General features: G+C 43.4%; 7 protein-coding genes across 14 annotated transcripts in view; 4 read left to right on the top strand and 3 right to left on the bottom strand.

Moving 5' to 3' along the window:
• SSR1 (signal sequence receptor subunit 1) overlaps positions 1–6,066 on the bottom strand; it is a 14,169-nt gene extending 8,103 nt beyond the window's left edge. The window contains exons 1-2 of one of the 2 annotated variants that reach the window (XM_060277982.1): positions 5,886–6,066; positions 1,676–1,794 (exon numbers count right to left, since the gene is read on the bottom strand). In XM_060277982.1, coding sequence (XP_060133965.1) covers positions 1,676–1,794; positions 5,886–5,973 — 207 coding nt within the window. In that variant the 5' untranslated portion in view covers positions 5,974–6,066. The remainder of the gene's footprint in view (positions 1–1,675; positions 1,795–5,885) is intronic. The other variant, XM_035125111.2, reaches the window with a different exon arrangement.
• A 7,529-nt stretch (positions 6,067–13,595) lies between these two features.
• CAGE1 (cancer antigen 1) lies at positions 13,596–33,560 on the bottom strand. Of its 3 annotated transcripts, none has more exons than XM_035125114.2 (14): positions 32,999–33,560; positions 31,019–31,160; positions 30,169–30,265; positions 28,476–28,921; positions 27,759–27,962; positions 24,722–25,936; positions 23,544–23,666; positions 22,609–22,758; positions 19,734–19,844; positions 18,620–18,700; positions 18,160–18,273; positions 17,075–17,179; positions 15,872–15,942; positions 13,596–14,290 (listed from the first exon to the last, which is right to left on the bottom strand). In XM_035125114.2, the coding sequence occupies exons 2-14, from the start codon at positions 31,100–31,102 to the stop codon at positions 14,248–14,250; spliced, it is 2,844 nt and encodes a 947-aa protein (XP_034981005.2). In that variant the 5' UTR covers positions 31,103–31,160; positions 32,999–33,560; the 3' UTR covers positions 13,596–14,247. The 3 variants fall into 3 exon arrangements, with proteins under 3 accessions (XP_034981005.2, XP_034981003.2, XP_060133964.1); XM_035125112.2 differs by lacking the exon at positions 32,999–33,560 and adding an exon at positions 32,656–32,955; XM_060277981.1 differs by lacking the exons at positions 17,075–17,179; positions 32,999–33,560 and adding an exon at positions 32,656–32,955.
• Positions 33,561–33,640: 80 nt separating this feature from the next.
• RIOK1 (RIO kinase 1) lies at positions 33,641–55,576 on the top strand. Of its 2 annotated transcripts, XM_060277979.1 has the most exons (18): positions 33,641–33,750; positions 35,202–35,318; positions 36,253–36,454; positions 37,381–37,471; positions 38,673–38,742; positions 38,827–38,869; positions 39,308–39,400; positions 40,323–40,435; positions 40,897–40,977; positions 41,527–41,613; positions 44,216–44,353; positions 45,566–45,669; positions 46,304–46,410; positions 48,987–49,052; positions 49,785–49,904; positions 50,838–50,891; positions 52,876–53,025; positions 53,442–55,576. In XM_060277979.1, the coding sequence occupies exons 2-18, from the start codon at positions 35,248–35,250 to the stop codon at positions 53,550–53,552; spliced, it is 1,701 nt and encodes a 566-aa protein (XP_060133962.1). In that variant the 5' UTR covers positions 33,641–33,750; positions 35,202–35,247; the 3' UTR covers positions 53,553–55,576. The 2 variants fall into 2 exon arrangements, with proteins under 2 accessions (XP_060133962.1, XP_060133963.1); XM_060277980.1 differs by lacking the exons at positions 33,641–33,750; positions 36,253–36,454 and having other exon boundaries at positions 35,260–35,318.
• A 27,146-nt stretch (positions 55,577–82,722) lies between these two features.
• On the top strand, positions 82,723–128,941 carry DSP (desmoplakin). 3 transcript variants are annotated; one of them, XM_035124690.2, is made up of 24 exons: positions 82,723–83,440; positions 98,204–98,306; positions 99,189–99,337; positions 100,306–100,477; positions 102,904–103,032; positions 103,780–103,830; positions 104,559–104,720; positions 105,271–105,375; positions 106,522–106,617; positions 107,620–107,745; positions 108,339–108,491; positions 109,499–109,653; positions 110,830–110,956; positions 111,398–111,614; positions 112,483–112,694; positions 113,522–113,688; positions 114,318–114,456; positions 114,826–115,019; positions 116,120–116,282; positions 116,625–116,708; positions 117,718–117,825; positions 118,681–118,779; positions 120,502–122,796; positions 125,043–128,941. In XM_035124690.2, exons 1-24 carry the CDS (start codon positions 83,211–83,213, stop codon positions 128,244–128,246), a joined length of 8,640 nt encoding a protein of 2,879 aa, XP_034980581.2. In that variant the 5' UTR covers positions 82,723–83,210; the 3' UTR covers positions 128,247–128,941. The 3 variants fall into 3 exon arrangements, with proteins under 3 accessions (XP_034980581.2, XP_034980582.2, XP_034980583.2); XM_035124691.2 differs by having other exon boundaries at positions 82,727–83,440; positions 120,502–121,467; XM_035124692.2 differs by having other exon boundaries at positions 82,728–83,440; positions 120,502–120,999.
• A 4,096-nt stretch (positions 128,942–133,037) lies between these two features.
• LOC118089788 (enoyl-CoA hydratase EchA19-like) lies at positions 133,038–155,743 on the top strand. Of its 2 annotated transcripts, XM_035124696.2 has the most exons (6): positions 133,045–133,774; positions 137,646–137,813; positions 141,409–141,506; positions 143,485–143,629; positions 146,018–146,167; positions 155,318–155,743. In XM_035124696.2, the coding sequence occupies exons 1-6, from the start codon at positions 133,633–133,635 to the stop codon at positions 155,539–155,541; spliced, it is 927 nt and encodes a 308-aa protein (XP_034980587.2). In that variant the 5' UTR covers positions 133,045–133,632; the 3' UTR covers positions 155,542–155,743. The 2 variants fall into 2 exon arrangements, with proteins under 2 accessions (XP_060133961.1, XP_034980587.2); XM_060277978.1 differs by lacking the exon at positions 146,018–146,167 and having other exon boundaries at positions 133,038–133,774.
• Positions 155,744–155,759: 16 nt separating this feature from the next.
• BMP6 (bone morphogenetic protein 6) lies at positions 155,760–255,736 on the top strand. The gene is made up of 7 exons (XM_035124694.2): positions 155,760–165,222; positions 230,616–230,808; positions 246,539–246,687; positions 248,404–248,601; positions 252,156–252,232; positions 253,352–253,462; positions 254,322–255,736. Exons 1-7 carry the CDS (start codon positions 164,574–164,576, stop codon positions 254,469–254,471), a joined length of 1,527 nt encoding a protein of 508 aa, XP_034980585.2. The 5' UTR covers positions 155,760–164,573; the 3' UTR covers positions 254,472–255,736.
• Positions 255,737–256,497: 761 nt separating this feature from the next.
• On the bottom strand, positions 256,498–282,790 carry TXNDC5 (thioredoxin domain containing 5). The gene is made up of 10 exons (XM_035124695.2): positions 282,466–282,790; positions 277,743–277,892; positions 275,062–275,167; positions 273,920–274,016; positions 271,955–272,070; positions 266,913–266,999; positions 265,381–265,524; positions 263,578–263,660; positions 259,404–259,533; positions 256,498–257,165 (listed from the first exon to the last, which is right to left on the bottom strand). The coding sequence occupies exons 1-10, from the start codon at positions 282,672–282,674 to the stop codon at positions 257,043–257,045; spliced, it is 1,245 nt and encodes a 414-aa protein (XP_034980586.2). The 5' UTR covers positions 282,675–282,790; the 3' UTR covers positions 256,498–257,042.
• Between the last annotated feature and the right edge of the window lie 5,568 nt (positions 282,791–288,358).

Genomic DNA, 288,358 nt, shown 5'->3' with positions numbered 1-288,358 from the left:
AACTCCATTGTGTTCACCTGACTACAATCCTATGAATCTATGTTGAGATTCCAGCATTGCAGGGAGTTGAACTAGATGACCCTTGGGGTCCCTTACAACTCTACAGCTCTCTTCTATGATTCTATGACTAGGTTGTGATCTTTTTCTATCTCTGGCACACACAAAAATGCAAACTTGCACTAAATCTTCATAGCAATGCTATAGAGGTTGCAATGGAGAAAATCGGGCTTACAATCTTTAGCTTCAAGTCTGGGAGGAAGAAAGGGAACATCCACCATTAGTGCTGGGGAAAGAGGTAACACAATAATAGTAGCTACTCTTTCAGGCTCCTCCCTGCTACTAGGGTATGGAGGCATAATAGAAATGCCCTCTGTTGCTGCTGTTACTGATATTTTTGTAATTTTTTATTTTAGATCTTATTATGGTTTGGGGGGGAAATTTTCCAATTTGGTTGTGTAATTTTTGGTTGTGTAATTTTTGATGTCTTATTTATTGTTTATGACTTTTGTTGTATTTATGTATTTCTTCATGTTGTGAGCTGCCTTGAGTATGGTGTGAAATATGGAAATGCAACATACAAATAAAATTATGTATGTATGTATTATGTACTCCAGGAATGGAGAGGGAAGAGGGTGGGGAAGATGCTAAGGTGAACAAATCAGGGGTGAGCAACTTACCTTTGTAAATAGAGTTGGTATCAGAAAGCTAATATTCATATTATCATGTAACAAGAGGCCAATACACAACCTTACAAGAAAATAGGTGCTTGTACACCAAACCACAACTAAGAACAGCCAGCTGCATGAAAAGCAGAAGTGGTCAAATGTACAAAGTATAGAAAAGCTTAGTTACTAAGTAAATTATCAAATACACATTTGATAACTGTGTCTAGGCAGTGATATTATACATACAGGTAATCAAAACCAGCCTTCTGCTGTTGTAATATTTACTAGGATTAATGGCAATACATCCATCAGTAAGATTTGCATACAACTTGGTGGCAGTAATACAAACTGTGGCCATCAAGCATTGTACTTCCCTTTGGGCTTTTGACATACAAGAAGGAACCATACTGGAGGAGGGAGACCTGTAGTGGCAGGCTTAGGAAAGAGAAAACCATAAGCCTAATGCAGATATGTCAAAGTGTGACTCTTCCCTCCACAACTAACCATGTGACCATTCCAACCACTCAAAAAAAATCCCTCTCCCCAATACACTGCTGCATTTCTATCCCTGCTGCACATTTTTTTGACCAGCAGTACAGCTCCTTGGGTTTAGCAAAGGTGTTTCTTTACTATATCCTACTTACAGTTGGAGCAGCTCAAGCATTATGATTTGTGGATGTTCACTATGGCAATTAATAGGGCCAGCCCCCCCAATGTCTCAGTGTGGCAGCCTAAGGACAGCTTGGAGGAGCAGCAGAACTGGCTTCCAAGGAGCATGCCACCTGCCCCCCCTTCCCAGTCTCCTTTTCATCCCACCCCCTGTGACTGGGCAATGGCAGGTATGCAGATGAGGAGAGGGAGGAGTGGCATTTTATGCTTTACCTCAAGATCAAAACATCCTGGGCAGGCTCTGACAATTGAATACTCTTGATAAAAGGTTATCTGCTGCAAAAATGGTAATAATGGACAACATAAGCTTGTGAAACAGAAACAAATACTTGTAGATGTACCAATTCTGTGGGTTCATCTTCTTCAACTTCAGCTTCATCATCTTCATCTTCAACGACTGTATCTTCAATAGCTTCTTCATCTTCTGTGGCATCTTGAGCAGCCACCAGCAAACCAGAACCTAGAGACAAGGTAAATGAAAAATTATTTTAAATATAGGCAAAGTTATTCTCGTGTTTAAATTTGCTTTTGAAAGCTTTCATTACACTTACTAATTTATCAGTTTAGATATGTTGTGAGTTGCATTCATGTCTCTAGTGAAAAGCATCACTAGAAGGTCAGTGTAAGAAGATCCAGAGTTTACTCTGATATTCATAAAGCAGTTGTCAATATTAATTTTATATACCACCTAATGTTGCACTAGGCATCATACAGACCAGAAACATAAAGGCCAATGACACTGGCTTAAATCCTACCAAAATACATTATAGAAGGAATAGAAATAATTAAAAAAGATTTCCTTCCAAAGGTCTTTTTAAAAAAACTAGTATTGCAAACACACAGAAGTCATCCCACGACTAACACCCTGAACAGAACTTTAAAGCATGGGCATATTAGTCTAGCTAAAAAGTAGCAAGTATCCACTTGGCAAGGAAAAGGACGTCTAGCAGCTTAGGAGCATGCAGAATATTTTCTACCCCACAGTGGGGTATATATTGGCAGAAGCTACAACTGAAGTTGCACTATGGCAACTTTGATAAGGTTAAGAACTCTGGAATGTGGAGATATTCTAGTTTGTATCAGCCCACACAAAGTTACGCAATCACCACACATAAAGAGCTATTTGCTAAAATGCAGCATGACAATGCATGAAAGAGCTTGAAATAAAGGATTTTAGGACACCTCCTCCATATGTATGGCAAAAGCAACCCCTCTTTTTTTGATCACGGGGAAGACTCCAAATAAAGTTCCCCTTCCTTTCAGAAGGTAACAAAAGGAAAGGTCTTAGTGCCATCAAGCAACCACAGCTCAAAAGTTTCATTACAACTCAGTTCAACTGACTTCAACAGAGCTTAAGATCAACATACTGGTTTAATTTAGCTGTCTGTTGAGCAGAAGAGTTAAACTAAATCTCTTAAATTGTGATAGTAGACTTCTATCACTAGGATTCTTTAGTGATTTCCTTGAAATGTTCATTATGCTAAAAGCACTATGGCAGACCACACAAACTTTTCCAAGCAGTAGCATGCTTTCAAGATTTCATGATCTCTCCTATATATTTGAGAAAGAATGATGATGTGGCATTATAGTGGAGAAGAGGGAGTGTATTCAACATCTGTTATGGCAGCCAGGAACTACCAAGAATTGAGAAGCGTAATTTTCCAGTTACCTTAAACTAGTAATGCTGAATGAGAGCTACAGTGGTACCTCGATATACAAATGCTTCGACTTCCTAAGGTTTCGACTTACGAAGTCAACAACCCCGGAAGTCTTTTCGCCCCGCGTGGTCCGCGCATGCACAGAAGCGCAAAATCGCGCTTCGCGCATGTGCAGAACGGGCGCTTCGACATCCGAAAACCTCAAATTACGAAGAGCGCTGTGGGACGTATCATCTTCGTAAATCGAGGTACCACTGTACCCTGAATTTATCTAAATATTTAGAATGGGGAACAAAAGTGGAAATGCACAGCAATTAATATGTGGAACCAGCTCTCAATCAGAACACTTTGCTAAAAAAATACTACCATAAGCACATGCTATTGCAACTGCATAAATTCTCTCCCATTCAATAAATAATGCAGATATTTGACTATGTTCCAGAACAAAGAACACTTAACTAGAGGTTCAAGAAAACTGAATTGGAGCCAAAAGAAGAGACATGTAAAACCTCCAGGAGGGCTACCTTATAACTGATTAGGTCACAAAACCAAATAGAAACACCACACACATGTATCTATGACATTGTAGAAGAAATAAATAATACAAAATCACTGCAAATGAAATTAAAGAGTGCTAGCTTTAATCTGAACCTAATAAGCCTATGCCAGTAAGCACAAATGGTATCTGTGGTGTTACTATCAGAAGGGTCATCCATTAGACTATAAGGATCTTTCCAATTGAGGCAAATATAATTCAAAGTGTAAAGTGATGCACAATGAGGTAACCCCCACCCCACCCTTTCAAATGAACCCTGGTGGGGTCTGAACTAGCAGTTACTAAGAAGGAAACATCTGTGGTGGACAGTTCAATGAAAAATGCTGACCCAATGTATGACAGCTGTGGAAGGTACTTGCCATGTGAGGGACCGCTGGGGAAATTAATGAAAATAACTGGCAGCATTGTAATGTGGCATTATACATTACATGGGTGCAATCAATCCAGCCCCTCCCCCAGTTCTGATACACAAGTTCATGCTGTTTTAAGGTGGATTCACCTTCTGGTAATGCATAAGGCATATATCAGAATACACACTGAAAACATAACACCCATCCTTTATGGTATCTACATATGATACCAGCAATGTTTTATTTCATGTTTGAGCTTAATAATTTCTGTGATATTGTTCCAGAATGTTTAACAATTCAAATATACAACATTTTTGTATTTATGTTTTAAATGGAAATAATGCCAGTGGTCTGCCAGGAGTAGGCTTTGTGCTGGAAGGTTTGAAGAGACAAGTGTTTTACTGGCAAATACAGCATACCTTTTAAACACATAAACCTCACCTAGACCTCCAGCTGTGTTATCGCACCCTGTATAATTAACCTTGGAAAGCACGTGCAATATTTTCTGTGAATTATACCTACCCCATAACCTTGATCACACCTGCATATCAATAATAGCCCTTGTATTCTACACTGGTTGCCTCTGTATTCCTTCATTTCCCCCATACTCTCAACTACATGAGACTACAACCACAAACCACAAACATTGTTTGAAAAATCGAGAACAATCTACGTTTACACCATCTGGTTGAGTTAAAGAAGGTGTTAATTAATTAATTGAACATTAATTGAACTCATTTGCTGGTATGACACACAAAATCAAATCTATGCTGGTCTCAGTTTATACTGACAAGCTTCTTGAGCAAGGCCCTCCCAAAACTTACTTGACCTTGCCTTGTACTGCTGCAGAAACATCAAGAAATTGCAAGTAATTTGTATGATAATGCAATTTAAATGCTGTTATTGGATTTACTCAGCAAAAACATGAAGGTCTCAACCCTGACCGTGGACAACTACAGGGATATGTTCTAAGTTGTCAACTGAACTCAGGAAAGTAATTTGATTCAATTCATACAGTTCAGCAGACCTCTACCAGTTCAGACACCCAACTTTTGAGATCAGTAATCTCCAAGTTCTCCACAATTTTATTAGCTGTAAAATCACTACTCAACAGAACCCAACATATCTGGGAGAAACTGTCTTCAGTTACAGACTTCCAGTGTTCCTTCAAGGAAACTTGGCTGAGTCCCTGTGAATCTGGCACAAGTTTCCTCTGGGCACGACTTTGCACTTTCTTTCCCATTCAAAGCAAGGATCTCAAAGTCGAATGTTATGCTGCTTCCGTGAGAGTTGCCTGCACTTCAACTCTCCCTCTCCAACTCTCCCGATAGCTGTCCATTTGGCAAAGGTTGACAAAGTGTACCTAGCTTTTTGCTCGCACGTCTCCAGGTGGGGTCTGAGGCCGAACCTGAACGCTGTGCTGAAAGTAAGAGGAACTATGTGTGATTTTTCTCTTTCTTCCCCTTCTTTCGTGGGGCAAGCAGCAGCAGCCAGAAGGAATCACAGCTGCACCGGAGGAGACTCTCGAGCAACGTGAAGAGCTGCGCGCTCCATTCCCACCGAAGGTAGAGTTTGCAGGAAGAAAAAAAGCGAAACTCCTCGCACAACCTCGGGCTGCTGACACGTGTCAGCTTTCGAGTCACTCAAAAGAAGGTTAACGAGAAACGTAGAAGTAAACGAAGCTACGGCAGCCAAGCACCATGTGGCTACCGGAGGTCTGGACTGACACGTCAGCCTAGCGAATAGGGGAGGGGGGAGAGAGCAGAGCAAAAGGAGCCCCCCGCCCCACTCAGAAGCGAAGCCAGAGCGCCTCCGACCCCGCCTTTCAGAATTCACCAGCAGAAACGACGCGCACGAAGCCGCCTCACGCGCTGCTTCCATTTCAAAAAAACACAGGAAGGTTCCTTACCCCACCCCACCCCACCCCCGGCCCCTCAACCGCCGCCTCGCGGAGATAAAGCGGACCCCCCCCCCGCTGCCGCCTCACCTGGGCCGCTGCGGGCGCCGCCGAGAAGCAAGGCGGCGGGGAAAGCCAGAAGCACGAACAGCAGCAGTTGGGGAACGGAGCTCCTCATGGTAGCGGGCCGACTAAACGCCCTCAGCGGCAGTTACTACTTTTTCCTGCCGCGACGCAATGGCGAAAGGAGCTCATCCGGCCCAGGCCCCGCCCACCGTAACCCCGCGGCGCCCTCACGTCGCCGCCCTGTCACGCAAGGCCCGTGGACTCCGCCCCTCTCCTGTCCCGCCCCCTCCCTACTGCCCAGCTTGCGCGGAGGACGTGGCTTCCCCTGTAAGGAGGAAGGAGGGGCACGTGACTGCAACTTGGCTGGTTTCAAGCGCGCATGCTCCGCGCGACCAACCGCTCCTTATGTCCCTTTTCTTACGCAGGCTTGCTTTCTAGAGCGCAGGCGCAAAAACTTTTTACCGCGTGGAGCGCCTCAACCACGGGCTCTCTGGAGCGCATGCGTGGAATCCTGTCGCTCGCTACAGACTTGAGCGGAATCGTGCAGGGTTTCGCACCGCGTTCTGGGCGGTTTCTTCCTTTGACTTTACATGCGGACGCTAGCGTGTCTCGTTGCGTGTCAGTACGAAAGGGAGACAACAGACAACCGTCAACAGGCGACCTTTTTAAGACACGGCCGTGAGATTGCTTCTTTCAAGATCCCCAGTAGTCAAATCAAAACCATTTTTCCGCAACGTTTTGATACGCGATGCCCCTGATGACACAATGCATTGGATGTGTGCACCCCAAAATAATATTTGGAAGATTCCCTCCCACGCAAAAAAAAATTTTTTTTAAAAAAACTACGCTCCTCAGGGTTTCAGTGGTGGATCTTTCCCAACAACCACATTAGCAATGGCCATGGATGGATTGTGGGATTGAGCAAGACTCACGGCCCCCGTTTGGTTCGATTGCAGTGGTACTTCCCATTAACTGATCACAGTCAGTTACAGATTTCTTTGTCTCTTCTCTACTCCCACTGCTTCACTTGAACAGTCTTTAAAAAAAAGAGACTCGTGGCCCCTGTCAGCATTTAAATTTCCCTGTTGTGGAGATGAGCAATGCATGTGGGACAAGCAGAAAAACAAGCTCCTTCCAGTGATGAGAGTCCGGGGAGTGAGATACCTGTAATGGGGTTGCTCCAGCGGGTGCCTCCTTACCTCAAAGAAGCTCCCATAGGAGTGGAAAAGAGATCCCCTGTAAGCCAAGTGGTTTACTGGTTTACAAGGTTCCATAGGAGTGGAAAAGAGATCCCCTTTCCCCCCCTGTAAGCCAAGTGGTTTACTGCACCCAGGAATGAGGAAAATATCCACTACTGCTGCCATCACACAATCCGTTCCCTTCCTGGACCGGAGATCAGTATGACAGGACACAGAAGCATCTCTCCCCCCCCCCAATGCCTCTTACGAAGTGAGAATCCCTTAAATAGGTTGTGAGGCTCAGAGGTGTGGTTTAGTTAACAGTGTCTCGTGTCAAAATGAAGTGCTGGGCCAGACACACTATTATTATTATTATCATTATTGTAACACCCCTTCATGGATCAATGCCTTGTCGTGGCGAAGGGGCTTGAATAACTCAGAGAAGCTATGAGCTATGCCATGCAGGGCCACCCAAGATGGACAGGTCATAGTGGAGAGTTTTGACTAAACGTGATCCACCTGGAGAAGGAACTGGCAAGCCACTCCAGTATCCCTGCCAAGAAAACTCCATGGACAAAGACAACAGGCATATAAAAGTTATGACGCTGGAAGATGAGCCCCTCAGGTCGGAAGGCGTCCAACATGCTACTGAGGAAGAGCGGAGGACAAGTACAAGTAGATTCAGAGCTGATGAAGCGGCTGGGCCAAAGCCGAAAGGACGCTCAGTTGCGGATATGCCTGGAAGCGAAAGGAAAGTCCGATGCTGTAAAGAAAAATATTGCATAGGAACCTGGAATGTAAGAACCATGAGTGGAGGTAAGCTGGATGTGGTCAAAAATGAGATGACAAGAATAAATATCGACATCCTGGGCATCAGTGAACTAAAATGGAAGGGAATGGGCGAATTCAGTTCGGGTGACTATCATATCTACTACTGTGGGCAAGAATCCTGTAGCAGAAATGGAGTGGCCCTCATAGTCAACAAAAGAGTGGAAAAAGCTGTAATGGGATGCAATCTCAAAAATGACAGAATGATCTCGATACGAATCCAAGGCAGACCTTTTAACATCACAGTAATCCAAGTTTATGCACCAACTACCAGTGCTGAAGAAAGTGAAATTGACCAATTCTATGAAGACCTACAACAACTTCTAGAAATGACACCAAAGAAGGATGTTCTTCTCATTACAGGGGATTGGAATGCTAAAGTAGGGAATCAAGAGATAAAAGGAACAACTGGCAAGTTTGGCCTTGGAGTTCAAAATGAAGCAGGGCAAAGGCTAATAGAGTTCTGTCAAGAGAACAAGCTGGTCATCACAAACACTCTCTTCCAACAACACAAGAGACGACTCTACACATGGATATCACCAAATGGGCAGCATCGAAATCAGATTGATTATATTCTCTGCAGCCAAAGATGGAGAAGCTCTATACAGTCAGCAAAAACAAGACCTGGAGCTGACTGTAACTCAGATCATCAGCTTCTTATAGCAAAATTCCAGCTTAAACTGAAGAAAGTAGGAAAAAGCACTGGGCCAGTAAGATACAATCTGAATCAAATCCCTTATGAATACACAGTGGAAGTGAGGAACAGGTTTAAGGATTTAGATTTGGTGGACAGAGTGCCTGAAGAACTATGGATGGAGGCTCGTAACATTATACAGGAGGCAGCAACGAAAACCATCCCAAGGAAAAGGAAATGCAAGAAAGCAAAATGGCTATCCAACGAGGCCTTACAAATAGCGGAGGAGAGGAGGCAAGCAAAATGCAAGGGAGATAGGGAAAGATACAGGAAACTGAATGCAGATTTCCAAAAAACAGCAAGGAGAGACAAGAGGGTCTTCTTAAATGAGCAATGCAAAGAAATAGAGGAAAACAATAGAATGGGGAAAACCAGAGATCTGTTCAAGAAAATTGGAGATATGAAAGGAACATTTCGTACAAAGATTACCATAATCAAGGACAAAAGTGGTAAGGACCTAACAGAAGCAGAAGACATCAAGAAGAGGTGGCAAGAATACACAGAGGAATTATACCAGAAAGATATGGAGGTCTCATACACCCCAGGTAGTGTGGTTGCTGACCTTGAGCCAGACATCTTGGAGAGTGAAGTCAAATGGGCCTTAGAAAGCATTGCTAATAACAAGGCCAGTGGAAGTGATGATATTCCAGCTGAACTATTTAAAATTTTAAAAGATGATGCTGTTAAGGTGCTACACCCAATATGCCAGCAAGTTTGGAAAACTCAGCAATGGCCAGAGGATTGGAGAAGATCAGTCTACATCCCAATTCCAAAGAAGGGCAGTGCCAAAGAATGCTCCAACTACCGCACAATTGCGCTCATTTCACACGCTAGCAAGGTTATGCTTAAAATTCTACAAGGCAGGCTTAGGCAGTATGTGGACCGAGAACTCCCAGAAGTGCAAGCTGGATTTCGAAAGGGCAGAGGAACCAGAGACCAAATAGCAAACATACGCTGGATTATGGAGAAAGCTAGAGAGTTCCAGAAAAACGTCTACTTCTGCTTCATTGACTATGCAAAAGCCTTTGACTGTGTCGACCACAGCAAACTATGGCAAGTTCTTAAAGAAATGGGAGTGCCTGATCACCTCATCTGTCTCCTGAGAAATCTCTATGTGGGACAAGAAGCTACAGTTAGAACTGGATATGGAACAACTGATTGGTTCAAAATTGGGAAAGGAGTACGACAAGGTTGTATATTGTCTCCCTGCTTATTTAACTTATATGCAGAATTCATCATGCGAAAGGCTGGACTAGATGAATCCCAAGCCGGAATTAAGATTGCCGGAAGAAATATCAACAACCTCAGATATGCAGATGACACAACCTTGATGGCAGAAAGCGAGGAGGAATTAAAGAACCTTTTAATGAGGGTGAAAGAGGAGAGCGCAAAATATGGTCTGAAGCTCAACATCAAAAAAACCAAGATCATGGCCACTGGTCCCATCACCTCCTGGCAAATAGAAGGGGAAGAAATGGAGGCAGTGAGAGATTTTACTTTCTTGGGCTCCTTGATCACTGCAGATGGTGACAGCAGTCACGAAATTAAAAGACGCCTGCTTCTTGGGAGAAAAGCAATGACAAACCTAGACAGCATCTTAAAAAGCAGAGACATCACTTTGCCGACAAAGGTCCGTATAGTTAAAGCTATGGTTTTCCCAGTAGTGATGTATGGAAGTGAGAGCTGGACCATAAAGAAGGCTGATCGTCGAAGAATTGATGCTTTTGAATTATGGTGCTGGAGGAGACTCTTGAGAGTCCCATGGACTGCTAGAAGATCAAACCTATCTATTCTTAAGGAAATCAGCCCTGAGTGCTCCCTGGAAGGACAGATCGTGAAGCTGAGGCTCCAATACTTTGGCCACCTCATGAGAAGAGAAGAATCCTTGGAAAAGACCCTGATGTTGGGAAAGATTGAGGGCACTAGGAGAAGGGGACGACAGAGGACGAGATGGTTGGACAGTGTTCTCGAAGCTACGAACATGAGTTTGACCAAACTGCGGGAGGCAGTGCAAGACAGGAGTGCCTGGCGTGCTATGGTCCATGGGGTCACGAAGAGTCGGACACGACTAAACGACTAAACAACAACAACATTATTGTAACAAAGTCTCTTTCTTGTTTTCACATGGGCCCCAAACCAACATTGGCATACTCTATCCGGCTGCTTCTGAAATTAGAGTACAGTATAGTTATGACAAGGGTTCTTTCAGAAGTAGGGGACCCAGGTGGCGCTGTGGGTTAAACCACTGAGCCTAGGGCTTGCTGATCAGAAGGTCGGCGGTTCGAATCCCTGTGACGGGGTGAGCTCCTGTTGCTTGGTCCCAGCTCCTGCCAACCTAGCAGTTCGAAAGCACGTCAAAATGCAAGTAGATAAATAGGAACCGCTACAGCGGGAAGGTAAACGGCGTCTCCATGTGCTGCTCTGGTTTGCCAGAAGTGGCTTTGTCATGCTGGCCACATGACCTGGAAGCTATACGCCGGCTCCCTTGGCCTATAGAGTGAGATGAGTGCCGCAACCCCAGAGTCGGTCACGACTGGACCTAATGGTCAGGGTCCCTTTACCTTTTTTATAGTACAATGACAAGGGTTCTTTCAGAAGTAGTATGGGGAGTTGCATTCTTCAACCTTTAATCTTTGTCTTTCAAATTGGTCCGGTCAGGAACAATCACCAAAATTTTGCATGGTTTCCCAACAAGTCCCTGGGACTCACAGGGGTGCCGACTTGGGCCTCAGGTTATGGGTGCCTTAGACAGCATCTCTTGAGCTCTTGCGAGACCTCGGACATGACTTCTGGTGTTCTGTGAGGCACCAGAAGTTGCGTCGGCAGCCCTGCAGTGTACCCACAACAAAAAAAATTGTGGGTGCTTGGAGATGGCGCCCTTGATAACTCATAAGAAGCTGAAGCCTATTTCAAATGCATTCCTGAACGAGTACCACACACATTGTCGTGGGATAAAAATTCAGTGGGGGCAACTAAATAGAGCTTCCCAACCAGAGGTCCCTGAAATGCAAGCAGCGAATTAAGTGTGCACACAATTGCAGCTTTAGAGTACTTACTTGGGGGTGTCCTGTACTTGTATGGGTCTGACTTTTGCGATTGCAAACCCGATTGCAAAACCTTTTTAGTGAACTGTAAGCACTAGGAGCCTTTTTTGGCTGAAGACTGGGCTTTAAAAATCTTTAAGTGGGTCATTCCTCTGTGTTAATAAAATCACATTTCAGTAAATGCATTACTTGTTTTTCTAACTAGGTATTATTTCTAGCACTGGAAATTATTGGACAGCAGAATCTATGTGGATATAATACTGCATATTGGGAAGAAGATATTGGTGTTTGGGAAGTAGAAGGTGTAAAACTTCAATGTACTTGGGTAGGTTAAGAATCAGAAATTTTGGGATCAAAGGAGGTTAAATATATCAACCTGAATTATGTGTTAAGAGATGAAAAGGGGTTCATTCTTTAATTCTCTTAGCAGGATCTTTGGAAAAGAATTCACTGTATTCAAACACACTTCAAACTGTTGTCTCCTAATAATAAGAAAAGAAGATTATACTCACAAACCAAGGAAAAAATGAAGGTTTCTATTTTTTAATCAACTTTAATATGTCATTTGTAAACCTACTTTGCTGCAGTGACAATGACAATCATACTTGGCATATTTAATTGTTTGTCCTTTAGTAACTAAATGGGTTCCACTCAGTTTTTGAAAATCCTGAAAATGGAAGGAAAAATATTACAGTTCAGATTTTCCTTCAATTTTAAGTCACTAAAGGTGATATCCAACTATGTTGCACGCAGAGTAGACCCAGTGAAATTAATGGAGTAACTTAACCCTGGTTATTTCAGTGGGTATACTCTGAGAAGGTATCGTATAAGCTTACTCTAAAGAGAGAGCCCCACTGTTTCCAATGGAACTTAATCCCAGGAAAATTACACAGGATTACAGACTTAATGTTCTATCTCTCTCTGTTTATATAATTTTGATATGTAATGCTGAAAATTGGAACATGAGATTACAGATAATGATCCAAAGGAACTTAAAGTGCTTTGTTTTGTCTTATGCCGTTAACAGAATTAAGTATGTTTTTGAGTCTTCTATGGAAATCAATGAAAGATAAGTGCTTAACTTTGGACTGTGTCCAATACAATACAACCACACATAATATGCTATATTTTCTTAAAACATCTGAATAAAAATGATAATTCTTTATTTAAACATTTAGTCTGCCTTGTATTAAACCAAAGTAGTTTATGACAGTGCTGTTCGGGGAACAGATGGCATTAAAAACCTTAGTTGGCCTGATAAGGGACCAGCATTACCCTTTCAGGAGCAAAATTTGGACTCTGGTCTCCAGTTGCTGATCCTTATTTAGGGCAATATATTTTGACTTACCCCCTGAATCCACATTTTTGGGAAAAATGAAGACCACCCTTGCCTGTGGAAACAAAGAAAGTGCTCACTTAATGCTTCCCCACTTGAAAATGTAACTTCTGGCCATGTAAGTTTGGGGAGTGAAACAGACAGCAGAGCGTAAAGTTGCTGCCCAAGATTATTGAATCAATACCCCCCCCCCAATACACAGCGCTAACAGCACTGAGGACTAGACTAGATGTTACAGGCAAATGCAGGCAATATAATCTCAAATATTCTTTTTTTAAAAAAACAGGAAACAGCAAGTGCAGAAGGTTCAGTTCCCCTTCCTCTATTTCCCCCAGTCCAGTTGTCCTCCTGGCAGCATGTTTTTCCTGTTTAAAATGGCTGTCATGGTAATGCTATGTGCAAGTATTGTATATTGCCACTATGGGTTTAATGGGCAACTTCAGGCAAAATAATTGTAGATGCATTTTTCATAAAATAAACATGCACAGTAACAGAACAAATGCAGACATATTATTCACCTGATAGTTGAAGCCTGAAATTTATGTGATGGTACTGGGCCTCAACATGTTGGAAGGTATGCATAACTGTCCCAATACCCTCGTGAGCAAAAATTATGAGAATACGATTTTTTTGTGCTCTGGAGGGACCCCAAATATTAGCAGATGGGAGCTGTAGTTAGTTGGTGGCCACATGTCCCTAATAATTAATAGTTTGGGCTGGAAAAGAGCTTTTTATTATAAGAAGCACTTCAAGATATTCCTGCATTGCAGGAGGGTTGGACTAGATGATCCTCAGGATCCCTTCCAACTCTATGATTCTATGAAAGATTATGTTTACCTGTCTATGCAAGTTGTATGTAAAGGAAGACATTTGTAAGTTTGATAATAATGTGAGCACTTTCAGAACCCTCCTCTTCTTGAACGTGAAATATATATGAAGTTTACCTCAGCTTTCTGGTATTCTTTTTGAACTTCTTAATTAAATCTTCCAAATCCTGGTTTCTTTTCTCTAAACTGCCAGTAAGAGACAATTTAACCGATTGGTACATTTGTTTCAGTTATATGCAGTATGTTCTCATAGAATTTATCAAGATATAGGCTGTGTACTAAGTCACTGCGATGACGACTTGCAAACTGCTATTCCAGTCTGAAACACATTTACTTGGAAATAAGTTGAATTGATGTCAATGGAGTTTGCTTCCAAGAAAAATAAAAAATGTTTTGAGACTCGGGATACAAATAAACTTTTTTTAAAAAACAGGCAGCTAAAGTTATTGGTTTGTAGATTGATTTGCAATTTCACTTTTTCAATCCAAAAAGAGTTTCTTCAGATGTGTCTGAAATTTGTATCTGAAATAATAATGGAATTGTCATAATTTTGATTTCTTACCTACCCTTTCCTGAGGGCTGAAAGCAACATCACATTTAAAAAATGATCACCCAGCAAACCCCAATATAAAATATAAACTACTGCACTAAATATATGAGAACTCCAAAGGCGTGCCTTGAAAGCCGGTCTACAGAAGAAGGTGTTGCAACACTTCCTGAAAGTCCTTTAAGTTCAAGTTTCAAAGATTCCCCAAGAGAAGTGAATTTGGGACAGGCATAAAATCACCTCTACATGCCTTCGCTGTTTCGATTTAATGCTGCATCTTGTACATGTATAAAGTTCACTTTCCCCCTAAGCCTCTTAATTCGCTTGCGACCACTCACAAAATACCTGACTTTGCCACTTTCTTCCAGGTAGGAAGAAATAAGCCTGACTTTACTGAAATTAACGAATAACTCCCGTTTACTATTTACTGTTTATTTATCAGTCAGAATTTGTATGTCTTCATGTAACATAAACTTCTCTGGCAGTTTAACAAACAAACAAACAAACAAATATGGAAGCCACGTAAAGGCAAAATAAGGCACAAAATCAAAAGCAGCATAAAGAAAACAAAAATGAACCCACATCCCCAAAGTGAAAACACAGATTTAAAAACTGAGGGGCTCTTTCTCTGTCATAAAGCACCCTTAGTGTGGGGCACTTTTGTGTGAGAGGAGGAGTAGGGCAAGGACCTTTTTGTCACACAAAAGCACCTGAGGAAGACGTGAAGTGTGACCCAGGACAATGTGGCTAAGGGAAAGTCCTGAGGGACAATTATTCTGTCCGTTATGTTTCTTCCTGTCACTCAATCCCAAAATCAATCCCTGGCCATTGCTAATGTGACTGCAGACAGAGAGGCCTGGGGAGTGATCTTTGGCCCTCAGGCCTGAGGTTCCCAACCCTCCAATAAGGGGAAATGGCCTGCTTGATGCTGATTCTTCCATTTTGTTTTCCCTTGATACTACCCGACACTTGTTTTCATCCCTGTGGGATTCCAGGTTCCCCCCCCCCCCCAAATTTGAGAGGTTAATAAAATCCCAAAACAGTGGCAGAATTTAAAAAAGGGGGGGGGAGTAGGAGGATCTATCTGTGTTGATCTATCTGTGGCTCTTATTTGGTGAAAAGCACCCCCTTCTTACTGAGGCTTCCTTACACATGGATGTCGTGCCATGCATCATTTGCCACTTAAAATAGCGGTGTGGTCAGGTGTGAACCTGGAACAGACTAAGCCCTGAGATTGCATCTTTAGGCTGCTTCCACACCAAAACAGCCCAAGTTAATTTGCAACCCCAGAGAACATTGAGCTGAACACATTAAAGCCATGTGCTTTAATATCAGCCCAACATTTGGTTCAAGAGTTGCTAATCTGAAGTGGCTCTATAAAATACTGCAGTGCTAAAACACCTGATTACATGCGGTCTAACCAAGTAACTGCATGAAACCAAGCACAAGATTTCATTTAGGTTCCACTCAATTTTCCAAGTGCAGGAATTGTCTCTTACTATGTGTTTCTGGAACATATACAACAGAAAATAATCCAGCAGCAGTGCTGTACCTACTCAGATATTTCTGAATTGGCTTGTTCAAGCCTTTTGTCAGCGCATTCAATAATTTCCTCATATGATGTCACCTTTTAAAATAAAATCAGAAAATGATTTAGCATAGTACAAAAGAGAAAACAACCAGTGAAATCTCCATTAAAGCATAATATTATCACATCTTTGATTGTACTGTATATGATATTTTATTAATTGTGAGCTGCCTTGAATACACTTGTAAATCCTGCCTTTTTGCAACATTATAGCAATACGTACGGTAAATATCAACATTATCACTGATCTATGGAACTTCATCCACATGAGCACTGCATATAGATATCCATTTTTTAAAATCACTGCATATAATCCCAGTGAATCCACTGGGGTAATTAAATGAGTTAAATGGGATGGAGGTGGATCTTACTGGTATGTTTACACTATCACTCTGCACTATGACAAGGGTGGAACACATGTGATCCTGCAAGTGAACGGCATCTCTCCAAAAAGAAAAAAATTCCTTCAGTAGCACCTTAAAGACCAACTAAGTTTTTATTTTGGTATGAGCTTTCGTGTGCATGCACACTTCTTCAGATATATCTTGGTATCTGAAGAAGTGTGCATGCACACGAAAGCTCATACCAAAATAAAAACTTAGTTGGTCTTTAAGGTGCTACTGAAGGAATTTTTTTATTTTACTTCGATCCAGACCAACACGGCTACCTACCTGTCTCCAAAAAGAGATTTTTACAGCCTGCATCTTTGCCATTCTTTTTGTAATGAAAACAAGTTCTTTCCTTTTAAGTCATCTGGAACATTTTATTCTTTAGTTTACTGCCAATAGATGGAGAGTTGCTTGCTCTTACTTCTGAAAACTCTGTGAGTAAAATTTTTGCAAAGTTAAGTGTCTGTGATTTATTCTAGCCTAAGCATTTTTTGTGGGAAATGTTTGTTCAAAGGTGGATGAAGCCAGGTGTAAATCTAACCAAGTTTCAATGTGCTTGGAGCTTTGTTTCAGGGATGTCAGTAGCTCAGTAAAGAGCTTCCAGACACATCTGGCCATGGTTGGGACTGGGAGCAGAATGCTGGACAAGATAAACCTGCACCCGATCTAGCAATGGAGTTAGTACTACTGGAGTTAGTACAACTCCAGATTACAGTTACTATGTTTTGAAAGTGAATTGAGTTTTTCAACCTTGTCAGAGTAACATCAGCTCATGCTCATACCTTGCATGTCAAGCTGCCCAAGTCCTTCTGAAGCTCGACAATTTCTCCAGTGAGCTTCTTGCATACTTCTTCTTTGGATGCCAAATTAGCTTCCAGTACTTTAATCTTTCCAAAGAAAGAATGTCTCATTAAAATTAATGGATATAACTTGGCCAGGTTGACTCATTTTAATGGGTCTACTCTGAGTAAAAGGTCATTGAATACCACCCATTATTTTTGTGTTCTCCAAAGGGCCTAGCACATTAGTAGTGCTAGTCATGCTCAGCCATAGATTAAGCTTGTCAACACCAACTATTTTTATTGGGATACATCCTGGGAACAGCTGGTACAATTAACACATCATCCCAGGAGTGTGACCACTTCCATATTTTTTCCTTGGGAAAGTTAATGCTTCTTGAACGAAGTAATGGATTAAGACAAGAAAGGGAACTACCCATACAAACATGTGCTTATAGGGCAATTTGTTTCATCCAGAAATTATTTTGTGTGGAAGTGCCTCTAGAAGTGCACCCAGGAGCTATTCCAAGCAAACGTCTCTTGGCTCTTTGCTTATAGAATCATAGAACTGTAAAGTTGGAAGGGGTTCTGAGGATCATCTAGTCCAGGCATGTCAAACCTGCAGCCCTCCAGATGTTTCGGACTACAATTCCCATCTTCCCCAAGCACTTGTGCTGCTAGCTAGGGATCATGGGAGTTGTAGGCCAAAACATCTGGAGGGCCGCAGGTTTGGCATGCCTGAATTCTAGTCCAACCCCCTGCAATGCAGGAATATACAGCTGTCCCACATGGGGATTGAACCCATGACCATGGCGTTATCAGCACCACACTTTAACCAACGGAGCTATCCATTATGAGGGCTAATTCCTTTGTTGCTGTTTTGGGCTAAAACTGATCCCTTTGGACAACCATGAGGGGGCAACCATCAGGCATGTAACAGAATCAGGAACAGAATTCCCACGGATGTCTTCTGAAAACCTTCCAAGGATTTAAGTCTTGCCAAGGATAACAGGAATCCCAGTTTTCTGGAAATGGAAGCAATTTCATGGAAATGATTCCTGAGCCCTCTTTCTCTCACATCTACTCACATCAGCTTGGAGCTCATCAATTTGCTTGTGGTATTCACTCAGTTTTGTTCTCAGAAGATCAGGCAGGTCTCCGCCATTTTCTGATTCCTCTTCGACAGCTTCTGTAGCCTGTGACTAAATACCCATTCAGAACAATGCATTAGCCTTTAATAGCATAGCCCTAGTATGTTTACTTGGAAGTAAGTCCTGCTTACTTCCACTTGGCTTACTCCCTAATAAGTCTGTTTAGGAACGTAACCCATATTTGCTACTTTTCTTAGCAATAGTAGGCCTTTATTACGTATACATAGCAAGTCTGCAGTATTTACCTCATGGCTAAGTCCCCCCCAAGTTAGTATACAGGACTGCAGCCATATTAATGGAACTTCTTGTTTTAAGTTAATGCTCCATAATACACGAAATCCAATTCCCCTTCTGATTTTCTTTTAATTTCTGTTCTTTTTCATAATATTGAACTCACCTCGGTATCAGGGTCTTCAGACGCTTTCTCATTAATTATCAACTTCCTCATGGCTGCTATGTTTTCCTTGTGCTTCCTCAACTAAATACAGTATTTATGGGGATGAATTATAAGCAAACGAGAGGGGAAGGAAAGGAAAAATTGAATGTATTTCATTCAGTTGTGTCTTGCTTCTCTTCTCCCCAGACTTTCTTATATGCTATACATATATCCCAAAGCAAAACTGACATATTCAAGAAGCAGCAAATTTTATTCATGTTTAGTCACTATCCATCTTGCTATGGCACATTAATTGACCCCAGCAGACTGCTCCTGTACTTGTGGCACGGCATGTACTTCACTTTATCGCTTATTTGTAAGAAATATGGGGATTGATGGTTGAAATGTATGGTTTTTGTCCGTATGACAGAATGCAGAGAATCCTTATGAAGTTCACCTGCCACTGCACAGCATTCTCATGAACAAGACTCAGACGTACAGACCAACCTCCTATCGAGAATAGCTGTATCTGCCCTGAATTCATAAGTGGTACTTTATGGATTTATATATTTTCTGTCGTATGCAGACCACAGAGCTTTTCTCAGAACCTAACTATCAATCTCAGAGTGGCTCAAAGGAGCACACCGCAGCCGTCGCTGCCATTGCTACAGTGGCGGTGGCAGCAGGTGATGCATTCCTCAGAAGCTGAATCTGCTGCCCTGGTGGATCCTGCTGCCTGAGGTGGTTGCCTCACATTACCTCATGAATGGGCCGGTCCTGCAGAGGGGGCATCTGGTGAAGGGTCTCAAGTGATGAACACAGGGTCCGGATATATTCAAGTTAGGGGTAGCATTCTGTTAGATATCAGGGTCCTGAGCCATATAGAGCTTTGCAGGTTGAAACCAACACTTTGTTCCTGTCAGCAGTCTTGCCGCTATATTCTGCACCAGCTGCAGTTTCCAAGCCATCTTATGGTTTCATTATTCTTTATTCGATTTATATACCCTCCATCAAAAGGTCTGAGGGTGGTTCACAAAGCAAAAATACAAAGTCTCAAATACAGCATGTTTAGAAGATAATTAGCTATTTTGACATGAGGGTTAAGGACGACAGGGGAAACAACCAGTGTCCCTACCTCTTTCTCCAAGCTTTTCTTTTTAAATAACAGGTGCTGCATTTTCCCCTTCACTTCAATAACAGTTTCACTTTCCGTGGAACATTCAGCAATTGCCTGATTATCTGTGTCCTATCAAACAACAGTGACATAAAACGAACATTGTTTAAACTCCAAATTGACGCCAATTAGTTTCCTAAGAATTAATGCATCACTTGTAATAAAGTGAATTTCTAAACAGGATGGTTGTAGAGCAGCAATTCCCTGATTGTGCTGGAGAGGAAGCTGTTGTACTGTGAGAAAACGGTTTGCACGTTTCAAGAAATAAATCAATCCAAATAATTCAAGTTCCACCCCACAGGAAGCTGTTCTGCACCCAAATCGCTCCCCTGGTCTTGCCTCCTTCCTGGTAGGAGACATGGCTAGATGCTCATGCAGAAACAGACAAAATCGGCTCTTTTGAGTAAAGTGATTCTTACTCATAGACAAAATGGATGCCCATATGAACCCGCTCCTGCATTTACTGGACACATGAAGGAGAATTGGGAATGCAACTACCGGCCACATCCCTCCCAAATCATTGAGCATTGACATTAACCAGAAGCGGGACATACATGTGTATGCCTGTATGCATGTTCAACTGACCAGCTGTCCTGGACAATCAGGGCTCACAATTGCACAGAGAAGCCTGATACAATTGGTCCTGCACAAGGTCCCTTTTTTTCTTAATGCAGAAGACCCAGCTGCTGGAGAGGCATGGCCAGCAGGCATGTTAAGTTCAGGGGAGGACAGCCAGTGAGGGCCTTCCTTGTATTCCCCTCAAGCATTCACGGAATGCTTGAAGGAATTCGTAGGGACACCCCTTAAAAAAAAGAAGCCCATTTGTAGGCAAGGATGAAGCGCAGTTTGAATCAGAGTTGAAGTGTGCCTCAGGTATCGGAAGTTTAGGTAATACGTAAAAACAACAACGGGAAAGCTTGTAAACATCACTGAAGACAGCAGGGAAATAAAAGGGTGAGATTCAGAGAAAAGAAGGCACATTTCAGCCATTGGTTTCAACAGAAGAGTTTTATTGAGTAGTGAATTTGCTCCGTAGCAAACATTCTTGGGATGGCTTAGCACACGCACAAAACCAAGGCAAGACTGGTTCTCCATCTGGGAGAAGCAGCGAGCAGCCTTGTCTTTAGAAGGAAGGCGGCCGTTCTTTCCCCACTGCTTTTCAGAGTTGCTCACTCATCAGTTGTTTGTTTCCTTAGCGTACTTCCAGACGTACTTGACCTGGCAATCCACATGTGGATTATGGTGATCCCCATAATCTTTGTAGAAGTACTTCTTCTCTCACTTCCTGTTTACTGCTACCAGTGCTAGGGGAGGTGACTCTCTAGAAGCACTCTGAGGAGTTACATAGATCCACATAACCTGATGGAAAAGCACTTCCTATTTTCCACGGATTCCTACGTGAGACTGAAGAATGTAGCCACATGTGAACCAGAGTGTATATTCCTTGGAAGGAATCAGATTCATTGACCGCTGAGGCATGGGTACCATGTAAGGAACTCTACTGGTATGAAATGCTACTGAACATTACAACACAGTACAACATGGCACTCTTCTTAACCAAGTATCTCCAACAGAACTCAAGGGTTGTTACTCAGTTTGCTTCGAGCTGTGATTCTATTCTTTTCAGAGTTGGAAAAAATTCCTACTCAGCTGGTTTAGAACAGGGATTTGATGTTTTCTGAAGTTTTTTTTTAATGGCAAAATGTCAGGATGCACCCTGCCATTTGAATATGTCACCAAAGACGCTAATAAGCAACTATGCTCTGCATTAACAAATACTTCCCCTTGTTTAGTCCTGTGGGAAAATTGAATTGTAAAGACTTTCCCATACACTTGACTTCAATGCTCATGGAAATGTAACGCAAGCTATCGCTTTGTGTACTATATAACTTTGCCTGTACCGTTGCAGGCAAAATAATATAAAAGCGCACCCATGCCCAGTTCACATCAGAGATTATGCTACACATTTGAAGAAAGTCCCATACACTGCACTAACAAAGATACCTTGTCATGATTGCCTGAACTAGTCCTCTGCCTGCAAAGGTATTTTCATAATAATGAGGGATGGAACCTTGACATTTACGAAGCACAAAAAGTTAGTGGGTAGTATACAAAAATGATGGGGGAACTCGCCAAGTATACATGCAGATATTTAATTAAAACCTAAGTGTATACCTTGATAGTTATTTGTTCAAAGTGCACCACTGGCCACATAGAGAGCAGGAGGAGATAACCAGGTGTTTCCTATGTGATCCATAGGTGTCCAACTTTTAAAAATTGGGAGGCACATTTAAACGTACCACAACCACTGCGTAGGCACTATCCAAGGACTCAAGGAAGAGCACACAATAAAACACAAAAGTGGTCAGTACTGTTTCTGTCTGGTGTACTTGTGTGAACAAAATCATGCTTGGTTTGGGCAGGCTACCCCTGCAGGCCACTGTTCAAGGCATTTCCCTTCTGCCATTCTGTTTCCCACCCTCTCTGAACCCCTGCAACAAAACAAAACAACAACCCAGACAGAGAATGTTGCATTTGTGTCATGTCTGATAGTTAATTGATTTAGGAGCCAGAGAAGTGCTGCTTCCTAAATACAGTAGTAACACCCATGTGATCTGCCTGCATAATGGTGCTGGAAGAAAAGCTGGAGGGAAAGGAAATATAAAAAGACTGATTTGTTTTACTGGCAGAGTTGAAAGATCCTTTATTTCAATCTTGTTGGAAATATACAGTACAGTGTATACTGGGTGACGGGCTGTTCTGGATGGACCATAGAATTCATGTTTTAGGTGCTATCAAGGTGGCTATTGAAAAGGGCTGTGGTATTTTGCATTACCTGGCAGGTAAGTAATCCTTCCGCAAGAGCCAGAAGACTGCAGATTTTTGACAAGAGGTGAGATGCTTTCTGGACATAAGGAGAATTGAAATGGTCTTCTTCACTGTGGAGATCTCTGATGGACAAAGCTGAATGCATTGACTTCATGTTCTGTTTTGACAAAGGATACAGTGAGGTACATTAGATTATAAGAAAAGAAATGCGAAAACAGGTTGAACATAGAATATCGGCACTGTAAACCTATTAAGAAGCATTATGGAAGCAAAATATATTATGGGGTTTTGATTGCCTACAGCAGGCTTCCTCGACCTCGGCCCTCCAGATGTTTTGAGACTACAGTTCCCATCATCCCTGACCACTGGTCCTGCTAGCTAGGGATTCATAGGAGTTGTAGGCCAAAAACATCTGGAGGGCAGAGGTTGAGGAAGCCTGGCCTACAGCTATGATGGGGGGGGGAAGTAAGCTTAAAACTTGTGTTTCCTCCTACCCTAAGTTCAATATTTTATTTAAAACAAACACCAGAACAAGAAATATATATAGTGTATAAAGATCTCTGCAATAAGTCTTTTTTTTTACAACAAGCTACTCCAAAATCATTGCCATCTTTTGTCCAACTGCTGTTCATAATTGTATGAACATTTCCAAAAGTACGTTTTGCTTAAAAGTAAACATTCCAGGAGCTTAAAAAGGCATTTCAGTTTAAATGCATGTTTGCGATTTTTTAAGAGAGAAAATAGGCTAACATCTCATCCTTCTTCTTTTTTTGGCATTCTTTTAAAATGGAATGTACTTCTTACTACTTCCATTTGGAAAAGGGTGCAGTTTTGACAGAAACTGAAGGCTGAAAGCACCCACACATGCACTCAGACAAAAATTCAAAATAGTAATGATAAAGCTCAGGGGTGTTGCCCTTAATGGTATAAAACTGAGCATACCAAAAGAAACCTTCCCAGAATGTGCATGCTCCACTCAATTATTTCTTCTTTCTTTCTCAACTCTTCCCTCTTTAATCCAAGTTCATATCTGAGAACCTGGATCATTTGGGAATGCAGCTGCTCCTAATATGAAGAGAGTGCAAGAACATCAGCTTAGGTTATTTGTATATCCCTGAAAACAAACACTCATACTTTGTCAATCTTCACATTCACAGTTACTGTTAGGAACCAAACTAGATGTGACCTGGGGTGGGGTGGGGAGGGGAAACCTCTTCACCACAGAGGAGAATAAAAGCAGGTTTGTGTTGTACCTGATTTTTCCCTATGGCCAACATCCTTCTATAATGTTTACTCACAACTAAGTCCCATTCTGTAAAGGTTCCTTTCCAATGTTATTTAAACACTTCCTGTTTTCTAGTCCCATTCATTTCATTGCCTTATGTTGCTGACACTTAGGGAATTAAGTTATAAATAGTCTCTTGACTACTCTAATGTTAGTTTCTGATCCTGGAGTGGGGAAGGCTTTAATTTCCCTGCACTTGGAATAATGAGAGGAAATCAGCAATTAACCTTTGTCTTGTGACACTGTGGCCATTCAGACATGTTAAAGGGTGTGATTCATTACTGATCTCGGCAATTAACAGGAAGCAATTAAGTACAACAAACAAGATACAAAACTGTTAACTTAAGGTACAAGAACTCTGAAGAAAAAACTTAATACGTTTTGACCAATTGCCCACATTAATGCTACAATTGCATTTGATAAAAAACAAAAAAAGAAAAGATCAGATCTGGGAAGGAAAACCAAGGATGGTGCAGAAAACACTGGACTGCAATCATAGCTGGATGATAATAGCAACATTAATTGAATCTCTGTGAGTGAACAAAGGATGACAATTCCACAGGAAAGGGCTGGTGTGGAAGCATCTGTAATTTTGAGCTAAGAGCAAATCAAGACCATCAACATTTTGGAATACCTACTTCTCATATTAGCAGTGTATTTCCACTGGCCTGATCCTGTAACAGGAACAGGATGGAGCGGGGAATCTTGCCACAGGGAATGAAGTGAGAAAGAGAAAGCCTGTTTGCTCCTTTAAAAGTATGTGCAAACCTTTAAAAACACACGCACACACACGAAACTACATGCTACTCAATGATTTCGAGATAGCCTTGTATACCTTCAGCGTTTGTGGCTCTCTAATTTGTCTGCACTGCTCTTTCCACCTGGCAGACTCCAGCTGCAAGAAGCGATTCTCCTCTCTGTTCTTTGCCATCTCCTGCTGCAGCCCGCTCGTCTCTGTTCTGAACGCACAGACCTGCTGTTGCATCTTCTCCATCTCGGCCCGCTCGTTCTCAAATTCCGCCTGCAGGAGTTTAATCTGAGCAAGCAGCTTATTGTATCGGCAGCCCAGCCCCTCCCTTTCTGCCAGCCTCTCGTCCTTCTGCTTCTGCAGTTCTGCCTCCAAGGACAAGGAACGCTTCTGAGCGTCCTCACTTTCTCCCCTCAGTTTGTGAAGAATTGACATGGTGTTGCTGGCTTCACGCTCCAATTTTTGTACGACGCGATTCAGTTCTTGTATCTCTTGCTCTTTCTTGCGGAGAGTGCAGACCAGCTCCTTACACTGAGCCATATATTTGGCCTTCTCTTCTACCTCTGCCTGGTGCTTTTCTTGAAGAACTCTGTAGTCTGCACTGAGCTTTTCCAACTGCAGCACCAGAGCCTTCTTCTCAGACCCAAAGTCCTGGAGATCATCCTTAGTGTTTCCTGAAGCTCCCGTCATGCACTTTGGGCACCCCTCTGCCTCTTCCTTCTTTCCTGTGACTTTGCTCATTGTTTCTATGAGATCAGCAGTGTTCTCCTTCAGCTTCCTGATGGTGTCAATAATAAAGTTGTGCTTCATGAAAAAGTCCACCTCCTGCTCTTTAAACCTTTTTGCCAAGGAAACATCACAATGATAAAGGTCCATTACTTGGATCTCTTGCCTCTTTTGGCCTTGCTCTAGTGCCTGGATGATTTTGTTCAAATCCGTATCTCCTTCCTCAAGAAGGAGTTTCTCAATTTCTTTGGTCTTCTCAGAAAATATACTGCCATACTGAAGACCCAAGATATGGGGCAGGTGCTTCTGCTGGTCCAGTTCTAAGTCCTTAATGACCTTGCTGAAGTCCATATCACCTTCTTGAAGCAGCAACTGCTTTGGACTAAATTCTGGGGTGTTCCAGAGTTTGTCTGAAGCTCCATAAGGACTTAAGCAGCAACTCTTTGTTGAATGGGTTGGGGAAAGAGCTTTGTCGCCTCTGTCCCCTTGTATACCTTCTTCTGCCATGAAGGAGGACTTCTCTGGACAGAGAGGTGAAGGCTCAGTGTTATGCTCTCCTTCAGACACATTTTCAAACTGTATTAAAACAGATCATATGATAATCAAAGATTTAAGTCAAAACGTCATGGGTGAAAAGTAATTTCTATGAGATCTGCTTTCTGTAACAAGCGGACGGATGTACTGTAAACTGATGTAAACCGTTGTACTTGCCCTCACATACTCCTTAGTTTCGTCTACCAAGGTATGCAAGCTGGGCAATTGTACAGATTGTTTGTGGTGGACATGATCTAATAATAATAATAATAATAATAATAATAATAATAATAATAATTTATTATTTATACCCCGCCCATCTGGCCGGGTTCCCCCAGCCACTCTGGGCGGCTTCCAAAAAAACAGAAATTCTAAAATACAGAAATCCATCAAACATTAAAAGCTTCCCTAAACAGGGCTGCCTTGAGATGCCTTCTAAAGGTCTGGTAATTGTTCTCTTTGACCTCTAGTGGGAGGGCATTCCACAGGGTGGGTGCCACTACCGAGAAGGCCCTCTGCCTGGTTCCCTGTAACTTGGCTTCTCGTAATGAGGGAACCGCCAGAAGGCCCTCCGAGCTGGACCTCAGTGTCCGGGCAGAACGATGGGGGTGGAGACGCTCCTTCAGGTATACCGGACCGAGGCCGTTTAGGGCTTTAAAGGTCAACACCAACACTTTGAATTGTGCTCGGAAACGTACTGGGAGCCAATGTAGGTCTTTTAGGACCGGTGTTATGTGATCTCGGCGGCCGCTCCCAGTCACCAGTCTAGCTGCCGCATTCTGGATTAGTTGTAGTTTCCGGGTCACCTTCAAAGGTAGCCCCACGTAGAGCGCATTGCAGTAGTCCAAGCGAGAGATAACTAGAGCATGCACCACTCTGGAGAGACAGTCACTGGGCAGGTAGGGACTCAGCCTGCGTACCAGATGGAGCTGATAAACAGCTGTCCTGGACACGGAGTTGACCTGTGCCTCCATGGACAGCTGTGAGTCTAAAATGACTCCCAGGCTGCGCACCTGGTCTTTCATGGGCACAGTTACCCCATTCAGGACCAGGGAGTCCTCCACACCCGCCCGCCTCCTGTCCCCCACAAACAGTACTTCTGTCTTGTCAGGATTCAATCTCAATCTGTTAGCCTTTCTCAACCTTGGGTCCCCAGATGTTGCTGGACTACAACTCCCATCATCCCTGACCACTGGTCCTGTGAGCTAGGGATCATGGGAGTTGTAGGCCAAAAACAAGGTTGAGAAAGGCTGATCTAAAGTCAAACAGATTCATACTTAATTTCTTGGCAGTGCCTTAGTACTAAAAGGTGCTTCACACATGTTTTACACATCATAATTTAGACCTGGGGTGGGGAATGTTTCTCCCCCTGGGTGCTTGCTGCCTTGACTTACAACACATGAAGGTGTTTTGCAGAGTCAATCCATTTAGCGCACTATTGTCTACTCTGACTGTCAATGGCTCATCAAGGTTTCAAACGTAGTTCTTTCCGAGCCCTGCTTCCTGACATCCTTTTGCAGGGGGGATTTTATGTGGGATTGAGACTTTCTGAATGCAAATCATGCCCTCTGCTATTAAACTATGGCCACAACCCAATCATGTGTACATGACTCCACCGAAAGCCGTAATATTTGATGTCATCATCTGTGGTGTCACATCAGCTATTGCTTACTCTTTCAAGTCATCAAGTGATGAACGTCAATATAGAACCAATTCTCATTTAAATTAGATCAAACTATGATCCCCCCTTTTTTTTACTGATGAAGCTGATTGATGCACTATGATAGTACTGCCACTTCTCATGGTTGCTTTTTCTATGATCAATTCTACAATATTTATTACGTTATATATTTCAAAATCTTACATTTTCTGGTAGAAGTATGCTATCGTCCACTTTGTCTTCGCTGATAAAACACGCTATATTGCTCTTGAGACGTTCTTTTAAATCTCTGTTTGACTGCACCAGAGTGCGAATGTAATCTAGGTTTTCATCCACAGCATTTGGCGAAACCGTGAGCTCAAAGTCCTGGAAATCTTTCGTTGATTCATTGTGGTGTCCAGTCTCCATCTGTCAACAAGAAGGATTCAAAGCTGGTTCATTGTATTGGAGTGAAAATATACTACTACAACCATATCTTTGCCAGACACAAAACTCTAAGTCAAAACTTCGGTTTTCAAACATCTCGGCTGCCAAACGATTCAGAAGCCAAACGCTGAAAACCCAGAAGTGAATGCTTCCATTTTCAAATGCGTCTCGAAAGTGAAACAGCTTCTGCGGCACATTTTTCCATTTTCACCATTCACTTTGCCGACAGCCCTTTGATTTTCGGTTTTTGAACGTTTCAGAAGTTGAACAAACTTCTGGAATGGATTGTGTTCGAAAACCAAGGTTCCACTGTATGTTCCTTCCTGTATTTCTCATTATAAAAGATAATAGAAAGAGTACAGAGCTTGGACATCCTGGAAAGGGGTGAAATCTGACAGCATTATTTGAAAAGGGTAGTTAGGGTATCTACTTTTTGGACTTAAGAATTGACACCACCATCTTTCCCATTTACAGCACAGCTAAAGGAAGGCATACCGTATTTCGTTCATCTGCTTTTTCAATCACATTAGAGCCATTCCATTGGACAATTAAGTCTTCATTACCCCCACACACATCTGTCTTCAATAAAGAACCTGTGGCCTGTGTGAGGAAACTTGACACAATGGGTGATTCCTTAACAATGCAGTCCAATAAGGACTCTCCCATGATAGGCACATCTGACGTTTCCACCAGTAACTCCTCCGCTTGCATGGCATTTTCGGTTGTGACTTCCTGTGAATCTTCTGGATCAGATTCTTCCTCCGTTCTGTACCATTCCTCCGGCCAACCCTGCACCCTGCACTGTTGCTCTGATTCTCCTTGGTCCAATAATCCCTCGTTGGATTCCTTCCACTCAGTGATAAAGGAGGAATCTTTCATTATAGGGCAAGTTCTTAGCGTGCTCAATGGCGACAATTGGTCCTCTGATGCATCTTCAAAATCTGCACGATTAAAACAAAAAATACCGTCAAATTCACCGAGAGAACTGGTGGTACTTTTCAGGTGTGCAGGGTTAAAGGTGGGTCTCCTGCTCTCTGTAAGGCACGTTCTAAAGTGAGACAGCAGGTTGAAACCCTCAATCCAGTGATTTAATCCGATATTGCCTCTCATCTTCTAGGGGACCCCATTTGTGATTTATTTATTTTTAAAAAAGAATAGTGCTAGGTTGAGCAATGTGGACTAGGAACACACTAGTGAGGCTTTGCAGTGCTAGTGCCTCTTTAATTAGAAGCTTTTCACAGCTTAAAAGGTAAAGGGACCCCTGACCATTAGGTCCAGTCGTGACCGACTCTGGGGTTGCGCGCTCATCTCGCATTATTGGCCGAGGGAGCCGGCGTTTGTCCGAAGACAGCTTCCAGGTCATGTGGCCAGCATGACAAAGCTGCTTCTGGCGAACCAGAGCAGCACATGGAAACGCCGTTTACCTTCCCGCTGTAGCGGTTCCTATTTATCTACTTGCATTCTGACATGCTTTCGAACTGCTAGGTTGGCAGGAGCTGGGACTAAGCAATGGGAGCTCACCCCATCACAGGGATTCGAACCGCCGACCTTCTGATCAGCAAGCCCTAGGCTCAGTGGTTTAATTGTTTCCTTTCCAGGAAAGGATGCAAAGAATCTGATCCAGCATTACTGAATTGTCCTTAATTGTCCTTTAATTGCTCTATTTGCATTCCCTGCCGAAGAAGGATAATTATTGGTTTTCTCTTTCCAGCCAGAGCAATTGCGTTTTGCTTTTTTTAATTCAACTTTTCACGAGCTAAACTGATGGGCAGTTAAGGCGCAGTTTAGAGACTATGCTGGAAGACTTTTATAATACTATAGTAGGATCTTGGTTGTGAGGAGATATATTGCCAAGTAAGACGGTGGTATTATTTGGGTTGCCAACAGAAATCTTAGATGCTCAAGCTACTCTTACCAACAGGAGGACTATCTTAACAGAGCAATGCCTTGCAACCATTTTTGAGACAGTACAGTTCAGCACTGTGGTACATATCAGGAACTTTTACATGACCAAGCCTCACCTCTTGTATTAGCCATGCTAATAATCACTGTCATGTATAAAAGAATATTTCCATAACCAAAAGTGCTCATGTGTCTGAGGTGCCATGTGAAAGAAGGGATCAGGCTAGTCATTCAAGTGTTCCAGCACCAATTGCTTCATTTGATAGAGTTAAAAAAAGGCACATACCATATGCGAAATCTTCAAACATCAACTCAGAATGATGGTCTTCTTTGTAGAGTGTGCAGTCAAGTCCACTTTTCCTCATTGAATCCTGCACTTCATTCTGGAATAATAATTTTTTAAAAAGTCATTCATAACCTTTGCAACTGACACGAGGTTTAGGACATCAGGACCTCAACAGCAATAAAATGAGCTGCCCTTGAAACCTGTTCAGAATCTTCAACTAGTTTATAATGCACTGACCTTTTCTTTAAAAAAAACTTCATTAAATCACACACACACACACAAAATTACATAAAATACATACATAATAAATACATATAATAAATAAACAACAATGGCAGAAGTTGAGAGTAAAGTGGATGTGAAGAGTCACTGAGAGGAAAAGAGTGGCAGTTTTAAACAATGGCAGAGGTTTGGGTGGAGTGAGCAGGCAGGGACACTGAGGGGAGTGTGAAAGCTTGAAACAAAGTTTGAGTACAGCAAGAAAGAAGATGCATTATCCTTTTGATGTCAGCTTCTGAGTTGTACCCGTCTCTGCTATTTCTACTGGTCAAAGGTTATTTGTTTTTCAAACCAAACCAAACCAAACCAAACCCAACCCAACCCAGTGTTCCATCCCTGCTTTACTCAAACCTCTGTTGTTGTTTAAAACCACCATTTTCATCTCAGTGAGCCTTTACCCCCGCTTTACTCAAACTTGAGACCTGCTCAGTTGGTTTTCGTACGTGTGCCCCCCCTTCTCATAAGCTTCTAGCTAGCATATTGAGGGCAATAATGGTGGCTACACAGCCCAAACAACCACATTCCTAAGCTGCCAGGAGAGAGTACAAGCGATGATTCAAAGAGCACATACTTGGGAGATCTCTGAAGCTGTGCTGCAGCTTTCTAGGTCCAAATAAATGTTGCTGGTGGAAACAGGGTTTACTACTTCACTCATGATAGTTAAAGGCTCCCAGGTGCAAAAAAATAATAATCCTCCTCTGATGTGCTGATTCCTAAAGAAACATAAGATTATTTTCAGCCCATTTCCACATGGTTAAAGCATCATACACAGCCTAAAAGCTATTACATGTCTACTAAGGCATAAAACAAAGCAGGGGCGATTTTATGATTGCACAACCGGTTCATTCGCACTGGGCTGTGCCACCACCACAATGCAGGACAGAAAGAAGTAATTAGAAATCAACCAAACCAAAGGTTTAAAAAGGAGCGGGACTGTTTTAAAGAGTACCTGGAAAAACATTGTTCTCAAACAAAATCTTTGATGTGTTTAGACTAAAGTTTGCAAAGTAAATAACAGATAGATAGCATAAATTATGTAAGAGAAGTAAAACAACACAGTTAAAAAGATAAGGAAGAAGAAAGAAGCCGCAATAAGGTGGAGGGAAGTCACTTGCAAAGAAGTATTGATTTATTTTGGTTTACATTCATGTATAACTTAACTTATTTTGACGAAAGAATGGAAAATGTGTATAATTAACCAATGTAAAACTCAAGAAAGAATATTTTTTTAAAAAAACAAAACAATACAGAACAGAGTGCAAGAGGTAGGGGGAAGTCCGCCACTAAACAAAGCCTCCAAAATAAAAGTACGCCTTAATCTTGCTAGGACTATCACCATGCAGGCCCTTTCTAAGGCAGGGAGGAGGCGTACTAGGGCTATTGCTCTGGGCTTGCCACATGGAGACTGGCATTGCTGCAGCATTGCCAAGTTCTTCCTGCCTTGAATCTCACTATCTTGAGCTCCGCAGTCCTAAGTGGAAAGGCCAGCAAACAAACTCCACCATGTGGTGGTATCGTCCATTTGCCATGACAGCATTAGCAAACAATGGTGACAGCATCTTCCAGGGTCCCTGTGTTCCTCGCTGCCAAATTGCAAACAGTTAGCAGACTCAGCAATGAGGAAGGATGTGACAGTTCCATTCAAAACTACCAGCAGAGAGGAGAACAAAGCCAATTAAGGGCGGTTCTCTTTCTTCTCTCCGGTGACAGAATCCAGTTGAGAAGGAGAAAGGGCACTCTACAAATTATCCAGGCAATATGTAACACAGGGCATCATATTAAATACCAGACACAAAATGTGCAGTTCTGCGAAAAATGTGCAGGTCCAAAAGTATGCCTGCATAGTTCAACATTCAAGCCATGGAAAAGTTATGTTATCTGACAGGAAAAAAACAACACTGATTACAATCACTCCTCTTATGCGAAGCCTGAATTTAGCAGGGCATTAGTGCTGGTAGTGCAGAAATGTTCTGAAAATAAATCTCTTTTCTATCTCTTATGCCTGCAGAGTTTCTGACAAGAGGAGTGATAGATATCCGTTGTATTTTTGCCATCACAAGGCTTCTATCACTTTTCTTACTATTTATTCTTTATTTATCATTGAGCGCAGGGTGTGTGTGTGTGTGTGGAATTTAGCCTTTCCATAACTTTCCCTCTCCCTTTTAGTCGTCTTATCGAGGGAGGTTTAAATGCCAAATTGCTGCTCACAGTTTTCCGGATCCATGGAGATCGCCCCAGGGTTTCCCTCGAGAGGAGGCTGCAACTTGCTTCCTCGATGCCCCGATCTCCTCTGAAGGGGCTGTTGACAGTTTCTCGTTCGTAAAAGCGCACGTGGCCAAAGGCGCGCCAACGTCACAAAGAATCTTAAGCCCCCGCAGCCGTTCCATTTGCAAAGAGGCGAGGAGAGCGCTCAGCTTTAAGAATAAACTCCGCATTTCTTTCGCCGGGCATAATGTATGCAAGCGCAACCCGATCCTCCTTATGCTTCCTTGGAAGTCCTAAAGTTAGGCTCCCCCCCCCCCCGATGTGTAAAGTGTGCAAACAGACTTACTGAACTCCGAGAAAACGTGGAAAGGACCAAGCTGTCAGTTCCGGAAAAATAACGAAGCATGGGATCCCTTGGCAGCCCTTGTGCTCAGACGAACCGCCTGGGATCGACACAGGGCTTTGGGTGCCGAGAACGGGTAGAGACCGACAATATAGCGGAACAATAAGAACATAAAGCGAGCCTGTTGGATCTAAGTCCAACACCCTGGTCTCACTGGCCAACCGGATACCTGCGGCAAACCTGCAAGCGGTGGGCCAGCAGTCTAAGGTTGTTGTTGATGATTTGCAAGCCCAACCCCACTTTCCAGGGAGTAAGCACCACTGAATTCGCCCGGGCTGACAGATTCCGAGCAGACACGTGCAGAAAAATTCTTGAGTTCAGAAATTAAAAGATTCAACCCGGAGCGGGACTGGGTCTTATCAGAGCGCGCATCTTCCTAATTCCGAATGCGTTTGCTGCATGCAAGTGCATCCTGCGCAAATTGTTCAGGGCCCGGGGGCGCGATGCGATGCGATGCACGCGTCCGCCCGGCTCCCCATGCACCCCTCTCCGCGCCGAAGCGAAACTCTTTCCCTCCCTCCGTTGCTCCGGCGCCGGCTTCGCTCCTCTTCGCGATCCTCCCCTTTCCCTCGATTGGACAGGCGCCGGCAGCGACGGGCGCCCGGATTGGCGAGAGGGAGAAGAGGAGGAGGAGGAGGAGAAAGAGGGCTGGGCTGCGCCTCGCGGAGCCGGGCAGCGTGTCTGCGGAAGGAAAGGTAGGCCCGGGCAGCAGGAAACAGGCGGCGGGGTGGGAAGAAACAGCGGCTAGGGCGCCGGGGGAAAGGGAGAGGAGGCCTGGCCAAAGGGGAGACGCAAAGCGGAGCGGGGCTTGGCGTGGACCATTGTCCGAAAGCAGCGCTCCCTGCAAGAGGCCTGGGCTGCGAGTGCGCTTTTGCGCCTCTTCCCTTGCTTGCTTGCTTCCTGGCTGGCTGCTGGCGGGCGCCGGGTTGGGGACCCCGCAGTAGAGCCTACAGGGGTTAGGCGCGTACATTTTCGAACCCGGTTAAAAGGCAGGTCGCCTCCTATGGCTTGTGCTACCTCCGGAGTAGCCGAAGTTGAAGTTTTCCCTGGCGCGATCTTCTGTAGGATGTACACGCAGGATGATGCTCCGTAGAAATGATTCGGAATAGCTGTTGCTCTCCTGGTTCTGTGCTCTACCGGTATAGACTTAGTTGAGCGGTATTTCGCAAACTTGGGTTCCTAGCTGTTGTTCGACTACAATTCTCATCATTCCCTAACTTGTAGCACCCAGCGGTCAGGGATGGTGGGAGTTGTAGTCCAAGGACACCTGGGGACCCAAGTTTGAGAAACAATGGTTTAAGGCAGGCATCCCCAAACTTCGGCCCTCCAGATGTTTTGGATTACAATTCCCATCTTCCCCAACCACAGGTCCTGTTAGCTAGGGATCATGGGAGTTGTAGCAAAAACATCTGGGGGGCCGCAGTTTGGGGATACCTGGTTTAAGGGCTCCAATCTTCAGCCTACCAAACATTGGAGATGGGTCTTTGGTCAAAAAGGGTTATGGTCAAATAATGATCAAGTTCCTTAATGGCACCGCCTCCAGATGACCTGTTTATACTGATTTGCTTATGCAAATATTATTCCGAGGTTAGATTATATCCAGTCATTATGGAGTTATTTGCTCTGGCTTCTTAACAGTTCTGCAACAATGAGCATTTGTTCTAATTTGCTTGTGGAGTATTTACACGTCTTCCCATTGATAATCGGTTCATCTCACACTTCCCAGTGTAATTTCACCATCCTTTTCCTAATCTTAGAAAATCTTGTTTTTTGTTTTTAAGGGATTTGTTGCTCTAGGGACGGAGGACATCAATCTGCTTTAATTGTTATAATAGTATGTTCTTGAATCCTTCCTTCCAGAACAAGAACAATTATTTTTATTTCATTTATTTCCTATTCATCATTCTTATAACCAACCCTTCCTCCCATAGGCAGCGCAGGATAGCTTACAACAACAATAAAAAAGCTAACAATGCTAAAATCGTAATAAAACAGCCTTAACACAACAATCGGACAACAATCAGTTATGGAATATTGTAACAAGTTGAGCCTACTACATGGATGAGTACAGCATGCACACCCACCCACCCACTCACAATATATAGTGTGTAAAACATTGTCTTATTGTACCATATCTATTTTACAGGAAGTGGAACAGGGTTGTGTACATTGGAGATCTTCTACTGGCCACAATGAATTACAGGGTGAAAATTATGAGCAAAATAGTTCCAGGGCAATTTGATGATGCGGAATCTTCAGACAGGTAATGGAACAATAGAATCCCAAAGTGATTTTCAGATGGTGTGAAAGAACAGAGCTCCACAGAGTCATTTTTTCGGAGAAGCTGCTTGAAGTATGGGGAGAAAAAGGGAGTAGCAATGTGATGTTGACCCAGAAGAGCAGCAGAACATTTGGGGTATTTTCCCCTTCCTTTTCCTAACCCGTCATAGGCTGGGCCCAGTTTCCATGTACAGTGGTGCCTCGCTAGACGGATGCCCTGTAAGACGAATTTTCCGCTATACAAATAGGTTTTGCGATCGGAGGTTGCCTTGCAAGACGATGAGGTTTTTTATGGCCACCGCTTCGTCTTGCGAAATGTGGTCATAAAAACCTCTGATTGCAAAACCTAGGGGCATTCGTCTAGCAAAGGGGAATGAGCTGCAGCACAGGAAGAAGGCAAAGGAAGATCAGCTGATAGGCGCTGACAGCTGTCACCGCCTCTCAGCTGATCTTCCTTTGCCTTCTTCCTGTGCTGCAGTTCGTTCCCCTTTGTGTTCCGCTGGTCTCTGCCGGTGAGGGGGCGAAGCGACGGCGGCGCCTGGAGGCTAAGCACACCTCCCCAGGCAAAGAGACCCGCGTCTATGGCGGCGGGTCTCTTTGCCCGGGGTGCGCTGAGCCGCCGCCGTCACTTCGCCCCCTCACAGCAAAGAGACCCACCCGGCGCCCCTACGATCCCCCGCTGTGTGTCGGGCGGGATGGGGGGGGGAAGGCAGGATCTGCGGGGATCTGTGGGGATGGGACGAGGCTTCTCAAGCAGCAATTAATTTGTGCTCCAAGGTACTATTTCAGTATACAGTTATAATAATACTGATGATGGTGATGAAAGGGAGCCAATTGTACTGTGCTGCTGGCTTTGTGCAACTTGGTGAGTTTATCATGATTTTACTAAATACGTGCTTTTAAAATACATACGTTAGCGAATGCACCCAGGTTTCGAAAGTAGCTAAAGAGGAGAAGGCGATCTTTATAACGCAGCAGCCACGTTTGTGGGAGGAAGGAGACGAGGGTGAATTGGATGAGAGTGGCGAGGAGGAGGAGGATGACAGCGATTGGGACTGGGATGAAGCCATGGGGAAGCTCACTAAGCGAAATCCGTTATCTGCAGGAAGAAACCCTCAGGTATGTTGTTCAAAGAATGTGTGGCTTGAGGGTGCCAGCTTGTTGTTGCTTTTAAGTGAGTTTTTAGACGGCCTCAGGTTTAGATCCTAGCTACACCTGCAGGGATGATGGGAATTGTAGCCCAACAACCTTTGAAGGGAAGCTGGTTTCCTATCCCTGGACTGGACAAGATCCAAGGTCCCTTTCAACCCCATTTTCTGTGACTCTGTAATGAGGGATCCAGAGTGAGTTGCAGCATCGCACACTCCCTCTTCCTCTGGTGCAAATATACCCCTTCCTCCCAGACATAACCATGGTTAAAGTGTTTATCTTTGTCCATGGAGTTTTCTTGGCAGGGATACTGGAGTGGCTTGCCAGTTCCTTCTCCAGGTGGATCACTTTTAGTCAAAACTCTCCACTATGACCTGTCCATCTTGGGTGGCCCTGCATGGCATAGCTCATAGCTTCTCTGAGTTATTCAAGCCCCTTCGCCACGACAAGGCATTGATCCATGAAGGGGATCAATACTTTGGCCACCTCATGAGAAGAGAAGAATCCTTGGAAAAGACCCTGATGTTGGGAAAGATGGAGGGCACTAGGAGAAGGGGACGACAGAGGACAAGATGGTTGGACAGTGTTCTCGAAGCTACGAACATGAGTTTGACCAAACTGCGGGAGGCAGTGCAAGACAGGAGTGCCTGGCGTGCTATGGTCCATGGGGTCACGAAGAGTCGGACACGACTAAACGACTAAACAACAACAAAAGTGTTTATCAGAGCTTGACTTAACATGCTGATTGGGCTTTTGTACCCGAGGTGGATGGTCTGTGAAATTTGCATGAGAAGGGATGGGTTGTGCAAGCATGATGTCCGGATTGTATAGCTCTGGTTATGAGATCGGGAGTATGATTGTGTGACAGGGTTTCTTTTCTTTTGTTTTTGTTTCAGGCAAATAAGCAAATTCCTAGCTGCAACGCGGCCAAAATGTCCACTCCTACAGATAAGGCCCTAAGAAAGTTTGAGAATAAAATCAATCTAGGTAAGAGCAGTCATTCTCATTTTCTAGAAATAGGTATCTGCTAAGGTATGGCTAAGTATAGCCACATTTGCTGGGTTGGAGTTGGTGAATTCACGTGTGTCACACTCCCTAATGTAACTCATGAGCATGAGTTTAAGAACGGCACAGACAGGCACACAGAGCCTGAAAATGTGTTTCTCAGGCTCTGCGCTCCTGCCTGCCTGCACCTTTGAGGACACAAGGGGGCACAGGGCTTGATCAGCTGTAGGGCTGGCCGATGTATCTCGGTGGGGAGGAAGAAACGGTCGAGATACATTCCAGAGTCAGAAATATATCAGCATGTCGTGGTATTTAGCTGCTGATATATCACAATGCTGAAAACCAGCCCTACTTGAGAAGACTATACTGCAATGGTAATCATAGGGGGGGGGGGATTAACTTGATATTTTCCTTTTTAAGCTATTCTTTTTAAATAATTTTCTGTTTAGCGCATGGCACACTATGGCTGTCATAGGACAGGGATCCTGTGGCCCTCCCGGATGTTGTTTGACTACAACTTCCGTCATCCCTGGATGATTGGTTAACACTGCATAGGGTAGATCAATATTGCGAGTCCAACAACGTTGGGAAAGCTACAAGTTCTCTCATTCTGGTACAGCACATTCTCCTCTGTCTGCACGACAGCAGGTATCACCGAACCCTCCTCCATTTGCAGCTCCTGCATCCCATAGCACACCCTTTGTTACTTCTGGAACAAACCTTAAGTCCCTTTGGCCACAGGGGGGAGAGAAGGAAGTTTTTTGTACCAGATTTCTTCTACAACACCCCAGTATATTCATACCTATGTGAGAGCAATGTCATAGACTTCTCTTTTGTGTGCCATTGTCTGAAACCTTAGGAGGGTGCTAGAGGAGTCTCCGAGAGTCTGGCCTAGTTCTCTGTATTGTTCACTTCCTGCCGAAATAGGCCTGAAACTACTTGCTTTTAAATGATTTTGGGACTAAAAAGAAGCCGAACGTAGTACCTTTGTTGTGGGTAATTGCTTTATTTTACAAACATTGCAACAAAGGATATTTTTCCCTGATGTGTCTTGGATAAGGAGTGTGACACATTTTCAGGCTGCAGAGTCAGAAGCTGGTTTTAAATTGAGAGGTGCGGGTAGGCGAAAGAGGAATGTATTGGTCTTTATTTCCTTATATGTGTGTGTGTTCCCCTCTTCAAGACAGGCTACACTTTGCTGACTCTGTTATAAATAAAGTTACTGAGAAGTCCAGACAGAGAGACGCAGAAATGTAAGTAGTGAGGATGACACATTTGTATTTCAGAATTATCCAAATGAAACATAGTGGATCATGAAATTCCTTTGTTTCCACTAGGTACCGGGTGAAAGACAAGTCAGACCGAGCGACAGTGGAACAAGTAAGTCGCGCAAAGTATCAGACAGTTGCAAAAAAATCCCCATTTAAATAAAAAACAAGAGTCCTCACCTTTTTAAAAAAGCAAACTGATGTAATAAAATGATTCAACCACATTTACTCAGAATTCTGTAGTGGGTGTCCATAGGTCTACAACTTTAGTGTGCTATTGCCATCCATTTTTGCTTAATCTTAGTATTTACTTATTCCACTTTAAATCAACCATTTTTTACTGTGATTTATTCTAATTCTTGGCTTGGACTAATCTAACACTTAGCTCCTAAAAATAGCAATGGTCTTAGCTCTCTTTGTGTTTTCATTATTTTATATAATCTCTTTTATGCAAGAATATAGATGCAAGAATATAAATGCAAGAGAAAAGTTTCTGGACAGCAGTTCCAAGTAATACCATTTCATAGGGCTGTTTTGTTGCTTTCCTGAGGTTCTGGATCCAAGGACTAGAATGATTCTGTTCAAGATGCTAACCAGAGGCGTCATATCGGAGATCAATGGCTGCATCAGCACAGGAAAAGAGGTTGGTTTCACCGCAGAAAGAGCGGTGAATGTGAAAACACATTTTCAAAATATAAATAAAAACCAATTTTTTTCAAACTCAAGTTATTATATGAGCTGCAGACAATTATACAGTGTAAGCATGCAAAGAGGTTGTACACGACACTAAACAATGTTTTAGTGTTATGATGGGTGAGCTGCAGTTGTGTGATTTCTTCCTTCCACCCTCAATCAATTCTGTGAGAAGATTAGAAGCTGAATCCTGGTAATTGTAACACAGAACATAATGTAATCCAGCCTGTGAATTCTGAGCTTTAAAAATAATAACCTTTTGGGGAGGGGGGGTCAGATCCAGCTTGCGAGTTGCCAGTTAGAAGCTAGATGATTGATCTTATTTAATAAGTGGGCTTGGTATGTGCGACTGTAGCAGAACAAGATTCATTTCGTGAGAACTTTACTTCCATATTTATTATTTTCATGAAAGGAATCTTGTTCTGAGTGCTTCATGCAAATTGTGTGCATCCTTGGCGCCATGGTTTGCACATGCATGCAGAAGTATGCAGGTATTCCTCCCACCTACCTCTTCTGTTCATGAGCCAAGGGTTTGCGGACTGAAAACGAAAACAGAAATGTGGTTCTAGGCAGGTGCCTTCTGGAATAGGCCTGCACAGGTTCTGACCTGCTAGCCATGAATTTTGGCCTCCTTAGTCCTTAATAACCTGGTTTTTGTAGGCCAGGTGGGCAGTAGAACCTAGTGGTTTCTTGGGCTGCCTTTAGCTTGGTGGATTGAGTAGACTTTTGTAGTAGTATAGGATCTCCTTGGATTGTAATCTTAAAATTATGGGTATTTTTTTTTTTAGCAACAGTGCCCTTATCCTTGGATAATGATCAGATTATACATACCTTGATACATTTTTTTCTTTTGCCCATTTGCAATTTGCTAGGCTAATGTATATCATGCCAACACAGCAAATGGAGAGAACAGAGCAATAAAGATTTATAAAACGTCTATACTGATGTTTAAAGATCGGGATAAGTATGTGAGTGGAGAGTTCAGGTGAGTCTGAGATTTAAATTTTTACCCCAGGCACACTTACATGTGCAGGCAGGGCCAGATTTAGGTTTGATGAGGCCCTAAACAACTGAAGGTAATGGGGCCCTTTATATGTCCAGCTGTCCTTTGTCAACAACAAATTGTCGCTGTTTTTTTGTGTTGAATATATGCTATATGGAAATTTATGGACCTAATCTAAAGCCATTTGCACATATCAAAATATGTATTTTATCAAAGTAATTGTTGAACAAATCTTTTATTTTGCAAATGTACACCCAGTTTTTCTTTCCTTTAAATTTTTTGCCCCCCCCCCAAGAGAGTGGGGCCCTAAGCTTTAGCTTGTTTAGCTTATACGTAAACCCGACACTGGGTGCAGGCTTACTTGACTTTTTCCATAACAATAATTTCTATGCTGGGTTTTTGTTTTTTTATATAATTACATTTACCTGTTGTTTTTTCTCAAGGTTTCGCCATGGCTACTGTAAAGGAAACCCAAGAAAAATGGTCAAGACGTGGGCAGAAAAAGAAATGAGGAATTTAACAAGGTGACATTTTTCTTACATTTTGGGCAAGACTTTGTTCCATAGCTGCCAAGTTTTCCCTTTTCTCGCGAGGAAGCCTATTCAGCTTAAGGGAAAATCCCTTAAAAAAAGGGATAACTTGGCAGCTATGCTTTGTTCCCATACTCCAGCTTTCATCAACCTGGTGTCCTTTGCTGTTCCAGCCTACAACAGCCATCAGCCACAGAGAGTTGTAGTCCAGAACATCTTTGCAAAGGCTGCTATGCTCCATTTTGTAGTGGATCAAATGAACATTTTAATGGGCTCCCTTGGGAAATTAAAATAGAATCCTAGGGTTTGAAGAGACGAGAATTTTGCTAACCCCAGTCCCTTCTCCCATAGATGAACATTCCCATTTCCCCACAAGACATGCTTACCTTTCTGACAGATAAATGGAGCCTTTTTGGTGCTATAACTATCAATGGGCCCTTTTTTTTTACACTTAGAACATTTTAGTAAGTGTTACAAGTGTTTGGGTTTTTTTCAATCCTTCATGCTAGATAATATCATTTCGGGGGGGCCTTTTTTTTGTAGGTTACATACAGCCCAAATTCCATGCCCAGAACCTATTATGCTCAGAAGTCATGTTCTTGTTATGAGCTTTATTGGCAAAAATGACATGTAAGTATACTCAGAAACTTTGTTTGTGTATTTTTTTTATAAAGAAATCACTTTATTAGCATTTCAATCCTGTATCTCTCTAGTCAGAAGCAAGTTCAAGCTCTGTTACTGAGTTTTCTCATCTATCATCTATCTAGAAATATGCTCTTGTATTGTTATGTAGTTCAGTCAGGGCCATTTCATCATTGCTTGGGGAGGGAGGAGCATAGATAATGAAAATCTGAAAGCAAACGGGGAGAAAAATAATATAATTTGTTAGATGTGAATAACTGATACAATTTGTTAGATGTGAATACTGTGGTACCTTGGTTTTCTAATGTAATCCATTCCGGAAGACCATTCAAGTTCTGAAATGTTCGAAAACAGAGGCACAAAGGGCTGGATGTTGTTTAATAAACAAATATGAGAGAAATAACATATACACTCAGTGGGAGCCGCATGGCATGTTCAACTTCCGAAGCGTGTTAGAAAATCGAAGGATTTACTTCCGGGTTTACGGTGTTCAAAAACCGAAACGTTTGTCAACAGAGACGTTCGAAAACCGAGGTACTACTGTACATACTTGATTAGCTTACCCCACCCATTAGAAATTACATTTGTATAAGCAAATACAAAAGATACATGCGCAAAGGAAATTAGAGAGATGCGTACTGAAATAAAGCAAATAGTGATAATAGTAGTAACTGTGATGATAGATAGATGATAGATAGATACCGTGTTTCCCCCTTTTTAAGACGTAGCCATAATATAAGACATAGCAGGATTTCTAAGCAGTTGCGCGATATAAGCCATAACCCGAAAATAAGACATAGTGATAGACCCTTCCCCCCTCCCGCCAGCCAACTCCCCCCCATAAAAATCTCTCCCCATTTTACTGTCGCTCCAAAGACACGTATTTCTTTTAAAAGCTTGTAAAAATGCACCGTAGAGCCGTTCCTGCAGCCTCGTGATTCCCCCTCCCGTTTCTGTAAGCATTTTTTAAAATACCTGTAAAAGGATTCCAAAATATATTTTTTTAGCTAGGCTGTGTGAGCTCTGCTTGCTTGGTGAAGAGGAGAAAAGTGGCATTTGCGGTGGGGAGAAGATGAAAGCACGAGGGAAAAAAGAGGGGCGATTGAAGACGCTGCCTTCCCCTTTAGGGAGAGACTCTGTGTGCGCGTCTCTCTCTCTCCCCCCCCCCCGCCTCTCTCTCTCTCACACACACACACACACACAGCCCACCTCTCGCTTCCCCCCACCTTTCCCCCTTTTAATAGCCTTTTAAAAAGTGAGGATTCTTTTTTCTTTCTATTGCTTGTCTGTAGAGCTTCCCCTTTAAGGATTTGTACCGGTACTGGGATCGCTGCCGGTGGCGCAGTCCTTGCCTTGGGGATTAAGGACTTTCCCCTTCTCGCTGTTTAGGAGCTGCTAAACACTGCCCTACACCCTACACAAAAGTTAACATTTTGTGGGTAAGAGAAACACGGACGGGTTGTTAGGACCAGCAGATTATCTCACCCGGCTTTCTGCTGGCTCAATTGCTACTTAATTGCTACCATTTACCATCTTAATTGCTGCTCAGCTGGCTTCTTTGTTTTCTGCAGTATCTCAGCCGGTAGCCTCTTTGCTATCAGTGCTACAAAGTGCTACATTGTTGGAACTTTCGCTCTTAAGTCTTGGGCAGTTGGCTGGCTGGTAGAGATCCTTATTTGCTTTAGTATAGGCTACTGCTACGACTGCATCACACAGATAGATTCCATTATACTGTACTGGTTTAAATTTAAGAAGCTCCAGTGTAGCAGATTGCTATTAAGTGAGTCCCCACCTGGGAGGGGAGAGAGAGAGAGCAGCCCTTCGGAGGAGCTCCTTCCCTCCCTCACGAACATCCCAGGGCCGGGGAGAGAGGGCTGGGCCAGCGATGCACACACCTCCCTTCCCTCAGACACCCTCTCATGGAGCTTGGTGGTGGCTGTTGCCCGTCATTTTCTTTCAGTCAAGAGTCCTGCCCCGCAGGGAGACAGGGAGCAAGAGGGGCACTGCTCCTGATGTAATAAAAATACCGGTAAGACATTCCCTGAAAATAAGCCACCCAGTGTTTTTTTGAGGAAAAAAAGTTATAAGACGGTGTCTTAAAATGTGGGAAAGACGGTAGATAGATAGATAGATAGATAGATAGATAGATAGATAGATAGATAGATAGAAGACGCCATAGAAGGAAAAAAGAAGGAAAAAATAGGGGAAGGGAGGGGAATGTGTGTGTGTATGTGTAATGCAGTAGAGAGTTATTCAGAAGTCAGATATTTGAAAATAGGTTACAGGGGGAGGTGTTGTATTTGACCCATTCATTCCAATAGCTTATGCCTCTGAGTATCAGTGTCTAAGAATCGCAGTTGGGGAGAGTGCTGTAACACTGGTCCTGCTTACGAGCTCCCCATGGTTATCTGGTTGACCACTGTGGGAAATGGGACGTTGGACTCGATGGGCCTATGGCCTGATCCAGCAGAGCTCGCATTCCGTTAGCCAAAGTGGGTATGGTATTGGAGGAGGAGGACAGCTGTTGTTTATATTCTGGTTCTCTCTCTCTCTCCTCTCTCTCTCTCTCCTCTTTTCCTTTTGATCCAAGGCCTGCTCCATTGTTGAAAAACGCCCAGTTGACGGAATCCAAAGCTCGGGAGTCGTATCTGCAAGTCATACAATACATGAGAAGAATGTACCAAGATGCCAAGCTCGTTCATGCAGATCTCAGTGAATTTAACATGCTGTATGTTTTAAAGAAGCTGAACGTTGATACTTCTTTCATTCGTATATGTTACGTTGCACAACTCTGCCCTGCAGCTAGGGTGTTGTCCTCCTGGCTCCACAGCCAGTGAATTTGAAAGATGATTTGTGTCATTGTTATAGCGACCCAGGTGGCGCTGTGGTTAAACCACTGAGCCTAGGACTTGCTGATCAGAAGGTCGGCGGTTCGCATCCCTGTGACGGGGTGAGCTCCCGTTGCTTGGTCCCAGCTCCTGCCAACCTAGCAGTTCGAAAGCACGTCAAAATGCAAGTAGATAAATAGGTACCGCTCCGGCGGGAAGGTAAACGGCGTTTCCATGTGCTGCTCTGGTTCGCCAGAAGCGGCTTTGTCATGCTGGCCACATGACCTGGAAGCTATACGCCGGCTCCCTCGGCCAATAATGCGAGATGAGCGCGCAACCCCAGAGTCGGTCACGACTGGACCTAATGGTCAGGGGTCCCTTTACCTTTACCTTTGTGTCATTGTTAGACAAGAGCTCTTAAAAATTGGTGCAGTTTCCAAAGAGCAAAATGAAAAACGAAAAGCTGAATTTATCCTACAAAATGAGGTCAATTGCAAATGAGCTTCTATTCTCCTTTTTCCGTTTTGGAGGTTCAGTGAAGGTTGGCTACCTTTCTGCAGTGTAAAAACTTAACATGTAGAGCAGGAGATGCAATTAGACTTAGATCAAACATCTTTTGCCATCGTAAGATTCAGGTGTTTGACATGCTCTTTCGTCTCTGTTTCCAAGGCTTCCCTAAAGTTAAAACCTTGGTCAAGTATCTTTTATAGGTCAATATCCAGCTTTTCACGGATCTTAAAGACACCTCTGGCACCTGCGCTTATATTCCCCTGCCTCCCCTTCCTTGGTACACAGGCTTATGGCGAGAAATAAGAAATGAGATTAAGAAAATAGCTAAAACACATTGATCAGCCTTGTATCTTCTGATCTTCCCTCTGCTTTCTAGTAGAAAAAAAAATAAATGCATTTTTATTTAAGTAAACAAAACAAGCGTAGGGCTTACAGTGGCCTTATTTCGTAGAAATGACTTGTGCTTTTTTACATTAGCTGAAATACTAATGACCTCCCTCTTTCACCCTAAGTGGTATAACATTCCGTAAAAGGTCCCTAGTAAACTTTCAGAAACAGCAGTGCTAACGATAGCATCCTGTTGCTTATTCCCACTTCTCCAGGTATCACAGTGGTGAGGTATACATCATAGATGTGTCCCAGTCTGTGGAACATGACCACCCACATGCTTTAGAATTCCTGAGGAAAGACTGCTCTAACATCAATGGTGAGGTCCGGCCATGGAACATCAGCATTCTGGATATCTTGAATACTTTTGTGTGCATGATTTAATCCCCTGTCATTTCACAGATTTGCATGAATGGATCTGATCCCGATTACTCATACGGTACATACAGTTTTGAATGGGCACTGGTGTAGATTTTCCTGCAAATTAAAAATATTATTGAGTTATCTCGAATGATATTTCGACTCGGATTTCCTTTGAAGATTGGTTGCTTCAGGATAACTCTTGAGGACTCCACCAAATAACAGAGTTATTCTAGTAATTTATTATTATTATTATTTTATTACAGTGGTACCTCACAAGACGAATGCCTCGCACAACGAAAAACTCGCAAGACGAAAGCGTTTTGCAATCTTTTTGTTGACTTGCAAGACGAATTTTTCTATGGCCGTGCTTTGCAAGACGATTTTTTTTTTGCTTTGATTTGTTTACATTGGAAAACCGCAAGACGAAATTTCCGCAATACAAAACGACTCACGGAACGAATTAATTTCGTCTTGCGAGGAACCACTGTATTATTATTTTACAAGAGTTCAGATACCCCACACTGCATTTGGTTTGCATAGATGCCAATAACAATCTAGTATCTTATGTCATCTTTGGTCCTTTCTGGCAGATTTTTTCCGGAAGTACAATGTTGCGGTGATGACGGTGAGGGAACTCTTTGAGTTCGTTACAGATCCATCTATTACAAACGAGAACATGGATGCTTACCTTGAAAAGGTAAAGCTTTAGTGATTTTGCCTCTATGGGAAAGCATTAGGAGGGAAGATATAGGTTCATCTCTCTTACAATTCTCTTTTTTATAAATGAAAGCTGATTTAGCTATTGTGTATAGCAACGATGTTGTTTTTGCAAAGGTTTCTGCATCCTGCCATAGATACGAAAGTATGATACACATACACTGCTAATCAAATATGAAGGGTGAAAAAAGTGTGTTTGTTTTGGTCCTTTCCCACAAACTCATAATGTCTGCATTCTTGGTCCAGTACTCTACACTAATTCTCAAAGTTAGCCTTCCCCAACCTGGTGCCCTCCTGTTGTTTTGGACTACAGCTCCAATTATGCCTGACCTGGCTGGGGACGGTTGGAGTATATAAGGTTGAAGACTTAACCACCCAATTCAGTCAGTTGCTTATTTGTACAGTGGTACCTTGGTTTAAGTACACAATTGGTTCCGGAAGTCTGTACTTAACCTGAAGTGTACTTAACCTGAAGCGAACTTTCCCACTGAAAGTAATGGGAAGCGGATTAATCCGTTCCAGACGGGTCCGTGGAGTACTCAACCTGAAGCGTACTTAACCCGAAGTATGAGTGTAATTGGTTCTGGAAGTCCGTACTTAACCTGAAGCGTACTTAACCTGAAGCAAACGTTCCCATTGAAAGTAACGGAAAGTGGATTAATTCATTCCAGTTGGATCCGCGGAGTACTTAAACTGAAAGTACTCAAACTGAAGCATACTTAAACCGAGGTATGAGTGTACTGTATTCTTCTACTCATATGGCATATGGAGTGGCTTTACAACATAAAATGCACAACAGAAGTACAGCATGTACATTAAAATGCTAATAATAAGTAAATAAGTAATGTTAATAAAAAATAAAATAAATAAATAAAAATGCTAATAATAAGTAAAGTTTTAAAAAAATTCAAATGTAATATGAAGACAGCAATAGTAAAACTTAAAGGATTATAATTCTGTAGAAAAGGAATAGGTTTTAAGAGGCAATGACAAGAAGGCACAGAGAATAATGTGTTTCCACAGGACATGTTATTGGAAAAATATATATAATAAGAAAAATATTGGTAGAAAACTGGGTATTGAAACCTGCTTAATCTAAATCATATATCCCAGTTTCCAGCGGCCCTTTAAAGTACGCTTCAAGCAGAGTATACGCAGTCAGAAGTTGACCTGGCTAAGAAAACACACCAAGAGTGTGGGTAATTATCTCCCTTATATGAAGCCCCTTACTAGCTGTACACTTGTAAAAGTATACAGATGAAAATACAAATGGTTGGGTTTCTTTAGCTGAAAAACAAACTGACTCAAAAGAGACTTTAAACTAAAGATAAATGCTTTCTCTCTTAGCAACTTTATCTACCCACATTCCATCCTTCAAACCATTCCAAACCTCCCACAAACTCCCACAAAACTCCCATTAAACTACCCAAGAATTAACAGCAAACTAGCATTATAACTAAACAACTCTCATACTAAGATTCAACTAAGGAATCTCTTAAACTGAGAGTCTCTCTTATTAAGATTCAACTGGGAATCTCTTAAACTGAGAATAACTGAGAATCAACTAAGTATCTCCAACTAAGGTACTGAACTCACTGAGAGAGTGAACTACTAAAAGATGAATCAAACTGAAAGATCTAACTAAGAGATACAGAAGGCTTTCTGGCAGAGCCTTATATACAAGGAGCAGAGCCCACACCTGTGAGCAATTAACAGAAATCACCGGCACCTGTTTCTCTTAAACAGGCAGTACTTACATTAGACCGGCTCTAAAGTAACTTGACTATTCAAAAAATCCAACACATGTATTAAGATGTCCAAAGTTGATTTTAAAGCATGGGAACTTCTCTATCGGACGTGAGAGTTGTTAAGGTAACTAGAACCCAGACAATTCAGAGCTTTGAAGGGCAAAATTAGCAGTTTTAATTGAGCCCAGATGGAACAGGCATCCAGTGAATTTGAGAAAGAATAAAGAGTTTACATGCTGTGGACAAAAGTCTGGCCTGCACATTTTGGACCAATTCAAATTTCCCATCTGTTTTTAAAGGCAGTCCCCTTGTAGAAAGCCTATTCTGGGACAGAGACAGCCCCGCTGGGAGAGGCAGCAGTGATTGAAATAGGAAGAGCTATTTCTTAGGGCTACATGGAGAGCGAGACTCTTGAGAGTCCCATGGACTGCAAGAAGATCAAACCTATCCATTCTGAAGGAAATCAGCCCTGAGGGCTCACTGGAAGGACAGATCCTGAAGCTGAGGCTCCAATACTTTGGCCACCTCATGAGAAGAGAAGACTCTGGAAAAGACCCTGATGTTGGGAAAGATGGAGGGCACAAGGAGAAGGGAACAACAGAGGACGAGATGGTTGGACAGTGTTCTCAAAGCTCCCAACATGAGTTTAACCAAACTGTGGGAGGCAGTGGAAGACAGGAGTGCCTGGCGTGCTCTGGTCCATGGGGTCATGAAGAGTCGGACACGACTAAACAACAACAACATGGAGAGCATTTAGGTCTTGGTGGCCTTTAAGTCACTGTTAAAAGTCTTGCATTATATCCTGTAGGCAATGGAAATATCGTGTGAGAGGACAGAGGAGGAAAGGTCCAATCAGGATAATGTGGATGAAGAGGTAAGCCGGAGCCTGGATTTCCTCACCGTCTTCTTTATCTGTTGTGTCTCTTCTGTGAAATTTTTCTCGGTACTTTGACAATGCTCTGCAGTGTCTTTATTACAAATATTTTTACAGTGTCTAAATGCCCGTGAGTTGATTGGCCTTGCAGTCTTTCTCTTTCTACACTTGAGTGTTTCCACCTGTTCCCAAGTGGCCCCTCATGTGCACTACACAATGGCAGTGTTCCCACACCATGCCAAACCATGGCTTCTCGTGTTGTTGTCTGTATGGCAAGCTGGTTGACACCAACTATGGTTGGTTTCACAAAAGCCAGCGTTAACCACAGGTTGGGTTGTCAAAACGAACCATATTCTGTGGGTCCTGGTGGCACTACAAGCTCTCATTAACTGGGAATGTGGAGCACACGAGACCAGGGTTTGCTGCAGTTTGTGGTAAACCATGGCTTAGCATGATGTTGGAATGTGACCAGTGTAGGAACACAGTGATCACAGATAAGGTTTCTAATCCTGCCAGCTGTTAAATGTGTCGACATAATTACACCAATTGCTACTGGCCAAATCTAGGCCATCTGATTTCCATGTTGTTTGTCCACGTAATCGTATACCTGAGAACCAAACTAGGCATAATGTCAGAGGTCCACGATTTTTGCTGATCTAGTCATAATACTCTTTATTGAAACTTTGGCATTGCAGAACTGAATGAATGTTTGTGGTTATTTCGCCTTGTTAGGTGTTCAAGAAAGCGTATATCCCAAGAACTCTGACTGAAGTTAAGAACTACGAGAGGGATGTCGACATAATGATGAAGCTGAAGGAGGAAGAGACAGCCTTAAATGTGCAGCAAGATAATGTAAGTATCCTTGGACTATGTGGAATTTGAGTTTGCACATACTGACCAGAACATGGCACGATACATTGTAACAATGGTAGCAAGCTTGTAATAAAACAGTGTCCCTGAAGGGAACCGCTCAGTCTTTTCTTCCTCTATTTAAAGTACCACAATTATAGCCTCAGTTGGTCTCAGAAATGGTAGATTATTACTATAAAAAGGATGGTTATAATGTAAATACTGGGGCAGGTTACGGTACCTAAGGGACAGCCTTATGCCATTTATCCCTGCCTGGTAATTGCTGCTCAGATAGGGCATTGCTGAGAGTAGTGCTTAGTTTGTACTAGCATCTGGGGCTTTTAGCATTCCTGCTGTAGCCCTCTGGAATAAGTTACCAGTTGAAATCGGACAAGCGCCTAGCATCTTTATGTTCAGCATCTTTGACATCTACTGCAAACATTTTTTTGTCTATGGAAGCATTCCCTGAAGGGGTGACACAATCATTCTATCAAATATTATTTGTTTATCTTGTAAAAAGGTTTTTCGTTGTTTGTAGAAATTGCTTTAGTTTTCGTAAAGACTTTGTGATTTTTGTGTCTGTTTTATCTCATTTGGACACTGCTTCAGTGGCTTGAGGCTATGAATCAGTTTATAAATCTGTATGCATGAATGAATGAATGAATGAATGCCTGTATTCACAGAACAGCAGGGTGTTAATGGGCACACTGAGTACTTGACGCAGTGATCAGTGCTTTGTGTCAACTGAGCCAATGTAATGCAATGGGTAGATTGAGGGACATAGACTGGAGACACCCAACTTCATATTGCTGCTTACCCAAAAGGCTCATTGAGAAGGATTACCAGGATAATGCATAAGAAGCCCTTGGACATTTGAAATGTGCTATATAAATGCAAATGTTTATTCTAGGTTTCTTATATTTATTTCTGATGCAGATTCTCTACCAGACTGTGACAGGGTTAAAGAAGGATTTATCAGGTGTCCAGAAGGTAAGATGGTTATTGAGTCTGAGATTGTATTCTTCTTTACACACGTAAAGATCACTTTGTCTGAAGCTTCTCACAAGATTGAATTTGCATTGTATGTACTGTATGTATTAGGTAAATATGGAAATATGGAATGTTTTGTTTCTATTAGCTGAAATATCCTAGTCAATGGAATCATAAGCTCGTGTCAAACATCATACCAAACAATACACAATCAGCAGATGATAGCTTAGATCTGTTTGTCTGCCTTCATTTCCCCAACCCTCGGATTCATAAATCCATACTTTCCTCTCCGTGGTGCAGCAACCTCTGGAGGTGATTTGTCAAATTGTGATTTGTCACAAATGAGTGACACTGACTAGCAATGGTTTACAAACCCATTTCAAGCCATAGTTTGTCAATTCAGACCTTTTTTCCAAACCATAGCAAACCTTCCTTTCACCATGAATTGGCATGCCATTGTGGAAATGGAAGAAGCCTCTTCCTCCGTAAAAAGCAGGATTCCCTAGTTTGATATTGGAATTGTTCTTCCAAATCTCCAACTTTTCCTGAGAAGGTTGTACCCTTGCCTAATTAATCTCTGAGTTTAGAAATGGTTACCTAGTATCCATCCCAAGGCTGCTTTGCTGTCACTAGAATCAAATTGCATATTGTCTTTACAGTGACCTTTTAACTACTAGAACCGTTCTTCTTGTGATGATGAGTTTGCTTGTTCACGTTCATTACTTGATTATGCTTGATGACGCAACTGACTTCACAGAAAAAGAATCACTGTGTTTGAGGCAATGTGAGCGGATACAAAAACTTGGCTGTGAGGGTAGATTTGTGGTGGTTCATTGATGCTCCATGTGTTCAACCAGCTGTTGAGGCAAGAATAGGGAACCTGAGGCTCTCCAGATGTTGTTGGACTCCCAGTTCCCATCATCCCTGACCATTGGCCATGATGGCTGGGGCTTATGGGAATCATGGCCCAACAAGCCCTGGAGGGCCACAGATTCTTCATTCCTGGCTTAAGAGTTGGCTTAGAGCAGGGTTTCCCAATCTTGGGTCTCCAGCTAGTTTTGAAATACAACTCCCATCAATCCTAGCTTGCAGCTGGAGACCCAAGTTTGGGAAAGCCTGGCTTAGAGTACCCTTCCCCAATGTAAAATAAAAAAATTCCTTCAGTAGCACCTTAAAGACCAACTAAGTTTATATTTTGGTATGAGCTTTCGTGTGCATGCACACTTCTTCAGATACCTCACGAAAGCTCATACCAAAATATAAACTTAGTTGGTCTTTAAGGTGCTACTGAAGGAATTTTTTTATTTTGCTTCGACTCAGACCAACACGGCTACCTACCTGTAACTTCCCCAATGTAATACTCTCCAGAAATTTTAGATTACAATTCCCATCAGCCCCTGCTAGCATGGCTAGGGATAATGAGAGTTTCGGTCCAAAATATCTGGAGGGCTCCAGGTCATTATGGCTGTATATCTATCTATCTATCTATCTATCTATCTATCTATCTATCTATCTATCTATCCATATATTTCTGAGGGGAAAGTACAGCAATTGTATAAATAGGTATGTGAAGAAAGAGAGAGTTCAGCAACATAATAATAATAAATAATAATAATAATAATAATTTATTATTTATACCCCGCCCATCTGGCCGGGCTCCCCCAGCCACTCTGGGCGGCTTCCAAAAAAACAGAAATTCTAAAATACAGAAATCCATCAAACATTAAAAGCTTCCCTAAACAGGGCTGCCTTGAGATGCCTTCTAAAGGTCTGGTAATTGTTCTCTTTGACCTCTAGTGGGAGGGCATTCCACAGGGTACATACATTGACTCCTTTGTGAACTTACAAAAACAATTAGATTTAAGTGAAAACGAAGAAGAATTCTCTAGAATTGTAGTGTGCCCAGCGTTATTTCCTATGGAGCTTTTCTTCACACTTTGAAGTCCAGAACTAGAACGACACAATTACGTTGTCTGCCTTTTAGGTGCCTGCTCTCCTTGAAAATGGAGAGGAGGAGAAATCTGATTCAGAGGACAATGACAGTTCTGACCATTCAGAGTTGGGCTGCAAAGAGCAGGAAGAAGAATCTGTGCATCCTAAAGATCGACCTGCTGAAACCAGCGTGGATAAAAAGGTTAGTTGTTCAGATGCGTCTTCAGTGGCGGAGTGTGTTCTTTGTGTGTGCTAAAGATTTCAGGTTCAATCTTTGGGATCTGCCGCTAGGGCGAGGGAGAAACCTCGTCTGAATGCCTGGAGAACCATTGCTGAGACAGTACCGGGCTAGATGGGGCCAGTGGCATTAAAAACCTATTTATGCAGCATTAAAATATCTGAAGAAGTGTGCATGCACACGAAAGCTCCTACCAATGACAAACTTAGTTGGTCTCTAAGGTGCCGTTGGAAGGAATTTTTTTATTTTATTTCGACTACGTCAGACCAACACGGCTACCTACCTGTCATTAAAACATAAGCATTCATGAATAAAACCTGTAATATTCTGAGTCCACTTGGTCACTTAGGCCTATTATTCACAATACTCTCTTTTTCCAGGAACGGAAGAAGATAGCCAAAGAGGCTCAGAGAGAGAAGAGGAAAAGCAAGACCCCAAAGCACGTGAAGAAACGAAAAGAGAAGACAGCAAAGATGAAAAAGGGCAAATAAATCATGGCTGCCATTTCTAATGGGCAGCCTTGGCCATTCGTGATTTAATGGGTCGCTGTTTTGATAGTAAAATACACCCCGTGGGCCATTTATTCTGGTGACCACCAAAGGAACAATGTGACAAGGAAACACTGTTACCAGTCACCGAGATTCACTTGTGTACCCATGATATAGTTTATAGCTCACACCAAGAATGTCTTCTTGGTGGATAAATAAAAACAAATGGAATCCCTTTAAGGCAGTTGGCCAGTCCAGAGAAATTTACACAAGTTATATTTTGCAGTTTAGTAGTGTGAACAGCCAGAGCGATGCCAGATTCTGTTCTTTTTTCATGCTCCAAAGCAGATGCACATCCATATGTAAATAATAATAATGTGTATAGGGAGGAATATGCATACTCACGAATTAAAACTATTCGTTACATTGCAACTGCTGCAGTTTGTCTCATGCACAGCAATGAAAATTGTCTACCCGTTCATCATAATCCACAGTATTGATGGTGTGCTGGAAGAGGGTAGGGAAGGAAAACAGCCAGGCTTGGAAAGGTGGTTGATCATCCTCACTCTTGGCTGTGTCTGGATTTGTGTTGGCCTAGAATGGGATGGACTATGGCAGGCATCCATAGTCCCTCCAGATGTTTTAGACTACAATTCCCTTTGGCCCTCCAGATGTTTTAGACTACAATTCCCAACTTCCTCAACCACTGGTCCTGTTAGCTAGGGATCATGGGAGTTGTAGGCCAAAACATCTGGAGGGCCGCAGTTTGGGGATGCCTGGACTATGGGAAGGAACAGCAGTGCTACTTGCAGTACCTGGTTCCTGTCGTTCATCAGCAAGTGAAGGGTTAGAGAGAGGGATCCTCCTCCTGCCTGATGGGAGAAAACCAACAGAGCTCTACTTAACTGGACAGCTCAATTAAATCCTCGCCTTTTCTTTTGGAAATGTGTCATTTATTTCTCAATTGGCTTGTGACGCTTCAGTGACCTTATTCGGACATAACAGTAAGCCAAATTATAGCTTAGCATAAGCAAGTAAGGTGTGCTGATGCAATGAGAAAATCATGGCATCTTCCATGCTTCTGCTGCACTACCAGGAAGTAAGCCATGCTTTGGCTTAGTGTTACCTAGGAACTTTTGGTTTGTTTGAGGAAAAAACCATGAGTGCAGGCTTGGATATAATGCTACGGCAAACCATGGCTTCGCTTCTGATAGCATTGCAGCTGAACAGGAGGCCAAATGGCCAGCATTTTCTGACTTGATCATTCATGGTGAAGCATTTGTGCTAATCTGGTTTAGCATTATGTACAAACTGGGCCAGTGATACTTGTTTTTGTGATTAATTCTTCTGTGATAAATCTGATATTTTTGTTCCTTCAGCTTCCTGGTTGTTAGAAGTACAGCTGTACCTTGGTTTTCAAACACCTTGGGAGTCGAATGTATTGACTCCCGAATGATCGAAAACCGGAAGTGATTGTTCTGGTTTTCGAAAGTTCTTTGGAACCCGAATGTCCAACATGACTTCCGCGGCTTCTGATTGGCTGCAGGAGCTTCCTGCAGCCAATCGGAAGCTGCGCCTTGGTTCCTGAACGTTTTGGAAGCCGAACAGACTTCCAGAATGGATTCCATTTGACTTCCAAGGTACCACTGTACTTGTTCAAATGGTAAAACTTGGAAGAGCAGCTTTTTCCGTCTTCAGTGAGAGTGGATACTTGCCGACTGAAGATCTGTGATACGTAACAGCAATAATCTATTTGGATCTCGTTGTGCAAGTGTTACCATTTGTTTTCAAAATATTCGAAATCAGAGTTCAGAGAACAAGCACTGCTATGTTGTTTGGGGCACAATTCTGCAGATGTGCCTGCAGTGTTTAGGCTAAACAAATGCAATGCAAACTATAACTATAGTGGTACATTTTTTTGGTTTGGCCTTTTAAGGAGCCAGAGTGGTCAAACAGCCGCACACAATAATGTTTTATATACTTTACCGATGGTGCCCTTCTGTTTTAAAATAAACCTGAAAACATTCTCTTTATGGTTACTGAGTCTATAATTAGAGGGCTAAATAATTTTTATTTTTTTGCCAGTCTCTGTAAGGTTGATAAATTAAAAAATTCAGAATTCATTGGCTAACAATTGCACTGTGGATTCCAATAAGTGGAATTCAATCCCAATAAATGTTCATTAAAAAAAAAAAACCCCTCTTTGTTTTACTGTAAAATATGAATAACACTGCAGTTGTGAATGATGTCAGACAAAATAATTGCTTCTGAGATTAGGGCTGAGCCCAATAACATTAGTTTACACTGCTTTTGAAATAAAAAATAAATTGTAGAACAGATAGCCTAAAAACCTTTGAATACTGCCAGTAATCATCATGGACTAGATTGTTCACGTATTCCAGAACAATAAAAAAATTCCTTCAGTAGCACCTTAAAGACCAACTAAGTTTTTATTTTGGTATGAGCTTTCGTGTGCATGCACACGAAAGCTCATACCAAAATAAAAACTTAGTTGGTCTTTAAGGTGCTACTGAAGGAATTTTTTTATTTTACTTCGACCCAGACCAACACGGCTACCTACCGGTACCTGTATTCCAGAACAGTTGCAGTGTTTTCAATGAGACTGCCCTGAAGTAAAATGGATTGTGTTACAGTCTACACTTTCATGCATATTTGGTGTGATATTCCAAGTAATAGGTGCCCGAAGCATACATGCAGTCATTTCCCAACAGTAAAAGAAGCTTATCCTTTTTAATGTAGCATTCATTCATCAAAATATTGCATCGTCACCAGCTTCACACAAAGCTAGCTTTGCTGGCTTTTGAATAAAAATCTAGGATTTACTTTAACGCTTAATTGGAAGCAAGGTGTTCACACATGTATCAGTGGTCTTAAATCAATATTTCTCAAACTTGGAGATATATACACACACATACTATTTTAGTCTTGGGTGTACTGAGCCTTTTCAGAGAAATGTGCCTCTGTATGATGCACAGCTGACAATTGGCATGCAATTCACCTGCAATCAGCAAAGACTTGCCTTCTGAGCCAGTAATAGATGGTGACAGGATTGTTTATTGCCCTTCTAAATCAGGCTTTTGGAGGAAAAGCACTATTAATTGCAGAGAGCAGAGATAAAAATGTCAGGAGCATCTCTCACTCGGTTCTTTTGAATACTTGCAGTACTGTGTGTAGAAAAAATAAGGCTCAGATCATGTTCCTGGAATCCACAGGTTCCGTCTTCTAATGTGTGTTTTGCAGAGTGCCATTGATCCTATATACTTCCACGTTGCTAAGCCTCACTTCATTCAATGGGATGTGTGCACTTAATTCTGCACTGTGTTGCAGCCAGTTTGCATCGTTTGAATGTTCAGCCCCCTCTTAGAATTTTAACTGTGTTTTTATTCACTCTCCCTCTTTACCTCAGCAACCTCAACTTTTTAACAATTTACCTGATTGCCATAGACTACAGGGAATGTAACACAGAGGAGTACATGGAATATCCTCTAGATTAAGTAGGTCTGGTGGAAAAGGAATAGTTCTCTCTATCCCACGTCAGGAAAACTGCCTTATTTGTATGTTGGCCATGGAGGGAGTATAAAGCTCCCTCCAACCAGGCTGGCATGGAAATACTGTGGGCAAAGAAAAGAGGGGTGGCTTGCTGCCTTTTCTCTGCCAGCCTGCTTTTTGTTTCTGCAGAGGAGAAACATAAAGTTTCCTCAGCTCCCGGCACAGAAACCAAGCCTGCTAGCGAATGAGCTAGCGAATGGGCTAGCGAATGAGGGGGGAAGTGACCCACCCCTACAAGCCATGCTTTGGTAGAAGACATTTTAATTCTCAGCTATACTTTTCACAGCCTCTAGAGGGAGCCTCAACTTCATCCTCATAGGACAAAAAGGACTAGAAATAGATACTGAGATTCGTAAGTTTTTTGAATATATATATATATATATATATATATATATATATATATATATATATATATATATATATAAAGGTACCAAATAAGGAGGGCATAAAAGATGGTTACTTTTAATGTAAATAACATTTGGCGTGGCACGTCCTTTGTAGAAAGAAAGGAAAAGAATATATAACCATTTGCCCCACCATATTTAATAGGGCTTACTCCCTAGTGTGTTTTAAGATTTCAGGCTTAGTATTTTATTTTATTTTTAAAAAATGGCTTTCTGTCTACATGAGAGTCTACATGGCAATATTTATGGGAAAGACTACAATTGTCTTGATTACAGTTTCCTTATTAATTAGTACAGTATCCGCTACTACTAATCTAAAGGCAGGATTCAATAGCTATTTTATTCGGCCTTCGCCCAGAATTGTTGCCTCTACTTGCGAGAGCCCTGAGGTACCATAACAAGATGGCGGCTATGTTGCCTCATGCCCTTGCCTAATCCCCTTGCCTGCATTTCTTTGCTCTCCTGTTGTGGCTGACATAATTCTCTACTGCTTACTGGGTAGGCTAGACTTTAAATCAGATAAAAGTTTCAACACCTTCCTTCCAGCATTAGAGTCTGGGGTCCTGCGACAGCTTTCCTCTTGCGTCACGTGGCCCAGCTCCAAAATGGTAGAAGGCAACTTTAAAAACTTAGGCCAGTCCACGTGTCACCAGAGGACACATACCCTTTATGACTTCCTTTCTTCATTCAACTTCTGCCAAACACAAGACAAAGTCCAAGTTTTGTAGGCTGGAGATAAGACCGCTTCATTTGTTTGTCATCTCTTTCTTTATGGCTGCTGCACCTTTAATAACAGCCAGGCGCACAGAAACATAGCAGGTGACACCTCTGCATTTCTGTTTCTTAGACCTGCTGTTGAACCCCAAGGAGCAGAGACGGTGCCAAAGATGGCAGCCCTAACCCTGTGTTGCATAGCTGCCAAGTTTTCCCTTTTCTCACGAGGAAGCCTATTCAGCATAAGGGAATTTCCCTTAAAAAAAGGGATAACTTGGCAGCTATGGTGTTGTGGGAAGGGGGAAGATGTGTGTGGGGATCCAGGTTGCAGTCCTCTACTCACTTGACCTGGGACTGCAAGACCCACTGCCAATGCAGTGGGGCTTAGAAGCATATAAATACAGTGCTAGGCTGCAATCCTGTACACCACGGGCGGGAAATATTTTTCAGCCCAAGGGTTGTATTTCCTTTCCAAGGACCACGTGCCAGGGGTGAGCATAGTCAGAGGCAAAGGTGGACAGAGCAACAAATGCAAAATTGACCTTTGTACAGTGGTACCTCGGCTTAAGAACTTAATTTGTTCTGGAGGCCCGTTCTTAACCTGAAACTGTTCTTAACCTGAGGTACCACTTTGGCTAATGGGGCCTCCCACTGCTGCTGCTGTGCTGCCGCCACCACCACAATTTCTGTTCTCATCCTGAAGCAAAGTTCTTAACCCGAGGTACAGTACTATTTCTGGGTTAGCGGAGTCTGTAACCTGAAGCGTCTGTAACCCGAGGTACCACTGTACGATACACTAGTTTCTGCACCACGTTTACCCAACATGGTGCCTTCTAGATGTTTTGGGCTACAACTCCAACCATCTCTGGCTATTGGCCATGCTGGCTGAGGCTGATGGGAGGTGTAGGCCACAAAATCTGGAAGGCTACCATGTTGTCTTCCTCTGTTCTACATACACTCAAATCATAGCTGCCAAGTTATCCCTTTTTTAAAGGGATTTTCCCTTATGCTGAATAGGCTTCCTCGCGAGAAAAGGGAAAACTTGGCAGCTATGTCAAATGCCCCACTCCGTCTACCACTCAGACAGAGAGCCCTGGATCCCCACTGTATAGCTTATATGGGAGCAAGACCCACTGGACTTGGTGTAACTGACTTCTGAGTAGATATTCATAGTATTGCATTATTAGTGGGGAGTCAATGTTAAGCTGAGGGCTTTTTTTCCCCCAGCAGGAGCTCACCGGAGCTCAGCTCTGGCACCTCTCAGGTCACAGTGGGAGCCAGTGCCACTTTAGGAGAACAAGGGAGGAGTTCATGGTGAGCCCTGGCCCTCTTTTCCTAGAAAAATAGCACTGGTTAAGCTGTTCAGTAATTTCCCTCCTTATATTCCTTCCAAAGGAATACTCTGGTGGAACACTTAGATCAGGGGTCCCCAAACTAAGGCCTGGTGGCCGGATGCGGCCCAATCACCTTCTCAATCTGGCCCATGGACGGTCCAGGAATCAGCATGTTTTTACAGGAGTAGAATGTGTCCTTAAAAAAAATGCATTTCTGGGTTATTTGTGGGGTCTGTCTGGTGTTTTTACATGAATAGAATGTGTGCTTTTATTTAAAATGCATCTCTGGGTTATTTGTGGGGCATAGGAATTTGTTCATATTTTTATCCCCCAAATATAGTCCAGCCCCACACAAGGTCTGAGGGACAGTGGCCTGGCCCCCTGCTGAAAAAGTTTGCTGACCCCTGACTTAGATTGTCTAATAAACCATTCCCTCCATGTGAGAAACTGAAGAATCATCACATTCCTTTCACGATAGGCAAGAGAGGAAGTTGGAACTGAATCAGAGGAATTAGATCTCTTGTCTCAACTAGCAGGCGTATATGCCGAGATAGTAAGATTATGTGTTCCTCCCTTCTCTTTTTCTCACATGGAGTGGGCTCTGTAGCTGCAAGTGCAGGAAAAGTGGACTTGTAAAAAAGAGAGAGAGAGAAAGAGATGCTTCACCTTTGCCACACTCCTTTTGTGATTAAACAACATCTAGCTATATCCTGTTTGGCTGTGTGTATATGAAAACCTTGTCTTTGCTCAGATCCATTCTGAAAGTTAGAAATGGAGGCTAAGGTGTTTTCCTCTTTAGCTGAAATAGCACACTCAGGATTACACAAGAGCAAACAGTAGGGACTAGCCTGCTCTGGCAAATGAGGTAGTGCTCCAACAAGCCCCAGTCTGCCCTTAGTGGCTCCCACATTTCTGCCTTCTTACCTGCCTTCAATCCAGGAGGTGGCACTGGTTATCAGCTTCCTCCTTCTTAGTCTCAGCCTTTGCCACTATAGAACTCAGTAGAGAGGACTGGGCAAAACTAGCATTAGACGGCTTTGCCTGTCATTGGCTCTGGCTGCACCTAAAAATTAGGCCCCTCCGTTTTGTGCCTTGCCAGTCCCAATAGGTAAAAACATACTGGTAACTAATTGGGACTAAGTCATCCTGAGTATGAACTCTTCCTGAAGGTCGTAAGCGCTTTGCAGGATCAGCCCAGGGTCCAGCATTGGTTTGCAATACCCCCAGCAACCAGTAGACTGTAGGTGGTCCACTGGAACCAGCGAGTATTCAAAAATGTTTTCTGACTCCCTCAGATCTGGGTGTGAGCTACGATCTTGGACCGCTTTCCAGATCTTCGTGTTCCCAGCGGGTTGTTAGTTTCTTCAGACAGGCACAGGCAAGTCTGAGGGAGGGAAATGTATTCATATATAAAGTGAAACCTATTTTTCCATCAACGCTTTGGTGTAGCTCCCTACTTGGGTGATATGAACTGAACGTTTTTTTATAATTTGCAAAGGTGGATTTACACTAATCTGGCACATTTCACCCCAAATATATAATCACAAGTGGGAGAATTCCACCTAGGAATTCTATTCAAACAAATTTTTACTCAGAGTAGACTTGTTAAAATTAACAAGTCCATTCATGTTACAGTATCAGGTGACTACAACCCCCAGTATGGAAGCATCCACTGGAATGTATTTGGGATAAAACTCTCTTTAGTGGTTCGAGATTTGCCAAGACCTGTCAGTTCTACAAATAATACACAAACACATATACTCAATTTGTTGTGAAAAGATACCTGACAGTCTCTGTTCATTTATTCATTTACTTTTTCTGATTGCAACGGAAGGAGCTGGTGCAATGCAGCTCTTAATAGGGATGGAAGGATCTGCCAATGTTTGTTTCTCCCAGCTTCTGGTTTCCCCTGCCTTGAATTTAGTCCTCCACAGTTTCACAACAATTTGTGATAATAATAAAAACCCTTATTAAAACTTGACAGCGTTTTAGTGCAGATGTCTATTATACACATTTTTTTTGCATGCAGTTTTGACTAACGTATGCATTTTTGTAAGCAATGGTCATAATACAATGCATTTTTTAATTATGATTATTTGTGTTGCTGGATTCCACCTCCCAGCCACCATGGCCAATGAACGAGGATGATGGGATCTGTAGTTTAGCAGCATCTGCAAAGCCATAGGCTCCTCCTCCTTGTTTTATAGCCACCATCCCAGGCTTAGAGAGGCTGTTTCAAACTCCTGGGTTGCAAAAGTCACCATAACATGAGCTTGCAGGAATATCATGCTAGTAATAGGTTTCCCCTCTGCAATGCTTTAGCCACATACTCATCAGAATAACCCAAAACTGTGCAGAGCTCCAGGCCTAGGCGTGCCCCCAGCTATGTTGCTGAAATGAAAGTTGCCGCCTAACTGCTTTTGGGCAACACTGGATGAGCAGGTAAGGGCAGCTTGAGCACCCGTGGAAGGTGTATCCCGCACCACACTCATTATATGGCTTGCGAAGACTGATTTATGAAAAGCACTCAAATGCACCATAGCTAGGTTTGGAAAGCACTGGGTGTTTATGAAGTTATTACACAGAACAATATTTATATGCCCCCCAATAGCAAAATTATCTGAGTGACTTAACCATAAAAAAGACACAAATATATATCAAGCAGAAAATAAGTACAGTGGTACCTTGGAAGTCGAATGGAATCTGTTCTGGAAGTCTTTTCGGGTTCCAAAACATTTGGAAGCCAAGGTATGGCTTCTGATTGGCTGCAGGAAGCTCCTGCAGCCAATCGGAAGCCGTGTTAAGTTGCATCAGACATTCGGGTTCCAAAAAAACGTTCACAAACCGGAACACTCCCTTCTAGGTTTGCGGCATTCGGGAGCCATAATGTTCGACTCGCAAGGTGTTCAGGATCCAAGGTATGACTGTATAGGAAGAACAAAACTTTTCAACAACAGCAAAAAATATATTGAACAGGTCTTCAATTTAAAACTAAGGTTAAGGAGGTTTGGGGAAAATATAAAGGTCTGTGCATGGCACCCCAAAGACTGCCAAGTGGGTTCTTCCTTAAGGCAGATCATTCCACAGATAGGGTGCTGGGAATATTTTTATTCCCAAGACATTTTCTGCACCAACTAACTGAGTTACTAAACAGTTAGTCCGTACTTCTAATGCAGATTTCCTACCTTGTTATGTTGCCACCAAATATAGCTAACATGCTTGTTTTTCTTACGATCTTCCTGATTTAAATGAATAAAACTGTAAAAAGTAAGCCATTTTAATTGTTTCTATAAAATGCCAGCAGGCCTGTTTCCATACCTATGTTTCTAACAAGTGCACCTACCAGGCAGCTGGATTTGGCTTCCGACAAAAGCACACGCTGTTTTGACACGCAACACGTCAAGCAGTCCTAGGAGAGAGATTTGAAAGTGTGGGCTTTCTGCAAACAGCCACCGTTCTTGACGTTTGCTACATGAACATGTTGTCTCCATAAATAAAGTTTATAGTTCTCCATAAGTAATAAACAAGCCTATTATAGCAGGAAATCTACACATTAGTTTTTTTATCACAGATCTAAATGGATGCCAGTTCATTTCTCGACAGGGGAGCCAAATGACAGCAAAAGCTGTTTCCTTGAGTGTGCAGCACCAGCTAGCTTTTGTGTACTTGTTTGTGCAGTGGCTGAGGTTGCCACCTTAATCTGTGTTGGGGGGAAATGGTGACTGCAGTAAATATGGGTGTGTGGGATGCTACTCCCACATTGACACAGAGCCCAGTTAGTGAGGCAGGGGGAAAAAACAGCACCAAGGTCTTTTGAAAGCCCAAATGCACCGAATTTGTCAAGAATGAAGTATGGGCACAATCAGTGTTTGTCATTGTTCTAAAAACAGCTGGAGCAAATTAGGAAGTCAGTTCTGCACAAGTCACATTATGCTAAATAGATTGCAGTGACCCGTTTTGTCAAAAGATGGGTGCTGATATCAAAAGACTGCTGTGAGATTCGTGTATGCTGTTGCATGCTACCCCAATCTCTGAGCTATCGGGGTGATATTACAGGGGTTCCAGGCGCGCTTATCCAGTTTTCGTGTTTCCTCTTGGAAAATGAGGAGACTGTGTTGTCATTATGATGGATTGTTTATTTACATTGAGGGGCTCACACCGTTAGCACTTTAAGAGCGTCCTGCTTTTCCCATAGCTGCAGCCCTGGATTTTTATTTTTATTTAATCAGCCATGGCTCTGACCCTCTCTCTAGCTTGCTGCGTTTTACAGACTGTCACCTTTACCAGATTGCAACCCCTCCCATCCCATCCCAACTCACAGAATTCTGTGGAGAAGTCATGCCTGTTAAAGTGCTATAAGAGTACTTTAAAAATATGGTGTGGGTTAGGCCTAGGGACCCCTGACCATTAGGTCCAGTCGTGACCGACTCTGGAGTTGCGGCGCTCATCTTGTGTTATTGGCCGAGGGAGCCGGCGTACAGCTTCCAGGTCATGTGGCCAGCATGACAAAGCCACTTATGGCGAACCAGAGCAGTGCACGGAAATGCTGTTTACCTTCCCGCTGTAGCGGTACCTATTTACCTACTTGCACTTTGACGTGCTTTTGAACTACGTCCCTCGGTTAGGCCTAGACTAGGGCAAATTTCTTTAATAAAAATGAATAAGACCAACTGGGAACTGTAGTTTGTTAAGGGTACTGGAAATTGTAGCTCTCTGAGGGGGGAGACTACAGTTCCCAGGATTCTTTGGGAGATGTCGTTGTGCTTTAAATATATGTTGGATGTCTTTTAAATTTATGGTATGGAGCAGCCCTAAGAGGAGAGCTTAGAAGAAGCTAAAGGCAGAGAGTGAAAGGGTGTGTTCTGTCACCTTAATGACTAACAGTTCTGCAATGCAGTCCTGGACATGTCTACTCAGAAGTAAACCCAGTTGTCTTCAGTGGGGCTTACCGGCAGGTGGTCTAGATAAAGTGGACTCTTGCATCTGAAAACTTAAGCCATAATAAATATTTTAGTCTTTAAAGTGGCACAAAACTCTTGTTTTTTACCGGCTATCTATTTGCATAGCTAATTGCTCCTTTCAGTCTGTGAAAACTGTGTCTAGGTCCAGTCATACTCTGATTCCCCAACCCCTATTTTTCATTTTGTCAGCAGAAACTGATCCCACATTCACCCCATGAAACATCAGTCCCTCACCCTAAATTTCAGGTTTCTGAGTAACCACTGTGCCTTGATTTGAGACCATTAACTAGACTGGGCTATAGTTTTAATCTTGTTCTCAGGCTTTCCTGTGTTTATGTAGGAAAGGTCACAGAGAGCAGGCAGTACCAAGGCAGAAGAGACTAAGCAGACTACTTCTTGGGTGCATCAAAGGAATCCCTAACACATCTTTCTGTTTGCAAACTGACATATATATTACTCATTTGGATTACAGCTACTCCCACTAGTGACCAGAGAAAGCCTGAGTCTTTAAACACATTTTTCAAAGAATGGAACTAATTGCAAACACTTCATTTAAAAAAAAAGTAAGTTCTCTGTACTATTTTATGTCTGGTGGTCAATATGCAAGAATGCCCATGGTACTGTTCTTTTGGTCCTTTTGCGTGAGCACAGAATATTAGGACCAATGGTTTGATTTTATTGTTGACCATATAAAAAGCTGCTCTCTCCCATCTTTCTTCCCTCCGAACCCTGCTGGGTGCTCTGCTCACAATATGTGTTGTCAGGTATGATTGTTGCTGCCAGGGGCCCCTCCATGAAATCATCTGAATGTGAGTTGGTTATGAGATCCTCACCTCACCAACCTGAAATGCCGAGTGCCTGAGCCAAGTGCCTTGGGAAGATTTCATTTTAAAGATGAGATGTGATAGCATCAGCAAGCAGGCACCTACTGGTGCCACCTTTCCCCAGCCTCTTACCAGTACCAGTGTTTGCAGGTGCTGAACAGAACACACACATGACACTGTTGTTAGGGAATTTTATAGGGGGGGGCACCCAAACGAGGCTTCATTTGGGAATCAAGATTGGCACTAATGCCCTCAAGGGGACCCCATTTGATCCTACAGCACCACTCTAGTATCGCACCAACACGAACCCCCTCAAGATCAAGCCCTGAGTAATAAAGGCTCCCTTTCCTACCCCTTCTCTGTTGCCTGAGACTCTATGTAACCATATTTCTTTATGAATGAATACAGTGTATCTTTATTTCTAAACGAAACCCCCTTTTTCTACTCTGGCCAAGGGCTCTCAGGGATGCAGGGAACAGCCATAATCCCTTAAGCAAGAGGTCAGGTAGCCAGGGTGGTGCTCCTCTGCATATCCATAATCCATTCAAGTACCATCTCCTGCCATTCCCAACCCTCCGAAGCCAGAGGCAATACTCACACTCGGACCCATTGTTTTTCCCCACCAGGTACTCAAGGATCCCCTCCCAGATACTTACTGGTACTTGCTTAACAATGTCCTGGGACATCGTGCATTGTTACCTTATGCTAATCCTGCTTACCTCCTGTTTACCTGTATGCTAATGCCCCTTGCACCTTCCCCTTTTCTGACGTTTTACCCTGTCACAAGTGATGTATGTATGATGCTTTCGATGTGCATTATGGGATGGTGGTGGGAAGTTTTAAAAGTTCTTGCAGCCCTGTTCACGGTGTTCAGTCTGGCATTGAACCTGCTGCGCAGTAATAAACCTTGCTGTTTGCTCCGGATCATGGCTGGACTCCTTCCTTTATACTCTGCAACGACCACAGGCCCTTGCCTGATGAGCTGGGTGGCTGAGCATTCTCGCACCCAGAATTTTGCCCTAACATTGTGAAGGTTGCAATTTCCCCGCTTGGCCATGCCCTTTTGCTTTTAGCAACAGCTCTACACACCCACAATTAGCAGGTGAAACTCTCCCCATCACTTATCTCTATGCTACCAAAAGCTTTGCTCGAATATTCAGTCTATGCATGTTGGTCTCCCACGAAATGCACAACTAATGTCTTAGGGCCTAAGTATTTGCTGGACTGCCACCACCTACATCAGCCTCATCCTTGAGATGAAGGGAAGACTCCCTCTTAGCTGTGCTGCGCTTGCGGAGGGTGGTGGCATGTGAGATGGAATTCTCCGCAATGGCACCCCAACTGTGTAACACCTTCACTGATTTGGTTGACGCCAGCATTGATGGGTTTTAACTGGAAAAGCTACTGTTATTTACTGAGGCACTTGGCTAAGTTGACTGGAGAAGATATTTTGTTGCTCTCTGGCACTGTGATGCAGCTTTGATTTATTGTTGTCACTGTGGTTTGAGTTTATTTTTTAAAGATTGCTTATTGTTATTATTAATGCATTATATTGTACTCCACTCTCGGATTAATTTTAATGAAGAGTGGGTTATAAATCACCCAAAGAAATAAACGAAACTTTAGCAACCTTGTTTATTGGACAGACAAAATCCAGGGTCTGGGGAATAGTTAATAATGAGCACATTGAGAATGAGCAGAGGAAATGGGAGCAGTGCTCTTCGTATAACAACCAGGAAGCATTGAAGCAAGACAAAGGGGGAGCATGGGAGAGTACGGTACCTGTTTTGCATGCAAAATGTCCTGGGTTCTATCTTGCCATATCTTGTTAAAAGGACTGGATAGGGAAGGTGATTTGATGTGGGAAAAACCCTGCCTGAAACACTGGAGAGTAGACAATATTGAACATGGCCTAACAGAGCATTCCAAACTCCTGATTTGTTGTGCCAATGGGATTTGAATGGAGAGGGGGTGTCTCTGCTCAGTTTTCTCCAGCCCCACAAGCCTTTGGTGGCAGGGGAGCTCTACCATAGGTAGGGGAGCCCTGCCACCAAGGAGCACCCCAATGAGCCTGCCCTAACAGTGGGGAGAAACTACTACCGGTGGCATTCTTGCTGGCAGTTCAGGCACCAAAGGACTTGCTGGATCCTTGACAGATCCTGATGCCGTCCTACAATGACAGTGAGTCTGTTCCATGCCTCTTCACTGTGTCAGCCTGGGAGCTTGTGCAGCAACGGAGCATTTCCCCCCTGTCCCTCCACAGTCTGCCTTGTCCCACACAAGTGCCAGGGCTGTAGGTGTGGCATTGCCTGCACTGCTCCATCAAGCTCCACCGCTGCCAGCCAGGGCTTGGGGTTGTACCCTAATAGCTTGCCCTGTTGGAAGCCAGCTTCCTATGATGTAAAAGCAGAGTTCCCAAACTGTCATCCACAGAGGTGGAGCCATCAAACTTCTCCCTGCGATGCAGCTATTAAGGATACAGGAGTACCTTGTGGTCAAAAAAAGTTGGCACATCTCTATGGAATGCAGGGATCATCTGCCTTGCCTCTGCTTCAGGCTGAGCATCAACACATACTATAACTTGGAAACCTGCAAGATGAGTCTGAGTTGCTATTCAGACACCCTCAGGGAAAAGGAAGATGAAAGGTACAAGTGAACAAGCACCGATTGGTTTAATTTTACATTTTCCTACCCCATACTTTCCCGAGCAATTCCCCTCACTTTAAATTACATGAAAGAATGAACAGTATACAAGGTCAGAATATACAAGGTCCTTTATTAAATGCTTAATTTTATATCCGGCTCTGCCAGTATCTCACCAACATACACAGACTTTTTGTTTTTGTCATCCATCTGTCTCAAGAGAAAGAGGAGTGCCCTCCCAGGGGGCAAGTCAAACCACTGTGTTAGCAGCACGGAAGTGACCTCCCAGGGGCACAAGCCTAGGTAATGTGTATGGAGGTCCTGGGCTGCCCAGGAGACAAGACTCCTCTCTCGACCTCGCTGATGCAGGGGCGAACGAAGGCGTCGTGACACCTGGGGCAGGCATTGCTACGTAGGGCGCATGTGCGGCGGTGCTACATATGATGCGTGCACTGTAGGAAGTGACGCCACACATGCGCTGTACATAGCGGTTTTCCGGCATCGCCACTCCAGTGCTGCGCAGAGGATGCCAAGATCCTCTGCTCCGTTTGTGGCTGTAGCAGCGGCGGAGGGATCCCGGCACTGTCCATACGGCGCTGGAGCAGCGGTGCCAGCAAACCGCTGAGTATAGTGCATGTGCAGCATCGCTTCGTACAGCACATGCGTGCGATGCCACACATGTGCTGTACATAGTGGTTTGCCGCTGTCTCCAGGATCCTCTGCTTGCAGCTGCATCTGTGAATGAAGGATCCTCCACATGTTGCTGCAGCAGCACGATGGCTGCTCATGCTGCCACGAGCCCCCGCGGGGTGCCTCCTTGTCACCCCTGCAGACATGGCACCTGGGGCACACCGCCCCCCGCCCCCCATTGCACCGCCACTGCACTGATGTGGTCCAAAGGAAAGCCGAACAATATGTTTAGCACCTGCTTCGCTACAGGAGTTGCTGGAAGAAGGCATACAAGGCACTCTGGATTTACCGTATGTAGGTTTTACTCTTTAGCCTTTTCTTCTCCAGAAGACAGCCGGCCAGTTGAAGCCATTCCTGGGGTGTGGCTGCTCTCGCATGCTGACTGAACTCAGGAAGCACCTCTGAAAAGTCAGTGAATCTAGGTGTGGAATTTCAGTATGAAATTCATCTAAGTGATTGAGGAACCACTGTTCCAGCAAAATTTTGCTGGTGGCCAAACCTCACCGGACATGGAAGATCCATGATTAGATCTTCAGTGATGTTTTTTATTTGCTTAATTTAAAGCAGCTTCAATGGGCTTCAGTTTTGACTGAAGAAGTGGCTCTGAGGAGTACTTAACCCATTTCCCTGATGTAAATTACCCTCCCAAAATCATGATTTGCCCTGAAACAGAGGGGAGAATGCAGGTACCTATACACTACCATGTTTGTATCCCCCCCCCCAATTTTTAAATAGCTATTTCAGAGTGGGAGGTTTCGATATGGGGAATGGCAAATGGCATCGTTGCTCTGATCAAAATCTAGCACAGCTGCTTTAAAATGGGAAATAAAACTCCTAAATATCCTATCATCTTGTGTGGTTGAGCCTTAAGCCTTTCATGGCACATCTGTGCCCCAGAGAGGGCCAAAGGGCAGTGGGAAAGAAAAGCAGCTGTACCAACTGCAGCTGCTGTACTACTGGTGTTAAATCTGAGGCTAGGGTGGGGCCTGCTGCTTAATTTCCAAAATCAGAGGTGCTGGTGGGGGTGGGGGGGGGGGAGAAGGCTCAAGTCTTCCTGGAATGAATGATCTCTGCTAGGGTAGCTGTTCTTTTTCAGGGTGGAATGGCTGCTGTGTTTACACAGTAGTATTGGAAAAGAAGCCAGATGTGCTCAGATATAGTTTGCTTTTTTAATCATTATGTACACGTTTTAGAGCTGAGCTCAGATCCGGAAAACAGGATCAGGGGCAAGCTAGTCAGGACTTCACAAGCAGGTGGTTTTAGGGCTCTATTACTAAGACCCTTTTGATTTTCATGGACGGGATCCCAACTAGAGAAGCGGGAACAGGTACCTTCTTTTTGATGCAACACTTAAGTACGGTCACCCTGTCTCTGTTGGCTTCCTAAGGGCAGATGCACACCATACATTTAAACTGTATTCAAAATCCATTACTCCCAATAATCGTGGGGACTATACTTCCCCCCTTCACAAAACTACTATTTGCAGTGCCCTTAACAAGTTGCAGGTCCCAGGATTATTTGGAGAATGCCACACCCTTTAAATGTGCGTCGAATATAGATGTAGAGAATGCATCTGCCTGAAATGAGAGGCAAATCATTTATTGATCATGCACAGCCATGTTTACTATGTCTGTGCTACTGAGCCACATGTGCTTGCACATTTCTGAGTAATGCAATTGATGGAATATGGGACAAAGCTGGACCCATAGGCCATAAACTGTATTTGCACTTATCATTTAGAGGTTCTGTTGCTCACAGAGAGTCAAGGGCAAATGTTTGTTTTATGATGTCAGCACAGATAAAATGACATATGATGATCTAAGTGTCTGCTTAATCTAGACTGTCTGAAGCTCATGAATGAATGTTCCTGACTTTGTTACTCTCCGGTAAACCAAACAGGAAATAAGTGCATGGCCAGGATCTGTGTTTGGACCAGACAACAGGTGATGGATGAGGGATGTGTTTCTGAACAGTTCCCACAGCATGCAAATCATGCTGAGCTGCAACCAAATTTATTTTAACTACAGGTGCTGAAAAGGGTGACTATATAGTGTGCATACAATCATATATTAAAGAGAGGACTCAGTGAAGTCCCCCTCACCCCAGTGGAGTTAACCTGGCTTCTTAATGCCTACATGATTATTTGGCAGACGTAATTATCAATACTATGAGCACTGACAGAATGAATATGTATCCAGCCTTCTGTCATCCTTCAGGTGGAGTTGTCTGAAAGATAACTTCTCAAAGTACTGCTTGCACGTTTATGCAATTTAATGGTTTGGGTACATCATCGTTATAACATTAACAACAACAACAATTGAAAGGCTATGTGCACACTATCCTGGCTGAAAATGCACCTAAGGTGTTCTTTTTCTTAATTTGGATCGAGGTTGGTTGGTTGGGGGGATGCATCAAAGCGCAGTATTTGATAATGAAATTACAGGATAGATGTGTATTGTAGTGTTGTGTGTACCCTGCTTCCCAAATGAGCAGTGGCAATGTGATGGCTGCAAAATAAACAGGACTGTGCATGCAGCCTCCATTTTTGAACAATGTTAAAAAAACCCTGCTTTGGGGGAATGAGTTGAGGGCATCAAAGCTTCATGCATCATGGCATCCAAGGTCTCTGGCCAATCAGTACAATGCACAGCTGGTTTCTGCCCCAAAGATGTGGAACTGGTTTTCCCCAAGCGCAGTCCTGAGGAGAAGATGGCATGTATGAGCAAATGTAATGAGTGCAACCCTCACAGAAGCGCCACTGCTGAAAAGTATGTAGCATGTACACACCTTTGTCACGATGGCAACACCCTGCCTCAAACCTTCAAGGGGAAGAATTTTATTTATTTATTTTGGTGGTCTCCTATTTAGCCTGATCCCATAAATTTACCCTCCACATTTTTGCTGGAAACTTGGCGTCACTGTAAATCATGCCTCTCCCATTCTGCTCCTTCCTTTATTAGCTTTTTCACACCTTCCACTTTTAATTGCAGAGGCTGATCTCCAAGGCATTTGGGGATCCACTCACAACTCCACCCTGCTTAATTGTTTGGTGTTATCTCATTTCTTCCTTTTCATTCGTGTTCCCCAAAATTGGTGGGGATTTTTTTTGGGGGGAAGGAGTGGGATGTCTAGAGCTGGTTGTGCTTTTCCTTTTAACAACAACAACAACAACAACAACAACAACAAAGATGTTTTCATCTTTATACAGTGGTACCTGTATTTACGAATAACTCTACTTATGAATGTTTCTACTTATGAACGGAGCTCCGTCCGCCATCTTGGATGCAGTTTAGATAGGGTTGCTTCGACTTACGATTTTTTTCGCCCAATGCATTCCTATGGGATTCGACTTACAATTTTTTTTGACTTACGAATGTGCGTTTGGAACGCATTAAATTCGTAAGTAGAGGTACCACTGTACTTTTTTCCAAACTTTTTTTATTTGACTTTTCTCCATGTCCCTTAGGTTAACAGAGTACTTTGGTAAATGGGATTTGTGCCGGGATCCCTATGGGTGGAGAACCTTTTCCATTGGAAGGGACACATTCCTTCAGAGCAGTCTTCTACAAGTGGTGGTAGGGCCAGAGGCAAAAGTGAGTAGAGCAATATCTGTTAATTTTTACCTTTGCAAAATAGGTTAGTATCTTCTCACGGCATCCCTCTCTGTCCTTCATCTAGGCAAGCAGGGTTCAAGCACACATTCCTACCAGGCAAAAACACTCAAGGGGGGTACATGCAAAGCAGATGTCAGGTGTGGCTTTGATGGGGGTGTGGCCTGGGAGACTCCTGACTCCTGGGTAGGCATGGGCAAATATATCAATTTGCTTCTCTCTCTTTCTTATATTTCCAGTCTTAAGCTTGTGGTTTGTTTTTTTAAAGTGCTCATGAAAATTCAACATCACTTTAGTGTGGATTTCTCACGATAGACACGTTTGTATACAATGTTACCCAATACACACGTGTTTGCAAAGCGTTTTTCTGTAATAGAATTCATTTTTGTGCAGTATATCCACCAATACAGAGCTTTCCATACTTTTCATGTTGGTGACACACTTTTTTTAGTCATGCATCATTTCGCGACACAGTACTGTAATTCAGTTTCACTAGCAAACCGGATGTTAAACTAACCCCTTTCCAGCCCCGGAAGGAACGTGGGGAGTGTTCGTGCGACACACCTACACACTGCAGCCGGTGCACTAAATGTGTCGTGACACACGGTTTGGAAAGCTCTGCACTAATATATGCATTTATATGCAAACTTTACACTAGTATATACAATTTTTTTGTACGCGTTACTTGGCTGGAGAACTACACTGCAAATTTCAGAGAAGTGCAAATTTCAAAGGATGCATGTGTTTCATTCAGTGTGCAACTTGTTTCAGGAAGTGCAAATTAGGTAAGTTCACCTTTAAATGCAAACTGAATCAGATTTCTTCCCCATCCTTATTCCTGAGTGCCAGATAGGAACTGCTGGAGGGCCGTGTTTGGCCCCCCCTGGTTTACTTCTCACTCTCCATCTAGCTCTTGTGTTTTCTATTCTCACCCTTGTTTGCTCCTTGGATGCTATTCAAGGCTCCTTTGGAGCTGAAAGCTCACATTGGGGCTGTACTGAGGATTCTGTTTCTGGCTTAATTGGTTCAAACTTCTTGCTGTTTTATCAATACAAAAAGGCACACCCAATGTCTAATTAAAACTGGAGCAATGCCATAGATCAATTGGTAGACCAGTGTTACTCAAGACCAGGTGTTATCTCACACTTCTTTGTAGCTGTGCATCTCTTTGATCTTAAAATGAAACCCTTTGGGCAATGGCAGCAACAAATTTAGTGAGTATTAACACTTTTAACTAGAACAACAAGAAGGATGGTGAAACTACGGGCAGCACGCTGTGTAGGATATATGTTTAAGTGTTCATGTCTTGGGCATGATTTCTTAGCTAAAGAGAGTTAAGGCTTGTGAGAGGCAAGAAAGGAAGAAAAAACAGGAGCATTGACACTCCTTAGGGTAGGACCCACAGCTTGAGTATTAAAATGGGTGTGACTCATCCAAGTCTTTTTGTTCCAGAAGAAGCCACACCTCTTGGAAAAAGGTTCTCAGTGCCAGACAGAAAATTGCTTGTGCGAAAGATACCAAGGTCATGTTTGAACAAGCAGGTTTGTGGATTTCTGCCAGTAGTGTGCACACACACAAACACACACACATATCATTGTGATTTTGTTGTTTGATTAATGTGAATGGATCAATTGCTCTGTTTCTGCTAGTGGTCAGACCACAAGTGACACCCAGGAGGAGGCGGCAGAGACTTGGACAACATTAATATTTCTTAATGACTGTCAGCCATATGGGTGGAGCAGAGACCCAGCAGATGAGTGATGGGAAACAGCAGTTAATGCTGTCGAAATGAGAGAGAGGGAGGGAGGGATTGTGAGTTGGCAGAAAGAGAAGCATATTGAGCTACAGGGCCTCTCCCTGGGGATCTGTTGCCTGTTTGCCTCCATATGCACTGGCTCCGTACTTGTAAATAAAATACAAATATGCCCAAAGTCACCAGTGTATTTTTGGATACTCTGCAAACAGTCCAAAATAGGAATGCAAACAACACTGAGAGAGAAAACGACATTGTCACAAACTGATCCTACTTAATTGAAGACATACGGTAGATAGGCTGTTGCCTTGATGCCCTGCTTCTGAGCTTTCCAGAGGCATCTGCCTGGCGGCTTTCAGAAACAGAATGCTGACCCTGATGGATGTTTGGTTCAATTCAGCAAGTCTTTTCTTAACTTCTTATGAAACAAGTCATGGGCGCTGTTCGTATGAGCCAACTCCTAGGGGCCGAGTTCCCTTCAACCACCCCCCCCCAAATATTTGACCCCCCCCAGTTGCTGGGCATAGCCATTCAAATTGTGTGCATGTGCCACGTCTTGTGATCAATTGTGAGGGGTGGAGCTTTTATTCAAGTTGGCACCCCAGCGCTGTTTAATTTTCCAGTGGTGACCTGGAATTTGAAGATCCCAACTCTGCAAAGCAGTACTCAAAGTAGAGTAGTCCAGATTTTCCTCTTTGTAAAAGCAATCATTTCTACACATCTATCCACCAACAACTTGGTTAGCCTGCAATAGGTCCATCCCTTCCCATACACACTTTGCTTTAATTAAAACCTGCACAAAGAAGGTGCGTACACATGCCTTTGGTGTTAATGAAGATTAGGATCTAGGCCTGGCAATCCTTGGATAGTCTTAGGGAAACCTCTCACTATGGCTCCAGCATGAGTGCAAGCCTCTTAGGCAGGACTGATTCACAATTCTTATTCACTAGGGACACTTTTTCGCAGTATTGCATGCATCTTCTCCAAACCTCCTGATCTTCCCGACTGGAAAGCACCATGCTGCACACACCCTGTTGTGTTGGCACCATCTCTGCAGTCTCTGATCCACATAGGTGTTGCAAGAGGTTGTGCATAGATGGGAAAATTCCACCCCCTAGACAAGAATTGCTAAGAATCCAGTACAGGCAAGAAGAAAGAAGAGTGAAATGAAACTGTCAGCTAAAAAGCATCTAGAGAGCCTATGCATGCACGAAATGGCCAAACTAAGCACCAAGTGGTAGATCTGTGATCAGATTATTTTTATTTCTCTCCCCCCCCCTTTAAAGTATTTGCAGAGCCTGCCAGCTTGGACAGTGGAAGGGAGATACAGTGGTACCTCTACTTACGAATAACTCTACTTACGAATGTTTCTACTTACGAACAGAGCTCCGTCCGCCATCTTGGATGCGGTTTAGATAGGATTTTTTCTACTTACGGATTTTTAGATAGGGTTGCTTCTACTTACGAATTTTTTCTCCCAATGCATTCCTATGTGATTCGACTTACAATTTTTTTCGACTTCCGAATGTGCGTTCGGAACGCATTAAATTCGTAAGTAGAGGTACCACTGTAACCATTTCCTTAGATCACTTCCTTGATCCACTCCAAGGCACCACTTTTTTGCACCACTGGAGAAAGCCACACAGCTACCTATGGCAGCAGTATATTCTTGCGTGTCTATTTATTATTATATTTTCAATTTTACATCCCAGAAATCCATCCTTCATGAAACAATTTAGTAAATATATCTGAGGGATAGCACTTGCACAGAAAAGGAACTGGACTCAGGGTGCATTGGGTCACATCATACCAAGAGAATAGCTGCAGAATTATTGCAGCCTGAAGATGGCTTTTTTTTGCACCCAGAAGTGCTAAACTACCATCAATCAGTGGCAACTATCTCTTCATTGGGCAAGATGCTGGCAGTCTAGCTTCAAACACACTTGGAGGAAAGTGCTTATCTGAAGTCTGGACCTAATCAAGTCTGGCTTGAGGCCCAGTCATGGCACTGAAAGCGCTTTGGTCTAGGGTTGCCTGACTCAATAGAGGACAGGACTTCTGTGCCTTTAATTGCCCTGCTCTCTTTTGAGTCTGGAAACCTTAAAGAGAAACCAGAAGACCCTTTGTTGAATTTCCAAGCAAAGGGTCTGCTGGTTTCTCTTTAAGGTTTCCAGACTCAAAATAGAGCAGGGCAATTAAAGGCACAGAAGTCCTGTCCTCTACTGAGTCTGGCAACCCTACTTTGGTCATCCTGGCTGATGACATTTGTTGGGAAAAGATGGCAGGAGATTGACTTTGCTCATTCTCCTAGACATCTCAGTGGCTTTCAATACGTGGTTCTGCTCCTGCCTCCATTTACGGAAGAGGTACCGGTAGTTATGGGAGGGCACCATGGCTTGTCTAAGAACAGAAAGTAAGGTCCTGACAGAAAGGAGGTTTTTGAATGGGGGACTTTCTAGTTCAAAGCTTATAAAGCTACAGCCCTGTGCACCCATACTTGGGAGAAAGCCTGAGTGAACACAGTGGGTCCTAATTTCCAAATAAGCATGCTTAGGATTGTATACCAGCTATTACTGCCAGTACCGGCAATGTTTATAATAAAGGAGGGTTTCAGAAAGCCCCCTTTTCAAAGGGAAGGAAGGATGCATAGCTTCAGTGGAAGGAGAAGTAACTTCAAGTTTCCCCTTCTGCAGCCAGAAGCTTGAACTGAAGCTCTCCCTCCTAATCGGTCAGCTCTAGAACAGTATTTCTAAATGTTTTGGGTTTTTTTGCTGACTGTGACAGAGTCCAGCATTTATAATGCAGGGAATTGTTCAAGAAAATGTCAAGGACAGCAAGTAATTAAGCCTTCTATTTCACTGTCAGAAAAGCCTTGTGTGAGGCAAGTAACATGATCCACTCTTGTCTATTGTCTACGGTGCCAGCTGCGCTGCCTTACTCCACCTGAAGCAAAACTGCTTAGGCATTTCAAGTTTTTCGGCTGAGCTGTCCATCAGGTCTGACAAGACTGAAACTTCATTCACCACACCCTCTGTGAGAAACATTCTGGGCGCTTCATGGAAGCAGGCATGCAGTCCTATAAAGGTTTTTGAAATGCTCTTTGTCTTGTGCGAAATAACTCATAACTGAAGACATCCTGTGCAAAGTACTTAGAATAGTTCCGTCAAGGATGACGTATTTGGGAAGGAGCTATAGACAGAACCACCTCGCTGAACATACTCAAGATGCAGAAGGACTGGATGAAGTCTTAATTTGCTTGCTTATCTGACTTGGATCTGACCTGACACCCAAATTTCTTCCACGGGGGACTCAGAAAGACTTATTCTGAGGCGGTCTGCCATACTGGGCGAGGAAGATCAGCATTGTTTAGTAAAGTTGTTAGGCCTTTCTCACCACCATGAGAACATTGCCATGCACATGCCTTCTGCTCTGTGAACCTGACAAATGACAAGTTATTTCAGCTGTATCTGCTAGAACAAAAACACGGGTAATGAAATTGCAGGATTCTTCTTTTAAAAAAGACACTTTTGACTCCCATTGATTTCAGTGGGAGAGATTACATCCTTAAGTCTCCTCTGTTTAAATTCAGTGTTGTGTTTAACAGGGTTGCATTGAAAGTATGATTTACTATTTTTCAGTCCCGAGGACATTATGTAATTGCTGCGCCACCACTGAAAGGGCCTTCTCTGTGGTGGCCACCTGTCTAGTCTAGTCTAACCAATGAACCTGGAATAGGACAGGTACAGTATATAGAAGAGGGGGCAAGAAGTAGGCGTGGAACTGGTGGAAGATAACTTCCCGTGTAAGTAGAGGTCTTCATGAAAATAGCACAAAGCTATTTGTGCAATTTTCCCTCTTAAAAATGAGTGTGAGGTGGGAATATTGCACATTTTCCCATCCATTGAGCTTTCTCAATGCTCCCTTTCTTCCAGCAGCGAATGTATGAACTAATGAACAGAATGGAAGCACACATGAAGGCAGTTAGTGACTGAAAGGATGCTCAACTTTACAGAGGACAGTCCCCTATCTGCAGGGTCCTCCTGCCCAATTTAAAGAGCCATAAGAAGGGAAAACGGAGACCTTGAAGATGTCTGTCAACAATCAGCATATGGACAACAGACTGGGCAGGTACCCAGGCCACCTAGTTATAGTGATCTACATGGTAGTGAGATGCACTGTATTTTTATCTTAATTTTAGTTATTTGTTCTACAAGTGCATCTATCCATATAAATCTGTGCATGCAAATTTTATTTAAATTTGTGTAATGCATTGCCTCTTTTTGGAGCGAAGTTAAACCTTCCCTTATCCAGCTCCACGTCCTAATTGAATCCTCCCTCTCCCCAGTGTCTGCCATTAATGTCTATGGGTTGATGGATCAACTACATTATGTCTACTTTAGCTCGTAGTCTAAACATTTCAGTTACATAATCAGCATTCACAGACTTTATCAGCCATTTTAGTTAACTTGTTTCACCACTGACACTCTGATTTCTTTCCACTCTTACTGATACTCCTACTTGAAAATGTAATTAGTCAGATGCAAGTGATGCTGCTACATGGTATTAATAGTGGGCGATTAGCTCACTGATTAAAAGATGTTATTATCATTTCATTTACATATCAAATTACTGTAGAGGCATTTCACATCTACAGAGGCAAAAGTGGCATTCAGAATTTAAGTTCTAAAATGAGACTTGTCTATTCTCAAACTCAAATTAGAAGTAATCCCTATTCTCAAATTCAAGTTAGAAGTAATCCCTTCTCATTTTGCCTAATTTCAGATGTTTGAGTGAGGCAGGCTGAAGTCTGTCACAGGAAAGCAGTTTGCACATGCTTTCTGTGTTTTAAATTGCAGCACCAGTCTGATCCTTACACCTATTTTCAAGGAGTCCAGGAAGAATGCCAAATAGCCAGATTTAAACTGGATATGGAACAACTGGATATGGTTCAAAATTGGGAAAGGAGTACGACAAGGTTGTATATTGTCTCCCTGCTTATTTAACTTATATGCAGAATTCATCATGCAAAAGGCTGGACTAGATGAATCCCAAGCCGGAATTAAGATTGCCGGAAGAAATATCAACAACCTCAGATATGCAGATGACACAACCTTGATGGCAGAAAGTGAGGAGGAATTAAAGAACCTTTTAATGAGGGTGAAAGAGGAGAGCGCAAAATATGGTCTGAAGCTCAACATCAAAAAACCCAAGATTATGGCCACTGGTCCCATCACCTCCTGGCAAATAGAAGGGGAAGAAATGGAGGCACGGAGAGATTTTACTTTCTTGGGCTCCTTGATCACTGCAGATGGTGACAGCAGTCACGAAATTAAAAGACGCCTGCTTCTTGGGAGAAAAGCAATGACAAACCTAGACAGCATCTTAAAAAGCAGAGACATCACCTTGCCGACAAAGGTCCGTATAATTAAAGCTATGGTTTTCCCAGTAGTGATGTATGGAAGTGAGAGCTGGACCATAAAGAAGGCTGATCGCCGAAGAATTGATGCTTTTGAATTATGGTGCTGGAGGAGACTCTTGAGAGTCCCATGGACTGCAAGAAGATCAAACCTATCCATTCTTAAGGAAATCAGCCCTAAGTGCTCACTGGAAGGACAGATCGTGAAGCTGAGGCTCCAATACTTTGGCCACCTCATGAGAAGAGAAGACTCCCTGGAAAAGACCCTGATGTTGGGAAAGATTGAGGGCACAAGGAGAAGGGGACGACAGAGGACGAGATGGTTGGACAGTGTTCTCGAAGCTACGAACATGTGTTTGACCAAACTGCGGGAGGCAGTGCAAGACAGGAGTGCCTGGCGTGCTATGGTCCATGGGGTCACGAAGAGTCGGACACGACTAAACGACTAAACAACAAACATTTGGCTCTTCACTTTGACGCACCTTTAACTGCTACTTTTCTAGTCAGTGTCACACAATTTAAAACAAACATTAAAATACTAATGCAATAGCAATAGTGCTTAAATTTTAGCACAATTGTAAAAACTGACTTAAAAAAAACCCCACACTGATGAAATTGTGTCCATAGGCAAAATGGTTAATGTCTCACTAAGGTGGACAGAACATAGGATGGAACACCCACACAGAATTGCTATCCTGGCTGAAATGTGAAGTCAGCTGCAATTCTGTATGTAGCTTAAGAGTGGAAGAGATAGGACTAGGCAGCATTCAAAGCTCAGTCTGGAAGAACCCTTGTTTGTAAACACCTGCTTAACCTCTGCAGTCATTTTATCTCTATTATGAAGCAAAGCCTCTTGAACATTGCACTTTAGAACTTCAGTTTTCTAATACGGTCCTTGCCTAAGGGGTCAAGGGAGGTAACACCAGCAGAAAACAAAACAAAATAAAACCACACACAACAAAGGCAGTTACCCAATTAAATGAAAATTGTTCACTTAGAATTAAGCCTGGGATTTGGATGCTAGTATAAAGAGAAAATTTTAACGGCTCTTCCACAAAGGTTCAAAAATCTGACAGTCTTCTCAGGAAAGGGAATCTGTTACAATATTATCGGCAACCACAGATACTTTTTTTTTTTGCGCCTGTTCGGCTTTAACTTGGTGTGCTCAGACTTACTTGGCCTTAAAGGTCTTTAAGAGATATTTAATAGTTGGTATAAGAAAATGTGTCCATTGGTTCATAGGAAGTAATTGTTTTTTGACTGATTGTACTGTGATTTTTTAGGGACGCAGGTGGTGCTGTGGGTTAAACCACAGAGCCTAGGGCTTGACGATCAGAAGGTCGGCGGTTCGAATCCCTGCGACGGGGTGAGCTCCCGTTGCTTGGTCCCAGCTCCTGCCAACCTAGCAGTTCGAAAGCACACCAGTGCAAGTAGATAAATAGGTACCGCTACAGCGGGAAGGTAAACAGTGTTTCTGTGTGCTGCTCTGGTTTGCCAGCAGTGGCTTTGTCATGCTGGCCACATGATCTGGAAGCTGTACGCCGGATCCCTTGGCCAATAACGCAAGATGAGCGCTGCAACCCCCAGGGTCCCTTTGCCTTTACCTTTACTGTGATTTTACTACGTACTTCCTTTTGCTACTGTTAAAAACTAATCAAACTTTAAGGCATAAATATGGACATACTAAAGGTGGTGGGGCATCCCTGGTCAAGCATACCATTTGAAAACAAATCACACACTCCATACATATACCCCAGACACAACCTGGTACTCTGCATTAATTCATATGGAATAACTGGGGCGGGTTCAAGACCCTTAGCTGCCTGATCCGGAACAGTAAATGGTATTCAGTCATGGTAAACATTCCTCTCCTTTGGAAGGAAGGACTGGATAGACATGTAATAAATAAAGTATTGGGGTAGGGGCCAGGTAAGTCCCACCCCGTACAATTGAGCACATGCACCCTGCTTGAAAGGCAATGCCCATCAACTTTGTGATGATATATAATGAAAAGATGTTCAAAATAATGTTCATAAAAAACCCAGCAGCTTTTCTCTTGGGAATTATAGGGATAGAACTACCTAAAGCAGGGGTAGGCAACCTAAGGCCCGTGGGCCGGATGCAGCCCAATCACCTTCTCAGTCCGGCCCATGGATGGTCCGGGAATCCACATGTTTTTACATGAGTAGATTGTGTCCTTTTATTTAAAATGCATCTCTGGGTTATTTGTGGGGCATAGGAATTCGTTCATCCCCCCCCACAAGTATAGTCCGGCCCACCACATGGTCTGAGGGACCAGCCCACGGCTGAAAAAGGTTGCTGACCCCTGACCTAAAGTGTATAGAAACATATTCATGTATGGGACTGCCAGCGGCAAGAATGTTACTTGCCCCAAAATGGAAAGAAGTCGTCCCAGTAAAGGAAGAACAGATACCAAAACCTATGGAATATGCAGAAATGGTGAAACTTGCCGGAAGAATAAGAAATCAAGATAACAAACTTTTTATAAAAGAATGGAAACGGTTTATTAAATATTTACAGATAAATTGTAAACAGATAAAAACATTGGCAGGATTATTGTAATAACCTGCAATTTCATAAGAGTATATATTTAAAGAAGATGAATAAATCAACAAATTAAGTTAACTTGGCTGTGCAGAAGATACTAAAAATGAATTTAAGTAACCACAGAAAGCGGGGAAAGGAAGTCAAGTTTTGAAATGTCAAAAGGATTGTAAAATCAGTGCCAATGTATAAATATGAAAAGTTTAAATAAAATAAAATTTTAAAAAAACTTTGTGGGGGGGGGCGGTACCCTCGAACATTCGGCTCCTGGGAGTTGCCTTCCTGGGAGGTTTTCTCCCACTGAGCTGCCAGGCGCAGCCCGGCCCCCTCCGCGCGCCTTCCCGAGGCTCCTCGCCGTCCAGGGTGGGGCCAGCTGGGCCTCAGCACTTTCCTTTCCTCCTGCGCGGCTAGGACGCCTGAGCGAGCCGGGCGTTGGCTCCCTCGCCTCTGGGTTGGGCCCAGGTAAAGGCGGAGAGAGAGATGTCAGGAGGGAGGGCGGCCGCGCAGCCTCTCCAAGTGTCCCACAGTCGCCAGGCGAGGGCTGCAGCAGCAGGGGGGCCGGAGGGCGGCGGCTCCACGCCCAGGCTTGCAAGTTGAGCAAAGAATCGCCCAAGGTGCGGCTTGGCCTCTCCGGTGCCAGCAGGGAGGGGACTGGCCCGTCTCCTCCTCTTCCCCAATCCCCGCCCGCCGCCACCATCTCCAGCAGCGCCGCAGCTTCGGCTGCCTCCTCACCTGGACGCCGTCGCCGCCGCTCAGCACCACCAAGACCTGCGCTTCTCTCTCTCTCTCTTTTTGTTTTCCTTTAAAAGTTCCTACCTTGCTCTTCATTTGACCCCTCCCTTCCCCTTCCAATCCCCTTCCCCTCTTTAATGCCCAACCCCGGCCTTTGACCTCCATTTTGCCTCACCACCTTTGCACGCTTTCTCTTTCTCTTTTTTTGGAGGGACTTTTTTGAACTCTGTCGCTTTTGGGGTTTGGCTGCCCGGAACTAACTCCGTGAGGACTTGCGCCTTGCGAAGGCTCCTTGCTGCCGGGCGTTGGAGGGAGGGGAAGAAAGAGAGCCAGAGGGGAGCAGCCTTTCGCCCGCGAGAGAAGTTCATGCTTTTGTTCTGAACAGTGGCTTTCCATTTCTGATTCTGAGGCACCCAAGTCTGAGCGAGCATCTCAGCCGCCAAGATGAGCATCAACGGATCCCACCCCAGGATCAACACGGTGGGGAGGATGATCAGAACCGACTCCGGGCCGGATATGCGCTATGATATTAACAACCATGCGATGCTGAGCGGCGGCGGCGGAGGTGGTGGTGGAGGAGGTGGAGGAGGAGGAGGGGGAAGCAGCCATACCCACACTCATAAGATGTATTACATCCAGAAAAACTACGGGGACATGAGCTCGGAAGGATACACGTAAGTGCACCCTGCCTAGATCTTCCATCCTGTTTTTTTCGTATTTTCCAGTTGGAAACAAGACGCACGCGTTAGGCGCGCATTTGTAGCTCGCTGTTGCTAACCCGAAGCGGTTTATGAAATGGTTCCCACCCTTGATTGTGATCAAAGCTCTCTGTATGTGAATAATAAATCCATCCATTCATTTGACGACGCCCCTCCCCAATTTCCACATTGCACTTAATTTATTGGTGGAGAAGATAGTGGTTGCATTTGGAGTATTGACAAAGCCTCGGGGGGCCTCTTAAAAAAAAAGTGAACGCGCGGCGAAGTTCAGAACTTTTTGTTGCTGGTTCTCTGCAGGTTCTGTGTTTTGAAGTCTGGCTCAGTTGTTTGTTGTTGGATTTTAGAGCGCGCGGGGGGTGGAGAGAAGGGGCTGATGAGAACTCCTTGCAAGTGGGGGGGGGGGTCTCAGCCCCATTGGAAACGTAAAGTTTCATGGCAGCTCTTGTCCTTATCTCTTACATGCCTTTGGCTGATAACCTCTGGCTGATAACCTTCTGGAATCCAGCTAAGTTTCCCCAGATAAGGATCCTTTGCAGTACTGTATAAGAGACTGACTTGTGAGTGGGAGTTGCCAGAAATCAAGGCTGAGAAAGTCTTCATCCTTACCCAGTTCTTTCAAGTGATACAACTGCTGAAGAATAATTAAATGTAGCTAGCTCTCCCTTGAGAAAGACTTTGGATTTATTGCCCCCAAAAGGAAAAAAAATGTGTTATATTTTCCTGTTCAGAAGGCACTGCTGTTTACAAGATAACATGCACCTGTGAGCCACTTCACACATTACATTTCCTATGAAGCTTTAAGTGCACCCAAAAGGTATGCCACAAATGTTTTCCAAACAAGTTGTATCACTCAGATTTATCAGGGAGCAGTGACTGGCTTCAGCATCATGTGAATTGTGCAGTCCTTCACATGTGTAGTTCAACAAACATGCATGTAGTGGGAAGCTGTAGACATTTGTGACTTATCGGTCATGCAGGTTGTGTTATTTCTAACACGGAAGTGCATTCTGTAGAAGGAAAACCTTGACATATTAAAAAGTCCTTTACCTTGTTTTATTATTTACATTTGATTGGTTTTCATTTAACTCCGGCTCATAATGTGGTTTCAGTGGTGTGGTTGAGCTGTGGAAGAGGTGGACTGTGATGAGAGTGCTCTTGTGAGCATTGTTCTTTTTACTGAGTCTGATACTGTCCTGCACATTTTACATTTGGGGGGGGGGACTTGAGCTTGCAGATTAGAAGTTACCAACTTCTGAGGAATGTGTTTTGCAGTTCAAGTTCGCATAAATTTATTCCTCCTTTTCTGAGGTTCAGTAATTTGTTTTTTACTAGCTGGGTTGTAGTTTGTTAGACAGCTCAGAAAGGACTTTTCCTCTGCACCTTGGACACCTCCAGATTGACGTTTTACAGAATTGTTGCTCTTGACCAGGCATCCCAAAACTGCGGCCCTCCAGATGTTTTGGCCTACAACTCCCATGATCCCTAGGTAACAGAACCAGTGGTCAGGGATGATGGGAATTGTAGTCCAAAACATCTGGAGAGCCGAAGTTTGGGGATGCCTGCTCTTGACACAACCAACCTGCACTACTCATGGATTGATCCTGCTTTATTAGTTGTTCTGCAGTGGTTCCTCAAATGCTACCACTTTAATGCACTCAGCAGGAATTAAAGTGCCGCAAAGGGGGGGGCTCCCTTTGCTATGCAAAATTAGGGGGTTTCAGCAGAAAGTCATTGGATAACTACTAGAAATGAAGCAGGATGACTGTGGCAAAAACTTTTCCAGGTACAAATCCAGGTTGCATATGGCTGCTCTGATTAGCATTATGAGCTCAAATCATCATGAATGCGCAGTAAAAATGACACCTGGAAGCTATTCCAGTAATGGTGCCACATTGGTGTGTGGTGTTCTATGAATGTAAAAATTCCCAGAGGAATGTAGATAAGCTGCTATAAGAAACCAAGGACAAGCTGATCTGTCTGCATGAACGATAAAAATACAAGTTCACAGTCCACCTTGCAATGCAGCTGTTTACTTTTTCGGAACTTGGGCTGCACTTTCTGTGTGGGCGTGTATCCACAGGCGGCTGGTAAAACAGCATGCTTGTTTTCAAGTCCCCCTTCTGTGTTCTGTGTTTGAAGAATCATTCCATTCTCATCCCCACCCCACCTCATAACCCTCGGCACTTTATTTCTTCTGCTTTGTTTATATTGCTCCCCCCCCCGCCCCACTGAGAAACTCTCTGTTTCTAGTGTATCTGAAGAAGTGTGCATGCACACGAAAGCTCATACCAAAATATAAACTTAGTTGGTCTTTAAGGTGCTACTGAAGGAATTTTTTTATTTTGCTTCGACTCAGACCAACACGGCTACCTACCTGCAACTGGCTGTAGGCAGCTTAGCAGGGCAGCTTCACATATATTTTACCTATTTATTTGCAATGAGAAAAATGTTCTCTGTTTGGCTTATAAGCAGAATTAAAACAGTAACTTACAATAATGCAAAGTGACAACAAATCCAAAACAGACTAAAACTAGCAGCAGAGGATAACACCAGTACAGTACAAGTGATCTGAAAAGGACTAAAATTATATTTCAGATTGAAAAGCCTGGGAAAATAAAGTGTTCACCTGATGCTGAAAAGACCATAATGGATATTTTACATATATTGTTCATGTGCAATATATCGAGTTTGAACCACGTCATACATCAGAACAGTTGCAGTAGTGTATTTTTGTGTGGAAGCAAATAGAATCAGCATTTATGGGTCTTGTAGAAACTCCAGCAGAAGTGTTGTCTCAGTGGTATACACTCAGAATGTGGTATACACTCAGAAACCTAAACTCTTCTTGAAGTTGGGACACAACTTAATTCATCCTAAATTGTTAATTCCCGTTTTACAGATGGGGAATGGAGGTTGAAAGAGATCTGCCTTAAAAGTACTCACTGAGTGAGTTAAAAGTACTGAGTACTGAGATAAATGGGGTTAAGTTCCCACGTCTATTGAAGAATGCTTCATGCAGTTCTTTCTAGTGGTACAATTCTGGAGCTTTCTGGGCCCAGTTCTTCCCTTCTAGAAAGTAAGCCTTAGCGACCTTGGAAAACGTGATTAGGATTCCCTATATATCTGGGCATTGTATATCTGGACATTCAACCACCCCAGGCTAGCTCAGCAACAGCTATGCAGAGGCAAGATAGGATTTAGCATATGCAGTACAATCTGTGATCATGGGCAGAGGTACTCTTGTGGATGTGGAAAATGGCAGGAATGCAGTAGGTTAAATATTTGGCCAGGCTCATGAATTTCACCTGTTGGATTTTTACCTGTCATGTAGCTGTTTAGGTGCACAGGAGCCCTGAAGCAATTAAACCTGGTAACCATACACAGGATTCCAGGAACTTTTCCCCTCCATTGAAATTAATACCATGATGCTTACATGGGTGTTGAAAAGTTCAGGGCTCTATAAGTATAGGTTGACCTTAGCGGTCATGGTTCAGCATCTCATTATTACACTTCCTTTTGTGTAGGACTGAACAATTGAAGGTGCTCTGAGCTGTTCCATCTTTTTTTCCAGTTTACTGCTGTTGCATATCAGCTCCTTGGTGCTTGTGTGGCTGAACAGGGCCACCATACAAGCACGTTGATAAATAAGACTTCAGTCCTAACTCCGCTTACCATGGAATAAGCTCTGTTGAATCCAATAGAACAGGCACCCCCAAACTGCGGCCCTCCAGATGTTTTGGCCTACAACTCCCATGATCCCTAGCTAACAGGACCAGTGTTCGGGGGAAGATGGGAATTGTAGCCCAAAACATCTGGAGGGCCGAAGCCTGGGGATGCCTGCAATAGAACTTGCTTTTGAATAGACATGGTTAGGACTGCAGCCTAACTGAAGGTATGCAATAGATCTGCCTGGTTCATTATGACCCTAGTTTGAATCCCTGTATAAAATGCTGTACAAGTAGATATGCTAAACTATTTATATAATTTTGTACTTTTCCTGTTGCAGAACTGGAGGCTAAGTTTAGGGCTGGTTTCCACAAATTTAGCATCTTGCAGAACTTTTATTACAGAAAGTTGAGTTACTTGTGAGTATAATTTGGTGCCCAAATTAAGAAAGGAATGCTGGCTCTGTATTGTTTCAAAAGGATCTGCCCACTTGTTTGTTAATCAGTGATTTACTAGTTAGAACTGCACATAGTATTGCAAGTTTCGCAAGCTTCTTGTATTTCACAGGTTAAACCTTATCTGGGCCCAAATTGGAGTCTGATTACATGGCAGATTTACACCCTTGTCAGCCCAGCAAAAGCTGCCAGCAATTTAACTACTATCCCATGTAACCTCAGAAGAATATTTCAAGATAGACGCAGGACTAGAAACCTTGCTTTTGTCTTTAGTGACAGCATAGTTTATCCCATGAATTCATCCCATGAGTTCCCTTACTGAAATTAGTTCAGATTACCGTAGATTAGTAAACCTGGTAGCAGAGGAAGTGCATTAGGCAATAGAAGGCTGTAAAAACAATAACTTCTATCCTTCCGACAACTAGTGACTTTCCTGGAAAGCATGCAGCATTTCAGAGGAGCACTTGTTAAACACAAAATTCAGTGCGCGTTTTCTTTATTTCTCTGTGTTCCCTTTGTGCCTGCAAAAACTTCCGAAACTTTGCACACTTCTCAGAAATTAGTCTTCAATATCAGGCGTTTAGCCCAGTTACTAATTTTTCTATGAACTGCATCCAAACAAATACTGCTTGTGTGTGTGTGTGAGAGAAAGAGAAATATGAAAATTTAAATGCAAAAGTGACGATACTTCCATCAGAGTTTCAGCATACCGGTAGTTACCTTTGGGGCGGAGTCTTTGTCCTGCTAAGGCTTATTCTGTCGCCCTTTGTTCATTTTATTAACTAGTACCTTGCTCAGGTAGCATTGCCAGCCTCTCCCTGCCCCGAGGGGTTGAGCAAGCTGTCTCTGTAATGTTCCCAGCTTCTGTAACCCTGGGAACTGAGGAAGAGGGTGGTTTCTGTGGAACCTCAACTGACAGGGAATTACCCTGCTGCCCTCAGTTGCCAGCCTGTTCCTGCAATTCAATTTAAAAAAAAATTTTTATAACACCCTTAGCACTGTTTTAAACCAGCAATCCCTTTGAATTGTTCACACCGCAGAGCACAATAGCTAAAGCTACTCCCAGTAGGTTTGAGAGAAACCAAAGGTCTTTATATACCTCTAGCGCAGGCAGATGCAAACTCTGCCCTCCAGATGTTTTGGGACTACAACTCCCATCATCCCTGACCACTGGACCTGTTAGCTAGGGATTATGGGAGTTGTAGTCCCAAAACATCTGGAGGGCTGAGTTTGCCTCTGCCTACTCTAGTGGTATTGGCTTCTGTAACTACAGGGTGGTGTTTGCCTCCTGTCGACACACAGTCTTTGCAAGTATTTACTCGATGAACATCAGCAGCACTATGCTATTTGTACAGGTGTGTGTCCACATATTATTTTTTTGCTCAGATCTTTAGCCAGTTTGATGTAGGATCCACAACAGTGATGCTGAATGAGATGAAAATGATGGTGCTCCGTGTGGTAGAGCAGTGTGGGTTCCCAAAATGTGGTCCATGGATCATTGATGGGTCACAAGCCTCATTGAGGTAGTCTGTGGCATGTCCTCATTCAATGTCTGTATTGTTTTAAAATTGTATTCCCCCCCCCTGCTATGCAACATCTTCTGTTTCTTAATGTTGCATGCGTTTTAATTGTGTTAAAAATAGAATTCTGTGGAACGCGAATTGCAATACAATAAAATGCAAGGAGCAATAAAAAGACAATATTTAAAAATGTACAACATCTGGCAAAGCACATTACATTAGTGACAAACACCGTTGTAATAATTAAGAGGTCCACTAAGACCATCAACAATTTCCAGGCCTCCGTTTGCCGGGGGGGGGGGGACTTTGGGAACCACTGTGATAGAGCATTGGATAATTATGATGATAAAACATGTCTGCTGAAAATTTTATGATTCTGTACTTACTACTTTAATTTTTTTTTTTTGTAAAATCCTGCCCTGCCCCATGTAGTTCAGATTACTCGCCTATTTTCTCTTAACAACCCTGCAAGGTAGGTTGAGCTAAGAGATAGTAACTGGCCTAATGTCACCTATTGATTTTCCTGGCTGTGTAGAAATTTGAACCTGGGTCTCTCTAGTCCAAACTCTTAACCACTACATCCCTCTCACAGCTTTCCTTCCTCACCATCCCAGACCCCCATTTAGGCTTGAAAACATCTGTCTACTGACACCAGCAGAAGGTTATTTTCAAGCCTAATTCCAGCATGTAGCTTCTTGATCTCTTTATCTGGTGCTTTTATAACAGGATGGCCATCTTCAGCCAGGGGATTTTCTCCATCTTGCTGTTTGGAGGTACAGAGGTTTATAGAATAATTCGCATGCGTTATCTTAGAAATCCTACCAGTGACATATACTGAGGTCAAGGTTATTAAGTAGCTTGCATCAGGTTACCTAGAGAGTTCATGGCAATATTTACCTGGGGATTTCCTGCCTCACAATTCACACTCTCAATCACCAAGTTACCACTGCTCAATTCCCCCCCCCCCCCGGCGCTGTAACTTTCCTTTAAAGGTTTCCAAGTGTATGGTACTTGTATTGATACTAACGATCATAACAGCCGCTTCAAAATCTGCTGTAGGAAATGTTCTTCCAATGTAACTTGCACAGGCAAGTCGGAATAGCAGACTGAACAGTCATGCAAAGACCAGAATTGCAGCTTAATTTTTTTAAAAAAAGAAATTGGGATCTCCCTATGTCTCAGTTTTCAGAGCCCTGCCCTGTGTGAATAAATACACCAAGTCTCTTCTTTGCTAATAAAGGAAGGCTGCCACCCCATCACAATATCCCAAGTTGTGCGTTAGGAGTGTCCTGTATATGCCGTGACTAATGAAATGATCACACGATAAAAAGCAAAGAGCAGAAGCTGCTTGCCAAGTACACTTCAATTGCACAGAGCTAATTATCGCAGGTGGGTTAGCTCAAGAGAGGGAGAGAGAAATGATAATAATAAAATAAACCCACTAGAAGCAAAGAGTGCTGCAACACAGTGAATCTTTTGACATTAGAAACTACAGAGGGATAAGCCTCTTTGCCACAGACTCTGGGAGAGCTGCACATTAAGCATTGCCCAAAAGTTGGGTGTGCTGAGGCAGCATGCTTGATGCCCAAATATTGTGTCATTAACTGTGCGATGATTCTCTTTGAAGTCAAATGATATGGGGTACACAGTCCTAAAGGAGTGAAGCCAGTGTGTCATAGTGGAGAGGCTGCAATACAAAGAAGTCCTGTGTTCAAATCCCTATTCGGGCCCAGTGCAGATTTTTAGTCTGCTACTCTCTTAACCATGGCAAATGGATCAGAAGTAGGTTGTGGGCTTGTATAAGCCTCCTTTCAATCACCGTTCGGTATTACTTATGCACTGTTGCTAACCATGGTGAACACTTAAACAGGCTGTTTCTTGATCAAGGTTTTGCATGCCGACTTTAACTCTCATTTCAAGGATTGGTTGAAAGAATTGGGAACCATAGCGATAGTTTGCATGTAATGCTGAACCTTGGTTAAGGAGAACAAAGCAAGGGGAATTAATGCTGGAGAGTGACTATGCTACAGTAGGAAAGTGCAGGGAAAGTACAGTGGGGGATAACGTCACTGGATAATCCCTGGGAAGATTAATGTTTAGTTTTGCTGTTATGATTCTCCAAAGCTAGGAATGGGCAGTGTTTTGTGTGACCTCAGGCTGTTGTTAGCATAGCATTTAAAAAAGAAAGTAAAGTTCTTTACGATTGCAGAGACAGGTTTGCCTTATTTATTTATTAATTGCTTCATTTTGGGGGGGAAGTGGTCTACAAAGTATAAAAGGTATAAAATTTGTAATTACCCAAATAGCCTCCAACTTATTAAAAAACAAGCAAACAGGCTGCTTGGCACATTCCTGGGTTAGTTTTGAAAGGGACAGACATTGGATCTGTCTTATTTGTGCCATTTAACCTTTTAAAAGTTTAAGAAACAAAACCAATGGAAACCTAATCATAGCAAGCAGCATTCTGCAGCTGATGCGGAATGGGTGTGTGAACTCTTTCAAAATAGCAATTACTAGTGGTGTAGAGATTTACACTTGATTTTCATTTCTGTGCAAGTTGCATCCAACCACAGTTGTAAATGCCAGCAAAATTTTATTCTGGGGTTAATCTTTTTGGTGGGGGAGTATCCAGTCTTAGGGGGCAGTGAAGTTCACAGTTGTGTATGTTTAAGGTCGCTTTGGGATTTTAAAAATGAATAATAAGCGTGTGGTGGATCATGGCTTTGTGAACAATAGATAACTGAGACTCTTTCAAAACATCTCCACCAGTTTTGAAGTAGGTATCATGGGTGATTTAGACTGGTGGAGAAAATGTGGCAAAGATAGGGATTGGTTGAAATGGTATTTGCCTTATTCCATAGGATAGAATCATAGCGTTGGAAGGGACCTCAGGGTCGCCTTGTTCGACCTCTTGAAATGCAGGAATTCCAACTAAAGAATGCCTGACAGATGGCCATTCTACCTCTGCTTGAAAGCCTCCAGTGAAGGAGAGTCCACCACCTTCAGAGGTAGTCTGCTCCACTGTCGAATAGCTCTTACCCTCAGAAGATAATTTTAAATCAGATGTGTGTGGCAGGTACTTTAGAGGAGAATCTTGGCAGACCTTAGAGCAGGCATAGGCAAACTCCAGTCCTCCAGATGTTTGGGACTACAATTCCCACCATCCCTGACCACTGGTCCTGTTAGCTAGGGATGATGGGAATTGAAGTCCCAAACATCTGGAGGGCTGGAGTTTGCCTATGCCTGCCTTAGAGGCTTGCAGTGGGACAGAGTGCATTGTATGATACACTTGACAGAGTGAGGAGTCCTGCCCTCAGTGATCCACGGCGTTCCCCCAGCTCTTTCTATTCATTTTGGAATTAGAGCATCTCCTGAAATGTTCTGTACCTCTGATCTCATATATTTACCACAGTGGTAATACGTTGCATCCATATACAGAAAAATTAATGCACATAATAACAGCTTAACTCCCTTTTTCTCTACGCCTTGTAGGCTGCATTATTTCTTTAAGGGCCACCATGTGTAATTAATGTCAGAAGTTACTGTTGCCTGCATTACCGTATCTCCAAGTGATGCATCAGTGACTGTACAAGGTCCTCCAATGATTTAATCATGGCACACGGTATTTTCCTCCCATTGCATCTGAATTTCTTTAATCCCGGGTGCCTTTCATTGTAACCCCATGCTTGTTCAGACAGGTTGATTGGGAGGTGAAAATAGAAAGCACAATTCCTTTTTTCACATGGGAGAATTGCTTAATTATTTAAATATGAGCAATAAGAAGTCACAACTAATTCTTGTTATGCACGTGCTCATACACACAGAGAGAAGTAGCTTATCTAAAAGCAACGCTTAAAAGTAATTTTTAACCATTCTTAATATTTTAATAGTAGTCAAGAGTTTTCCTTGTGGGGCCCCACCTGAGTAATATTGCCCTGAGGTTTCTTCCTAGGGTGGTGTAGAGTTTTCTGCCCACCCCGCCCACATCCAAGGAAGGGTGTGTGTCTGGGCAGGGCTCATAGGCAGCCACTTAAGAGTTTACAATCTAAATAATAATTAGGGCCAGCTAGTGATCAACCTTTGTGCGAAAGCGTAAAAAATGGGAGGAGTCCTATTCCCATTTACCTCAAACTCAAAACGGAGCATACCTTGGCGTGCATTCTCACATGCGCACACTTTGCTCTGATCCTTTTCGTACAAGTTGGGCAACTTCTGTACATATAGCTGAATGAATTGGACTATCCACATTCATGTTAGCTGCCTCATGCAGTAAGCCCAAAGCACTTTGCTGAGCTAGGCCCAAGTGTGGAGCAAAAAACAGTGCTGTTTTTTGGGGGACACACTCTTCTCTGTGACACTCGAGATGCCTGGACTGTTTACAAAGGGACATGAAAAATCTGATGGGTGGCTGTTGCTGAAAGGATGCAAAAGTTGTTGATTTGCAAACAGAAAATGACACCTGGCAGTTGGAAAACGCATGCAGGGAGAGCGGTTGCAAATGAATATTTTCATTATTTCAGCAGAGGTTTTTCATTTACTCCCCCCCCCTCCCCCAGTGCAGGAGGGGGACGTACGCAAAATGAATTGAAAGCTTCCTATGCTTTCTTCCAGTCCCCTATCTGAATTCTGGGCCAATAAACGCCAGTCTCTTATCTGAATGCTGGATCAACAAATATATATGGTCCTTCCCATAATGCCCTTGCCCTGAGCTGGAGGGAAGACCATTTCCTCAACAATAATTGCGAGCAATCTACTCGCAAAGCCTCCTGACAACCCTTGATCGATCTCTACCTACCCTTTAGGAAGCATGCCTATGAACTTCGCTTTATGGCTCACAGTGGCATCAAGGTGCATTATGGACACTGGTAGGGTTTACGTTTCCATGGGAGAAAACAGGTGGCTGCTTGTGCTTCTTTGGGGGTTCACGGACTTCTTCGGGGGGTTCACCTCTCTGCTTTTTCTCCTCTGCCTACTTCAAGGGTTTTGTCTAAAGTGGGAGGATGGGCACGAGGAGTATATAGACTGGAGAAGGCATCAGCAGGAACTCTGCGTACACAAGGTCACATAGGCGCCATGTTCCTCCTTAGAAGTCTTCTCCATTTGGCCTGGAAGGCAGACTTGACAGAGCCATGCCCACCTGTGCTTCACCTGGCATCTTACGATGCCATGCACTGAACAGGTAAAGCCACGACACCCAATTCCAAAAGAAGAATCTGGAAGACTTAGGAACCCTGCTTGAATATGTCGTTTCTGAGTTTGGTTCCTTTTTCCGTCGCCCTGCACGGCAACAATGCAGCAGTGTTAGAAACTGGCATGGAAAAACTAGGAGCCAGAGGGCTTCTGGGACATGGGTTGTGGGCGCCGAAACGGAATGTCTAGTCACCGGGCGAGGCGGGCGGATAGCAAATCTATTGAAAAATACCGCCACAGCAACATAGTAAATGCTAGAGTTCCACCGGTAAAGGGCACACACATCCTGCTGAAATGGTCACAGTGCAAAACTGATATAGAAAAGTCAGGCCTTGGGGAAAAAATGACTATTGGACATCTTTCTTAGGCTGAATCGCATATGCACATGTAACAACACGTGAAAATGATTATGGGTTGCACTCAATGCTAGTTGTCAGAGTGGATTTGATTTATATCAAATCAAATCGATTTAAATCACAATTTAAATTACTAGTCAGTAAGACTCAAATCATTTTTTTTTTACAGAAAGACTCATTCTTGCTGGTATAATCTTAATATTTACAACCAGATGAAGGTTTCATTTTTGGAATAAATTTTCAGAGTAGTTTTTACAGTTTATATCAGAAATTTCTGATTTGGTTATACTATTAGAAATACATAGACAGATAATTATGAAATTGTTGTGAGGTTTAATAAGTTAACTGTTTATATTTGGACAACTTTTCTGCTGTACTTTATTGGAAGGAGAAAAATAATCATTTCCTTGGTAACAATTTAAGCAATTTATTTAACCAAAACAATAACATTGTAGCATATGTATCCATGTTTGATAACTGATGTGGTTAAACGTTTTTTAAAAAAACAAACAAAACCTTAGACTGAGTTTTAGCACACATGAAAAACTTAAAACAAATCCTTATTTCCTGATGAATAGCCTTTGGACTATAATGTAACTTAAGTAGAAAACTATCTTTAGAAATATTTTTTCTCGAAAAGCATTTTATTTTAAAAATTCCAATTTAAATCAAAAAATCCAATTTAAATCAATAAAGCTGATTTAAAGAAATAAATGATTTTATTTATTTATTTATTTATTTATTTTAGAAAATCATTGATTTTTATCCACCCTGGTTAGAGTAGACCTGTTGAAATTAATGAACATGGCTCACTTAATTTCTGTTTCTTTTTTCCTACTCCTTTGCTTCGTTCGATCAGACATAGAGCCTACTTTAAATCAGGAGGGGCAGCCCTTGCTGTCATATGAAGAAAGTCATTTACAGGCCGCAAAGTTTGGTAGATATTAAAAGTATTGTGCATTTGAACAGCAGTGGCTGTTTTGCATGTGCCAGTTGTCACTTGATGTTTAATTCATTGCTTTATGAACTTGCATGTAAATCCATAATCGCGTTGAAGTCACTAGGTGAACAATACTTACGCTGACTGTAATAATTCACTCGTTAAATTATTATTATTATTATTATTATTATTATTATGAGAGCTCTTGAATCTGAGTGCACAGGATAGAATTTAGCCTACGCTGCAGAAAATAATCAGTACAAGTGAATGTACTTAGCCAGCTGGATTAGGCTTGGAAGTTTGTTGGTTTACTAAAGTATCTGTTTTAATAGAGGTGCTTCCATTTGGGAAATGCCTGAGCTTGTTGGAGAGCTCTGATGCCATCAGCGAGGTGTGGCTCCTTAGTTTGCAGCACCTCACCCATAGACTACTAGTGCAGGCTTGCACCTGTGGCTGAATCCAGCATGACCAAACACTTGCAAAGCAGCCTCTCACACAGCTATCCTTTGTGTATGTTATATATAAAGCGGCCTTTGAAGCAGAACCCCCCCCCCTTTTAATGGGGAGGTTGTTTCAAACTGCACTTTGCTCTGCTTTTCCTATACGCAGGCTGCAGCAGTCTCCCCCTCTGCTGCCCCTAAAAGAAGTAGGCAAGGGACTTTAATCTCTGCTCATCAGTTGATGAGCAAAGATGGAAATCCTGTTGTCTAGGCTTTGTGATCCTGTTCGCTGCTGCGAACTGAGGAGTGCAGCCAATGCAGGATTAAACCCTATCCTTCCACCCATCAGCTGACAGAACCAGTGACATCAGCTGGTGGGTGTTTGGGGGAAATGGCCTGGTGAGCCAAGTTAAGACAGGCCAGAGGTTCCCCAACCTGGTAGCATACATTTGTTTAAAAAAAGTTATCCAAAGCTACTAGTCTCTGCTCTACTGTACTGGTACATTTTACCTACATAAAAGGAGATTTTCTATGCAGACTACATTACAAAGCTATTCCTGTTAGAGGCACGATTTCCAGAATGTATTTTTCTGCCTTGACTGTAATAGAATCATAGAATTGTAGAGTTGGAAGGGACCCTGGGGGTTATTTAGTCCCACTCCCTGCAGCAGTGCAGGAATCTCTTGCCCAGCGTGGGGCTCAAAACACATGACCCTGAGATTAAGACACATGACCCTGAGATCTACTGACAGAGCTATCCCAGCTCAGCCTTCCAGTTGACAATACAGAATTCCAAAAGATGTTTCTCTTGGACCAGGCATCCCCAGACTTCGGCCCTCCAGATGTTTTGGACTACGATTCCCATCATCCCTGACCACTGGTCCTGTTTGCTAGGGATCATGGGAGTTGTAGGCCAAAACATCTGGAGGGCCGCAGTTTGGGCGCTTGGTCTTGGACTGTTATCACTAAGGAATCATTGTGTCTAAAAAGACAGATTAAGTCCCAGGTACGGAAATCCTCTGATTATACTGAACGTGTTTTGAGCTCTTGGGAATACTTACCAATGGAAAGAACCACATTATTGGGTTCCAAATCCACTCTGATCCCTTCTCTTTGGACGTATATAATCCCAAGCTCCCAAACTGTCTCTGAATATCTTGTTCAGGATAGGATCAGTTTACTTGGGAATACAGTTCTGGATAAAACTTCAGTAGTGGCAGAAGTTTACGTTATGTGTTGGCTTTCTTCTTATTATTACAAAACCTTGTCGTGCCTGGGCCCTTAGGCGCTGTTACATAAAAGGCTGGTTGGCAATACCCTCACCAAGATGCCACATACAGTATATAAATCTGGAATAGTATCTGGTTTTGTAGATTGGTTGAGAAAGCAAGGTCTGGTCTGTATTCTCTGTCTGGTTAAATATCCATAACAGGTTCAGAATATCAGGTACAGGCTTCAGCTTGAGTATTTATCATCATCACATCATCACCATCATCAGTGCTCTTGATGCTTTGTAGTATAATGATAAGTAAACCCCTTTCCCTAGGTTCTTTTAGCCTAAATGTAGACAGTTAAGGGAGGAGGTAATAGAGGAGTTGGCCAAGGATAACAAGGGATGGGTACAAAATCAAATACAGAGGTGTGTGCTTTGGCTTCATTTGAAATGAGATCTCAGTCCAGATTTCACAGAAGAAGGAGGGATTTGAAGGAAGACATCTGGTGTCATATATAATTCTGGAGGAATTTACAGAATGATGGGTAAGAAGGGAGAATGGACAATTTTGCAGAGTATTCTGACTGTCCTGGTGGTCTTGTTTGTTTCTAAGCTAGACTAAGAATGTCTGTTTCATACACCATTCACCATTGTTTCATTGGCAGAATGGCAATCACAAGCCAGTTGGTTTTTTTTATACTTAGCTCACATTCCCACCGTGGTTTTTATGAGGCTGCAGACTCAGCATTATAACTCTTGTGTGTGACACACACACAAAGGAGGGGCAAGTGTATCAAGGAGAATCTGTGAAGCTGCACAGGTTACAACACTTGTAATTTGAATAAGGTGTGCTGCTTGCCTTTGGAAAACGCGTTTAAAATCCATGATTAATGACATCTGTGTGATTAATTCGCGGCCTCTCTTTCTCCTTCCCTCAGCCACAATGGAACCGGCACAATGTCCAGGCGTCAAAACACCATTCAAGACCTCCTGCAAAATTGCTCCGATTGCCTCATGCGGGCCGAACTCATAGTGCAGCCTGTAAGTTTTCTTCCATCGCTGAACCTATAGGAATGCTAACCTGGATGAGATGCTGTTTCCCTGCTCTGAATGAGCAAGCGAGAACGCAGACCTCGGAAAAAGTGCTGTAGAACAGTTTATTACAGGGGTCGCCTGCTTTTTAAGACTTGTGTGCACATCTGGCTTTTTTTGAAGATGTGCTGTGGGTCCCACTCCCTCTGGTCACTTCTTTCCCCACTCCCTCAGATCAGCTGCACTCTCGTGAGATGGGAAAATATAGTAAGTGCACACAAACGTAGTTTCATTTTTCCAAGGTAGGATTCAGTAGAATTAACCAGTAGAGTAGAAAGAGTGTCGTCCTCAAGTTCAAGGAGAAAAGATATTATCTTATGATCAAGGGGGAGTAGTTGGGGGTCGGGGAGCTCAGGGGCTTTGTAGACACCAAGAGGACGCTTCAAGGGTTCCGTTGCACCCATGTTGCTGACCCCCCAGTTTATTAGGAAGAGAGGTTCTGTAGCTTAGTGGTGCAGCACCTGCTCTGCAAACTCGGAAGGTTCCAGGTTCAATCCTTGGTCTCTCCAGTTACGAGGGATTAGCTAGCAGGTGATTGCAGAAGATTTCGAGACCTGATACCTATCAGATTAGGCAGTGCTTGTCACTTTTGTTTCTGTACCTGGTGTAGCTTAGGCATGCTAATAATGATAATGGATAACAGCAACAATCAATAATACACTACATATTTTTCAAATAGTAGCTGTTTCATGGGTTTCAGTGCATTACTGACAGAAAAATACTGGAGTTTAGAACATCTTACACATGTTGCCTCTTGCTATCACATTCTTTTTGCGGTGGTGGGGATTTGAACTAAATATGGTGATTTTTGGTTTCTTTCCTCTCACTTAGGAGCTGAAATATGGGGATGGTATCCAGATTAGCAGGAACCGAGAGCTGGAGGATTGTTTTGCTCAGGCAAACGAGCACATGGACATCCTAGATGGGCTGATCAGAGAGATGAGGCAAATGGGGCAGCCCTGTGAGCTGTACCAGAAAAGGTACCACATTCTGTTTTTGTCTCCTGGCCTCCTTCCACAGAGTTCTAGTTCTTATATGTGGGGTTGCCTCAGTTTACACTTAGCATAGTCCCAGCTTCTGCCAACCTAGCAGTTTGAAAGCACGTCAAAGTGCAAGTAGGTAAATAGGTACAGCTCTGGCGGGAAGGTAAACAGCGTTTCCGTGTGCTGCTCTGGTTCGCCAGAAGCGGCTTAGTCATGCTGGCCACATGGCCCAGAAGCTGTCTGCGGACAAACGCTGGCTCCCTCGGCCTATAGAGCGTGATGAGCACAACCCCAGAGCCGTTTGTGACTGAACCTAACGGTCAGGGGTACCTTTACCTTTACCTCTAGTTGCAGACATGATCCGTTCCGGGGTGGGCCGTTCACACCCCGAAAAGTCCGCAACTAGAGCGGCGCTTCCACGCAAGTGCGGAATGCGATGGAACACCTCCACGCATGTGCGAAGGACGCAGAATGCTTCTGTGCATGCATGAAGCATGCAGAACATTTCTGCGTATGCACGCAGCAAAGCCCGGAAGTATACACTTCTGGGTTTGCCACATTTGCAAGCCGAAAAGACGTAACATGAACCTAACGCAACATGAGGTATGACTGTATTTCATTCTGTGGAACACAAAGCATGGATTTCCCCCTTCCATTCCTATTGTTTTCAAGCCAGGAATGTCATGTTCATTGCACTTATTTATTTGTCTTTTTTAAAAACAAAAACAAAACTGCAGAGAACAAGTTTTGTGGATCGGGCATCTAGTGCATTATCCTCATATTCCATTGCTATTACTGGGTGTTACCCAGTAAGTTTATAGTGCTGGGGAACATTGGAGGACTTTATCCCCTATTTTTCATTACAAGCTTATGGTGGCTCAGAGCCACCTCCTCCTCCTCCTCCTTTGCTCCATCTCTTTCGGCTTACAGCCCCTTGACGTTGTTCTCCTTCGTTGGCCTTTCAGATTGCTTCAGCTTCAAGAGCAGATGCGCGCCCTCTACAAAGCTATCAGTGTACCTCGTGCCCGTAGGGCTAGCTCCAAAGGTGGTGCCTTTACCTCCCAGAGTGGATCGGGATGGGACGAATACACCAGGCGTTGCACCACAGAATGTCTGAACTGGATGAGGCAGCAGAAGGTAAAGCTGTGTGTGCTTCGTGTTCTGGCTTTTGTTGTTGAGAAAGTGGAAATGCATTTTTCTCCCCTCCACCAACACCACACCAGCCGGTTATTGCTCTGTCAATTCAGGGAGCGGCAGGCGTGTCTCCCTGTTTTCCCGTCGCCGGTGTTACTGTGGCATGCTGGGAAGGGTGAGGTGGGGAGATTGGCGCAGTGCAGACGCAGTGACAGAGCCAATTCAGTGCTCCTGCCAAGGTGTCCCTCCCGGTAAGCCACAGCGACACGACTGCGGAGAGGCAGTCCCCTTCCTATTGTCTGCTCCTGGGCATGGCACTTTCCAGCCTCAAAATAACGTATCGGCAGCAGGAGTCAAGGGAAAGTAAGCCCATTCCATTCTCTTGAGTCTGTGTTGTTTTAGAACCTTCTGGACGCACCTATTGCAAGCTCAGAACATTCATCCAAGCACGGCAAAGATTAACTCTATGTACACAATACATTGCTACAGTCATCCTATTTCTGCATAAAGAAAAGGGGTGTGGAAAAATAATGGTTCAGACAATGACTGAAGAAAAAAAAAGAATACGGTGGACAGAAAAAGAAACGAATCTAAGATCTCATGTGTCTGGCAAATTGGAAAAGAAAACAAGAGACCTGCAGATACGGCAATAAGTCATTTGCTAAAGGGGCTTGCAGTTTATATTTATGGTGTGGCTTCTTTAAGATGACTATTTGAATGGCAGCATAATTTCCCTACCTGTTCTGCAAGGGAACAGGCACCCCTCCTATAGCAGCAGCAGTAGCAGCCTAGGAAGCCCTTGCAGTGTTTAAGCTGTGACGGAGTCCAACTATGGTCACAGTTTACCTACCACAAATGTGAAATGCTCTTTCCAAAGGAAGCAACGTCACATGCATGGGGCAGGAAGCAGGAGGGGATGACACACACAATCACACTATTTCTACATAGTCTGTAGGTACAGAAGGGGAGGTGGGCCCCCCCTTTTAAGTCCCTCCCCAAATACCTGCTGTGTTGTCAGCCCAATGTAAATAGGCTTCCTTACCTAGTTGCCTTCCAACTTTCTTATCATACCTTGACCTTCTCTGGCTTTGCATTCTGTCTGCAGAGCCCAAGTTACAGCATGCCAAAGAAATGTGATACGTAGGGAAGCCCTCCCGGTAGCTTTTGTTTTCTTGCCAGCGTTTTGTTTTACTTCCCTGTCTTGGAGATAGGAAAGCTGTGGGCTTCAGACCTGGGTTGGGTTTCTCTGGTGGGGCTGGGAGCTGGAAATGAGTCACCTTTTTCGCTCGCACACTTTGACAAACGTTCATTCTTGCTGCTGCTTTGATGGCTTTGGCTCACAGCGAGCTGAAAAAAGAAGAAGGAATAAAGTTCTTTTTTTCAGATGGCCGGCAGCCTAAAATGGCTTCGCTTGCTGGAGCCATTCCAGCTTCGCTTAAGCACAGGTGTGGCTCAGGGTGGTGTCTGCTGTGGTAGCGTTATTGCTGTGCTGAATCATAATTAGTTCTTTTAAAAAAAACAGCTGATACCTGATTTTGAAGGTAGAAGAGAAATATCCTACACCATTCGAATGGGCAGAACATTTTCTGAAACGCAGCTCAGCTCTCCCAAATGACTTTCTTGCCCAAGGCTGTTTAGTGTCTCCCTTCCTCAGTCCACTGTCTGCAAAATGGGAATCTGAAAGAGTTGGCATGTGAAAGAATAGGATAGGGCACACTTCTTAATACTGTACTTCGTATGTTATCAGTACTTACATATTTACTGGTCATCTTAATTTTCACATGTTAAAAGCAACGGTAACACATGCTAGCAAGGACTGTGTGTGTGTGTGTGTGTGTGTGTGTGTGTGTGTGTTTATAGAAAGAGCTAGTTTCAAGTTCAAATTATTACAAACTTTCTTAACTTTACCATTTAGAAAATATGAAAAAAAAATTTTGTCATGGTGTGCATGGAGCTGAGGGCTGCAGGGCAACAAGACATGGTGCACAAATTTAATAGTATTTGGGCGATTGCTGCACTAATGTGGCTGGAAAGGGTGGCTGGATGGAAATTAATCTTCCCTGTAAAAAGGTGGCATAATAACTTGGCTGCTGCTCATCTGTAGCTACCTGGGTGACGCCTCCTGAAGTTCTTCAGTGCCTGCTCTACTGTGGCACCTAAGGTAGTTTGTTACCTTTCTCCCTGCCTTGAAGAGCAGAAAGGGACGTTGGGGAAGGCTTTAGTCTTTTTCAATTTGCACGACTCCTGTGAAATAGTAACCCCAAGCAATAATATGCCAATCAAGGATAACCACCTGGTAGCTGACAAGCCATGTCTTCCTTGCAAAGCAGCTCTATATAACTTTGCTTATGCACCATTGTTTTAATTTTGCTTCACATTGGCACCTATATAAATGAACCACTAAAGAAGATGCTCATTCTTCCTTTCAGTCTGAAATGGAGTTAGTAAAATGGGGGTTTGATGCGGCAGCTATTGAGCAACAAATTGCCGACCACAGGAGATTCCATAATTCCATTGGAGACTATCGCTGGCACCTGGACAAAGTCAAAACCGACCTGGTAAGATACTGATTCTGCTCCCTTGATTTTTTGCATAGCTGCCTGTTTTAAATTGCTAACTGGCGGTTTCACATCTGGTGAAATATTTGAAAGAGCCCTGTTTTAGCACTCCTGTGTCTTGCTTATTCAGAAGTATTGGTGCATGAAAGAGCATTCTCTCCCCCCCATCACCCAAACACACTTTGTGTGGTTGTAAATGAGTCTAACTTGGGGTCAGCAGCAATGTATCGAGGGGCCTCCATTACACATTTTGGTATTCTATCAAAATATTTTAAGTATCTACACCCACTCCTTTCTACACTCTTTCTGCCTCTGTTCTCTTATGGACACTTCCTGGGTTGGGGACCCTTTGCCCCTACAGGTGTTGTTGAAATTCAGCTTGCATTGGCACCAACCAGCATGACCAGTGGTGAGGGATGATGGAAGATGGAGTCCTTCAACACCTGGAGTGTCGCAGGTTCCCCATCCCTGATCTAAAACACCCTGTGTTTCCCACTCAGGTTGGTGTTAAGCCCCAACACGGTCTCCTTTGCCATTTCTGCTTCTCCTTTGGTTGCCAGCATTCCCTTGCTTCTTCTTGTTGAGGCATGTGGTCATTGATGTGGCTATTTGTGATATAAAGAGGCTCCCCAGGAAACTGACTACAAATTATTTCATCTTAAATTTTGTTTCTGCAGAGGCACCCTTGGTAAATGGGTCAAATTTGTAAGCTGTAGATCTTTATTCTTTTTATTCTTTTGTCTGCAGCGTGAGAAGGCTGCTGTTCATCAGCTGGAGGAGGAATATGAATATCTTCTGGTAAGCTAAAGAGCAAAGGCCTTGTTATATGCGCTTTGCCCTCTTAACAGTGGAACATCCTTTTGAGTCAGGGAAGGCAACTATGAATCCCAAGAGGATGAAAAATGCAGGTTCAGCCCAGTTATGGTGGAACTTGACCGTTCTTAGCTTTTATTTCAACAATTAATCCTTAATTATAAAGTTGCATCTAAAAACTTGTGGGCAATACTTGCTGAAGTATCTCTGCATGGCAATTTACCCTTGCCCATTACAGTCGTACCTTGGAAGTTGAGCGGAATCCATTCTGGAAGTCCATTCGACTTCCAAACGTTCGGAAACCAAAATGCAGCTTCTAATTGGCTGCAGGAAGCTCCTGCAGCCAATCAGAAGCTGCAGAAGCCCCGTCAGACATTCGGTTCCCAAAAGAATGTTGGAAAACCAGAACACTCACTTCCAGGTTTCAATCGTTCGGGAGCCGATTTGTTCAGGAACCAAGGCATTTGAGATCCAAGGTACGACTGCATTTGCATTTTTAAAAAATGTTGTTGTCATGGAGCAGAATGCAGATTTCCTCTCCTTTTTTTTTTAGTGCAAAGTATCCCCAGCCCAAATGGGGCAAAAGAGCATTGGGTGTGTAGCCATTTGCTTTCCAGAGCTCTGCCTTGATCCCTCTGTTTTGTTCCACAGTTTTGTTTGCACAACATGCTTTGATCCTTAAGTCTGAAGCTCATTACTTTGATGTTTTGTAGAGATTCTCCTTTGAAAGAATGGATCAGTTGCGCCAGCTGCAAAACATCATCCAGGCCACTAGCAGAGAAATCATGTGGATCAATGACTGTGAGGAGGAGGAGCTTCTCTACGACTGGAGTGACAGGAACACCGATATTGCCCGGAAGCAGGAGGCCTTCTCTGTAAGTTACGCTAAGACATCATTGTTCCGACAGGCTTTCCCAGCTGGATAAATGGGTCATTACCATAAATGCAATAAATAAAATAAAATCTCCCACGAGTGTCTACCTAGTTACAGTTTCAGTCTTTTTAAAAAATGTATTTGCTGGCCTGGGGTTTGAACTGTTTTTAATTATCTTCAGTGTAATTCTCCTTGAGACAGTTGTTCAGAAGCAATTAATGAATCAGTGATGACGATAATACTTTGTGTGGCAGGGAAAAGGTACGAAAGATATTTTGGGTGCTTGATTCAGTAAGGCTGTTCTTGCTATCATATAGCACAAATTAAGTCTGGAAGGTTTGCAGGCCTATAAACATTATGCCACGATATAAATATGCTTGATTGTATTAATTCCATTGAAATTAATGGGCTTGATTAGTTTAGCTTCATTCAGTTACAAACCCACTAATCTTGCTGTATGCTGGTGATATGACCTGATATGCATTCAACTTTTAGTGTCATTCTTCTTATTTTAAAGTTGGCCTTAATGCTTGTTCCTTTTCTGTATACAGAAACGCATGAGCCAGCTGGAAGTTAAGGAAAAAGAACTCAACAAGCTGAAGCAAGAATGTGACCAATTGGTGGCTAACCAGCATCCTGCCTCAGACAAAATCGAGGTATATCTTAAACTTTCTGCGTTCTTGCTCTGCTCTTTTTTTCTGGAGGGTGTGATACAAAGGTTCCACAGAAGTGAAAGGTACTGCAAATCAGATCCTGAACCTTGACATTTTTGGTGGATCAACAAGAGTCAGTGTTAGAAACAATGCAGGACGACCTGCAGGCTGAACACGCCACAGTTGTGACGATTCAAAGACTGGTTGCTCTGGTTGTGTGGGGGACCATTTTATAACCCTGGTTTACAACTACGCTTAGTGATGGGCCGCTTTTGGTGTCTGAAGTGGAGGGCCACGTTTTCCTGTTGGTTTTCCTTTAAGGAAGTCCAGTTCCTTTAAGCCAAGTCCTGTTTATTGTCTCTTCCTCCCTCCAAAGCTGTTTTAGGAAGTTTAAAAAAAACCACAAACATTTTTAAATTGAATTTTACAATTTTATAATCAACATACTCTATCAGCAAAAATCACAAAGAAAAAAAAACATAAATCCCTCAAGCTGGTCTGTGACCATAATAAAATATGAATTATGAACATAAATCCCCTTTCACCGCTCCCCCCACCCAGCGACTTCCCTCAACTTCTCCTTCTGGTTCTTTTACTATTTTCTCATTCTGCATACTTTAATATATTTTAAATTCATACTCTTTTACCTAAATGTTCTATTATCATCTGAATTTTATGTCAAACGGTTGAAATCACATATTTGTTTGTTTTCATATCATTCTTCTACATCTTTAACATACATTTTTTTAGTTGTGTTTACTCAAACCCTGCTATTGAGTCTAATTCTTTACAATATTTCTGCAAATATAGTATAAATAAATTCCAGTCCTTTTTAAATTCTCTGTTGTATTTATCTCTTAATCTTGCTGCAAGTTTCTCCATTTCTTCGTATTCCATCATTTTAAGTTGCCAGTCTTGGTATCTTCGTTGGTATCTTCGTTGGTATCTTATCGTCCTTCCATCTTTGAGCTAATAGAATCTAGGCAGCCGTTGTGGCGTACAAATAAGTTCCTTGATTCTTCTGGTATTTCTTGTCCTGTAGGAATTATAGCTGTTTTAGGAAGTTTTGAGAGGTGTCATTGCTAGCTAGGTAAAAGAGATGAATGAACAGAGGATGAACTGTGATTTATTTACTCTTTAAATAAATAGGCCTACATGGATACCCTGCAAACTCAGTGGAGCTGGATTCTCCAGATCACCAAGTGCATTGATGTTCATCTCAAGGAAAATGCAGCATACTTTCAGGTGTGTGCAGTAATCACAGATATTAGAAGTTGAATCCCAAGCATTTAAACTCTGTTTGGTTGTATAATTTTTTTTGGGGGGGGAGGATTCACAAACATGCAATATCTTGCATTCCAACTATTAGTAAGTAAGGAACATCAGATTGTGAGTTTAGCTTGTAGTAAGGAAGGGTTGCTAAATAAAGCATCTGAAATTGGATTGAAGGTAATAGGCTGTCTTTAGTTTAGTTTCCTTCATTTATTCTTCATATAGCCATGCTCTTGGAAGGGGATTGTATTCATATGTTCAAGTGCTGCATTTTCTATTAATGCATATTAGTCCAGTGTAGATTTTACGAGTTCAGCATTACTAATCTCTTAAAAGTCTGTTGGATCCTACAAGACTATACGGAAATCTCATTCAGGGTCCACTGTTATCATTATGTACAAAAAGTATACTTCACACCTTTAATTTATTTTACACCATAGATTTTATCCCCACAACAACCCTGTGAGTTAAGTTACAGGTGAAACTCGAAAAATTAGAATATCGTCGAAAAGTGCATTTATTTCAGTAATGCAACTTATTATTATTTATTTTAATTTTTATTTTCTCAAATGCTTTCTTTTGGAAATTCCACAGTAATAAAACAGATAGTTACAAAAATAAACATCGCTATTACATTTCATTAATTACATTCCATTTATAATTGGCCCGCCTAACGACAAATAATTACAACAAATAAAGGCTTGACATATCTTGCTTTGCATGTCATGCATCTATCTCATATATTGGTTTCACCTTTTAAATTGCGTTACTGAAATAAATGCGATATTCTAACTTTCCGAGTTTCACCTGTAGACTAAAAGAAAGTGACTGGCCCAAAGTCACCCAGTGACCTTCATGACTGAGTGGGGATTTGAGCCCTGGTCTCTCAAGTGCTAGTACAACACTCTAACCACTATGCCCCACTAGTGTGATTAGATAAAGACAATCATATGTATGTTTACTTTTTATGCATAGTTTTTTGAGGAAGCCCAGTCAACTGAGAGCTATTTGAAGAATCTACAGGATTCCATCAGAAAGAAGTTCATCTGTGATAAGAATATGTCCTTGCAAGTTCTGTTGGAGCAGATCAAAGAGTTGGAGGTATGGCTGCCACTGTGTTTTGAGATCCCAAAGCTTCTTTCCACTTCAGCAGGAAGGGCAGATTTCCTTGTATATGAAAGATACTTCGTTTGAATGACAGGCAGCATGAAAGCTCATTGTGGTTATGTGAAGCCATTGGGTGAGGAAAAAGAGAGGAGTTCAATTGCAACTTCCAGGCCTTCTTGTCACGCTGATGCGATTAAAAATGAGCAGCCTCTGCTCTGGTCTATTTCACTGAGTATCTTATGCTTCATATATTTGGGACTTCTGCAGCATTTTATGTAGTCAAGCAGAACTCCAGGAACTTCAGGTGGATTTCTTAGTTTTCTTTTCCTCTGTTATTGATTGCAGAACCCCTAATTTTATAACTTGAGTTTATAAAGTTAGAGTTTATAACTCGTAAGAGTTTATAGAATTCTAAAATATAAACTCTGATATTCTCAAAATGTTACCACTGAAGTCTACCGAGATATTAGTCTTAAATTTGAAGAGAATCTGGATTCGACTGAAAGCAAATGCAGGTTGGTGTTGGTGAATGCGGTTCCTTGTTTATAAGTATTTTTTGCCATGACAAACTTTCTCTGTCTTTCTAGAGCGAGCGAGAGAAAATTATGGAATACAAGAGACAAGTGCAAAATTTGGTGAATAAGTCTAAGAAGATTGTCCAGCTAAAGCCACGGAACCCTGATTACAAGAGCAATAAGCCAATCATTCTCAAGGCTCTGTGTGACTACAAACAAGATCTGGTAAGAATCATGCTATTGATTAATTACTCAACCGTTGATCGTATATATTATAGATTTATTGGCATTCTCATTCCAAGCACCTGAGGCAGGCTACTGTGTATCTTCAGTTAAAATCTGCTTAAAACAGACCAAACGTATTGGATGATAAACCCGTTCTAGTTTCTTTTTTACTGCAGCTTGCTAAGCAGGTGCTCAGGTAGAAATGTCTTCAAATGTTTCCAAAGATGCATGGAGTTGAACTACATTCAAATCTATTGCTTGGTATAGCCCTCGTAGGACTGTGCCATTCCTGAAGGTTGGGGAAACTGCTTGCTTGAATGAAGTATGATGTGTTCTAAGTGCTACAGAGAACACCCTGTGATTGACCCATCAAATGGTAGATTACGGTGTTCTGCATCACACCGCTGGGCACAGAGGGCAACCCCAGCACATATTGCAGTAGTTTAGCCTAACAATTTTTACATGAGGTTGTTTTATGCATAAAGGTAAAGGGACCCCTGACCATTAGGTCCAGTTGCGGACGACTCTGGGGTTGTGGCGCTCATCTCGCTATACTGGCTGAGGGAGCCAGCATACAGCTTCCAGCTCATGTGGCCAGCATGACAAAGCCGCTTCTGGCGAACCAGAGCAATGCACGGAAACGCCGTTTACCTTCCCACTGTAGCAGTACCTATTTATCTACTTGCACTTTGATGTGCTTTCGAACTGCTAGGTGGGCAGGAGCTGGGACTGAGCAACAGGACCTCAGCCCAAGGCTCTGTGGTTTAACCCACAGCACCACCCGCGTCCATATATAAAAAGTTGCATGTTAATAGGAATGCATGCCAGCTTCAATCTCGTATGTCTAGGCCTCCGGGTATCCAAGCCTTTTTAATATGTGTATTCAGACCTATGAGTAAAAGTTGTCTAGTTCCAACTAATTACAGCAACTGAAAACTACGTCATAAGTATTTACATTGTCCCAGTGTGTTAATGCCTACCATCGTTTTCCCCTGCCTTTTCCATAGAAAACCATGCGCAAAGGAGACGAGTGCATTTTGAAAGACAACAGTGAACGTAGCAAGTGGCATGTGACTGGGCCAGGAGGAGTCGATATGTTGGTGCCTTCTGTCAGCCTCATTATCCCTCCCCCTAATCCGTTAGCTGTGGATCTGGCGACCAAGTGAGTTGTTATTTATAAGGACCTGAAGCCCATATTGCTTGAATAGTAAGTCAGGCCTCCCCAAAGAAGTGCGAGTTCTTCCCTGGCTCCATATGTTGTGTATCTTTGATGGGGTCAGAAAAGGGCCCAGTTGTGTATAACAGTGTCACTGGGTGGACTTTGCGCTGCGCACCCATCTATATATTATTTATGGAACTCAAGGCCAGCGAGCAAAAATATAATTTTGTGTTTTGAGTGGGAAGTGCTGGCTGTGAGCAAGTCTGTTGGGAAAGGGGAACTTCTTACGTGTTGTGGGACTCCAACTCCCATCATCCCGGAGCATTTGCCATGTTGGCTGATGGGAATGAGTGTTCAAGAACATCTGGAGGACCAGAAGTTCTCCATCCCTGCTATAGAACGTCAGTCTCCATTGTGTTGCAACAGGAAACCTTTCTAGAGTGGGCTTTCCCCACCCCTCAAGAGACCATTTTGCAGCCTTTCTCCCAGATTCTAAGCAAAGCTAATACTGACTGGAAACAAAATTTTTTGGCTTAGTTTAATTCAGATTTGTTTTAATTTGTGGTTATTCAGTACAGATTTAAAAAGAATAAGGTTCTTTCATATTTATTTATTTATTTATTTATTTATTTATGTATGTATGTATTATTTTGGGTTAAATGAGGTCACATCATTAGTTGAATGTATCCCAATACAGTGGTACCTTGGGTTACAAACACCTCGGGTTACAAACACTTCAGGTTACAGACACCAACCGCTAACCCGGAAGTAGTACCTCGGGTTAAGAACTTTACCTCAGGATGAGAACAGAAATTGTGTGCTGGCGATGCTGTGGCAGTGGGAGGCCCCATTAGCTAAAGTGGTACCTCAGGTTAAGAACGGTTTCAGGTTAAGAACGGACCTCCAGAACAAATTAAGTTCGTAACCAGGCGTACCACTGTATGGTATCCAACCCACTTTAGCCCTGCAGTACCTAGTTTGGGAATCATTGCACAAGGAGCAAACTTCTAGCTCTCAATGCGCTGCATCGAAAAGAGTCCACATTTATATTGAAAACACTTGTGTTTTCCTATTTGGGGTTTTGATCCCTTACCTGCTCAGGACGCTCGTCTTCAGGTTGACTAGTAGACACTGATGTTGCTTTTCGAACCTGAGTTAACACATTCATTGCCCCCTTAGGATTGAGCAATACTATGAGGCCATTATGGCTCTCTGGAATCAACTCTACATCAACATGAAAAGCCTGGTGTCGTGGCATTACTGCATGATTGACATTGAGAAGATAAAGACTCTGACTATTGCTAAGGTGGGTGTTGAAATGACTTCTATAAAGTTAGACCAGGAGCTTTTTTTCATAGTCTCTGCAAATGTGTGCTTTTCCTAACTTTTGATTATAAGCACATATATAAGAAGACTTGGGTATATGCATTCTGGACTTCACAGGGGCTGGCTGCCTTTTCTCAAGCCTTGTTTGTATTGATAACGTTACCGGCAATTCTGCGGTCGACTCTTGCTTTTGCTGACCAAGACTCTCCCTGTTTCCTTTTATCGGCTCATTCCATTGCCTGCAACCTTAAGGCTCTTCATTCTAACGTAAACCTCCACGGTTAGCTCATTTTGTCATTGTTAATCCTACAAATATAAATAACTCTCCAGAATACCCCTCTTCTGTAGTCATCATTCTGGAGGTAGGCATCAACTTTCTTTGGCTGCTTTTCCTTAAATTGTTTCTGCCTGTTCATTTCAGCTGAAGACCATGCGCAGAGAAGATTACCAGAGAGTAATAGCTGACCTGGAGATTCATTATCAAGAATTCATCAGGAACAGCCAGGGCTCGGAGATGTTCGCAGATGAGGACAAGAGGAAAATCCAGACTCAGTTCTCCGATGCTCAGAAGCACTACCAAACATTGGTCATCCAGCTGCCAGGCCAACACCAGCAGCGTCCGCAGCAACCAAATCAAGGTTGGCTTCCCACAAGGGTGGTAGTAAACACACCGTCTGTTGCAGGGTGCAGCCGTGCTTCACCTTGGAAGCCTGCACAACTTGCGACCCACTGAGCCAAATGCAGCCCACCAACCATGCATGCAATTCACCTAGGCTGCGGTCAATGGTGTGTCCCTCTTCCATGTCTGGGACTGCAGAAATACAGGAATGTCAAGTACATGCTGGGCCGACAGGTACCTGGTGAACTGCATTCAGCCTGACGCATAGTTTGTTGTCCTCTTCCCTCCTTTTGTGTCATGCCTTTTAGACTGACGGCCGGGGCTGCCTTGTTCATTACTGAGTTTATGTACGTAAGCTACTCTGGGAGCTTCAAATCTAGTTCAGTATGGCCTGCATTGACTAGCCAGGAACCCCAGGGTTTCTGAGACTGTTCTCCTCCAGCCCTACCAGGAGATGACAGCGATTGAACCTGGGTTCTTTTGTACACAAAGCATGTGATTCACCACTCAACCATAGCCCTTCCCCGTAGCTTCCTCATAGGTAGGCCTCCGCTTCACCAAAAGGCTCAATGGGTACACTTAACCAAAAAATAGGACATTAGATGTGTGTGTAGGTAACTGGGTGCTGACCGCTATAGGCAAACACCTTTTAATCATCTGGAACCTCGCCTGACACATGCCCAATCGCTTGCATGCTCCTTGCCAGGTGGTGGGGCAGGAGAAATGCAGGCAGACTTATTCAGCAGTGTGTACAAGTTGTTCCCTATCCACAGCGCATTGTTTGCCATGACGTCACACCACCTCGATTCACAGGGGTTAATTTACCAAAACCGAAAACTGATCCACTGGTTGTTTTCCCTTTCTCCCCCCCCCTTTTTAAAAACCAGTTGTGACCACTGAAGTCACTCACCTGGGCTCGTCCAATCAAGTCCAGAATCAGAAGCAGGAGTTAGAGAAGCATGAAGCCTGGATGCTTATGGAACTCCAGAAGCTTCGTCGCCAAATCGAGAACTGTGAGCTCCGCATGGTGCAGAGAACCATCCTTCAGCCAGACCAAGGGGCCTCTCAGAATTTGTCCATCAGAATCAACGAATTAGAGGTACGTGTTGATTTGCAAGCGGACAAGCATAGCATGGTTGTGTGTGGTTCCGACCGAATGAAACACAAGCATCCCAAATCGTCTTGATTCCCTCTTTCTCCACTCTTCATATTCTTAAGAAGCAGCAGCGGTGCCAAGATGAATTGATATCACTAGTATAATAACACTGGTGGCATTTGTGGCCAATCTGTTGTGCAGTGAGGTCACGAGATGACGTCTTTCTACACTACAGCAAGTACTATAGCAGCTACTAGGAGAGAGATCATAGCTCAGTGGTAGAGAGCCAAGGATCAGCTAATACGTGACACGAGAGCCGTTGCCCGTCACTAGAAAATACTGAGCTAGATGGACACAACATTATCACAATAAAACACCCACCAACTCTGCTTGTTTATAAGCAGCGCAGCACATTTAGTATCAGTCAGGGCCACCACTGAGAAGACCCTGCCCCTGTCAGTCCTAACAACTCTTTCCGGCAGACTTTTAAAAAGTATGCATTTATCTCATACAATCAGAATTTCTTAGCTTGCAAAGATGGCCATCTTTCACAGCTGGTGGATCTGGTACCTGCACAGTATGTGTGTGCAGAGAGCTTGGAAGGATAGTAGAAAGTTTTTGGGGATTTGTACTAGAAGTTGATTATTATGGGATTGCATGCCATAGAGAAAAGTACTGTCTAAACATCTCTTGCAGTACTTTTATTTTCTTAACATTAGATGAAACACATGTTCTGTGGGGCAAGATAGATGATACGTCAATTGCAGGTTTTATATGTGATCTTAAGAAGTTTGTGAGAGTAAATAACATTTCTTTTCTCTCTCTCTCAGGGTATACAAAATGATTCTCAGACAATAGCGGTCGCTCTTAATGGACAGAAAGATTATCTCCCCAGATTTAGAGGCTCTGAAAAGTATCTCTATTTGCAGTCTGAAATAAGTACCTTGTTTCAGAAACTGGAAAATATTAATGGGGTCTCTGCTGGTTATTTGGACAGGTAAGGAAACAGACAAGCAGTCCTATGGTTATCCATATTAATAGGTGTGCTTTGTTGCTATTTTTTAGTGATTAGTGCTTTTATTTAATCAAGTGCATGTTTTGAGGATTTAAATCCAACATACACCCGTAACTGTTAATATTTTAAACTAAGGTAACTCTAACCAAGGAGGTCCAATTTCTTCAGCAAAAGAAGCTGTACACAGCAGTGTCATTTATGCAGATGCCTAGTTTTCGATACTGTTGTTGACATCTATCCATCTCAAGAGACGATGAGAAAGTGTGCCATCGGGGGTGAAGTCAAGCCGTAACAAGGCCTGCTGTAGTTGTGGAGACTGATAGGAGAGAGACATGTTTTATTGCAGCTGGGGCAAATTAAGGCGTCCAGTTTCGTTTTCTATATACATTACTCAGATTGCATGTGGAACAGTTTGCATGCGGGCTTGAATTTCCTTAGATTCGACCGGCGACCAAAACCAACTTCATAGAGCCTATTGCTCAGAATTAAGTTCTGCTGTGTCCAGTGGCACTTACTCCCAAGCAATGAGGGGTGGAGAGAGAAGAGACTGAAAGCAAACAATCTTTTCCCAACCCTGCATTTGACTCTCTGATGGCATTGTTTTGCTACAGCTTGAATGCACTGAGGTCCCTGCTCCAGGCAATTCTCCAAACAGAAGATGTGATCCGAGTGTTCGAAGTCAGACTTACAGAAGAGGATACTCTTTCTTTGGACCCAGATAAAGTGGAAGCTTATCGAGCCTGCCTGAAGGTAAGAGAGAGGGTTTTATGTATATATCGGAGATTGAGCCATGAATTGGTTACTCACAATGACTTAAAGACTTTGTGCTTTTTTAAATTTAGGGGGGGCGGGGAAGCTTAATGTTATAATATATTTGTATATTACGATTCATAATTTGGTCTTGCTTCCATAAATTAACATATTCTATTTCCCATGAAAAAATAATCCAGTTTATGATTGTTCGCCTTCTCTAAATATTGCCAGATATGTTAAGTTTGATCATATGCAACCTATTCTGCTCTTTCTTGCAGCTGTCTGGATTATGTTGTGGTTGTGTTTACTTTCTGGTGAGATCTAGGATACAGAAGATAGCTTATTCTGTTGCTTATTTTTTTCCAGAAAATGAAAGGAGACCTTAGTATGAAGAAGTCGCTGCTTAGTACCTTGGAGGCAGAGCTGCAGAGGGCTCACCAGGTCCACTCGCAGTCTTGCCAGTCGTATCCTCTCCACGATTTAGATTTTGGAAAGTTCACTGAAAAAGTTGGGCACCTCACAGACCGCTGGCAAAGGGTGGATAAGCAGATCGATGACAGGTTTGTTTGTGATTTCTAAAGAGTAACTTCAAATCAGGTGTTCAGTAAGTTGTAGACCTCGTGCACACATTGATGCTAACCATAGTTAATAGTTAAAGCTTAGGCATCTGGCAAAAAAAAATCATTTAAAACTTGACTTTCCTAGTTCCTAGAATAGTTAAAGGCATCAGGGAGATCAGTTGAGCCTCGAGAGTGGTTTGCATTTTTGCTGGTCTAGACTCATAACTCTGTAGCTTTGGGGCTGTGACAGCTCTTTAGCCATAGTTAAGAAGGTCCAGGTTAACATTAGGTATGGTTTGTAAAGAAGCTACAGACCTTGGTTGACAAGCAACTTCTAACCATAAGCCAAAGTTAAGCTGCTGGGCTGGGTTCATACATAATGCCAAGTCATTTTCAGACTGAATTGATGAGCGTTTGACTTTAGATTGTAGTAGCTGAAAACGTGTTTCCCTAGGAAACTACAGCTACTTCTATGAAGATTCGAGTTTATAATATTTAGAATGGAATGCTACACAGAATGTTGGAGGGAGGTACGGTAACACTTCCCTGACCTAGCAACTGAGTTACCACTGTTTACGGGAAAGGAGAGGGGTGAGGTAGCATGCAGGTCAGTGGGGAGCAAACACACTGGCAGGAACACTGGATTGGCTCTGCCAGTGTGTTTGCACAATTCTGACCTCCCTGCAACTTCACCCCTCCTGGTAAGCAGCAGCAATTCAGCTGGTGGGAGGTCAGCTAAGTGCCATTGCCTCACTGCGCTATCCACTACTGACTGGTGGATTTTAAAGCAGAAGGCATTTATGTTGGCATATGTTTATATTTCAGCTGTTGCATGGTATGCATGTATTTCATGATATGTGCATTTACTTGGGACTTTTTGAAGTAGCAAAGTGGCTCTTTTTCAGTTCTTAGGAAGAGGCTGTGGCTCAGTGGAGCCTATATGCTTGGTGTATTGTTCCTAGGAATAATTCTGCTTGCAAAAACCTCTACCTCACATCTGGAAGATCTGCTTTCAATCATAGTGGGCAGCACTGGGCTGCATAGACTAGTGATGTGAATTAGTTTAAGGCAACTTCATGTGTTCCTACTTTGTCTCACAGGACCTGGGATTTAGAAAAACAGGTGAAACAGCTGAGAACCTATCGGGATCTTTACCAGGCTCTGAATAAATGGATCTGTGATGCCAGGCGCCGGCAGGAAACTATTGAAGCCATGAAGTTGGGAGATGTTAGCACCGTCATGAGATATCTGCAGGAGCAAAAGGTATTGTCTTGCACGCAGTGTTGCAAAGTGTTTCCCCTAAGTAATTTGGCTGATGTGAAACCAACTTAAATTCGGTGAAGTATTAGGAGTTTGTGTCAGAATCCCTGCTAATAATGATTAAGGGTGCAAGTTATGAGCTTGATGTCCTGATTTCAAATCCCATCTCAGCTAAGCTTGCTTTATACATCTTTGTCACCACAATTGTCTCTTGGGATCACCATGAGAGATATAGTATCGTCAGTGGAGTGATTGACAAGTGTTGCCATTCTCTTGAACCAAAATAAGACTTGACAGCTAGAAATCTGATAAAATTAATATTGTGGGGTTGTTGTTGTTTTGCAGAACTTGCATGCTGAAATCACAGGCAAGCGAGACAGAGTGGAAGATGTGATGAAGAATGCGGAGGTGTGCTCAGCTGCAATCAAGGTACTGTTATTTTTGAACATTCCCCTAAGAATATATCTTTTCCTACAAGAGCTTAATCTTGCAAGGCTCCCCTCTCTCTTCTTAATCCTAGACTAAATCCTTCTCACCCCTCAACACACTCACATTTCTCAGCACAATAGACTCAGTTACTGGGCAAACCAAAGTTTACAAGATTCAGATCCACTGACAGCCTCTGTATTTCTGGAAGTGTTTCCATGGCAGTCTGGCTGGCCCAAAACTTCCAGGGCAAATTTGGAAAAGCACAAATCCTGACAATAACCTGAGGTTGCTACACCAAGGGAAAGAAAATACGCACAGGATTATCTTGTGATTTTATTTTTGTGTTTCTAGTAGTTCTGTTCAGATTTCAGTACTGAGCATGCTTCTAGGAAGCATTTGAAAAAGATAAAATCGGTGGGTCTTGCTTCCAAATCATTCTGTCATTCACCTCTCTGGGTTAATCATGGGGCTGACTTTTGGAAGTTTAAGACATGTTATTTAAACCCCATTGATCTGCTTGTACAATAAATCCTTTTCTGTTGCCTTTCATTCAAAGAGTTTTTAATGCAAGTTGTGGAAAAAAGTTTCTCTATCTTGCTTCCAGCATGTCTGGTTATAAATGCATTTCTTATTCTTCTTTTTAGTAACTACTCTCTCCTCCAACCCTCTACTGTGCTGATTCTTAAAATCAGGATTTGGGGTTTTATTTATTATCTGTCTGTCTAAAACACACTCTTCATTACAAATGCCGTTCCAGAGAAGCTTGCAAATTTAATACATCACATAGGGACTGAAAACAAGGCAGATATTAACGACCTGCCAGCTAAAATAAACATCAACACTGGCACCAAAATTCCACCAGAAACCTGGCCAGATAACCAGGTCTTCAGCTGGTGTCAAAAGGTTGAAAGAGTAGGTTATTGCCTCCCTGCAACTCTGAAAATCCAGGTCAGGAGGCATACGGTGGCTGTCTTTATGAAATGAATTGTGTTTTCTTCTCCTTCTGCAGGATTACGAACTGCAGGCTGCAGCTTATTGCTCAGGACTGGAGACTTTGCTGAACATTCCCATTAAGCGCAGCATGGTCCAGTCTCCTTCGGGGGTAATTCTGAAAGAGGTAAGTGATAATAAAGTGCATTTTCATGATAATTTGTAATGCAGGTTGGGGAATTGCATACTTGGGGTATACCTGTCATGTCAGAACCCCTCTGCGAATCAAAAGCTGGTGTGTTCTAGCCTAATTTCCCTCCTTGCTGACTGTTTTTTCTGCAGGCAGGGTGGTTTAGGGTGGTTGGTTGGTTTTTTAAACACACAGAAGAAGTTAAGCATGACACTCCCCCCCCCCCAGCTTATAGTCTAAAGTGGCAAAATCTAGAAAGGGCTGCACCACGGGACGTTCCGCTATTGGTAGATCAGCTCTGAATCCATTTCAACTCGTTTATACTTACGTCAGGGACACAGGTGGCGCTATGGTGTAAACCACTGAGCCTAGGGCTTGCTGATTGGAAGGTCAGCAGTTCGAATCCCTGTGACGGGGTGAGCTCCCGTTGCTTAGTCCCAGCTTCTGCCAACCTAGCAGTTCGAAAGCACGTCAAAGTGCAAGTAGATAAATAGGTACGCTACAGGCGGGAGGGTAAACGGTGTTTCCGTGTGCTGCTCTGGTTTTGCAAGAAGTGGCTTAGTCCTGCTGGCCACATGACCCAGAAAAACTGTCTGCGGACAAACGCCAGCTGCCTCGGCCAGTAAAGCGAGATGAGCACCACAACCCCAGAGTTGTTTGCAACTGGACTTAACGGTCAGGGGTCCTTTACCTTTACCTTTATACTTACGTCAGAGTCAATCTAGGATCAGGCTGGCATTTTATGTTAAAATAATAACAAAACAAAACCCCAGGCCTGTCGATGCAGATGAAACATAGCGTTCAGGATAGGTTGACAATAGATTGCTTTCTCCCCCCCCCCTCTCCATGCAGGCTGCCGAGATCCAGTCTCGTTACATTGAACTTCTTACAAAATCGGGAGACTATTACAAGTTTTTGAGTGAAATGTTAAAGAGCTTGGAAGATTTAAAGGTAACATCCCTCTTCCTTTATGTATTGTGAATTGTCCAGTTCCTGGGTGCTTTGTAAATAGTTTTGATGCTGTTAATAATACCTTCATGCAATCATAAATAACATTCTAAGGCTACACTTCTACAATGGAAACCAGATTTTCTTGCTATACGCGATTCAGCTTTTTTAGTCTTAATTTTTTTTAGTCTTAAATTCGAGGTGTGCATTCAGCAGATTCATACGATACAGATTTTTGTGGACTAGACCAATTTAGACTGCAGATAGAGCTGTTTCCTTGTTTGAACACTGCTTCCCGTAAGACAAAAGCCTCTCTCTGCACATAAAAAATGAGCATATTAGGAAGATTTTAGAGTAGCTTTCCTGGATATGTTAGTTGTTTAGGTGCATGAGGCTCCCCCCCCCAAATGAGGCATCCTTCAATCAAGTGATGGGCTCATCTGCAGTTTGAAGTTGTAATAGCTTAGAATGAGCTATTATCAGATGATTTGTTGTCTGTGTAGATTGATTCCTAGTTATTCCTGTTACAGTAGATGCAGGGTGGATAACAAAACAATGTTTTTGTAAAAAAAATAATCAGATTTTTTTATTTAAATCAGATTTTTTTTAAATAAAATGCTTTTGGAGGAAAAAATCTTTCTAAATATAGTTTTCTATTTAAGTTACATTATACTCCAAAGGCTATTCATCAGGAAATAAGGATTTGTTTTAAGTATTTCATGAAACTTTCATCTGGTTGTAAATATTAAGATTATACCAGCAAGAATGAGTCTTTCTGTAAAAAAATGATTTAAATCAAGTCTTACTGACTAGTGATTTAAAGCAAGTCTTACTGATTAGTGATTTAAATAGATTTTATTTAAATCAAATCCACCCTGAGTAGATGTGATTTTTCATTTTAGCTTCAGTAGTCACTCCCTCAAGTTCAGGACCCCTGAATTTGGTTTTGCACCAGCTTTACATAGGGCATAACCTGAATTTAAGCATGGCTTTGGATGCCCAGTCTTGGCCACTGAAGACATGAAGCAATAAAAACAGGATACTGAGAATGTACAGAACTGAATGTTCAGTTGCTGTTAAGGAACCAGTTTTCCTTCACATATTGAGATTAGCGTGCAGGGCACCCAAGAGGGAGAATACTATTTAGTGGCCGCTGTGAGTATTAGCACCTTCCCCTCTTTTTCCTTTTTGTATAAATTAGCCTGTTTGTGGACACCTGGTTTCTGTACAGTTGTTTTCTATTTGGTCCAATATTGGTTCAGACATGATATGTGATCAGCAAGTTTTTTTCTTTCAAAAAACATTTTATATCATGCCTTTAAAAATGTTTTCCTAGGCTAACAAATGTGTAAAAATCAGAAAATGAACCCTAGAGCTCTGTTTTAAGTCTGCTTTTGGAGCTTGACGTAGGGTAGCATATATTCCTCCAGATTCAATGTTTTCTGGTGCATTAGGACTTTTGCACTGAAAACCATGGCATATTAAAAAGGCCTTGTTGAGAATGTCAGGAGTCTTGTCCATTATGGTTAACAAGAGAATGTGAAGTTTTTAAATAAAATAAAATAAACCAAACAGCAAAAAGGGCATTTTATTAAAATTAGCTGTGGAGTGGTGGTTTTTTGGTGTGTGTGTGTGTGTGTGTGTGTGTGTGAATGAGTAGCATATTGTTGGTCAAAAATGGTTACGATGGGTAATTTTTATCTTTCATGCTTTCTGAATCTGCAGATGAAAAGCACCAAAATAGAACTATTGGAAGAAGAGCTGAGACTAGCCAGAGATGCCAATTCCGATAACAGCAATAAGCACAAATTCCTGGAGCAAAACCTGCAGAAGTACCAGTTGGAAATTTCCCAGCTGAAGGCCAAACTGATGGGTTTGGAAGAGTTGAAGAGGCAAGCAGAGTTGGATGGTGGCTCTGCCAAACAAAACTTGGACAAGTGCTATGGTCAAATAAAAGATCTGAATGACAGAATAACAAGACTGACTTATGAGATTGAAGATGAGAAGAGGAAAAGGAAGCTATTGGAGGACAGATATGACCAGCAGAAGACTGACTTTGACCAACTGCAGAAGACAAGGCAGAATGAGAAAGAAAGCCTTGGTTGGCAAAAGATAGAATCTGAGAAAGTCATCAAGGAGAAGGAATACGAGATAGAAAGGTTAAGGGTGCTTCTCCAGGACGAGGGGACTCGGAAGAGAGAATATGAGAATGAGCTGGCTAAGGTAAGAAACCAGTATAATGAGGAGATGAGTAATATAAAGAACAAGTATGAAACAGAGATTAACATTAAGAAGACCACCATCCACCAGATAGCATCCCAGAAAGAAGATGATGCCAAAAACCTCCGAGCCCAGATCGATAAGCTGCAGAGAGAGAACAGAGATCTAAAGGATGAGATCATCAGGCTCAATGACAGCATTTTGGATGCTACAGAGCAGCGGAGGAGAGCAGAAGAAAATATTCTTCAGCAGAAGGCTTGTGGCTCGGAGGTGGCTCAGCAGAAGCAACAGATTGAGCTGGAGCTGAAACAGATCATTCATCTGCGCAATGAGGACAACGCGAGGTACAAGCAAGCGCTTGAAGATGCTGCTTTGACCATCCAGGACAAAACCAAGGAGCTTGAAAGAGTAAAGATTCAGCTGCAGGAAGAGGCTAAAAACCGATGGGAACTTGAGAATGAATTGGCTAAGGTAAGGAACAGTTATGACGAGGAAATTATTAGTTTAAAGAACAAGTATGAGACTGAGATTAATATCACAAAGACCACAATAAATCAGGTGACTGTGCAGAAGGAAGAGGAATCCAGTAATTACCGAGCACAGCTCGACAATGTCGTGAGAGAAAATAGGAGCTTATGTGAGGAAATTAGGAGACTGAAGAACACCATAAGTCAGACATCGGAGAACCTTAGACAAGTGGAAGAAAATGCTCACCAGCAAAAAGCCTTTGGCTCTGAGATCTCCCAAAAGAAGCAGCAGCTTGAGATTGAGTTAAAACAGACTGTCCAGAAATACACTGAGGAGACCATGCGTTACAAGCAGTCTCTTGACGATGCTGGGAGGACAATTAAGGACAAAAACAAAGAGATTGAAAAGCTGAGAAAGTTGCTAGAAGCAGAAACAAACCAGAGGAAATCTCTGGAGGAGGAGAATATCCGATTGCAAAGAGTCCAGTACGATTTGGAGAAAGTTAACATCAACGCCACGGAGACCATCAGCAGGTTGAAAATCCAAGAGCAGGAACTGGGGCGGCTAAAAAGCGAATACGAGAGGCTTGCCCAGGACAAAAAGGGGAAAGATCAAGAAAGTACAAGGCTGCAGGGCACAATGAAGGAGCTGCAGCAGCAGAAACGCAAGCTGGAGGAGGAGCTTAGTAGGCAGGCTAGAGCCATAGCAGAAGAAACTTCCAAGAGGAAGGAAGTGGAAGTAGAGTTAGAAACTATGAGGAGGTCTTGCAGAGAGCAAGCTGTCAAGATCGCAAACCTTACGCAGCAGATAGAGGAGGTCTCGATGGTCAAGAAAAGGAGTGAAGATGATTTGAAGCACCAGAGAGAGGTGCTAGATGGTCAGATGAGGGAAAAGCAGAGATACCTGGAGGAGATAAGGAAGTACACTTCAGAGATCGAAACCTTGCGCCGCCAGGTGGTCCAGGAGCAAGACAATCTAAAACAAGCTCACATGCGCAACGAGCACTTGCAAAAGGCTATTGAGGACAAGAGCAAAAGCCTCAATGAGTGCAAAATAGAAATCGAAAGGCTTCAGTCTCTTACCGAGAACCTTACAAAAGAACACTTGATGTTAGAAGAAGAGCTGCGTAACGTGAGATTGGAGTATGATGATCTAAGAAGGGGCAGAAGTGAAGTGGATGAGGAAAAAAATGCCACAATTATTGAACTTAAGAGTCAACTACAAACAAGCAGCAAGCATACCCTGGAACTTCAGGGTCTGATAAATGGTTTACAGAAAGAAAGGGACAATTTGAGACAGGAAATTGAAAAATTCCAAAAGCAGGCTGTGGAGGTATTCACAAATATTTGATCACAACTTTACTGTCCCTCAGATAATTCATAATTCAACAGCAAATGCATTTTCAGCCAGTCATTGGACCCTAAATTTATGTATATTGATTTTAATTGATTCATTTTAAAATTTGATATAAAAATTCAACTGGCTTCTAAGTGCAGGTCTCCTGCAGGCATTTGGTTAGTCCTGTGAGAACAGGATGCTCGACTAGATGGGCCATTGGCCTGATCCTGCAGACTGTTCTTATGTTCTAAGCTGTAGGCCCAGATTTGGGTCGCTTCTAGACTCGTGCAAAGGAGCTATAAATCTTACCTATCATCTGCCATGCTTTTGTTACCTTTGGTGCTTAAAAAATATATCTTTGGGCGATATTTAATTCCAGTAGAATTTAGCGTTTTTCCTATGGAAAATTGGCCAACTCTTCATCATCCTTAGAAAGGAGCAGGACTTTGAAGACCAGGCCATATTTTCAAAACCTGTTGTTACAGAGGCTACCCCCTGAAGTTCGGTTACTCTGACATCTCAACCTCCAAAGAGAAATGTACACAACTTTAATAGATAACTCAGGATTTATCTTTCACTGTGGTGCGGTATACAATATGTTATTCATGAAGTTGCATATTGGAGCTTATCCTTATCTCCTTTGCTCTTCTCATTTTTCATTTTGCTGTAGGGTAGTATATGTATATACATAAATACATACACACCTTAAAAAGTGTACATATGCAAAAGTGTATACATTGGTGTTGTATTTGGTATACATGTTATTGCTGCTTATGTACCTATAGTATAAAATGCACATGTATACATATACATATGTATATGTATATATGTATATGCATGCTATACATGTCACTGCTTTCATTTCTTTCTTTAAAAAAGAAAAGAAATCTATGAGTCACAATCCTGCACAGAGCAGAGCATACTTAAGCCTATTGACATTGCCTCAAGTGTGCTTTATTCTGTGTTGGAGTCTGGCCATTTAGCCTAGTAGCTTGGGCTCATAATTTTCAAGTAAAATGATAGTTATGTTTCCCTATCTTTGTTTACTAGGAGCAACCCATCAGGCATTGCTACAGTTCAGCCTCAATTCATATCAATTAACTCGTTGAAATGAATGGAGAGCCTGCCTTAAGCAATGTTTGCTGAACTATATTGGTTTGCTAGTGGTCCAAAAGCAGTATTTTCCTCAGTGGGGTATCTGTTTGCTCTCATTGTCCCCTCCCCACACCTGTAATTCACACGCACATTATTTTCATTCACTCAGATTCATCACATAGATACGTGATGGAACTTTATCCATTAGTCTAGTTGTAGTCTCAAAATGAGTGCTTTCTTGAAAGAAGAATCAGATTTTTGGAATTAATTAGAACTTTTTTGTTCAAATCAAAAGTTTATTGCATTAGCCATATAGCCATAGCACATACAAAAGATCAAACAGGCAACTGTCACACAACCAACATAGAATACAACAAATACAACTATAACATTAAATATATAATCCAGCTGAGTGTGGCTGGTAAGGTAAAAGACAAAGCAAGGCATGCCGACTGTGAGTTTTGTTAATGTGGGTAAATCGGCTCCAGGGAAGACCAGTCTGGATCTGATGTCGTGATGCAAACGTTTTGTAAACAGAGCAAAATGAAGGTCTCCTTTCAGTGGACACAAGATTTTATTAGCAAGGCAGTACTGAAGTGTAGGCATCCCAAATTACTTAGCTTCTGCTAGACTACTGTCAAAATTAAGACTGGATGCCGTATATATGTACAGGTGGGAAAGGGAAAATACTAAGCACTGACAGTACAATCCACCCCAAGTTAAGTATTTTTAATTCCTGTTGATTTCAAAGGGAAGAGATAGGATTGTGCTGTATGCACAAAGCTGCAGTCCTATGCACGCTTGCCTGGGAGTAATCCCCATTTAATTCTGTGGGTCTTACTTCTGAGTAGACTTGTATAGGACTGCGCTGTTAAATACATGCTTAATCTTTCCACTGAAACTGGCAGGACCCCAGTGTGCCAGACTCTCTGGTTAGAATTCTTTTTAGCCCATTTCTATCAGTGTGCTATCCTGTATTAATAAAACAAAATCCACAGCTGCATCTAAAACACCAGATTTATTACTCAGGGCCACAGTTACCCAGTGCCCCTTACAGGATAGGTTGAAATATAGGGAATATAGGATGTTAAGAAGAGGTACTAATTTTCTCCTTGTTTGTTTCTTTTTTTAAAAAAAACCCATAGACATCCCATAGGATCCAAGAATCCAAAACCCAGTATACTCATATTATGCAGGAACGAGAAGCGCTGCTGATAAAAATTAATACCTTGGAACAAGACAAAGCAAGGTTGCTGAGGTTAGAGGAAGAGCTGAATCGGGCCAAAGGCACACTGGACTCAGAATCCCGCTTGAAAATGCGGCTGGAGAATGAGAAGCAGCAAATACTGAACGACTTAAATCAGTGGAAGAGCCAGTATTCCCGGAAGGAAGAGACAATCAGGAAGATTGAGTCCGAGCGAGATAAGAGCGAGAGGGAGAAGAGTGCCTTGCTGATAGAAATTGAGAGGCTGCAGGCAGAGATTAAGAGGATCGAAGAAAGGTACCGCTGCCGTTTGGAAGAGACAAGCAGAAAGAGCCAGTCGGAGATGGAGGCTGAGCGCCTGAGGCTGCAAAGGGAAATTGAGAAACTGAAGCAGCGCCCATATGTGGCCAGCAGAGTCACCCAGACAGAAGAGGACTTTGCCATCGACCCTTCCAAATTACTCTTCAGCGGCCTGCGGAAAAAAATAACTGCTGTCCAGCTGCACGAATGCCAGCTGATCGACAAGTCCACCCTGGATAAGCTGCTGAGGGGGCAGAAGTCCGTGGAAGAAGTTGCTGCTGATCTCGAACCCTATCTCAGAGGAGCTGGGGCTATAGCTGGGGCCTCTCTTAGCCCTAAGGACAAGTATTCCCTGGTGGAGGCTAAACGGAAGCAGCTTCTTAGCCCAGAAAACACCGTCTTCCTTTTGGAAGCCCAGGCAGCCACCGGAGGTGTGATTGACCCCCACCGCAACGAACTTCTCAGCGTGGACAGTGCAGTTGCTAGAGACCTGATCGATTTTGATGACCGGGAGCAAATCTACACCGCTGAAAAGGCTATCACCGGATTTAAAGATCCCTTCTCAGGGAAAACAGTGCCTGTGGCACAAGCCATTGGTAAACAGCTTATCGACAGGGAGACTGGCATACGTCTCCTTGAAGCTCAGTTGGCTGCGGGAGGAATCGTTGACCCCATCAACAGTGTGTTCTTGCCGAAAGACATTGCTTTAGCTCGTGGGCTGATTGATCGAGACCTGGTCAGATCCTTGAACCAACCTCAGAGTTTAAATAACTTAATTGACCCAATCACCAAGAAGGCCATAAGTTACACGAAGCTGAGGGCGAAATGCAGAATCGAACCACACACTGGTTTGCTCCTCCTTCCCGTGCAGAAGAGAAGCATGTCATTCCAAGGCATCAGGAAGCCCATTGACATCTCTGAGTTAGTCGACTCTGGCATCATTCGGGAGTCGACAGCAAATGACCTGGAAAGTGGAGTAATCACGGTTGAAGAAGTCAGTGACCGAATCAAAGATTTCCTCCAGGGCTCCAGCTGCATAGCTGGCATTTATAACGAGGCCACCAGAGAGAAGCTTGGCATTTACCAGGCCATGAAAATAGGTTTGGTCAGACCAGGGACAGCTCTTGAGCTTCTGGAAGCCCAGGCAGCCACTGGATTTGTCGTGGACCCTGTGAGCAATTCACGACACACTGTGGAAGAAGCTTACAAAAGAGGCCTAGTTGGAATAGAATTTAAAGAAAAACTCTTGTCTGCTGAAAGAGCAGTCACTGGGTACAAAGATCCAGAAACGGGAAACATCATCTCCTTGTTCCAAGCAATGAACAAGGAACTCATCGAGAGAGGCCATGGGATTCGTTTGCTGGAGGCACAGATAGCCACTGGTGGGATCATCGACCCGAAGGAAAGTCATCGGTTGCCAGTTGGCACGGCATACCAACGTGGCTACTTCGACAAAGAGCTGAATAACATTCTCTCCGATCCCAATGACGATACCAAAGGCTTTTTTGACCCCAACACAGAAGAAAACCTGACCTACTTGCAGTTGAAAGAAAGGTGCATAGTCGATGAAGGAAGTGGGCTCTGTCTCCTGCCCCTGAGAGAGAAGAAGAAAGTGGTGCAGACTTCGCAAAAAAACACCCTCAGGAAGCGCAGGGTCGTCATCGTAGATCCAGACACAAACAAGGAAATGTCCGTCCAGGAAGCGTACAATAAAGGCCTCATAGACTATGATACTTACCTGGAGCTTTCTGAGCAGGAATGCGAATGGGAAGAAATCACTATAACAGGTTCAGATGGGAGCACAAGAGTAGTGCTTGTTGACAGGAAAACGGGCCACCAGTATGACATTCAGGACACCATTGACAAAGGCCTTGTGGACAAGAAATTTTTTGAGCAATACCGTTCCGGGTCATTAAGCCTCACTCAGTTTGCAGACATGATTGCTTGCAAGAATGGCGGTGATGAAGTTTTCAGACACGAGTCCACTCGTTCCCCCACGGTCCTGAGTATCAAGAGTTCATCTATCAAGCTAAAGAGCAGTTCGGGCTCCGGCTCCGGCTCCTTTTCTGAGTCCCTCGAGGAAACGAGTCCAATCGCAGCCATATTTGACACAGAAAATTTGGAGAAGATCTCCATTTCAGAAGCCGTGCAACGGGGCATTGTTGACAGCATTACTGCCCAGCGTTTGCTCGAAGCCCAAGCTTGCACAGGAGGCATAATATGCCCCGTCACAGGACAACGGCTTTCCCTTCAGGAAGCGGTTGCCCAAGGCCTCATTGACCATGAGATGTCGACACGTCTGAAGCCAGCTCATAAAGCCTTCATAGGGTTTGAAGGCATCAAGGGCCGAAACAGAATGTCAGCCGCAGAGGCTGTGAAGGAAAAGTGGCTTCCTTATGAGGCTGGCCAGCGCTTCCTTGAGTTTCAGTTTATCACCGGAGGTCTCATTGACCCCGAAGTCCGCGGGAGAATAAGTACCGAAGAAGCCATTCGAAAAGGGTTGATTGATGGCCGGACAGCCCAGAGGTTACAAGACACCAGCAACTATGGGAAGATTTTGACCTGTCCCAAAACAAAGCTGAAAATCTCCTTCAAAGATGCAATGAATCGTTCGATGGTGGAAGACATAACTGGGCTCCGGTTACTGGAAGCTTCTTCGGTTTCATCCAAAGGCATCTCCAGCCCATACAATGTCTCTTCGGCACCAGGCTCACGCAGTGGATCCCGCAGTGGATCCCGCTCAGGCTCACGCAGTGGATCGAGGAGAGGAAGCTTTGATGCAAACACGAATGCCTCGTATTCTTATTCCTATACAACCATCAGCAGCAGCTCGCTTGGGCGCTAGTTATTAGCTAGCTAGCCTATCTGAATTTTGCACGGGAAGCATCTGCTGGGATCTGTATTCCTTCTTTGTTTTAACAAACAGAAAGAACTGGTTGGTGGTGATATTAGCACTTGCTTGGGTGAAATAGTTAAGCTGCAGAATAGAAGCCAAACCCAAATGCCAATAAAATAAATCTTTCTGGATGGGATGCTATGTTTCTCCATACATGTATATATAAATACACACACATATATGGATGTGTGCATGCTTTAAATGTCTTGGGTGCAGACTTCTCATAGTAAATGGAGGAAGCAAGTTCTCTCTCTGGTGTTGGCGTGCATCTTTCCTCATGTATTTAGCATTTGCTTTTGTTCCCTTCAAATAGTCATGCACAGCCACAAACTATTATCCCAGGCTTCATATTGTTTTTGTATCGGTGTTGATGTTTTTAAAGCCACTTTTTTATCAATGTGGATGTTGCAGTACACAACAGTGATGGTCTGAAAATCCTCTCCAACAAATGTTATACCCAATTGTGCTATGCTATATTCTCATTTGGTCACTCTGCATTTATTAGGGCAGGTTTATTATAATGTGCTTTTTCTTTTGCCTGTGGCTAAACATTTTTTGCTTGCTTGTTCCCTTTGTAATACCATGCAGGCCCATCTGTGTAACATTTACTATTCTGGCAATAAAAAAAAATTAACCACCTTTGATTCCTTTGTGGTAAATATCTTGGCATTAAATGTTTGTTATGCTTGCATTCTTGGCAGTGGCTAAACTAGCTGCAGTAGTTGACTGCAAAGTCAGTACTGCGAATTGGAGGTTCCCTTAGCCTCACATTTAACGGCTGCTTCAAATCTCAGCTGTAAATATCTGTGGTTGTCAAGGAAGCTAGGCACTTTAAATTCATGGTGGGGATATGATCACTAGAAACCATAGAACTGGATGGGAAGCCATTGGCAAGTACATTCCAAATGGCTTCTGGTTTCCTATCGGAAGTAACTGGTGAGCAGTTTTCTAGATCTACAACTCCATTCCTAAATGCTGAAGTACAGATGTGGAGAACTGCATCCATCCATTTAAAACTTACTTGATCATAGGAACATAGGAAGCTGCCTTATATCAGACCAGAGTATTTGTTCCATCTAACCCAATACTGACTGCTCTGACTGGCTGAAGTGTCTTTTCCATCACCAGAATCTTAGGCAGAGGTCTTCTCCATTACCTGCCATCTGATACTTCAAAAACAAGGGATTTGAACCTGGGACCTGCTACATCATGTGCTGTACACCTGAGCTATAGTGTCATCTCTACTTTCAGCTCTCTTCTGTGGCAAACCAGTGAGATTAGCATGGAAACAAATTTCTTTTCTCTCGAAAAAGCAAGACACGGGTGGCTTATATCGTAGCCACCATTTAAAGCATCCTCTATCTATTGCAAGAACTACTACTCAAAAAACAGCATTGCTGGAAAGAGCAGGGGAACAAAGCACAGGAACCCTTGTTAGCTTGGCTGTTTTATAATGGTTACTTCTCTATACCTGATGGGGATACACCTGTGATTTGGGGAGGCAGCACACTTTGACAATACGCAAATTAGACAAGGATGCATATAGTAGAAATTAGGGAAAGGAGGAAAAATGACACTTGGCCATTTTTACTTACAAATTATCATAATCTCATGTTGCAGTGTTCCAACTGAATGTTCTATAAATGGGCAACTCCTTTACTAAGGGTGAGTGCCACAGTCTTTTACTTCACAGTCCAGAAATATCCGGGGGACCACTGTATCCAGGGAAGCCTAGTGGAATAGTCAATTTTGGAACAGCCAAATTGCAGAGTAGCCAAGAAATCCTGGATGAAGAAGCAGAAATAGCCCTGTCATCCTTCCTGCTACCTGGTTTCTGAGTGCAAAGTGAAAGAATATTCAGTCATTTACATTAGTAAAATATGGCATATGCAATCATCTTTTGCTCCGTTGGTAGGGTGGGATATAAATGAAATAAATAAAACACAGTTATCTTAATTTTATCCTTGCAACAGCCTTGGAGGTCGGTTAGGCTAAGAGTTAATGACAGAATGGCCTATGGTCACCCCCTAAGCTTCATGGTTGAGTGGGAATTTGAACCCTCTCCCAGATTTGACACCAACCAACTACACTGGCTCACCTGCATTTTGAAGTGGTACAAGGCAAGATGCAGGTTTGGGATGGAATGCCATCAGGCACTCGGTTTATTACCTCAATGAGAACTAACCTGTATTCTTGGCCACAATATGCCTTTGTGTAGAAACTGGTGCACATCTATCCAGACTGCATACCCCAAGAGAGACTTGCTACGTATCAACCAGTATACAAATATACAAAGGATGCTTTGGGAAACAATGGCCAAATTGGTTGGCTCAGCTGCATGCAAAAACAGCTGTGGTTAGCAAGGGCGTACCCACCACGGGGCAAGTTAGGGCAGCTGCCCTACTCTAGAAGCCAGCTGCCCGCCCCCCCCCCCAAGCTAAAAAGAAAGAAATCTCAATGCAAAAAGTGGGGTGCGCGGCCCCAGCCAGAAAGAAACAGACCAGCCCTCCCCCCTTTCCCCTTTCCATAACCCATCACACTTTCTCCTCTCCCCCTCCCACTATCGAGCTGCAAAAGCGGTGGGGTGTAAACGTAAGAGACGGAGGGAAACAGCGCACCCGGGGGATGGGGCGAGCTGCCCAGAGGGGCGACCAGTGCCGTGGGCAGGGGGGCAGGAGGGGGCAATTGCCCCCCCCAGAACAAAAGGCTAAGGGGCGCAGCGTGGCAGCCCCAGGCTCCGGCTCCCAGCGCAAAGCTCCAGAGGCGCGAGGGGAGCGTAAGCGGAGGAGCGCTAAGCGGGAGCGGGGAGTGTAAGTGGAGGAGGCAGCCACAGGCTCGCGTTCCCCGCGCACCTCTGGAGCTTCGCGCCGGGAACGGGAGCTTGGGGCCGCCTCCTCGGAAGACCTGGGAGGTGCGGAGGAGGCAGCCCCAGGCTTGCGTTCCCCGCGCGCCTCTGGAGCTTCGCGCCGGGAACAAGAGCCTGGGGCTGCCTCCTCAGAAGAGCTGGGAGGACACAGGCCACGCAGCCCCGCCCATATTCCCACTGTGGCCCCTCCCCTCCCACCCCTTGCCCCCGCCCCTTGCCCCCCCCTAATTTTGATCCTGGGTACGCCCCTGGTGGTTAGGTATGGTTGGTTTATTCTAAAGTGGATTCGGAGTTTCACAGACGGTAGCTGAAAATAATGGGGAAATGGAGTAGCACACACACAGACATTTGCCTTGTAAACTCTGGAATCTTACCAGGTCCAGGAAGGCCTGAACCCAGTTTCCTCCATTCACTTTTCTGCCCATTTTCTCTTGGATAGTAAAAGCATATCACACAAAGTTCCATGAGTTGAAATAGAGGATTTAAATCGGGCATCCCCAAACTGCGCCCCTCCAGATGTTTTGGCCTACAACTCCCATGATCCCTAGCTAATAGGACCAGTGGTCGGGGAAGATGGGAATTGTAGTCCCAAAACATCTGGAGGGCCGAAGTTTGGGGATGCCTGATTTAAATGGTTAAGTAAAAAGCTTTGGGGTCCTTACCTTTGTCTCCATCAGCCCCTTTAGCTCCAGGATGACCAGCAAGTCCCACTAGTTTAGTCAATCAACACAGGGTTCGCCCTCTTAGCAGAGTAACTGCATTATTTTTTTTCCAAATATTAACCCAATGCAGCACATCAGTGGTGCCTGTTCAGATGGCAATAATAAGAACTGCACTGCTAAAGGAGCCTAAACTGAGTTATAAGGGTCTGCCTTAAAGTCTGCTAATGTGTGCGCACATCATGTGATGACTTCAGTATCAAGTGATAACTTGCATGTGTGGATACAATGACATAGAGGTTTCACATCACATTGCCTTTAAAAAGTGTTTTTCAGTAGAGTTGGTTCATATATTCAGCTGCTCATGATCAGGAGTAGAGATATCAAGTGCATGCATTTAGCCAAAGGGCTGCATTACCTCATGGGGACCAATGCCACCACATGCCAATGGTGGCTGGGCAAAAACTGAGCAGAGCGACAGATACAGGACTGTTTTCATTTAGTGCATTCCAACCAAGCAAATGAGAGGTTTCTGGGTGCACACATCTCTTCGTCCAGACAAGCAAGGGCCATTATCACAGTTCAAGTACACAGCATTCAAGGAGGTTGTGGAGTAGGACCAGCAAGAGTCTGCAGACTGCACAAGCTGCACTTTAATGTTTTCTGCACTGAGCCCTAGCAAACTTGGTCCCTATACACAGACTCTCAAGGCTGCCGCTCTGCTATCACCCTAGTAGTTGTGTAATGCATCACACACATTACAAGAATGCAGAGCTGTGTCACACTTTCCCATTTAGCCATTTAGTGCTATCGTCTCATTGACCAGAAATCAATTGGGCTAACACTGAATATAAAACAGCAGCAGACCGCCCACAGAAGGCTGCCAGCTGCATGCCAAGAAAACAGAGGTGTCGACTTGAATAAAATATGTAGGAGGCAGGTAAGCCCTGCTCCACATAATCACATGACAAGGTGTATGCACATTATTTGAATGGCAATGCCCATCAACTAGGGGGGTGGGGTGGGCTGCTGGTCCCTTCAAATATTTTATTGGTTCCTGTGCAAGAAAATAGTCCCTTGAGATCTTCCAACTCCGGGGCGAATTGCTCGCTATTAGTTGCCACCACAGCCCTAAAAATATGGAGCCCTAGGCGATGGTTGGGAAACCAAGGGAAGGGTGTGTCCCCTGTCGTTAATAATAATAATAATAATAATAATAATAATAATAATAATAATAATAAGTCGTTGCCTTCGGGAACAGAGAAGCAGATTTCCAAGTGTCCCTATTTTCCAGGGACAGTCCTGGATTTACGGAAGTCTCTCCGGTTTCTGATTTGAATGTCCCGCTTTTCCTTAATACGTCCGTTTTCACTGGAGAAATGTTGGAGGGTATAGAGTTACCCAACCCACCTGAGCCATCTGAAGGCAGCCCTGGATAGGGAATGTTTACTTTTTAATATTCTGTTTTTATATATGTTGGAAGCTGGCTAGAGTAGCTGGGGGCAACCCAGTAAGGTAGGTAGGGGAGAAAGAGTAAAACAGTAGCAGCAGCAACAACAACGGAATAGGGCACCCCTACTTTCATGAGAAAAATGTTGGAGGGGTGGCTTTCCTATCTTCCTAAGTAGGCTTCGTGGTCCCCAGCCACGTATGCAAAGCAGGAGGAGAGCCTGCCTTTGTGCAAATAAGGGGGCTGACAGCTCCGCGGTGAGTAAACAACGTTCATTCCACTTCGATGCCATAGCGGGCGCCGTCGAGCCCTGCCGTCATTGGAGCCCCGTTGACCTTTCCCACTGCGCGCCCGGGAGAAATGGCCCAGCAGCTCCTCCGGTGCCAGTGCGCGCCTCTCCTCAGCCGAGGCCTCCGGAAGCCGAGAGCAGCCGCGGGGACCCCCGCCGTCGTTATGCAGGCGAGCTCGGCCAGCTCGAGTGCCGGAGAGCCGCCCGGAGAAGGTGAGTCGTTCTCCGGTTTTGGGGAGCGAAGACGAAGAGCCCTTTGGAAAGCAACTTTTTCGTTTCGGCGCAAAAGCGAGCCTCCTCGGCGCCGTGGTGGGCCGGGCTGGGAGTTTTATTCTGCAGCCGCGCGGCGACGCCTGCAGGTCAAGCTCCAACGCTGCAGAAAGGAAAGGACAATGCGCCAAGCAGAAATTCAGCAGGTGGAGTCCCCAAATCCTCACCCCTATCAGCTGCTGGCTTGGCAGAAGTCCTTCTGGTTTTCGACTTGTATGCAGCACAAGGCTGTGGTTTTAAATGCATCTATTTATTTGAACACACCCACACCCACACACCTTACAGTCACAGCGTGGTGTACAGAAACAAAGCAAATTAAACTTAATGGAAACTGGACCAGATTAAAATTTCAACAAGAGAAGAAAGCAACATCAGAAATAGTGCAAGATGGGGACACTCATCAAAGTCGTCGTTGTTGTTGCATATTTGTTTATACCCCATCTTTTTCTCTTGACAGATACTCCAGGTGGCTTGCTGATAAAATCAGGGGAACCACTCATTAAAAACAAACATCAATAGGATCTATTAAAAGCAAATTCATCCAAGCCACCTGCCATCTAAGGATGTGCAACATTTGCTGTTGTCTGAAAGAATGGTGTCAAGATGGACCTCAGTGGACAGGGAGCTCCATGGGTGTGGAGCCACCACAGAAATGGCCCTTCCCTGTGCCCCATGTGTTGGATCTCCTCCAACACAGGGACCATTAGGAGTGCCTCATTTGCTGACCTCAGTTTGATATGGGAAAAGGTGCTCTTTCAAGTGCTTGGAATTAGGTGCAGTACTGCCAGAAAAAAAGATGGCACCCTTTATCGCTGTCATGAACAACTAAGGACACAATCCTAACCGTAGATTGGCAGAGATGAGGGAGTTAGGATGTGGCAGACTTCCAGTTCAGCCAGCAGGGTCCCGTCCTCAGGCCATGTAGTAAATTTGTGGCTCTTTAGGAATCTGAACCAAGGAGCCTCTGGTTTGAAAATCCACATTGGGGTTAGAATGTTAAGTCTGGACACTTGCCCAGCTATGAAGCTCACTTAGGTGATCAAAGATTTTTGCCTGTAACCTTGAGGCCTACAACCATTAAACATGAAAGCGAATGTTCTCATAGATTCATCAAAAATTGGGCCATGTTCCCCTTCGTCTTTAAAAATCTGAAACAAGGGCTAAACTAGACTAGGTATATACATCCTAGAGCCAACTGTGCCTCTTTGCAGACTGTATAGGCCAGGCATAGGCAACCTTGGCTCTCCAGATGTTTTGGAACTACAACTCCCATGAATCCCTAGCTAACAGGGCCAGTGGTCAGGGATCATGGGAGTTGTAGTTCCAAAACATCTGGAGAGCCAAGGTTGCCTATGCCTGGTATAGGCAGTCCAATAAAAGATGGCGCACATTGCCAATACATAGTGGGTGTAATTTCACAGCATTCGAAGTGGCTCTAATTGTGCTTTAAGCGTTCTCTCGTGGGCAGTGAGAAGGAACTTGTTCAGAGACTGAAGTCCTTCATGTTCGAGTAGGCTGAGTAAACAGCTATGATGCAAATAGACTTTGATCCATCAAGCTGCCACGTGCCTACATTTTAATGAAAGGCATTTCAGGAGTAACTAAGCATTACTAAAGACCCTTCATACTGTAGCCTCCTGGTTTTTGAAAAATATTTTATTTTCTCGTGGTCTTTCTTACCAATTCATGTGGTAGTAGTTGTATCCATTGCATGCTGAGACCAATTATAAGCCAGCTTGTGAGCTTTATGTTATTTATGCGGCTGAACATCAGCAAAGAAATATGTCATTAAAAACTTTAAAAACTTGCTTACCCTGGCTATTTAAAACAAGACAAATGAATTAAGTTATACATCTTACACAGTGTTACAAATTGTGTTTGTAGGCATGAAAATAATAACTGGTTTTAAAATACTCATTATATGAATCAATTCTCTTTGTTCTTTGAAGGGGAAAGCAGTGTCTCATAATTAGGGTTGCCATATTTCAAAAAGTAAAATTCCTGACACCCACAAAGTTGCTGAGGTTTATTTTTGGGAAACCACCCCCAAAAATAGTGATTGTAAGCTTTTGGAGCTGTTTCTGTTGTTTTTCCATCGTGTTGCCATACATCTGGGTTTCCCCTGACATTATTTTGCTTATTCTGCAAAATTCCCCCCTGACGCCATTTTTATACCCGAAAACCAGGACATATCAGGAATTTTCCTGATGTATGGCAAGGCTACTCATAATTAGCTAAGTCAGTAATGTAAGAGCAAGTTCTGTCTTCCTTAGGGTTACTGCTATTGAGAGATGACTCATTAAAAAACTGAACATCTATTTTCCATTTTAATAATTTATAATAACTCCAATGTTTTGATGCTTTGATGGTGTTTCCTGCTTGGCAGAGGGTTGGACTGCATGGCCCTTGTGGTCTCTTCCAACTCTGATTCTATGATTCTATGTTCGTTAATTTGTATTGTGGATATTTCAGTAAAAACAAGGGGTTGTAGTACATGCATTCAAAGCAGACCTAGCACAGGGAGAACTTTCCACTGCAGCCACCTGAGTTCTTGGACTCTCCTGAGAGTTGGGGAGGGACTTTGGGGAAGGTGTGGGACAGGAGAATGGAAAATATGAGTTAATTGCCTCTAGCTAATTTCCCCAGATTTTCTCCCCAAGGGAAGGAAGCAACAAAGAATTTGTTACAGTATTTGCATAAGCATCTTATACTTCGGATGGAAACCGCTTTTGAATGTCATGAAACACTTGTTTGGAGAGCCATCATCCAAGATTTGGAATCATGGAATCATAGAATGATATAATTGTAGAGTTGGAAGGGACCCCAAGGGTCATCTAGTCCAACCCCCTGCAGTGCAGGAGTCTCCGCTAAAGCATCCATGACAGATGGCCATCCAGCCTCTGCTTAAAAGCCTCCAAGGAAGGAGAGTCCAGAGCCTCCTGAGACGGTTCCCCTGTCGAACAGCTCTTACAATGGAGAACCATTGTGGTCCATTAGACAGATTTCTATCTGGAGTACTAAATTAAAATATCTCCACTGCCTCATACGTACTGGAAACGAAATGCATGGCTTATTTGAGCTGTTCCTGGTTCTTTGTTGATTTAAAGTGGAATTTGTGCTCCCCCCACCCTTGTTTGTGAGATGCACAGGCTGCTCATGTTGGAAGCATGCACATCTTGCTGCAGGTGGCATGGACCCAAGTTCCATTTTCGACATCAAAAAGAAGTGTGAAAGTGAGACTGGTGTAATCAAGGCAACATTGCTCTGCTCCCAACATTTTGGAGTTTGTGGGCTGAAAAAAGAGAGATTCCTAGCAAGAAAAGTGAGGAATCTGGAATCTGGGGGCTATGTGCCTGACAGTTTGGGTTGGGATCAAAGTTTTAAAATGATTCCTCTAAAGCGTTTTTCAACCTAAGACATTCCTTTTCAATTCAGTTATTTCTTGCTGTGCCTCAGCCCATTTTTAAAATAAAAAAATCCAGCTGTTCATTATTATTAATTTCCAGGAAATGCCCAGTGCCTTAATTTTATTCTTTGTATCCAAGCCTGATGATGAACTTACACTCCTGTCTCTGGGACAGGGAACGACAAGCTGCAAACAGATTGAATCCAGCCCATAGTGTTAGTTGTGTTCATGATGACATTGTAAACATGATACAGTATTAGCTTTACCTAGTAACGGTTTCACATGTCACCCCCTTCAGCCAGTCTTCCAAAATGTAGTTTACTATATTAATGGGTGACTCTAAAAAGGAAAAGAAAGAATTAATAACCACACACCAGGGTTTCTTTTTGACCTGTTCTGTTTTCTCAGGAAGAAGGAATGTAATTACTGAAATCCGTGGGACCATAATGACAATTGGCATCAACAGGCCGGAAGCCAGGAATGCTGTGAACCAGGAGACTGCAGGATTGCTGGTGGAGGCTTTCAGATCGTTTGAAGAGAACAGCACGTTGACTGTGGCTGTGCTTCATGGGTTGGGTGAGGCCTTTATGCTGTATTCCTGGGCCATTCCTGAGCCTATGCAATGGCCATTGAGGGCCATTGGCAATGCAAGTGAACTGTCCTTTCCCCCTGCCCAGAAACTGGGTGTAACTGGGTGTGAGGTGACAGGTAAAGAGTGTCTTTAGTAAGGTGTGTTGGGAAGAAGTAGGGGGAGAACACAAAGACGGAGATCCATCTTGGGGCAGGCTGGCTGAAGGTCGGGTGGGAAAGATGTCTGGCTCTCTCCAGTGTTGCACTGCTGTGGGGAACAAGTCCCTCTTGAAAGGACCATGCTGTAAGATCTGGACTCCCTCCCTCCAAACTCAGATGTAAATATGTGAATAGATGATACTTCTAAAAGCTACAGCAACCTCTGCTGCATCTTCAGTTTTCCAAAGGAGGACAGACCCTGGAATCCCATGAATGGCTCTGCAGGGATTGGGGTGGCCTGTAATAATACTCTTCAGTTGTGCTCTCATTCGAAACCCTTTCCATCCAGCGTTCAATGTTCTGCATATACAGTAAGCCCACAACTTCCACACATTTAATTTGTGAACATTCAGCTTTAGACACATAGCAAAATAAATAAATAAATGAAAAGAGGGCAGGGTTCTGGGGAAAATAACCTTGGCAATCTCACCAACCATTGAACCCAGTGGGCTTTGACTAGATGTGGTTTTGACTTTTAGCACAATCCAAGGAACATAGCCCCTGCACAAATTACGGGCCTACTGTACACTTAAAACTGTAATATTTGAATAGACACAAGAGCAAATTGATGCAAGAGGTATGAAGGGTATTTGTGTCATAAAAGCCTTAAAATAAGTTATCTGCTGTGGCTCGGGATATTTGCGCCAGCATCCAGAACTCATACATGCCTACAAAATTTCCCCTGGTAGTGAGTAGGAGCAACCATGATCCTTGGCTTAGCATTCCATCTTCAAGGAAACCATGGTTGATAAGCACAGAACAAACCTTGGCTTCTGATTGTGGTTTGTATGGAGAGAAACAAACCATGATCCCCATGGTTTGGATGCAACACTAGTGTTTGGATGCAACACTAAGCCAAGCATTGTGGTTTGTAGCTCCCACTTGCTTTAGTGGAGAGGAGTGAAGTGGGAGCAGTCTGCGTGTTCATGGTTTAACCATGGCTTCCCGTGATGTGCGAACACAACCACGATGTTGGCTAGAATCACATTGTGAAGGATAAGTTAAGTTTTTAACCAAGGAAAACAGCTGCCAGTGGCAACGGGCACCAAAAAATAATGGTGGATATTTGGAGTGAGGCGTACCTTTTTCCAGGCATTCTGAAAGCAGTTCTTTGAACCAAAAAAATGAAATGGGCAACCCACTTGGCACAAACTTTAGAAAATTGGCCATTGTGATATGTGATAATGAATCGCACATTTAAATATGCGAGTGATAGTTGCAGCTACCAGCATGACAACATAACAAGCTTTCAGAGAAAAGCAAAACAGAGCGCGGGTTTTTCGTTCCTCATCTCTCCTTCCTCAGTAGATGGTCTACTTAACAATTCTGCTCTATAATTACAATATTTACTTTGCTGAGATAAAGAAAAACAGTATTTAGTGGAATCAGAAGCAGCTGCATTATTGGTAGTCTTGAGGGGGAAAGGATAGAGATTAGAGTTGGAAACTTTAAAACAAGAAAGATTTATGTATATTTATGTTTTTTTAAGGGCTTTGTCCCTCAAGGATGTGTATACATAAGGTTATTTTTAGACCATCAATTTGATTGAGAAAATTATAGTGTTGGGACTTGATCCGAGAACAGTGGTCCCATCTGTTAAGCTCATATCTGGGTGATGCCTGCTTTGTGGCCTTTTATGTGCTGGGCTCAGCAAGTGAGTTATTCCCTTCCTCCCTTCACTGTACAGTTGCAGAGCTGGTTCTTAAAGTAAATACTGCGGGCACTCGTGCTTTGGTTTTCATCATGGTGGCACAGTCAACAGCAGCTCTTTCTTCTGCTTCCAACGCACACAAGAAGTCATGGTTCCCCCGCCACACAAGAAAAGGCTTGAATTAGCTGCCTGTGCGGTAGAGGAGGGAGTAGGGAGACACGGTTTTTGCTGATGACGTGGAGGATGTGCTGGCCGGTATACATGCCATCAGGAACCCTTTGAATGAAATTCTTGGCTGTGGTTAAAATGCTTCTTGCCCGGGGGGGGGGGGGGAGGGATGATGTGCCCCTGTTTGGTTTTTGTACTGGAAGTTATTAAAATGCCATTCTAAAAAAGGGAGTGAATTTGATACACTTACATCCCCCCCACCCCAATTTCAGGTTTTGGCTGTTCTAATATTAGACTTAGGATGAAAAGCAATTTTGATTATTTTAATTCTGTGCTTTGTGCTCTGTATAGTGTAACTTTGTGTTGTGAACCGCCCTGAGACCTACGGGTATAGGGCAATATGCAACTTATACAACTTTAATGAAGGAGGAGGAGGAGGAGGTTGATTTGGCCTGCAAATTTTAATTTAGTTGATCACAAGCTGCAGACCAACCAGCAAAAAAAAAGGGCAAAAGCAATTTTAGACTGCATTAACAGCAGTTCAAACGCATGCCAGTGCAAGCAGATAAATAGATACCGCTGCTGCATTTCTGTGCGCTCTGGTTTCCATCATGGTGTCCTGTTGCTCCAGAAGCGGTTTGGTGATGCTAGCCACATGACCCAGAAAGCTGTCTGTGGACAAACGCCGGCTTCCTCGGCCTGAAAGCGAGATGAGCGCTGCAACCCCATAGTTGCCTTTGACTGGACTTAACCGTCCAAGGGTCCTTTCCCTTTCCCTTTTTGTTTGGTCAGACTGCATCTGGAGTATTCTATCCAATTATGGACACCACATCCAATTATGGACGACCACCCAGTGGGGGGGGGGGGTCGGGGGTCAACCAGGATAGTGAGAGTTCATCAGGAACATAGTCCCATGAGAGACTGTTGAAAAAGCACCATGAGTGGTATTCAAATAAGTGTTACTCAGAGGAGATCCACTGAAATTAATGAGCATGATCATTTCAGTAGGTCAATTCTGACTAAAACTTAGTTTTACCACCCAGTGTGTTTAGCCTAGGGAAGATAAGAGTAAGTGGGGGACGTAATAGTGGTCTTCAAAGAGCTGAAGAGCTAACATGCAGAAGATGGAGTGGACATAAATCAGGTCTAAAACCAATGAGGGGAAATTGCAGGGAATCGGCTTTTGCCTAAGCATTAGCAGAAACCTCCTGGTGGTAGGAGCTGTTAGACCGTGGGAAAGGCTTCCTTGGGAGGTGGTGTGTTTTCCTTTGGTCGAGATATGTACATGGAGACTAGATGGGCATATGTCAAGGATGCTGTAGTTTCATCCCGCTCTGCATGATGATCTCAGATCCCGCTCTTGGATGATCTCAGAGGTTGCTTCCAACTCTGCTGTTCCATGAAAATTCCTCTACCCCATTGAAGAGCATCTAGAATGGCTGAAATAACCAAGAGCCTAGCCAAACAACAAAAAAGGCCGAATAGAAACCAAACTTTTTTTTCTTTATTCCATAATCTTAACTTTTGTGTGTGTCTTTCTTCTTCTATGTGTGTGTGTTTTAGGTGGCAATTTTTGTGCTGGTTATGATTTGAAGGAGTTGGCCCACGCCCCAACCTCTATCAAATTGGAACAAGATGTCACCCAAACGCCTGGCCCCATGGTATGTTCCGGAAGGAAATCCTGACGATTTTCTGAAAAACTGATGCCCTTTTCCACGGCAGTGTTTTGTTTCGCTATGGAAACCACAGCGCTTTTCAGTTAAATTTATAGACATTAAAAAAAAAAGCGGGAGGGAAAAGAGGAATCTTTCCTTCTCAGAAAGTAACTCAAACCAAATGGGATTGTTTTCCCAAAAGAAAAGTTGTAATTTGTCTACTCCCAGCAAACGTGGGAATCAAGCACACTGTGCCCTGTGCTTTATATAATGTGAACTTGGTGTTTGAGTGTGCAGGGCCAGTTGTAGTGCCTATGGAAGCAGAGGTAAATAACGCAGTGTGGATGGGAAAGCTGTGATCCAGCCTACATGAGCATTAATTTGCGGTGCTGCTCCTTGCTTGCCCATGAGTCATACAACACATTTTGTTTCCTTCATGTATCGCTGTGTTCGATAGACAAAAGTGAGTAACCCATGACCCTCCACATGTGGCTTGACTACAACTCCCCTGACCATTGGCCACGCAGCCTGGGGCTGATGGGAACATCTGGAATAGCCACTAATCCAGACACTAAAGGCATAGACTTTGAACTGATTTATCAGGATTATATTCTTAAAGGACATCAGAGGAGACAAAAGAGATGTGAGAAGAGGTGCCACGAAGTATGGGTTTCTGTTAGTTTTGAAATACGTTTAATAGCCCTGTAATGATAAGGGTTGCTTACTCAAATTCTGGGTGGGCAGTGGTTGCGGCCTGGCATGGCTCCCCCAGGATGCGGAAAATATTGTCTCCCTCGCGGCTGGCTATTGGGATCCTCAGCTGGCTATGAGGGGTGATGGGATTGCCAGCCAAAACATTGAATCTGATGAGGCCAATGGTAGCCTTTGTGGGGTGTGGGCCATAACCCAGGCACAACCCTGTTCGATTATCAGCCTTCAGCCAGAAGGCTAATACAGGTTACATGCACAATGCCTGAGCCAAAGCCTACCTAGATCTGTAATCTGAGTGGACAGTATAGGACGCTATCTTCCAGAGATGCCTCAAAAGTCTATTTGGGTGTTTATTTAGCTGAACGTGTGAAGGGGCTGTGGGGGTCATTGTGTGTGCCCCTTCATTCCTCTGTAGCTGGATTTTAACTGAATGTGACCAAATGTTCTCCTCCCAGTGGTTGCGAACACCATGTGAAGAAGGTTTCCAGTTACAGGAAGGACTGTAACCACTTCCACTGTGGTTCCACCTGAATGTGTACAAGCCCCTGTCAGACCTTCCCCTTCAACATGGGAAGAAGGGCAGCATACGCAACTCCTCCATGGACACAATCAACAAATGTCTGAATGTATTTTTTGGTTTCTGGAGACTTGGACATAAAGGGCTCCCCTCAGTAATCCTAGATGGCGGGCCTCTTGCTTAAGGGATGGGCGAAATGCGATTAAGTTCTTTTTCCTTGGAATTGAACATGGTAAAAAGGTAAAGGTAAAGGGACCCCTGACCATTAGGTCCAGTCGTGACCGACTCTGGGGTTGCGGCGCTCATCTCGCGTTATTGGCCGAGGGAGCCGGCGTATAGCTTCCAGGTCGTGTGGCAAGCATGACAAAGCCGCTTCTGGCGAACCAGAGCAGCACATGGAAACGCCGTTTACCTTCCCGCTGTAGCGGTTCCTATTTATCTATTTGCATTTTGACGTGCTTTTGAACTGCCAGGTTGGCAGGAGCTGGGACCGAGCAATGGGAGCTCACCCCGTCACAGGGATTCGAACCGCCGACCTTCTGATCAGCAAGCCCTAGGCTCAGTGGTTTAACCCACAGCGCCACCTGGGTCCTGTAATTTCCAGCTAACGTGGACACACTTCGCACGTTAGTTTTGACTATATGCTCTGCATCACCATGAATGTTATTAATACGTTGTCTCTGGGTCAATACTGATTGGAATATATTCTAGTCCTATTGAATAATAGTTCTAACACTATTCCAATACCTGTTACAGGGTCCTTCCCGGATGAAGTTTTCTAAGCCAGTGATTGCTGCAGTGAGTGGATATGCAGTGGCTGGTGGGCTTGAACTATCCCTCTTGGCTGACTTGCGCGTGGTAGAAGAAAGCGCTATCTTCGGAGTGTTCTGTAGGCGTTTCGGTATGTTTTGTGAATTGCATGGAGTTTGGTTTCGAATGGGTATAAAAAGTGTGTGCGCCCTATATCTTTATGGTCGGCACAGCACATGGCCTCTGATTAGTTGATTAAGCTGCTAATTAAGGTTTACAGCGCTGACAAAAATGGGATAGGCTATAAAAGTATCAAAAGAGATTTTTTTAAAAAAACAACCTTTTTTTTAATGTGAACAGTCTACTATACCTGCTCAAAAGACTTGCGAGCAGATTGGCACAGCTGACTTACTGAGTATATGTAGTAAATACATAGTAGGGCCAGTTTGGCTCAGCGGAGAGTGAAGCTATTTCGTCTTCAAATTGAAGATATTTTTGCAGCGCACGTCATGTTCATTAATTTCAATGTGTTTACTCTGAGCAGAACTTCACTGAGTCCCACCCAATGGATTCATGGAGACTTAGGGTGGAATGCAGTGTTGCCCTGATGGTTCCATCAGGGAAAGCACTTCGGCTTGCCAGATGGAACAATGTCTCCTCTCCACCACCAACCCACATGCTGCTCCAGAGTTTATTGTAGCCCAGGGCTTCCACTGATGGGTCTCATTAGTTCATAGAATTGTAGAGTTGGAAGGAACCACGAAAATCATCTAGTCCAACTTCCTGCAATGTAAGGATCTTTTGCCCAATTCGGGCTAAACCCCACAATCCTGAGTTTAAGAGTCTCATGCTGTACTGAGCTATCCCTCAGGATAGTTGAATCCTGTCCTTACTCTCTGGCCACTATTCTTTGGCATTTCAGACAAATTGCTGACTTGAACTGTTTCCTTGCTCACTACACTAATTTTGCACTAGCTAAAGTCAGCCAAGGGTATAAAACATCTGAAAAGGGAACCACTGCAGACCAGGAAAAGATGGAAATTCAACAGGTGCAGGGGACAGGTTCATTGACACCGGCATTACTAAGCATAATTAGAATCAGAAATTAAAGAATTAAAAGAATGACCGCTTCCCCAACATAAAGGGGAGGCGCATTTTGCGCAGTCGCGCGCAGCCCCCCTTGGGAACCCTAGGGCAGATCTGGAAGTTTGGAGGCTGGCACAGCCTACCTGAGGCTGGAGGCTGGAGTCACCGCCCACTCCATCAGCCGACCAATCCGGCCGAAGGGGGCGTGCCAGGGGGATAGGCCAGGTAGGATCAGGTAGGCTTACCTGCACACAAAGAAGAGGGGCCATTCCTGGGAAGCAGCCGACCCGGAAGCTCCCTTTGCCAATAACGCGAGATGAGCGCCCCAACCGCAGAGTCGGTCACAACTCGACCTAATGGTCAGGGGTCCCTTTATCTTTTAAAGAAGCATTTGCTCAAATTGCACTGGGATCAATACACCTGATATCAGTACATTTGTCTCCTGTGCTTGCTGGGTTTTCAGAGTGTTGGAAGTAGCCGTGTTGTTTGCACATCACAGTAAACCGAAAGCCGCGCAAGGGCTGATTGTGCCCTGCTCATGCTGGGGAGAAACAATCCATGGCATCACATGATGTCTGCTCAAACAGATAATGATTGATAAGCCAAGTGCAAACCTTGGCTTGGGAACCAGTGTGGTGTAGTGGTTAAGAGCAGTGGACCCGTAATCTGGTGAACCGGGTTTGATTCCCTGCTCCTCCAGTGTGCCAGAGAGCCAGTGTGGTGTAGTGGTTAAGAGCGGTAGACTTGTAATCTGGGGAACCGGGTTCGTGTCTCCGCTCCTCCACATGCAGCTGCTGGGTGACCTTGGGCTAGTCACACTTCTCTGAAGTCTCTCAGCCCCACACACCTCACAGAGTGTTTGTTGTGGGGGAGGAAGGGAAAGGAGATTGTGAGCCGCTTTGAGACTCCCTCGGGTAGTGATAAAGCGGGATATCAAATCCAAACTCTTCTTCTTGGCTTAGGGTGGTTTGCTAGGAGTGAATCAAACCATGGTGCTTGGCTTGCACATGACCCTAAGCTCAAATATCATGATTTGCTTCTCCCCAGTGTAATCAGGGAGGAATGAAGTGGATGTGATTGGCTTGTGCACAGCAAACCATGGTTTATGGCTTACTGCGATTGTGAACATAGCCAGAGTCTCTGTAGGACACATCTCATTGCTTACCTTTTGGCCATGTGTTTCATGATAAGAAGGCAGTTGGATGGTAGATGAGGATTATACATGCCTTTATCCCACATTATGGGAGTATAACGTGTTAGGGTTGCCATATTTTGAGGAGCAAAATGACGACTCTCATTTTGCATACCCATGAAAAAGTGGGTGTGTCCTAGAAAAAGAGGACAATGGCGACCCTAGTTTCAGAGACATTAAGATTCCAGTTTGCTTAAAACTTGCTTATTTGAGTGGGGGTTCCCCCCTTTAACTATTGTTGGTTGGTTGTTGTTTTTTAAGGTGTTCCGCTGATAGATGGTGGCACTGTTAGACTACCAAAGCTAATTGGCCTTTCACGCGCGCTGGATCTCATCCTCACTGGGCGGCCCGTTGGTGCACAGGAAGCATTTCAGCTTGGACTGGCTAATCGAATTGTTCCCAGTGGCCAAGGTAGGTGTCTTATGCACCATGTCACTAGTACTGGGTTTAAAACCAGTCACAGTCTCACAACATAACCTACCTCACAGAGTGAGGGAGCAGGAGAATCATGTGTACCTTCTTGGAGAAAAGGTGGGGTATAAACAAAGTAAATAAATAATAAGATTGGACTAATCCAGGGGTCAGCAAACTTTTTCAGCGGGGGGCTGGTCCCCTGTCCCTCAGACCTTGTGGGGGGCCGGACTATATTTTGAAAAAATATATGAATGAATTCCTATGTCCCACAAATAACCCAGAGATGCATTTTAAATAAAAGAACACATTCTACTCATGTAAAAAATGTCGATTCCCGGACCATCCGCGGGCCAGATTGGGCCGCATCCAGCCCCCGGGCCTTAGTTTGGGGACCCCTGGACTAATCCAGTGTATTATTGGGCTGCTACAGTCCTGCATGTTTCAGTTTCATTCAACCTGAATGGAATTAAATGCACCGAGTGGGATGCAAGACTGCAGCCTTTGTTGTGCTGAGTCATGTTTTTAGATAGGGAGATGACTTGTGGTCAAGATTGGACCAACAGGCTGGTGCAGAACAAAGGTCTAATCCAGACACCCCCCAAACTCGGCCCTCCAGCTGTTTTGGGACTACAGTTACCATCATCCCTGACCACTGGTCCTGTTAGCTAGGGATGATGGGAGTTGTAGTCTCAAAACAGCTGGAGGGCCGAGTTTGGGGATGCCTGGTCCAATCTGTTGCAGGGCTCTGTTGGCATCTCCTTTAGTGAATGAAGGACCTGGTGCGCACCAGGAGTTTTCAACTACAGCTCCCATCAGCCCCAGCCAGCATGGCCGATGGAAGTTGTAGTCCAAAGTGTTCAGAGGGTTCTGGGTTTGCAAAGGCTGCTTTAGAGAAGTTCTTACTGGCCATAGACTAGCAGGCAAAAAGCAATTCGGAAGCCTAGCTTTCTAGCGTTTTTTTCCTTTTCCCCATGGGGTGGGTGGGAGAGGCTAGGCAGGATGCCCCCCCCCCCCTATCTCAGAGCCCTGTAGAACACATACGTCGCATGTGAACGTATAGCACCCTTTCTGTAGCCAGCAACTGGCAGCTCTTTGCGAACTTTCATTCCATTCAGAAGGCAGAACCCTGATTTCTGTTTAATTTAGAGCGCGGGTTTGACAACATGGAAATACATTTCTTTCAATAACAAGGGTGTGTCCCATCACGAAAACACATTCCTGCTGCTAACCTTTGACCACCGAGGGGGAACTACCTCCATTAAGGTAAATGCACACAGCAGTTCTCTTGACTAGACTCCGGAGGTTTCCTGCAGAAGGAAAAAGGAAGACCCTTCTGAATCAGGCTTTACCTCATTCTGAATTGGCATGGAAGCTGGCTTAAAAAAAACGACTAGCAACAGCTGCTTTGATTCAGCTTAAGCTGGTGGGGCTGCTGTTCTCCTCCCCACCCCCGACTTGTTAACAAAACGATGACAGCATGTAATGTACGTATCTGAATGCAAAACAAGATTTGGAAATTGCTGGTGGGGTGAGGCATCCGTATTGTAGCAGAGTTTTTAAAAGGAAATAAGCCAGGACTCAGAGTCAACTAGCCATAACAAAAAAGGTACATATTCAGATGTTTCTCTCTTTTTTTAGGCTTCCTGTGTATGCGAGTGTGTTAAAATTTAGATTATTTTGATCGTGGAAGTGTAATGGTGGGGTGGGTGAGGGAGATCATTAATAACACAGTAAGTTATTCAATCCCTCCTGAAGCTGCCGCCATTCTTCAGGTCCAAGAAGTGAGTAACGTCTCCACAGACTTTCTGCCCATGTGCTCTGTGCGTTCTGATATCCGGATTCCTTTTGAAAAATATGGCTGTTTTGGTTGGCATCTGGAGAAGTATCTTTTGAGAGAAACATGAATGAAACCCTGTTTTGTTTACCGTGAGCCAGGGATGTCCAAGTGGGGCCCCCCTGCAGACCAGATCCACACACACACACCAACAATTTTACCTGTCTCCCTCTAGCAGCCCTTCCAAACCTAATTGGAGATGTCTTTTCATACAGTTTCACTTGTAAGAAACAGAGCAAATGTTTTCAAGTACAAGAAACTGAGGATGCGGGTCTTACCCAAATTTACCTGGGGCTGGGATGGGAGCAAGTCCTGCTGAACTCAGCGGGAATTCATTTTGATCAGGCAAGCATAAAGGTAAAGGAACCCCTGACCATTAGGTCCAGTCATGACCGACTCTGGGGTTGCGCGCTCATCTCGCGTTATTGGCCAAGGGAGCCGGCGTACAGCTTCCAGGTCATGTGGCCAGCATGACAAAGCCGCTTCTGGCAAACCAGAGCAGCGCACGGAAATGCTGTTTACCTTCCCACTGTAGCGGTACCTATTTATCTACTTGCACTTTGACGTGCTTTCGAACTGCTAGGTGGGACCAAGCAACGGGAGCTCACCCCGTCGTGGGGATTCGAACTGCCGACCTTCTGATCGGCAAGCCCTAGGCTCTGTGTGTGGCATCTCTTTCGGATGTTATAAATATATGTATGTTAATAATAATAATAATAATAATAATAATAATAATAATAATAATAATGTAATAGTAAGTAAAGCACATACAGTCTATAACTGGAAATCGCTTTACTGCTTAGGAGCAACAGTTGCAGGGGGCGTTGGGCATCCATCTGTCTGAGAGACAATGGAGTGCGCTTCTGGGGGTGAAGTCAAACTGCTGCATTAGCAGCAATCAAGTGACCTCTCTAGGATGCAAGTCTGGGCAGTGTGTATGGAGGTCCTGGGCTACCCAGATGACAACATACCCCCCCCCCCCGGCTATGCTAATGTGGTCCAAAGCAGAGCAGAGCTATACATTTGTCACCATCTTGGCTGCAGGAATTGCCGGAAGGAGCCGTACAAGGCGCCATCCAATTGCCTTAGGGAGATAACTCTGGATTTGTGTTGGGTAGCCTTTTCTTTTCTCACAGATACCCAATAAGGCAGTAGAGGTTTAGGATCAGAGTGGAAGTTGCTGTTGGAAGGCCATAGGACTTTGGACTTTGTCATCATAGCTGTCAAGTTCTCCCTTTTTTTTAAAGGGAAATTCCCTTATGCCGAACAGGCTTCCTTAAGGGAAAACTTGACAGCAATGCTTTGCCATGGTGGGCCTTCCAAAGTCTGCTTCCTGGAATCATCGGGAAGCAAAATTGGGGCTTTGTTCAGGCTTAAATTTATTAAATGTAATATCCTGTGATTACTCCTATGCTCCAGCTTTATACTTTTGGTATGTGTGTACTGAAAATCAAAACACTTTTCTTATAAACTCAAAGCCACACGTAAAAAAAAAGGCCACATGTTCCTAGTGACAGAAATTGTACAGTTCTTGATTTCAACATAGGCCAAGAACAGATTTGCACTTCTGTGCTGCTGCTGCTTCTTTCTTATTTATTTATTTATTTATTTATTTATTTATTAATTATTTTAAATAAAATTTAAAAAACAGCATAGGCAACAGGTTGCACCTAAGCATGTACCCTGCCTGCCCCTATTTCCTAAGGTGAATTCTTGTTTCTCGTTGCTTTGTCCATGGCAAAGCCCATATTTTTGTATTTGGGGAAGCTTTTGAGAATTTGCTCTAAATAATATTTGCACGTTGACCTAAGTTACTATTCCAGCTCCCAGAAGTTAAATCCCCCCCCAAGGATTGGGGGTGGGTGAACAGATGCTCTGTGCCACAAAGCAAGGGTACAGCTTGACATTCGTACACACTGTAGCTGGTTGTGCTTTTGAACTTGCTAAGTGTAACCATATTTTGGGAGAATTTTTAATAAAATGCATTTTTTATATATTTCTTTTGCTTTTTAAAGTCATCTGAGTCCCAGGCTGTGGTTGTTAACTTAATTCTTTTCTGGTTGTCTAAAGACAGTGTGGCTACTTCCTCTCTAGCCCTTTATAGGCATTGCCAAAATACTGTAAGTGCAAAAAGTTAACCACAAGGGCCTGGGCAGTCCGGGGACCAGTGTCTTACTTCTGCTACCCCCACTTGTGTTCTCATCCCTCTCCAACTTGCGGAAGGCTGTCTTCTGAAATGGGGAGGCACCAGTATTTGTGGAGGCTTCCTGTGTGTTCTAGAACAGCGTTTCTCAACCACTGTTCCGCGGCACACTAGTGTGCCGCGAGATGCTGGCTGGTGTGCCGCAACGTGCGGCAATGAGAAGGGCGATTTGCATTGTCGCGTGCCTGGCGGCCGCCAATAAACAACACTGATCCGCCGGAAAGCAATATTTCTCCTCCTCTTTCCCAAAGCTCAGTGCAAACGAGCCTGGCGGCCGCCAATACACAACACTGACCCGCCGGAAAGCAATATTTGGCAAGTGTTTCTTACAGTCATAATTATAATATAGGGCGGCACAGAGTTAACTTTTTAAACTTTTTTAATGGTGGTGTGCCTCGTGATTTTTTTCACGGAACAAGTGTGCCGTGGCCCAAAAAAGGTTGAGAAACACTGTTCTAGAAGCCTGGAAAATCCAGGTTCTAGAACCCCAGGGGTCTTCCAGAAGTATAGGAGGCCCCCCCACTTCAAAAGGTCAGCCTCCACCAACTCATGATAATGGTGAAGGGGGGGGGGAGAGCTGGCACTCTTGTCCTCACTGTGCCTGAACAGGGCTTTTGGTCTGTTCCACAATTCCTTTCTCATCAAGATAAGATACTAAATGTTACAGAATGTATTTCAGCTATTCTGTAACAACTGTATCAATTATAAGATCCTTAAGTTTGGGTTTTGGGGTGTTTTTTTTAAAGAATCCTTAAATTTGGGTTTGTTTTTTAGTTGGTTATACTGTAAAGGAAAGTGTTGTGGCTGTTTTATTAGCGTACTGCATCAGAAACTAGTGCTTGGCAGGGCTCAATTAATAGTTCCAGTAAACAAATTCTTTTATTCTGTATTGCTTGTCTGTGGCAAATCACTGGCTCTATTTTGGTGATGGCATGTGGTGGGAGAAAAAGGGTAAATATATGAGAGACCCAGTTTTCGTCTGTGACATTTTGGGGGCATGTCTATTGTTTCAGCTGTATTTTATTTCTTTTGTTGGTGAAGCGGCAGCAGCAGGTTCCGGTGAGACCTCACAAGATCTCATCAAAATCTTACGAGAGATCGTCAAAATCTTGCATAATATCTTGTTGAAATGTGGCACTGCCTCTTTGCAGGTGCTGCTGTGCAGCACAGGTAAAAAGGTGGCAGTGGCAGAATGGCACCTTCATGTTTCACTGATAATAATAATAATAATAATAATAATAATAATAATAATAATATATTATTTATACCCCGCCCATCTGGCTGGGTTTCCCCAGCCACTCTGGGCAGCTTCCAACAGAAGTATTAAAATACACTAATTTACAGTGGTACCTCTACTTACGAATTTAATGCGTTACGAACGCACATTCGTAAGTTGAAAAAAAATGTAAGTCGAATCCCATAAGAATGCATTGGGAGAAAAAATTCGTAAGTCAAAGCAACCCTATCTAAAAATTCCTAAGTAGAAAAAAGCCTATCTAAACTGCATCCAAGATGGCGGACAGAGCTCCATTCGTAAGTAGAAACATTCGTAAGTAGAGTTACCGGTATTCGTAAGTAGAGGTACCACTGTATTAATCATTAAAAGCTTCCCTAAACAGGGTTGCCTTCAGATGTCCTCTAAAAGTCTGGTAGTTGTTTTTCTCTTTGCATCTGGTGGGAGGGCGTTCCACAGGGCAGGCGCCACCACCGAGAAGGCCCTCTGCCTGGTTCCCTGCAACTTGGCATCTCGCAGCGAGGGAACCGCCAGAAGGCCCTCGGTGCTGGACCTCAGTGTGCGGGCAGAACGATGGAGGTAGAGACGCTTCTTCAGGTATACTGGACTGAGGCCACTTAGGGCCTGCCCCTGGCTGTAGGGCCCTCTTCTCTGCCTGTCCTTCTTTCTCTTTCCTTTCATGTCCTCTGCCCTTTGCACACTATCTTGTTTTAGGTGGTAAAGATTCCATCCCTTTTATGCAGTATATAATTCCTACATGGTGCCTAGCACTTGTTTAAGCACATACTATTTATTTTTAGAAGAGGCCAAGGGTGTTCTAACAACTGAACCTTATTAGGAAATACTTACTGGTAATTAGAAGGTGAGTAACAGTGGAGAAATTTCCCCTTTTTAAGATGGTTTCCCATCACTCCTTATCCTCTCATGCAGCTGCCAGTGAACAAGTGGACACATTCAGTTCACATCAGGTAATGGCCAGGCCTACGAGACCTAGTCTGTGCACTGCACATGAGAACGGAACATGCGCCTCAAAACATACTCCCATAATGCTTTGTGACGCACGGGGTCCCCATGGCAGATGTCCAGAGATTCAATGATAGACGTTGACACAGAAAATATTTCTCAGGTTGTGGCACTTGATCGCACAGGAGGAGGAGATGAGGGGTAAGTTCTAATTTTAACAGTAAAAGGGTAAGGAGTACAGAAAAGGAAAAAATTGTTATCAGCTCCCTAACCCACGCCCTGCCTTCTTGGTTAAAATCAGACCACCACCTCACTCCCGTCTTTCTGCATGTTTGAGGCAGTTCTATATTTAAATACACAGAACTGCTGCTATCTAGCTTGACACTTAGCTTTTGGCGCATATGTGTACATTTCTATATTGGGATGTATTGGAAGTACAAATAAAGTTACACTGGGTTAAGTGTGGATGTGGATATTCAAACAAAGTTGTGATTATGTGCAGAATCGTAAGTATGAGGTTTTTTTTGGTGTGCTTTTAAATCACTTTCCAATGCTTATATAAACAAACAATATTGGTTTCTTAGTGATGTTGTTGTTGAATTAATCAGTGTTTATTCACCACAGCCACTCTCTCTCTCTCTCTAAGATTTCGATCTGGGAGATCCGTGCGATATTTTTGGAAAAACATTTCTGGGCAAAGAAAAGGAGTGGTTGCTAGTTGTGTGAATTAGCAAGGTGTTGCTATTTCTCATTAAATACCCACTGCTTGACATCTTCCATTAAAATATGCATTCGCTTGATAAGGAAAGAAAGAAAATAGGGCAAAGACATCATTTTTTATTTTTAGACGGCTCTTCCCATGCTCTTCCATAGATGCAGAGTTCTTGGCCCTGCCCATATTGCCCAGAGATGGTATCTTCTTCCCAGGCTCTCCTTCTTCCCAGCCTTGTTTATTGTGACCATAGAGCTTGCCAGCAGATTATCAGAGAGACGTTGATCCTCTTAATACCACTATGCATTGCTGTTGGTCTTCTTCTGGACTGAGGTCACAGTATGGAGCAGAGGGGTGGGAGCTGTTTCTTGCAGTTTGGAATCTTCAGCTTTGAAAATGTGTTTACTTGTCTTCAGCCAGTTTTGTTTTGCAATGTGTTCAGCAAATGTTCCTGCAGAAAGATATGCAGGCAGCTGTGAAACAGAAAGTTTTGTGCTGAAGCTCCTGGCGTCTGTTGTGTCTTCCTGGGTAGCAGAATATTCTTTTCTAAGCCAAGCATTCATCCCTCCCTTTTACTCTGCAATTGAATCCTATTACATTGAGGGTGTTTAGAGACTGGCATTACCTTCAGGAAATGAAAGGTTTGAGGTTATGGTAATGTAAAAGCAGTTTACTGTATATATAAAAATATATAGCGCTAGTACTTAGAGGCTTAACTGAAGGCGTTACATGAAATGTAGAACATGTGTGAAATCATTTTAATGAGTTGTCTGGAAAGAATGAAGATGATACATACATTATAAAAGCCTATCTAACTTACTGAAAAGCATAACAGGTGTAGAGCAGGAAATTAGTGATCTAATGGGTGAGCTTTGACTCACTGTTTTGGAATTACTGGATTAATACATAGGAACCACTGCACCAATAAAGTGGTACAAAGCAGAATGAGAATTAAGAGTAGACAGGAAATAATAATTGAAGCAAAGTCTCCATGGGATTAGAGATAGCAATAAAAATTTCTATGATCAAGGATTTCCACTCCACCAGGACTTCCTGCTCATGGAAGTTGCCGCTGTGATTTTTGCATGAAGATTATACTTTTCCTCTCATAAGTTAAGCAACAAATCGGCGCCAGCGGATCATGATAGTAGAAATATATATAAAAATAACTTCTTCAGATACCCATGTGCATGCATACAAAAGCTCATACCAAGAACAAACTTAGTTGGTCTCTAAAGTGCTACTGGACACTTATTTTTATTTTTTATATATATTTCTACTGCGTCAGACCAACACAGCTACCTACCTGAGTCTAGGATCATGATACTGTTCCCATAACATCTGATAGCTGAAGTTCACCTACCTTCTAAATAAAAACGAGAACCTCTTTTTGCTCTTACTCCTCAAAGAGGTTTGCTTTTAGAGTTTGGAAGAATTATTCACTCTATGATGAGAAGCCTGCTTGCTGTATTTCTGCATAAGTATAGATTATAGAAGATCCCCCCCTTCTTCCTGACTTTATACTGTCCTCAACACTAATGTCTCATAACAAATGTAACCAATCTGTAGAAAAGACTGTACAACTTGAAAAAAAGAGAGAAGGCATGTACTTTTGTAAAGCAAGAAAACCTTTAATAAGAATAAGAAGTATAGAAGATTTGAAAGGAGGCAAACCCAGAGCTGGGACTTAGATATAGAGCAGGACACATCCTGTCAAAAAAATGCAATTCCTCTGCTTTGGAAATGATTGAAGAATCCATTCACTCCCAGTGCAGAGATGCCGTCAGGATAAGCGTCTCTCAGGGGAAGCTGATTGGAAGGAGACGCAGAACAGTGAGTCATACAGAGACACACTGAGACATGAGGGGGTACAGTCATACCTCGACATCCGAATGATTCCACTTCCAAAGGTTTCGACTTCCGAAGTCGACAACCCCGGAAGTCTTTTCGGCGCGCGCACCCTGCACCTGCGCAAAGTGGCACGGTCAGTGCCTGCGCAGGAGCGCGGAATCACGCTTCGCACATGCGCAGAAACGGTGCTTCGACATCCGAAGACTTCGACTTACAAAGATGGCCGCGGACCGGATCGTCTTTGTAAGTCGAGGTACCACTGTACTCAAGTCTAGGTGCAGTTTTCTATTATTGTGGCCCACTTTCCCTAATTTTAAAATATGGTTGTGTTTCCCTTTTCTTTCTTCCAGCTCTCCAGCATGCCATTGAATTAGCAGAACAAATTTCAGCATTTCCCCAGCACTGCATGCGCGCAGACAGAAATTCTGCTTACCACAGTGCGTTTGATGCCTCTTCCTTCACAGAAGCCATGCAGTTTGAGTTCGACACAGGAGTACAGGTGGTATTAGAAGAATCTGTTCCTGGTGCTAACAAGTTCAGCTTGGGGCACGGGCGTGGTGGAGCAAAGTTGTAGCCGTTGAGTATAATGGCTCTTTCTTCTGAATGCATTAGCTTCACCCACTTTATAGTAGAAATAACTATGTTGCACTTGCAAAATAAGAAAAGCACATGCAGTATACTGTACAGTCATACCTTGGAAGTCGAACGGAATCCATTCCACAAGTCCGTTCAAATTCCAAAACGTTCGGAAACCAAAGCTCGGCTTCTGATTGGCTGAAGGAGTTTCCATGTCGGACTTTCGGCTTCCGAAAAGTGTTTGCAAACCCAAACAGCCACTTCCGGATTTGCGGTGTTCGGGAGCCAAAACGTTCGGGAACTAAGCTGTTTGAAAACCAAGGCACGACTTTTATATGCATATCCCACTGAAATGCAGCCTTTAAAATGTTTTGTACAGTAGTCCCTCTTTAGAGGGTAGAAAATCCACACTTGAACTCATGCTAATGAGGGCTATATTTCTCAAAAAATGTAAATGTAGTTAAGAATTGCCAGCTATTTGTATATTCAAGGCCTAAAATGGTCACAGAATCACCACAATTCTTACCTCTTTGAAGCGTAAGTCCCATTGAACTCAATAGGATTTATTATGAGCAGATAAATATAGGACTGCTCTATTAGTGTTTTGAAAGGTGCCCATGACATAATTATTGCTTCTGAACTCATATATATATATATATATATATATATATATAGAGAGAGAGAGAGAGAGAGAGAGAGAGAGAGAGAGTTCTCTCATTTTCATTGAAAATCTTTCTTCCTATAAATACTTACATTATTTGTTGTTGTTGTTGACAAAATACTACTGATCCCTAATAAATATTGGTCACTAATGTGTATCTGAAACCCTAAGGAAATAGGTCCCAAAATAATCAGTTAATGAAGCTGCAATCCTGTACTTAGTTGCCTGGTAGTTCAGTTCCAATGTTCCTTATTTCTGAGAACATCTGTATTGCACTGGAAGTCTCTTTAGTTTAATAAGCTGGGCACTGCTGTTCTTGTATGTATGCTCATTGTCTTCAAACACAGTAGCTTCTGCGTTTGCTCCCCTGGGAGGTGCTTTCCCTTGTATTAATGTGGTTGAAGAGTGTGCAAACACAGGACCTTGATATGTGCACTTGGGTGCACCACAGTGTTGTACATGTGAGCAAGTGTGCTTTTTAAAGATTCAAATATATGTTATGTGGGCCAGGAATGAGTTATACAACTTTAATTACCTATGACCTAGGACTCAGCTATACAGTTGCAAAGACCACAGCGCCACCCACATCCCTAAAATATATATTATATTTTCACAGCCTTTTTAAATATATGTGTAGATTCAGTCCTACCCAACTAGAAAATTGCTGAAGGTTTTGGTGGGCCACTTAAAATATTTTTCTGCCTTTTGTTGGGCTTGCAATATTCAATGTTAGACGCTGCATGTTTTTTCATTGTGCTTTCCTTGATTCTTTTATTTCTCACAATGTATTTTACTGTCTTATTCCATGGAAAAATTCCATTCTATTAGAATAAGTCTATTGCAATTACTGAATTACATAGAATTCAAATGGTAATGTAATAAAATACAGCCTAAGAAATAAAAAGAAGCAATAAAAATACAATTAAAAATCAAAACAGCTATATAATGTGGAGTTGCTTCGGGTCACCTGAATGAAGTTTGCTGTCCACTGGTGGTGTATGGACCACAGTTTGGGAACCTTTGTCCTACTCATTAAAGCTGCCAGAGGAAATCTTCATGATAGGGAGTAGAGTTTGGATATGCATTCAAAAGGCCAGATTGAAATCCTGAGCCAATCATGACACTAGGTGGTCTTGAAAAGACATTTATGCAATACAACCTACATAATTGGGTTGTTATGTAGATGAAATAGCTTCAATTATGCCACCCTGAGCTCTTTGGAGGAAAGGCGAGATTATAAGGTGACAGATAAATTATACATTTAAGTACAGTGTTTTAGTTTTTTCTCCCTGATAAATGCTCTTAAATTCCTCTGCTGATGATTTCATGGGTGTATTTACAGTACATCACTGACAAAGAGGTGCCACACCTTCTGAATACTAGCACAGACAGTACCTTGGCTTTGGGGCAAGAATTTAAAGGAGCTAATTCAAAAAGCAAACTTGCCATTTCCCCTGTATGGAATAATTTCTAGTAAGCTAACTCTGGTTCGCCACCAGATGTCCTTCATGAGTAGGAAAATATGATATTCTGTATTCTGCATTCATAACATTCTAAGACCAGGACAGTGAAAGGAAAGTTTGAGAGTGAGAGAGAGCGAGCAAATATTAGGAGGTGAAACATTCTTTTAATAGTATTGGTGTTTTAATTCTGTAGCCTGAGACCTCATGGAACACCATTATGTTTTGTTCAGCAAGGCATAATTTTCTGTACCCTTAAAAATAGACCTTTAAAATTTCAAATGAAAATTTTACATATATGTAGGTGTAAATTCACATTTCCTCTCATCAGTTCCTTGACAGTCGTAGAGCATCCAGATGATTTTTTAAAAAATTAAAGTAGCATGACCTGAATCCAAATGGAAACATTGCAATATTGAGCTCTGACTCCCCAGGGTCATACTTCTCCAAATGTGCAAGTGTAAATAAGGTCTGGCTGAAGATATATTGGTTTGCCTCTAAGTAAATATTGCTTTGCCTCTTAATAAAACGGGTATGCTCCATGCAGATTGGAAGGGTGCCCAGCCAAATGGGGACTAGGGAGAAAGCTGGGAGTGGGTACCCCCCAACTTATGGGAGAGCATGTGTGTGACTTCATTGAGGTCTGCAATAAATCGGTCGGGGAAACCCAGCAAACAGCCTGGAGACATGCAACTTGCCCTCATGATGCCATGGAACTCGGACAGCAGAGAGCAGGATTCAGGGCCCATTCCTCAGTTGCTAAGTAGTCATATGGCTGAAGTACAGCATTCAGCCTGAGGCAATTGGTAGCGGAAGAAGCCATGCATTCGGTGTTTTGGGCCGAAGTCCGTGGAACTCCCTCCCAACTGAAATTAGACAGACGCTCTTCAAGCTGGACTTCAGGAGCATGGCAAAAATTATCTTGCTCCGCCAGCCATTTTAAGGTAGCGTTCGGGTTCCTGTTTGGTTTCATGATGTTTGGTTTAATTTTACGTAAACCGCTTGGAAATGCTCGCGATTGAACTAATTATATGAATCCCTTTAAATAAAAGAAAGAACTGGCCCTTTGAAATGGATGCAGATGATCAAGCACATATTCGCAGAGCTCGGTTTCCGAATCCCCTTGTGCTCATGGTGATACTTCCACCCCTCTTGACAGCTTCGGAGGGGAACTTGGTCAAAGAGGTTTGCAGGCAGGAAACCCAGTGGCAGCTTTCGGCCAGGAGGAAGGCGGGTGGGCGGGGGTGTTAAGGGAGGAGGACTAAGTGACCAAAGGAATGAGGAGCTGGCTAAGAAGATGGGTGCCGTTTGAACCCCCCCCCCAAATGATCAGCTATTTTAGGTGGAACAAGTTTCATACCACACTGCCACAGTTTTTGCCCCAGATGCTGTCGTGTAAGCCTGAGTACCATAAGCTCAGAGGAAGTTTTGTGTTCTTCCCCCGAGACCTTTCATTGAGTGGCTGGGGAGACTCAGCCAGATGGGCGGGGTATAAATAATAAATTATTATTATTATTATATCATTGGCTCCAGGGTAAAAAGACAACAACAAAGTTAACATTCCCAGGTCGTCCCTAGGAGTGACTCAGGCTGCCTGTGGAACCAGAAAGTATGGGGAGAGAGAGGGAGAAGAGAAAGAATCTTACCCTTTGCGATGTTTTGTTGTGGAACCTCACCTGTAGCAATTATTTTTTAGTTATGCTAATATGTTATAGCCTATATATTTTACAGACCCTGTTTCTTCTATAGCTGATCCCTAGGGAATGCTGTCACAATATGGGGTTGTTGTTTTTTAGGACTGTTGTGTCAACTTTGCATCAGTGGAGACCTCCTCTAAACCCCTCTGGGTTCCCTGCAGATGATAGGAGGGAAGATAATAAGATGAAGAGATTTCTGCACATTCCTCCCTCTTCTTTTACTAATGTCCTGCAATGGTGAAATTGTAGTCCAGCAACATCTGGAGGACCATAGGTTCCCCACATGGGTGTGACCAAGGGAGGCAGCTGCCCCCCCCCAAATCAGTAAAAATACTTAACTGAGATTCTGGTTACACCCATCGTTCCCCATTCCTAACTTAAAGGTGAACACATTGAAAAGAATTCTGTTTTTATAGGTGGATAGATAGAATCTTGTCTGAGCTGTGCATGTTTTGGTTTGCCTTAGACAAGCCCGTGTTTCCCAGGCTCAGTGCTGGAGTTTCCTTATCTGTAATATGGGAGCTATAACAGTGCTGTGCCTTTGTATGGTTGTAAAAATGCTGAATAATACGTTGTGGCTGTGGATTTTTTTGGAGCACTTAATTATGTAGTGCTTCAAGTAGTATTGTTTTTATTAAAACATGTACAATTTAATACGCAACCCACTCTTCTTCTTTTTATATAACTTGGATTGTTTGTCAGGCAAAAGAAAGGGAAAAAGCAAGTATGCCTGTTATCTTGAGAGATCTTTTGGAATGAACAAAGATTAACTGCTTAGTTTATAAAACAACAACAACAAAACAACCCTGTTCTAAGTTCATGGACTTCCTGTTAAAGTTATTCACAGGTTATTATACTTCCTGTTAACCACTCTGCTTGTGAAATAAGATACGTTGTTTTCGGTTTGAGGGCCTCCATAAATAAGTCGTGGAAGGGAGAAGGAAACACATGGGAGTATATAAACTTGCATCTGATCATCTGTGAACTTCTTTTCCATTACATTCTCGTCAGCCAGCAAGGGTACCGTTCTTGCGACCCCTTTTCAAATGGACTTGGAGCCTTAAGATCCATACAGATCCATTATTATTATTATTTAAAAAAAACATTGTCACCACCCCAATGTAAGTCAGTGTACTGACCTGGAAAGTTAGGATGGCCACGTGAGAGACAGGACAGGGCTGCTCTGCCTTTCGATAGCTGTATAGATGAGGAGGGAATTTCAGCAGGTGTAACTTCTCTCTTGTAGCGCTATGCTGTGAAGCAGCTATGTTGAACGTCCCATTGCTGCACATTTTGGGATGGCGAACTTAGGGCCCTCCCAGATTCTGTTTGGATGGCAACACTCCTTGATCCATGACCATGCTTGCTAGAGCTTATGGGAGTTTGAGAGTTTGAGTCCATCATCTGGAGCAGGGGTCGGTCATCAACCTTTTCCAGCCATGGGCCGGTCCTCCGTCCCTCAGACCATGTGGGGGGCCGGACTATATTTTGAAAAAAATATATGAACGAATTCCTGTGCCCCACAAATAACCCAGAGATGCATTTTAAATAAAAGCACACATTATACTCATGTAAAAACACCAAGCAGGCACCACAAATAACCCAGAGATGCATTTTAAATAAAAGCACACATGCTACTCATGTAAAAACACGCTGATTCCCGGACTGTCCACGGGCCGGATTGAGAAGGCGATTGGGCTGGATCCAGCCCCCGGGCCTTAGGTTGCCTACCCCTTATCTGGAGGAATGATCAGTTTTTTTCCACCCTGCTTTAAAAGTCCAGCAGCCTCGTCTGTTGCAGCTGCTTAGTTACCCTTTTTGCAATGGACAATTCTCAACAAGACCCCCTGATCTTAAAAGACTTTTTTCTGAAAAAGCTGCATCCCCTAAGTCATTCACTCCAAAGCAGCTTCAAGTAAGAACCTTCATACAAAGTATGAAATAAGATGGGAGGTTAAACTCGCCGTTAAGAAGGATGAGAGAATTTTTCAAGTTTATTAAGTAAAGGTAAAGGACCCCTGACCATCAGGTCCAGTCATGTCCGACTCTGGGGTTGTGGCGCTCATCTCGCTCTATAGGCCGAGGGAGCCAGCGTTTGTCCGCAGACAGCTTCCGGGTCATGTGGCCAGCATGACTAAGCTGCTTCTGGCAAACCAGAGCAGCGCACGGAAACGCCGTTTACCTTCCCGCCGGAGTGGTCCCTATTTATCTACTTGCACTTTGACGTGCTTTTGAACTGCTAGGTGGGCAGGAGCTGGGACTGGGCAACGGGAGCTCACCCCATTGTAGGGATTCGAACCGCCGACCTCCTGAGACTTTCTACCCAGGAGGCTGGAGGCTCCGTTTAGAAGTCGCAGGATACTGCACATGCGTACAACGTAGAGGGGGATCGCGCCGTGCTGCGCGGGCTTTTTATTGGGAGGCTGGAGGGGTTTGGCTTGGGAGTCACGGGGTGGGGCGCCGACTGTCACCCCCCCCCAGAGTGGAACCCGGGGTGGACCGCCCCTATCACCCCTCCTTGCTACGCCACTGGGGTGGGGGACAACAGGTTCCCCACCCCTGTGAAACTCTCTGGCTTCCATGGAGTTAGTGCGATCAGATTTTGTGGAAGCAAGACTTTGGAACAATTTCTTACGCAGTTCTTTAGTGAAAGGTGCCTTTTGTATACGCTTGGACTTCTTAGATAGGAGTTGTTTTATATTATGGTGTTGTTGGGTGGTTTCTTTCTTTCTTTTGAACTGGTAGAATTTGTTACAGAACCTTGTTAATTTACATTTTTTAATGAAAAAGTTTATGTCCTGCTCTTCCTACCAAAGGAGCTCAGGGCAGTGTTAAAAGTTAATATCTATACTTGGCACCCACTTTCTGGAGAAGAAGAAGAGCTACTGCCCTGCAGAATAACAGGAAAAGAACTTATAATGGATATGACGACTGAGCCTGTAATGTGGTGAGCATCTTCATTCTAAAACACAAGGCCAAGCAAATAAGGTTAGAATGGCTGCTGATCTAAATAGTTTCAGGGTGGGTTTCCATATGCCCTCATTTCATAACAGAAAAGTCACAGGCATAAGCACACATGGATAGGGTGTAAATTATAATAATATATGTGCCGTTATAAGGAGACTTCCTTCTGATCTCCTGGAAATGAAGAGGACCATGCTGCTATTCCAAGCCCATCTTGCATATTCTCTAGAGTACTGGTCTTCAGCTGGTGCTGGGGCCCATTAGCAGATTGTGGCCTGATCCAAGGTGGGTCGCTACAAGAGTGCAAATACATAGTAAAATATATATTTGACCATGCAGATATATAGTAAAATATTAATAAATTGGTCCCCAAATGCTTGTTTTGATTAAAAGTGGGTTCTGGGTCTGAAAATGTTGGAAATATCTACTCTAGGTTCTGGGCTCCCAAATGCCCTTTGCATCCCTTTACTTGCTTGTCAACCTTAGATTAGACAAACTGTAAGCATAGATGTGCTTGCCTTCTTTGAAGCCATTACAGAAACCCATGCTAGTGCACCTGATTGTATCCTTCAGTGCACTATGTTTCTAGGTTAAAGGAATGAGGCTTCCATGGCGCACACCTACAATAGAAGAGGCTTTTTGTTTTTGTTTTAAATAGCTCTTTGAAATCACAAAGTCTGCACAGTTGCTCAGTGGAGTTCGCCTAGTGGATTTTAGCCCAATACCACATGTGTTTCTTCAGAACTACCGTAAGCCATTATACTGAATGGGGAGGTTAGGTACACAAAAGGAAAGTATGCACAGAATTAGCCTGCGCTTCAAGAATGGGATGGTATCTGAATAAGCTACCAATTCCTACACAGAACTTAACGTCTGTTCCAAATTATCTCTCTCATTTTGCCTCCCTGATTACCACTGCTTCCCTTTTTTCTCTTTCACTATAAGAGACGTTAACAAATTTTAATACCCTGCAGAAACCACGCTAGGAAAAATAAAAACCCTCTCGCCTACAAAATACGTTCCGTCGAAGGCATTGTTTTATTGCAGCTTTCTCCAACCTGGTGCCCTCCAGATGTTTCAAACAACAGCCTATAGTCAGGTATGATTGGAAACGCATGGTCCAAAACATCTGGATTTTATCCTGGAAGGGACTCTCCCGCCCGCGCCAAACGGGCTTGAGAACCAATCTACTGTAATTCTTTAGCTCGGGGTCAGCAACAAAACCAAATGCATTCCTCCCTCGTCCTTTGCACACGTATATTTCCATTCCGGCAATGTCCTTTCTCTGTTTTAATCCTTATCCGCCTATACAGTATCTTATTCTGGGAAACGAGCAGAGAAGTCGAGCCGCCCGTCCGGCAAAAGCCAGCTCTGGAGTTTGCAGGAGGGAACGCCCCCTCCCGGGGAGGAGAGGCTTCGCACATGACAGACAGGGACCCGGAGCCTCTTTAATCGTCGCCTCCGCTGCCCATCAACGAGAGGAGGAGGCGGGCGCTTCCCTCCGCTGGGTCGTGGTACCTGCGAGCAACTTGCAGCCGCTCACATGAGTGACTCGAGGCTGCCCGAGCTGACGAGAGGAGAGCGCGCGCAATTGGGATTGCCTTGAAAAGCGCCCCCAGGCTTTCGCGCAAGGCTCTGAGAGGGAATTTGACAGGGAACTGGGCTGCTTTGCTTTTTAATTTTTTTTTGCAAGGAATTTGGTTCCTGGGGAGAAAGCAAGGACGTGGGAGCAACGCTTCTTTTTCCATTTTTTTTTAAACTTTCGGCATTTTAGGTTGGGGTCCCTCTTCTTCTTCTTCGGTCCTCCATCCCACCCCTCGCCCAGCTCTGTCAAGAAGTGCATCTTCTTTTCCTTGTCCGAATTGGGAGGGAACTTCTCTGGGAAACGGGGGCGACGAGGCGGCTTGCTCTTACCCCCCCCCCTGCGCTGCTTTCCATTCTCCCTTTGCTCTTTGACGCGCAAGAGGAGCAAAACAGACGCCGGGCAAAATTGAGACCCGCTCGGCGGGCGCGGAACCTCCGCGAGCCTCTCTCTGCTTTATATAGAGGGGAATTTGCACCTGACCAGGGAGAGGAATGAGGCTAACGACTATAAAGGAGTCTCCAAACCCTCCCCGTCCCCTTTCAATGAATTAAACCCCCCGAGGGGGATAGATAAAGCGAGGAGACTCAGGGCGCGCTCGAGAAGCGCTTCCGAGGTCCAGCGAAAAAGCGAGCAGGTTAGGCGAGGCGGGCGGGTGGAGGAGCGATGCCGCCTCCGAGGCTGCGCTGGCTTTGGTGGTGGGCGCTGGTGTGCAGTAGCGGCTGCTGCTCGCCGCCGCCTGCGCCGCCTCTGCCGGCCTTCGCGGGGGCGCTGCTGCCGGGCGGCGGCGAGGGCGCGAGCAGAAGCCAAGAGCAGCCCCAGGCGCCAGTCTCCTCCTCCTCCTCTTCGTCCCCGGCGGCGGGCTTCCTCTACCGGCGCCTCAAGTCTCACGAAAAGCGGGAGATGCAGAAGGAAATCCTCTCCGTGCTGGGCTTGCCGCACCGGCCCCGGCCGGCGCACGGCTTGGCTCGCCAAGAGGAGCAAGGAGCGGCTCCCCCCCTGCCGCCGACGCACCACCAGCGGAGGCAGCAGCAGCAGCAGCAGTTGGTGCCCCCTCCGGGCAGGCTGAACTCCGCGCCGCTCTTCATGCTGGATCTGTACAACACCCTGTCCAGCGAGGAGGACGAAGAGGGGACGCAGCAGCAGCAGCAGCGCACGAGCGGCAGGGAACCCCCGACGGCGCACCCGCTGCAGCGGAAAACGCTCCTCAGCCACCACCCAGGATCTGGCGGCGGCGGCTCCCCAGCCTTAGCCACCTCGCAGGATAGCGCCTTCCTCAGTGACGCGGACATGGTCATGAGCTTCGTCAACCTGGGTGAGTGTGAGGAGGAGGAAAGGGGTGGAGCCTTTGCGGAGCCGTCTTTAACACCTGGCGGCGTGTGCGTGTGTGGCGCGCGCGCTAGAAACTTGTCCTGCAAACGAACTGCGCGCGTGGGGTGGGGTTGCATTTATGGTTCTCTCTTACTCTATCTTGCTTCTCGTGTTTCTCTCTCTCTATCTCATTTTCTTGGAAAGTTGCTATCTCGGTTTAATCGTCATGCCAAAAAGGTGAGACCCACTTGCAACCGCCCCTCGCCAATTTCATGTACTAAATGAGCTCTGAAATCTTAATTCGCATAGTTGAGTTGCGTTCAGATGACATGATTTGCATGCCGTTTTATGAAGTTGGCAGGTGCATACGAAGCCCGAGAAGCGATCTTCCTGGAGCATGGGCGTAGCCAGGATTTATGTGGAGGTGGGGGCGGGGGCGGGGAGACAGGGCACTCACCTGTCATCATCCTCTGTCTGGCTCTGTCTAGCTGCAGATTCGGAATGAAATGTCTCAACAAGAGTTGCTTTAAATTACTTTTCTTTTGGCCCCAGGTGCTCAGAAAAATCTGTCAAAATCTACGATTTCTACTCTTACTTAAGGTTCTATTTATTTATTTATTTACTTGATGGGGGGCAACTGCCCCCCTGGCTATGCCCATTTACTGAATTATTGCCAGCTTCTCTACATGCATGTATGTACAGTACCTACATATGTGGGTGTGTGTCTCTCTCTGTGTGTACCCATCTCTTGGGATGGTGGAAGTGTCTAAAAAGCACATTTTGGTAGTTATGAATGGACCACTCAAAAGCAGCAGGAGCCTTTCACTTCTCCATCTGCACAATCAATATTAATTGATTAAAGCAGGCATAGGCAAACTCGGCCCTCCAGATGTTTTGGGATTACAACTCCGATCATCCCTAGCTAACAGGACCAGTGGTCAGGGATGGTGAAAACTGTAGTCTCAAAACATCTGGAGGGCCAAGTTTGCCTATGCCTGGATTAAAGCCTCCTCTCATATCAGAAGAGCTTTTAGCTGTATGGGACATAAACAGATATTTTGAATACTTAAAAAGTTTCCTGATTCCATACATTGAAATTTACTTGCATGTAGAAGATCCCAGGTTCAGTCACTGGTATCTAAGATTAAAATAAGTCCAGGAACATCTCTGCCTAAGGCTTTAGAGAGCTGCTGATGACTAGAGTAAGCTCTGGGCTAGATGGAGTAGTGGTTGTGACATATCAAATCACACCTATTGGGGGTGCAACATAAATAAAGGGCTTGCTTCTACAATCCAGTGAAGTTATATTGTTATAATTCAGTTGGCACCCATCTGTTTTAGGAGACAACGGAGGAGCGCTCCTTTGGGGGTGAAGTCCAACCATTAAATTGGCCATTGTTAATCCAGGATTGTGCTAATAAGGACTTTTAGTAGCATTATGTACTTTGCACAGTTTCATTGCTGCACATCCCTTGCTCTTTAGTCACCTCAAGTAGCCACTGACTGTCCCCAGGCTTTCACTACTTTTGTGGATGGGATTCAGTCACATACCAGCAGAATCAATTTACACAATTACTGTAAAGTGAATCTGGTGCTCTTGTGCCACAAACACGCTTCCAAAATAATTGAACTTTTTGCAGTAAGGAAAGTGATGAGAAAATGCTCTGGAAAGTATGATATAACAGTTGATTGACACTGCATCTCCCTGCAGACAAATCTGAATGCATGCTCAATAAATGGGTCATCTGGAAGAGATCGCTGTCTATGCATAGTGCAATGCTTCTGTGTTCAGGTTCCATGAACATATGGTACTGACCATGGTACTGTTTCCATATGTCTTTGGCTGGCTTAGGATTGCTGACTCTAAGTATGCTACCAGAGGTCTGTTTCCTTCAAACATATATTGCATTTAGGTCATGAGCATGTATGCACATCCCAATATTGAAAACAAACCAAAAGTCTTGTTCACTGGAATAAGCACCCAAGCAGTAATAAAACACTTAGGGTTGTATGCAATTCAGTTGTACTCAGAGTAAACCCATTAAAATTAATGAACTGATGTTAGCTATGTCTCTTAATTTCACTGAGCCTCTTGGGCTTGCCGATCAGAAGGTTGGCGGTTCGAATCCTCATGACGGAATGAGCTCCCGTTGCTCTGTCCCATCTCCTGTCAACCTAGTAGTTCAAAAACATGCCAGTGCAAGTAGATAAATAGGTACTGCTACGGCAGGAAGGCAAATGACATTTCCGTGCGCTCTGGTTTCCGTCACGGTACTCCATTGCGCCAGAAGCGGTTTAGTCATGCTGGCCACGTGACTCAGAAATCTATCTGTGGACAAACACCGGCTCCCTCGGCCTGAAAGCGAGATGAGCACCGCAACGTCATAATCAACTTTGACTGGTCTTAACCCTCCAGGGGTCCTTTACCTTTTTTTTAACCTTAATTTCAATTGTCTATTCTGAGTAGGACTAACATTGGCTGCAATCTTATACATAGCACTGAGATCCATTTGGCTGCAATCTTATACATAGCACTGAGATCCATTTGGCTGCAATCTTATACATAGCACTGAGATCCATTTAACTTAGTGGGACTTTCTTCTGAATAAACTTGCATAGTATTGCTCTTGTTAATCCCTTGCATTTTCTTGGAGGGTTGATGACCTATAATATTAACCACTGTTTCTTTAAACAAACGAAGCTGATTTATACTGCTACAGGTTTGGGGTTGCGCTAGATGCCCTCTCGGTGTCCCTGGTAGCAGAGGCATAGGAAGCAGGGTGTGGTGGGTGCAGCCTGCCCTGGGTGTCATGACTGAGGGGGTGACAAAATGGCAGGCGAGCGGGCAGCACACCTCACGCCCGGCGACAGCAGCTCTTCTGACCTGGCAGCAGAGAGCAGCCCTCCTCAGCTGTGGTGAGGTGTGTGTCTGACCCAGCTGCGGAGAGCAGAAGGAGAGGGAGCAGCAGCTTCCCCGCCCCTCTCCTGCCCTGAACTGTGGCGTTTGGGAGGGCACCGTCTGTGCCGTGTGTGTGTGTGTAATAAAAACCTTATATCACAGAAATTGCAGCAGTCTTCAGTAACCTTCACTCAAAGGCAGTAAAACTTAAGGGATGTTATGGGACCTGCGAAACTTCTAGTCATTCAGAGACTATCTGTGTATGTTTGTGTGAGTGTGTGTATGCAATACAGTGGCACCTTGGTTCTCAAACGCATTGGTTCTCAAACGCCGAAAATCCGCAAGTAAGTGTTCTGGTTTGCAAATGTTTTTCGGAAGCCGAACGTCCAATGCAACTTCCGCTTGAGTACAGGAAGCAGCTCCTGCAGCCAATCAAAAGCTGCACCTTGGTTTTTGAACATTTCGGAAGTCAAATGGACTTCTAGAATGGATTACGTTTGGCGCTTTTGTTTCTGCTATTTATTTTGCATTTTTGTTTTTGAGACTTTTTCGGTTAATTTGTTTTTGTGACTGTGTGGAACCCAGTTCAGCTACTGACTGATTTATTGTGTGACTGCAGAAATTGATAAAAAGCCCCCCCCCCATCCAAATAATGACTATCATTTTTTAATTTTTTTTTATCATTTACAATACTGTCTCATTTATTTTATTTTATAGTACAGTACATTGATTATTGCTTTCATTTTATGGATCAATGGTCTCATTAGATAGTAAAATTCATGTTAAATTGCTGCTTTAGGGGTTGTTTTTAAAAGTCTGGAACGGATTAATCTGTTTTACATTACTTTCTTTGGGAAAGCGCACCTTGATTTTAGAACGCTTTGGTTTTGGAACAGACTTCCGAAACAGATTAAGTTTGAGAACCAAGTTACTACTGTAATATCAGATCACTGTCCCATCTTGCCCAGTCATGTCTCTCCTGACAAGTATACTGCCCAAAATCCTTTTCATGCCAGGAATTGAACCTGATTCCTCCAGCATGCAAAACACATTCTCTGCTACCAAAAGTACGACCTCTTTCCAGACATCCTATCTTCCTAGGTAAACCACGTGCCAGCATATTCCAGAGCATTTTATACTTTCCAGTCCCTTAATTTATGTTGGATATTAAAAGCACTAAAAACTTCAGTGGCTGTGAGTTTGTGTGGTTAAAGTCTGACATACCGTCTAGGAAAACAGGGTCCGTCTTTTCCTGTGTATGGATGGACGCAGGTTAGCGACTCGTTCCCCAAATACCCCTCCCAAATGCACATAATTCCTCTGATCCCTTGGGAGTTGCTTCTTGGTGTATATGCAGATAAAAGGCATCGCTAGGTGCAGAGACAAACATTATTATTATTATTATTTTAAAAGCCACCCCTTTTCTGATTTAGGAAAGGGGGGTGCTTAAAGCCCTTACAGAACATGCTGATTTTCCTCTTCAACTATTTATCATCAGAAAGAGAGAATATAGCTTACTACTTGCTGCCTCCCCCACAAAAGGTGGCAGTTCCTTAGGGCTTGTCCACACTGTCTGCTTGTCCCATGCTTTCTAAGAACGAGTCTGAACAGTTTCCCCCTTGCCTGCTCCTTTTCTAGGGAAAACCTTTTCTTTAGCGGGAGAAAACCTGAGTTGCTATTCGCTTCAATTGAGCAATGAAGAGTGGTTTCCCTGGAGGGGAGAAGCAGTAAGACAAGACAAGAGGAAGTGTGGCTAAACCCCTTAGAGCTAGTTTAAATATTGCAGATAAGTGAAACCAAACCAAACCAGAAGCACAAATAACTTGTGTTGTGCAGAAGCAAATACTTTAAGACAGGCATCCCCAAACTCAGCCCTCCAGATGTTTTGGGACTACAGTTCCCACCATCCCTGACCACTGGTCCTGTTAGCTAGGGATGATGGGAGTTGTAGTCCCAAAACACCTGGAGGGCTGAGTTTGGGGATGCCTGCTTTAAGACATGCTACACATACTGTAAGTTTAGCAGATATCTCTGGGGCCCATGGGTTGGGGAAAAGCTTTGGTGAACCCTGTGTTGTGTGCAGAGCATTTTGGTGAGGCGATTTCAAAAGACGAATTGTGCTTTGATCGTTGGGGGTAATGGTCTCCTATGAGTACAATGAATGTTTGCAACCACTGGCGATGTAAAGAATTTACACACATATAAAAACCGCTCTGAAAATGCTTTTTTTTTTTAAAAAAAGTGTTTTAAAGAATACTGTACACGGAGTTTTCCATAAGGCTCACCATCACCATCTAGCGTCACATCGTAGATTGCACTTAAAACACACTTAAAACGTTTTATTTGCAGCTGTGTAGCTGAGTCCTTAAAACACACTTAAAACGTTTTATTTGCAGCTGTGTAGCTGAGTCCTTAAAACACACTTAAAACGTTTTATTTGCAGCTGTGTAGCTGAGTCCTTAAAACACACTTAAAACGTTTTATTTGCAGCTGTGTAGCTGAGTCCTTAAAACACACTTAAAACGTTTTATTTGCAGCTGTGTAGCTGAGTCCTTAAAACACACTTAAAACGTTTTATTTGCAGCTGTGTAGCTGAGTCCTTAAAACACACTTAAAACGTTTTATTTGCAGCTGTGTAGCTGAGTCCTTAAAACACACTTAAAACGTTTTATTCGCAGCTGTGTAGCTGAGTCCTTAAAACACACTTAAAACGTTTTATTCGCAGCTGTGTAGCTGAGTCCTTAAAACACACTTAAAACGTTTTATTCGCAGCTGTGTAGCTGAGTCCTTAAAACACACTTAAAACGTTTTATTTGCAGCTGTGTAGCTGAGTCCTAAGCTGTAGTACCGGGTTCTGGGCATTGCTGTTCCTGCAATTCTAGGCTACACAGCATGGATGTGCTCAGTTTTCCCATCTCATTCTTGTCCCTTTTAGTCAATGTGAAGTGGTGCAGGACCACAAATGACTGTACAGTCTGCACGCACTTCAGAGTTGTTTAGGTTGTGTGTGTGTGCGAGTACATGGTCTTGCTATAAATCCACCTCATCCTTCTGGTAGTTTATTAAACACACAGAATGAGGGGAAGCCCATAAATTTGTTTCCAGCTATAGAGAATGTGCTTAACTCGGATGAAAGTACATTGCACAATTGTGATTCTTATCTTAGAGAATAATGCAGAATGGATGAGAATGATCTCTTCTCTCTTCTCTAAGGAATACTGACTGACAGCTGGAATGCAGTAGAAAGATGAGTACAGAAGAATAAAGTATTAAAGCAGGCTTGATTAAAATGTTGATAGTTTATTTTTAAAAAAAGAGGATGGCATTTGAAGAGTATTTTTGGAACCGAAATATTATGCCATTTGAGATGGGGGAATAATGAAAATGAACTTCAGCATGCACAGTGAAATTCTGAGATCGTGAGAGAATTTTGGTATGTTGAGTTCATTGTGGATTTATATATATATATATATATATATATATATATATATATATATATAATAGATGTTTTGATAAATGATGTTGATCATTAAGCTAAGCAGTAGAACTACGATAGCTATGCAGGAAATGGTTTCTTTAATGATTGTGCTGTTGAAATACCCTGCTGAACATTTTTCATGTTTTCAGTTCTAGTCCAACAATATGTTTACATCAATTTTCAAAACACTCCCAGTTGGCAACAGAAGTATGGGAACCAGAATGAACACTTTGCTAAGACATATTTAAAAAGAAGTCTGGTTAATTAATTTCATTAAATGGTGTTGGATAAGTTTCTGAACTAAAGACTGCATTTTGCTATATGGAATCTTAAGCCCCCCCACCATAGCTGCCAAGTTATCCCTTTTTTAAAGGGATTTTCCCTTATGCTGAATAGGCTTCCTCGCGAGAAAAGGGAAAACTTGGCAGCTATGCCCCCCACCCCTCCCCAAATTTACATACTAAAAGCAGGCAAGATGTTTCATTGTATCCTAACCTAGTTCTGCTGATGGTGGTGGCATCTATATACTGTATTACACAAACTCCTCCATTTCAGATTCTGTGGGGAAGGAAACTTCACTGGGGGAAGAATTGTAGAAAGATTCAAAGGACTGAATCTTTCAGAAAGGGAATCCTTTAATGAAGGATATTCTTTCCTAGAGGATAAAGCTAACAGTGGCTACTAACCATGATGCTTATGCTATATATATATGCAACAACAATAACTATTATTATTTATTATTTATACCCCACCCATCTTGCTGGGTTTCCCCCAGCCACTCTGGGTGGCTCCCAACAGAATATTAAAAACACGATAAAACATTAAAAAACCTCCCTAAACAGGGTTGCCTTCAGATGTGTTCTAAAAGTCAGATAGTTCTTTATTTCTTTGACATCTGGTGGGAGGGCGTTCCACAGGTCGGGTGCCACCACTGAGAAGGCCCTCTGCCTGGTCCTACCTCTTCTGTAAACTGGGCAGCCCAGGACCTCCATGCACCTCAGGGAGGTCTCTTCAGTGCTGCTAATGCAACAATTTGTCATGGGGCAGGAGTCAGCTACGCCTGCTGAACAGCAGCCTGAAGGGGGAGAAGGCAGAGTGACTCCACCTGCAGCTGATCAGCCTTCAGGGACACAGTGGAGAAGGCACTGATGAGAACCAGCTGGCTTCGGTCTTTTTAAGCAGAGCTTCCAGCAGCAGTCAGATGCTTATAGTTCCTAGTCCTACCTTGCTGCTTCCTGCTTGTCTTGACCCTTGACCCTTGGATTCCCTGACCCCTGGAGTATCTAACCACACCACACAGATTGCCATTCGCCTGACCATAGGACTGGACCTGACTTTGCATGCTGACTCTGTCTCCAGGCAAGTATGTACACCTCAGATAATCTTCTGGCCTCACCCTCCACTGAGCTCTACAGGTTGTTGTTCAGCAAAGAGACTACAACAGGTGGTTACCAGCCCCTTGCCTGGAGTAAGGATGAGGGTAGATAGTATGTTAATTTGCCTTTGTGTTCCGTGTTTAAAGTGCATGTGAGATAAAGCCATGCTTAGAGATGTCCAGTCACCCATGGCAAAGAAGAGCTGGGCTTTACTTCAGTCTGCATGGTGGGATGTTGCTTCATAGGCCACTGCAGAACAATTAAAACCTTGCCACCTGCTTTGTTGGCTGTTTGGAATATGCGACTCTTACTTTTTCAGAACATCTGAGCACACTGTAAATCATCTGATGTTTGTTGACACCCTTGATAGATATGAAAGCTGGACAATATGTTTATGACCTCTCTTTTTGTTACATTGTTTTATTTTGTAATTTTACTTTTGGGGACCTTTTGCTTTTCTAAGCTTTTTATTTATCTGAAAACTTTTTTTTAAGCCTTTGTGCTGGGCAGATAATCATCTGAAAGAGATTTGAATCTATTTTCTTTCTAGTCCATTATTGCAGTGTTTCCCAACCAGTGTGCCTCCAGATGTTTTGGGACCACAACTGCCATCATTCCTGACCACTGGTCTTGCTAGCTAGGGATGGTGGGAGTTGTAGTCCCAAAACAGAGGCACACTGGTTGGGAAACACTGCATTATTGTAACATAAGTAACTAATGGAGGTTTGTGTTTGTAGATGACTTGGTGCAGGGGAAACCCTTTGAAAGGCTGGTTTAAGGTCTTCCTTTTGGGGGACAGTGAGGAGAGAGAGAGATATATATATATATGAAATGAAATGCTCATCTGTTTAGGCAATCAAAATAATAATAATAATAATAATAATAATTAATAATAATAATTATTTATACCCCGCCCATCTGGCTGGGTTTCCCCAGCCACTCTGGACGGCTTCCAACAGAAGAATAAAATAATTGATTAAAGATTAAAAGCCTCTCTAAACAGGGCTGCCTTCAGATGTCTTCTAAAAATTTGGTAGCTATTTTTCTCTTTGACATCTGATGGGAGGGTGTTCCACAGGGCGGGCACCACTACCGAGAAGGCCCTCTGCCTGGTTCCCTGCAACTTGGCTCTACGTGGGGCTACCTTTGAATTGTGCTCGGAAATGTACTGGGAGCCAATGTAGATTTTTCAAGACCGGTGTTATGTGGTCTCGGCCGCTCCCAGTCACCAGTCTAGCTGCTGCATTCTGGATTAGTTGTAGTTTCCGGGTCACCTTCAAAGGTAGCCCCACGTAGAGCGCATTGCAGTAGTCCAAGCGGGAAATAACTAGAGCATGCACCACTCTGGCGAGACAGTCTGCAAATAGCATTCATTACAGCAGATGAATTCTGAATCATGTCGTGTCATGGATAAAGTACCAGGAAACATGAATCAACACCAGAAACTTCTCACTAGAACCCAGCTTGCAAGCATCGATGATGCATTTTGCCTCTTTAACTAGAACTAGGTTTAACCAGATGTAGTTAATTGCTGCTTTCACTTCTGTCTTCTTTCTCCCCACTACTATTCCTAGTGTAGCATACTACACTTCTTATCTTAAACAATGACACTTTACAAAGAAGCAGAACAATATGCCATGAAATTGAGAATTTGGCCTAAATAGGCAGTGTGCTTTTGGCTTATCTGTCCTATTCTGAAAAGGTAGAAAGCATGGCCTCTTTGTAAAGACCACCCCACCCCAATACTCCAAATATGCATGGTATTGACAAAATTTCAGGGTGCCTATATTTTGTCCCTCCCCTATAAATCAGAATGGTGATGGAACTTAGTCTATCAATCATATGTTACAAAGAAATACAAGTATGAATTAAGCAACATACTTTTAACACACCGTGCTAGTTCATAGCTCTTTTGGTCTAGTGTAACTGCCTGGGCTGTGTACACACTCCTGTTTACTCTGTGCCCAGTACACTCCCACTGCTGGTTTGAGAAGCAGAGTACACATGATGCTAGCCACAACCCATATCCTGTATCTATGCTGTCATTTCTTATGAAATACTGCATTTTGATGTGTTCCACCACCACCCAGCTTTGCTCCAAACTGAAAGAATTGAAATTGGGGGGGAAAAGGAAAGTCCTTTCAGTACTTTGTTTTTCAAGCCGGTGATGTTTTCAGGGTAGTTTTGAAATTGCAGATCAAAAGGAGACCACTACATAGATGGTGATATGGTGTCTAAGGAATTTGTGAATTTGTGTTTCTGGCTTTGTGCAGTGCTTTAGCATGTTCTTGGTACTAAATACAGTGGTGCCTCGCTTAACAAACGCCCCGTAAGACAAAATTTTCGCTTAAAGAAAGGATTTTTCTAGCGGAGGTTGCCTCGCTAGACAAATTCGTTTTACAAAAAATTTGTCTAGTGAATTGCGGTTTCCCATAGGGATGCATTGAAATTCAATTAATGCGATCCTATGGGCAATTTTTTTAAAAATAAAATAAAATTCAATGCATTCCTATGGGATTCGCTAGACAAATTTTTCGTTATAAGAATAGACCCGTGGAACGAATTAAATTCGTCTAGTGAGGCACCACTGTATTTGAACAATCTCTTTATGCAGTCTTTCTTAAAGTGGTCATGCAAAAGTAGTTTTTATGGTGCATGTAAGAGATCACAATACTGTACTTGGGATGCTTTGAGGGGGTTGCATGAAGAAAAAACTGCTGAGGAGCTAAGTTCTCTAACCTATGATCTAAGCAGGAATGTATATAATACCTTTTATTTCCCCCCAGCCCATGTTCTGCACTTCCACAGCCTCCCACTTTGAGCCACCTAAATACCAGTGTAGTAGTGGCTAAATGTTGAACTCTTAATGCCTGTCATCCCTGGTCAGCATGATCAATGGTCAGGGGTGATAGGAGCTCTACTCCAGCAGTATCCGGAGGGCCAAAGCTTAGCTACCCCTGCAGTAGAGGAATCTCCTGGCCTAGTGTATGAAAACTGGCTCTTCCTCTGCACTAGATTGTATCAAGTTCACAAGTTGATGCAAAAGGGTCAAGAGTAGTTTCACAGAGTGTTTGCCAGAAGTAGCAATATCTTTTTTAAAAAAACCCTCATATTAGTAAACAGAATATCTTGTTTCTATTGCTGGGGCCAGAGATTAAAAACAAAGATAATGTATTACATAGTGACTAAGTAACTTTGCAGAATGCTAATCTTCTTGGGAGAAAAGCAATGACAAACCTAGACAGCATCTTAAAAAGCAGAGACATCACCTTGCCTACAAAGGTCCGTATAGTTAAAGCTATGGTTTTCCCAGTAGTGATGTATGGAAGTGAGAGCTGGACCATAAAGAAGGCTGATTGCCGAAGAATTGATGCTTTTGAATTATGGTGCTGGAGGAGACTCTTGAGAGTCCCATGGATTGCAAGAAGATCAAACCTATCAATTCTTAAGGAAATCAGCCCTGAGTGCTCACTGGAAGGACAGATTGTGAAGCTGAGGCTCCAATACTTTGGCCACCTCATGAGAAGAGAAGACTCCCTGGAAAAGACCCTGATGTTGGGAAAGATTGAGGGCACTAGGAGAAGGGGACGACAGAGGATGAGATGGTTGGACAGTGTTCTCGAAGCTACGAACATGAGTTTGACCAAACTGCGGGAGGCAGTGCAGGACAGGAGTGCCTGGCGTGCTCTGGTTCATGGGGTCACAAAGAGTCGGACACAACTAAACGACTAAACAACAACAATCTTCACATTTAGCGCAACTGCTCTTTGTAGTGTACTGATGCCCAGCGGATCAGTAACTCAGTTTCCCTCTAGATTTTTCAAACATTTGTTGATACTTCACATTTATTTATGCAAACATTTTAGAATTCCTTAGAGTTCTAGAATTGCATTTCATTAGACAGCAGGAAAGTCAAGTTTGCTACCAAGCATGCACTTGGTGGGGAGCAGCCAGGTGACAAATATATTATTGCAAGCCACCCCATTCTCTGAGCAGTGCAAGGCTCCAGGTGCTTACATGGTTCCTTTTGGAAATGAGGCACATCAGACACTTTGGTACCTTTAGAATATATGGTTTATTTACACATATATACAACCTGAGCCATAAAGAAGGCTGATCGCCGAAGAATTGATGCTTTTGAATTATGGTGCTGGAGGAGACTCTTGAGAGTCCCATGGACTGCAAGAAGATCAAACCTATCCATTCTTAAGGAAATCAGCCCTGAGTGCTCCCTGGAAGGACAGATCGTGAAGCTGAGGCTCCAATACTTTGGCCACCTCATGAGAAGAGAAGAATCCTTGGAAAAGACCCTGATGTTGGGAAAGATTGAGGGCACTAGGAGAAGGGGACGACAGAGGACGAGATGGTTGGACAGTGTTCTCGAAGCTACGAACATGAGTTTGACCAAACTGCGGGAGGCAGTGCAAGACAGGAGTGCCTGGCGTGCTATGGTCCATGGGGTCACGAAGAGTGGGACACGACTAAACGACTAAACAACAACAACACAACCTGAGCCAATGATTGAGGGGTTCACAGCATCAACAACCCAAAGAGAGTCTCGCTTCTCCCATAGCCACAGCCTTGGATTCCAAGAGAAATCAGGCATGGCTCTGCCTCTCTGGCTTTTCAGCTCGCTTGCCTTTACCAGCCTGTAACTCCCCCCACCCCCTCACATCAGGGTCAACTCTCAGCTCTTAACTCTGGCTTTTGTTCTAACTCTCTCAGAGCTGGAGAAGGAGCCTCACCCATTTGTGATCTGGCACAGAGCCTTTGCTTTCTTAATGGCTCATCACCCTTCCTTTGTTTTCTTAATGGCCCATGTCCCAGGTGATCTCCTGAACATGGAAAGCTGGGTCCAAGGATTAGAAGTCTGTCATATAATTTAACACCCCCAAGTCTTGATTAAATTCTAACACCTACTGGACCCAGGAATTTAGGGGGAGTCTGGCATGCACAAATCCGTAACACCATATAGCAAGTCAACATGCTGGAGAGATTGAGCAGCCGTGAAATCACCCAGGCTATCATGATGATGTTTTTTGTTGTTGTTGCCATAGCTTTTTAGGAGTCAGTCCTTCCATTCTTTTTAAGCAAACAAAATAAATGTTTTGTTTGCTTAAGATTCTTCAATAATTTCATTATTAAAGATGCATGATTTGCAGTTTTCTGTTGGTGCATCATTTAAATCCTCGGCCATAAAAGCATATGTTTTTAGCGAACTGCCCCACACAGGTGCATATGCAAAAATACTTATCTTGTCATTTTCAGTATTATGGTTGCTTAGAGGGTATTGCTTGTAAAGAGGTTAGATGTTCTGTTTACCCAAGGGCGAAAGAGTGACATAACGTCTATTTGAAGCAAAGGCACCTTTCCCATTAGGCAACAAGGATTAATTGAATACAGAGCAAGGCTTCTTAGGCACACTGGGATGTTTATATTTTAGCATGGAGATACTGGGGGCAGGGGGAACATTGCTGAAGGCACATCAGCACAACGCGTGAATTTAGGGATTGCTAGTCTCTGCAGTTCATACTTGTTGGCAAGACCCCCGATCCCACATCCAGCTAGAGAGCAAGTGTGGGCAAAACGTTACATCCAGTTATGAAAACTATAACATACACAGTAATATAGAGTTTCCCCCTAAACCAGGGGTGTCAAACTCAAATTCATCGGGGGCCGCATCAGCAGTTTGGTCACCCTCAAAGGGCCGGTTGTATCTGTAGGACTATGTGTCCACTCTTTATTATCATAAATTATTGTCACTGCATTCAATTATTACTGTTTTTTTAAATAATGTAAGTAATAACTAGCTCTGAAAGCAGAAACATAGTCAGAATAATGGCAAGTAGATATTCAAATGTATAATTATTGTACAATTTATTGAAAAATGATTTTTGGTAACTGCACTGGGTGGTGGAGGGTTTCATGCAGGGTTTCATGCAGGACCTTTGCAGAGCTACTAGTACCTGGAGATGCTGGGATCCTTCTGCATGCAGGACAGATGTTCACCAAAGGGACTGGCTGAGGTTGACTCACTAGAGCTGCTCTCCTGGTTCCAGGGTTTAAGGGCCAGAAGTATAAAGCAGCATCCTATGTTTCTGAGGAGAGGGAGAGGGAGGGGAGGGGAGGGAGGGAGGAAGAAAAGAGGGAGTGGGAGGGAGAGAGGACGAAAGGAAAGAGGGGAGAGAAAGAAGAGTAGGAAATAAGGAAAGGAATAAAGAAGGAAAGAAAAAGAAAGAGGGAGAGAAGACGGAAAGGGAGAAAGAAGGAAGGAAGTAGAGGGAAAGAAAGAATAAGAATGAGGGAGAGGAAGAAAGATGGGAAGGACAGAAGGAAGAAAGGAAGGAAGAAAGAAAGAGAAAGAAAGAAAGAAAGAAAGAAAGAAAGAAAGAAAGAAAAGAGGGAGCAGGAGGGAGAGAGGAAGGAAAGAGGTGAGAGAAAGAAGAGTAGGAAAGAAGGAATAAAGAAGGAAAGAAAAAGAAAGAGGGAGAGAAGACAGAGATAAAGAAGGAAGGAAGGAAGGAGAGGGAAAGAAAGAATAAGAATGAGAGAGAGGAAGAAAGAAAGGGAAGGGGGGGTCGCCGCCTTGATTCAGCGCCAGAAAAGAGCACGAAGGGACCCAGGGGCAAAAAGCATTTCCCGTGCAGCGTGAGGCAGCGGGTGTCCGTTTTAGGAGAAGTGCGTAAAGCCTCAGAGTTGCACGTTCATGAGGCTGAGCCGCAGCAGGAAGAGGAGGTGAGGCAAGAGGAGGAGGAGGAGGAGGAGGCTTGCCTGGTCGGTGCCCAGCAGCGCCGTGCGGAGAGTCCCGAGCCTCTGGGACGCAGCAGTGCTCTGTAGCACTTTGAATCCTCCTCCTCCTCCACGCAGCGCTGCTGGGTGCTTTGTCTGTGCTTCAGCAGCAGCAGCAGCCGTTTCCAGGCGCCGAGCCGTGGCAGGAGGAGGATTCAAAGTGCTACAGAGCACTGCTGCGTCGCAGAGGCTCGGGACTCTCCGTGCGGCGCTGCTCCGGCCGCCTTTCTACCCCCCCCGCCCCAGCTGTTTGTCGGCGCTTTGTCGGCGCGGCGCTTCAGCAGCAAGGTCCCGCTGCTGGGTCCCGCTGGCTGGGGCGCTCGGCGGGCCACATGACGAGGTCTGGCGGGCTGGATTTGGGCCCCGGGCCTTGTGTTTGACACCCGTGCCCTAAACGTTAGTGTAGCTGAGAACATTTTATGCAGGGTGAAAAGGCAGGGAGAGAGGTAATTTGCAAGCAGTGAGTGGGGCCAAAAATTAAGATCAGAGGTACTTCTCGCTCCTTCTCTCCCAGTCCCCTTTTTCCTTGCTGAGCATCCCTTCCTCAGCTGGATAAACTGTATCTCCTCTGCAGTGTTCTCATGATAATTGGGCCTCTGCTGCTATTAAGCTTCTTCCTATGAATGAATGAGTGTTCTCGAAGCTACGAACATGAGTTTGACCAAACTGCGGGAGGCAGTGGAAGACAGAAGTGCCTGGCGTGCTATGGTCCATGGGGGTCACGAAGAGTCGGACACAACTAAACGACTAAACAACAACAATGAATGAATGAATGAATCTTTATTTGCGTCAGCCATTGGCCATAGCAATAAAACAACAACACGATATACAAAGAATAGAAATAAAAAAGTCAATTATATAAAATACATTTTAGGGTTTTGAATCAATAGTCAAATAGCGGATCTTATTCTAATTGCTCCAACTAATTCTTCCAATGCTTAATATAATAGCTGAATGGGAGGGATTTCCATCAGCATTGTAAGAGGGAGAGGGCAGGGTTTTGTTGTTGTTGTTTTTTTAAAAAAATCCTATCCTTGCAATCTTCCTTGTGCTGTTCAACTAGTGGACTGTGGGGAAAAGGGGGCTGGACTGCAGGAAAAAAAGGGCTCCTTTGGAGAAACTGTTTAAAAATAAACAATTTCGATCCACTTCTTCCTGCTGCTTGGCTGGTGGGCCAGTAGCAGTCCAGGGAGCACAGATTGCACACTGCTTAACAACAATAGAAACTGAAAAATAGAAAAGGGGGCATGTTTCTTAGAGACTGTGTGTGCTGACTGGAGAATGCATATGCTTCCCAGAAAATATACAAAATTCACTTGATATAGGTGCATGCCCCAATATTTGTTGAGGGTTATGTATATTGGGTGGTAAAGGTGCCCCAGACCATCAGGTCCAGTCATGTCCGACTCTGGGGTTGCGGCGCTCATCTCGCTCTATAGGCCGAGGGAGCCGGCGTTTGTCCGCAGACAGTTTCCGGGTCACGTGGCCAGCATGACAAAGCTGCTTCTGGAGAACCAGAGCAGCGCACGAAAACACCGTTTACCTTCCCGCTGGAGCGGTCCCTATTTATCTACTTGCACTTTGATGTGCTTTTGAACTGCTAGGTGGGCAGGAGCTGGGACCGAGCAACGGGAGCTCACCCTGTTGCAGGGATTCGAACCGGCGACCTTCTGATCAGCAAGCCCTAGACTCTGTGGTTTAACTCACAGCACCACCTGGGTCCCTATATTGGCTGGTAAATGTGCACAATTCTCTCTTCACGTAAGAGGCCTGGTAAATGTGCACAATTGCCGGTTGTTGTGCATACTAACCACTGAATATATATCAATCTGCCATTAATCTCTGTTTCATGAGCGCATTTGAAAGTGCTAGAAATCCCAGTTTTAACTGAGAACTAGAATTCTTAACTTAAAAGGTAATGGTTGAAAACCAGATTTTCTGCAATCTGCTCTCCCCCCCCCCTCACCACCTTCCTCAGCCTTTTCCACAATTCCTTTTTTTTGCGGGTGGAGACTAAGCAAATTGTTAGCCTTTTATTTGTCCCACATCTTGATTTGAGAAAGGGGATATAGGGAAGCCAGCCCAGCCACATGGCAGTCATGGAAATCTTTTACCCCCACCCATTCTTCACCTCCCAGTGCAAGACAGATATTCAGTTTCTTAATTGTTGAGGTGGGAGGAACCCTTTCATTTTACTTCAAAGCAAATGAGCAGTGGCTATAGAGATAATGATTTGTTTAAGTTATTGTTATAAACAGTGCAGGAAAAGCATAAACATGGATGTCATGCCAACATTCAGTATTACATACAGAATAAGCTCTAGTCTAGTGGATGTCATTGCCTTGCCTTTTTTCATTTTCTCCAACAAGGGATGTGCAATTTCCTATTTTTAAACTGGATACTCTTTTGCTTACTGGGATTGTTAAGATGAAAGACTACAACCGTTTACTACAAGGAAAGAGGGCTCAAAGTACAGGAATGTTGCTCTTTTGCTCTTTATTTTAAATACTTAGGCTGCGATCCTATGCACATTTGCCTGAGAGTAAGTCCGGTTGAACACAACAGGGCTTACTCATGAGTCGTCATCTCACGTCACTGCACTGCTCATGACTGCAATAGCAGCTTAGACAAAACATTCCATTCTATGGTGCACGTGTTGTTTACCAACTGGAAAAGGTAAATTATATACCTTTTCAAGATACCTTTTTGCAAAGTTGTTTTACAAACACTTAGATCTGACGACAAGCAGTATGGAAATTGCACATTTAGAAGATGACAGGGAGAATTCGAAACCAACAGGACCAGAGGTTCTTGAAGGATTGGACTAAATTTGAGAAATATTTGAAAGAAAATTGTAAACAAAAAAATTATGCTTGTAGGTTTACAAGAAGTTTTGTAAGGAGAACTATATGAAATATTACAGGAAAAAGTTAAGAAAGGAAAAATTGGTTATTGTTTTTTTAAAGTAATAGTGAATTACGAAATATAGAAGAAGTTAGGATGATTGGAAATCTTTAGACGTGGCTGAGGGAAGTCCAAAAAGATTGTATAAGATGTGAAGGAATGTTGAATGATGTATGGAATGTATGTAAAAACTTAATAAAAATATTTATAAAGGAAATTGCATATTTAGAAGCATATATTCTTCAGTGATGGACAGGAGAGACACAAGTTAAAAGCTTTATAACAATACTATAGAATAGGGTAGCATTAACTATACATTACAATGGATAAAATGTTAATTGCCTGTGGATGCCAGGGACGTAGGGTTTGAAATCGTGTAGGAATTTGTTTAAAGTCATGTCTTGAACAACCTTGTTCTAACTATGAACCCACAACTGTCATTAGCTTTACTGATAACCCAATAGAGCAGAACTGCATTTTTTAAAAAAACCATTCTGATCTAGAAGTCATGCCCAAGGCAGAGTCATGGATGCTTGAAGGGCCTTCTCATCCAAGGGAGATCCAAATACATTCTTCTGTCTGTTGACTGGGAAGAAGTATATAGGACTGGAATAGTGCTACTGGTGCTGAGCAATGCTTTTGGTGCAATGCTCCACTTCCCCCTCCTCCTGTGTGAATGTGCTGCTTTCATTGCTTCCCTTGTGGTATGATCCCTATCAGGAATACCAGCTTGGCCCCGTGGCCATGGTTGCCTGGGGCCATGGTTGCCATGCAGTGTGCACTGCCCAGACACTGAAATTTGTGGGTGCCATGGGGAATTTTGTGGGTGCTCGGGAACCCAGGGAGTTGGCACCTATGATCCGTATTATACTTTTTCTGCCGCTCTACAAACAATCGGGAAATCTGCAAGATAAAATTTTGAAAAGCTGAATGGTACAGGGGGGCGATGGCAGCTGCCTTTCTGGAAGGGTGCACCACCCATTGCAGTTTTCTTATGTGGGTGTCCACAAAAATCTGTAGTTGGCCCTGCAAGCGCCTGGGGTGTGGGTCTCCTGGCAGCACTATTAACTTAATAAAAATTTACTTGCAATTCTGCTCCTAGGAGTGCTCGATTCAACATGCAATCATAAAATAAAGCCATAACAATCCAATAAAACTAAACAGTCTGCAGCAGCAGCATCCAGCTAAGATGATGTGGCTTCTACACAGCGTTAGCATGTGGTGCCTACATAAATTGGTGCTTTTGGTCAGAAAAATGCACAGAGCGGGGGATAGGTAGGCAGGAGGTACAGAAGGAGCGCTGCTCTGCTCCCATGCAGATGTCACTATGGAAAAAGAAGGGATGCAAAACAGGCCCCTGTCACCTGACCTTAATACCCGACTTGGGGCATACGGGGAATCAGTGCTGGGAGGTATGCAGCACCAGTTAAACCTGGTCCAGAAACCAATTGGCAGCCAGTGCAAGGAAGCCAGTAGCTTTTTCTAAGAAGAGATGAAGCTGGTAGCTGTGCTGTTCCCATGTTGCAGTGTTCCTATGTTTCTGGAGAAATGCTTTTAAGACGAGAAGACTGATACTTCAGAGTTATATTCAAAGCCAGGAGCCCTGTTTTTAGCAGGGCTATAGGCTTTTGTTGGGACGTGGGTGGTGCTGTGGTCTAAACCACAGAGCCTAGGGTTTGCCAATCGGAAGATTGGCGGTTCGAATCCCCGGGACGGGGTGAGCTCCCGTTGCTCGGTCCCAGCTCCTGACAACCTAGCAGTTCGAAAGCACCTCAAAGTGTAAGTAGATAAATAGGTACCGCTCCGGGGGGGGGGAGGTAAACAGCGTTTCCGTGCACTGCTCTGGTTTCGCTTAGTGGCTTAGTCATGCTGGCCACATGACCCAGAAAAACTGTCTGCGGACAAACATCGTCTCCCTTGGCCAGTAAAGTGAGATGAGTGCAGCAACCCCAGAGTTGTTCGCAACTGGACTTGACTGTCAGGGGTCCTTTCCTTTTTTTATAGGCTTTTGTTAATCACAGTTGGTGGTCTTGCGACTGGCAGCCTTGAGCATAGATTCATTCTTCGTGGGAGTGAAGGTCCTTGCTGGAAAAAAGTTCTGACTGCTAGAGATCTAGCTGTTGTTGGCCTTGCGGGCAATATGCTGTGCAACACTGATAGTAGTCGATTTGGAGTTAACAGCCACAGCTTGCAAACATTGCCAATTTAATAATAAAACACCTAGCAATTTATTTCTGGCGCAATATTACAAAATGGGTGCATTGGTACACTGTGTGCTCACAACATTTCTTATTTACACAACCAGGCATGGACCACAGTTGTAAGCCACGTGCATGGGAGCTTTAAATATGGCTGGTGTCCTTTGCCATAACCGTGTGCAACAGGAACAACAATAGAAACACAATAATCTAGACTCTTTTTCAGGTTAAAGTAGTGAATAGATTTTGTACATTGCATGTCTTAATTCAGATCATTCCAAAGGGATGCTTTAGGCCAAACAAAATACCAAAAGGTAGACATGGGAGTTTGGGGGAGTAAATTCCTAACAAATTATTTGCATAATTGTTGAGTCAATAATTCATATTTCATCCACTACCGCAAGAGGCTCAGGTCACATTGAAATGTATCATGAGCTGGAAGGTCCACTGATAATTTACATTTGTAATTATACTCAAAACCTCCACGTACCTTGAGGATACCATTGCTGGCAGACTGATTCTATTTCAGCCACTGCCTTAAAGAAGACTGGAAGCGTTGGCTTTTAAGGAAGTTGCAGAAATGAACATCGGTTAGCTTGAGACTTCTAGTTACTCTTAGCAATACTCTTTTGGGGAGAGAGGACCCTTGGCCAGGGAAGGGCTCAAAGAGAGAGAAACTGAGTGTGATGCTCAGAAATGTAAAGGACCAAAAGATAAAGCTGGCTTAGTTATTTGTCTTGGAGTTGGATGCAAGGCAGTTCCAAGAGATGTAAGAAATAGAGGGAGGGTTGCAGTGCACCTGATGCAAGCAAAAATGAAGCAACTTTCACCTGACATGAAAAGGAGATTTGAATGATACGCTTGTTAGAGATGATCGTGTTTGCCTCCCCCCTCCCCCCTGCCGTCTCCCTTGGATGTGATCCTTTGCACCAGCTGGCCGAAGCCTGTTAGAAGTGTGGTCTGCCCAGAATGTGGGAAAGAATGGATAAAATGTGGAAAACTTGATCATTTTGCTGAAATGGAGAACATCTCAAGGCACAACTATGATGTTTACACTGGCAGAAGCAGATGAAAGCCCACATGATTTCTTCATTGGTATCATAAATTCTTCAGTTTTGGAATATGAGAGGTATCTGGATTTTCTCATAAATGATAGCAAAATTGAACTTCAACATTTATGGGGGCACAAAAACAAACCCAGTGGGTGGGATTCAGCAGAAGCTTTGTGCATGAACTTCCACTTGTGCAGTGGGGCTTCCCCCCTCCCCCTGCACACCCCCAAAGCTGGCGGGGGGGGGAAGAGTCAGAGCCCCCAGCACAGCCAGAGAGGGGTGGGGTGGGGAATCATTCCATCTGGCAAACAGAAGTCGTGTGCAGATGGAATGTTCATCATAGTGCAATGTTTAATTCTACCCAGTGTCTAAATAAATTACAAATCATTTCATGCTGAAAAACTTCCTCGTTAATAGTATACTCCAGCAACAGGCTAGAGAGGGTTGGATAAATTGGTTTTAGGGCGTATGTTGCTTACAGGAGCAATACTCTAGAAACCTAGAACCTTTCTAATTTGCATGATTTACAGTCAGTGCTTGTAATTCATGCACCATTATGCTGTTCATGCATGGTAAATGTGGGAACATAGCCATTGTTCATCAGTTTTCCATCCCAATTAAGGCACATGGTCTGACTTATTCTACTGGCTATGTGCTCTTGCCTATAGATGCGCTCGATTCTGAAGGAAGCATGAAGCAACAACACACACACACACACACACACACACACACACACACACACACACACAGCGCCATCACAGTGGAGTAAGCCACCACTAAAATCAACTGGGCTGCTCCAGTGTTTAAGTTGAGAGTTGTTGTTGTTGTTGTTGTTGTTGTTGTTGTTGTTGTTGTTGTTGTTGTATGTTTAGTGTTTTAAGTCCCGTCCCCCCATGTCTTCAGCTCTTTAGCCCTCCTTAAAGATTCCACCCATTTCCCAGAAAAATATATATTCCTACTGTATTTTGGGAAGGAAGGGCAAGTAGAAGGCAAAGGGTCAGGAGAATTGAGTCTGAAGACTGAATTAGGTAAGACGAAATCCTTTCAATTAGCAATTCCATGGGTGGCTTTTACAAAACAAATGTCAAGTGTGTGTGCACAATCTAGACCAACTCCATCTAAACTAAATGTGATTTATAGAAAGTATGCTTTCAGATCCAAAGAGGGATTTAATCCAGATCTTGGAAATAGTTGATCACTTGGTCACCTGCAGCAAGTAAGAATAACCTTAAGGCCAACTAGGCAGGGAAACTTTACCAAATGTTCTTTTTTGTTTCAGGCCACATGTGTATAGACTGGCAGATTAGGGTTTGAGGGGCTAGTAACTGCGGGTTTGTGCTATAAGGTTGCAAAATCTGTATCGGGGAAATAGTTAAACCCATCTCTGACTTCATACTGTAGCCTTAAATCTGAAGCTGCATGGATGCCATGAGGAAGACCGGGTTCTGCACTGCAGTCATTTCTCTGTGTTACACTATGAGGTTGCTAGATCCTGGATGGACTTTTGAGAACAATCAGCACATTCCCCTGTGTGTTGCATGAGATATGTTTAAGTGGGTGCCTCTGGCAGTTGGGGTGTTTTGAGACAGAGTTCCTCACCCCCCCCAGTACTGTAACATTAAATTTGATTGGAACAAAGCCAGAGATGTAGCTGAGGTCTTCAGACCTTCTCAAGAATGATGGCTGAAAACCACCCTTTCCTTCTTCCACCCTTCCCTCTATTTTGCTGTGCAATATTTATTAAGGCTTGTTACAAGTTTGGAATACTTGTAGCGCACAGATGTTTTGTGAGGCTTGTTATTTTCTATGCTGGAGGTTATGAGTCAGATTACTGTTAAGCAAAATGTTTATGTGAAATCATTTCTGAGTCATATATTTGCATCATATACAACCTGTCTGACAATCAAAACATTCACCACTCTGCTAATGATTATATGAACTTTTCCAGCGCTCTGCTCCAACATAACATAATTACACAGAAAAGCACAATAAATTACTTTGACAGCGTTCTCCATGTGCCTTATTGTGATCTCTTGACATTATCTCACCACTACTCAGAACTGCAAGACTAACATGCAGCTCAACTGTGTGAATGTCGTTTCGGAAAGACCTTTCTTAACCTATTGTGTGCACATTAATTAATAGATGGTGCAGATGTTCCAAATATTTTTTGGGAGGTGCACAGGGGTATAATTTGCATATATGTACAGTACCTGTTTATTTATTTATTATTTATTGCAACTGAGGAATGTATTTGCAAGGTTTATAACCTAATCTCCTGATAGGTCAGGTTTTCTGTGCTTGTGTAGGTGATAGGTTCAAATATATATGTGGGTTGGAAATGAGGAGTTGTGATCAGGAAAGACACCTACAAATGTTACCTCAATGGTTTGGAAGCCTCTGAGGCATGTCCACTTTTTGCATTGCTTTGGCAACATTGAAGGTCATGTGGGAAGAGCTGGCATCATAGCTATTTCTGATGCCAACATTAGTCTTCCCAAAAGCTGAGGCAATGCTCTTCTAAAAAGGAGCACATCATTCCATTCCCCTGCATTAATTGGGCTTCTGTTGGACTGGAATGAGATGACTACTGACTGGAAGTGGCCCCATGCTGGTTTAATAAGCTATAATGGCTGGCACAATTTGTTTTAAAGGACTTTGATGACTTTTGCCCAGATCCTATCAGCCCATATGTGCAAAAGGCAGCTCTGATGTGTACTCATAATTGTCATGTTCACTCAAGCGTTCCCATTCACCTTAGTTGTGTTGGGTAGCCTTCGTGGTCATGTCATTTTGCATGTGGATTATCCTGCATATAAGAAAACCCTACCTCGCGGCTTTTGGATTTGAGCCATTCTGTAAACCTTGCAAGAACATACACTATATATCTCACAACAGTATGTACACAAGATTGGTCTACCATTCAGTAGAGTGAGGTGAATGCTTTAGGTTAGGTGACAGATGCTGTGAGGTAAAAAGGTAAAGGTAAAGAACCCCTGGACGGTTAAGCCCAATCAAAGGTGACTATGGGGTTGCGGCGCTCATCTCGCTTTCAGGCCGAGGGAGCCGGCGTTTGTCCACAGACAACTTTCCGGGTCATGTGGCCAGCATGACTAAACCACTTCTGGCACAACGGAACACCTTGACAGAAACCAGAGCGCATGGAAATGCCATTTACTTTCCCACCGCAGTGGTACGTATTTATCTACTTATGTACATTGACGTGCTTTTGAACTGCAAGGCTGGCAGGAGCTGGGACAGAGCCACGGGAGCTCACCCCGTCGTGGGGATTCTAACCGCTGACCTTCTAATCAGCAAGCCCAAGAGGTGGGATTACTGCGACCCCAACTCTGCTGTTCCTCCTGAACTGCTGTTCACTCTCAGGAGGACACCAGATCTATATATATACTATGGCTTGTCCTGGGTCCCCCAAACTGTCTTAGGAAACCTTAACAGTCTTGGGTGTAGTGAAGGACTCTCTTGTCACCAGTACTAAAGTTGGATCCAGCTGTCATTCCAGGTGGCTTTTGGAGTACAGTACAGTGGTACCTCGACTTACGAATGACTCGACAACCGATTTTTTTCGACTTACGAATGGGGGTAATGGCCGCGCGCTTACGAATGTCTCAACATCCGGGGGAAAACTGTGGCGGTTTTAGATGGGGATTTTTCGACTTACGAATTTTTCCATTTTCAATGCATTCCTATGGGAAATCGCGTTTCCAATGGCCTTTTTTGATTTGCGAATTTTTCAACTTACGAAGGTGCCTTCGGAACGGATTAAATTCGTAAGTCGAGGCACCACTGCATATGGACCAGGGAGTGTGTGCGTGTCCATGTTGTCCTTCTCCTTAAGCTGCAAAATGTCTTGCGCACACATGTTTCCACTTTAAATATGTCGCACTAAGAAAAAACACAATTTGTGAGGTCTTACCTCTCAAATGCTAAAATGTTTCCAATCTCATAATTCTGAAAGAGGTATCGGAAAACATGAATATAACAGGTCCATTATTGAAGAGACACGCTCCACTATTATGAACCATAGCTGCCAACCCTTCATTTTTTTTGCGGGGAACTCACTTATTCCAAGCCACAACTGTCAGCCTTCCCCCTTTTTTTGCTGGAAATTCCCTTATTCCAGTGCCGTTTCCCGCTGCTATTCTGGATTGTTAGATATACCGTAGACTGTCCCCAGGACAGGTGATGCTGCTGCTGATCCCTTATTTTCAAATCTGAAAGTTGACAACTATGTTATGAACATGCCAGAATCTGGTGAAGTTAGTGTGAGAAAATAAATGCAGGTGGACAGTGTGTTAGAAAAGAGCATATACTGGTAACTCCCAAAAGCTATTAGCTATGGAAATTGCTATTTTTTTAATAATAAAAAAACACTTTTCAATTAGTAGACTGAGCTCAGGGTTTTTTGGCAAACATTGGTGTGTGTGTGTGTGTGTGTGTGTGTGTACATATATACATACCGCACCCCCCCTTTTTTTAAAGAAAACCCCACAGGCTGTCTTAAATTGACCTTCATTTTTTTTAAATTTAGATGTTTTATTACCTAGATTCTACTTCAAAACCGTGTGGAGACTTTAAATGGCAAGCTTTTTAAAGAGCTGACATGTCACAGTGTGAAAGTTTGGTTTATGGTCTTTCAGCATTCGCTTTTCTGAGCTGGATTATAATATGTGTGGAGGATACTGGCAGACTCTGAAACTATAAAATACTGCTGGATTTCATCACTTTTACTAGACTGGCACTGTGCAGGCTGCAGGATGGACTCTGATGACATTCTTTATGTCTGTGGTGAAAAAGTCAAGTGTGGACAATACCATAATAGCTTTTCTGAAAGTATGTTAGCTAGGCCATACGTTAATTGTTAACGAGCCTGTGAGTGTGTGTGTGTGTGTTTTGAAGCCATAAAAAAAAGCTTCCGCACATAATGTTGGACAGCCTTTCCTTAACCGAGGTCTCTGACTAGTGCGAGTGACGAATGCCTAATTGGACTACGAGGACCAATATATTGTGAAGTGTAGTGGAAAATGCCCCAAAAATCTGCTGGATGAAGGCCATTTATCCTGAGTCAGTTCCTAGCCCTGTAAACAAACACAGCTGCTTGAGTGTAGAATCGGTGAATAAGAGCGGTAAAAATGGTGATGCGTTGCTAGTGAGATCACGGCAGAAAAAATATGTAACGCACGAGGCTGCGTCAGGACTAGCGGCTATCTTCGGCCGAGATTGGCCATTTCTGTTTATATAGCTCATATATTTATGGCACTGTAGGGTAACATTAACATGAGTAAGTCGTTCTCATTCCCCAACAGCTCATGCAACAAGCCAGCCAGAATGTTAAGCGCTGTTGAGCTGATAATGCTAAACTTTGAGAAATGGTCTGTAAGCATTTGGTCAGATGTATCTTCATTTAATGTCCAACCTTTTCCCAATGAAAATAGGGGCATCCTATTCCATAATAATTTTATAATTTATACCCTGCCCTTCTAACTGGGTTGCCCTAGCCACTCTGGGAGGCTTCCAACATATAGAAAAACATAATATGACAAACAGGTTTTTTTTTAAAAAAAACCCTCCCTATACAGGGCTGCCTTGTCTTCTAAAGGTTGTGTAGTTACTTATCTCCTTGGCTCAGGGATCGTATAACTCCATACCCTCCAACTTTTCTCTGAAGAAAATTGGGACGTCCTGAAAATACGGGCGCCTTAAGGAAAAGTGGAACATTCCAGGATCAAATCAGAAACTGGGACAGCTTCTGTAAATCTGGTACTGTCCCTGGAAAATAAGGACACTTGAAGGGTCTGTGTTCATACATGCTCTCCCTTTTTGGAAGGACCGTGCCTTCCTAATATGTCCCTGATGCAATATTTCTTCACGCCAGCGGAGAGTCAGTTACTGTTCCTTTAAATCTTTGCAAATATGTGGTTTAAAAACCACTGCACATTGCTAAGATTAGTGACACAAGAATTGGGAGCTAGGTCCACTCGGTCATTGGTAAAACTTCTTCAGCACCAGTTTAACTTAAGCACCCCAGTTGACATGTTTTGACACCCTTGAGGATAATTGGTTCACATAGCCACACCACCGCAAGATATATTTTCTGTTCTGTAACTCCTACACTCCTCTTTTAATAACAGGAATAGTTCCTATTTTCTAAGTGGCAGGAGGCACTGCTTTAATTTATCCCCTCACATTTAATATTTAAAAAGAGAGAGAATGAAGTTGACTCTTTGAAGTCCCCTGGACTCTTCTTTTTTGCTTGCTTAAAAAGGTAAAGGTAAAGGGCCCCTGACAGTCCAGTCGCAGATGAGACTGGGGTTGCAGCGCTCATCTCGCTTTACAGGCAGAGGGAGCCGGTGTTTGTCCGCAGACAGTTTTTCCGGGTCATGTCGCCAGCATGACTAAGCCACTTCTAGCACAAAGGAACACTGAAACTAAAGCAGCACACGGAAACACAGTTTACCTTCCTGCCAGAGTGGTACCTATTTATCTACTTGCACTTTTTGGGGTGCTTTCAAACTGCTAGGTTGGCAGGAGCTGGGACTGAGCAACGGGAGCTCACCCCGCTGTGGGGATTCGAACCGCCGACCTTTTGATCGGCAAGCCCAAGAGCAGGCATAGGCAACCTTGGCCCTCCAGATATTTTGGGACTACAACTCCCATCACCCCTAGCTAACAGGACCAGTGGTCAGGGATGATGGGAGTTGTAGTCCCAAAACATCTGGAGGGCCGAGGTTGCCTATGCCTGCCCAAGAGGCTCAGTGGTTTAGACCACAGCGCCACCCGCGTCCCTTTGTTTGCTTAAGAGAGTAGTTAATGAAAAAGTAGAAATAAACTTTTCAGACATTATCAGGATGGTGACTGAATGCTTTAAATTGTTTTTAACATTGTAAGCCACCACACCAGCTAATTAACAACTAATAAATCTCTCAAATAGGTAAAGTACTTTGGACTCAACTTATATGGCACTTCTTCAGTACTTGAATTTTGACTTTCGGATTCAGTCTCCTCAGCTAGTACTTGGTCTTTCAATATAGAGAAGGAATTGCATTTGAGATTATACTACCGCCATGACTTGGAATGGATAGTGGCCACTAAGCGGGTTTCCATAGTGGAAGTAAACATGTTGGTTACGGGGACATTTTGGACTAACACCGTGAAACCCTGGAATGGAGTGAAAACCACAACCAAGTTTTAACTGATGCTGGTATAGCTCCACATAGAACCACTCCGAACTAGGAATGGACATAATCCTGTGAAGATCACCGCAAGTTGACAAATTGAACCATACGTGCTCAACCATGTTGTTATTTAACTGGGAAACATTTGAATGATGGAGGGTTATTAAAATGTTCTTTTAGGATTAGTTATCCAGACAGGTATGTTATATTCCCACCACGTAGTGATGTAACAGCTGTCTCATTCAGACTAATGAACCTGTATCACGGAGATGTAACTGTGGGTAATGTCCCTTCATGTTTTCTGGTCTGTTCCATGAGCAGCTGATGAATGGACTCCCTTCTGAGGTGTCTGGGAGGGAAGTCTGACACAACTGCCTGGAAGGAAATGATATTCATATGCTTCTCTTGTTATGACCTTATTAAAAGAAGCTTACCACCAGAATATTGCTTGTTCTCTTGTTAAATAAGTATTTCAAGGAACACACTGGAATACTCCATGTGTGTTAAAAGAAGATTTAAGAGAAGCCAGGTCTGGACTGGATATAAATACAGAGGCCAAAAACTCTGGGAACCAATAGCTAAAAAATATTCAATATATTAGGTAGCTCTTGCTTAAATGTACACAGACCCTCCAAGTGTCCCTGCTTTCCATGGCTGCCCCAGTTTCTGATTTGATCCTGGAATGTCCCCCTTTTCCTTAGGATGTCCCTATTTTCATTGGAGAAAGGTTGGTGGGAATGGAGTTTTGAGCCAAGGAGATAAGTAACTATACAACCTTTAGAAGACATCTGAAGGCAGCCGGGTATAAGGAAGTTTTTTTTTTTAAAAAAAAAGTTGAATGTTTTATTATGTTTTAGTGTATGTTGGAAGTCACCCAGAGTGGCTGGGGCAACCCAGTCAGATTGGCGGAGTATAAATAAATTGTTGTTGTTGTTTGTTTATACCCGGCCGATCTGGCTGGGCTTCCCCAGCGACTCTGGGCAGTTTCCAACAGAATATTAAAATACAATAACCTATTAAACATTAAAAGCTTCCCTAAACAGGGCTGCCTTCAAATGTCTTCTAAAAGTCTGGTAGTTGTTTTTCTCTTTGACATCTGCTGGGAGGGTGTTCCACAGGGCGGGTGCCACTACTGAGAAGGCCCTCTGTCTGGTTCCCTGTAACTAGGCTTCTCGTAGCGAGGGAACCGCCAGAAGGCCCTTGGCGCTGGACCTCAGTGTCTGGGCACAATGATGGGAGTGGAGACGCTTCTTCAGGTATACTGGACCCAAGGCTATTTAGGGCGTTAAAGGTCAACACCAACACTTTGAATTGTGCTCGGAAACATACTGGGAGTAAACGTACTATTATTATTGAATAGGATGTTCCCATTTTCATTGGAGAAATGTTGGAGGGTATGCATTTATGCAAGTTGCAATATGCCTTGCCCAGAATGCATTGCTCTGAGGAAGGACTGCCCCTGAACCTTTGTAAATGTGAGGCAGAAGTGAGGAGAAAGAGAATCCTGGAAGGGACCCCAAGGGTCATCAAGTCCAACCCCCTGCATTGCAGCAATCCCAGCTAAAGTATCCATGATAGATGGCCATCCAACCTGTTCTTAAAAACCTCCAAGGAAGGAGAGTCCACAACCTCTCAAGGGAGGTTGTGCTGCTCCCTGGGCCAGTATCCAGGCCAGCAAGTGGGGGGCCTGGAGGGTGCTAATTTGCCAACCGCCAAGCCCACCACCTGAGGCAGTTGTCACCACATAATCCAGCCAGGCATGTGTGTGCTACCCAAGCATAGATAAACACTATAAAATTAGAGTTTGATAACAAGCTTCTATTTTTTGAACCCCAAAAAGAGCTGGATGTCAAATGTTTCTAGAATTGCTATCCAGTAAACTCAATATCCACCAACACTCTAAACGTCGGTTAATGCAAAGCTTTCTATATCTACAGTCGTACCTCGGGTTTCGACCACCTCGGTTTGAGAACAATTCGGGTTACGAACTGCGCAACCCCGGAAGTGTTTTCGCCGCGCGTGTGTGCATGCGCAAAATGGCGCTTCGGGTCGCGTTCGGGTTACGAACTTTTCGGGTTGCGAACTGCGATCCGGAACGGATCGTGTTCGTAACCTGAGGTATTACTGTAATGCAGAATTTAAATTTTCTAGCTGAGCAGAATATTTGCAGCTTGAAAGAATTAATAAAAAATAACTGAGCTAGTTACTTTTTTTTTATTGCAATCAGCCAATATTTCTTTAGTGGGCAAGTGCAACCAGCAGTTAAACAATATTCAGGCATTTATTCACCAATGAAAATGTCAGTTTCTCAGAAATGGAAAGAGATTCAGGCTGCAATCCTGTAGTCACTTACCTGTGAGTATGTGCTGTTGAGGTCAGTGGTACTTTATTCTGCGTAAGCGTGTATAGTATTGCACTGTAACAGTGGAGTCCTAAACTTATGCCCTCAAGAGGGACCGAGCAATCCACGAACACCTTTTACCTGCCAGTGCAGGGTGTGTTTGTGTGTCTCCAAAAGCCTTACACAGAAATAAATGCTCCTGTCCTCCCTGCTCCCATGCAAGGAGATGGGACCACTAGCAGCCCATGTGAGACACTGCTGCTCTCCTGGCTGCCAAACACAGTGCATCGCTAGTGCTTTTCACAGAGGGGGGGCACAAGGTGCGCGGAATTTGCTGCAACAGCAAGATCGTTGGATTGGCTTCGCCATGCTGCACCACCCTGAGCTCCCCATGCCTCGCGCCTCTCTCTAGTAGGCGCCAGCGATGCACAGTGTTCGGAAGGTAGCAGAGCAGTAATGCCCTCTCTTATGCTCCTGTATGGGTCACTGCTGGATGGAGCCAGGATCTCATCACTGTCAACTTCAGCTTTTTGCACTCATTGGGAGAAGTGGAGACAGGCACTCGCGATGGAGACTGCAGCAAAAGAATTTGCCGGTCTGGGTGAAAGCCTGGTTTTGTGTACATTCGATCTAACATGTGACATAAAAAGCTTCTGTCCTCATCGTTTTTCATTTATGTTATTCTGCGTATGTCACCGGTCCTCTGTTGTTGGGCCAGAATTTCTGAGTAATCTGCAAGAGTGAGGAAAAAGGGGGGAAAGAGTCTTAGGCAAAAGCTTCGCTGTGTGGCATTTAAAAATATACAGCAATTTTAAATGCCGGTTTAACACAGTTCTTGCCATACAGCATCATTCTTTAACAACAGACAGTGTGTGTGTGTGTGTGTGTGTGTGTGTGTGTGTATGTGTATATTATATATATGACTAAACTTGGGTGTGGAAGACTACTTTGTCCATTGAGACTATTTGGGAATTTTTATGGGCCTCCCAGCATTCCTCCTGGAGAATGCTGGAGGTCTGCGAAGGAGAAGGGGTGGGGGTGGGGAAGCCAACACAATAGGAGAACCCTGCCAAGAAAAGGGCCGAAGTGTCCACAAACGTTTACAGAGTTCATTATGGGAGCCAGTCGCAGCTTGCGGCTTTCCCCAACTGGAATAGTTTGAATAACTCTGTAATACTGGTGCAGTTAGTACATGTGGCTGGCCACACACGGCTGTCAGCCAGATGTCTTATTCTGTGTAAATGTAAAAGGATTCTGGGGGTTGGGTTGGGTTGGTTATTTGTGTCATATTTATTGGTGTGTGTGTGTGTGTGTGTGTGTGTGTGTGTGTGTGTGTGTAAGTATTCAGTCCGTTCACTCCACCTCACATTTCATTGGCACAGGAGCCCAAGGTTTCATGGAACTATTTAAGCCAGAATGTCCCCAAACTTGCCATAACTGAGGCACACTTATTTTCTGAATTAAAATAGGCTGTGTGTATATATAAAAAAAGCATTTCTTTCAGCCAAGGTAAGGGTAAGTATGACCTCCCCTCAGAAGAGTCAGCCCCCTGCATGAGTCAATGTTCTGGGCATGCCTTCTAATTGGAAAGAGGTGAACCCGAGACTGTAATCCAGAGACACCATTGGCAAATACCTCTTGGAACAGGGCAATTCTGCTGTGACCTTTCCAGAGCAGTGACTCATGCATGGAGATGGCAAGTAGGCCTCTTTCGGAGCCTTTGATTATTCAACTCGTTTCTCATTGTACATTAGCATTTCTCTCGGGGCAGACACATGATAGGAGCTGGCGATTTAAGGAAAAGGGGAAATGTGTGGACGTTCCGCATTTTTATGGATCCTGTTATTTATTATCATGTGTGTACCAAATATGGATGATTCTACCTCCCTTTTACCCTCTTCCTGCTTATCTTGGATCTTCATGCTTTCGCCAGGATATAGAAAGGGATAGAAACTCCCAAATTTGGTCAGCTTATTGTGGAAGGGGGGATATGTGGGAAAGTGAGATGTAGCTGAAATGCAGGTGGTTATATCTCCTATCTATCTCCCTTCCCCACATCTCCCCCCCTTCTTCCTTTTTTTTTTTTTTGGTATGGCTAGGATCCTGAGGTTCATTTTTTGCAGTCAGATGTAGAATAATGGCTAATTCTCTCTCTCTCATTCTCTCTCTCTCTCTCTCTCTCTGTGTGTGTGTGTGTCTCTGTGTGTGTGTGTGTACACACAGATGCCAAAGCAGTGGCTGAGGGGGAAGTTACCTACTGTTACTTACACACTAGGGAGATCTAAATTTTACGTCTGAGTAACTACCTTGAATTTTAAGGGTGCGGCTTATATGTGGGTGCGGCTTATATTCGGGCCAATACGGTACTTGTGTAACACACAGACTGAGAGGACATGTGTATCTGGACATGCAATACTTGGGATTATTAGGATGCTGACAAGTCATTCTACTCCTTGCCTGTTCATAACATCCACTACTTTGTCGTCACGTTTGCTGCTGTCTTGACAATGAGCACCATCGTAGTGTCTTAAAGCTTATAAAATCAATGATGCTAACGCAGAGGGGAAAACCAGTGGAGTCCTTTTCGTATCATATCAGTGCCCCGTAAGCAAAAGCAAGCCTGCGTTGCGTCGTAATTTTCTGTGTCATTATTATTATTTATTAAACCCATGGAGAGAAATGTAACATTTAGAGACAAAACTTCATTCTTTTGTTGGGATGTGTCTGAAAAAGCAACTGTTTTTGTGAAAGGGTACATAGTTGTGGGTAAGTGTAGGAGGTTGGGTAGCACAGTAAATCAGAAGGCGGTGTTTTAAGAAGCCAGGCTGGTTTAGTCACCTGTGTTATTCTTAACTCTAAATGCTGACTCAAAGGAAGAGGTGAATTCGAGGGAGCAAAGGTTTCTTTTATTTAGGTGCAGCCAGGCGATGTGGTGAGGTGAAGCAGCTGCCACAGGCGGCACAGTGCCCCCTGCAGGTGAAACACCCACCCCACCCCACCCTGGAGAAGGGCAGCACCAGCATAGCCTTGTGGACAGAGATCTGTGTCACAGTTCAGCCTATTATGTGCAGCTAAAATGGGAGCCTGTGGGGCTAGCTCAGCTGAACTACATGACTTATCTTCCTTGGATCTGTGCAGAGTCACTCTGGAGGGGAAAGAGACTTGACCCTTTTCAGGGTTGCTTCCTGCCCTCCCAGTTGTGCACTACCACACTAAACTGCCCACGCAGGAAACTTCCATACAGATGTTTTTCCTTAGAAACACAAGCAGGGTTCCCCTTCCTTATAAGAATAAGGGAAAACTATGACCAGCCAGGACAAGAGCATCATTGTCCTAGAAGCTTGGATCTGGAGCCCAGGTGGGTGACTGGGAAATCTCTGTGTGTTATATGTTTGAGTTGGCAGGAGTGGTAAACAGATGAGTAAAGTGAGTAGGAGACACAAGAATGTTGCAGAATGGATGAATAGCTGAGCCTGAGCAGATGAGTAATGATGTGGAAGAATTAATAAGGAGCATTGAATGAGTGATGTCTAGGCAAGTCCTGTGTCTGCTTGAATGTTGCTGTGTGTTTTGGCAATCTGTTTGTTGGTGATACATACCAGGGGGTGTGGTCAAAGTTGCATTGTATGTACATGCTATTAACAAAACACCAGAGGAGCCATTTCCCTGTTTTTCTCAGTCTAACCCTCCCTTGCATAATAAACTCAATATTGCGCATATAGGATTAAGTTATGTCACTAATACTTGGGTTCTGGCGATTTGAAAAGGTTCGACAGCACAGAAAATGGTTTGTGTCACCACTGCTCAGAATGACTTCCCGTGAGCCTGAACAAAACAAGAATTGCCATGTTGGATTGTGTCAGTCTTAGTACATCATTCTGTTTCCAACGGTGACCCGCCATATGCTTTTCAAAATAATGAAAGCGGAGTGTCTGGTATTTAAACCATAGTTTACGTAACTGACTTGTTTCAACAAACCATACTTAACCTATACAACCATTTTGAGTTCGGCATAACACCAAACTGTGGTTAATCTAAAACAGAAATGGCAACTAATCCAAGGCTTTTACAGTCACATCCTTGTCATGATAAACCATGGCTTACCATTATGCCCAGACACTGTTGATTGTAGGACAACCCATGAAACAATAAAAGGACAAACCATATGACAGTAATAAGAGGAACCATACAATTAGTAGCAATAAAAGAGCAATGGTTACAATCACTACAATTAATACTAAAGATGAGGTTAGTTATAAGCTACAGAGTGAGTTAGCTACATGTATGGAAGCTAATTGACGAATCAGAACATTTGTATCATCTCAGGTTGGTTGGTACCTTCCCTGATTTATGGCATACATTCTAGCTAATCACTGTGGTGCTGAACAACCTTTTTTCATGGGCTGTCCTGATCAACTTCAATAAAATATTGTGGGGACCCAAGTAAGCCCCGCCCTGCCTAATTGATCACATGACACAGTGCACACACACCATTTGAATGGGAATGACCATTCATCCTCAAATATTTTATTGTGGGGGCCGAAGCCCCCACAGCCCTTAGGAGTCGGCTCCTATGAGCTCAATAGTGGAAGGTTCGGGATAGACAAAATGGTACATGGCACATAGTTAAACTATGGAAATCACTAACATAAGATGTAATGATGGCTGCCAACCTTAAAAAGGGCATTAAATGAAGTTAAGTTCTAACTTTGTGGTGGAATCTCAAAACTATCTACATCTACTGGGGGAGATAATTCCCAAGGAAGGCTGCTGCAACAGAGAAGGTTCTGTCTCATCTCACCAAATAGTGGCCTATACCCACTGGCTGGATGATGGCTTTATACTGCTTCCGGGAACAAAAAGCAACAGCAGGAGTTGCCTTCATATCTTGTTTCTTGACTTTTCATAGGTGTCAGGTTGGCCATTGTTGGAAACAAGATACTGAACAAGATGGTCCTTTGGTCTAAATCAGAATGGATGGTTTTATGCTTTTATAAAAACTGGATAAAAGTGGCTGGATTTGCTGTTGCAGCACATATAATATTCGAGAGTGTAGTGTGTTGTAAGGATGATGGCTTAATGACATTTTTAATTTAAAAAAACTGGATGGAATTTTTGTTTTAATATTTTGAAGGTTTACTTTATACACTTTTTGAGCCTTTTGCTTAAATAACAAATGATGCTGTTGATGGATGATTAAGAAAATGCAATAATATTTGCCAGTGTCCAGTTCTGGTGAAGTGGAACTTATAGGTGGATTGGGAGGATGCAGGCGCCGGAAGAGGTGAAAGGACAGTCTGAAACAGATCAGGATTCTAGTACCAAGGGTGACCAAAGGCAGGTTTTCAGGACCCTGGACAGAGCCCCGGAAACAGGATAGTTGTTCCAATGAGAGCTCGGTCTCAGCTGAGCCCTTTTGTGTGTACTCCTGGGCCTGATTACTCATTTCTGGTGCTACTGTCTGCAGGGGTGGAGAGATCCTTAAAAAAGCATCTGTCTGCCTTGGAATCCAGCACTCTTTATCAGCTCCCCAGTCTGTTACTAGTCATGTTGCCTTTGTTGGCAGGCAGGCTCAGTGCCCTTGGAAGTGAGAATGCCAACCCTTCAACAAAATCAGGTTCAAGGACTGCAGAATCAGGAACTCTGTTCTTTTTGGCTCAGGCTCGGTGCCTCTTCAGTCTGCCACTGGCTCCCCACCCTTTGTGCCTGCAAGTCCGAGTCAAGCTACTAGTGATTTTGTAGTCTTTGCTACAAGGATCCAATGATCCTGGGAGCTTTCCAGGGGTTCATCAATATGGTTAGGTCATTTGAATTGTAATTCCAAACCACAGGTTGGCACTAGATGAACAAACTCTGCACTCATAAGTTTCCAATTCTCCTGATTTGTGCTCAGATCTGAAATAATGGAAAATGATAGTTTGCTGCTAGCACCTGAACTGGCAAGTTATGGTTTGAACAAATCATATTTGCCCTGTTTGAATGTAATGCTAAGCTGGATGCGAGAAGGGAAATTGGAATGCATGAGGGTCAAGGAAGGGAGTGGGTGAGCACAGGATTCATTTGTGTAGTCCCAAACAGTAGTTTGGTGGTACATCTGAACTGACCCAATGTTACTAACAGCTGGCATGCAACCCTGATTAATAATAATAATAATAATAATAATAATAATAATAATAATAAATAATGCATTTCATTTCTATACCACTTTATATTTTTAAGAGGGAAAAAAATACCAATGCAGTTTACAATATACATCAAAGAATCAAATAAAACAATCAGGATTAAACATGATAAAGGTAAAGGTACCCCTGACCATTAGGTCCAGTCGTGACTGTCTCTGGGGATGCGGCGCTCATCTCACGTTATGATAGAAGTAAGTAAAACATTCAGAAGAGCATAATTAACAGGAAACTAAAGCTTTCAAAATGAAAAATTACAAAGGAGGGTCAATTACAGAATGCACATTTAAAGAAGCCAAGTTAACAAAATCTCAAACATTGCAGTGGTGGGAGCAGAGGAGGGGAGCGTAAGCAAAGGGGCTCACAGAAAATTGGGCGATGGGTTTAAGAATATGGAGCAAAGGACTCCATCCACAACAGCTCCTTATGATGGGCCATACCAATGCAAAAAGGCTAATTGGACAGCGCCTAAAAGACCTTGAGCAACAGAACAATCTGGCCATCATAAAGAAATCCTGCCCTTGGTTTACCATCTTTCCCCCCTCCCAGCTGGAACCCCTGTCACGATATCTGTATAAACTAACCATCTCAAAATTCAGACGTGCTTTTACACTAGCCAGATTGGATGTGCTGCCCTCCGCCGTACTCGAGGGCAGATTTCAAAAGATTCCAGCAGAAAAACGACTCTGTCCCTGTGGAATCGGCAACACAGAAACAGTGGCTCACATCCTTCTGTCATGTCCTCTCTACAAAGACTTGCGGCTCGATCTCATTACACCCCTACTTCTAACTTTCCCAGGCCGCCCAACTGAGGCCATGTTGTTCTTTCTTCTATCAGATCAAAATGACCTGAGAACAACAAAAGTTGCCAGATTTATCGAGGGTGCAATGAGATTAAGGACTACCTTTTAAACGACAACCACAGTCATATGATCCTTTTATCCATGTTGTTTTTAATTCTATATTGCATGTATTTTGTTGCTATGGCTGTTGGCTATGCAAATAAAGTTTATATCTATCTATCTATCTATGGAGCAAAGGAAGAGGCAAGAGAATAGGCATTGGCTAGCAAATGCCTCCAGTATTGATATCCATTTCTGATGGGGGGACCACAGGAGAGTTTTAGACTTGTTCTAGGATTTGCTTTCAGTTCACTCAGGGTAGCAGGGAAGCTCAACAAAGCAGGAGAGTGGCCCACCTCTCAGAATATTCTGCAAAGCACTGCAGTTCCATCGCAAACAGTTTCCTTGGCAGACCTGCTGCAGCAGATGGATCGGCATGGAAAAGGTCCCCTAAAAGATGTAATTGGGTTTCTTTTTCATTCCTGCTTCCACAGTCTCTATTCCTTAAGCCCATTTTTAAAGGGGCAGCTGAAGGATTCTAAACAATACCAGAACATAAATTCCACAGTAAGTGCAACAGACAAACCAGATGTGTCTTGGCATACACCATGTCCATGCAGATGGTATGCAAATTATGCCACGCATGCAAATATGAGTATAAAAATTAGTTGCAGCTTAATAGGTGGCCCTCAGTGAGCATTACGTAGGTTTCCCTCCCCTGTTTGTAGTGCAGAGGGTGTTTATGACAGTAGAATTTGTGCTTGCAAAAGTGTTTTGGAAAGTATAAGTGAAATAAGCTTAATGTCTAACAGTGTGACACTTGTACAGCTTGCTTCCTCCCTCAACCATGTAGAGTAATTCGCAGCAAAAGAAGTTTGTGATGGTAACACAAGGTTAATTGTTGTATGTTCGAGTGTGATTGATTTTACACACACACACGGAAGTGTAGCCTTTAGGCATTTTGCATCTTTCAACATTATGGAAAACACACATATTATAAGACTGCCCATACTTTCTACAAGAGCAGAAGAGAAGATTTGTAGCAGTTTGTTTTAATTCCATTTTGATTTCTTAAATGGATCTGGTCCCTCCCCCCCTCTTTTCCTTTTTAATCTGTTTATGGGGCAGGAGTATGTGCCTGAAAAAACACTTGTACATAAAACAGCTGTTAAATGAATCTCCACACACTGAGATCAAGAGAATGTGAAGAAATATGTACTTCCAAAGACCTCTTTGCCAACTTGGATACTCCTTCAGAAAATAAATACAATCTTGCTACAAGTTTTTGGTAACTTAGTTACTGAAAAATAAATTGTGCTACTTAGACCTTAGAAGTTTGCCTGCCCTCCGATCCAAAGTCTTTAGCTCATAGGCAGAACCGAGTTTAAAAGATACCCTTGAATTTAGATAATATAATTATGTGTGACCCAATTAGCTATTCTTTGAGTAGCACAGCAGTTTCTGCACAGTAGTCTCGAGAGTTCTCAAAACTTTTTCCAGATCAGCACTCTCCTGGCCAGGTGTGAACTAAAACGTAGAATCATAGAATTGAAGAGTTGGAAGGCAGCCCAAGGACCATCTAGTACAGGCATCCCCAAACTGCGGCCCTCCAGATGTTTTGGCCTACAACTCCCATGATCCCTAGCTAACAGGACCAATGGTCGGGGAAGATGGGAATTGTAGTCCAAAACATCTGGAGGGCCGAAGTTTGGGGATGCCTGATCTAGTACAACCCCCTGCAGTGCAGGAGTCTAAACTAAAGCATGGCCATCCAAATTCTGCTTACCGGTAAAAACTTCTAAGGAAGGAGAGCCCACAACCTTCCAAGGGATACCGTTACTGTTGAACAGCTCTTACTGTCAGAAAATTCTTCCTGAAGTTTGGTCAGGATCTCCTTTCTAATATGGTTTTTCATTATCCAGTGCCAATACAACCCCCCCCCCCAAAAAAGTAGACGCAAATTACAGCGCTGACAATGACTGGTTATAGGAAGCCTTTTAGAAGTAACAAACTGGGATCTAGCCAAATAATGAAGGAACATTGTGCATTATGGAGTTCATTGTGCATTTAGGTTTATCCCACACAGGGAATTTACCGCTTTATCAGTGTACATACAAGTTCTGGGTATTGTTGGTCCATGGTGAAATGGGGGGGGGAGTGTTTTGAGTTTTCCTTAGATAATAACTAAGGAAAAGAAGACCACTCGTTGGTGTTCATTCAACTTCCAACTCCAGGCAGCCTAAAAGTGATGGAATAAGGCCACACACAAGTGACCCCAGTATATTTTAAGTGTTCCGTAGGGAACAGGTCCAGAGAACAATCGGAAGAATAGGAGGCCGGTCCCAGCGCTGCCAATCAGCATTAAGTTGACTAGCACATGTTATGTGGCTCACACAGACAGCTGTGCTCTGAAGGATGGAGAAGACCTTCACATCTCTCCAACTGATCTCACCTCCTAGAGGATGTCCTCCCTGCCTTTGAGAAACATGGTGATAATACATTTAATGCATTTAAATCTGCTTCAAGGTATGAAAAATGTGAGGCTTTTTCTAGAAGGGAGGCACTGCCCGTAGCTCCCAGGACATAGTCTGAAGGCACACTTCTGCATCAGACCTCCTTCCTGCAAGTTTGTTTCATGTCTGAGTGTGTCCTTTCCAGTAGACTGAAATTCGTTGTAAAGCCATATCCCTTTAAAGTTCCTCAGGAGCGCAGTACAGATGTTTTTGCAGTTCGTTTCCAAACAGCTGCCTTTCCTTTCTTTGGTCTGTTTTCCCTTATTTATCAAATCCATTGGGGAAGGCTTCCTTGGCTTGGAACTCTGGCAATTGTTTCCTCGGCCGAAAGTATTTGAGAGCTGCATAGAGATATTGCTTCACAAGTAGCACCTGCTACTGCAGTAGGTTTATAGATTTAACAGGTTGTTTTCATGGGGTGCGTAGGGGGGGGGGTTGTGTGAGTGAGAGAGCATATGTATGAAGATTCTGTAGGTTTCCATCAACCTCGGAGAGCTGTCATCCCCCAGTGACACTCCTGACATATCTAGCATTCCATAAAACAATACAGGAGATGGAAAAGCACTCACTCGCAAATGGAGAAAATGCTTCTTGGTCTGTGGAGCAACGGCTGAGGCCCCAAACCCCTGTGCAGGGAAATCTAAGCCAAAAATTTCCTTGAGGGCAGTCCATCTTAAAAGCTTTAGCTAGGTGGCTTATCTCACAAGTTCCCCTAACTTTTGATACCTGGGCCCCTGCTTTCCTGGATAAAAAAATGGAGATGCACTTGGCCAAATCATTCCAGGAATAAATATAACCATTCCTTGTAACTGACCAGAACAATGGGCCGGGGGGGGGGGGGGAAGAGACTTGGTGTGTGTGTGTGTTGAGCTGCTCCTTTGGAAAACTGTGAAAAACTATGGATTTGCTGCTTGTAGGAAGTACTTCACTCTCTGCTTCGTCATATGCTAAAATTTGCATGCGTGCAAGTAAATGCAAACAGCACAAGCTTCAAGTCATCTGTCATTTTGGTAAGCAACCGGGTAAGCACTGCTCCTGGAACTCACCAAATTGGAAAACTTGTGACGGACGGATGACATGCAATTGATTAAAGTCCACTTCTCACCCAGGTGATAAACCTGCGAGTTGACTGCACCAGTTCAGACTTCAGGTGTTTGGAGGGGGCTGCGACGTAACTGGATTTTCCTGTATACAAAACCAAAACCTTGCACATAGAAAACCTGATATCAGGGAGAAGGTTTCTACCATGATAGGTTTCTCCCTGATATGCTAGTATTCTGCATGCAGGGATTTATTTTTAAAAATATATATTCAATGGCATTTTCTCCATTTTCCTCTTCTCACAGAGCTTTCATTCACCCTATTGAGATAAACAGCAGCTTGAGATGGAGGTGGGGATTATAGGATCATAGAATTGTAGAGTCAGAAGGGACTCTGAGGATCATCTAGTCCAACCCCCTGCAGCTGTCCCTTGTGGGGATCGAACCTGCAACTTTGGTGTTATCAGCACAAATCTCTAAGCAACGGAGCTATGGAGAATGCTGAGTGTGGGGAAATGGTTAACCCACCCACTCTTCCAATGCCATTGTAGCTCCCATCAAATCCCGAGCACCCTGCAGCTTCTTTTGCATTATTATTATTTTTAAATTGTTTGTGGGCCAGTCATAGTTGTCTTGCACCTCATGTAGATCATCAGCTCCGAGAACTAGACAAAAGTAGTGCCTGTTTCCCAAGTGCTGAGAGGTTGAAAAAGCTGAGAAGTGTTGAGTTTGAAAAGAAAGCTGACGTTGTGGACTACTTTTAAAAACAACCTGGTTTGGAATAAGACTTCTGCTCCATGTGAGGAGAAAACAGCACAATCATTTTAACCCAATAATTACACAAGAGCTGTGTGTGTGTGTGTAAAGGGCATTTTATATTGTTCCCACATTCTTAGAGAGCCAAAGAGGTGGGGAAGAGGCAGGTTAGCTGCTCAGCTATGAAGTTTGCTGACTGGCCTTGCACTCAGTCCCTGTTCCAGCAAGCATGGGAATCTGCTGCAATTGACCTCTCTGACATGTTTAATGATATAATTAGAAAGGCTGTTGAGGAACAGGAGTAGAGTAACTTGCTAAGTCAATCAGCATCTTTTCTTAATGCAGAAGAGTTTACTTTGGAAAAGCTGCTTGCTTTTACCATTAGATAGATAGATACGGTAGATAATTCTGCTCATGTTGAAACGCTTGCGTTGCATTTAAAACTAAACCAAACAGATTTTTCAGGTACGCCCGGGGCCACTCTGCTTTTTGCTGTATTGCTGAGGGAAGCTGTTTAGCTGGAGATGGATTTTGAACTTTTGTCCGGAATTCCGTTGAATTCCTGTTCGGAGTCAAGTATCCGTGCAGACCTTGAAAACCCAGGCTGTAAACTGACGGCAGTAACTAGAGAAGGCTTTGTCTGGAGTTGGAAAGCGCCTGACTTAAACCCTTGCCGCTCTCCAATAAATAATGCTCCTGGCACTTCTTGGAATGTTTCTCTGGTATCATCTTTAAGGCTCTCCTTGTGACTTGCTGTCACCTCATTGTTGACATAACTTTTTTATTATTGTTGAGCTCAAAAGAAAGCGAGTGGGGTGGGAACCAGCTACAAGAAAACACCCATGACGTGAAGCTTGATCCTCAAGAGCTCTGATTAAGTACAAACTTCACTAAAACCTACGAATCTTCCACTCTGAGCTACAGATAATTGTGTAAAGGCTTTTTCCCCTCTTGCCCTGCTGTTATTTCCATAAACTGACACCCCCCACCCACCCCAGTATCCTTTATTTGTACACAGCAAGCCTGATACGGAACTGGGTAGCTCAGTCAGTAGAGCGCGAGACTCTTAATCTCAGGGCCGTGGGATCGAGTCTCAAATTGGGCAAAATATTCTAACATTACAGGGGGTTGGGCTAGATGACCCTCGTGGTCCCTTCCATTTCTACGATTCTATGAAGTTTTAGGGAATATCACCTGACCTGTTCAATTGGATGAAAAAATGTTTCCTTGCCAGTGTGGTTGGTCTTGTTGCAGTTTCTTTTTGGGCCAAAAATATGTGCTGGGGCACAGGCTGAATCCCCTGGGCTGCCTCTGAGCATTTCCTGACATGCTTTCACTCCTGCCTCCAGTAACCACACACTGTTCTTACTGCTTTATTTCCAATAACCTTGGCTTTGGCTGCCTGGCATCTTCTGCAGCATATATGTACGTGTGTGCACACGTTTTGTTATATTTTATTATGAATAACAACAATATAAATGCCTTTTGAATAAATTGCCTAATATTTCCAAGTGTGCAGATATCTAAAGGTAGTCCCTGTTTGCAGGCATACAATCTAATAAGGCACAGCACAAAAGGAAAAGGGAATGGGGAGGGAAGAGGAAAGCAAACATTGAAGCAGCTGCTTGTTTATTGGCTGATAGATGTGGCTGTCTTAGTTTCTGCCTCATCGTTATGTTCCTCCTGGAAGGCAGTGGGTGCAGCCTCTTCCCTTCCCAGCAGCCCTTGGTCTCCTGACCAGTGGCAGAAGCCAGAGTCAGTGTGCCTCCCTTCTCTTCTTCAGTCCCATGGAAACCTTCTGTTGGAGCAGAGTTCTCTTTCTGGCAGAAGCAAGAAGCAAGCAGTTGCTCGCCCTCTGTCCTGTGGATGGAACCAGGCTGGTCTCTCTCTCATGTTTTATGTGTTATTGTTAGCTGTCTTGGACGCTTAGAGAGGAAACTAGAAATTTAAATAAGAAATATGACTACATAAGTATGTCAATGTTTAATGCAGAGTAGAGCAACTATTTATTCAAAGTACTACATATGAAATAACTTGAGAGCACATGCAGCAAAATATTGGTTGCTTTTAGTAATGTTTCTTTAATATTAAAAAATGAATGAATGAGTGAATGTCTTTTTACAGACTGGGTTCTTAGGCTAACATTCCACGTTATCATCTTCCCTACCCCGTTGCCCTAAATAAAAAATTCAATTGAAGTGGTCACACACAAGTTTTCTGCACTGTGCCCCCAAGTTCCAATTTAGTGCAGTATTGGAAATGTTTGAAAAATGGTGAACTGAGCATGCAATGGGGCATTCTGATCACTGCTTCACTTCTGCAGTATTTCTGCCTACCGTGACCTCAAGGTTGGCAGTGGAGAACAGTCTCCAAAGAGGGAAAGCCAGACCCCAAACTGGTGGTGTGGGTTGGCCTTCAGAAAGATTTTAACCTGTCCTTCCTACAAATTTTTCTTGCAACTAGAACTCCCAATCCTTACCATGTCCAATCGGAAGCAAGTACTTACACCCAGGTTAAGCGAGGTTAGGATTTCAGCCTTGAGCAAGACATGGCAGCCCTGCTCATGTCATCCCCCTCAGACATTGCTCTTTATTTCTGCTTTCTACTGCTCCTGGGTAGGCAGTGAAGATTTAGAATCTAGATGAGTTATTTTCTTGACAGTGAAACAAGTAAACACTGGTTTTGAGGTTTTATTCCTGAAGCCTGGATTTGTTGGTTGCAGTATGCACATAACAACTGTCCTTGTTTTCAAGCAGGAACAGGCAGTAAACAGGAAAGCTTGCAGCTTAGGATTCCAGAAAAGCAGATGTGCTCAAACCAACTAATAGGTTTTTCTCTCTCCTACCAATGGTGACCCAAATTCTGTGTGACAAATGCTCACAGCTGCCAACTCTGAATTTTTGTGAAGAGCTGCCCAGTTTATCCAATTAGCTAAGAATAAGATGAAAGTCGGAGGTATCGCTACTTGATTTAGAACATTTTCTGTGCATTTGTATACAACTCTGTGGATTAGAATGAAACATATGCTACAGTGAGTAAATATTATGATTAATTATATTATCCGGCCCCTTCCTAATATACATGCAAAGGAAAGCTTTATTGCTAAAATAGAATGAGAGGGGGAGCATGGGAATCAACAAAATATGAGCAATTTAGAAAATAGAAGGGAAGTTAGAATTCTAACTTTTCTGTTTTGCTGTTTTGTGTATTATCTTCACAAATACATGCATTTTCTGCATACAATTGCCATTATTTCCTTGGAGAACAGCACCATTAAATTTGGAGAATTGAAGTCTTTGAATAAGAGGTGTGGTTTGGTTCACTTATTGGTTCCAGAAGTGGAAATTTGATAGATTCACATTAAAATGTAAACCAGATGAATTGCCCCCCCCCCCCAATCTCAAGTTCAGGGGTCACCAAACTTTTTCAGCAGGGGGCCGGTCCACTGTCCCTCAGACCTTGGGGGGGGGGCGGACTATATTTTGAAAAAAAATATGAACGAATTCCTATGCCCCACAAATAACCCAGAGATGCATTTTAAATAAAAGGACACATTCTACTCATGTAAAAACATGCTGATTCCCAGACCGTCTGCGGGCCGGATTGAAAAGGCGATTGGACCGCATCCGGCCCCCGGGCCTTAGTTTCGGTACCCTGCTCTAGTTCATAGGCACTGTTAACACAAAGGACAAAATGATACTGATGATGGTCATCTACAGCCAACCCAAGACATTTTGCTGCTTGAGGCGAAGGAGAAGTTATGTCCCCCTTGTCCCATTACAGATATAGAAGCCAACGTGGCTGGCAGCTGAATATTACGTCAGCATCCTCTGGTCATATCTGAAAGTTGCAGGTTAGCTTAGGGGCCACAGGTCTGGCCATGTGTCCCACATAACTCTCTCCGCAAATATCTCTCTTCCTCCCTGCATTGACTGCCTGAGACAGCTGCCGTACTCTCCCTAATGGTAGGGCCAGCCCTGGCAGATTCCTTTGATATTGTGTATTGTGTATTGTGTAATATCAAGGCAAGGTTTTTAATGTATAGATAGATAGCCAGAAAGAGATTTATTCATCACAGCGATAGAGAAGATTTTCATTAAGATAAGGGGACAGAAGCACCTTGCAAACTAACTTGTCTGATGTTGCAAGGACCTTTTGTAGGCAGTAGCCTGATGAATGAGGGAGACTGAACAGGTGGTAGGCTGAGCATTGATATATAATACACCTACTGTCTGCCAGGTTACCTACCTCTTGCTAATTAATTAGTGATGGACATTTAGCATATCGCTTAATCCTCTTCCGTAGTTCTTTTTTAAAAAAAATTGAAGAAAAAGAATTTTTAAACAATACAAATTACCAATAACATAGCCAATTACAATCCCCCTCCCTCCCTCCCTCTCCCCTCTCTGATTTGTTTGTACATATTGTTTTCTGCACGTTATAAAATTGTACATATCATTATGACCTTATCTATCATATGTTCTACTAATAAAATGTGGATGTTTGTTCAAAACCTGCCAAGGAGTCCAGATCCTTTTGTTGTCTTTTTAAAGAGTTTGTAAAAAGTTCCCATTCTTCTTTGAAGTCACAGTTGCCCTTCTCATGTTGTTTGTATGTCATCTTTGCCAACTCCACATAACTCAACAGTTTTTCTTGCCATTGTTCTTTCGTTGGGATTTCCTCATTCTTCCGTCTTTGTGCTAACAAGACTCTTGCCGCAGTTCTCTTTCCATTCTAATTACTCCATAAAGCAATGTTATCTGTTAATAATTTCCACCAAAGCAATGACAAAAGAGAAGAAATAATGAACGAATAAGTGAAAACATCAAACTCCTGCTCCCACTGACATCAATTTAAAGAGGAAATGTTCAGTGTTTCTTAAAAAAAACACCCTCCAGCTTCCAAGAATGTTGATCATTTAATTTGACAAATACTTAACACTTGTTAAACAGTTTTATCAAAGCTGTACAGTTTGCACAAATGGTTGAATGCCTACATTTAGTTTATCAGTAAGCAAACAGCAGGAACTTAAAAAGTTTCTCTTTAATTTTGGCAGGATGTTTGTAATGCTCCGCTTAAAATAAAGAAAAGAAAGAGAAACACACAACCCTGTTTTGGAAAACAAAATGCTTTTAATGTTCTGCTTGTGGAATTCCCCCAACCTGGACAGCTGGCCGGCGGCAGTTCTGCACACTCTCATCCCATAGCCCTCAATATTTACTTTTCATGAATTTATAAAAATACTACCACATGTAAACTTGCAATTTAATTTTACTTCAGTTGGGGTTATTTTGGCCAAGCCTTAAACCATAACAGAATTAGTCTGAGAATACCAAGTATGAAAACTTAGCAGCGAATTACTTCTAGCCTAGCAACATAAAAAGTGTTCTGTAGGTTTTTTCTGGAAAAGTATTTTTATTATTATTATTTTTAAAAAATAAATATATAAATTGGAACAGAAAAATATTATTCCCTCTTGAATCCACTGCAACTTGTTAAATACTGCCTTGGAAGATCCTTTTCTAAACATTTTGATTCCAAAATCTCATTAAAGTTAGATTTATAGCCGAGTACCTTTTTTATGTTGGGCTGTATCCATCCCAATTAGTTAAGAAAACCTTAGGTGTCAACTATAAAAATTCTGAATGTGCAAACTGCTGCTCCCAAATGTTCAAGACACTCTAAGGAATATCTAGACTTTTATGAAGCGTACAATTGAATACGCAGAGATTTCTGGCTTGTAAGTGTAAAGGTAAAAATATATGTGCCTATGAAACTTGAGAAGTTTGCTCACTATTTCTCATTTTGGTGTGATGATGGAGGTGTCATTTCAACATGGAGGGCAAGTTTCTTCCAAGATTTTGGATGTACTCAGGATTAAATAACAGCATTTATTGTTTCAGTTTGTTTTATATACCTCAGAATGTGATGGCTGTTGACGCAGGTCAACATGGCTTAGGGCCAAGCTATCTGAAAGACTATTTTCTCATATGAATCTGCAGGCACATAGCAAGGGAGGAGCGAAGGGGGTGGGCCGCCCCTAGCTCCAGTCTGGCGGGGGCAGCGCCACCGGCCCCTGGCCTGCCCCTGGCCTCCTCCGCCTGAGCAGGAAGAAGCAGAGCGCTGCCCGAGTGCTGCTTCCGCTGCTCGAGCAGAGCAGCAGCGTAACCTGGACGGACTGTGCATGTGCGAACATGTGCAGTCCGTCCTGGCGCGTGCGTCGTGACGTCACGACACATGTGTCAGGGTGCATGTGCGCTGCGGAGTGACGCCCCGCCCCCAGGGGGCGCCGCCGCAGGCAGCCAAGCAGCACTGTTCGCCACTGTGAACCTGCCTGGGATCTGCAGGGAGGCCCTTCTCTCCTTCCCTCAGTCCCACCACCCTCACAAACATGCTTGGTGGGGATGTGGGAAAGGGCTTTCTTAGTGGTTGCTCCCAGACTCGGGAACTCCCTCCCTGGAGAAGCCAGACTGGCTCCTTCCTTGTGTTTTTTTTCTTTCTTTTAATTGGGTTTTATAAACAAGAATAATGTTACACAAATAAGTATACCAAGTTTTCTCATGTCATATGTAACGTATATTTTACTTTGTGTGTGAGGGGTCAGTGTTAACTTGTATGGGTTCTCCTACTCTTCACTTGTTGTATTTCCTTGATGGTGAGAGAGGTTGGGTGTGGCTGGTTGTCTTTGGTTGGCTGTAGTGAGAATTGTTTCTGTGTGTGAGCGCGTGTGAGTGTGTATTTTTGAATCAGGTTAGCCAGATTGATTCCTTCCTAAGCTGTTGGCGGATTCTTGTTGTTGTCTTGTTGGGCTGCGAATGTGATAAAGGGGAAACCAAACTGGAGTGAAGGTGTCTTCTTCTATTTGTCCCCATGTCAGTTTCAGTTTATTGGTAAGTTTTTCTAATAAGCCTGTTTTCCATACTATTTGATACCATTGGTCCAGGCTTACTCCTGACAGGTCTGTCCAGTGTTGCCTCATTCCTCGTTGTTGACCTTCTGTTGGCCGGTGAAGGCTTTCTTGTTCCACCAGGATTTTGGGAATTGACCTTTATTGTAATTATTTGTAGGTTTTAAACAGATTTTATACATGTATAGTGTTTTAATTCTATTAATATTTAATTTTTTAAATAAAAATAATAATAATCGTTTTTTCAGTTTGTAGAGGTTTTAAAAAATCTGTAAGCAGCCTTGAGTCCAGGCAGGGAAAAAGACTGGGTATAAATAAATAGATGAATAATAACAATCAGCAGCCAGCCATTTTTTGTTAAGCATATGAGCCATATATCCCTAGTACCTGGTGTCAATTTAATTGTTGACAGCGGTGAACACGCACAGTGCATAAAAAGAACCAGTAAGATGAGCAAAAAACTAGGAACTCCTAATCAATCATATGTGGTCTGAAACATGGGGAGCAAGGGGTTCATTGCATCTCCCTGCCCTCACTAAATGGCAGCCCTGGGAATAAGCATTTATACAGTCCGCTGGTAACTTGTGTGCATTTGACTTGTGCATGTTTAGCTTTACGCTCTTAGCAAAATAATTTTTTAAAGGGGGCGAGCGTCCGACTTCGGCAATCCCACCTGCCACTGCACACAATATGTTTTGATTATACAGTGGTACCTCGACTTACGAATGACTTGACTTACGAATGTTTCGAGTTACGAACAGAGTTCCGTCCGCCATTTTGGATGCGGTTTAGATAGGATTTCTTTGACTTACGAATTTTTAAATAGGATTTTTTCGACTTACGGATTTTTTAAAAAAAAATTCCCCATTGGCTTCGACTTACAAATTTTTCGACTTACGAAGGTCCGTTTGGAACGGATTAAATTTGTAAGTCGAGGTACCACTGTACGTGGTTTTGGCTTTAGGCACGGTCCCTGGATTGTAACCCCGTGTAGGTTGCAGGCTTAGTGTACTTCAAAACAATTCATACTATAGCTCTGGTGGCTAGAAGTCGGCTCGCCTAACACTGTTAGCCTTTGCCACAGGCGAAAAGAAGTTTTAAGATGAGCCATGACTACTGCTGGGCAGTAAATTTTCCTGTGTCTGGTGAGCTTCCTCAGGACATCATACATGCCTTTGTAGCATTAGAAAATGTGTGATGTTGAGCAACTGAGTTACCAGAACAGAACTGGTAGGAGGGCTAGAGGTATTTAGTGAAGGGGGGACTTTGCAGGGGGCAAAGTTCTTCTGACACATATTAATCTTTATTTGGTTGCTTGTAGCCATGTCCTGAATTAGTTCTCTAGTTTTAAATGTTTGTATCCACACATTCCCATGAAGGTGATGGTGTGTACTGTGGAATCAATGGTTTCAATGAGAACTGCCAACATGGTCAAGAAACCACTGTTCCTGGGAAGTTTTGTTGCCAGTCTAAGCAGGAGGATCGTGGTCTAAATGAGAATAGAAAAGGAATGAAGCTGTGAATAAAAAAAAAAAGCATGTAGAATTGTCAAAGGAGCAGTGTGGAGAAGCTGTCCCTGCGTCACCCTGATTTGTGTGTGATTAGGTAATTCCACATGTAGGTGGGTGAGTTGGGGGGTGGGAGGCATAGGAAGGCCAACTTAAGTAGTTTTCCTGTCTAATTATATCCAAGCAGTCACTTAGATTTGGATTAAATATTGGCCTGTAGTAATAAATAAGAATAATTTGTCCTTGTACCCAGAGGAGGATGCTATAAATAAAAGCACTGGAAATGAAGGATTTTTTTTTATAAAAGAAGCATTGCTAGTTCAATTTGTACACTGTGCTAATTATGCAATACAGTGGTACCTCGGTTTATGAACACAATTGGTTCCGGAAGTCTGTTCATAAACTGAAGCGTTCATAAACTGAAGCGAACTTTCCCATTGAAAGTAATGGAAAGTGGATTAATCTGTTCGCGGAGTACTTAAACTGAAGCGTTCATAAACTGAAGCAAAGTTTTCCATTGAAAGTAATGGAAAGTGGATTAATCCGTTCCAGACGGGTCCGCGGAGTACTTAAACTGAAGCGTTCATAAACTGAAGCATGGGTGTAATTGGTTCCGGAAGTCTGTTCATAAACTGAAGCGTTCATAAACTGAAGCGAACTTTCCCATTGAAAGTAATGGAAAATGAATTAATCCGTTCCAGATGGTTCCACGCCGTTCATAAACTGAAAATTCATAAACCGAGGTGTTCATAAACCGAGGTTCCACTGTATGTTTATTATTTTATTGTCCTGTGTTGTGTTGCTTTGTTTTAATTGCATTCCAAACCACCCTGAGATAAATATTACGAAAGGTACTATATAAAACACCTTAAATAAATTAACAAATAAAATGGATTGTGGAAAAATGACATCTCCACTTCCATGTTGCAAATGCCGTGAGCGCCGCTGAGTTTTGCTGTTCTTAAAGCTTCAATAACCCCCAAATTCTTCTCCTCCCTCCTCGAATTGTAACAACTTGTGCACTTAAATCAATTCTTCATAACTAGCGTCTGACTCACTGAAACCTGATAGAGACAGTCCTGCAAGAAAGAAGTGATGTTGCAGCTATGGACCACGCCTGTCTGGATCCACATGAATCTTAATTAGAAACAAATTTCAGTGAATAGGGAATCATTTCCTTTTTGGATTAAATTATACCCTCTTCTGTGCGTAGGCGACTCTCCTGAAGCCAGTGTGTGTGTGTGTGTGTGTGTGTGTGTGTGTGTGTGTGTGTGTGTGTATTGACAGGAGAGAATCTGGCCTTGTTAACTTAAGATCCAGGATGAGAGTATTCTAAGATGGAGCGCAGATAGCTGGTGCCAGCTCACGCTTCTCCCGCAGGTTTGGCTTGCTTTTAATGCGCTCGTCTGGTTTCTAGAAATGTTTGAGGAGCTCCATCAGAATTGGGGTGGGTGGGGAATCTCCTCTCTCTCTCCTCTCTCGCTCTTTACAAGCGTTGGTTTAGTTTGTTGAATCAGATGAAATAGTTTCTACCCAAACATGAGATGTAATCTGGAAAAAATCTTGGAGGAGCAGCTTCAGCCTTAAATTGTCTGCACGTGTGCCTTTCACATCAGCTGCACCTGCTTGGCAATTACCAAGAGAAATCTTTTCACTGGTGGCCTCTATGATAAATGACAGGCACATAACTCACAGCACTGTGGCTCCGTTAGGAATTGCAAACAGTGAGGCAACTATAGTGCCAGCTTTGATCATTCAGAATTATAGTAAAATATGATATGATTATTGAGATGAAGGAACGGGGTTGTTGAAAATGACCCAAATATCTATTAAAACTTCAGGTTTTTTAAGGAGGGGACGGACGGACGGACAGAGAGGCAGCTAGCCACTTTTCTGACTTCTTGGGGAAAGCGATATATTTTAAGCATGTATTTATTCTCTGTTTTAATGCTTATTTAATATGTGTTCAGGGTAGGTAATTTATTAATATGTGTTCACTCTTAAAATATTACCTGCCATAAATACTTGAGAAGGGAGTGTGTCTGAATTTCAAATATGGCAGGATGCCAAGGTAGAGAGTACTGGTTAAAGGACCAGGGAGACCTTGGATGCGAATCTGTACTCAGCCATGAAGCTCACTGGGTGACCTTGGGCCAGTCACACACTCTCAGCCAAACCTACCTCACAGGGATTTTTTTGGAAGATAAAATGATAGGGAGCAATCCATGCCTCACTGAACTTCTTGGAAGAAGGGGAGGATAAAAATGCCACAAATAAATATGGCTCTGCTTTGTGAAGAATCTTCCCCCACTCCCTAAAATCATTGTGAAGGATAATCCAAAACAAGAAACATTATGGCCTCAGGCAGTGGCTTGTCTTCCCCTAGTACCCTGAGGGTCTGATGCTCCCAAGAGGGCCCTGCAATGAAAATTTCATTTCTCTTGGCTTCAGGTTTCTAGGTGATCATGTGTTAAGTACAAGCATTGCTAAAACAATTTGGTCATGCATGTTAACCCTAGAGAAGTTCTCGAATCAAGATAGCCGCCCTGCATAAAAAAAAACCCCAATGATTTGAGCCATTGTAAGAATAATTTGGGACGCGGGTGAGCCTAGGGCTTGCCGATCAGAAGGTTGGCAGCTCAAATCCCCGCGACGGGCTGAGCTCCCGTTACTCGGTCCCAGCTCCTGCCAACCTTGCAGTTCAAAAGCACGCCAGTGCAAGTAGATAAATAGGTACAGCTCTGGCAGGAAGGTAAACGGCGTTTCTGTGCGCTGCTCTGGTTTCACCAGAAGCAGCTTAGTCATGCTGGCCGCATGACCCGGGAAAACTGTCTGCGGACAAACCTCGGCTCCCTCGGCCAGTAAAGCGAAATGCGTGCCGCAACCCCAGAGTCGTTCGCGACTGGACTTAACTGTCAGGGGTCCTTTACCTTTACAAAGAATAATTTAGAACTGACATGGCAGTAGTTATCCTCTTGTCTTTTGCTGTCCTCGGCAAAACATCAGTATGTTGAATTGACTCCTCGGAATCAATGCAAAGTTTCCAACTTAGAAAGGCAAAGCAGCTGGTCTTCACTTACAGCATGGGAGGGGAACCTCTGGTCCACAGGTCACACTTGGCTCACCAGGTGTTCAGAATTTGGTGCGTGGCTGCCAATGCCCAATCAGGAACCTTAGAGTACACTCCTGATTATTCATTGGCAAGGGGAAGCAGGCTTTTGCTCTGCCCTGTTTCGGCTGATGGGTGAGCTAGAGCTGAAGCTGCATTAGAGCTTTATCTAGCTGTTAATCCACTTTTCCTCCATTCACATGAGACCGGAGTAGTAATTCACACCCATATGTAATTGTATCTGTATGAGGAGCGGCTTAAGTCTTTCCTGTTCATTACCAGTAGGTGTTCCCTTTTATGTTTCCCCCAGCTTGGTTTATTCTGTTATGCCAATAAAGTACTGACAGGGCATGCACACAGATAGCCGAATGCTTCATCTCACTATAACTGGTAAATGGCTGCTGACCTCATACACATGTGCCTTTCCTTTTTTGGACCCAGCTAACCCATAGGCGTCAACTTCTGGATAGGAAAATAAGGGAAAATAAGGGATCAGCGGCAGTGCGGCACCAGAAGTTGCTTCTGCGCATGTCCAGACATGGGCAGAGCAGCACTGGAAATCGGAAGCGACTTCTGGTGCCGGGCTGCCCGTGTTCGCATGTTTGGGCACCAGAAATCGCTTCTGCGCATGCTCTGGCATGTGCAGAGGCGATTTCTGAAGCCAAATGAGCGCGCAGCCAGCCGGGAGCCGGGACACGGCTGCCGGCACCGGCATGAGCTGCAAATCCGGGGGATTTATGGGATACTTTTGAATTCGGGAGACCAGCGGGAAACAGATTTAAATCCGGGGGTTTCCCGCGAAAAACAGGAGACTTGACAGCTATGAGCTAACCTCATGCATAGAGCACATTTCATCATGCAATTGAGCAAGCAGGGAGTGCAAATGCAAAGGAAGTGTTTTGAAACTGTGGGTTTTTAGAGGAATGCATTAAAAGCTGGGATTTCAGGAAATGAATACCATGCCCCTCTCACCTTTGCAATTAATTCCGGGGCTAAGTAGCCTTGTGTATTGACAAATAGTTATCAGCACATTAAAAAGAAGAACCTGGGCAGGGATATTGAATGTGAACCATCCTTGTCAGTACTGATAAGCTTCAGCTTGCAAATGCATACAAGAGTTTATTTGTTTTACTTGCAAAGAATCTTCTTAATGCTGTGGTTGAATCAGTTTGGTCTAGGGCAGATGAAATATCTGACTGCTTTGGAAACTTGTTTTGAAGGTGGTGTTTGGAAATATAATGCTCTTCTTCAGAACAGTTGCAAGTTTAAGAGTGATCAGTAAGTTTGTAAGGCTAGTAAAAAAAAAAAGGCTCACAGTGTACAAATATTTCACCGAGCTGTTGATTTCCTTGTTGAGTCATGTTAATAAGCATGGCTAACCACCGATGAAAGAGTGATGAAGACTAAATGAAAGGAGTCTGGTAATATCGTGGGGAAAGCATTTGAAAACATTCACGCTGTTGGCATTCCACAATCTGGGCTAATTGTAACAACATTTGCTGAAAGCTCTGAGTTACCATCTTTTCCCTATAAAACAATAAGCCTGCGACATTTCAAAAAACAATATGGAGAGAACTGGGAAGTTACCATCCAGAGATTCCTACGGTAAGAAGCCTAAATAGCTCTGATTTACTGTCCTGGGCCAAGAAGACTCTGGGGAGATATAGTACCTTTCTAGTAGTAGCTAGCTTTTATGTTACACGGGTAGAGCCTATGCTTGACTCTCTTTAAAATGACCTAGGAATTGCCTTGGAGCTGATAGCCCACGGTTCCAAACAAGTGGTTGCAAAAATCTGATCCCTATACTCAGTGTCTTTGCCCACAGCTCACTACCTCAAATGTCAAATACAGTTTCTAAAATACAGTTTTGTTTAAGAGCTTGAAACGGCTTGCATTTACATCTCCCATGCTTGAGAGAGGCTGTCCAGCTCCATGCTGCTATGTTATGTGGTGCAAGATGTAGTCTTCAACTTCTTCAGACCTGGGACCCAGCTTTAACCCAAACATGCATTTTTTGGACCTGTTTTTTCATCCCACCCCATATATCTGCATGGTGGTCGTGCTGCTGTTGTGACCCACCTTATATCAGACCTTGACATGGTAGGTAAAAAAAGGTAAAGGACCCCTGACAGTTAAGTCCAGTCGCAGGTGACACTGGGGTTGCGGTGCTCATCTCGCTTTACAGGCCGAGGGAGCCGACGTTTGTCCGCAGACAGTTTTTCTGGGTCATGTGGCCAGCATGACTAAGCCACTTCTGGCGCAACAGGACACCGAAACCAGAGCAGCTCATGGAAATGCCATTTACCTTCCTGCCAGAGCGATATCTATTTATCTACTTGCACTTTTTTTGCGTGCTTTCGAACTGCTAGGTTGGCAGGAGCCATAGCTGCCAAGTTATCCCTTTTTTACAGGGATTTTCCCTTATGCTGAATAGGCTTCCTCGCGAGAAAAGTGAAAACTTGGCAGCTATGGCAGGAGCTGGGACAGAGCAACAGGAGCTCACCCCGTTGTGGGGATTAGAACCGCCGACCTTCTGATCGACAAGCCCAAGAGGCTCAGTGGTTTAGACCACAGCGCCACCCATGTCCCCAACAGACCAGTTGGGTTCCCCAACAGACCAGTTGAAGACCTATGATTGAATGAAAGGTTTGCAAAGTCAAACACAGCAATAGCACTGAGATTAGTCCTAGTTTCTGACAGAAGAGTTGTCGATGTTGTAAGTCAGTCTCCTCTTTCCTGAGCAAAGGTTGTGCTTCATAAGCCATGATCTAGTGTGAGAACACAGAGCTCTGTACAAGTCGGGGCACCCTCATTTATTTTAGTGCCAAGGAATGCTTCACTTGGCGCTCATTAGAAGTTTACAGCATTCCTAGACGTGAAAATTGGGGTTGGGAGAGAAGCCCCTGCTTACATGAAACTAATAGTTTTCAATTACAGTCCAATAATAGCCTCATCATAATAATGCCAAATTATAAATACAATTATTAATAATCATTCAAATACTGAAATATATAATTTTGTTAAAGTGCCACCTGCGTGCTAGATTTGATGATTTTCTTTATTTCTGTGTTCCAAAATCTTACTAGTTTCAATTACATTCCGGTCATAATAATAATCCCTTATACAACAGTTGCAGTATTAATAACTTCTGTTTGTGTTGACATATTAAATGATTTATAAAACTTCAAGTGAGGAACTCGAACTATATCCTTGTTCTTCCTGTGTGTGGCAATTATTCTGCCCATGAAGTTTTTTCCTGTTCTTGTAAGATGTCTTTCTTTTTCCTGATTGTTGCTATTATCCACCATGCCTTGGGTGGAGCTGGTATCCCATTGTTGTTCCATAAATTTCTTCATTGTTTTGCACCGATAACTTTAACAACAGCTGCAAAAGTCGCTCTATCCCAATAAATAAACTGTTGTCACCATTTTCCCTCTCAGCCTGGGAAGAAGAGCCTGCCGAACTGCAGATGGCTCAATAATGAACCTCCTCAGTTCCTTGGCAGCTCCCAGACTCCTTTAATTCTTCCTTCCAGCTGAAGATATATGACCAATTATCCTTCCAATTAAATTCCAAGTCCTCTTAGCATTATTCAGTTCACTTCGTAGATAATAAAGGATGGGGAAGAGTCAGCTCTAAGTTTCCATTGTAAACCTTTCGCAAAATAGAGCTTCCCTCCCTTTTTCCTTTTTTTTTTAACACACACGGTTCCATTTGATGTTATATTCCATATTTATAATCAAATTTCTTCCATCCTCACATGTACAAATATAATTTGAACTACCATTCAGAGGTGGGTTGCCTAATCATAAATGTAGAGAATAAAACTTTAAATAAAAAAACCTGTAGCCTTCCTTCCCGCCTCCACCGTCTTTTGCACCAAATGAAGTCTTATCTCAAATTCAAATCTTAAAAGTCCTTGCAGTTGGTTTGTTCCGCGGTTTGTGATTTCATCTCTTCTAGCACGTGCCTGTACTTTAGTCCAACTAAGCTCTAATTAACAGGAGAACCTCTGCTTCTTAATGGCGGCGTTGGAGGGTTTTCAGCAGGCAAAGTGCTTTTGCACTCAGCACCTTCCAGCCCCCCACATTCCATGCTGGAGCGAGAGCCAGTTACAGAGACAAACTGCGGGTGAAGCCTGTTCTCCCCCCCCCCATCCCTGGGGGGAATTCGCAAGGATGATTTACCCTCAATCATCCTTGTTTTTCCTTTGCCAACGATCTCCTGCTGTCATAGGGGCTGCCTCCATTAAGGCAGAGCGGAACTGGAAGCTTTGAGCTACTCCTGATGACCTGATTATCAAGCATTTGCTTGTAAAGTGCTTTACACAGAGGTTGGATGTTAATGAGTTTGGTATTCCATGAGTTTGTCTGCAGGGAGTTTATCTTAAAATGAGCATTCATGCTGATTTGCCTTCACAGTCTTTATATGTCTCCTTGCTAATCCTTTGTTCATTCCACACTTTTCTGTGTGTTTCGCCATCATCTTCCTGACTCTGAATTTGTTGTGCTCGGGTGACAGAGCATTTTAAGCCATTTTAATGTTGGGATTCTGAATTTCTAGTTTGCTTCAGAATCCCTCCCGCAAAATGCTGACAGCCTGGGGTGCGACTTTTGTCCAGAGTTTGATTTCAGACTTAAATCTCTTTTATTTCTTTCATATCTGTTCTCTATAACTCTCATATATAGGGAAAGGTCTCCACGCAGGGATTCTTAAAAAAATGTCAGCTATTTTGTTCAGCACCATTTCCCACAACCCAGTAGGTGAAAGCAAAGTTCAGAAGCTGACTTGTTCCCCTCTTTGGTAGACTCAGTATCACAAATGAGTTCATTGTGCTATTATCTCTTAACAATGTATAGTTCATAACTGATAGCATATTTTGGAGGGTTGTGAAATCATGCAATGACATACAGGTATGAGAAAAGACCTCCCTCTATTCATGCCATGCAGATTGCTATCAGGGCGGCAATTCAGCCTGGTGACAGGTGGTATCTCATTAGAATTCCACATATAATGGAATATTTATAACATTCTGATTTCTTAAGCATTCACTCGCTGGAGGCCTTCCTTGTTTTTATATACTTCAAAATGCATGGAAGCACTAAGGATCATGGATACCAGTGCTCTGTTATGTACATCCCATAACAATCTTTTCAGAAGAGTCTGCCACTTAATTGTACCGAATGTTTAATGTATCAAGAACATTTTTTGGCTCACGGCTTTCGATCACTGGAATGCTGTACCTCCAGAGGTTTGGCAAAGCCTGAACCATAACAGATTACTTTTAACTGAGCAGTCATGTAGTAGTTGGGGATAGTTAATCAGCTGTTTTCCTGCCAGTTGAACAACTTATTTTCCACTTTGTAGTATCTTTTTTTTCTTTTTCTTTTTTAAAAAGAGAAATTCTAAATACCCTTGGAACTTGAGAAACAGAGTGAGTTTATGTAATATAACCTAATGAACTATTTTAGGATAGAAAGGCTAGACCAAAGAAGTAGAATAGAAGTGGAAGAACGCTGACATGTTGAAAATGAAATGATTTTACCCAGCGGTGACGACTGGAAAGCACATTTTCTTCTCCAAATTCCTTTTTACAGTAAAAGCACAGGCAGACCTCCATGGGTATAGTTGTTGTTGGTTTTTTTAAAAAAATCAAAGCTTGAAGTTCATTCTTTTTGATTACATTAAAGAAGCATAAAATAGCCAAGAAATCTGTGGTCCAGAGTAGTTTGTTCTGCTAATTTTTCCTTGGGTATTTAAAAACCACAAGGATTTGGAATGGCTCAGAAATGGCTGTTTGTTTATACACCTACTTGTTGGAGGCTCAAATTTTTGTTCTCCATTTCAAATCTTGTTAATATAAATGTGAGTATGAAATTACAGAATAAGTGTTTTGTGCCTAAATAGGAAACATTTGTAATGTGATATGCCTTGTATTACGTACAGTCCTGAGGGGCTTTTCATATTAACATGCTCTGGGAGAGTGCAATTGCGATACAGCGAACTTTTTCCAAGAGTAGACTATCACTGTCCTCCAGCAGCAAAAGCATATTTCGAATGTTTCCAGAGCATTTCAGGACTGATGCTTCTAACAGTGACTGGTGTTGACATAAATTCCATTTTGCAATAAGTTCGTTACCTGCAGCGTTAGCTATGAAATGTTCTGACTGTGGGCACTGAGTGCCTTTTTTAAAATAGATACCTTTTCATAATGTATTAAAGCCATGGACCTGCTCTAAATCAATGAGGTTTTACAAATACAGTATAGTGCATTTCACTTAGCTAAATCAAACCAACCAGCATGCTCTTAACTTTTATATCTTAGAGGATCATTTGAATGGGAGGAGGGTTTTTGCCTTCACATGCTGCTTGCGGACTTCCTGGGAAACTTCTGACTGACCATTGTTAGAAACTGGACTTGGTGGTCCCCTAGGTATGGTTTAGTAGAGCTTTGCTTATGAATGATTTGTTATTACCACAAGGTTCCAAGTGTCCTTTACTGTATTGCTATACTATTTGTTCAGAGCTACATGAATATGGTTTCTGGGAATTCCTGCCTGCAGGTAGCTTAGCTCAGGGGTGGCCCAGCCCTTTTTACCGCCCCATTGCCAGCCCCACTGAAGACTCACTTACTGGGGCTGTGCTGCCGCGGGTTCCAGGTTCCAGTGAGATGTTGTAGGATCTTGCGGGACTCTCGTGCAATGTCACGGGGCTCTTGCGCGATCTTGTTGGAATCCAGAAGCTCTGCGTCATGGATGGGCCAGCCCTGGCTTAGCTGCACCAGTAAGCTAACCTGACATTCTCCAGTTAATTTTGCATACTGATATTCTTCAAATCCATACCCTGTGCAAAAGCTTCTGAATGGAAATATGGGGGTGGGGGTGAATTCAGTGTCTGTAAGACTTGCCAAGAGATCTGCTCCACTTAACAGTGAGGAGGAGTTGCGGTGGACCACGTGGCCACCCACTCCCCTCCGGGGGTGGGGGACAGATTTCCACGTCACCCAGAGGCTCCCGGCCATGCCATCACCCAGCCAGCCAATCCGCTGGCTGGGGAGGCGTGACCAGGCCCCATTTAAACAGAGGCACTCACATTCTGTAACCAATAAAGTTGGGGGCAAAATTTGCCCAATAACATTAACCTAATATCCGTGTCCTGGTGTCTCATTCATTGATGAGGGGGTGGTTTCGGGGTCTCGACACACAACTGATTTTGCCTCTGTCTCATATTTTATTAAGCTGGTCTATCTATCTGTACCTCCAGGGACCCAGGTGGCACTGTGGGTTAAACTACAGAGTCTAGGGCTTGCTGATCAGAAGGTCGGCGGTTCAAATCCCTGCAATGGGGTAAGCTCCCGTTGCTCGGTCCCAGCTCCTGCCCACCTAGCAGTTCGAAAGCACATCAAAGTGCAAGTAGATAAATAGGGGCCACTCTGGCGGGAAGGTAAACGGCGTTTCCGTGCGCTGCTCTGGTTCGCCAGAAGCAGCTTTGTCATGCTGGCCACATGACCCGGAAGCTGTCTGCGGACAAACGTCGTCTCCCTCGGCCTATAGAGCGAGATGAGCGCCGCAACCCCAGAGTCGGACACGACTGGACCTGATGGTCAGGGGCCTTTACCCTATCTATCTGTACTACTGTGTCAGAATTAAGCCAACGCTTTTGACTCTTCAGATCTTGTTTATTCATATTTCAGTTGCTGTCCCCTTCCACTGGAACAATCTTTTTCGCTAGCTTTTCCACCAAGATTGTTGGTTAATTCCCAGTGTATTGTTTCCCTGACTTTTGCACCCTCCTGTTTAAAATTACAGCAAGTTTTCATGCAGAAATGGAAGCTACATATTTTAGAGTAAGACTATCTGCAACTGGACTGCAGCATCCAATCTCTTTATCAGATGGACAGAGGCATTCCAAGTATGTTCTAAAGCATCAGGGGATACTAATTTTAAAACCGTATGTGTAGAGAGAGAATTTAGAAACTGGGCTTAAAAAAAAAATAAAAACGAACCCTCTGTGCAGATGGTCAGAGCTTGCCCTGCAACGTTCAGGATCATAACCATTTATTTCAGATTTGTTGATCTGGAATTACTATTACCTCCTGCTTTTCTACTCATCATCGGCAAAGGGAAGTAGAATCTCCCAGTGATGTTACTGTGCAATGTAAACTACATGGCAAAACCATTGAATATGTGTCTGTTGTCATCAACTGAATTGATAATTCATTTTCACCTGCAACATAAATGAATTATAAACACCATTTCCAGAAGGAAAGTGGCAGGTAGAGAAATAGCTCTGTAACATTTATATATTGCACCGTTTTTTGTTTTTGTTACCAAAGATACATTGTACTAACTAATTAGGGTTGCCATTCCCCCCCCTCCCCCGCCTTGCAAGGCAACTGCATGGATGGCCGGCGGAAATTTGACAGGTGTAGCTTTGACCAGCATTGGATTTCCATACTGTTAAAAGCTGTGGTTGTATTCAGCTTATTGTACGGCTATAAGAGACAAAGAAACCCTGTCCCAGGAGGCAACAATAAAATGGATTCCAGCATTTCTAGATCAGGCCAACATGGGTATTCTAGTCTTGATTGTTATTAATGCAGGTAGTGGCATAAGCCTGTCTAAGATGTGGGGCAAGAACTTGTTCCCAGTAGACCCTGATAGGTACGGGGAGCATGTGAATCTGTGGTCCACTCACAAGCTTTTAGCTGGTTATATCTGTAATGGCTCATGGAAGTCTGCTTAGCTAGAAACACCTATTAGTGTATATCAGCTATTACAACAGGTAGGTGTTAAAGGTTTGGGCCACTGATCAAGGTGCTGCTAGATCAGGAGTAGCCAATATGGCACCCTCCAGATGTTGCTGAACTACAGTTCCCAGTCAGGGGTGATGGGAGTTGTAGCCCAACAACACCTGGAAGGTGTTCACTATGGAAAGGTGGCATACCAAAGAAAAGAGAGGTGTATGTATAGAATCAGCAGTTCTACGAGGAGGTGCGAGGCGAGCTTATCCACACTATACTGGCAGAACTACCTGGACGCTCAGATAATTTCTATATAGAGTGGCTTCTTTCCGACGCTAACCCTAATGTGTCAGCGAAGGTTGCCAAATTCAGTGCTAGAGTCATAAAAATTCGGTCCAATCTAATTAGCAGTGTCCAAATATCCTCAGAACATCTTCAGGACTAGCTAAAGAGGATCCAGTGATATTAACTGCTGTAGTATACCCCCCTAAGTAGTAATACTCCTTTTAATTAGTTTTCTTTTAACCAATTGTTAAAACTTATACTTATTGTCTATTTTTAGATATTCTTGTCTTCTTTTATTGTTTTTATGTATTGCATAATTATGTGTGCTGGTCAAGAACCGTAATAATAAATCAAATCAAAGCATCAGCAGTCGGAGGCAAGTGTCGGGTATTCTTTGAAATCATGGTAATTTGAGAAATAATACGTCATATTTATTAATAGAAGCAGCCACTGAACACCGTCATGTTCTTCTCCATTAGGAGAATGTTGGCCAAGCATATTTGAGAAAAGTGTAGCCCCACACTGTTTGATTGCCTCATCCTTCCCTGCATGCCGTTGGTTTGTAAAATTAGGAGGTGTACACAGATACATTTGGTTATAACTTAGTATTGGTTTCCATAAGCTTGCACTCGGACCAGCCTGAACCAAATCACATTGCGGGTTGGTGGGAAAAGACTGGAAGCTACAATGAGAAAGGACCCTCTCCTTAACATGGCTGCTTTTCATTTTTGCGCACACGATTTGTTCTCTCAATAATAAGGTCACTTATTGCAGTGTAACATGAGAACAGTGCAAGCTGGTTGTGTCCTGGAAATGAACAGAAAGGGGGTTTGCCTGTCCAAGTCTGCCAAGGTTTCTAAGAAGCCGGATCTTTTAATAAGAAGAAAAATTGCAAAACAAAGTATTTAGACAGAAAGAAGTGCATTGGGAACAGCACCACCGTACACATGTTTACTGGTATGGGGTTGCAGCCAGTGTCAGCTTTCTGAAACGTGTTTTGTTGTAGAGAATAGCTTGAAAATGGAAGAGAACATGAAACTTGTAAGTGCATTATGGTGGGTGACACAAAGCAAAACCCAAAATAATACTGTGTTTACCTGCTTGGTTTAAGCTATCTTGTGCTGTGTTGTAGCCAAGCCCAGTAAGATGCATTGCCTTAGATTTTGGCTTTCCTTGGTAAATAATGGTCTGATATGATAAGCAACGGCAACACATGAAGTATGATTGGCAGGATTAGTCTTAAGTATTTGAGTGACTGCAGTGGAGCACTTCCAACTAGGGATGGACAAATCCATCCCAGCTTGTTCTCTCCAATTTCTGTATGTGGAAACCTTAAAGTACAGTACATCCCACCCTGTTCATGTGTGGCTTTTCTAAGATAATTCTGGGGAAATCCTTAAGAGCCTGTGCATAAGAAGTGTCACAAAAACAGCAGCAAAAATGAGGAGTACTTATGAGATGTACTCAGAACTTGGTCTCTCTTTTCTTCTTCCTGTAATACTGTGAAGCTGCTTGGAGGTGCTGGAAGAGGCTGAACATGGTTTGCTGTGAAATTGTAGGTCTAAAGGGCCATTGACTATAGAGAAACATAGCTTGTTTGGTCCTGAGAGCTGGTTTGATGGGACAGGTGGTGGGTGGGTACACTGTAAAAACCAACCTGGATCAAAATTACACTAAGAATTTTGATATAATATAGAGCTTGGCTGATTGGGAGAAATTATGGAACAGTACAATTAAATTTTCAGCATGCTATACAATTACCGTGAAGAAAATTTACTAAAGATGGTTTTTAGGTGTTACCCAACACCCAGCAAATTGGTAAAGATAAACAAAAGAAGATTCAACCGATGCTGGAAATGTATGGATGCGGAAGGCATGTTAATCCACATGTGGTGGTAGTGCAAAAGGGCAAAAGAATTTAGGAGGATGATCCATGAAGAACTTAAGAAGAGGCTCCAATGTTAATTCTTCCCCAAACCAGAAGCATTCCTGCTAGCCATAATAGGACAGAAAATCCTAAACGAAGCAAAAAACCTATTCTTCTATGCAACAGCAATGGCAAGGATAACATATGCGAAAATGTGGAAAGAAAGGGCGATCCTGGCAAAAGATCAGTGGCTGTTCAAACTAATAGAATTTATAGAAATATGATGGCCACAATAAGGAACATGGAGAAGAAAATAATAAGTGAGTGGGTATTACTAGAAAGATATTTTAAAAAGAGCCAGAGTAGTGTTAAATAAACAGGCAGGGTTAGATTTATGAACACCAATTAAAAAAGGGTAAAAGGATATGTACAGCAGGGGAAAAGAAAAAAAGGGATGGAATACAAACCAAGGAGATGGCAGCAAAATTAAATGAAAATCTAGGATGTCAAGGAAAGATAGGCTGGGAAGTCTTCACATGATAGATGTTTTATGGTTGTAATAGATAATTACTATTCTATTAGATGTTGTATTAAATGTTTAAAAGAGGTGATAAAGAAAAACTAGAATAACACGGGGGGGGGGGATGAATGTATGTAATGAAAAAATGAAATTTTTAAAAAATAATAGTTCTTGTTGCTGCTAGCAGAAAAGCACTGTTCCAACTGTTTGATTTTAGGAGTAGAGTGTGCAGTTTTGGTACAGCTTTAAGAGTTTCAGGGAGGGAGTTGCACCAACAATACTTAAAACTTTGAAAGCAAGAGCTGCTCATGCTATACTTTTCAAGCACACCTATTAATTTTGCCACATAAGTAATGCATCCCCGTTATCAAAGACCTATTGATACTTAACTCAGTGGCAAAGCTTTCACTGGGTTATACTGGATTATACTGGGTTATACTGGATTTAAGGTTATAAGATTGTTCGATATGCTGGTGCAATAGCAAATTCTATACAAAACGGCAGAGTATATGGCCTTGGTCTTGTATTGTGATGTGCCTAATGTAGTTCCATCTCTGAAAAATAAGTAAGAGGAATTTCAGATGGCATGGCATTCCCATGCACACTGCATCCACGTTATTTGGGAAAAGTCAAGAAATAAATGTAACAAATACTTTTTCTTATCTCTATTGACATGAAACGACTAAATGTGGCTATGTCAAGTATGAATGGGTGAATTGAGGATCTCACTTGCTTCAATTCCATACAGGCTTTCTTGTGAAATTTCAGTTGCTTTTTAATTTAAAATACTTGAAGCTTGAACATTTTTCTGGGGCACTTTTTGGAACAAAATAGAGTGAGAAGTGGAGAATGTTGAAAAATCACAGTTAAATTGAATTATCTTATTTGTTTTAAACAGTTGAATATGACAAGGAATTCACACCTTACCAGCGACACCACAAGGAATTCAAGTTTAATTTGTCTCGGATTCCAGAAGGAGAGGCTGTTACCGCTGCCGAGTTCCGAATCTACAAGGATTGTGTTTTCGGAGGCTTTAAAAACCAAACCTTTCTGATTAGCATCTATCAAGTATTGAAAGAACATCAGAACAGGTTTGTGCCTTTCACTGCTAAAATTGTAAAACCTGGAGGGAGGGAGACTTAATCCCCCCCTTTTGTTGGCAGGAATCATTTACTGGATACACTTAAGTTGGTAGGGAAAAATACTTCCCATTTAACTCATTTGGACTGGCTTCAGAGTAGACATATATAGGATTGTACTGTTTAATATGGTTCTCTTTTTTTTGTAACATCTTTATTGAAAGTTCAAAAAGCACATACTGTAACTTATATGTGCACCAAACATGGCGAGATGCAAACGAAAAAGAGAAAGAGAGAAACAAAACCCATGCAGAAGGGGAAACAAAGGGGGAGGACACCCAAAACCGTATATTGTACAAGGTTATTATTGTTCTTCACCAGATCTTAACCTATTACAGTATTTGTAACAATGGGGTTCCAAGTACCATTGACTTTGTCCATGGCAAGTCTGCGTTTATATGCAAGTTGTTCATATGTTGCTAATTTTTATAAGTCTTCAATCCAATCGTAGAAGGGAGCCACATTTTTATTTTTGCAATTCATAAGTATCAGTCTTTTTGCTGTGGAAAGGGCACAGAGAGTCCACTTGTATTGTCCTTTGGTAAGGTTCCATGTGCTGGGTAATTCAAGAGGCTATTTTGCTCTGTAAATGTAAGGTTGTTCCGTACAGTTCTGTTGATAGTTTCAGTTACCTTCTGCCAAAAATCTTTCAAAATAGGACAGTGAAAAAACATATGTTTTAGAGAAGCATTATCCCTGTTGCATCTCCAACATCTCCATACCTTAGACAGCCCCTTTTTAAAACAAACGTAATGGGGTCCAGCAAGGGACACGGGTGGCGCTGTGGGTTAAACCACTGAGCCTAGAGCAGGCATCCCCAAACTTTGGCCCTCCAGATGTTTTGGACTACAATTCCCATCATCCCTGACCACTGGTCCTCTTAGCTAGGAATCATGGGAGTTGTAGGCCAAAACATCTGGAGGGCCGCAGTTTGGGGATGCCTGGCCTAGAGCTTGCCGATCAGAAGGTTGGGCAGTTCGAATCCCCGCGACGGGGTGAGCTCCCATTGCTCGGTCCCAGCTCCTGCCAACCTAACGGTTCGAAAGCATGTCAAAGTGCAAGTAGATAAATAGGTACCGCTCTGGCAGGAAGGTAAACGGCGTTTCCATGTGCTGCTCTGGTTCGCCAGAAGCGGCTTAGTCATGGTGGCCACATGACCCGGAAGCTGTACGCCGGCTCCCTTGGCCAATAAAGCAAGATGAGCGCTGCAACCCCAGAGTCAGTCATGACTGGACCTAATGGTCAGGGGTCTCTTTACCTTTTTAATGGGGTCCAGTATATTCTAAATATTATTTTTTGTTGTATGAGATTGTAGTGTTTAATATGTTCCATCCCAATAGGTTGGACCTGGTCAAATAAAGGTAATTAAAAGCACCACCCTAAAATTCCAAACTCCTCCTGGCTAAGAATCCAAAGCCCATCATTCACTCAAAGTCAGCCCAGATAAGGAGGTTTTAGGGGGCTTCTGAAGTAGGCTCCAGCTGGGATTTCAGCTGGGAGTCCCTGGAGGGAAGCTGTTCCATAGCTGATATCTATGATTTGTATTTCAATAGCAATGATTGGATATGAACAACATTAACACAACTGCATCAAGAAAGTTGCTCAGGTAGCTGCTCTACGGTGCCTAAAATAAAGACTGAGCAAGCCAGGTATTTGGAAACCAAAGTTTTATGTACTTTTAACTAATTTAGAACTGCCATTATAAGAATCTATGTAGCATTCTTGGACAATTGCATTGTTTTAGATTATACCATGAATATGCTTATGTATGGTGGTACTGATGAAGTGAACAAAGGAGATTTTGTAAGTAAAAGGGGTGAACAGCATGGACATATGAAGGAGGACTTGCAGATGAGGAGTTTGAAGATTTGTCAAGCAATGTGTGTCGAGTTGTGAGGAAGCAAGTCTGCTTGCATATAGAGGAAGGAGTACAGAGTCCATGTATATTGTGGTGTGTGTGTTTGTTGTGTAATATCTAATTATAGGTATAGAAAGGGTATGGTGGAGGGGGGGAATACCCTTGTGGTTTTATGGGTTCCCTATATACAACCCCCCCCCTCCAATTCATGAAAAGCTTTCAGTCACGCTTTGCAACAGAATTGCATTCTAACTGGTGTGCGTCTGGTGTCTTCTGATTACTGGATAATTTGACACTTGCTTCCATGGACTCTTCCATTTTGGCTAGCTAAGAAAGCATGAAAGCCCATCTGCAAGTTGTGCCAAATGGAGTCGTCTGTGTGTAGATATTCCAAGCATCGTTGCAACCCTTTTTAATATACAAGCAATTCCTGGTTTAGGAGCTTCTGAATGGCACATGGCCACACACACATGCACAGCGCTGAACTTGGAAACAGCCCCAAAATGTCACGAAAAGGGACTGGTCTGGGCTTACATGTGCTCTGTGGACGCTCATGGGGGTCAGAACCCCTGTGCAAAACAAAGATTGCCCTGTATATATGTATACGGTATTAAACACCTTCTGGCCCAACTCTGAGATTATTTCATGAAAATTCCACAAACTGCAAGCTCTGTGAAACTGTCAGGCTTTAAAATAAGCGTTGTGACCAAATGCATAAAGTCAGGTTGGTTTGATCTCAAATGTGTGCTCTGTATTGGTCTCACCATGGGTGCATTTCAGATCTCATACAAACACTCCAGCAATCACCAGGGAAGAAGCCTTGGCTCTTCTGAAGCCAGTGGGAGGCTTGCCATTCACTTCAGTGGTGCCAGAATCACACCTTAGGGACTTGTTCTTGGGCCATGCAGTACCGTAGTAGCAACCGTATCCAGGAAAGCCCAAAGTATAAAGCCATACACGATCTCATAAGCATGTTTTTTTAAAAAAATTAAAATAAAAAAATTCACTGTAGCTTCTTTGAATAATTTGGACCCAAATTTGCTTGGAACAATTCTGTCCCCTTATTATCTCTTTATCATCCTCCCTGCCCCCGTCTGGTAATTTAAAATGAGAACTTCTGCACAAGTTGTAGATAACATGTTTTTCTTATTTTTTTGCTTCTTTTGTGTTGATGATTCATTTGGAATATATTGCTTTCCTATTGGGAACAGTCTTTTAAGGCTCAAGAGTGGAGAGAAGGACAAAATTACTTAAAAGAAAAGAAAAAAAGAACACAAGCCAGCAACAATTTCTAAGACACCGAGTTCCAGAAAATGTTCCCCTATAAGCCAAAAGTGAACAGCTGCCTCTTACTTAAACTACAGGCTTCTCATTCTTTTCTTTGAGACTAATGATGTGAGCAAATATGTCATGTTCCTTAACATTTGATGAGATGGTTTTCAATAACTCTGAATCTATAGAGTCCATGAAGTTGAACCAAAGACAGATTGCTCTGTTGTCCGCTTAGAAGTAGGATGAGCCCTTTTGAGTTGGGGTTGTTTGTTTAGTTTGAGGGCAAAGTCAATACAGGACTGACATGGTAAATCCCAGACTATTTATGTCAGGCCTCACAGTAGTTTGAAAAATTAGAGGCTGTGAGGGTGAATTGAACCTAAAATCTTGCGATAGTTTTTGGGGACTTCGGTAGTAGAATCCTGGACTTTACTAATTCAGACTACAGATTTTCCCACATAAACAATGACCTGCATGTAGCAAAGCAGTACATCAGAGAACATGAGAACAGAGAACCATGCCCACTTTCCTAATGTGTCTAGTTTGTGACACACAAAGGAAAATTAAAGTTAGGGGACATTTAAAAAAAGACCTCTTTTGCGAAACCCTTCTCTGCCATGTTGCAGAGATGGCCAGGAGACAGGCACCCCTGAATTGTATTTACTTATTTATCACATTGGTACTTGATACTTAGTTTATTTTATGAGGTATCATAAAAAAATTAAATTTTGCATATAGATTGGGGCTTGTCAGGCAAAACCATGACTTGTAATGGTTTTGCAGAGATAGAATTGCCTCTCCTTCTGCTGTGAGCACTGGATAGTTACCTCCTCCTACCTGGCCAATCCCACCCTGGCAACACCTCCCCCGGCCGGATTGGATGGCTGGCTGTGTGGGCGGAGACCACAGGTATCCAGCCCGGGAAGGTGGTGCCAGCCTCTGAACTGCTGGGGGCTGCCTGAGGCTCCCAGGGTGCTACGCGCGACCATGCAAAATGCGCACCCCTTTTATATGAGGAATGGTCATTGCAGAGATAGAATTGCCTAATGGGGAAGTGGCAAATAGATAAAATAATCTAATCCAGCATTTCCCAAACTTGGGTCTTCAGCTGTTTTGGACTACAACTCCCATCATCCCTAGCTAGCAGGACCAGTGGTCAGGGATGATGGGAATTGTAGTCCAAAAACAGATGGAGTTGGGCAAACGCTGATCTAACCCATTACCTTAACTGGAGCTGCTGTGTTGTTTTAATTACTTGAATATAACTTTTGAATGGATCGTCATTTAAATGCATGCTCAAAGTATTTCTTAAACTAGCAAGGTGTCTTAGGGGAACATTATTGTATTGCTACCATTTAAGTCAACACAATAGTAGAAATGGTGCTTGTGGAATTGTTACGGTATTATAAAAGTCATTCAGCCAAATGTGATTTAGGAGGGTTTTAAAAGTCTTAATGAATAGTCAGAATGAAGCTTCCTTTTCTATCTTTTAGGGCTCTTAAAAATAATAATAATACAAGGGGAAAGTTGTGGTAGTGGTTTTAAATCACATCATCATTGCAGACCACATTTTATCATTACGAAAACCGCTGGCGTTGTTAACAAGACATAATGGAAAGATTAATGATATTCTTGTAAGGTAGGTCAGGTTTCTGGCCAACCTTAGCATCCCTTGGAGAAAATTACACAGCTTTTCTTCAATTGTTTGTGAAGGCAATAACCCTAGTAAAAGAAAATGATGGTAACATTTGACCTTATTTCAAGAGGAACCATCTAAGTTGAAACCACAACATTCTCTTACCTCTTTTCCCATGAGTTATTTCTTCCCTGATTTAATGACAGTTCTTAAATCAGGGCACAGGAATTTGTTGACATAATATAGTTTTTAAAAAAATTCTTTCTTGCTTGAAGACTGTTGAAAACGCACCAGTGTAAGCGCAGATAATGGCTTATCAAACACCTGCCAAGCTCATATTGGACGTTTTTCCATGATACAGCGAGTTGTGAGTAGTTTGGAGGATGTGTAAGACTGTATCAAATTACAATTATCATTTGTTGTTGTCATTATTATTTTTATTTTTATAACATATAAGAGAAAATAGTTTAAAAATAATTAAACTGTAATATAATTACTTCTTGGTGGTAATGTGGTCCCTGTGGAATGCCCTCCCATCAGATGTCAATGAGATAAAGAACTACACAACTTTTAGAACACATCTGAAGACAGCCCTGTATCGGGAGGTTTTTAATGTTTGATGTTTTATTATGTGTTTATATTCTGCTGGAAGCTTCTCAGAGTGATTGGGGAAACCCAGCTAGATAGGTGAGGTGGTGGTAATAGTAACAACAACAACAATAACAACAACAACATTTATTATTATTATTATTATTATTATTATTATTATTATTATTATGAAAACAATCTAGTAAAGAAGAGCACAGCACTATTAAAGGCCAACTTTCAGCTTCTTGTGCCTAAACCATGTCAGCACCACATCAAAAATCTGTTTGAATTTGGCAATAATTAAAGGTAAAATTGCTAGGAAACACATCTGTGACAGCCCATTGAACTGAGTGGGAGTTATGCAACAGTATACGGTTGGGTATAAGGTCAATGCAGACCTTGAAGCATCAGTCGTAAAAGCGTCCAAAGGATAGGCTGCCATGTTTTCTGAAGCATCTGCAACTACTGTAGTAATCCTGCCATTAGGTAATGTAAATTGTTTCACATAGAAAATACAGGGATCTGGAGATGTAGAAGGAAGTTTGGTAGAATGACTAGGGGGGGGGAAGCAAAAGAGGTTGCACTTCTGGCTCTTATCAATTAGAGAGGCACTGATCCAAATTAGGCAGACAGTCCACACACTCCAAGGGAAAGAGCAATCAACGCCCGGAGCCTCAAAACCGGCCTGTGGTTGGGCTGAAATCCTGAAAACAGTAACACAGATCACCTGTGTGAATGGCTCATCTAGGGAATCCAGTCACCAGCTGTTCAAGATCTCATTTACCCTGCAACTCCTTGCCTTAAAGGACATGAGATCCACCTGTAAGCTGTAGACCACTATAGGAATGTGAGGCTACAGACAAAGGTATGGTCCCTTGCAAGCCACTGAGGGTTGAAACCTGGAACAGTTACCAGGATCTGCAGCAAAGTATAAGGGAAGCATGTTGGCCTTTGGTTTCTGCTCAGCTTGGAAGTGACCATAGCCTGGCAGATCCCGGGTTGCCTTGACAGACAGCCAAAATGGGGCACCATCTCTCTCTCTTTCTCCAAAGTCATACCTGGTTCGTTATCAAATGCAAAGGTTTGTAGTAGATTTTCCAGACATGATTGTCAAGAAGCTAGTATCCCTGTGACTAGAAGATAAAGAAGTGTTGAGTTTGTGGTAAAGACAGCAGCTGAATGTTAGACCTCTCTGGGAACGAGGTAATTCATTTGGAAGGAGGCCTTTAAAGTGAGAGGAAAGTAAATGGAATTTATTTTTAGAAAGCGTTTGTTTACATAATATAGAAAGAAACTTTGAAATTTTCTTTAGCCCATTGAGGTGTCAGGTCAGAAGTACAGGACTAAAGCTTTGTGGCTGATCAAATATATAAAGCCCTGGGGCTTGATTATTTTTTCCAAAGGTAAATATCCTGTTAACTCACCCCTCCTCAACCCTCACCCCCCCAAAAAAAATCCTCCTACACTGTCCAAACAACTAGTCTATTAAAAACCACAAGTCTGTGGCATGAGATAATGATCAAAGGGAGATACTCCATCTCAATGGGTCGTGTTTGTCTTGCTCCTTTTTGCGCGGGAACTGTTTATTAAAGGCGGCCTGCTGCTTGTGTATAGGTTATTGCAGATGTAAGAATAGGAGAAAGGGGTGGAACTCTACTGTTGATATTCCTTTACTCTAGTGCACCACATTGTAATTATAATTATATTTATTATACTTAATACTGATTAAGAATATTAAATTCCCCCCCACCATCCCAACAGGAAATTGAGCCAAATGAGTGCCCAAGTTTCTAATCCAAAATAGGGTTTCAATATGTCCAGGATTTCCCAGATATATCTGGAATACCGCAGTCGGCAGCAGTGTCCGGGCTGAAATCGGTAAAACGTACAGGAAAATCCAGATGCATGGTAGCCCATAGCCGCTGGAGTTAGCTGGTCAAAGATTTCGTCCAACGCAGGAAGGGTATACCAATATATATGGCTTGCATTTAAATGCAGAGTTGTAGCCTGTGCCCACAAACACTCTCATAACTTAAGTTTAAAAAATATATCCTTCCTGTGGTGACCACTGTGCTCAGTCTAGACTGCTATGTCAACGTGTTGTTGAAGAATAGTAAACAAACGAAAAAAGAAGAAGTTCAGCATGAAGAGCGTTTTAGTGAGTTTGGGATAATTAATGGCTCAGTAAATGGCTGCTGATGTGTAATAGTCCTGTTAAGAACCTGAGTAATGCTGACCTTTGAAGACAGGCCAAAACCTGTGGTCCTTAGAACCATAATTAAAATAAGAGGACCCTGTCTGAAATTGAATGGCTTGAAGAAAGTGTTCTTTTTGTTCTCACTGCATTTTAAGGGATATTTCTGCCTGGTTGAAAAAATATATAACTGAAGGGCTGGATAGAGAGTGTAGGAAAGTAGGCAATGTTGGAAAAAAAGGTATATATGAAATATAGCTTTTTATAGCTCTGATGTTTTGCTGTGGCAGTGCTCCATGGTGTGATGTGTGCTCAGGGAAGAGAGGGAAAATTATTTTAACCTGGCTGCCTCAGTAATATAGAAGCAAAACCAGTAGCAACTTCATCAATTACGTAAATTTCTATAATATAATCGGTGCTGAGGTAAATGATTGGAATGAATTAAAATCTTCCAGCTTCTTGCCCAAAGAAAGAAGTTTTAGTTGTATAGTAAAAGAAATGTTTAGATTTCATGGGAAAATACATATCATATTCAGTTGCAAAAGTGCTTGTCCTGTAAATGCTCTAAATAGGTGACAGGATGTATCGGTTTAAGAATAGTAGCTCAGAGGTGATATTTATAAAATAGCAAATGGACATTCTTCCTAGAAAAGCTGAAGCTAATTTTTCCGTTCTCAAGAGCCTTGTGGGATAGAAATTCCAGAAATAAGTGATTTCTTCTCAGCAACAGAGTCCATATTGCTTAGGTAGTCCTGGTCACTGCTTTATTTTTTCCTAGCTCATGTGTTTGATGACCTTATTTATTCTTGAAGGGCTTTACTGAAGAGTAAAAACTGTGTGTGTGTTGTGTGTACATACACAAATACATTCGTACATATGTATGTAGGCGGGCAATGCCCAAGAAGCTATTCTCCCATATTCTCTTTGATTAATACCGTAATAATAATAATAATAATAATAATAATAATAATAATAATAATATGCCCAGGCTAGGACTGAAGAGATTTGGTTCACAAACCAGAGTCAACCCTGGAGCTCAGCAGATGACATTGGGCTAGTCGCACACTCTTATCCCTACAACAACCCTGTAAAGTACTTACAGGTAGGTAGCCGTGTTGGTCTGACGTAGTCGAAACAAAATAAAAAAATTCCTTCCAGCAGCACCTTAAAGACCAACTAAGTTTTTATTTTGGTATGAGCTTTCCTGTGCATGCACACTTCTTCAGATACACTGAAGCAGAAGTCCCCAAGCACTTATGTAGGGAAAGGGTGGGGGGGTATCACTAAGAAGGGTGGTGGAAATGGGTGATTGACTGACTGATAGCTGTTGACGACTGTGAACGACTGCAAATGGTCTTGCATGAAAAAACAAGGGTTGGGATGGCTGAAGATCGCTTTATCATGTATAATGAGATAAGAATCCTATGTCTCTGTTCAAACCAGGTCCCTCCATGGTTTTGAGCTTGGTGATAAGTTGCAATTCAGCAACTTCTCTTTCCAGTCTATTTCTGAAATTCTTTTGTAGTAAGACTAGTAGTAATTCTTTTGTAAAGTAGGTTAGGCTAAGATTGCGTGGGAAGGGGATGTGAACCCGTATATGCTGTGAACAGCTCCTGGCAAGCGAAATCTGAATTGTGTTTCTTTGTGAATGGAGATAGCTCAGTCCATTGAGCATCAGACTCTTAAATCTCATGGTTGTGGATTTGAGTCCCGTGTTGGGCCAAGGACTCCTGCGTTGCAGGGGGTTGTGCTAGATAACCCTTGGGGTCCCTTCCAACTCTGGTTTGCCGTCTAAACATTGTCACATCAACACAATATGTTTAAATTAGATGGCTTCCCCCAAAGAATCCTGGGAACTGTAGTTTAAGGGTGCTGGAGATTGAAGCTCTTGTGAGGTGTAAAATTACAGTTTCCAGGTGTTGGGGTTTTTTTTAGGAGGAACCAAGACAAGGTTCTATGAGTGGATGGATCTTTCTTAGCAAGAGGACAATTCTTCTGTATTGCAGGTGATGAAGAAAGGTTAGGCCAGGTCATCATGAGGAGTGGAAATCGGGCATGAAAAACACAGCATGCTGCCAGCTGTTTCAGAAAAGAGCTTGCATAGTTTTTAGAGTATGTGTGGTCCAGTTTCTCCTCTAGTTTGTATTCTACTGCAAGCAAACAGGTGTGGGTCTCGGGGGTGGGGGTGGGGGATGTGTTTCTGCTTGGGGGCCAGCTTGCAAAATGTGTATATTTACACCTGAATTGGGAAGGAGTCAGTGTACTTAAGAAAGTTTACCGCGAGTCCCTCAGGGACCTGTTTGCTTTTTTGGACATCAGTTTGGAAACTGTGTGTATCTGCACCTGACTTGAAAAGGCTGAGCTTTCAGTCGTTTTGTAAATACATAGCAGCTGCTCTTGTGGCTCAAGTGGTGGAGTTTCGAACTTAAGGTCTAAATATTCAGAGCTGCTGAAAGGTGGTTGAAAGTGCAGAACGGACTTTGCTGTGTGAAGATTACTATGAGTCATCTCCATTGGTGATTTAAATGTTAATTTAATCCATCTGGCTTTTAGTGGTAAGCCAGTGAACAGAGAATAACACATTTTGTGCGAATTAATGTTTGAAAACCATAAATATTAGTGGGAAGGGTTGTGGCATTCCTGTACGTATAGGATTTCCCAATGCCATCATGTATGTCCACTGAATTTGGGCTAACGGACTCAAACAGCAGAGTGCTGCCCAGGACTCTCTCCTGCTGTGAGTGCCCACAGGCCCTGTCCCTGCCTCCTTCCACCTGGTCTAGGGCGGGGCCTGGAAGGCCTCATAAAGGACTGCTGCCGCTGCTTTGCTGCTGGTGCTGCCCAGGACTCTCTCCTGCTGTGAGTACCCACAGGCCCTGTCCCTGCCTCCTTCCACCTGGTCTAGGGCGGGGCCTGGAAGGCCTCATAAAGGACTGCTGCCGCTGCTCTGCTGCTGGTGCTGCCCAGGACTCTCTCCTGCTGTGAGTGCCCACAGGCCCTGTCCCTGCCTCCTTCCACCTGGTCTAGGGCGGGGCCTGGAAGGCCTCATAAAGGACTGCTGCCGCTGCTCTGCTGCTGGTGCTGCCCAGGACTCTCTCCTGCTGTGAGTACCCACAGGCCCTGTCCCTACCTCTCTCCACCTGGCCTAGGGCGGGGCCTGGAAGGCCTCATAAAGGACTGCTGCCGCTGCTCTGCTGCTGGTGCTGCCCAGGACTCTCTCCTGCTGTGAGTGCCCACAGGCCCTGTCCCTGCCTCCTTCCACCTGGTCTAGGGCGGGGCCTGGAAGGCCTCATAAAGGACTGCTGCCGCTGCTCTGCTGCTGGTGCTGCCCAGGACTCTCTCCTGCTGTGAGTACCCACAGGCCCTGTCCCTACCTCTCTCCACCTGGCCTAGGGCGGGGCCTGGAAGGCCTCATAAAGGACTGCTGCCGCTGCTCTGCTGCTGGTGCTGCCCAGGACTCTCTCCTGCTGTGAGTGCCCACAGGCCCTGTCCCTGCCTCCTTCCACCTGGTTTAGGGCGGGGCCTGGAAGGCCTCATAAAGGACTGCTGCCGCCGCTCTGCTGCTGGTGCTGCCCAGGGGAACTTGAAACAGCACAGAGTTCTTTTTAAAATGCTTTTTAAAGAATTTTTTATGTTTTTATCTTCTTTGGGGTGGTAGGCGGGAGGGATTTTTAGTTGGGTGTGGGAATCTGTTAAATTTTAGTGTATTTGTAATTTTTATTGTTTTTGGTTTTATTGTTTTATTGTGTTTGGGGTGGTAGGTGGGAGGGATTTTTAGTTGGGTGTGGGAATCTGTTAAATTTTAGTGTATTTGTAATTTTTATTGTTTTTGGTTTTATTGTTTTATTGTCTTTTTTGTACTCTTCTTTTGTTGAGTTCTTGCTGTTTTTTACAGAGGTTTTATTTTGTTTTTAAGGGGAGGGGTCAGGGCTGCCCGGGAGGGGGTCCCAGCAAGCAAAATGGCTGGGGCAGATTCCACAGGGGTGTGTGCACTGGAACAACCGATCTCAGTGGTCACGGGTAGGAGGAGGAGTTACGCTAAGACCAGACCATGTCATTACCGAGGAGGCAGACTTAGTCGTTGTCTGAGGACTATCCCTGCCTCCAGGTCTGGTCCTGACCGGACGGATATTGGAATAGGCAAGGGATACCCACATGACCTGAAGGTGCTGCTGTGCAATGCCAGGTCGATGATGAATAAGACCACCGCCATTCACGACCTGATTGTGGATGGAGGATTTGACCTGGCATGTGTGACAGAGACCTGGTTGGAGGAAGCCGATGGGCCCGTTCTTGGCGCTGCTTGCCCACCAGGTTTCTCTTATGCACAGCAACCCAGGCCATCTGGGCGGGGAGGGGGGGTTGCAGTGATTTTTAGGAAGTCATTAGTTTGCACCAGGCGTCCTATTGGGAAGACCCAGTTCTCTGAGTGCATGTTCTGGAAGTTGGGCAATAGAGGCAGTACAGGATTCCTTTTGGTGTACCGACCTCCCCGCTGCACCAAGGATTCCCTGCCCGAGCTGCTTCAGGTCGTGTCGGATGTGCTCCTGGAGACACCTAGCTTGGTTGTCTTAGGGGATTTTAACATCCATGCCGACACGACCTTACAAGGAGCCGCTCGGGACTTTGTGGAAAGCATGGCCACCATGGGGCTGTCCCTGAATAAGTCTGGCCCAACTCATAGCCGCGGACATGCCTTGGACTTGGTGTTTACCTCTATGGATGTTGGTGATCTGACATTAAGTAAAAGTGAAACAAAAGAAGTGCCATGGTCAGATCACTTTCTGGTGCAACTGGACTTCTCCGCAACCCTTCCCCTCTGCAGGGAGGTGGGACCGATTCGGATGGTCCGCCCCCGCTACTTAATGGATCCAATTGGCTTCCAAAGAGTGGTAGGGGATGTTTTATCCCATGTCGATGGCCTTTCAGCTGATTCCCTGGTGGCCCGCTGGAATGCGGAGTTAACCAGCGCTATTGACTGTCTGGCTCCGAAGCGCCCTCTCAGATTGCATGGAGCCCGGACAGCCCCGTGGTTTTCCCCGGCGCTGAGGGCAATGAAACAGTCGTTGAGACGGCTAGAGCGCCGGTGGCGGAAAACTCATTTTGAATCAGACCGGACACGGGCTAGAGCTCAACTTCGAGCCTACCAAGTGGCAATGGCGACGGCGAAGAGGACCTTCTTCACCGTCTCCATCGCATCTGCAGAAAACAGCAGCAGGAGACTCTTCCAGGTGGTTCGCAATTTAGCGGAACCACCTGCTCCATCCGGGCCCAGTACGGGCCACACGATCTCCTGCAATGATTTTGCAAAGTTTTTTGCAGATAAAGTCGCTCAGATTCGGGAAGAGGTAGACTCCACCGTGGGAGCAGGGCCGGGGCGGGGGAGTGCTAGAGTCCTGTCTAGTCAAGTTTTGTGGGATCAATTTCAATCTGTTACCTCCGAGGATGTGGACAGGCTGCTTAGACGAATGAAACCAACCACCTGTCTCCTTGATCCTTGCCCATCCTGGCTTATAAAAGCTAGCCAGGAAGGGCTGGGCGATGGGCTTCGCGGGTTGGTAAATGCTTCTCTCCATGAGGGAGCCTTCCCAGACCCGCTGAAAGAGGCGGTTATTAAACCGCTTCTTAAAAAACCATCTTTAGATCCGGCCAATATGGCCAACTATCGCCCAGTCTCAAATCTTCCATTCTTGGGCAAGGTGATTGAGCGAGTGGTTGCGGAACAACTCCAGGCACGCCTGGAAGAAGCGGACCATTTGGATCCCTTCCAGTCAGGATTCAGGCCTCATCATGGGACTGAAACTGCCTTGGTCGCACGGGTCGATGATCTCCGGCGGGCTAGGGACAAAGGTAAGAGCTGTTTCCTTGTTCTGCTGGATCTCTCAGCGGCTTTTGACACCATCGACCATAACATCCTTCTGGACCGTCTAGAGGGCTTGGGAGCTGGGGGCACTGTCATGCAGTGGTTCCGCTCCTTCCTCCTGGGCCGTGTTCAGAAAGTGGTGGTGGGGGATGAGTGTTCAGACCCCTGGGCGCTCACTTGTGGGGTGCCTCAGGGTTCTGTCCTCTCCCCCATGCTTTTTAACATCTATATGCAGCCGCTGGGAGAGATCATCAGGGGGTTTGGGCTGGGTGTCCATCAGTATGCTGATGATACCCAGCTCTACCTCTCTTTTAAATCAGAACCAGTGAAGGCGGTGAAGGTCCTGTGTGAGTGCTTGGAGGCGGTTGGAGGATGGATGGCAGCTAACAGATTGAGATTGAATCCTGACAAGACAGAAGTTTGTTTGTGGGGGACAGGAGGCGGGCGGGTGTGGAGGACTCCCTGGTCCTGAATGGGGTAACTGTGCCCCTGAAAGACCAGGTGCGCAGCCTGGGAGTCATTTTAGACTCACAGCTGTCCATGGAGGCACAGGTCAACTCCGTGTCCAGGGCAGCTGTTTATCAGCTCCATCTGGTACGCAGGCTGAGTCCTTACCTGCCCAGTGACTGTCTCTCCAGAGTGGTGCATGCTCTAGTTATCTCTCGCTTGGACTACTGCAATGCGCTCTACGTGGGGCTACCTTTGAAGGTGACCCGGAAACTACAACTAATCCAGAATGCGGCAGCTAGACTGGTGACTGGGAGCGGCCGCCGAGATCACATAACACCGGTCCTAAAAGACCTACATTGGCTCCCAGTACGTTTCCGAGCACAATTCAAAGTGTTGGTGTTGACCTTTAAAGCCCTAAACGGCCTCGGTCCGGTATACCTGAAGGAGCGTCTCCACCCCCATCGTTCTGCCCGGACACTGAGGTCCAGCTCCGAGGGCCTTCTGGCGGTTCCCTCATTACGAGAAGCCAAGTTACAGGGAACCAGGCAGAGGGCCTTCTCGGTAGTGGCACCCACCCTGTGGAATGCCCTCCCACTAGAGGTCAAAGAGAACAATTACCAGACCTTTAGAAGGCATCTCAAGGCAGCCCTGTTTAGGGAAGCTTTTAATGTTTGATGGATTTCTGTATTTTAGAATTTCTGTTTGTTTGGAAGCCGCCCAGAGTGGCTGGGGGAACCCGGCCAGATGGGCGGGGTATAAATAATAAATTATTATTATTATTATTATTATCTTCAGGCTATTGAAACGTTGCTCCCGATAAGCTATATGCTTGTGTGAATGGACATAGAAACGATGACTTTGGGTAAAAAAAGAGAGTTTTTATCAAGTTCTATCTTCCCATGAGGAAAAAATGTTCTCTCCAATTCAGAGACTCCCTTATCGCCTCTTTGTATAAACATTTCGTCATTTTGCAGAGTGGCTCTTAAACTAGGGTCATTGTCTTCGTTGTAGGGCTCAACTTCACATTTCTTAAACAAAACACACACATGCATACGTAACAAAAGTGTGATTGCTCCTTGATCTGGCGAGGAGAACTTGCTTGTGTGTGAGAGTGCAAGCGTAACCCTTTCTCCATGTGCCATTTCTATGCTTTGTAAAAAATTTTTTTGAAAAAATCATAACTTCCTCAGTTCCAAATTTATGTTTCCCTCTGCAAACACACACCTCAGTCTCCACAAGAGCAAGCAATAGGCTGGAATATGCAAGTGCTGTTCAGTTCTCAGTGGCTCCCACTGAGTTTTGTATGGTGGTGTATTGGTAGAGGAGCGCAGGAAAGCACAGCTCTGTAGTGCTTAGTTTGGAGATAAGAGATCCTTTTAACTGTCCCATGCCTGGCATCTGATTACATCAGGTGGTTGGCCAGGTGCGTGTGGTTCCTCCAAACAGCCTTGTGGGACAACTTAAGAAGGCTGGCAGGCCCAATTAGGCCCATGGCCTGGAGGTTCCCCATTGGTGGTGTAGAGGAAGTCAGAGAATGAGGAAACGAATTAAGAAGAGACTGGATACTTCTTTCCTTTGATGGGTGGCATATTAATAATAATAATATGATGATTGTGCAGGGAACAGTTGAATGCATGTAAAATCAGGATTTCAGGCTGTGTCTAAATTTATAGTGACAGCTGAGAAGTGTTTCGAACATTGCCTCCTGCTAGTGAAGAAGCCGTGAAAGCAAATGGGAAATTTGGACCAGAATAATGGTGAAATGCTCTCTCTGCTCCTCCCTCCCTCCCTCCCTCCCTCCTGTTTCTTCTTCTTCTTCAGAGATTCAGATCTGTTTTTGCTGGACACCAGAGCAGTATGGGCCTCCGAAGAAGGCTGGCTGGAGTTTGACATCACTGCCACCAGCAACATGTGGGTGATAAACCCTCAGCATAACTTGGGACTCCAGATGAGCGTGGTGACCAGGGACGGTAGGTAACAGGCCAACATACTTTAAACATCTGGCCAATGTCCTAGTCATTAATTGGAAGCTCTGTTTATAGTGTTCAGCTGTGATGTGATGATCTGGCTAATGTAGCCAAGCACACAGCTGTGATGTGATGGCCGGGCTCTGGATCCAACTGCACATATTGGAAAGCTGCTCGCTCTAGGCTGCATGCCCTATGTCCGTGGCTGTGAAATTTTGGGAATGCCTGACTTCTGGATGCGGGGGGTTGGGGAGTTGGGCAAGGTGCTTAATGCAAGGTTTTTCTTAAATATAAATAATACCCACAGGTCTCTGTGTGGGGCTGTGGAAGTGTCTTCTGGGAGAGTGATGTGAGCTCCTCAATTTCGACTCAATTTTTGTGTATCTTTCAACTGGACCAAGAGGCCTTCTGTTTACTTGTCTGCTGATGAAATGCCACAGTGCATAACATTTCCTCAGTGTTTCAACCTCTTTTCCTGATCCAGATACGGAGAGGAACTTGTGCTAAGTTTTTGGGAGTTCTCCTCTCATGCTTCCCTTTTGCAACATGCCACAGATAATTTGGGGCCATTGGAGCCCCAGAGATTGACAGAATATATCTCACCTTCTGGTGGAATTCAATAGAGCATATGAAGCTGCAAGGGTACCAACTTGAATCAAATATTGGGGGCGGGGGGCGGGTAAGCCCTGTGAAGTATAGGTGGGTTCCCATGAGGCAAGACACAGCGATAACAGCAAGAACTTTTATTGAACTACATAACTGGGAAACAGGGGCAAAGCAACTGCTTATATACATTCCTGAAAGCCTGGGCCGCTCCCACTCCCACCGTGATTGGCTGTCTAAACTTCCAAGCTGCGAATCAAGACTCAAGAGTTCAAGGGCCAATGGCAGAGGCCCCAATCCTGAAATGTTCTGTGATTGGACACCATCTATCGAATCAGAACACAGAAGCTCAGAATCTTTAGTTCAGACTCAAGCTCAGGCAAACGCAGACCACTGAATACATAACACCTTGCCCCACATAATCAATCAAAAGACGCAGCACACACACCATTTGAATGACATTGCCCATTAATTCAGGGTGGGCTGGGCTCAAATGTTTTAGGGGGGGCGAGCAAAGGGACCTCAGCCCCTAGGATTTGGCTCCTATGCAAACCTGCCTTATACGCAGCATCTAGTCTGGCTCATTATTGCTTTCTGAAGCCCGGTAATTGGAGAGTGGAGAAAGATCATTGCTCATCCCCATTGCTAAAGCAATTAGAATGGATGGTTCAAAATAATAAACCCTCCAGAATAAACGCTACGAGAACGAGATAAGAAGAGCTGTGAGATAAAATAATTTTTGTTGAATTTGATTAATTTGTCGTTTTTGCACAGGTCCCAGAGTTGTCATTATTTTTTATATGGAGTACACATAACCCCGACCTATTCCTAAATATTGTCCACTCATTTCCTCCTAAATTTGCTAATTAGCAGAGTGAAGTACCTCTTACAGCACTTGTGTATACTTGTGGCCTTTGGAGCCTTAAAGAAGCTTGTGAAATTTCACTGAAAATTAGAGTATCCTATGATATCAGCTATAGAGGAGGAGGAGAGAGGGGAAAACTAAAGAGGGGGGGTCAGAAGAACATTAGTTGTAGGAAAGCAGCTGTGTTGCTCAAAAGAGCTATTCAGAAACACTGTGCTCTTTATATGACACACTTTTTTTTTAATTTATAGGTCTCGGTATAAACCCTAGAGAAGCAGGACTAATAGGTCGGGATGGCCCTTATGACAAACAGCCTTTCATGGTGGCTTTTTTCAAAGTGAGTAAGGTTCACGTTCGAACGGCTAGGTCAGCCTCCAACAGGCGGAGGGAACAGAGTCGAAACCGCTCTACCCAGCCTCAAGATGTTTCCAGGGTATCCAGTATCACAGGTAACCTCTTTGAATTGCATCCTGGATTATGTGAAAATGAAAAGGGAAGAAAAATACTATTTTTTAGCTATCGTTTCTCAAGCACTTTACATTTAGAAGCTGCTTCGAATTCATCTCACATCGTTCGAGTGTTTCATTTCTTCTTTTTTCTTTCTTTCTCATTGTCACAAAAGTAAGTTTAGATGACCTTCCAAGGGAGGATCTGTTCCCTGGATAGCAGGAACAAGTTTGTGTAGAGTGGGACATCACTAAAAATCATGTTGGCTTATCCACAGCAAAGTTGGTGGAGTAGCCCTACCATTAGGCAGGGTGAGGTAGCTGACCAAACTTATCCTGCAGCCTTGTGAAGCTTGTGAAAAACTGAAAAATAATAGTAATGATTGTTTAAGACTATTCCACTTGACAAGTAAGTAATGAGTCATGTATGAGTCCAGGCCAAAAGTGGCAAACTAAGCATTTGTCCAGGGTGCAAACCTGCTTCCCAATTGTCTTGGGAACAGAGAATGAGCTGTTGTCTGAACTATTCAGAGGAGATACCCAGGGACAGCCTAGGAGTGCCTTGGTTTAAACCAGGCACCCCCAAACTGCGGCCCTCCAGATGTTTAGGCCTACAACTCCCATGATCCCTAACTAACAGGACCAGTGGTCAGGGAAGATGGGAATTGTGGTCCAAAACATCTGGAGGGCCAAAGTTTGGGGATGCCTGATTTAAACTGTCAGAGGAGCTTCCTTTAGCTGAGGTCACAGCAGTTGAGCTTCAGCTCACTTGTAACGGGGAGGAAATAAAGAAATGGCAGGGCAGGCAGTAAAAACAACAAAGAAATTTAACACCCTACTCAGTTTTTTAATTGTGTTATTGTTAACACTACTCAGTGGATCATTGAGAGTGGGCACAGAATTTTAATTTGTCTAAGGCAACAACAACCACAACAAAAAAGCCCTGTGCCACTCCTACACACACAACAGTGAATTGTTATGCTTTAAGACAGTTAAGTTTCCTTTGCTGCAACAGCTTATTTAAGTGCTGGCCCTGATTCAGCTGCATATGCTACATAAACAGCTGTTTGGTATACCTTTGCAACCAGTTATCTGACAGCACAGGTCAGTTTGCTTATTCAGTAACTATAGCAATAGATTCGTGCTCTCAGTATGAAAGCCTACTCATTTCTCAAAGCATTGGTGTAAAAGATGTTCAGTCAACGTGTGTATCAGTTCAGGGTTTTATGACAGAACTGTAACTTGACTGACATCTTGTGTTGGTGATGTCTGAGGCAGCACAGATTACTTTCGAGTTAACTGCAAACTGTTGGTGAACTGATAATGCCATGGCACGATCACACATTTCAGGATGTTAAGGCCTTGTGCCCATTCCAAAACCTTCAGCGGCGGCCCTCTGTGGTTTTCATCAGAGGAATTTGTAAGCGATGTGGGCTTTTCTCCACCATTGGCCAGAGAACTTGGGAGATAAGGCACAGCAGGAATAGGCGTCTAAAGTTGCATGCTTCTTGCTTCTTTGTGCATACTGTCAAAGTACAGCCATATGCGAGTATACTGAAGCAAGGCATTTCATTATCTCTCCTAAGCTGACTCCTTTTGTGTTAAGTGGGTTAATCAGTTTACAACAGCTGTATCCTTCAAAACAATCGCCTGCTAAACCAAACCCTGAGAAAAGGAGAGTCATAGAGATCTCTTTCAAAACAATGTTGATGTATCCTGGATATTAATTATATTGTGGAATCTGGTGAATGGGCACTATAGGAGCAGTTTATGTGTTTTGGAAGGATTAGCTCCAATATAGCTTACCTACTTTCAGTGGGGAGAAGCTTTAAAAAATGTCAAGTTCAGCCCATGGAAATGCCGAATTTCACATTAGAACAAAGCTTTCTTGTGGTTAAGTTTTGAGGGACGTTCTCTCCAAGGTGCTCCCCACATCTTGGGCTGGGGTGGTGGGGAGGAATAGCATCTATTTATATTTGTGTAAATGTGAAATATTTTAGTTTTTATGCAAGTTTAAACTTTTCCATTAACTGATATTGAAACGAAAGTTAAAAACTAGTTCAGGACCAACTACATACAAATTAGTAGGTGCCAATACAGTACTCAATCCTGTCTTTTGCACAAATGAATTCCAGCGCTGAGTACAGGCGTCTGCAGTGCTTTGTTAACAGTGCAAAGTGTAAAAAAAGCTGATTTCTAGGCTGATAGTTACCAACCAAATTTTTACTAATTTCCAGCCTTTATTTTTCTTTCTGCTACAACTCGCTGCCTAATTGGTGCATATATGTGTGTGTGTGTGTTGTTTTCTTTGTTGGTGTTTTAATGTGGACGAGTATTGAGTGAGGATGGTGGAAGTTGTTATCCAAAACATCTGGAAGGCTCCAGGTTGGCCAAAACTGTAAAATGTGTCCTGAAACTGTACCACACGATTCTCCCGATTGCTTTCCAGCTGCTAGCTTGGACTGGAAGTACAAGAAGCAGGCATTTAACAATGCTTTCCACTTTTCCACTCAAGCACAAGTGGCCTTGATTTGAAAGCCAATGGCTTGTCTAAAAACTTCTAGTGATGGGGAGTGCATTCTTATACCAGCTAACCATCTTTTGCCAAGTTGATTAAATTTGTGATTCAAGTAGAGCCAGTCTGAAGATCTGAAATTGCAATTCTTAAGATTTATTTTTATTTTTAAAAAAGAAACACTCCCCAAGCTCTTACACTGTTCTCTTTTTAAAACAACTCCCAATCTCTTGTGGTTTCTAGGGTTAGGTTTATTTTGAGGGAGAGGGATGCCAAAACACTGTGCCCCAGCTGTATTCTGTGATCGCTTGACATGCTTTTAGCATCATACTTTCCCCTTTAAGTAAATACTGGATTATTATTTTTAAAGTTTCCTTCGAGACCCTGAGGAATTGCAAACAAATAGAAAGATGGTATCTAGAAAGTTGCCCAAGTCCTCCTCTCTGCGGCCTGGTGGCATTGAGTCAGTTAGCAAAGGGCCTCTCTCTCTGCAGCCTTGCAGATTACAGGTGCCAAGAGGCTGCAACAAAATTTTGTAAGCATCCGACTAGTAGTAATCTATCATGACTTAGGTTGTGATATCTGAAGCACTGCACCCCATATGATGTAAACCTCTGTGGCCAGGTTGGCGCTGGCAAAAACCTTGTCTGTGTTCGTTTAATTTCAAATACAGTGGTACCTCTGGTTAAGAACTTAATTCGTTCCGGAGGTCCGTTCTTAACCTGAAACTTTTTCTTAACCTGAGGTACCACTTTAGCTAATGGGACCTCCCGCTGATGCCGCCGCACCGCCAGAGCACAATTTCCGTTCTTATCCTGAAGCAAAGTTCTTAACCCGAGGTACTATTTCTGGGTTAGCGGAGTCTGTAACCTGAAGCGTCTGTAACCCAAGGTACCACTGTAGCAGTTTGATAAGTGAGAATTTTGCTTTGGATCTGCATTAGGCTTTAAAAAGCCACAAAATGTCTCTGCCATATTCTGGTGATAGGGTTTTTAAATATGTTGTTTCAAATATATATCCCCCCCTTTATACTTCCTCATAGATTACAACAGCAGTGACCTAAAAACAGCTTGCAGAAAGCATGAACTTTATGTTAGCTTCCAAGACTTGGGATGGCAGGTATGTGATGTTTCTATGTCCATAAACATGCTCTGAAAACAATGCTCAGAAGACTAGATCCCCCCCCCACCAGACTGAGTTCTGTGTTAGCATATCTTGGAAGAAAGTGTGGCGAAAGTCTACTTCCATTGAGTTACAATTTTTTCAGATGTTTATTTTGCATTCAGCTTTAAGTAGCTAGATTGCATTTTAGTATGTAGAGAACAATTCCATAGGCTCACCATCAGTGTTTTTAAGCTCCACACAATTGTCACTAAAGATGGCTTCCACCATTTTAAATTTCCTTTAAAAAATAAAATGTTTCTATTTATGTGGCTGGTTCCTTTAACAGCCAAAATCACTATAGCAGTCATGTAGAATGAGATTTCTTTCTTCTATCCTCTTTGCTGTATTGCACCCATGTGTATTCTAATGTACATAATTATGGCATGATGTTTAACACAATGTGTGTTGGCTAGTCCAGTCATAAGGCTTTTTTGGTTCTTGCTAAAAATGCAGGATTTTTTTACATACTAGTATCAACCAGTGGTTGACTGTCACTGGTTTCACATGTTAAATGGTTCCAACTCTTTAAAAAACTTGGAAGCTTCAGTAGATTTGCACACGGTTTTGTGTAAGCCCAGATTGCACATACCCTGAAACATCTGTAAAAAGGGTGTCGAACCATAACGTGTTGCATCATAAGCTAAACCAAGTGTATAACCCACCACAACCATGGCTTAATGTGTGTAACTAGTACTGTAACCGTACACTTTTATTATAAAAATAATGATGTCAGGTAAGCATTTTAATAGTATGTTCTGGTTTATGTCTGCTTTTGGCATGTACAGCTCTCTACACATATGTGTAGGAGGGGTAGAGAGAATTAAACAGGGCACTGAATCATGCTCCATAGATATTTATAATACAGTACTCTGTACCTATAGCCGATACTTGAATACTGAAGCCAGGACATAAGAAGCTTGGGTATAAGGAAGTGGCAACTCTCCTAACATGCACCGTATTCTGTAGTTTGACACAGGGAGGGTTCTGATAAGCACAATTTCAGCAATGAAATGGACCAACCTGTATGCATTTGCAATAGTTATGCTTCATAGATGTAATATTATTCTTATAAAGGACTGGATAATTGCACCAAAGGGCTATCCTGCAAACTACTGCGATGGAGAATGTTCTTTCCCACTCAATGCTCATATGAACGCCACCAATCATGCCATTGTGCAGACTTTGGTAAGTAGAGGCCTTGGCTTAGCTCACAGATGCTGTAAAACAGTTCACCCTGCCTGGTTCCCCCCCACCCAAAAAAAACATGGTAGCTTTGGGGAGTGAAGAAGCTCCAATTTGTCTCTTTCATATCGGTGGCAAAATGTAAGACTGGGGTGTGGGGGTGAGCAATTAATCCCACATTTGTGGTTGGGTCTTGGGTAAATGAGGATGGCCAAGGAATTGCACTTGCAGGAAAGCAACTCCGGGATTAGAAATTCACCCCATTAAATGAATTAACCAGCTGTGGGGTGGAGCAAGTTATTTTGTTACCTTTTCTATCCAACCTTTCCTTTAATGAGCCGAGAGCAGCTGTTTTAGCCTAATACACTTGGCTAATTGAGTAAGAATTTGAACTGTGATTCTCATGCTGGTGAGAGGAGACAGAATTTTTCAAGAGACCTTTGACATACGATGTAATTTTACTTTTCAAAATACTTCCTTCATGTAGCTTAACGGCACATTACACCTTTGATGCTAAAAATGCCACTTCCAAGTCTCAATAAATATTTATCTCTAACAGGTAGGATCATGTTGTATGTGGGTGATTTAATATTTTCTTGCCTACCACAATGCCAAGAAAAACTGCTTAACCTTCCCTAGGTTGCAGGGAAGTCATCATCGGCATTAGTGGAAATCTACCATGAGACAAAGGGATACGGGGGATTAATGGAACTATACATTGAAAAGTCTAATCTTTAGGGCACAGAGTTGGCCATGGAGATTAAAAAGAGTTAACCGAAGCTGCTTGGAGTCAGGCTCAGAAATGTGAGATTAACAAGTTGGGCTGAAGTTACAAATATGTTTGTCAATTTACTTAAAACAGGTTCACCTAATGAATCCAGAGAACGTTCCTAAGCCGTGTTGTGCCCCTACGAAGCTGAACGCAATCTCAGTTCTCTACTTCGATGACAATTCCAACGTCATTTTGAAAAAATACAGGAACATGGTGGTAAGAGCTTGTGGATGTCACTGACGAAAAGTTCCATTCAGAAAGATCTGGTGCGCCGTTCTAAATAACTTCCATCCAGTGCCTCAAAGGGAAAATCTGAAGCTTCTAGAACTGTATTTGTGCCTTAAGGAGGATTTTTTTTGGTTGTTGTTTGTTTTTAAGCAGAAGCAGGGGGCTCCAATGCTACTTGTCCTTTTAAAGTATTTGCACAATGGGAGCCTTTGGTTCTTCTAATTTCTAAGTACACCAAAGAAGATTATAAAGTATGGACCATGGCTGAAGCAGCAAAGGTACAGACCAAAAAACCTGCACGCTGTTTCGATCTTCAATTCAGTTTCTCTAAGCAGGCACCTGCCAAATCCTGGTGGCGATGCCCACAAGGAAAAAACAGAGGCTGTGTAGCTAAGAAATGAAATGCACTATTCAAGGCAAAAATCTCCATCCTTAAATGTAGCCAAACCAAGCTCTCCTTGCTTAACTTTAAAGACCTGCAAACTGAAGGTGAGAACTTTGATCGGCAAGGTAAGTGCCTTGCAAGAACTGCTGCACTTAGGTTCTTGCAACACACACTGTGTTAAAAGCAAGTTTTGTCCCTTGCCCTTCAACAGTGACATAACTGGCAACGTGCCCCTATAGCTATCACAGAAGGAAGTGTTCTAGAGGTTAAATTGTCCCATCAGGCTAACAGGAAGAAACTTGTACATTTGTTCGAAAGGCAATTTCTATGCTTACATTCCGCAGCTCTCCCTGTTGCTTGTTTTGATCCCTCCCCTCCTTTTGAAAGCCTGACTGAAGAGGAACATAGGAAGGTGGGGAGCAGAGGTTGTAGGACAAGACCAAGCAGGAGGACTGGCTTGCACTTACTTACTAGTGAGATGGCAAGTTACTCAGTCTCACTGACCCAATTAAAAGCACTCTTCAGATTCCGATCTGGTTGGCCAGGAATAAACTTGCACCTCTCACTTCTACGAACATGAATTTAAAATGTATATACAATACTTATTTCTTATGTAAGAGAAATGTTTCCCCAATGCAAGGAAAAGTGCACTTCCCTTTGACTACTTTGCTCTTGTAAATAAATGAAAATGATAATTTATTGCAACTGTCAGATATAGTAATTTTGATGTACTATTAGCAAGACCAATTTTTTTTTGTAAAAAAAAAGATTTATTCAGAAACTGTGTGTGTAAACAATTGTACCACTTGATTTTTACAAGAGTCATGACTTGCAGTTCAGCCTGCTCATGAGATTGTGCTTCATAAGGTTTTTAAAAGTCACCATGTAGAATAAAGGCTCCCTTTAAGGCAGAAACATGTGTGTTGATCTGATACATCTGCCATATCTCAATTAGCTCTTTCCATACTTCCTATCTGTTATGTACCCCCTGACTCTACACCCCCACCCCCAAATTTGTCCTGGACACATTTCCTGGCCTTCAATAGGAAGGGCAAAAGTACAGTACAAAAATGAGAAATGTAGATATGGCTAATGAAAGTTGCATTGCTCCATCTGCAACAAACAAATGGCAACAGCATCTTTCTACACATAAAACATCTAGCCTATGTACAAACCTGAAAACTCCCCCAATCAAATGGCAATAAATGTTTATATATAAACCAGATTTTTTTCCAGCATCTAGTTTGCTGCTGTAGTTTAAGTGTCTATCAGTACCTGCACTAGAAATTCTTTGGCTTTAAGTCTGTCATATTGAATACTAAACTGGAAAGGAGGGGGTAGGCTGGAGAGAAGCTACTCAGAGCGAAAGACCACCTGGAAAATCTTACAGGTAAGTTTTTGTTCCTTTGTTTATGTTTCCTGGAAAGAGGCTCTGTAACCATGATTAATAAACTACAGCCCCTGAAGTAAAAAATAATCATCTCTAGGTTTCAAAAAATTCTTAAAAATCAGTTTAAAATTTTTCTTTAAAAAGGGATGACTGGTCATGATGTGGGTCTGCACAAAGGGAGCCAAATCTCTTTGCAAATGGCTGAACAGAACCGTTGTGTGAGCTGTCAAATAATAAATTCAGGCACGCATAATTACCATTGATTTTTGTTGTACACCCCTCATGATGAGAGAACCCCAAATGACAGCAATGGTCAGGGGTGTCTTTCCAAATTGTGTGTGTCTTTTCCTTTGACGTTTCTCTTGATGAGGCATTTAAAAAGCACTGATTTGCCACATATAAGGTTTACAATGTGCAGTTTTGCACGGTCCAGGCATGTAGTAAATTTGTAACCTGTGTAAACTGCCATCATCTACCAGTCCCCCTTAATTTTAACCTTTTCTTACTGGTTTTAGATACAAAAAGGCAACTGACTACCAGGACAAATGGAAGTTCATTAACACAACTAATAATGAAAACTGTTTCCAATTTGAACTATGGTTGCTTGTTGTAAGCTTCCCTTAAGCTCAGCACAGGAGGGCTTTAGGGGAAACACACACACACACACACACAGGGGATACCACATTTTAGTACATTCAGTTTCCCAAATGACAACTATTGGAAATCTGATACCCGCACACCTTGATTCAACTCCCTTGTTTACTGGAGAGACACAGCTTGAGGAGCAGTATCCAAACAGGCATGTTTTCTACAGTTCATCCTTTGCTTGCCCCAGGACAAAGTTGTGCAGTGTTTCAAGATCTCTGGCTCCTGTGTGCTCAGTGACTTTTTCCCCACCACGGAAAAGCATCAGTGTTGGGTAGCCACGCACCTTCAAAAGGAGAGGGGGGGGAGTAGGTTAGAAAGCAACTGCAATGCTGTATGTACTGACTCAAAAGTAATAGGCTCTTCCATATGGCCAGCATGGCACTGCTTGGACTCTTGTTTTTTGCAGTGTCCACACCTCATCCTTGTCACCAAAATGCCAACCTGTACTTCCCCCACCCCCTCCAGATTTCCTCTTGAGAAAAGCTGAGAACTTAAAACAAGCTTATATATATTATATATATTATATATATATATATATATATATATATATATATATATATATATATATATATGAGTGTCACTGCTGGGGGGAAAGGAGTTTCAACAGGTGGCCTCATGTTCATAAAATGAGCAAATTAGCACAAGACCTGTCATAAGACAGAGTAAGTAGTTGGGGTTGCTTAAATCTGAGTAGAAGGTACGTTTATGCTAATTGTTCTGTAAATTAAGATAACCTCTCTCTTCAAACGTTCTCCAACTTTAGCTGAAAGCACCTCAAGATCTGCTCGTATTGCTGAGGAGGGGGGAGTAGTATCAAACCGGGCTTTATTCTTTTCCTTCTGTTTTCCAAGCTTCGCCAAAGGCCACACTATATACCGTACATTTAAACCACTATGATACCACTTCAAACCTTTAACGGCTTCCCCCAAAGAATTCTGGGAGGTGGTGAGAGTTGTTAGGAGACCCCTATTCCCCTGCGTGGTTTAACATTCAATCCCTATTCACAGAGAACTCTGGGAATTGCAGCTCTGTGAGGGGAATAGGGATCTCCTACCAACTCTCAGCATCTTCAATAAAGTGCTCCCAGAATTCTTTGGGGGAAGCCGTTAAAGGTTTAAAGTGTTATCATACGGGTTTACACTAGCACCAACTCCTGGGGGCCCGGGCACCCACAAAAAATAATTATGGGTATTCGGCACCTGGCCTCCTGGGGCTGTGGAAATTGCGTCTTGGGGGCACCTCCCAGGCCCAGACGCTGCTGGGCACCCATAATCTGGGGCCCAATTAAGTGCCAGTGCTGGTTTAAATGTGTAGTGTGCATGTGGCCCAAGAGTTTCCTCCCTCCTCCGGCAGGAGGAAGCCCCTGTTGCATGGAGGTGTCAGAGATTTGTGAAAAGAAAAAAGCAGCAAAAAGAGGCAGGTATCTCCATGCAGCAGGAAGGTTCCCCCTTCCTTGTTGCTTCCCGCTTCCCTTCCCACAAACTTCTCATCAGGACTGATTTGATTCCCCTCTCCTCCTCTCTCAGCAACACAACTGGATTGCAAGGTGCTTTAAGTTGAAGTTAAACAACAGCTGGAGATAGCCGTGAGAGAGGAAATACCTTTAACATACAGAGAACACATGCAACTCCCCCAGCCCTGCCAGAAAAGTGGCCCCCATCAGTATGTACAGTGGTACCTCGACTTAACGAATGCCTCGACTTCCGAAGGTTTCGACTTCCGAAGTCCGCAAACCCCGGAAGTATTTTCGCCGTGTGCGCGGAACTTCTGCACATACGCAGAAGCGGGGTGCACGGTCTGCGCACGAACAAAGCACAAAATGGATGCTTCGACTTACGAAGGATTCGACTTACAAAGAGCGCCACAGAACGAATCGCCTTCGTAAGTCGAGGTACCACCGTAGTTTAATTAGAAAAATTAATTCCGGCCAAGTACGGTCAGAATGAAATGTATTCAAGGAGCTTGGTTATGATCAAGGCTGTACCAAGAACTCTGTATGTGCAGTGGGGCTTTGGAGATTACCTCCTCCGTTTTCAAAGCATCCCCACAGTGTCCCCAAAGCCACACCCTTTCCACCCATTTTAGTACAGTAGTACCTCTGGTTACGTAACCCTCTGGTTACATAAACTTCGGGATGCAAAAGCGGCAAACCCAGAAGTATTTTACCGGGTTTTGCCGCATGCGCAGAAGCGGTCCTCAGGTTGCAGAAACCTTGGGATCCGACTGGACCTCCGGAACGGACCCTGTATGCAACCGGAGGTACCACTGTAGTTTCAGAACCACATCTGACCACACGTAGTCAGTGGGGTTAAGCAGGTACAACGAGCACATATGTAGAAACTCCTCAGCTTTAGCTCATGTCTTTTTACACAACCCATAGTGAAAAGCTTCTGTACGCATTCTTCCCTGCAGCAGACACTAGTTACTTTGGAGAGTTAACTGTAAACCAAGCAGCCGCACACTTGCAATTTCAACAATTAAGCGCAAACACAGTGTAAAGCCATCTAGCTTCCATACTTACGGAAAATCTATTGCAGACATTGCGTTCCATGGTGCAGTCAACTTTTGCTATCTTGACATCGACTGGTCCTGGAAAGTTCTTTTTTGAGAGATTCTCCCAAGTGGGAGCCAGGTTTTTACAATGACCGCACCTGCAAGGGGGGGGGGGGGGAGAGAATTAGAATGAAAACATTTATCATTTTAAAAATAAAATAAAATAATCCCTATGTTGATTTCAATATATAACAAAGGTTTGTTTCTTTTAAGTAATATTTTTAAAGTTCAAAATAATACTTTTCAAGCCAGAATCTCAAATAAAAAGCACAAATTGAGAAAAACCCATGCTACCGCATGAGACATTGGATTATTTTCAATAGCCATACAACACCAAAAAGCATTGAGTTGTATCTACTTCAACCATTCTTCTTAGGCAGCACTAGTTCATTCAAAAATTACAAATAACACTTTGTCCCACATTTGATGAGGCAAGGCTCGGCGAAAGGTCAGGAAGAGCCCCTGCACTCATCGTTCCTTAGGAGGGTGTAGATCTCCTTGAAGAGCAGCACGAGACTCTACTGCTTTCCAAGTGCTTTGTGAAAGGAGCAGAGACAGCAATAAACTTAATTTTGGCTACCAATTTAAAGGGGGGAGAGGGAACCCACTGATAATGCATCTTTTTCTGTTGTGATGTAAATGTGCCCTCCTCTAACAATCTAGGTTTCCTCAAAGTTGGAGATTATGTCTCATAGTCCTCAAATTAGGAAATAACGTACCATTTAAACAAATGCTTCTGAAGCCACAGCCCTAAACCCACCTATTGCTAAGTAGGTTATTGCTGAAATCAATGAAGCAAAATGTCTTCGCACCACAGCCCAAGCTTACCTAAAACTCAGAAAGCAATAAAGCAAGGTTTCCACCTCTGACATGTTGTTTATACAACACTGAGGCTAAAATTTAAAATATGCTACTATCCATCACTTCTTTGCTACCTCAAAAAAAGGTTTGTTTGTTTTTTAGAGGAGGAGGAGGAGTGGCTTTGTTATTCTAGAAGTAGGTCTATTTCAAAATCACAACTCTTAGCACAGCTAGTGCCCCAACCCTTTAAGTTACCTCGCCAGAAAAACCTAAGGAGATTTATTCCTTTGTTGCTGGTCTGTTCTTCTTGTAACAGATTCATGAATTTAAAATTTGCCTCCATAAACCAAAGAGGGTCCAAATATTGTGAGGTTTAAATATGAGGAAGTGGCTGGCTTGCTGGTTTGCTCATTTCCTCCCTGCATCCCATAATAACTTATCCGGCAAGCAACAGAATTATCTTAAGATGCAGCAGGGTAACCAGGCAAGCACTGGGATGCTTAATGTTTTCTGCCAATCCAAATGCCCATCTGATGTTCCAGTCACATTTGCACAGGGAGCAGATGCAGGACTTTGAAACAGATCTGCTTCCCATGGAACACCCAATCTGTGTTATGTAACAACATGGCATGCAATCCAGTCACAAGCGAAGCACTTTGATGCTCCACTGCAAAGAGTCTAAATACTTACTAAATTGTGGCCACAGCATGTCCACAGTAAGCTGCACTGGAATAAACCTGCAAACCAACTTGGTGCATGAATGAACTGGCAGCCTTCAAGCTGAAATCAGCCTACGCACGTGAATCGATTTTTGATCTATCACTTGCTGTGACATTACAGTAAGTTCTGCACTACTTTCCCAGCCAGTAGCTGCTTGAAGGCACTACTTATAAAAGTACTGTATTAAAAACCTGCTCCCTGCCTTGGGAAACAAAAGTAACAATTTTTAAGGTCTCTTACTATATACAGGGTGTGTATTAAGAAGGCTACTGACCATACATACTGAAAACTACAGTTATTAAGAGGAGATGGGCTTTTTACTTGTCATTCAGCTTAATGTTAATATTTACTTAAAACAAAGTAAAGGGCAAAAGGAGACCTTGGAGAACTAGCGGTTGCTTAGCCAAACATAAAACAGCTGACATGCAAGAGAAAAAGGTCAATTTGTATACAATGAACTATAATTGTGTACACAATTTAGCTGACCAGGAATAGGCTACTGGCTATTTGTGTAGTAAACATTAGCCTGAACTGAAGCTTTTCATGGAAACAACTTGTTGCCAAATGAGAGTGGATTTGGTCAGGTGGCATTTAGAATATCTTTAACGCAGCCCTCACTTTTGGATATTTAGCATCCTTGTGGCATGGCTCTTTTTAGAATGAAGTCAGGAGAGAATGGAAGCTATATTTGGAATGCAGCTCTGCTCTAAGATTTGCAGATAGGGTTGCCAGACTCAATAGTGGACAGGACTTCTGTGCCTTTAATTGCCCTGCTCTCTTTTGAGTCTGGAAACCTTAAAGAGAAAAACAGCAGACCCTTTGTTTAATTTCCAAGCAAAGGGTCTGCTGGTTTCTTTAAGGTTTCCAGACTCAAAAGAGAGCAGGGCAATTAAAGGCACAGAAGTCCTGTCCTCTACTGAGTCTGGCAACCCTATTAGAGCTCAGTGAATTCTACAAGTATCTCCTCTCTTTCACATGTATCATTCTCACCTGTAAATAATTAAGACCAGACCAGTTTCACATAATGTCATTCATCTAAGTGCCAGGACCTGGTAAGTGGCAGGCTTGGTGGGTGAATTGCATAGGGATAACCTACGTGTTATATTGCTAACATCTTCCCCAAACTCCAGGTTTCCCTACTATCAACAATAGCATAGGATAAGAAGGTGGGAAGTCTCCAGGAGCCTGGAATCCCAGCAAAGACACCACAGAACAGTATGATGGAGCTAGCACTGCATGAGATCAAGAACTGAACCACTTCTGTAGTTAAATAAATTTTCATATCCATGCTTGGCCATCAAGTCACTAGGTGGTCTTCAGCCAGTCTCTGGGCCGATCCACACACCATATTTATCACTTAATGACTACAGCAGCACACATCTGTCATTAAGTCACCACCGATCTAACAGAATTTTTGCCTGGCAATTTTGTTTGCTGTCATATGAGTGGAGAAGTGGGATATAGCTCAAACAACTGAACTTTAGTCCATCAAACAGAACGGGTTGGATCTAGACTGTGTCATTCTTAGACTCGCTGAAATCAATTGAGGAGGCAACTCAAATCTTTTTCAATATGAACAATTCATACTTTCAGTATAATGAGGCTCTGCAAAACTGACTTACACGTATGTGTGAACCAGACCCCAACCTCATAGTATTGATTGTGCGCCAATGGCAATTAAATCAGATCTGATACCCCTCCCTCCAAATAAAACATGCTTAAACCTCTGGGGTTCTATGTAGCATGAACAGCAGAATAATTCTTTTTTAGTATCAGTTTAGGCAGGATCATATGTTATAAAGCAAGACGTACAAAATGTCATACATGCAGAATCTTGAGACTATTGTGGCCTGAGTCAAATACTTCCAACACAAAGGCATGGGAACAGGTACATTAAGAGGACAATCTCAGCAGGATTTGGACACGTGTAAAATGTATTTTTAAAGATTTGAGACACAAAGCAAAGTAGAAAAGTAGAAGGGGAAGAGCTGAGAGCATGGTTTTCCTGTGCAACTGCAGGAGGGGAGGATCATCACAGCATGGCATTGAGACGGAGAAGATATCACCTTGCTTAACTTTCAAAGGCACCTCTCTCTTTCCTCCTGCGCACCACCATTGCTAGGCACAAAATCCTTTCTGTTTCCTGACTGGTAAGACCTCCCAGCAGTTGCACATGAAAGAAAGAGGAGAAGCCCTTCTGCAACAGGGAGAGGTGCTGCCATTGGTTAATCTGACAGGGGTAGGTGGACCTCTTCATGGAGTCTGCTAGGCCTGATTTAGCATGTAGGCTCACCATTCCTGCCTCTAAACAGCCAGCAAATAAACGGTCTGCCAGGGGTACCTCCAGCTCATCTCAAACAAGACAAGGAGGCAAAGAATAGCTCCCAGATGGAAACTAGTTTTCACTTCTGAATAAATGCTACCAACAGGTAAATAAGATCACAATTATCCCACTCTAAAGGTGGAAATAAGTAAGTGGGGAGAACAGCAGCAACAGCAGCAGCACAGAAACAAAAAGTTCAAATGCCTGCGATCCCAAATGTTTTCTCTGTTGAAAACATTTATCAATTCACTTCATTTGTTGATTTAGTAATCAATAAAATCTCAGGCAGAAAACTTACCACGGAGCATAGAACTTAATGAAGGTGATCCCCTGAGACACTTCTTTATCAAAGTCTTTTTCAGAGAGGGAAAGGACTTTGCCCTGTCAAAGGAAAGGGATGTGAAAGTCAAACGGCTTCAAGCATACCACTCCTATGATGTTGTATTAAGAAAGAGGGGTCCATAGAAGAAGCCATGCCACACATATGCCAAATGCCACAGTGTGGAGATTTCCCAACCTCCACCCCAATGCATGAGGCTTTTCAATACATACATACATACATACATACATACATACATACATACAGTCATACCTCGGTTTAAGTACGCTTCGGTTTGAGTACTTTCAGTTTAAGTACTCCGCGGACCGTCTGGAACGGATTAATCTACTTTCTATTACTTTCAATGGGAAAGTTCACTTCAGGTTAAGTACGCTTCAGTTTAAGTACTCCGCGGACCGTCTGGAACGGATTAATCCACTTTCTCTGACTTTCAATGGGAAAGTTTGCTTCAGGTTAAGTACGCTTCAGTTTAAGTACTCCGCGGACCGTCTGGAACAGATTCATCCACTTTCCATTACTTTCAATGGGAAAGTTCACTTCAGGTTAAGTACGCTTCAGTTTAAGTAATCCGCGGACCCGTCTGGAACGGATTAATCCACTTTCTATTACTTTCAATGGGAAAGTTTGCTTCAGGTTAAGTACGCTTCAGGTTAAGTACAGACGTCCGGAACCAATTGTGTACTTAAACCGAGGTACCACTGTACATACATTTCAATACATACATACATATATTTCAATACAGGTTGCTTCCCCTCCACAAAGCACCCTTGCTGGGCTAGGCCAATTGTTTTCCCTGCAGTTCATCTCATCAGGCGAGAGCCATTGGAAGGGGGAAAAGGGTGGCACTCAGAGATACATATGCAGCTAAGGAGCTAATTAAAAGCACTCTGTGAAGCACTCCTTGAAAATCCCTCATATGAGTACTGCAGCCTAAATGGACATCACTATCATTTTAATTTTCTGGATTTGAATATCTTGTTCAGCACCTCCTGTTTTATTGTAGTCCCATCGTCGCCCTCCATTTGTTCCCTGCCTTCTTGCTGTGCCAACCCAAAACAGGGCCGAATCTGATTATGACTACCTTTGTCCTGGCAACAAGCTGTGATGTCACAAGGATGGTGACTTAAGTGAGAAAGAGGCTACAGGAAATGTTAACTTATACCATCCAATAGGAAGTCAACACCTCTCTATTTAGCTACATCTATTATCTATCCATATATTATCTTTAACACAAAAGTATGAGCAGCCAGGAACCATTTCATCCAGAAATGAACCCGATAGACATAGTATAGCAACATATGTATGTTTGTGCATGTTTACATGAATGCACAGCTCCGCGGCAGCAGTCAACGCACACTTTTAAAAAAGCAACAACAGCTTTATTGCAAATTCTGATCAAGTGTTATAACCAGAACCCTAGTGGAGGTGTGACAGCAAAGTTCAGAGAATAATTTTTAGGGTTTGGGGAAAACAAAGAGGTATTATTTAGGACATGGGTAGGCAAACTAAGGCCCGGGGGCCGGATCTGGCCCAATTGCCTTCTAAATCCGGCCTGCGGATGGTCCAGAAATCAGCATGTTTTTTAGAGAGTAGAATGTGCCCTTTTATTTAAAATACATCTCTGGGTTATTTGTGGAGCATAGGAATTTGTTCAAACCCCCCCCCCCCCAAAAAAAAACCAGTCCAGCCCCCCACACGGTCTGAGAGACATTGGACTGGCTCCCGCTGAAAAAGTTTGCTGACCCCTGATTTAGGACTTACCTCTTCCTCTGGAATTGCTTCTCTAGGTGGTGATGGTACTTCTGTAGGTTTAGCATCTCCTGAGGCTTCTTTGGTGTCTTTTAGCTGGGATTCTACATATTCTTTCAAAGAGTCGAAATCTCTCTTCCCTTTATATTGGTCAACCTACAAAACAACAGTGACAACATGCGAATTACTTAGTTTAGCAAACCATTCTTGAAACCCCATTTGAAGATGTTCACGTTTGTTTTTTGCCAAGAAAGAGATCCCTGCAAATCTTAATGCATTTTGAGTAACAAAGTAAGAGTTTCAGGAAGTTAAGAGTTCCTTTAAAAACGAAAATAAAACTTTGCATTTTCCCTTCTATTTTTTCAAAAAATTCCACCTACCCATCCACAAAAACCAAAACCAAAACACAACAAGACCATGTGAAGAAAAAGCAGCTTCAAAATTTATGGAAATTTCACATCTCTGTCTAGAACCCGAAGTTATCAGCATTCTAAAAGGTGTGAGGAACTTCCATGACTATAGGAGGCCCTGAACACGAGGGAACTTGAAAGGAGCTGTGTAACTATTGGGGGAGCACTAAAGGCACGATCCCTGCAGTAAAATAATAATAATAATAATAATAATAATAATAATAATAATAATAATAATAAATTCTTTATACCCTGCCCACCCATCTGGTTGGGTTTCCCCAGCCACTCTGGGCAGCTCCCAACAAAACATTAAAAACACGATAAAACATCAAACATTAGAAACTTCCCTAAACGGCTGCCTTCAGATGTCTTCTAAAAGTCAGACAGTTGTTTATTTCCTTGACATCTGGTGGGAGGGCGTTTCACAAGGCGCGCGCCACTACCAAGAAGGCCCTCTGCCTTCATCTCCTTTTAAAACTTGTGTTGCCCCTTCAAGTGAGCAATAACTGAATAGGAAGCGCCAGGAATTAAGGCAAGTGCTTTGAAGCCAAAGCACACATTCCGGGAGCAAGGTAATTATTCTCTCCCCTGATGCTCATGAATGCCCTCCATCATCCCACCCCACCCAACCCGGTGAGGAGGAAGATCCACAAGGACCCAATGCTCCACTGACCATAGCTGCCAAGTTATCCCTTTTTTAAAGGGATTTTCCCTTATGCTGAATAGGCTTCCTCGTGAGAAAAGGGAAAACTTGGCAGCTATGCCACTGACTGGAGCATGTTTCTCCTTATCAACCTTGTCCAAAGGCAACACCCATGATAGCTTTACACCTCCTCTGTGAAAACGGGAGCTCAGAAATGGAAGCTGGAGGTATTTTATATGTGTGTGTGTTTGCATTATATGTATGTATGAGTGTGTGTGTGTGTGTGTGTGTGTGTGTATAAAATGACATGTTTGTTCTACTCGGCATTTCACAGCTCCTATGACCTGTGGCTACATAAAGATTCAGTTTCACAAACTACACCATCGGGCTTTCAGAGTCCATTCCAGGGGAGGCCTGAAAGTGACACAATCGATCCCGTCACATAAACATAGGAAACTGAATAAAGGGGACAAGATTCATGATAACCTCACCTTTTCTCCTCCTCTGAACCAAAGGAGGGTTGGGTAACCGCGCACTTGGTTTTCCGAGCAGACTTCATTATGTTGTGTGCAATCCACCTGAAACATCACACAAGTATCAAGTAATAAGGCCATTGTGAATTTCACAAAGTAAAGGTATAAGCTGTCAGCAGGTGCGTTGAAATATTTAACTCTCGCTGTGCAAAAAAAAAGACACAACTGCTGAAGGGTGTCGCCATGATTACTTATATAAAGCACCTAAACATACTGGGCACGGCACAAGATTGAAAACAGCACATTTTCCTGCCCATGGGGGTTGCATCTAAAACAGCACGGAACAAAAGAAGAAGATGAAAAAAATGCTATAAACTAAAACGAAGTAAAAGGAGTGATAATAAAATATAATTAAATTACATTAAAATGAGAACAATAAAAAGAAAATAAATTTGGGGCAGGGGAATGCAAGAAAACATGTGAAATCCTATATGTTAAGGGGGAGGAGTTCCATTCCTTAGAAGCTGTAAGAGAGACAATGTGCAGAGCTAGAACGGACAGCTTAATAGGTTCAATGAATAGAAGGACCCAGGAAGAAAACAGAGAGAAAGCAGGAGCAGAAATGTGAAGAGAAGCAAAATAAGACTCATGGGGCCAACAGACGACGCCAGTGAAGAGAAAAATACAGAAGAGAAACACATAGAGGTGTAACATGACTGAAACACAACCAAACAAAAAGTTAAATGAGCAGAAGAGCTGGGAATGGAGAGAAGAGTTTTAAGTAGAGAGACAGGGAGATTGGTGAGGGATGCATTACAAAAAACCCTTGCAACGTAAAAGGGAGAGTATAAGGGCTTAAAAAGGTGAAGGGACCCCTGACCATTAGGTCCAGTCGTGACTGACTCTGGGGTTGCGCGCTCATCTCGCATTATTGGCCGAGGGAGCCGAGGTATAGCTTCCAGGTCATGTGGCCAGCATGACAAAGCCGCTTCTGGCGAACCAGAGCAGCGCACGGAAACGCCGTTTACCTTCCTGCTGTAGCGGTTCCTATTTATCTACTTGCATTTTGACATGCTTTCGAACTGCTAGGTTGGCAGGAGCTGGGACCAAGCAACGGGAGCTCACCCCGTCACAGGGATTCGAACCGCCGACCTTCTGATCAGCAAGCCCAATTGATCAGAAGGTGTGTGTGTGTGTCTGTGTGTGGTACTTTTAAAAAAAAGTGTTATAAAAGAGAGAACCCACAGACCTCAGCTAGAGCAGTAATCTGAGCCAAGGAAGAGAAAGAAGGATCAAAGACAGTGCCCAGCCTCTTAACTTGCTGAGAAGACTGAAGAGTGAAGTTGCTGACTGAAAGAGAAAGAGAAGGGGGAAGGTAATTTAAGGGGAAAACACGACAAATCCCATCCTTTGTATACAGTGTTTGTGATAATGATCCAACATCCCAGCAGAAGGTGGTGATAAGACAGTTGGAAGCATTAGACAGACTGGTGTTAGGAGGCAGTATTGGCTCTGAAAAGCAGGTGCTGGAAGCACAAAACAGGGGAGGGGCCTTGCCTTCGTGGCCAGCTTTAGGTTTCCTGAAGGCACCTGGCTGGTCTCCCTTGGAAACAGGGCTGCTGGGCTAATGAACACTCAGGCTGACCCAGCAAGGCTCTTGAGATGTTTTTTTGCAAGGGGGGAGAGAAAGAAAAGGGACACAGTGAGAAAGGAAGGAAGAGAAAGGCAGAGTTGGACAGCACCATATAACAAAAGAGTTTCAAGAGCAAGACTAAATGGTCCAAAGAACCTAAAGACTGAGCTCAGCAGACACCAGTTCAGAGAGGAAACTGAGAAAGAAGAGTGCCCATTAAAGGAAGCTTTAAAAGGGCAAGTCACAACGGGAGGGAAGCCAGGAAAGGAGAGTATCAACAAACCCCTAAATAACGCCGAGGACTAAGGCATAGCTGCCAAGTTATCCCCTTTTTTTAAGGGAAATTCCCTTATGCTGAATAGGCTTCCTCGTGAGAAAAGGGAAAACTTGGCAGCTATGGACTAAGGAGCAGAGAGGGATCAACTGTGTCAGAACATGAGGCAAGATCAATAGGAGCAAGAGGATTTTATATTGGGTGGTCTCAATAGAATGCAGATGTTGAATACCAGCCGGGAAAAGGTTCAAATCGTATGAATAGAATTAGAGAGGAAAGAACAGATGTAGTATTTATTGTGGGGGGGAAAGGAAGGAAAGAAGGAAGGATGGATGGATGGATGGATGGAAGGAAGGAAGGAAGGAAGGAAGGAAGGGGGGGTACTGGATCAAAAGGATTGAAGGAAGAAGAAAAGCAGCATCAGGAAATGAAAGCTGAAAAGATGGGTAAAAATAGTGATGATGATGATGATGATGATAATCATAATAATAATCATAATGAAGAATACAGCCAGAACTAGAGAGTAATGAAGAATGAAGAGCACAAATCGATAAGCTATTGGACAAAATTATTACAGGAAACTGATGAAGGGACAGCAGAGGAGAAGGATAATGATGAGCATGAAGTAGTGAACCGATGCTAAGGATGGAGAAGTTGAAGACTCAAGAAAGTGAAAGAAGTAAGCTTGGTTACCAGAAGGATAAGATGAAAGCATTAAATTAGAATTACGTGAAATTTGGTCCAGGGGCATCCAGGAGCTCTGAGCCAGAAGCAAAAGGAGCATGAGAAGGAAGAGAAGAAAGGCTAAGGTGTGGGGGGTAAACGCTGCAGCAAGAAAAGCTCCTGTTCACTGCTCCATTCAGCCAGCCTCGTCTTACGTTTTCTCCCAGCATTCAGTTAGCATTTGTTGCCTACTAAGCAACAAATGTAAGCTGTTAGTCCCCTCTTAGGGTTTTTCTCCACCATTTTTTGGGTACTTCTGCAAAAAAACTCGGGGATATTGCAGGGTGGTTAATGTATTTATTTAAACCCCTTGTCTACTTGCCTTTCCTCATCTAAAGCTGTGCATGGTTAGTGTTGCTTTGGCTGCATAAGCAACAACATTCATAGCCATTTGTAGGGAATGATTAGACAGCAGAATCGATGGGAGATGTGAGAAGTGAGAGAATCTTGAAGACAGAGAAAATGCCGAGCACAAATTTATCAGAATGAGGGTTAATTTGTAAAGTGAAACCAACAGGAATAAGAATTGGAAGGGAAGAAAGGAGGAAAGTAAGCCAGGACTCAAAAGTCAAAACAGGATGGCGATAAATCACAGCAGCCCACAAATTAAAAGGAGCAGTGAAAAGAACACACACTTTGGAGCAAACAGTTAAACTGTGGAACTCACTGCCACAGGAGGTAGTGGTGGCCACCCACTTAGGTGGCTTTAAAAGAGGATTAGGCAAATTCAGGGAGGATATCAAAGGCTACTAATGATGGCGATGTTCTGCCTCTGTTGCTGGAAACCACAGGGGGGAAAGAGTGCTCTTTTGCTCAAATTCTGCTTGTGGGTTTCTCACAGGCATCTGGTTGACAATTACAAGAACAGGATTCTGGACTAAATGGGCCATTGGCCTGATCCAGCAGGCTCTTCTTATATTGGAAGCAAGAGATAGAATTAGAAGAGGGAAAATAAAGAATCTGGAGCAAGCAAGAAGATGAGAACAGATGACTTGCCACTACAACCTTCAAGGTGGGAGGAGTGAGAAAAGGCTAGTGAATGACTTAAGTAAGAACATCCAAGGCCAGCAGTCCACTAGAGAGACTAGAAGAGCAAGAAGAGAGAGAGAAAATTCAGAGGAAGGAATCAAGTAGTGTGGCTTGTTCGATAGCTGCAGGAAAAGTAAATGAGAATGGTAATCAAGGCAAACCAACAACAACATGACAAAGAACTTAAACTAAATTAGGATGTTGAGGACAATGTGCAGTAGGGCTGAGAGCAACACTACCAGCTAACAAGCATGAAGTTAAGGGGTGGGGAGACGTCAGAGAACAGCAGTCCAAACATCTTTGAAAAGCAAAATTGCAAATGCTTTGCACAATGGCCTAGATCCAGACTAACAGCACAATCCTAGCCATATTTACCCAGGTAAAAGGGGTTAGGATTACATCCGAAATCCATTACACTTTGTAGCTCCATTGAAATCAATGAGGGCAGTTAGTTTTTGGCAAGTTTAGATCAAATTGATTTCAGTGGATTAAGTGTAACAGGCTTGGTGTGGATCCAACTCAATATTTTTGAAGGCAGGCAGAACACTTGTCTGCGTGGGTTTCAACAAGCATTTATTTGCCCCCTTCCAAATGTGCTCTTGGTTAGAAAAACAAAATGAAAATATTGATTTAATGGGTTTTTTTAAACAACAACAACAACAGCAGCAACACAAAATAAGTATCAGACTTTCCTTCCAATGTCATGTGTAGTTTGTCTCCCAAAAGACCCCAAATACGTTATTCCATCTAAAATATTAACCGTGCACCCAGTTGAACATTTCAGGCTGGGAGAGCAATCTTTTCCACCAGAAAGCTAACAATATGACTACACTCCTGTTTTTATAGTTAGCTGAAGTTATTCCAACACCCACACACATCTGCCTGAAGATGGAAAGAAGGGCTCCATCATCATAAAAGCTGTAGGGACCCTGCCTTTTCCTTCTTTAAAATAACAAGGCCCTGGTATGGCTATATTCCTATTAACCACTCAATCACTTGCCCACAAAGAGTAAGAACCCCTCCTGTGTAAGCAGTTTGCTACTTACTGTTTCTGTAACAGACAATTTGTTTGATTTTGCTGTTAACTGTCCTGATTTTTATTTTTATGTTATTTTTTAAAATGTGGAAAGGCCGGGTACAAAGGTTTTAAATGAGTAAATAAACTGCCCTGCGACATACACACAGGTAAGATAAATATTTTGTGGGCAGGTTCAAGCAAAACAAGCAAGGCACCAGATATATTTTTTTAAACCGAGATGTGCAAATGGACTGCCAGGAGTATTATACCGCAGAGTAAATGAAGTTAATTGCAGGTTAATGGAGGAAACAGCCTTCTCCCATCGTAGATGTTACTGCCGAAGTACATAATGTTCAATTTAAGACCTTGTAAACGAAGCCTACCTTGCCGATCTTGGCAGTCCCCGAATTTTCAAGGTGCTGGGCCAACTGCTCCCAAGTTGGCGCCAGGGCCTTGCAGTGGCCACACCAGGGGGCAAAGAATTTGATAAAGTGATTGCCTAAAAAAACAACAACAACAAGGTTTATTTAAAAATAAATAAATAAACAGGGCTCACTTCACTCATTCCAGCAGTGATTATGTGTCTGTCTTTATGCAGACAAACAACACTGGAAGGTATACTGCTACCCTTTACCATGGCTGGCTTTCCATTCTCAAGAGACGGGGATCTGCTGTGTAAAACAGGGGGCTCGTTCCCACCTGTAGCTCCCAGTCACTTGCTCCATACGTCCCCTAGCACAGCCACTTAGAAACCTTGGTAAGATAAGCAAGGTAACTTTGCCTGACCTTCTTCCCCAATCTCCTCTCTACTACACTGTAGTCAGAAACTTTACGCAGCACTTTTCTTTTTTTACACAAGGCTACTAAAGGTAAAAGGCAAAGGACCCCTGGACGGTTAAGTCCAGTCAAAGGTGACTATGGGGTTGTGGTGCTCATCTCGCTTTTCAGGCTGAGGGAGCCAGCGTTTGTCCACAGACAGCTTTCCAGGTCATGTGGCCAGCAGGACTAAACCGCTTCTGGCGCAACGGGACACCGTGACAGAAGCCAGAGCGCACGGAAACACCGTTTACCTTCCCGCCGCAGCAGTACCTATTTATCTACTTGCACTGGTGTGCTTTCAAACTGCTAGGTTGGCAGGAGCTAGGACAGAGCAATGGGAGCTCACTCTGTCACAGGGATTCGAACCGCTGACCTTCTGATTGGCAAGTGCAAGAGGCTCAGTGGTCTAGAGTCTAGACCACAGTGCCACCCACACCACAAGGCTATAAAGAATATTGATTGCAAAATGTTTCCTCTAAAACTTCATCTCCTCTGAGTCTTGCAGGCCTCGAGGTTATCAGCAGGTGAAAGGTTATCAGCAACTTATGGCCTTTTGGAGTTCTCAGTGGAGAAAGTTTGCTGGAGGTGCCAGAACAACAAGGATGGGAAAAGGCCTTTCCTTAAACCTCCGGTCTCACTGGGTCTGAAGGCGGCTCAGAGCAATCTCCACCTGCCCTGGAAGTATGTTGCCAAGCGTCAGGTCCTGGGTGACAATAGGTTAACAGCCGAATTTTGAGGATTACAGTTCATCTTAGTATGCTGAAAGTAGACCTTCTGCCTCCATAAGGACACAAAAAGAGCCCTGCTGGATCAGGCCAAAGACCAATCTAGTCCAGCGTTCTTTTCTTACAGTGGCCAAACAGATGCCTATAGAAAGCTTGCAAGGAGGACCTGGGTGCTCACAGCCTCCTCCCTCTCCCCTTCACACAAACCAGTGAACAAGTCAGGAAGTCTTCAGTTGCGTCCAAACTGGGAAACTATGGTTAATGGCGTTGGAACAATGCAGGGCATGATGCCAACTTCAAACCACGGTTTCAGGCTTGCTCTGAAACCATTAAGTAAAACCTTCCTGATTTCATAGAAACACAGAATTGTAGAGTTGGAAGGGAATACGAGGGTAATCTAGTCCAAACCACCACCACCCTGCAATACAGGGATCTTTTTGCCCAATGTGGGGATCAAACACACGGCCCCAAGATTAAGAATCTCATGCTCTACCAATTGAGCTGTCCTTTGTTCACCTGCCTACGTGAAAGGAGTTGTTGTAGTGGCTACATGCACAGGGCATGAGGATGATTTGTAACACGGCTTCAAAACTCAGGATATGAACATTCAAAACATGGCAAGTGTCATTAGTCTGCGCAATGCTTGAGCTGTGACCCAGGAACTCTCAAGATGAAATCTCATTTCTGCTACACAGATTCATTAGATAGCCTATTCATTATGGGACACTGTACCACTGTTACATAAATTTATTAAATATAAAGAGCATTAAAAAAAAGGATTTGCAGCAATAACTATCAAGTTACCTTCTGCAACATGCGTTTTGAAATTGGCTGATGTGAGCTCATATAGACCCTGCTTCGATTCCGGGTCTTTGGGAGACTCTGGTTCAGAATCTTTCTCCTATCATACAAAGGAAAATTACATTAACAACGCTATTGTATCTCAAGACAGACACAGCTGGCTATATAGCTGCATGCATAATGAAACTGCAGGTATAAATTTGTGGTTATACTCACAGCAAACATGACAACACTCCTTCGCAGTTTCAGATAAAAGCATACACGTATAAGCTAACATGCTGTATACCAGGCATCCCCAAACTGCGGCCCTCCAGATGTTTTGGCCTCCAACTCCCATGATCCCTAGCTAACAGGACCAGTGGTCAGGGATGATGGGAATTGTAGTCCAAAACATCTGGAGGGCCAAAGTTTGGGGGTGCCTGCTGTATACACATTCATAACACAACTCAGGCCATCCATCCAAATGTAACTACTACTTGCATGGAATTATTTCCCCCCAAAGGTAAACACACACACATATATAATGTATGTTATGTCTGCAGATAAATAACTTTCATTTTCCTAGAGCAACAAATGAGAGGCAGCCAACTTTCAAGAAAAAACAAAGCAATGCTGGCAGCAGCAGCACCGAGGGTATGTTGTGTGTGTGTGTGTGTGTGTGTGTGTGTGTGTGTGTGTGTGCAGTGCTCTAAGTTCAACCAGTTTACTTCCTTAGCCCACACATAACCAGGAGAGCTTGCATTTGGTTCAGTGTAGGAATGAAGGATAAAATATAATAATACCCACATTCAGCTACCGTTTCCCTTCAATGTGAACGGCATTGGTCTTTAAAAACAAGGACATTACTGATGGCTGTTCATTCATTACTGCCCAGCTCAAATTATTAGAGGAAGAGGTAGGATAGCACAACGCCCCAGACCCTCATTTGGCCAATTTTAGCTGCATCGTGTCCCCTCTTTGTTTTCTAACACATTATCTAAGGGAGGAATGCAAAATGTATGGCGTCCTGGCCTTCTATGGGCTCCCGTTATAATTCAATAACTGATATGCTGTATTTGCACTCTTTTAAAAACAAACAAAAAACAGTTTGAAAGGCATTTTATTTTGTGTCTCCTGAAAGAAGGAAGGACTCTTTGATCACTTACAGCAGGTTCTTCTTTTAGTGTCTTCAGCATCCAGTTCTCCAGCGACTGGAAGTCTCTAGGTCCCTGGTATTTTGCAGCTTCTTGGCCTGGTCTAAGCAGTTTCAGGCTGCAAATGCAAGACAACACATGTAAATGTTTTTAAGGTCATGCGATGTCGAAACATTCTGAAAACGACTGTACTTTTCCCGTCATGTCCCAGCTCAAAGAACCTTCCTCAGGGTGGTCTCTTTAATCCTAAATTTTCACAGTTGTGTTGATTTCAGTAGCACGGCATTGGCTTTCCAAGGTCACAATTTCTCTGCAAACTTTCAAAAAGACTTAAAAAAACTGAAGACAGCTTCAAATCTGTGACAGAGGTAGTTTGAATGCCCTTTCACTGCCGTGAAAACGTAACAGTACCACCTTCTGTACCCGAAACAAACTATTTGCAATGCTGGGGGGGGGGGGGAGTTGGGGAAAATGGGGTCTATAGATTAGCGTCTGTGATGTCACTAGCATATGTGCACCTCCACCCAAACAATTCATTGAGCAGTTCTGCAACTGCTTTAAAATTGCTTGTGTTGCTTTTTCTTGGTAATGTCAAGGGCGAAAAAAGGTAAAGGACCCCTGACAGTTAAGTCCAGTTGCGGACGACTCTGGGGTTGCAGCACTCATCTCACTTTATAGGCTGAGGAAGCCGGCGTTTGTCCGCAGTTTTTCCGGGTCATGTGGCCAGCATGACTAAGCCGCTTCTGGCACAACGGAACACTGATTCCACAGCAGTGCACGGAAATGCAGTTTACCTTCCTGCCCGAGTGGCACCTATTTATCTACTTGCAGTTTTTTGCGTGCTTTCGAACTGCTAGGTTGGCAGGAGCTGGGACCAAGCAACGGGAGCTCACCCCGTCGTGGGGATTCGAACCACCGACCTTCTGATCGGCAAGCCCAAGAGGCTCAGTGGTTTAGACCACAGCGCCACCCGTGTTTACAGATATAAACTCTGCTTACACACACGTGTATATATTTGAGGACAGCATGCCTGAAACATAAAGGGACAAAGCCAATCGCATGTTTAAACTTGCAAGATATGTACCGTATTACAAGCCCAACTGCAAGGCTAGGTTCTCACACTACAAGAGCCCATTGTGACTACTGTTGAATGTTACACCTGTCTTCTTATGAAACATTCTATATCAGCATATTAAGAAATCTTAAGTGAATAAAATGTTAAGAAACTTAGACCAGAGGCCTCACCACTATCTGCCCAAACATGTCGAGTGAGGAGTCCTGGTTACCTGCCATTTGCCAATAAAGCATTGGATATTCACAGTAAGTATGAAATCAAGAACTTGCCGACCTCATGCAAATTCAGCCTGCCCAGGCTGTAGTATATACGCCCCTGCAACAGGGAAGAGCTCTTCAAAGGGAGGCTATATCTGCAGAATCATCTAACAGGCTACCCTTGCCAAGAAGCTGGCGGTGGAGCTCCCAGGGTGTCGTCAATTAGGTTCTTCCTGGTTTAGCAAATGAACATGGGCCTTGGAGAAGGAAATGCTCAGTAATTACTATACCAGATGAGGTGTGGTCCTCTCACCCCAACCTACCAGAGCAATTCAACCACCTTCTGCTACCTATAACACTTTTGCATCACCTTGGCACATTTGCACAGCTGTTCCTCTTATCCATGTACAGGCAAACATATGGGTGTGCTCACTGCACTTTTCACTAAAACCCAAGAGGAGCAAGGAGGAAACAGAAAGTGCATCTAATATTGGAAGGTTTTCATTGCTAGTACTGCTCAGTGTAGATCCACTGAAGTTAATGAGCATTGCTAACATACGTTTATTAATTTCAATATGTCTACTCTAAGCAGAAGCTAGTTGAATACAGCCCATTGCTTTTATTTCCTTGTGCAATTATATATCACTTCAGAATACATAATCCAATGGTACAGTCCAATGGCACATAAGCCCACCAACCAGGCTGAAGCTAAGCAGAGGCACTGGCTGGCTTAACGTTTTTTCCTGCATCATGATTTTTGCCGTTGCCTGCTCTTGTGGTTCGCTGTCCCCTGAATGAGGCAGACGAGAGCTGAGCCAGCTGAGTTAACAAGGGCTGCAGGAATCGAGAGAAGCACTGGCTGACTTCACAGTGTTCCCCACATTGTGATTTTTCCATAGCACACACACACACACACCACATTGCCAGGGTCCAAAAATTATGAAACCGATGTCACGATATGGACATCAAACCAGTTTTAGACAATATATTGTTATTATCACCTAGCCTAAGTGCCTAAATGGAAGATTTCCCAAGAACCTCATAAATGATGCCTTGAGTTCCATAACAGAACAAAGGCAGGATATTAATTTAAGAAAATAAAGAAACAATATCAAGAGGGCTTTTTAAAAAACCCAATCACTATGTGATTGCTACATGGGCTGCTGCTAGGTAGAAGGTCTGTTCACAAAACAGGGAAAAAGAGGATTCTGGTCCTTCCCAGGTACAAAACAGAATCTAATGTATAACACACAATACTGTATATTCCATGCACTTGGCAAAAAAGACGAGCCTGCTGACATATAGCATTTCACCACAATGCTACACTATAAGCACTCAAAAGCAACTGCCCCCTCATGCTGGCATGGGCCTAAGGGAAATACGCAGAACAATTAACGGATGCAATGCTCCTTTAAACGTACGTCGGGTATCCTCTGACACTATACTCGGAACACAGTGGCGTATCCGCAGTGCAGTCCACTTTGACAACATAGACCTGTGGATCTTCCATGCTGTTGTACTTGTCTGCAAGATCGTTCCATGTTGGCTGCAAGCGCTGGCAGTGCCCACACCTGGGGTAAAAAAAGGAGATGATTAATGAATTCATTTTCCTTTGTTACAGGGATTACTGAGATCATCTGCATGTGGTTTAGAATCTCCATTTCCAACCACACTTATCGTCTTAACAGAAAGCCGGGAGCTGGGCTTTGGTCCGATTTCATGTTTCAGTTGATGATTTCCAAACCATGTTCTGGGGAAACACTGAGGTTCCTTGGAAGCTTATTGGTAGTTTCAATAATGGCCGGAAATTTTCTCTAAAAGATTTCTCATCTCCTGTTACTGATGGGGTGCCACCAAGGAAGTGTACTGGATACAATCTCAGTTCACGCGAGTTAACAGTGATGTGAAATGAGTATGTAGCCCTAGAACATCCCAGAAACCTCAGCATATTGGAGGAATTCCATGAGAGAGACACAGCAGTTTTCCTGCACACAACTTGATATGATGGAAAGGACTCCCAAAATGTGCAAAGTCTGAAACTACTGTATCTAGCAACTAATGTGCGTCAAACACTTCTTATTACTACTACTACTATTAATAATAATAATAAATTACTTTTGACAAACACTCAGCAGAGTTTTAAGCATTTGTTCTGACATTAGTTAGTTGTTCAAAGAGATAAAGAGTGTGTCTAAAGCAGCTCTTTGGATCCCAAACATAATAATGCTGCTTTGAATAAGAAGATTGCATTATAACAGCAAACAGTGTGACTGTTGCAGAAAATAGAATCGTCAAGTTGATGTGAAGTTCAATCAAGACCATCACTGGACAAGAAGCATCAGGTATACTCTGTAAGACCTCCCAATGTAGTGTGGGAAAGGCACTTTTCTTTAACCTCACATTATGTGTCACCTTGACCCTAATCCAGGATATCTATAAGGGGTTAGGAGCTCAAGCAGACCAATTCCATCTCCCTCCATTTTCTTCTATTTTTTAAACTGATACTGTCAACATTCCACATGCCCTAGAAGTCAAAATTGAGCTGCTTTAGGGCTTCCTAACGTTTCTTTTTATTTTACAAGGTAGTATCCATTTTCAAAGACTTCCCTCAAGTGTGCAGAAATCATCCCTTTTTTTATAGGTGGCCTGTTTTACTTCCACACTAATTGGTGCAAGAGCAGACCACACAAGTCTGGCATTACTGTATTGTGCATTAGAGCAGTGTTTCCCAACCTTGTGCCTCCAGATGTTTTCGGACTACAATTCCCATCATTCCTGACCACTGGTCTTGCTAGCTAGGGATGATGGGAATTGTAGTCTCAAAACATCTGGAGGCACAAGGTTGGGAAACACTGCATTAGAGCAGTGTTTCTCAACCAGTGTGCCTCCAGATGTTTTGGGACTACAACTCCCATCATTCCTGACCACTGGTCTTGCTAGCTAGGGATGATGGGAGTTGTAGTCCCAAAACATCTGGAGGCACACTGGTTGAGAAACACTGCATTAGAGAGATGTATGGTCCACGCATTCCTTTCCTAGGATCCCTTTGTCCCCTTCAGAGCAATTTCGCAAAGGCCAAAACTCACATTATGATTTACCCTCTTAGCAAGCTAGCTTGAATGAATTGATTAATTATGGTCACAGACCAGAAATAGCAAGCTGGCTTTGTCCCAGTAGCAATAATCACAAATATTCACCATGTGCCACATGAGAACCTCCGTTTTAATACTCTGTGTTCCCAGAAGCATCTTGGAAAAAGAGGGAAGACCATGAACTCAATGATTGGGGTGGGAGGGTGAGTATGTGTTTCACATAATGACTATCTGCAAATGCTACAACCGGTACGAGATCACTTGCACACATAGGGAAATTCCACCCCACCGCCACCAAGTGTCCCTCTGGCTACCACAAGGCATGTGTGGAGAAAGACCAGGTGTTGCTGAACTCAAACTCCTAGCATCCTTGACCACTGGCTATGCTAGATGGGGCTGATAGGACTTGGGAGTCCAACAACTCCCTGGTTTCCCATGTTAAAGGGGACATTTCCCTATGATGAAGGTGGGGAAACCCAGATTGCACATCTCATGGCAGAAGAAATGCTCAAGGTGCTGCCTTTGTAACAATGAGCTGTATATATGAAGACACCCACAGAAGACGCCTATTTGTATTGCAGAAAGAGGAATTGAAAACCTCTCGATCCTTTAACTCAGCATGGGCTAATGTTTCATGTTAGGAGTTTTCCCCATTTTCCTTTCTAGCTATAAATTCACATTTGAAGTGGGGACACACAGGAGACCCTGGAGACACGCTGGATACTACTGGAGCTAAAGGGGGCAACCTGACTAGGCCATTGCTAGCTACTTGAAAATTGCCCCCACGTACCCCAAGTGGTGACTCAGCTCCTGATTGCAGCGCAATTCCTACTAGGAGTCTACCCCTTTAAAAATAAAATTTTAAAGTCAGTTCAGTGCTGATTTGAACACTTCTCAATTATTAAGATGGTTGGGTGACGCCAGAAGTCTCCTGCTTTGCCTTGCCAAGAGCTCTGCACAGATCAACACTTCCTATATTAACATCTCAGAGCAAGATTATCTGTGCATATAGACTCTATCTCAGAAGGAACTCCTTCTATTTACCTTTTTCTTTGCCCTGAGGCACAGACCTAGGAAAGATGTCAATTCTTAATTAGCTGTTTGCATTTACTGCAGAAGCCTCAGCTGCCTTAAGAGAAAATAGCCTGGAAACCACTTTTGCATGGGCTTTATTGGAGGACTATGCAACACTGCTTATGGATTTTCAGTGAGTAAAAAAATGGCATTTTATTAATGACAGAGCTGGTCTGAGACCTGCCAGTAAAACAAGTTATGGCCTGAGTTCTAGTAAACCTAGGCTCAAATTAAAGGAGGGGAGGAGAGGGGAAAGAGGTTAACATGCTATGTCCTGCTGTTTAGTTTAGATTCCACTTGGAGGGGGGGGTTTGCTTTGTCTTTGGTCAGTTAGGACCTGTGAATGGGATCCAGCAATGACAGACTTGTCTGCAACAATAGAAATGGTTTTTCTATGGGTCCTTTGTATGCTATGAAAATTTGAACAAAAGAAGTATATCAAATTTTTTTAAAGGCACAAATACTTCCCTCCATTAGTTTTCCCTTTACTGTCTATTTAATGTTAGGCCAGATACATATTTTTTCAAGTTTCTTTTTTAAGACACTTGAAAAATAGCAAAGCTTTTTTTTAAAAAAAATAATGATGTGCTGGTAGGCAAACTACTAAACCTTTCTGTAGGCTAGCAATTGTGAACTAATCTGCAACCCTGAAGTTGCAGGATTTTTCTAATCACAGAAGTTGTCTCTGCAATCTTCTGCGTCCTCCACTCCAGAATGTACACTGCTCACATGCAGAGCTCATTTGTCTGCGCAGTTACCTGACTTCTGTGCTGGCCATTTCATGAACACACCTGCACTTAAAATGCACGTACAGATAAGTGATGAACTACTTCGGGTATTACTGCCAGCAATCGATCCAACATAACTTGCTCCCATGAACTTTTTCATTTAGCCCTGCCCACCTCGTCCCAACATCCTGTTCTTACCAACCAGATGCCCATGGGAAGCCCAAAAGCAAGACCTGAGCGCCGATAGCCCTCTCCTGACTTGCCCATCCACCCCAACGACCCACTTTCAGAGGTACACTGCCTCAAGACAGTGCAGGTACCATCATGGCTAGTATTTATACCCTGCCTGGTCCCATGGGTGAAGCGTGGCTTACGGTAATGCCATTAAACTCTCTCTGGGGACAGAGGGTAAATGTCACAAGTGGGGGCAGGTTGCAGCAGCTACTTCTGCAGGGAAAGAAAACCTCCTTGCGGGTTTTCTGCCCCTGAGGTGGTAGAGCACCTGCTCTTTCCCCAACCGCACCCAGGAATAATAATAGGGCGCAGAGGCAGCACAGCTAGATTAACAGAACCATAGGACTGTAGAGTTGGAAGGGGTACCCAGGGGGTCATCTAGTCCAACCCGGTGCCATGCAGGAAGATGCAGCTGTTCCCAAAAAAGGGGCTGCTGCTGCGAGATCCCGCCAACTTCTACGCAAATACCCAAGGCTTCGTGGAGACTGTTTAAAGACCCCTTTACAGGCTAAACTTAGAATATCGTTGAAAAGTGCTTTTAATTCAGTAATAAAACTTAAAAGATGAAACCAATATATGAGATAGATGCATAACATGCAAAGCAAGTTATGTCAAGCCTTTATTTGTTGTAATTATTTGTCGTTTGGTGGGTCAATTATTAATGGAATGTAATTAATGAAATAGTGATGTTTATTTTTGTATTTTTGTAACTATTTGTTTTATTACTGTGGAATTTTCAAAAGAAAGCATTTGTAAAAATAAAAATAAAAAATAAGTTGCATTACTGAAATAAATGCACTTTTCGACGACATTCTAATTTTCCGAGTTTCACCTGTGGTCGCGTGTGCGTATTTGTGGAGGCACCGGGTGGAGGATGGAGGAGGAGGAGCCTCCTCCGCCGCCCCCCCCCAGCCTCCTGGACCCCCCCCCCAGCCACCCTGCCACGTCAGCGGGAGGAGCAGACCTGGGCGCGCGCCCACCCCCTTCCCTTTCCCCAGGCCGCCGCCGCCGCTCACCACGGGGCGAAGAACATGACGAAGTGCGGCGCGCTCTGGGCGCCATGGCGCAGCATCTCGGCGCTGTAGAGATGCCGCGCGTGGGGGTCCGCTTCGCCGCCCGCCTCCGTCCCCTCGGCCCAAGCGGGGCCCGCGCCTAAGGAGAGGCAGCCGAGCAGCAGCAGGGCCAGGCAGGCCGTGGAGTGGTGGTGGGGGGAGGAGGTGGCCATGGCGGCGGTGCAAACGGAAAGAGAAAGAGAGCGAGGAAAGAAGGAAGGAAGGAAGAAAGAAGCCGGCCCGGGCCACGTCTCCCCTCCCGGCCAACCCCGCCTGCTCCTGCTGCTGCGAGGGCGGCGTCTCCTCAGCCTCCGCCCCCGTTCCGCCTGCCTCGGAGGAGTCAAAGGGCGACGGGGAGGGGCCGGCAGGGAAAGGGCGGCGACGCCGAAGCGCGCTTCTTTTTCCGTCGCGGCTCGGTGCAAAGTTGCGCCTGTGAGGAAGCTACCCGTTAAGTTTCGAAAGAAGCGGTTCGGGGACTCAAGGGAGCGGAGGAGGAGGAGGAGGAAGAGACCCCCCTCTCAGGGCCGCTGCTGTTGGCCAGCCAGCGCGTGGGGCGTGGTCGCCTTAAGCACGTGCGCATCCCGCTCTGAGGTCTCTAATGAGGAGTGGCGCTCTTAAGGAACTACCATAGCGGTGCCTTTTCACAACGCAATTCGACATGCCTAGACCGCACGGAGTAGTTTGTGTGGGGGATTGTTCCCAGGCATAGGAGCCAACTTGAATAAAATATTGAAGGGGGTGTGCGCGAGATTTGCAATTGTTGCAAGGTGCGTTTCCTCCCAACGCTGAAGAACCTAAACACTCGCATCCAGTACTGGAAGCAGAGCTGAACCTGAGCCACGTGCCTGTGAATAGCGATAGTGGGATTCACACAGAGTGCTATTGCTCGCAGAATTCCCACAGGCATATGGTTGCCTACTATGAGAACAGGACGTTGGAGTAGATGGCCCTTTGTCTGATCCAGTAGGGTTCTTAAGTTCTTAAGAACGAATTAAATAGCTTTGCTCTTGTATTATTCTTCCATTCCTAGTTTGTTGACACAAGAGGACCTAGCCATGTCATAAAGGCTTTGCACAGCTAATCACTATGTTAACAAAGATATACCGGTAAATTTGGGGAGTACCATACGTAGAATGTAAGTTTAGGACAAATTAGAATGGGACCTAGTGGACACGGGTGTTCCTGTGTCTATCCTACCTAAAAGCTGAGCTGGGCTTTCATGACACTCATCTAGCCTGTTTTATAGCTAAGGATAAGATAGCGAGGCAAATTCTGTAACCAGAGCTGACTCTGTAAGAGAAATGCACCAGTTAGTTGAATCAAGAAAACCGCTATTTGCCACAGGCCTAACTTTGACACGGGACCCAGGTGGCGCTGTGGGTTATACCACTGAGCCTAGGGCTTGCTGATCAGAAGGTCAGCGGTTCGAATCCCTGCAACGGAGTGAGCTCCCGTTGCTCGGTCCCAGCTCCTGCCCACCTAGCAGTTTGAAAGCACGTCAAAGTGCAAGTAGATAAATAGGGACCGCTCCAGCGGGAAGGTAAACGGCGTTTCCGTGTGCTGCTCTGGTTCGCCAGAAGCGGCTTTGTCATGCTGGCCACATGACCCGGAAGCTGTCTGCGGACAAACGCCGGCTCCCTCGGCCTATAGAGCGAGATGAGGGCCGCAACCCCAGTCGGACACGACTGGACCTGTTGGTCAGGGGCCCTAACTTTGACACATGCACACACACAACAAATACTACCAATGTTAATGTAACATTTGTTAGCTGATGTATAACAAGCCACTTGAATGAACAATTTCAATTGAGAATTTGCTATTAACTTGTCCTACAATTCAGAGATTCTTCAAAAGCACACAGATTCTCCAAGTCTCCCAAATATAGTGGAGTGTTTTATTTTGACAGCTGTCCTTTGACTGAAATGCTGGTCTCTCCAGAGAGATAATGTGATGTAATTTTCATGACAGCCCAATTGTCATTGGTTAGGAAGGATATTATAATCTCAGTGGAGAGGGAAAAAGTGATTCTGCCATCTGTAAGCGTCTATCCCAATGACTTCAATGATTTGTACCTCTCATGTAGGGCTGGGAATGGAAACTTCTACAAGCTGTTGAATAAAATGACATAATTTTGCCACCCACAAAACATGCAGTATGACAGTTTAAGAGATGGTAAGAGCACACAGAAAGTACAATCTCATAACAAGTGGATACTTTTTTGCTTCCCTGCCCCACTCCAGAAGTGTTTTACAAACAATCATAGGAATGGCTAGGTCAATCTGCTTTGTACCCCTACTCTACTTTTTGCCCTTGACTCAGTGTGTGTTTGGCTGGAGATACTGCCTCCGCTATTGCTGTCTAGCCAAACCTTGAACTTCAGGAGCTTATTCCTATAGCTTCTATAACCATGCCCCCAAAGGGAGTCCAAAGATGTTGGCAGATGTGTTGGTTTTTATACACAAAGGTACCAAAGAACAGCTTGAAACAAACTTTATTAGGATCAGTCCTGTTTCCTAAGACTAATTCCACTGAAAGCCTTGTTAGCATTTCATTCACAGAGCAAGAAGGCTCTGATCTGGCATTCCTGCAGATTATGTCCATCATTCTTGCACTGAAAAAAGACCCAAAGCTCCCTGGCCCTGCATGACCCCCCCCCCACACACACACACTCTGCTGCATTTCAGCCATCTAAAAAGTAAACTGACCCCCTAGTCTAGTCTAGTGCTTCCAATGCTTGAAACTCTCCCAGAATGTGCCATCTTTCCCCCTTCTTTAAAACCCCTCCTCAAAACACTCAATTCCTGTGAAGTCTACCACTCAACTGAAACAAAGCTGTGTTAAGTATTGACAATTGCATTTGCTCTATCCATCCTATTTACCCAAGCTTCTCCTTCCCCATCCTTTGAATTTAGCTGGTCAGCTCCCAGAGGCAGGGCTGTGTGTATTTCAGTTATGTCGTCCTAGCAGAGTGGCTCATATCCTACTTGGCTTTCTATAGGCACCAGGTTGGTCACACTGAGAACAGAATGCTGGACTCAACAAATGTTTGGTTTGATCCAGCAAAGCTCTTCTTATGTAAGTACTGTGTACTATTGATGGATTGCATCATCACCACCACCACCACCCTCTCAAGTCTTCAACAATCCAGTAAACCAGGTGAGCTTACAAGAACAGCTGCATGGTGACAGGCGCCCCATATTATTTCCCCACTTGGTTCCTGTCAGCCATGTACATAGATGGGCAAGGGAGCAAGGCAGTTTTGTGCATTTTAACTCTGGGCTTCAGTTGTGCTGGAACAGCCCAGTTCCTTAAAAAACAACAACACACTGCATACTAATTCTACTTTGCACACAGCACCTGCAACTTCCACAAGTCTATTATTAGATATTAACCGGTAGATTCCTGACCACCCTGACTGCAGTTTCAGAGAACAGTTTCAGCAGTTACTTCCCTTCACTGGCTGCTTGGGCAGAACTGGCTCAAGGTGCTGTTCTGTTGGTTTTCTATCTTGAAAGTTGTGTAAAGCAAATGAAAAGATGCTGCTAGGTTACTTTTGTAACTTTTTGAGATATGATCATCTCTGCTCTAGCCATTTTTTCTTAAGCTAGAGGTTGTTGACAGTCAACAGAACTCTTTTGTTTTCTTTTGCATTAGTGGTTTGTCCTATGAAAACTATGAAACAGATCTAATCACTCTGCTTGGAACACAGGTATTGGTGGATTATCCCAGGCTTCTCTGTAACATAGGATATGTTCGGCAAAGTTTTGAGGCCATGACTTTAGCACTTCAATCAATTGACTTCTGGGCTTATCCAGCCTCCACTTAGCTAGCGCAGACATTAGCCATCAATTGACCGACCTCCATTAATTTGTCTTATCCCTTTTTTAAAAACCATCTCAGTCAATGGTTATCATCACATTTTTGTGGCAGTGAATTCCATAAATGATGTTGTGTATGAAGAAGTCCTCTCTCTTATCTGTCCTGAATCTACTGCCTTCCAGCTCCCTTGGGTGACCACAAGTTACAGTATTACGGGAACGGGATGAAAAACCTCCATCTACTTTCCACATAATTGGATAAATCTATATCATATTCTCCATGAATTGTCCTTTTCTAGGCTAAAACCCTTTAGCCTTTTCATGTAGGGAATGTGCACCAACCCCCTTCATCACTTTGTTGTTTTCAAATGTCACTTTTCTATGACATCTTTTCTGAGATGGGCTAACCAAAAAATGCACAGGGTGTTTCAAATGCATCCACAGAATAGGTTTGTATAAGGGCATTACAGCACTGGAATTTTTATTTCTGATTCTCAATAATCCCTAGCAAGGAATTTGCCATTTTTACAGATGCCACACACACTTGACGGTTCCATTAAGCTATTAACTGAGGGCCAGATTCCATTAAGTAAATGTGCTTGCAGGAGAGCCAGCTTAATGAGTTCTGCTGGGCTATTGCACAGATGGAAGAGTGGGTAGGTCATTTTCTTTCGGAAACAGCTTGGTCCCATGAATCCCGTGGATCAGTCGCTGCACGGTGCTGTGCTGGGGTGAGGATGCAGCAGCAGAGCTGGAAGCTTTACTCTCTTTATGAGAAATCTCTGGTGCACTGGCTCCCGGTGGAGTACAGGATCAGGTTTAAGGTGCTGGTTTTGACCTTTAAAGCCCTATGCGGCTTGGGACCCTTGTACCTACAGGACCGCCTCTCCTGGTATGCCCCGCAGAGGACTTTAAGGTCCACAAACAACAATATTCTGGAGATCCCGAGCCATAAGGTGGCTAGATTGGCCTCAACTAGGGCCAGGGCCTTTTCAGTATTGGCCCCAACTTGGTGGAACGCTCTCTCACAGGAGACCAGGACCCTGCGGGATTTGTCATTTTCCAGAGGGCCTGCAAGACAGAGCTGTTCCACCTGGCCTTTGGATTGGATTCAGTCTGACCCTTGTGTTTTCCTCCCTCATGGTTTGGATTTATGGACTACTTAAAATGAGGCTGCATTTTAAATTTTAATATTGTAGTTTAATCTGTATTTTAATTGTTTTCTTTTCTTTTATGTCTTATTGTAATTTTATTGGTGTTAGCCGCCCTGAGCCCGGTTTTGACTGGGGAGGGCGGAGTATAAATAAAATTATTATTATTATTATTATTATTATTATTATTATTATTATTATTATTTCCTTTACAACTCCAGTGGGCCTAAAGCTTGCAATTGAAGAAAATGAATTTTCTGTGTCATAGGTACGTTGCTGCTGCTGCTGCTACTGTTAAGAAAACAGCAACACACTTGTTGCGGTTCTCTCCCATTAAAAACATAGGGTCATACGAAGACTGCTGTTGGACCAGGCCAAATCCCTATCTAGCCCAGCATTCTGTTTCCACAGTGGCCAACAAGATGTCTATGTGGGATGTTTGCACTGGCATCTGCATTGCCTGTTGGCCCGCTGCCAAGAAAACGCAGCACTAGAAGGCCCTTAGTTACCAGCAAAATGTCCAGGAGTGGAAGCTGTACTAACCCATTAAGCTCATATAAAGGCCCCCAGACAGTTGGAAGGCCACGCTGGGAACTAGTTGAGAGCCTGGGAAATATCTGAATGAAGAACAGGGGAAGGTAGAAATACTCTGCTGCTTCCTAGTCCTAAAGTGGCTGGGCGGCCGATAGCTTTGCTCTAGATTGGAATTCTGATACTGGTTCCTGAATATATGCAGTTGACTTGCAATGTAATCGTATGCATGTCTACTCAGACGTGAGTCCTGCTGAGTTCAGGATTGAAGTCCTAAGGGCTCTTATGTCAAACACCTAAACTGAAGATAACGTTGGTAGTATACATACTACCACTTAACAAAATAGCACATTCTCT

The sequence above is a fragment of the Zootoca vivipara genome, chromosome 8 (genome assembly GCF_963506605.1).
Source record: "Zootoca vivipara chromosome 8, rZooViv1.1, whole genome shotgun sequence".
In the NCBI taxonomy this organism is placed as follows: Eukaryota; Metazoa; Chordata; class Lepidosauria; order Squamata; family Lacertidae; genus Zootoca; species Zootoca vivipara.
This window is presented reverse-complemented; position numbering and strand designations above follow the sequence as displayed.

What these genes read in the sequence shown, in the direction of transcription:
- CAGE1 (XM_035125112.2), bottom strand. Translation starts at nt 32,882, where the DNA reads ATGCGGAGTTTATTCTTAAAGCTGAGCGCTCTCCTCGCCTCTTTGCAA. An exon ending in CAGCTTCAGAGATCTCCCAA is followed by an intron (nt 30,266 to 31,018) that starts GTATGTGCTCTT and finishes TTATTATTCCAG; the next exon opens with AATGAAGTGCAGGATTCAAT. An exon ending in TTCTGGGAAGGTTTCTTTTG is followed by an intron (nt 22,759 to 23,543) that starts GTATGCTCAGTT and finishes TTGTCAAAACAG; the next exon opens with AACATGAAGTCAATGCATTC.
- RIOK1 (XM_060277979.1), top strand. Translation starts at nt 35,248, where the DNA reads ATGAATTACAGGGTGAAAATTATGAGCAAAATAGTTCCAGGGCAATTT. An exon ending in TTTATTGGCAAAAATGACAT is followed by an intron (nt 41,614 to 44,215) that starts GTAAGTATACTC and finishes TTTTGATCCAAG; the next exon opens with GCCTGCTCCATTGTTGAAAA. An exon ending in ATTTATCAGGTGTCCAGAAG is followed by an intron (nt 50,892 to 52,875) that starts GTAAGATGGTTA and finishes TCTGCCTTTTAG; the next exon opens with GTGCCTGCTCTCCTTGAAAA.
- DSP (XM_035124690.2), top strand. Translation starts at nt 83,211, where the DNA reads ATGAGCATCAACGGATCCCACCCCAGGATCAACACGGTGGGGAGGATG. An exon ending in CTGCCTCAGACAAAATCGAG is followed by an intron (nt 105,376 to 106,521) that starts GTATATCTTAAA and finishes TTAAATAAATAG; the next exon opens with GCCTACATGGATACCCTGCA. An exon ending in TCCGCAGCAACCAAATCAAG is followed by an intron (nt 111,615 to 112,482) that starts GTTGGCTTCCCA and finishes TTTAAAAACCAG; the next exon opens with TTGTGACCACTGAAGTCACT.
- LOC118089788 (XM_035124696.2), top strand. Translation starts at nt 133,633, where the DNA reads ATGGCCCAGCAGCTCCTCCGGTGCCAGTGCGCGCCTCTCCTCAGCCGA. An exon ending in CGGAGAGCCGCCCGGAGAAG is followed by an intron (nt 133,775 to 137,645) that starts GTGAGTCGTTCT and finishes CTGTTTTCTCAG; the next exon opens with GAAGAAGGAATGTAATTACT. An exon ending in CCCAAACGCCTGGCCCCATG is followed by an intron (nt 141,507 to 143,484) that starts GTATGTTCCGGA and finishes TACCTGTTACAG; the next exon opens with GGTCCTTCCCGGATGAAGTT.
- BMP6 (XM_035124694.2), top strand. Translation starts at nt 164,574, where the DNA reads ATGCCGCCTCCGAGGCTGCGCTGGCTTTGGTGGTGGGCGCTGGTGTGC. An exon ending in GAGCGTGGTGACCAGGGACG is followed by an intron (nt 246,688 to 248,403) that starts GTAGGTAACAGG and finishes TTTAATTTATAG; the next exon opens with GTCTCGGTATAAACCCTAGA. An exon ending in CAGGGTATCCAGTATCACAG is followed by an intron (nt 248,602 to 252,155) that starts GTAACCTCTTTG and finishes ACTTCCTCATAG; the next exon opens with ATTACAACAGCAGTGACCTA.
- TXNDC5 (XM_035124695.2), bottom strand. Translation starts at nt 282,674, where the DNA reads ATGGCCACCTCCTCCCCCCACCACCACTCCACGGCCTGCCTGGCCCTG. An exon ending in GTCATGTTCTTCGCCCCGTG is followed by an intron (nt 277,893 to 282,465) that starts GTGAGCGGCGGC and finishes TTTTTACCCCAG; the next exon opens with GTGTGGGCACTGCCAGCGCT. An exon ending in AAGCAATTCCAGAGGAAGAG is followed by an intron (nt 263,661 to 265,380) that starts GTAAGTCCTAAA and finishes TTCCTTTGACAG; the next exon opens with GGCAAAGTCCTTTCCCTCTC.